Below are 219,645 nucleotides of genomic sequence, written 5' to 3' on the forward strand. Positions count from 1 at the left end.
AAAAAAAAAAAAAAAAAAAAAAAAAAAAAGCAACAGGCTACAAGCCACAAACTAGCCAAGGAGCAACTCACAAGCCTATTAAGCCAAAACAAGCCCAATTTGTGTGTGTGTTTTCGTGGGTTTGGCATGTCTACTTTGTAGTTGTGATGAGTCAATATACTTCCTATCTGTCTGAGCTACATAATATACTTTATATGCAGGGGAGAAGCTGTGGAAATTACCCCTATATGCCAGCTATAAGTGGTCTCTTCCATTACTCAAAGGGCTTCCTTCTGCAGCCCATACTCAGGGAAACCTCTGAAATGCATAGGAGTTGTGAGTCAGAAGGCAGCTGGCCTTAAATGCTCATTCAGTTCCCATCCAGAGGCAATATATTTCCCTCTTTTTCTGAAGTTTGCATTATAGTTTACTGACTACATTGCACACTATTTACAGTCAGTAGTCTTCTGGTATTTGTGCAGCATTCGCCTCTAGAAAATTCACAAATTGTTGCAGTGTGAATCTCTTTTTAATATCTTTTCTGAATAGCCTTTCTTGATGTAGCTTTACTTGTGTACAAGGGACCTGAACAAAGCATACTCAGATTCAGAAAGGATGAGTAACACAAAGGCAGATAGAATCCCTCTGTGGGAGGACACTCTATTATATTTCTGTTTAGGATTTACTTTTACTTGGTGTTAACAACTCTTAGCTTGACGGCAAGGAAGGAAATTCAAAATGTGTTTTTGAAGCCTTTGATGAGAAGATTTGAAATTACATAAATTTGAACAATCAACACTTCTTAATACTTAGGAGAGGAGAGAAACACCTTTAGATCTTTAAAATGTGGGAAGAACAGGAGTACTTGTGGCACGTTAGAGACTAACAAATTTATTAGATCATAAGCTTTCGTGGACTACAGCCCACTTCTTCGGATGCGAAAGCTTATGCTCTAATAAATTTGTTAGTCTCTAAGGTGCCACAAGTACTCCTGTTCTTTTTGTGGATACAGACTAACACGGCTGCTACTCTGAAACCTGTTAAAATGTGGGATAAATCTTTAGCTTCTCTAGCCTGCAGGTTCATCATATTGCTCTTTTTCTCTCTGGTTCCCAGAACATAGACTAACTTGGCAATTAAAGAAAATCTTGTTCCATCCATGTCTGAAGGTTCTTGCTTCAACCCAGTTCCATTGATTTTTCACAGCCTCAAGAGGACCTGCAGCTGGTAGCAGCACGTGCCAAGAAGAATACAACTGCAATATATTTTCCAGTGATGTAGGCAGATGTTAATGTGGTCTATAGGAAAGCCTTACCAGTTTTAGATTTAGAATAGGACACCCAAATGTTCCTCCATCACTGCTGCATGTGCCATCTAGGGCTTGAAGCATAAATAGAGGGATTGGATTGGATTTAAAGAGGGAGTTCCCCTTGTACTAGTGATGGGAGCCCTGCTGGGGGGATGATGTGGTTGAAAAACACTTGACTGCTCATTTAAGACATATTTGGAATATATTTAACTTAGACTAATGTGATTAACAATTTAATAGCTTTAACTTGCCTTCCTTGTGTTAAAGTGCTTCCCTGACACCTTTTGTATTTAATCAAGCAGAATAATGTCTCTGAGAGTTAATCATTGTCTTCTGATTACATCATTGTATTTAATACATTGGTTGATCATGTAGAGTGCACAACATCAGGGGGGTTGGCAAAACAATGGCCCTCTTGGGTCATCTCACATTATTTACATAATAAATAATAGCCCTGGAATGGAGGAATAGTTATGGCTGCCTCTCTATTAGTACTCAAGTAATATGGCAGAGAATTCTCAGGCTTCACTGTCCCTCTTCAGAGAGAGCGAAGTAAAAATCTTGCTCTTCGTTGTTGAAAGTCAGCAGGGCAAAAGCTGCTCTCAGTAGTCATCACAGTGGGAGGGAAATGGACTTGTTGGCTGTATTTCTCCAGCAGAGCAGAAAGACTATAAGGTAATGAATTAATGATGGCTCATTTGATAGCACCACATCAGCACCTCTGCCCTCAAAAAAAAAAATATTAAAGTGATAAACAGTGATGGTGTAACTGTTTTAGTGTTCCCATTTACAGTAATTCGAGGGTCAAACACAGTCTTTACCAGATTGACAAACACCTCAGAATATTTTAAGTCAGATATTTGTAAAGAAGGTACTGAAATAAAACCCCAAACCTGAACAACCCCAGACTGTAGGGAAGTTCGGATCTGATTTCAAACTCAAGTTGTCTATAAAATACTGTGTTAACTTCTTATTGGAAATTGACAAGATATACAGCAACGATCAACAGCAATGAGAAACTCCCATGGACTACAATGGAGATTTTTTTCCCCCTTTAGTCTGCCTATTTTTCCAACAGTGCAAGTATTTTTGTACACTGCTGCTGAAGAAGCATAAAAATGGAAAACATCTTAAGAAGATGAGCCACTTGGCCAGATGGACAGATTATTTTTGCATGCCCAATTTCCTTTTTCTAGAGTATCTTCTGGTTTCACCTGTACATGAGAGTTCTCATAAAAGGTAAACTGGAACAAATGAGCTTCCCAATGGAAATCGTCAGCATTATTTAGGATTTAAATGAACAAAATATTGCCCCCGTAGAACAAAAACAGTGAACGTACCCAAAAAGACCCCTTCAGCTTGGTCTTCCACATTGGCTCACAATCAATGGGAACAGTATTATCAGAAAGATGGTTAGACTGTGTCATGGAAATTCCAAGCTTTTACAGATTTATGATCTTCTTCTGCATTTTTGGTATCTTTAACATTTTCTCCAGTACTGTACTTAAACTTTTTTTTGCAGAGGTGCTGAGCCCCAGCAGCATTTATTGACTTAAAGTAAAGTTCTGGATGCTCAGCCTTTCTGAAAATCAGGCCTTAAGTTTCTAACTTCTACTTGTGAAATACTGTTTAAATGTGAAACGTGTGTGTCCTCTAATTGAATGGGGCTGTGATAGGACATAAGCCCCACAATGGCAAATAAATGGTTAACGTGGAGTCTGAGGGACCAGTTAGCCCATTCTATGACAGGTGGAGGGGAGATTTCTAATTAAGGCTTAGATCCAGCTGGGGAGAACCAGACTGGGTGGTTCTTATAAAGAAAGAACTTCAGGCCCAATGGGAGAGAACCGAGAGAGGACAGCTGTGGTAGGGATGTTATACCTTGGGGCTGGTCCTGAAGAGAGAGGACAGCAATAGTGAAGGGGTTTCAGGCAGCTGCCAGAGAGGCTAAGAGATGCCAAGGGGAAGCTCCTTAGCAACAGACTGGGAAAAGCTGCACAGAGAGATGAAACTCCAGGAAGAGGGGACTAGAGGGTGAAGCTCCATGACAGATGCCTGCAAGCAGGCAATGGGAGGAGGAATATGCAGTAAAGACACTGTAGTGCAGCTGATATACTATAGGATGCAGCTCACTTAGCTGCTGCTGGGGACTCCTGGCCCTGCAGCACACAGATTGTAGGCAGCAGTATGAGGAAGGGTAGAAGATGAGGAAATGCAAACTTTTGAGGTGCTAACTCAGATTTCTGCCACTGAGGCAAAGAACAGGAACTCTTCCATGTGCTCCCTGTAGCCCCTCAGGTGCACAAAGAAGGGATAGAAATTGAAATTCAATCAGAAAACCCCAAGCAAGACAGTAAAGGTTTCTGTGCACCTGCTCCCCCAGTTCTTCCCTTCCATCTCTGCCCCTGATTCTCCATTCCTCAAAGTAGGGCTTAAACTGGATGTAAGTGGTGCAGACAGGGCCGGCGCTTCCACTAGGTGACCCTAGGTGGTCACCTAGGGTGGCAGGATTTGGGGGGTGGCATTTTGCCATGGTTGGCAGAAATTCGGCGCGGCGGGGGGTCCTTCCGCTCTGGGTCTTCAGCGGAAATTCGGCGGCGGGTCCCAGAGCGAGTGAAGTGCCCCGAAGACACAGAGCGGAAGGACCCCCACCGCCGAATGCTCAGAAAAGAGGCGCTGCCACCTAGGGTGGCAAAAACCCTGGTGCCGCTCCTGGGTGCAGAGGAGATGTGCTGGCCCTCTGCTCAATGGTGAATTTCACCCATGCTTTGGGGAAATGTCCTCACAGATCACAATGCTTTTGTAATGGCTCTTCAGTGTTCTCTCAGCTATTTGGGGGGTATCATACACCAGGACCAAACTCTAAACCACTGAGAAATACAATGGAGAGTTTCAGATACACAACTACAAATGAATAGAGCTGGTAATTGTCAGCACAAACTCACAGTATTGCTGTACAGTAAGAAAAATCCTTTTCAGTCTGAACTAACAGGGTAGGTAAACTGACTGCTAGTTGTCAAGTAAGTGACAATGTAGCTTATAAATCCAGTAACTGATGGTTGGTTCATGATACAATCCGTGTTCTTTTAATAGGATTTATTACCAGAGTTGCTTTTATTGATCAGCCTTCTGCCAATAATCACAGCAGATCTTTATTTGAATGTATATAGAGAGGAGCTGGGTTTGATGCCCTGAATCCAAATCAGTTACTGCTGGTTTGGAAAATATGACTCTATGTTCTTATCCTTAATGCATAGATAGTACTGGACTAAAAGTTGCAATATTATGAAAATAATATCCATCTATTATTATCCATCTATTCAGATGTTCATACCTTGTCCATCACAGTGAAAACTTTACATCTCTATGGAAAGGGTTAAAAGCTACTACAGGCCTTCCAATACATTAAGTGTTGAGTTAACAGCCAACAGCTTAAGCCCCTTTGGGATGGATTGGCAGATATGAAACTAATTATAGTTGCCATTCCTCCTTTTTTCCGTCCATTTCTCTCCCACTTCTCCCATCAGCCAGCCAACCAACAGATTAGAGAGGCACAAGTGAAAAATAACACTTGGCAGAAACAAACTCTTTTCTGCCAAATTGGGTGCAATCAAAGCTGCTTTTACTTCCTGGGGAGGAGGAGTTTATTACCATGGGTTGGGACTAGGCTGCAGTTCCTACCTAACATGGCATCAATTGAGCATCAAAATCAGGACCATACAGAAGGTGAGTAGGAGGAGTTTTTATTTTCCTTCTCAAATGAGCAACATTCTGCAGACCTTAAAAGTCCATTTCTCTTAAAGAAGACTTAAAGCCAGGTAATGTCTGATTAAGACACATTTAAGTGCTGCTAGATTTTGAAAGTCCTGCAGAGCACAGACCTTTTCTTCATGCACTAACCTACTTCATGCATCTAGGTGCTTGTGCAGTTGCTGGAAGAGAGCAGAGCCTGTTTTGGGTGTGCTTGGTCTTTGAGTAGGTTCCTAAGACTGGGAAGGGAGTTCTTTTGATCGCCCAGTGTTCACTCATGTACTTCCTTGTTCATACAGGGACTGGCCACCATCTGAATAAACAGTCATGGGATGTGGTGAGAGCCATGTTAAGCCTGGGGTTGGTAGTGAGGAGTGGAAGGTGGAGCTGGCCTGCTGAACAGTAGTTCAGAGGAAGAAAAAATAAAAATCTTTTAAAGACTAACAAAATATTTTAACAAAATCCCAGAGGGAAACAAGTGCATTCTTCATTATTGGTGTTTAATATTGTATTTCTGTTGGTTACTTTAAAAAAAGTCTGAGACTCCTGGATAGCCTTGGATGCTTACAAATCAGGGAAAGCTTTTGTTTGTTTATTTCAACAGCGAAACGAACACATCAGCCATAGGGAGAGACACTTGATAGGCGATTACTGACTGACCAAAGCCATATATTCTTTACACATAGAAACAGATATAGCCAGTAAAAACCAATAAATTCCCTCTCCTAGGGGAGGTAATAGAGATACTGAGATGATTAACAACCAAGCAGGGAGAGGGACGTGAGAATGTAAATGTGGCAACAGTGGAGTCATACAAGGGGATCAAAGGAGAAAAACTATGAAATAGAAAGTACTTGGTGTGCCAGTCGCATTATCAGACTAAGTACTCAGTAGTCCCCAAAAACTCAACCAGCAGCACCAGGATGTGTATAAGGTTTGTTCTTTTATCTTATGAAATTTCAATAAAGATAGTTTTATAAATTTTACAATGACAAAGGAGGAAGTACTCTTGCTTAGCAGAGACTTGCTATGGTGAAGCTTGAGAAACCCTGTATTAGCTTGTGGAACAGTGCAGTGGTGAGAGGATTTTTATCAAAATGCTGGTGCAGGAGCTACTCAATGTATTTACCTTTAGCGCTAAATACATTTTCCCATGTTGATGTTTTCAGAGGGAAACCAGTCTAATGTGCTTTTATGGATTTATTAAAAGGATATGACGCTAAGCTAATATGTCATGAACCAATTTACTTCTAATTTCTCTAATCCAATATAAAGCAATGCAAATTAGGGTTGTAATTGAAATTAAATCAATAGATCAATGGTTCAATGTATCTGGCTGGCCAGTTACTACAATGAATAATGACATCAATTTATTAGGTTAACACAAGAATTATTCAATACTTCATATGAAAGGTAAGAAAAAATGCCTTTATTTTAATCTAATCAATTGGGCTAAGGGTCTGTTAAAAGCAATCGCTGAATCTCCCCTTTGTTTTAAGGAAGGTTAACAGATTTCTTTATAGCTTCCCACTTTGGTGTTCCATCTTAGGCTACACTTCGCACCTTACAACGGCACAGCCGCAACATTGTAAGATACGCAGTGTAGCCGCTCTTTGTCACCAGAAGAGAGCTCTCCTGAAACAAAATAAAACCACCCCCAATGAGAGGTGGTAGCTTTGGCAGCGGGAGAGTCTCCTGCCAATGAAGCGGTGCCCATACCGGCGCTTTTCATCAAAACTTTTTTGTCATTCTGGGGTGTGTTTTTTCACACCCCTGAGTGACAAAGGTTTTAATGACAAAAGTGCAATGTAGACATAGCCTTAGGGACTAGTCTTGGTCAAGCACTCTTCATTGTCTATGTGCTCTCTCTGAGAAGTCTTCTGGAATGGCCAGTGGGAGAGTGGATTCCCTTTAACGGGCCATCAGCATATCTGGCTGGGCTGTTGTTGTACCTGAAAGGCTGGTTGTGGGTGTTCCCAACTTCACAACATATTTCAATAACACATACACACAGCAAAACTGCATAACTCCATGTAGGACGATAACATATACAATCCAATAGGATATTAATGTTCAACTGATCAAGACTTTTAAAATGATACCTCACAAGGCATAGTTTGTACAAAACATATGATTATATGACAGTGGTGAATGTGGGTGTTCTAGGATGCTGCTTTGAAGTATAGAGCGTCACAAAGTTATTAACTGTCTTTACCTTGCAGGTGAACAATAGGTGCACCCCAGTCCGAGATTGCCTTTGAAGCATTCCCCGGTGATATCCGGACCCTGACACCAGCTAGTCTCAGAAATCCCAGCTCCTCTGCCCCAAAGGAGCAGTGTACCCCAGTTTTACTTTAAATCACTGCTCCTGTACAATGCACAACACTTATAATAAACCAAAAGGTGGTTTAATTAAGAAAGAATAGAAATTCACTAGAAATTAGAGTGAATGGAAACAAATGTCTACAAAAAAAACAAAATTATAAAACATAAACGAGGGCTTACGCTAATTAATAGTTAGTTTTCCTTTCTAATAAACTAGGTTTCTCCCCCCCCACACACACAAAGTTCAGTCTCTTGAAGAGCTTGGCTGGCTTCAGAGGAACCAGGATCCAATCTTTCATGAAAATCAGCCTCACTCGCCTAGACAGACCCTCTGCATCCATTCACTGAGCAGCTTTCTCCAGCCTGTGATGTACTGAGTCAAGGCTTTTGTCTTTATTCGCAGACAGAGTGATCCCTTGTCTGTTGTAATGCTCCTTTTTACTGCCATGTGGTTTTGATCATCTGTGGTTGTCTTTGATGGTCTTCCATTGACTGACTGACTTCTAGATTGGCCACCTTCATTACATCACCAGCTGGCCAGGGAGAGGTGACCATTCACTCCCATTTGAATGGGCCATCGCTGAGACATGATTCCTGGTGCCTGACTTTTACTCTAAGACCACACCGCATAATTGTTAATATAGTTACATTATTCCTTAAATATTACTCCTACACCCAAATCACAGTGATTGAGTATTGATAAGTTACAGTAGAGATCTCACATACTACCCTTCATGGATAAATACCTTGAAAGTGGGGATATTGAATGTAGTGAGTTTGATAGGTTTAAGGCAGGAGTTGCTTGTAAAGAACAGTGAACGCTGCCTGTTGGCACTAATGGGCCTCTCTGTCACAATACCCTATCCGCTAGGCTAAAGATTATAAAGGAGGTCATCCTTTTGAGCCTTGCATGCAACTAGGGCATTTGGCTACCTATCTTTCCCTGGCTTATGGATCACAAGCAGAGATAAGCACCTCCCTGCAGCCAGACTTAGGTGCTTATGTCTGGAGGGGCTGGGCACACCCCCCTTTAGGTCAGCATCTCCCATGGGCTGACTTAGCAGTCTCCTCACCTAGCATGCTGGCTTTGTGGATCACAATCTAAGGTGCCTATCTCTCCCCATTCCTTATATAGAAACCCAAGTGCCTAACTGAAGCTTTGTGAACTGCAGTGTCATTCCTGTGATTCTTTTTTCTAGATGTCTAAAATTTAGGCACCATGATGCCACATCTAACTGTGAGGCTCTATGGGTCTGGAATCTATGTCTACAGGCAGGGGTGGCTCTATGTATTTTGCCGCCCCAAGCACGGCAGTTAGGTGGCTTTCGGTGGCATGCCTGCGGAGGTCCTCCGGTCCCACGCCTTCGGCGTACCTGCTGCTGAATTGCGGGACTGGCGGATCTCCTCCAGGCATGCCGCTGAAGACAGCCTGACTGCCACCCTCACAGTGACCGGCACACCACCCCCTGCAGCTTGCTGCCCCAGGCACGCGCTTGGTGTGCTGGTGCCTGGAGCCGTCCCTGTCTATAGGTTCCAGGGCAGCTGCCAGGTCCACCTGACCATCTTGGTGAAGCAACAAATAGCAGCCTATAGAGCCCTACAGATTTAAGCACCACTGGATGTCCCACCCACACAGGTCCTGACTAGTGGAGCCAGCGCATTCCCTGATTGGCCTAGGCATGCTATTTAAGGCCTAGGGAAGAAACATGGAGGCTGTCTGTGCAGCTAGGTAGATCCCTGGCTTGCTGCTGCAATCAGACCTTCCTGATTCCTTGCCTTGCTCCTGACATCTCACTCTTACCAGCCTGTAATTGCGAGGATCATGTCTGGAGCCTTTTTTAAAAAATCAGCATTACATTAGCTATCCACCAGTCATCTGGTACAGATTTAAGTGATAGGTTACATACCACAGTTAGCAGCTCTGCAATTTCATATTTGAATTCCTTCAAACTCTTGGGTGAATACCATCTGGTTCTGGTGACTTATTATTATTTAAATTATGAATTTGTTCCAAAACCACCTCTGACATCTTAGTCTGGGACAATTCTTCAGATTTGGCACCTAAAAAGATATTAGAATTGGAAAATGTACAGAAAAGGGCAACATACATGATTAGGGGAAGGGAACAGCTTCCAGACCAGGAGAGATTAAAAATCAACAGAAGTGCTTCTTCACACAAAACACAGTCAACCTGTGGAATTCATTGCCAAGGGATGTTGTGAAGGCCAAAAACATAACTGGGTTCAAAAAAGAATTAGATAGGTTCATGGAGGGTAAGTCCATCAATAGCTATTAGCCAAGATAGTCGGGGACACAACCCCATGCGCAGGGTGTCCCAAAACCTCTGATTGCCAGAAGCTGGGACTGGACGACAAGGCATGGATCACTTGATAATTGCCCTGTTCTGGTGATTCCATCTGAAACATCTGACATTGGCTGCTGTTGGAAGACAGGATACTGGGCTAGATGGACTACTGGTCTGACCCAACGTGGCCATTCTTATGTTAATCCCCAGGAACTGGTTTTGCTCTGAATGCAGTATCAAAAAATCAGAGAAACTAAACTTGGAAAGGCCTACTGGGTCATCCAAAAACTATATTTCCTACCAGTACTGGATTTTTATATTTTGTACATTTTGTGCTGAACAGAGACACATTGCACTGACTTGTCATATGGATCTCTCCATTAACTTTAGTGTTTTGATGATAATTCCAATGATAAAAATGCATTCCCTTTGTGTGCTACCATTCCTGTTTGATCTTGATTTTCTATTTTGTTGGGGGCAAGTTCAAACTCCTTTATCTTTGTAAATGTTTTATTTCTTATTTAAAAAAAGTCTTTGATTGACAAGCACATAAATAATTGAATAATACTTTTCATTTGATTTTTAAGGTGCATTTGTTATCTTTCGCCCTCTATGTTAGATGTGCTGAATTCTAGAGACCAGTGAGGGTAGTTTCTTGGGATTCTTCTGTGTATCAAATCAGTTGTAATTAATTATTTAATTGAAATCTTTATATATGTGGAGAAAGTTATCAAAACAAAATATCAAGGTAAAAATACCCTTTCCCTTTAAACCACCCTGACAGGTACTTTTACCTACAGGTACTGCCACCGTAAAAACAATGGGGTGTGAAATGCAAAGCGCACCTACGTGTTCCACTGTAATTGCCCCATGTGGACACTACTGGCACAAGCTAAAAGGTACCTGGTTTGTGTCAACGTAGTCCTCTTTCAAACAGGACTGTATTAATGTGGACAAAGTACATAGATGAATAGAGAAGAGTTGCAGCATGCTCTGAAGATCACTGTAGTTAGGCTTCTTTAGACAAGGAGTTTGTGGGGAAACTATTTCTGGATTCAAAGGCCATCTGTTGAGAATGCCTTGTGCCCAGTGCCTTGTTGTACAAATCAGCAGCCTGTCAGCTCCTGTTCCTCAACTCTAAACCATTGCATAAGAGGATGGAGACGCACCTACCTTCCTGTAGCAATACAGTCATATCAAACCATGTATATTTCACATAGAAAAAGTCATTACCCCATTTTATAGTTGAGAAAACATAGGCAAACAGAAGTTAAGGCCTATGTTTTGAAATGAGTTTACTAATTTTGGATGCCCAAATTGAGACATCTAGGAGTCTGAGTTTTGAGAATGGCTGAGCACCTGACATCCATTTGAAAAAACCTGAAGTTGTGAATTCTCAAATCTCTAAAGTGGACTCTAAAGGCTAGACACACAAAAGTGCTTAGGTGCCCAGCTGTGGCTTTAGGTGCATAAATCCCAGAATTAGGCACCACTGGTATTCACAAAACCCCCACTCAGATGCCACCAAATGCTGTAGGCACCTAGACTTGCTAGGTGCCTAAGTTTTTGCCTAGGCCTCAGTGCCCATGTTTCTACCTCTGAGCAGATGTACTACTGCCTCACTCTAGGTGACCAGATACCTAAGCCCCAGTAAGAGGCACAAACTTGGAATAAGATAAGCATTCACCTGCCTAACTCATCTGTGGAATCAAGCTTGTAAGTGTGCTCAGAGCAAGCTCACACTAAAGGAGGCAGCAGCCCCTCCCCCTCATAACTTTTTGCCCAGTGGCTAGGGTACTCACCTGGGATGTGGGAGATCACCAGTTCAAATCCCCCTCTCCATCTGAAAGGGGAGAAAGAATTTGAACAGGGAATCTACTACCTCTTAAGTGAGTGCCCCAACCCCTGGGTTATGGGATATTCTAATGTTGGGGTCCTTCAGCCTCTCCTGTAAAAGTTGTTCCACTGTGGATAAATAATTGGAGCAAGGGCACTGAATCATGGATCTCCTACATTTTGGGGGAGTGCTGTAATCACCTGGCAATAGCGTTCTTCTCATTCTTGTGTGAGCTTTCACTTTTTGTCTAGTCCAATGACTCTCTATGTATTTATCCACATTGGAACAGCTTCAACCGGAGACTGAGGGACTAAAAGGGTGAGTCACAGGCTAAAAATCATGAGCACATCTCTTCCCCTTTCCCCCAGTGTTGCAGTGCCTAAGTTCCTTTGTGAAACTAGCCCTAGGTGTCTCAAATTAGGCACCTAAATCAGTGGGTAGTCCTGAAAATGTATCTGTAAATTACTTGCTTAGGACGCACTGTGATCTTGTGGGCTACCTGTAAAAATGGAAGACAAGAGGCCTGTGTCCAAATCCTGGTTCTGACAGTGACTTCATGTGTGACACTGGGCATTTCAGTTAACTTCTCTTAGCTTCAGTTTCCCTGTTTGTAAAAGAGAAGAAAATATTTATCTCTTTGACATTGGCAATTTGAGGCCCAGTGAGAGAAAGTACTTTGCTCTTATATAGGAACATTAGAGCACTGGCAGAAGAGAGAAGATGGGGAAAAGAACTCAGGCCTCTCTGCTCATTAGCCTCTCTATCACAAGGATTTTGGGACAACTCCATCTTTTCCTCCAACTTTTTCAAAACTCCCATGTTCAAACTTTCACACACAAATAGCCTTTCAACTTTTTTGTATATTTTACTAAAAACAAGTTTTATAAAAACTTGAAATGTCATGGGTGAAAAATCAAAAGTGCAATAAAGTATCATGAAAAAATTCATTATTTTTTTGTTTGTTTGCCATTTTCACCTGGGTATACTCTTCTGGTATATTTCAAATTATAATGTGTATAGATAATAATTCAAACAATTCTTCATTATTTCTACTCTGTACTTTAGTGCTGCATATATAAGCTGAATCTCATCAAGATATAAAAGATTTGCTTTCTGAGACCTCCAGATCACTCCATAATTTTCTTCTATCTTTTGTGCTTGATTCCAAAGTAGGAGGCAGTGCATCACAAAATTTTAGCAATCTACAAATTAATATATTCTCTGAATCATTAATGGGAAATACTGAATAGTACTGTTCCTACTACTGATTTTGTTGAACCCTATTTCTTACCTCTCTCCAATGTGATATACTTTGACCTGCTATTCTTAGTTCATGGAAACCAAGTAAACTAATGTTGTACCTAAACTATAGAAGCAAGAGAACATGTTTATGATTTCCCTATTTTCATGTAGATTTTTTAACAAACTTCTGAATATATGGAAGGAGAGATACCTAGCTGGTGACTGGTAAAAAGCAAGCCAGATTTTAGGCATATTCAAGGCTTAAGCTGAGGTTCAGGCCCATATTTATTTTGTCTGAACCAGTTCACCTCTGTCTACCTACTCTTTCCTGTTTTTAGTAGAAACTGAAGGAAAGCAGTTGTTGAATACTTCACCAAACTCCAATGTCCTCCGCTTTTTGTTTCCACTCATTATTTAACAACAATTCTTTCTTCCTCATAGACACGTTCTGAGAGCGGAACCATCATGTTCATCATTGATCCCTACATTTTACATACAAGTTCAAAGCTTAAACTAATAAAGATTAAAGTTACTTAAGCAACAGCTACTGAGTTGTATGTTCTATGCTGGGAATTAATGACTGGTTGTGAGATGTTGATGGCCCATGGAGAAGTTGAGGGTCATTAACCCTATTAATTTCCAGGAAATGTCCTTCATGGCAGACCATCAAAAGTATTAAGAACAAAAGTTCAACACTATCATTTTTCGTGGGCTTTATATTGTTGCTTGTTTACAACATATTGATCATTATGGAATGCCTAGTTTTCTGGGCATTACTACAGAATTAATTGCGTACTGCGCCAGTCAATCTGCTTGTATGAGGTGTTTGCTGCTTGTTCATAATCTTTTTTTCCAAAACAAGTCATAAAATTAATGTTAACCAATAAATCTTTCTGCACAAAAAATCATTTCAATCTACACTCTAATGAACAGACGTGAAAAATTATATATTCCAATAACAAAATAAATTGGCCTATTAAAGGCTTAATATCATTCAGCAATATTTGATTTGTAGCAACCATCAATAATAAATGTCATCACAGTCCAATGATTTAAAATAATTCCTCAGTAATGTCTTACACTTTTACTCAAATAATCATTATTTCTGCATCCTTAGTTCTTAGTCTCTTTAAACTTCTTTTCTAAGATGAGAAGAATCCCAACCAATGCAAGAAATTGCTTTCCCTCTATATAGTTTGGGACCTGGTTGTCTTTGACACCTCTCCCCCACACCAATGCATCATCATCACCATTATCCTTGCTTTGTCAGTAGAGGTGCTATTGATTACAGTCTGTTGGTGTTCTCCTGGGTTTGAGTCAGGGCATTCTTAATGGAGGATCACTGACAGTGGAACTCACTCCCTCTGCTGGTCTGTTAGAGGCTATGGCTTTTGCAGTGTGATGAAAAGTTCATATTGTCAGCCAAGCCTTTGCCAGATGGGTCTAAACTAAAGTCTACACATAAACAACAACAGCAGCACAGCTGCAGCGCTCAGCTGTAACACTTCAGTGCAGACACTACCTATGCCAGTTGAAGGGTTCTCTCATCGGGATTGGGAATCCACCTCCCCAAGAGGTGGTAGCTATGTTGATGGGCAAATTTTCTTGTTGATCTAACGCTGTCTACACGAGGGGTTAGGTCCGCAGAGCTATATCTCTCAGGGGTATGGATTTTTCACAGCCCTGAGACATGTAGCTATCCTGATGTAAGTTCCCAGTATAGACTAGCCCTTAGGCAATGTTTTCTGATCTCTCATCTGGTTGGAGGCTGATTATCTGGAGCAAAGTTAGTACTGGCAGCCATTATGTTTGCCTTATGTAAGATACTCCTGGGTGCACTGTGGGCCACAACATGTTTCCACTGAATTCAACTAAGGAAAGGGAAGGAAGATAATAGAAAGAAAGGTTTCAGAGTAGCAGCCGTGTTAGTCTGTATCCGCAAAAAGAAGAACAGGAGTACTTGTGGCACCTTAGAGACTAACAAATTTATTAGAGCATAAGCTTTCATGGACTACAGCCCACTTCTTCGGATGCAGAAGAAGTGGGCTGTAGTCCACAAAAGCTTATGCTCTAATAAATTTGTTAGTCTCTAAGGTGCCACAAGTACTCCTGTTCTTCTTTTTAATAGAAAGAAAGAGATTTAATAGAGAAGGGAGAAGTTTAACAAAGGGAAAAGAAGAAAAAATAAAACGGAGCAAAACACCAAATTGGAAAGGGAGAAAATATGGAACATAAATAAGAAATTAGGAGTGTATAAAAATGGAAGAGACAATATCAGAAAGGAAAATAGGACTTTGAAGATAGAGGAAATATAAAGAAAGTCTTTGAGGGGGACAAAAAGAAATTTAGAAAAATGTTAAACAGAGAAAAATGACTGAGTTAAAAAACATGTTAGAGAGGTAAAGATGCACCAAAATATACTGTTAAAATAAAAAAAAAGAAAGAGAAGGATGAAAAAACCCAATGGAAACCGAGAGAGACAAATTCTGTACTTATTTTCATCTATGCAACCCTATGGAATGCTATGGATTTATCTAGGTTCAACTGAAAGCAGAATTTGTCCTCCTGAGTTTATTTTATAAAGATATATCCCCAAACGTTGTCAAAACACACATTGGCGTTTACATACTAGAAAATGAGGACAGGATGGTGGAGGAGGAGGAGGGGCTAATGAGATCAAGTGAGGGATTGTTGAGGGCACATGGGGACAGGAGTTCAGTCTTTCTTCACTTTAAGGCCGGAATAACCACTATTTCTATCTTTTTAGGTTCTTTTAACGATTCCCAAGGGTCCTGGAGGGACAGAATTTTTGATAGTAGGTCTTTACCTCTGGAATTAAGAACTGCAAGAAATTCATTTAGGCCTGAACCTACCTACATTCAGGTAAGTGACTTTCTCCAGGTGTTTAAATAAATCCCTCATTTTCCTTATCATATTGTTAAAAGGTCTTCCTTTTCTCTGTTCTTTTTAAAGTTGTGGTGGTTTAGGAAGTCAATAGGTGTTAATTTTTATATGTAGGAAATGTTTTTAACTTAATCTAAGTTGTGTATGGTGCCCCCAGATACTGTCTGGCTTAGTGCTGTATAAAAGTTTGCGATAAATTAATTTTGATTGTAAAGTACAAACAATTCCTACCATTTATCCTCTGATCAGGGCAAGTAAGGAGAATCAAGCATCTTTATCATGGGGTATCTCTGTGGAAATATAAATATGTTGTGTTACTCAGGATTCAAATACAGGAAGATTCAATTGCTTCACTTATTCCTCATTAATTACAATATTTAAAATGTGGTGTAGCATGCTAATTTATAACAAAGTTACTGTGCTGTGTTATCTCACAACATAGTAGGTAAGTAACACGTGCCTCCCTGGAAAGAATAACAATTTTAACACAGAAATCAATAAACCATTATTTCCTAGAATGTCAGTGATGTTAATAGTCCAATTAAAAGGAAAAAGATTCCCAATGCCTCTTAAAGCAACCTACTGGGACACAGCCAGGGATCTTGGAATTCTGCAGCAAAGAGGAGGGAATACTGTGGCCGATATTTGGTGCAGTGATAATGAGAAACCCGAGGATCAACTGTTCTCTGAAGAATGGCAGCTCACCTGAAACAAGTGAGTGCCTACTAATTTATTATTATTATTTATTGTTTGTCTTCTGGTAGCACCTACAAGCCCCAGTCATGGACCAGGACCCCACTGTACCCCAAAGAGCTTACAATCTAAGTAAATTATAGTGGACAAGAGGGTCACACACATTATCATTAAGACCAAGTTCCAGGGGTTTCCTATATTACAAACCCTTCTACCCAACCATTGTTTCATGCACACAGCCTACTGAAATAAATTCCTTTTCTATGCACAGTAAAATGTAAATATCACATCATTATAAATTGTCACATTCCTTGTCCTCACTTTAATCCAATCCTCCCTTTACTTCTGAATGCATAAGGTCACATGTAGATTATAAACAAGCTGGGAGTGAGATTGTCTTTGTCTGTAAAATGCCATGTACACTTAGGCTCCAATCCTGCAATTTACAATGCACAGAGTCCCCTTGTCTCCTGCCCATTGTAAATTTCAGGATCAGGACCTTTAGGCACTCTATAAATGGATACATACTCAGATGCCTACTGTATTGTATTCTCTTAAAGCATGTTCTTGTATGCACCGCTTAAATCTACCCAGATTTTTTCCTCTATCCAATTTACACTGTAAACTTTCATATATTTGAAATCCTGATATAGCATTAATCTAGATCAGTGTTTGTCTTCTTAATATAAGTCAATTTAGTCTGTCCCTTGGCGTTTTCAATAAAATGGCACAAATACAATGATTACAGCCTAGATCTTTCTCCAATCTTACTCTAGTTCAAACTAGTATCTGCTCCTAGGTTATATATTGACATGTAAGATTACGATCTCATAGACTTCAAAGTTGGAAGGGACAATCATGATCTCAATAAAGAATCGATTTAACACTTTAATCGGTTTTCTATTTACATAATGACTTTTTCCTGTCTGGCCTTTAGAACAGATATAGAAGATAAACCTAATCAAAACTAGCTTTTATACAAGTTTTAGAACAAGCATTCCAAGGTGTTTTACAAAAGGGCGAAATCACAGAGCTGAGTTGGCCAAGTGAAAAGCTTTAGAAAATGAACATTTTCATTACAAGTCTACTTATAAAACAAAGATAGAGCATTAGATAGTCCAGTACCATTGATCAGGGAACTCAAAACTCTGACAGCCTAAAAGGTTTAGGCTCTGATAAACTGAAGTTCATATTTAAGAAATATAGAGATGATCAAATATTATGGTCATGGAAGCCATCTAGACAGACAAATAACTAAGGGCAACAAATCATTCATTGTAGATCTCACTGCAGAACATATTTTAGATCAGGGGTTGGCAACATTCGGCACGTGGCTCACCAGGATAAGCACCCTGGCGGGCCGGGCCAGTTTTATTTACCTGCTGATGCGGCAGGTTCGGCCGATCGCAGCCCCCACTGGCCGCGGTTCGCCGTCCCGGGCCAATGGGGGCGGCGAGAAGCTGCGGCCAGCACATCGCTCACCTGTGCTGCTTCTTGCTGCCCCCATTGGCCCGGGACGGCGAACCGCAGCCAGTGCGGGCTGCGATCGGCCGAACCTGCCGCGTCAGCAGGTAAATAAAACTGGCCCGGCCCGCCAGGGTGCTTACCCTGGCGAGCCGCGTGCTGAACGTTGCCGACCCCTGTTTTAGATGAACATATGACAAAAAGATTACTTGGTATACCTGTGAGATGAAGTCAGAGACCTCATACTATGATTATTCATGGTATACTTGCCATTATTAGACATGAGTGTGGGAGGTTCTTTTGAATATACAGGATATTTGAACACAGCATCATCTTAGAAAGACAAAGCACCAACACACACTTGTGTTTCTTTTGATATACTGTAAAATTACAAATTCTAAGGTCTTCATAATATTGAATATTTCCTCAGTTGAAAGTAAGGTGTGATTGGAGATGTCATGCTTTGAACGTAAAATGAATGAGTGCCATCATCAGACATTCCCAATTATTTGTTTGATTATTGAAACTGAAAGCATGTACTTAAACGTGCTGATTTTAGAGTAACTGCTAAATATCTAAATGACTTTTACTTGCAAATTGATTATTGTTACATATTGAGGGTTATTTAGTTTTATAAAGTATAATGCATTTAAATATACTGTACACTGTAGAGAGGGAATTCAGAAATATGCTAATGGAGTCTATTGAAAGAATGTGAAACAAACATAATGTGCACCTGAGAGTCCTCACTAGAAATCTCTGCAAAATAATTATTATTCATAGAAAATACTTGACCGGTAGTGTGTTCATTTAAATTTGCATTATGAGATAGGTACATAGGTCTATCTTCAAACATCATTATCTGACTTCTAAATTGTTTGAAAACAATGCAGTTTTTCAAGATGTGCATAGCTGCATTTCTTATAAACATCCTACCCGGCCAAGGTGATTTGTCCTTTGTTTTCTAAACACAACATATAAAAGGAGAAATTGTGCTTAAAGCTATATGTCTTAAAACAGAAAATAGATTGTATAGTTTTCTTTGTCAGTCAAATGACTTATTAATTCTCTCGACTTCTTTTTCTATTTATTTCACATTTGTCAGATACAGGATCAAATTCATTAGACATATGTATAAACACTGATTAAAAACTAAATTGATTTAATGATTCTATAAACTCAAAGCAATTTCCAGTTTGACAGGCATAATTCATTTAATTTACATGTATCTCAGCTTAGAAGCAACTGAAACTGATATGATCTAGGGGGAGTTATGTCAAGTTCTGCTCTCCAAGGCTATTTCTACAATGGAGAAAAAGATAGTGGTAAAAACATCAGAATTTACTGGAGTCTTGTGTAAATTAAAGCTCCCACAACTAGGAATTTTTGAGCAGAACTGGTCGGAAAACTTTGGAGCGGGTGGTTTGTGAAAAATCTTCATTCCCATTTTTGTCAACATTTCATTTTATTAGGAATCTTCCAACAAGGTCTACAGCTGAATAAAAACTGGCAGTCCACAGATGCTTGTGTCTCTTATAGATTCATAGATTCTAGGACTGGAAGGGACCTCGAGAGGTCATCCAGTCCAGTCCCCTGCCCGCATGGCAGGACCAAATACTGTCTAGACCATCCCTGATAGACATTTATCTAACCTACTCTTAAATATCTCCAGAGATGGAGATTCCACAACCTCCCTAGGCAATTTATTCCAGTGTTTAACCACCCTGACAGTTAGGAACTTTTTCCTAATGTCCAACCTAGACCTCCCTTGCTGCAGTTTAAGCCCATTGCTTCTTGTTCTATCCTTAGAGGCTAAGGTGAACAAGTTTTCTCCCTCCTCCTTATGACACCCTTTTAGATACCTGAAAACTGCTATCATGTCCCCTCTCAGTCTTCTCTTTTCCAAACTAAACAAACCCAATTCTTTCAGCCTTCCTTCATAGGTCATGTTCTCTAGACCTTTAATCATTCTTGTTGCTCTTCTCTGGACCCTTTCCAATTTCTCCACATCTTTCTTGAAATGCGGTGCCCAGAACGGGACACAATACTCCAGCTGAGGCCTAACCAGAGCAGAGTAGAGTGGAAGAATGACTTCTCGTGTCTTGCTCACAACACACCTATTAATACATCCCAGAATCATGTTTGCTTTTTTGCAACAGCATCACACTGTTGACTCATATTTAGCTTGTGGTCCACTATAACCCCTAGATCCCTTTCTGCCGTACTCCTTCCTAGACAGTCTTTTCCCATTCTGTATGTGTGAAACTGATTTTTTTTCCTAAGTGGAGCACTTTGCATTTGTCTTTGTTAAACTTCATCCTGTTTAACTCAGACCATTTCTCCAATTTGTCCAGATCATTTTGAATTATGACCCTGTCCTCCAAAGCAGTTCCAATCCCTCCCAGTTTGGTATCATCTGCAAACTTAATCAGCGTACTTTCTATGCCAATATCTAAGTCGTTAATGAAGATATTGAATAGAGCCGGTCCCAGAACAGACCCCTGCGGAACCCCACTCATTATACGTTTCCAGCAGGATTGGGAACCATTAATAACAACTCTCTGAGTACGGTTATCCAGCCAGTTATGCACCCACCTTATAGTAGCCCCACCTAAATTGTATTTGCCTAGTTTATCGATAAGAATATCATGCGAGACCATATCAAATGCCTTACTAAAGTCTAGGTATACCACATCCACAGCTTCTCCCTTATCCACAAGACTCGTTATCCTATCGAAGAAAGCTATCAGATTGGTTTGACATGATTTGTTCTTTACAAATCCATGCTGGCTGTTCCCTATCACCTTACCACCTTCCAAGTGTTTGCAGATGATTTCCTTAATTACTTGCTCCATTATCCTCCCTGGCACAGAAGTTAAACTAACTGGTCTGTAGTTTCCTGGATTGTTTTTATTTCCTTTTTTATAGATGGGCACTATATTTGCCCTTTTCCAGTCTTCTGGAATCTCTCCCGTCTCCCATGATTTCCCAAAGATAATAGCTAGAGGCTCAGATACCTCCTCTATTAGCTCCTTGAGTATTCTAGGATGCATTTCATCAGGCCCTGGTGACTTGCAGACATCTAACTTTTCTAAGTGAGTTTTAACTTGTTCTTTTTTTATTTTATCTGCTAAACCTACCCCCTTCCTATTAGCATTCACTATGTTAGGCATTCCTTCAGACTTCTCGGTGAAGACCGAAACAAAGAAGTCATTAAGCATCTCTGCCATTTCCAAGTTTCCCGTTACTGTTTCTCCCTCTTCACTAAGCAGTGGGCCTACCCTGTCTTTGGTCTTCCTCTTGCTTCTAATGTATTGATAAGAAGTCTTCTTGTTTCCCTTTATTCCCGTAGCTAGTTTGAGCTCATTTTGTGCCTTTGCCTTTCTAATCTTGCCCCTGCATTCCTGTGTTGTTTGCCTATATTCATCCTTTGTAATCTGTCCTAGTTTCTATTTTTTATATGACTCCTTTTTATTTTTTAGATCATGCAAGATCTCGTGCTTAAGCCAAGGTGGTCTTTTGCCACATTTTCTATCTTTCCTAACCAGCGGAATAGCTTGCTTTTGGGCCCTTAATAGTGTCCCTTTGAAAAACTGCCAACTCTCCTCAGTTGTTTTTCCCCCTCAGTCTTGATTCCCATGGGACCTTACCCATCAGCTCTCTGAGCTTCCCAAAATCTGCCTTCCTGAAATCCATTGTCTCTATTTTGCTGTTCTCCCTTCTACCCTTCCTTAGAATTGCAAACTCTATGATTTCATGAGCACTTTCACCCAAGCTGCCTTCTACTTTCAAATTCTCAACGAGTTCCTCCCTATTTGTTAAAATCAAGTCTAGAACAGCTTCCCCCCAGTAGCTTTTTCAACCTTCTGAAATAAAAAGTTGTCTGCAATGCAGTCCAAGAATTTGTTGGATAGTCTGTGCCCTGCTGTGTTATTTTCCCAACATATATCCGGATAGTTGAAGTTCCCCATTACCACCAAATCTTGGGCTTTGGATGATTTTGTTATTTGTTTAAAAAAAGCCTCATCCACCTCTTCCACGTGGTTAGGTGGCCTGTAGTAGACTCTTAGCATGACATCACCCTTGTTTTTTTACCCCTTTTAGCCTAACCCAGAGACTCTCAACACTTCTGTCTCCTATGTCCATCTCTACCTCAGTCCAAGTGTGTACATTTTTAATATATAAGGCAACACCTCCTCCCTTTTTCCCCTGTCTATACTTCCTGAGCAAGCTGTATCCATCCACACCAACATTCCAATCATGTGTATTATCCCACTAAGTTTCAGTGATGCCAACAATGTCATAGTTGTGTTTATTTATTAGCACTTCCAGTTCTTCCTGCTTATTACCCATACTTCTCACATTTGTATATAGGCATCTAAGATACTGGTTTGATCTTTCCTCCCAGTTTTGTCCTGACCCTCCTTTCTCTCTGCCAATATAGCCCACACTCCCTCTCGTTTCTGACCCATCTCCCAGGTCTCCATGTTCCCCACTTACCTGCAGGCTTTGCTCACCTGTCCCCGTTGAACCTAGTTTAAAGCCCTCCTCACTAGGTTAGCCAGTCTGTGTCCAAATAGGGTCTTTCCCTTCCTCGAAAGGTGAACGCCATCTCTGCCTAGCAGTCCTTCCTCAAATAGCATCCCGTGGTCTAGGAAGCCAAAGCCCTCCTGGCGACACCATCTTCGCAGCCAGGCATTCACCTTCAGAAACTCAATCTATAGAATTAATGAGGCTCCCCTTTACCAAAGATGATATAATTACCCTTTAATCCTCCCATTGCAACAAACATGTTTAGGTTCTTACAAACAGACGTTTCATAGGAGACAACCTGGACAATTAGATCCAACCATCTTTTAGAATAGTCTCTGAGAAAGTTACTCCCTTGCGATCTGATAATATAACTTCTTTCTTTCGGTTGTTTCTGCTGTTATCCTTTCCAGCCTTATCTCTAAGGTACCACATGAGGCAGGAGCTCCTCTAGCTCCTGTGTGGGAAAGAGAGAGCCAAGCCAGGTTTCCCACATAATTCCTGCAGACCCAGCACATAGTCCTAGCAGTCCACCCCAAACTGTGAGGGTCAAGATCCCCCTAATCTCTGTCTGGACCCAAGACATAGTAGTTGTGGCCCATTTCCCATGGGATTACAGCCTTTTCCAGATGCTAGTGAATTTAGTAGCTCAAATGAGAAATTAATAGCAAAGTGCTGAAAGTTCAGGGTTCAAACCGTGCTGATGACGCATGATGGGGGTTGTTACAGTCGTACATGATATAACTTGTACAACTTTCCTTTTTTTAAAAAAAAAAAGAAAGAAAGAAACAAACCTAGGAAATTACATACAAAAAATCCTGCATTAAAAAAACACATATTATTTGTGTTGCAATGTCAAGCACTCAAAAGTTAGGAAATGCCAGATTCATAGTTGACCATGCAACCTTACTTCAGTCCCTGCATGCAGCTGCATTATAATACAGTGTTTGATTCCATGATCCTGTCCTATTTTTGTCCAGTGGATCACTGCTTCATTCAGTGCACAGGTGGACCACAAGGCAGCAGAATTAAGGTTACACAGGCAACCTAATTCTGGCATTTCCTAACTTTCAAGTGCTTGACTTTACAACCTAAAAACAGTGTTTTTGTATGTCATGTAATGAATAGTATTACATTCCTTTAAAATGCCTTAAAGAACATTTGGTAAATATAGGCAGAGTACACTCTCATTTGTCTAATGTGACTATCCCCAAGGTCTGGGAGTTCTGGAACTGGATATATCCGCCAAAATGTCCCATGTGTCACCTGACTAGAGAAGTTACTATGGGGTGTCTGTAGCGTAATACTGATTCTGCTCAAGAATTATATGGAAATGAGTGATGTGGCTTTATGTTAACTACATGTTGTATATTGGCATAAATCTGTGTGTGCCAGCAAGCTACATTGTGATGCACAGGTGGAGAGTACCAGCCTTGTACCTTCTCCACCTGAAGTCTACCATCTTTTGGGAAGATCCCTACTTGTTACTGGAGGGTGTATAGCGCACTTTTACCTCTGCTCCACATATCTGTCTCGATTAGTCTTACATGGCCTGCATCACCATAGTATCTGAGCACCTCACAATCTTTAGTGTATTTATTCTCACAATGCCCCTGTGAGGTAGGGAAGTATTATTATTCCTGTTCTACAGATGGAAAACTAAAGCACACAGAGACAGAATGACTTGCCCAAGATTACACAGGAAGTCTTTGGCAGATAAGGGAATTGGACCTGTCTCTCCTGACTTTCTTGTGAATGCCTTACATGCTGGATCTTCCCTCTTTACATGAATCTCTGCCTACACCCAGGTGGAATGATCACGCCCTGGATTACTTACTCCTACATGCTCTTACGCTATAGGACAGAGTGGTATACATCAATGATGCATATACTTGCACTGAGATTGAGATAGAAGTGGGAGGCAAACCTGCTGAAAGTCTCTAGGTAAGGATAAAAGGGGTAAAAAATAAGCATGATGTCATGGTAGGTGTTTACTAAAGACCTCCTAACCAGGAAGAAGAGGTGGATGAGGCTTTTTTTAAACAATCAACAAAATCATCCAAAACACAGGACTTGGTATTGACGACAGACTTCAACTGCCCAGACATAACACAGCAGGCACAGATTATCCAAGAAGTTCTTAGAATGCATTGGGGATAACTTTTTATTACAGAAGGTGGATAAAGTGACTGGGAGAGAGGCTATTCTGAGAAATATATGCTAGACGAACCTACTATAAATTGGGTGCACAACTGACTGGAAGACAATACTCAGACAGTAATTAGCAATGGTTCATAATAGAGCTGGAAGGGCATATCAAGTGGGTCCCGCAGGGATCTGTCTTGGGTCCAGTTCTATTCAATATCTTCATAAATCATTTGGATAATGGCATAGAGAGTGTATACTTATAACATTTGCAGATGATATCAAGTTAGTAGGGGTTGCAAGAGTTTTGGAGGACAGGATTAGAATTCAAAATGATGTTGACAAACTGGAGAAATGGTCTGAAGTAAATAGGATGAAATTCAGTAAGGACAAATGAAAAGTACTACACTTAGGAAGGACTAATCAATTGCACAAATACAAAATGGGCAATGATTGCCTATGAAGGAGTAGTGCAGAAAAAGATCTGGGGGGGTGTAGTGGATCACAAACTAAGTATGTGTCAACAATGTAATACTGTTGCAAAAAAAGCAAACATCATTCTGGAATGTATTAACAGGAGAATTGTAAACAAAACACAAGAAGTAATTCTTTCATTCTACTCAGCACTGATAAGGCCTGAACTGGAATATTGTGTCCCGCTCTGGGCATCACACTTCAAGAAAGATGCAGACAAATTGAAGGAAGTGCAGAGAAGAGCAATAAAAATGACTAAAGATCTGGATAACATCACCTATGAGAAAAGATTGGAAAAAGTAGGGTTTGTATAGTCTGGAGAAGAGAAGACTGAGGGGGAACATAAGAGTCTTCAAGTATGTAAAAAATTGTTATAAAGAGGAAGATGATAAATTGTTCTCCTTAACCACTGAGGATAGGACAAGAAGCAATAGGCTTAAATTGCAGCAAGGGAGATTTAGGTTAGATATTAGGAAAAACTTCCTAAATGTAAGGATAGTTAAGCACTGGAACAAATTATCTAGGGAGGTTGTGGGTGGAATCTCCATCACTGGAGGTTTTTAACAACTCATTAGACAAACACCTGTCAGAGATGGTCTGGCTAATGCATAGTTTTACCTCAATGCAGGGGACTGGACTAGATGATTTATCATGCTCCCTCTTAGTCTTACATTTCTAAGATTCTGTGTGTAAATTGGATACAGAAGTTTGGAATGTAGATGTACTCAGTGTGGAACTACAACTATGACTAAAGTAAATTTATGTATTTTCAATATTAAAGGACCAATACTAGTATGTCAGAGTAGGCAGAGAGATCTGCCTTTCCTTGAGCTTTAAAGTAGTGCAGCCAGGCAGAAATCTTAATTCTAACAAGTTTTACATTCCATAGGGATTAAGAAATACTTATTAACACACAGAAAAAATAATTACTAGCTATAACCAATTTTGTCTACTGTCTCTCTCTGTAGAGGCAAAAATCAAAGTCTGATAACTTTGTACAGTAAAATCTGTTTTATCCGCATGTTGGGGGAATGGGAGTGCCGGTAAGTGAAAAATGTCAGTTAATTCAGAGGGAGGGAGTTTGGATGCAGGATGGGGCTCGGGGTTGGTTCACAGGAGGAGGCTCGGGGTGCCGGATCTGGGGGCGCCCACCTTGGGTGGCTGCTCCTAAGTGGAGGTGTGGCAGGCAGCTCTGCATGTTGGCTCCGCCCAGAGCGCTGGCTCCACAGCTCCCATTGGCCAAGAACCATGGCCAATGGGAGCTACGGGGGCAGCGCCTGCGGGTGTAGGCAGTGCTCAGAGCCACCTGCTGTGCCTCTGCCTAGGAGCAGCCGGGACAGGTTGCCGCTTGTGAGGAGCTGCCCGAGGTGAGCACCCATGGATCTGGCACCCCAAGCCCTCTCACACAAACCAACCCCCTGCCAGCCCCATGCCAACTAGACTATAAACCGGACTTTCAATGATGATCAGAAATGCCAGTTTATAGAGCTTTCCAGTTGATGAAGTGCTGGATAAAACAGTTTTTACAGTATATCTGTCTATTTACTGGTCAGCCTTTAGATTGACTGGCTCATATCCACCACAACAGGAGCTCAGAGGTTCTGGAATCCATGTTGCTTATTGAAAGCAATGATCAATATATGTTAACTTTACCTAAAAAATCAACGGGGTTCAGTTCAGGCACAGTTTATAGGAGAACTATAGGGGCAGTTCTGTGAACTGCTGGTAGGTGGGTCACAGAGTTGCCTCTCTTTTACTCCATGATCTCCTCAAGTTTGGGACTCTTATGTCTGGGGAGGAAATATCCAAACCACATAGATCTCCAATCTTATGTATTTCATAAACTAAACTAAATAACTAAGCAAAAGCATAAAATACATATAAATAAATCATATTAAAATAAAATGGGTTAACATCAAATCATCTAATTAATTAGCAGGTTGATTAAATCATCTAAATAAACCAACCAACACTTTCTTATAAACTCTATGTAATAATGTGCAAAGACAACAATCTTGTTTAGTTAAGAGTCCCAAAAGTAATAGGGTATTAACAATTTCAAAGCAAGTTGATATATTTAGGATCCAGCCAAATAGCTGATGCAGTTAGGATCAAATCACTCACAAGTTAAGATAATTTTGAGATTACAGCTCTGATGCCAATTCAGGCAGCCTGTCCAAATACTTGGTGGTTAGAGAATAGCCAATCTCTCCTCCCTCAACATAGAGTTCAGTGAAACAGTCCAATACAATTCAAGGTGACACAACTTGTTACATTAACATGCAAATGAAAAATGTAGGTGAAAATAACATGATTTCTCAGCATTAAACACACCCATAAAATATATATATGTGATCTTTTAGAGAGCAAAGTTTGTTTAACTTATAACTGTTATGTATCAGAGGGGTAGCCGTGTGAGTCTGGATTCTGTAAAAGCAGCAAAGAGTCCTGTGGCACCTTATAGACTAACAGACGTACCGGAGCATGAGCTTTCGTGGGTGAATACCACCCACTTCTTTGGATGCATGTAGAACTGTTATGTAAAGCTTCCGCTCAAATGCGATTGTAAGATTTGTAACTTGTATCACTAAGTTCTGCAATCTTTTTGCAGACTTTGTAACTTCAGTGATTGTTAGCATAGCCTTTGAAGTTTTGTAACCTTTGCAAGTTCTGTAACCTTTTCAAGTTACCACTTGTATGAACTTCCAAGCTTTGTAATATCCCATCACTCAGAGAGCGTGTGAACAAAGGAGTGTGTGGGGAAGATAAGGGAGTGTATGTGGGATTGGGTGGAGAGGAACTGCAAGGAGAAGAGAGCCAGGAGCCAGGTGTGCCTGATGTAATCTGCCCTGAGAAGGCAATCACGGAGTGCTGTAAAGAAAAGATGCATGAAAGGAACAGGGACTAGGAATGCTTCTCGGTGACGGACACAGAAGAAAAACTCACTGTACATGACAGGAGCGCCCAGTTCCAAAATAAAAGGAAGCAGCCACACACACAAGCGGCTGCTCCTTGACCTGCTCAGCAGCCTGGATTCATGACCGCAAGTGGACACACCAGATCTACCACGCTTCGGCTTCTCGGCCTCCATGCTGTCTCTCTCTGGTAACTCTCCGCCTGTGTAAGTGTGTGGGTGCATGAAGGTATGAATGCAGTGAATGTGTGCGTGTATGAATAAGCTCCATCTCTTTTGTATCTGACCTAACAACGGCATTGTAATAAAACTAATACAAGTGTGACCCTGGGTTGGTTTTTAGGGGAACAGAGGTAACAAGAACTGCTTTAGGTATTTTAAGAACTATTCTATAGATTTTCAGAGTAGCAGCCGTGTTATAGATGCCTTTCTCACATAAATCCTGTGGGTTCGAGAAACATACTCTCTCTCACCCAGCCATCTGCTGGAGTTAAGAACAAATGCAAGAATGGTGTGTATTATTGGCAGTGGTAGCACAGCTACCTACTGGTTTGGCCCCATGGTCCCTTCAGAGTTGTGATGAGATTTGGCCTGCTGGAACAAAACTGAGTGAGTGGCATTGTAACCCCTACGTGCACAGGAGGATTGCAGCACCACTCACTTAATTTTGGCCCCACTGCCATCAGGACAGAGGCACTGTGGAGGCAAACCTGAGTGAGCATACTAGACAGTGTGGGTGGGGGGGCAGTGCTGCTGCTTTTTGTTGCTGCCATAGGGTTGACTCCTGCACCAGGGTTCCTGCCCAGGAACCTGCCTGGCCTTGCTCCACTTCCAGTAGCCCGGGTCCCCTCTCAGGGATGGGGAATGACACTACATCTGGGTGGGCTGGACTGGAAGGTGGGGCTGAGCATGGCATGGACTTGGTGAGTGAGGCGCAGGGGCCAGTGACTGCAAGCAGGAATGGCTCTATTGGAATTGATGGTGGGTATCATTGGGAAAATCCGGGGGGCATCCCTGGTTGATCATGCTTCCATGGCTACACTACTATTTTTTGCACACTAGTTTGATGAGAGCTAGCATGAGTACTGTATTTCTCCTTGAGTTTGGAATCACATTCCCAGCTCCACTGTTAGAAATACCCAGAGGGACATCCCTCTTTTACAGACAGATGCTTAAATCTTCCCCTTTATATTTTGCTACTCAGCAGCTCAACTTTGAACAGAACTTTTTTCACACACACACAATCTGGGAGAAAGGCCTGCATATAATAATTGACCCCCTCTTCCTCCCCACAAATTGTAATTTTTTTTTTAGGAAACTTTTTTTTTAACTGAAATTATATTTTAACTAAATCTGTCTTGGTTTAGATAGTGAGCACTGGCTCTTTCCAAGGTCATTTCAGTGATATAAGCACTTTTTACAATTTTTTTCACTAGCCATGCACAAAAAAGCACTAGATTTGCTGTATTTAGGGAATCCCTTGATATTTATTATTAATTTCATTTTCCCCACATAGAGTAAAATGTTCAAAAGCACACAAGTCACTTAGGTTCCTAAGTCACTTAACAGTTTTGAAAATGTTACCCAAAGTTTATCCTGGCCAAGCATGCTAATTTTCAGGTTGACCTGATTGTGCATGGAAATGAAATGAAGGCAAATGTTGTTTTGTTAAATAAGCTGGAGACCATCCCTTTTCTGTACAGGAAAGACTCCAGAATTGCATACTAATATAATGACCCTACCAAATTAGATTTGGATCTAACTCCAAATATCTCTAAAGATTTTTCTCCCAGGGAAGGGGAAGAAATTACATTTTGCTACAATTCAATTTGTAACGAGAAATGTTCCTAAACTGATGAGTCAAAAGTGAAAATTAGGTGTATGCATTTCAAAAGGTAGTGAAATGCACACAAATTACCATTGCCACACAGTAAAATATAATATTTATCAAAACAGAGCATAATTTATATCTCTCAAGCCTAACTGCAATAAGTAACCACTCAACAGTAATAGTTAAAGTGCTTAGATATTGTGAGGGGGCCCTAGAAGTTCCTACCTAATAATAAGAGGATAAGCAAGCATCATTGCCTATTATTATTAGATTTAGTTGGGGTTGGTCCTGCTTTAAGCAGGGAGTTGGACTAGATGACCTCCTGAAGTCTCTTCCAACCCTAATCTTCTATGAGTTTACGATACCTAGTTCTATGTGGAAAAGAGAAATCAGAAAGATTTAGGCTGGAATTTTCAAAGGAGCCTACGTGAGACAGTCACCCAACTTGATCCGAGCCATGGAAATTTAAACTAGTTTAGTTAAACAAGTGCAAACCCCTGTGTGAACACACTAGTATTTCAGTTGGAGAGAGGCGTATTTTGGTTTAGGTTAAATTGATTAGGACTAAACTTAGACTACACCTAGAGCTAGTTGAAAATTTTTTGATGATACAGTTTTCCAGCAGAAAATGCTGATTGTTCAGAATCAAAACATTCCCTGGGAGGTGTCAATTCTGTTGAAACTTTTGACGGAAACCAAACTGGTTGGCTGGCTAGCTAGCTGCCTCTGCCTGGTTTCCTGCCAGTTCATACACCACCTCCAGCTTCTCTGCAGCTTGTCTGGAAGGCTGCTGGGAAGCCCAGACTTCCAGGTTCCCCAGCTCCCAGAGTGTCCAGCTCCATGGCTAGTGGGATCTTTGGATCTCAGCTGGTAGGATCCCTGGGCTCCCCAAACTGTCCTCTTGGCAGACTGCCAGGCTCCCAGGCTCCCTGAGTGGCCAGCTCTCCAGCTGGGGAAGCAAATAGTGCATGCACATGCACCCACCAGGCACACAGCCAGCAAACCAAAAATGTCCATTTCAGTTCTCTCCAATTCAGAATGAAAATCTGTTCAAAATCTTGAATATTTTGTGGAACAGAAAATCCACCTTTCTGAACAGCTCTAGCTAAACCAAAATAAGCTACTCTGACCCCAAAATAAGAGTGTCCACACAGGGGTTTAATTAAACAAGTTCATGTTGTGTGTGTAGACAAGGCTTAGGAAACTGTGTGCCTTAGAACATCTAGCTGGCTGCCCACAAGATCAGATTTCTAGTGACCTAGTGATCAGACTTGCTGAATAAAGTTCACCACCTGGTCTGAATCATTCATTACAATTAACACCCTCTCCAATGTATTGGCCAAGATTTTGAACAAATCTTTTTTTCTGCTTTGAACAGTGATATAGCATAACTAAACTAGTATTTTGGGAAATTGTTTTCCTTTTCTGTAAATCAAACAGTGATGCTGTTGACCACCTTTTAACAAAGAGCTAACTGTAAGCTCTCCCTTACTAATGTTAAAGATTACTGGTTCCCCAAGAGAACCAAGCATCCTGGGCCACCCACAGTTCACTCCTATAGCATCTACCAGCAGCAAATTCTTCCCACCCTGCCACCCGCCCTGCACAACTTCACCTCAAGCCTGTATCTCAGATCTTATTTCTTATTATGTCCTTCCTCACTCCTTCCACTCCCTCTGTGATGCAAGTCACACTGCCCCCTCCATTTCTTTCTCCCATTGCCATCTGCATGGCTCTTCCCCCAGGATCATCAAATCCCAGTATTCCATGTAGGACCCCACCCTTTCCTTATTCCTTCCACAATGCCTACAACCACTAACATATTAATTTTTGCAAGGAATGGGGAGGGAGAGAAGAAAACGAAGGAAACACACAGACAACTACAAAACAATTCGCAGAATAATAAAATTTTAAGATGCCCTCCACTCCCATTCATCCAGTATCTCACTGGAGTAGGCCCTAAACTAATTACAAAACAGTTGTAGCCTGCTCCTTAATTAACTCCTCCTTGTTTTTCTCTTTGATTTCTTGTTTCTCTCTCCTCTTTATAGAAACTAGTGAGACCCTCTACTTAAGTGTCTGTTAACCCACAACAATTCAGCTCTCATATATTTCTTTTGTATACCGCTTCTTTCTGTTTTACTTTTTAATAGATTGTACATTATTTAAAATTATTCCAAAATAATCCTCTCCAGCTTCTATGGACGATGACTATTCAATCATGTCAGAGACAAAACATCTTTCAGTAATTTTTGTGAGCAACCAATGTGCTCTACAGAGCAACGTAGAAGCAATTAGCACAGCATCCCAACAGTAATCATCACTCTAGACTCACAAAGGACCCCGATGATCCCTCTTTTCAGAAATAAAAGAGACAGCTTTTGAGAAGAGGGAGTAATAGCTCGTTGACTGATATGCAATGAGATGGAAAAAATGGTTCATTTCAGTGCAAGTTCATTTTCAAAGAAGTTACCATGCTGTTTAATTTCTGTGACGTTGGAGTTCAGCAACTCAATAATACAGTAATGTCTTTCCTCTAAGCTGTAATAGCTGAAAGCAGGGCTATTCTGGTAGATCTCTGTGGTAGTGGTGCTCAATATTTAAAGCACCGTAGTGTCCAAAGGCTCTAATGAGGATTGGGGCCCCATGTGCTAGGAACCGAACAAATATATACAACCCATGATCTCTGCCCCAAGAAGCTTACAGTCTACATAGTTATGTTGTTACCAGAAATCTTGTCAGAATCACAAGTAAAAGACAGCACTGTCAGTTTTTATCTGTGATTTAAACAATGGTCTTCACACATTCCAGCAGCAGAAATTTCAGGAAAGTAAGAACTCAGAAAACTGACACTGTGTACTGTTGTGTAAACTGCGGCTTGTTCCCAGCGGGGAGTATTAACTGTCCAATGTGAGTGAATGTGATCAAAGGCTATCTTTACCTGTCAACACATTATACAAAATTGTTTATAAAAATGAGCACAGGTTATAGTTAAAGAAATTATTTGGAAACAAAAATGAAATTGTCTAAATGGTAAAAGTGAGGCAGCCTCTTCCTTCGGCACAGAACCATCACCATGAACGAGGCTGCCAAAGGACTCTACTCTCATATGAGGAAGGAGCCCTGAGCCCCAGCCCTGCTCCTCCAGTGTTCACCACCACCTGCTGACCAGGTGGTCACTTTATAACTCTAACTCAATCATGATGAAATGGTAAGTGCTATCTCCCTTCCTTTCTTCTTTCCACCTCTCTTCCAAAGCAGGAAAAGGTGACAAGGACATCATGTCAAGACAGAGGACTTATTTGAAGGAAGTGGATGTCTGATGCCACTGATATTTCCTCCTGCTGGACTCTTTTCATAAAAGAGCTTACTGATACTTCATCAGCAATGGTGGTAAAATGCACCAGACTCTTTGTCCTGCAAGATTTCAATAGGCATATTGACAAGGACACAGATGCAAATGTCCCAAAATTCATCTCCTCCCTTGCCTTGCTAGAACTTTCATGGGGTATGTCTGGTCCAACCCATGCAGCTGGTCATACCCTGGACTTGATCTTCATCGTAAATGTCAAGATTAAGGACATCCAAATCCAGCCACTCTCTTGGACAGATCATCTCCTCATTAAGGCAGTGCTCAGAGACCTTTCACCTCCAGGCATAAGATCAATTCTCCTTATTCAACCACGAAGGCTCATAGTCTTCGACAATTTCCAAAGCCTGCTAAAGAACAACAGCACTGAATCCACAGGATGAGGAGTCGAGGACCTAGTGAATCATCATTATTGTACACTACCCTTGACTATAGACATATTGGCCCCCAAACAGTTCCTCCCTCCCCACTACCCATACAGATCGCCTTGTTTTTCTGACACCTGTGCTGGATGAAAAGCAGAGGGGTGGAAACTTGAGCACCAATGGGAGAAATTCCTCAAATCATATGCTGAGACTGTATTATAGGTCAAGAAAACTTTCCTATCAACCTCCATTGATGCTGCCAAATCCCTCCCAAGGAGCCATCCAGGATGACTGACAATTTAATCAATCCTGAGTGCCTATAACCTGCATCCGAATTGGCCACCAAACACTGTGAAGAACTATCATCCTACTTCACTGAAAAGATCATGCACATTAGATTTATGAAGGTTTCTCAGATGGCATGGATCTGTTCCACCTATATCCATCAACCAACTGCATTCCCAGAGTTGAGTACATTCAGTCTTCAAGAAGTTCTGGACACCCTAAAAGAGTCTTGACCAAGACTTGTGAATCTGACCCATGCCCTTCATTTTTTGTGAAGGAAAATCATGAAAAACTAATGCAATTCCTGACTGAAATAGGAAATGCATCATTCAAAGAAAGAACTTTTCCCCTTTTCCTGCAAACATGCAATAGTCTGACCAATACTGAAGAAACCCACCCTGGGTACATCAATTTTCCCTGTGTCAAATCTTCAATTCCTGAGCAAGCTTATAGAAAAGTTACAAACTCATCTAATTGAAGCTAACATTCTAGACCCAGAATAATTTGGATTCAGGCTAGGACATGGAACTTAAATTGTTTTAGTGGCACTGATGGATGATCTCCTATTGAACTTTAATAGAGAACAGACATCCATTCTCATCTTTCTGGACCTCTCTGCAGTATTCAACATGGTTGACCATGAGACACTTCTGTCTTACCTGAGAGGGGGGCAGAAGTCCAGGGTAATATGCTAAAATGGTTTTAGTTCTTCCAGAAGGGATGCACCCAATGAGTAGTGATGGGAAACTGCATCTCCACCACTAGACCGCGCACTTGTGGAGTCCCACAAGGATCATTTCTCTCTCTCTCTCTCTCTCTCCAGTCCTATTCAGCATCTACATCCAATCACTAGGTGAATTGGTCAGATGACATGGACTCAAATGTCGGCAATATGCAGATGACAGAGCTCTACCTATCCTTCACTACACCACTACCAACAAGATATCCCAGTGCTCGGATGTGATCAGCTCAAGATGAAGCTGAAACCTGAGTAAGAGAGAGGTGATACTGGTGGGCAGAAAAGAGCACTCTGAAGAGTTTGACCCACAGTACAATCTCCTTTTGGTTGACGGCACACACCTATGATTTGTCAGTTTAGGATTCCTTTGATTCCTCACTTACACTAAACTCTCACGTAGCAGCATCCATGAATAATGCTTTCTACCAACTCAAGCTGGCTAGAAGACTCAATTCCTTCCTGTTGGAAGATGACCTGGCCTCAGTTATTCATGTCTGTCACTTCGGCAAGACTATATGGCTGGGCCTGAAGCCTTTAGAATTTAGCAAACTCCAACTAGTACAGAACACTGCAGCACGTCTTCTCTGCAACACTGGCTATGGCAAGCACAGAAGACCTGTCCTGTGTTCTCTACAATAGCTTCCCATAGAATTTTGAATCAAGTTTAAGGTCTTGATCTTTATCTTCAGTATGATCCATGAGCTGAGCCTAGAATATCTAAAAGACTGCCTAAGTCTCCTGGATGAAAATCGTGGCACAATGCAACTCTCTACAGTAAGGGTGAAGCTTGTCTGTGTAGGAGACAGAACTTTCTTGGGTGCCAGGCCAAAACTGTGGAATGAATTCCCCCAGGAACTAAAGATCCTCACAAACCTAATACCACATTGCCCTCCAAGTGCAAGGTTCGTGTCTTTGACCTTGCCACCTTTTCATAGATACACAGCAATGTGAATTTTGAAACACCACCACAACAAACACACAAAAAATCACCTACCAAACCGTACCAAAACAAGACATTCTACTGCACACACTTCTCCCCCTGCAGAGAGTATAGTAAACGAATACATGACATATGTTTTATCATGTTGCTTAATGCGCTACTGGAAGTCACTCAGCTACTACAGTGATGAGCATGGTGGTATAAGAACCTATATAGAATAGAATGTACTCTGGATGGGTTTCAAGTGAAAGACTTGAGATTAGGAGTTTCAAAAGCTCCTGGTGAAGTCACAGAAGTGTTATAACAGGCCAAAATGTTATTGAGATGTAAGGAAGTTCTCATATATGGATGTTTGTTTTGGTTGGCTAATTTCAATGAGACAAAGTTGTCCCCACTTTTTGAACAGTTTTTTTCCCCCCAGATTGTACTTGGCAACTTGGTTGGGAATGAGGAGAGGACCAGCATGGTCCTCACTTGGTGAGACCCTAGGCCAGGGATCGGCAACCTTTGGCATGCAGCTCGCCAGGGTAAGCCTCCTGCGTGCCGGGGGATGTGCTGGCTGCTGCTTCCCACCACCCCCATTGACCTGGAGCGGCAAACCGCGGCCAGTGGGAGCCACAATCGGCCAAACCTGGGGACGCGGCAGGTAAACAAACCAGCCCGGCCCGCCAGGGTGCTTACCCCGGTGAGCCGCGTGCCAAAAGTTGCCGATCCCTGCCCTAGGCTTTGCCATCTCACCATGTTCCTGATCCTGAGAAATGTCCGGACCTGTCTAGGTAAGAAGGGAGCCAGCTGATAGCACCTTCTTCATTGAGTCAAATGAAACTTGAACGACACCTGGGATGTGAATCTGAGGTTGCTCCTTATGGATGTCCAGCCATCGCTTCAAGCTCAACGTGGCTAAAACAAAGCTCTTAAACTTTCCTTTGCCCAAGCCCTCCCTGCTATCCCTTTCCTCACTCACAGAGGATAACACTACCCTCCTGCCTGTTACTTACCCCAGTAATATGGATGTCACCTTCAACTCAGACCTTTCTCTAGGACTTCAAATCCAGGCTAAATTTTGCCAATTTTTTTTGTATAACACCTCTAAATATGGCCTTTCCTATCCATCTGCATAGCTAAAACTCTTGCCCAGGCTTTCATCATCTTACATCTGAATGACTAGAACATCTTTTCTCTGGCCTTGACAAATCAGTCTTGCCCCTCATTTAGAATGCTGCTGCAAAGATCATTTTCCCAGCCAGTCACTTTGACCCTGTCACCCCTCGTCTGGCTCCCCCTCCCTCCCCGCATCAAACATAAGCTACTTATATTCATTTTTAAGGCTCATCACAACCTATCCCCATCATGCCTATCATTGCTCACTCACTATCAGGATAGCAGCTCCTGCCTCCAATAGACCCATTATATCAGCCTCCATCCCTCACTTGTCAATTTTTCAAACAAGCACCTTCGTGCTTTCTCCCAGGCTGTCCCTCATTTTCCTCTTCCAAATCCCTTGTTAAAACTCTCCTTTGCTGTGATGCCTATAAAAAAAACTCAGAAATGGTTAGGCTGCTGGTGTGCTGAGATGAATGCCTATCATGCTGACAAATACTGTTTCCTTGTACTCCCCCATCTGTCTGTCTGTCTGTCCGTTGGTTGTCTCTTGGCTTATACTTAGATTGTAAGCTCTTTGGGGGCAGGGACTATCTTTTTGTTTTGTTTATACAGCACCTAACATAATGGAGTCCTTGTATATAATTAGTGCTCCTAGATGCTACAATAGTACAAATACTATACAATAATCATATTATTTTCTCTCTCATAAGGTTCTTTCTTCTGATGCCTCTCTCCTATCTTTGGCTTCTGGCTGATAAAAGCTTGGCTTAGGCAGTCTGGACAATTCTCCTCTGCACTACTGCTATGACCAGAAAAGCAAGCTAAAAAAATGTCTTAATCACCGGCTTGAGTTTGCCAAGTTCCGGCGTGACTACTGCAGTTGTGCATAGGATTCTGTGGCAGTGTGGGATTGTGAAAATGAATAATAGTCTTTTTTGACCTTCGTGACTTGCCAAATTCAGATTCTTGTAGTTTTTTTCCAGTTTGAAGGAGAGAGGGTGGAATCTGGTACCTTTGATGCAATCTTGTTTGTTTACAAAGAATGTACAAAGTCCTGTTTTCCTGAGCACAGCTGGAACCAAAATAAAGGGAGATCATTTCTTTGCTTACAGCCCCAACACACACGCTTACCCAAACAATGCCCAGCCAATGCCCTCTGCCTACATGGTTCAAATTTGTGGGTTGTCTCATATATGCCATTGTTTTAGGTGGCTGTGTAACTCTCTCTCACAGTTATCTTAAATGAAGGGCAGCTGCTATGCCCACCAGCCTCAAGGATGCTTCACTGAACCCACAACAATACAATTAGTACACTATCTCCTGTTTTACTTATTTAGGCCATGTCTACACTAGCGAGCTTTCAGCGAAACAACTGTAGTGATGCAGCTATGCCACTATAAGATCGCTCTTGTAGCCGCTCTATTCCAATGGGAGAGAGCTCTCCTGTCAATATAATAAAACTACTTCTATGAGCGGCAGGTGGGAGAAGCTGTCCCACCAACATAGTACTGTCCATACCTGTACTTCTGTTGGTGTAACTTATGTTGCTCAGGGGTGTGTTTTTTCATACCCCTGAGCGACATAAGTTATACTGACAAAAGTGGTAGTGCAGACATGGCCTTAAATCTCAAATTCACCACAAGGGTAGAGGTGGGAGGCAGTTTGCCATTGGAAAAAGCACAAGCTAGATATTTCTGCTAAAACGATGAGTAGTGAAATAGTTAAGTGTTGAGATTTAAAGTGTTTTTAGCTTACAGAGTTTGTGACCTATTGTGATGAATGGGGATAGCGCACACCACTGAACTATAGTTTCAGTGTTTGTGAGATTACAGGAAAACAACAATGCATCAATTTTTCATGTTCATGTTTTCAAGATTTTCTCCACAGTCAGAAGGGCTAGGAATGTTATAAAAGACTAGAAGCTTAGCTTCAAAATCAGTCTTCTACAGTGATGAGAGGATTCCATGGCAATTTTACAACTATAGAATACATTGGCACCTTTTTATAACTCATTAACCAGTCATAGAATATCTATGATGGGAGTTTGCAGCATCAGAAAGTAGATGCACCCTCTCCTTCACTGGAGGGGTCTATGAGCATTAGTACAACCCCAAAACATTAGTAGAATTTTCCAAGGATGAAGGATGTAGCAAGGGCAGCTAATGAATATTCTGGATGACTGGATCTGCATGACAATCCATCAGTGAGGTTCCTAAGCTCCAGGGAGTCATACAGCCACAATCTCGAAAGGAGGGCAATGCAGTGATGGAAACCACCTGTTCTTCCTGGGGATGAAGCCTATCTGGAGTGCAAGAAGCAAGACTGGCAGAAGGAGTTGAAAACTGGGTATTCTTTAAAAATCGGAACTTTCCAGCCTCGGGTCCTACTCTGACTACTGTTCCTTGCATCAGGGAAAAATGATAGATCACTGTATATTAAAATATTTACCAACAGACCACTCTGTCCTAAAATGGGAAACAGATGACTTCATCTTTAAAAGAGGATTTTTTTACATAAACACTTGTGTGGGAGGTGGCTTTACCTTATAGCACTATAAAAAGATGCCATGTTTGATCAGTAACAAGTTTTTAAAGATGAAAAAATAGAAGTAGCATGCAAAATATCTGTACAGACACTGAATGTATAGTCCAGTATGAATGCAAACTCAGGGAGATTAAAATCATTGAGACAGGGATGGAGTAAGGACTATTATAAACTCAGGTTCATGATTTAGTATTAAAGGTGTAAATATTTTTTGAACAACAGATGATAACAGTAAGTTTAGGTGCAAGATAAAGGCAAATTTGGTATACATTGAGTTTATGTAGACTGAGGAAAGAAATACAGGCAGCAGGAATATACTACTGATCACTTTGCCAGGATGGTGACAGTGACTGTGAAATGCCCAGGGAGCTTAGAGAGGCTACAAAAATAGAAAATTCAATAATAATGGGGGATCTCAACTATCTCATACTGAATGGGAACATGACACCTGAGGATGAAAGGCAGAGATAAAATTTCTAGACACCGTTATTGACTGATTTTTGGAGCAGCTAGTCCAGGAACCCACAAGGGGAGAGGCAATTCTTGATTTAGTCCTAAGTGGTCCACAGGATCTGGTCCAAGAGGCGAATGTAGCAGAAGTGCTTGGTAATAGAAATCATAATGAAATTAAATGTAACATCCTTGTAGGGGAGAAAATGCCAAAGAAACCTACCACAGTAGCATTTAATTTCAAAAGGGGGAACTACACAGAAATGAGGATGCTAGTTAAACAGAAATTAAAAAGGAAGAGTCACAAGAATGAAATGCCTGTAAACTGCATGGAAACTTTTTTAAAACACCATAATAGAGGTTCAAACTATATGTATGCCCCAAATTAAAAAAACAGTGAGAGGACCAAAAAATGCCTCCATGGTTAAACAACAGAGTAAAAGAGGCGGTAAGAAACAAAATGACATATTTTAAAAACTGGAAGTAGGGGCAGTGTGTGGAGCCTCCCCTTTGGGGAGACTAGCCCACAGCTCTGCCCCTACTGCCCCGCCCCCTCCCTTGTCCGGAGGTGTCCTGAGCCAGCTGCACTGCGCCTTCCCAGACCCTAAGCTGCCACGGGGAAAAGCATCTCGGACTCTCCTCGGAAGAAACTTTTGCTATGCCCCAGGCAGGTTCCAGGGCAGCTGAGGAGGCAGTATTTGCTACGCAGCTTCCTGGGTTCATCCATAATCTCTCTGGAGTCCAGGGAGATGACTTATGAGACCAGGAAACTGAATAGCACATACCGCCTCCTCAGCCAAAACCTGCATGGGGCATAATAAAACAAAATCTTCCCCTGCCAAACCCCACAACCAGGAGTCCAGTGGACGCGGCAGTGCTGGGGAGGCAGAGTCTCCCCTGGCCTATTATACCCACCGCCCATGATTGGAAGTCAAATCCTACTGAGGAAAATAGAAAGGAGCATAAACTCTGGCAAGTCAAGTGTAAAAGGGCAGACAGAAATGATTAGGGATATGGAACAGTTTCCATACAAGGAGAAATTAAAAAGACTGGGACTGTTTAGTTTAGAAAAGAGACGACTCAACTAAGGATGGCATAGATGTCTATAAAATCATGAATGATGTGGAAAAAGTGAATAATGAAATGTTATTTATCCCTTAACATGGAAACCAAGGATCACCCAATGAAATTATTAGGCAGCAGGTTTAAAATGAACATAAGGAAGTACTTCTTTACATAACGCACAGTCAACCTGTGGAACTTATTGCCAAGGCAGCTTGTGAAGGCCAAAAGTATAACTGGGTTCAAAAGAATTAGATAAGTTCATGAGGATAGGGCCATCAATGGCTACTAGCCAAGATGGTCAGGGATGTAACCCCATTGTCTGGGTGTCCCTAAACTCTGACTGTCAGAAAGCAGGATTCGATGACAGGGGATGGATCACTTGCTAATTGTCCTGTTCTGTTCATTCCTTCTGAAGCATCTGGCATTGGACACTGTGAGAAGACAGGATACTGGGCTAGCTGAACCATTGATCTGACTAGTAGAGCCATTCTTATGTTATATTCTAAATGGATGTGAGACTTGGACAAGCTCAATGAGGAAGATTTGTTTAAAAAGCCTGATGGGAAAGTTTAAATGTCCCATTGAAACAGCAGTATTTTTGCTGTAAGTTTATTGTGAATTATTGAGATATTTGGTGTTGTACTTAAAACCCCAGCTCCTGTAATCCTTTTGATTACATGAAATTCCGCTTTCATTAAAAAAGTATCTAGCTCTTGTGGTTTTAGAGAAAAGCTTGGAAATGTGACTGGGGCACCCTGATGGCTCAAAAACCTGAAGGTAAATAAAATGAACCTAAAAGTTATTACTATTACAAATCTAATATGTTTTAAGCCAATCATGATTTTTTTGGAGTTTGCCTCATGATACCTGAACATGAGGGACTGGCAACACAGCTCAGAGCCAGTTTCTAATAGGGGATGCTCATATGGGGTGATTCCTACAAAAAACTTGACTGACAGACTGCTGTTGTGCTGTGATTCCTGCCCGTCACTGATAAGTGTCTCGTTGTTTTCTTGTACACTCGTCTGCGTCTAGCCATCTGTTGTCTCCTGTGGTATAGTTTGTAAGATGTGTAAGGACTCTGTGTTTGTACAGCGCCTAGCCCAATGTGGTCTGGTCCCTGACAGGGGCTCCGGGATACCAACACTAGAGTGTCTTCATCTGCTCCTTCATCCGAACGGCCATTAAACTTGCAGCTGACCCCTGGGAAAGGGTCTAGACCAGGGGTTGACAACTTTTCAGAAGTGGTGTGCCAAGTTTTCATTTATTCACTCTAATTGAAGGTTTCGCGTGCCAGTAATACATTTTAACATTTTTAGAAGGTCTCATTCTATAAGTCTATAATATACACCTCTACCCCGATATAACGCGACCCGATATAACATGAATTCGGATATAATGCAGTAAAGCCGTGCTCCAGGGGGGCGAGGCTGCGCGCTCTGGCAGATCAAAGCAAGTTCGATATAATGCAGTTTCACCTATAATGCGGTAAGATTTTTTGGCTCCCGCGGACAGCGTTATATCGGAGTAGAGGTGTATAACTAAACTATCGTTGTATGTCAAGAAAATACGTCTTTAAAATGTTTAAGAAGCGTCATTTAAAATTAAATTAAAATGCAGAGCCCCCGGGGCCGTTGGCCAGGACCTGGGCAGTGTGAGTGCCACTGAAAATCAGCTCGCGTGCCACCTTTGCCTACCCCTGGTCTAGATCCCTTCCCTAACACCCATCCCCAGTCGGGCCGGGCTGAGTGAAGAGGCACCGTGCGCTGCCCTGTTGTCTCTCCCTCACCCCAGGAGGCGGAAGCGGCGGCGCGGGGAGGGGGATCAGCAGTTCCAGTCGCTAACTGTGTCCCACACTGGAGCCCGCACCCCGTCTCCCAGCTCCCGCAGTCCCCGGTGCAGCAGCTGCTTCCCACCGCCCCAGCCTGCCCCACAGCCCGGCACGGAGCGCTTTTCGCTGCTGTTTGTCTCCCGTCTCTTCCCGTCGGCAGCAGTTGCACCCAACCCGGAGTCTCCGCCAGTACCCGGCCCCGCGGCTGCTCGAGCGGCCGGCGCCGCGGCCTGACTGACGGACACCCCCGTCCGGTAAGCGGGGGGCGCTGCTAGCTCCGCCTGGCCTGTGCCCCTAAGCCGGGGCGGCCGCGCCAGGCGCCAGCCCGGGACACAGCCATCCCCAGCCCTGCGGGGCAGGCCCGGCCTCCGAGTGGGGCTGGGCGGCCCCTCCCGGGGGGTGCGTGGGGTCCGTGACTGGCTGCGGCGCTCCCTGGCCAGCGACGGGCCGGGGCGGGTTTGGCTGCGGGGTCGCTGTCAAACCGGCCGCGTTTCCCGAGGCCGCTGCTGGGTCCCCGCCCCAGGCGCCTCCCCTGGGGAGACGAGCCGCAGGTTGCTTGTGTGCTTGGGGAGGGGAAAACCCGCCTGTGGCTCTCTCCACTTACCCCCCACCCTGACCCACTGTCCTGATTTTTCACATTTGCTGTCTGGTCACCCTACCAGGGGGCTGTGCCTCCAGGGAGCTGGTTGGAGTTCGTGATCTCTCCGCTTTGTGCAGTGAAGAAATAGCTCAGCTGTCAGTGGGTCCCCGAGGCCAGCGTGAGTTACCCCTTGATCCCTCGCCTGCACTGCTGATATCAGCAGGCTTGACAAGCTCTATGGACGTCGGGTTCCTTCTGACAAAATGCAATTCAAATGGTTTGTGCCTTCCTGCTGTCAAGATGAAGGGTGGTAAAGACCAGTGAGTTGGGGCTTGTCTAGCGCTACAGCTGCACCACTGTAGTGCTTAAGGGCATGTCTACATTTGCCATTTAAAGTGGAAAAAATCCTTCTTTTGCGCAAAAACCATGGGAGCATCTACACTTGCCAATGACTTTTTGCGATGAAACTCAGAAAACCACCTCCATGAGAGGCATACAGCTCTTACTGGTGATACTTTTGCGGTAGTGTGCAAGTGAAGACATGTTCTTCCAGTTTACAGAACTTTTAGCCTCTGGAGGATATCCCATAGTGTCTAAGTGACCACTCTGGCCAGCAGCTCTGCTGCCAGGTAAACAGACATCCACCTCCCCCTATAAAGCCCCCGGAGCTTTGAAAGTCTCCTTCTTGTTTTCTTGGCAAGTGCTCACTTATCATCTGGCCAGGTGACGATGCCTGCTCCAGGGAGCAATGGATCTCCTGCTTGGAGCAATGCTGAGCTACTGGAGCTGATCAGTGTTTGGGGAGAGGAGGCTGTGAGTTTCTCCAGTCCACCTAGGGTGACCAGACAGCAAGTGTGAAAAATCAGGACAGCGGGGGGGGGGGGGGGGTAATAGGAGCCTATATAGGAAAAAGACCCAAAAATCGGGACTGGCCCTATAAAATTGGGACATCTGGTCACCCTAATTCCACCTATGTAACAGCATTATAATATTTTCAGAGATGTCTTCACTGAGCTGTCCACAATGCTTACATCTCGTTTCTGAGAACTTAAACTAATTCAGAATGCACTCTGGTGTATATTAGTTGTTAAAGTTATGCTTTCCAATTTGAATTATTTTGCATTTGTTTATGCTGAATTTTATCTTGCGTTGTATTGCCCAGTTACCTAGTCTTCTCTGGTCCTTTTGAAGGTCCTCATGGTCATTACAAGTCTTGACTAATCTAAAGAATGTTATTGGCAAATGTTTTCTCTTCACTATTCACTCCACCTTCTAGGTTGTTAGTTACCTATGTTGAACAATTGTGCTTCAGTGATTCTTGGGGTACCTCACTACTAACCTCTCTGCATATAGGGGTGGCTTGAACTTCAGGTTCCACTCATATTCTGGCTATGATTAGCCTTTTAAGTTCACAGTGCTCTTCAGCTAAAGGTTTCTGAACATATGAGACAGTGATTTAAATGTGAAGTTCTCCATTCTATTATTAATTTAAGTCAGCTATTATAGTACAGCACTGGACAATTAAAATTGCTATGGTACTACTGTTGAAGTACTTAACAAAGAAGCAGTCCCCCTAAACACTACTCATTTTAGTATAGACTTTGCAAAATAACAAAGTAATCTATTGTCACTCTATGCATCCGAAGAAGTGAGGTTTTTACTCACGAAAGCTTATGCCCAAATAAATCTGTTAGTCTTTAAGGTGCCACCAGACTCCTTGTTGTTATTGTTAAGACTGTACTGTTTTCCCCCTTATCATCCACTTCAGTAAGAATTCGTATTCTGCTTCTGCAAAATACAAACCCCACAGACACATTTGTGCCAAGTCTAGCACTAAAGAAGCAGAGTTCATTATGGGAGATTATATGCAAGCATTTATTTTAAAAAAATCCTTTTGTTACACAGATCTTTATTTGCAACAAATTGGGCTATAGGTTGTCTGTTTCCTCCATAGTGAGAACTGAAGAAAAGCACAGGTGTGCAGAACTTTAATAGACCTTCAGGAATTTTCTCATTAAAAACAACTGCTAGGGTAGAATAATACTGCAAACTGCTGTAATTTGTTCCTCCAAGTTATTTATTTCCATTTTTTAAACTATGGTTTGACATAGCTGTACACTAAAGGCATGTTCTGACAGAAAAGGTAGAAAGAAATGAGACAGTTACTGTAAAATTCTTATTATGAATGCATAAAATTAACTAAACTGTCTTTGCATATGGACATGGGGCAGATAAGAAAAATCTGTTTTGAAAATGCTCATATTGTGAAGCAACAAAAAGCAAGTGATCATCTATTTAGCAAAATAAATGATTGAGTGCGTGCCAGATGTTATAATAAGATGGATTCTTTTAATGGTATGAAAAATGAAATGCAGCATAATGTAATATATAGATAAACAGGCCTTGTTTGAATACAGGTAAATGTCAAGGACGAGAGCTTTATTTGGAAACTCCTGAAATACAAATTTGAGCTAGTCAAAGAAACTCAAAACTGTATACAAAGAAACACCCCTAGCAGACCTTATAGATTGGTTGTACTCTTGAGATCCTCATTGGTGCATTGTTGGACTAAATACATAATTATTAATGTATATTATAAGATAGACAAGAAAGACCTACCATCAGTCAAATAGATCAAAGCTAATTTTGTATATTTATAAATGCATAATTTGAAATTACATTTTCACAGTGCATTTAAGGTGTGTTCAAAATTATATTTGCAGCAGCATTCCCTGCGTGGTCGTATTCATTACATTTCAAAACCTGAATTTGAATTGAATACTTTCTTGAGAGAGACATTTAACATTTGCATACCCTTTGACTGCTGCTTTCAAATATGTCATATGCTGATGGGCTATTAAAATAACTGTGTTGACAGTAACTGTGTAGGCAAAACTCAAGATACAGGGATGTCCTGTGTGGTTCAAAGCATTTGCATTTTATTAAATTTTTGCCATGTGCAAGACAAGGTCTTGAATGTGAATATTCTGTTTTTACTTAAATGCACCTACCATGATCTTTCGTTCAACTAATATTGATCTGAAGCTCCTACTTATTACTAATAACTATTCTATTAGTTTGTCTAGAAATAAAAGAATACTGGAGTTTTAACATAAGTTCATACTTTACCTGCGGATTGAAAGCTGCAGAAAAACATGAAATGCACTGAAGCGATCTGTCTTATTTCAGTGTCTGAGCATGGGTTGTTTTTTTTAATAGTCTGGTTGTATGTTATAATCATAGTTACCATTTAAGTAAACAGAATATTGTTACAACTAAAGCTTTGGTAGGAGAGCAGAAGCCTAGTTTATTGTGGAGGAAAAAGCAGAATGAAGAGCAAGTACTTTCTGCTGAAACAAGTACTCAGTTTTTGACATAAATATTTGCATCATTTCATCGCTTTTCCTTTAATCAGATGATCTTTCTTCCGAACCCGAGCAGATAGATGACATGCATCCTAGGCTATTGCTTGTTAGAGAGAAATGCAAAGGAAGGCAATAGGCTGTACAAACAATTTGTTAGATATCTCTCAGTGTATTATTAATGAAAAGTCAATAGAAATAAGTGTGAAATTTTTGACTCAGTTGCAAATTGATATTGCAGGCACACACAGAATCCTTTCTGTGATCTTTTGCCACTAATTTCAAATGCTGATTTTAATTTCAATGTAATCTTTCAAGGCTTAGAATAGGGATGGCCAGAGTACCATGATCCAGGAGACCTTTAAACATAAATCTTTGGTTTAATTTTCAAGTAGCTGGGCCAAGGAAATCAGAAAAAGCAGGGGACTGGAACAGGAGATGGATTTCTGGGAGGGAAGGGGCAAGGGAGAGTTTTATGAGGTCCCTGACAGAAAGTTTGAAAGAGAAATTGGGATGGGGAAGAGTCTTCAGGGAAGACCAAAGAAAATTATGGAATACAGTGATGAGCAAAGACAGAATATCAAATGTCATCTCTTTCTGGTTGGTGGTGTCTTAATTTAAGTCTCTGTCTTGCAAGTGGGTTGACCCTTGGGCCAGAGTGATGTCCCTGTTGACTGTAATGGTAGGGGTCCTCTCACACAGAGTAACTTGCCAGATCAGAGTTTTAGATAGCAAACTCAATGGGGAAGGGACCTTGTCTTTTTGGTATTCTAAAGAACTATGCAGATATATGGTGCTATATAACTGTTTACTCCTGGGGGAAATCTTTGCTACTGTGCAATGCAGAATCTTGCAGAAATTAACATTGTGCAAGCTGAATTTCCTTTCCCTCACAGAAATGGGCTGCAGTGCTGTGGGCTGCCACTAGGGGCCGCTGGACCCAGCAGAGCCCAGCTCGCATATAGAAGACACTGCTGGGGGGAGGAGAAAGGAGCTAAAAGGTTCCCGACAGCTGCAGTTCCCCGCATGCCCTGAGGGAAGGAGACAGCGGCATGCAGGAAACTCCACACAAGCCTGGGACTGAGCATCAAGCTATTTCTCCCTCTGGATCCCTGGGCTCTGAGGGGTAGAGGGATAGGTGTCTGGGCTGGGGGACCCAATGGCTGGGGTTTGGGTGTATTGGCTGTGGGGGTCCCATGGCTGGGTTCTGGGAGGGAGGGGTTGTGGGTGTCTGGCCCTCCGTCTGAGCTCTAGGGGAGGGAGGAGACAAGGATACAGGAACTGGGCTGTCGTAGGGGTTTCTTTAACTCGTCTCCTGGTGGAATTTTTATGAGTGTCTGTATTGTTACAGACATACTTGCTGACAGGTATTTTGAAATAAATTTTCAAAATAATTGAAACTGGCATGATTATGTAGTAATATTTTGACAAATAAAATTTGCAGAATTTTAAAATATTGTGCGCAGAATTTTTAATTGTTTGGTGCAGAATTCCCCTAAGAGTAATTAGCTGGATGAAAAGTACTATATAAAATCAAAGTTGTAATAGTATATGTTGCTAGTGTGAGTAGGGACTGTTCATGTGACTCAGAATCGCAGGCTGACACCCTCTGTAATTTGAACAGATTATAGGTGCTTAAATGAATTATACCTTTTTATTGTCTTTGTAGCTCTAATAGATAAACAGTTGAAGAACCAGACGTTAAAATGAATAGCCTAGAAGTTGACATGCTTCGTTGCTGGAAGTGTAGAAAATACATAGCAAATTCTGATTGCCTCATAAAATGTAATGGAAAACAACTATTTGAAGTAAGTATAGCTTCTTTATTTTCCCATTGCCATTGATTTTAGTACCTATATATAATAAGATTCCAGGAATGTCGCTGTGTGTCACTCTGCAGCCAAAATGTCTGTACAGTCAGTGTGAAGCAATGAAAACAGCAACAAGCATGGTTCAGGGCTCTTTCTGTTCGGAATATCACCAGGTTGAATCATCACTGGGTTTTGTTGTCTGTTACCATCCAGATTTTATGTTCTTAGCCATTTTAATTTAACAAATTACTCCTGTGTGGTGTACAGCTACAGTAAGGCATGTATCTATGCCATGCCAAGAGTCTTAGACCAATGCGATGTCAGAGGTAGCATAATCACCACCCTTATTCTACAGCTAATTTGCATACATCCGTTTCATTGGTAATATGAGGGAGACTGCACAGGTGGTAGATTACTTGACCCAACTCCCACCTGCATAAATCAACACAAATCTCCCAGCACAACCCCCATTCCCCCAGACACAGGAACACAACCCAAACACAACATCACGGTCAGCACACACAGTAACCCCAAATACATATAGTCCTTCACCACAGCACACACCCCTCATTTGCAACCTACACAAATCCACACAATTATCTGTCAACCTGCGCTGGGAGGCTCGCTCCTGCAGGCAGTGTAGACATAACTTTTGTGGCTCTGGGCCCTAAGCCCAGCCCATTTCCTCCACATTTCACTCCTGGCTAGCTTAGGCAGCTCTCCATTCAGAGCTTTTTTCTGGCTTCTGAGAATCCCTTTCTTAGCCTCCTAACTCTCCCCATACAATGCATGGGAAGTCTGGGCACCTAACTTGGGACTGTGAATTGTATTGGGCAGCAGGGAACTAGGAGTTAGGTGCTGCAGTGCATAAGTCCCCTTTGTGAATCTAGACCTTAGTTATTACCTTTATGTTCTGCAGCATGATGAGGGTTGATATGCCTTATACATTTGTATGCTAGCTTGTGTAAATGTAGATATTTTTATTATTCATGTAAAAGTCCAAACCTTTTTTTGAATTCCAATAAACTTGTTGCCTTAATATCTTGTATCAGTGAGTTCTGTGGGTTTCATACTGACATGCATTTTTAGTAAAGTTAATTTTATATATGCCAGATATTTCTACGTGTCAGATTGACTGCTGCTGTTTACTTAAAAAGGTGGGGCATAGGAAATGTGATAAAAAATATCATAACTCACCAGAGCTGACGCCTCTTACAACAGAATGGCCTACACATTTAAAATACTATTTTTTTTAATTCACAACATCTTAATTAAAAATAATCATACAGAAAACAATGGATGAGCACCTCCTGCTGCTTTGCAACAGCAGTTAATTATCAAGCTGTCTTTCCCAAGATATTCACCACCCCGCTGACATCTTTTATGATGTTGGATCAAAGAGAAAAGTAAACAGAATACACTATATTGATTTTCTGATGCACCAGAAACACTCCAAATCGCCATGCTTGCCAGTGGAGAAGGATGTAATGACTAGGGATTGAAATTAATTTTCATTCTTTTAAGAGAATAATATAAACAATATAGCATTAAATATTGCTTTACAGCCAGTCAGTGATCAGAGATTTTATACAGTTACAAACTCACAAAGGCATATTGGTTTCCATAACTACACAATTTAAAACCCTAGAGTCTCATAGGCTATTGTTCTCAGAACTCATCATTCATATGTCCATAAAAATATGGCTGTCTCAATGTATTGATTTTTTCACAACATTATTTATATCTCAGTTGTTAGGCCCAAGTTCTGGCCTGAGGCATATCTGTAAAATGGAGCCCAAACACGTCTGCAGCCACAGAATCAAATATGAATGCTGAGAAGGGGTAGGGTTGCTAGGTATCCGTTTTTTGACAGGAACACTCAGTCGAAAAGGGACACTGGCGGCTCCGGTCAGCACCACTGACTGGGCCATTAAAAGTCCTGTCGGTGGCACAGCAGGGCCAAGAACTTACCAGCTATCCCTGTGGTAGTGGGAAGGCTGAGAGCCTGATTTTTCATTTATGATAATGCCATTTACACCCTTCTAATCATGTGAGGGGGCCCTAATGTGTGTGTGAATATAATGTACTCCCTCTTTAAGGCCGCTTGACATGGCCAGAGCTGTGTAAAGTGGCCTTAGTGTAAATGAAATTCACCCTGACCGTGTTGTTACAGATGTTCAGGATCTGGGGAGGGAGAGGGTGTTTGTTAATGTTTTCTGTTTGTTGGCTTTCAAACAAAAGGGGATCTCTCTGATTTAGGATTAGATTAAAATGGATTGTTGGAAGGACTTTAATATAGAAACTTGTCAGAGTAGGATACAAGATTTTTTCAAAAGAAATAGTTTAAAACTACTGTTGCACTAAAGGGATTATTAAGTACAAAACAGCAGTTAGAATCCTTTTTTTTTTTTTTTGCTGTAGGATTTTTAATAGCTTTTGAAGCATGCTTAGTTATTATGTTAGAAATGTAGTATGTGAATAAACCCATTCACTGTTTCACAAGAAGAATAGATAAGAATATATTATTTCTTCAACAAATCCATGTAACTCTCATTGAGGAGAATGGGAGTTATAGTAAGTGATTACATTAAGAATTTATTCTATCCTATACTTTATCATCGGGACTACACTTCAATTTATGATAAAACGATATCTTCCAAGTTTTCCCAATTCGAAAATCTCTTTCACAGTACATTAACTACTGCATCTCAGAATGCCACTTTTGTTATTTCTCATGTTCTGAAGACATTTTTTGTGTTGCCTTTGTATATTCTGTGTTCTTTAATTCTTTAGTTAATTATTTTTAAAGTCCTTTCTAATGATTTGGTGAGGATCTATGATCCCTAAAGAGTGTAAAGCAGGGATCGGCAATTGTTTGAATTTGTTCTGAAATGCTATAGCACCAGCATTCTGTCATTTATCTCTACAATATAAATCTTTGCAGTAATTTAGGAGATTATGAAAGCTATTTGGTTCCTAATATTTTAATAATAAAGGAATAAAATAAATGAAATATGAATATTTTCTATTCTTGTCATCTTAGAAAGCAAAATAAAATGCTAACAGAGAGAAAATGTACTACAGTTATGTACAGCAGATGTACTTTTTATTTTCTCTGTATAAAAATTCCACCAGAAAAGTTACTCTGCAGACTGCACAGTTGATAAAACAACTCATCTAAAAAGAAAGCATTATTGTTATTTTTAAAAATCAACAATTAAACTGCTATTTTAAAAAAAATGTATTTGCTATAGATTTCTTTTATCCATTGACATCTTTCTGGCGCAAACAAAAACTTGACACAACCAAAAGGCAAATGACTATCTAGTAGTGTATCCTATTACTGGTGTTAAAAAGGAATGTGTGTATATAAATTGTAATTAGTTAACATTAATTGGTCAGTTAAACAACGTAAATAATTTTTCAAGAGTTACTGAAATTACATAGTAATCTTCTCTGGATGGTGCGCTAAAATCTCCCCCCAAAATAATCAGAACTGTTTTGAGTGAATTTGTATGTTAGAGACATAATGCACATAACTTGTTCAAATATGCCATAATACATTCCTGTATGAACCTTTTTGCTGTGCACATTTTTGATAGTCATTTAGGAATAATCTTTCTTTATACCGATCTTTTCTCAGAACAGTTAGGGCCAAATTCTGCTTTCAGTAGTGTAAATTCAGAAGTACTCCTTTGAGGGCAGTGGAGTTATTCTGGATATGCACAGTTGTAACTGAAATTGGAAGGCTCGATTATCACCAACATGAAGACCAGAAAATTTAATAAAAAAACCCTCAATCTTGTTAGACTTCAGTCTGGTCAGCATCCCATCTCTGAGGCCTTACCTGTCTGAGGTAGACATAGCTCCTGTTTACAGTTAGGGTACGTCTACACTACCCACCGGATCGGCGGGTAGCGATCGATCTATCAGGGCTCGATTTATCACGTGTAGTGTAGATGCGATAAATCGATCCCCGATTGCTCTCCCATCGACTGCTGAACTCAAGTTCGGCGAGAGGCAAAAGCAAAGTCGACGGGGGAGCTGCGGCAATCGACCCCGCGCCGTGAGGACGCGAGGTAAGTCGAACTAAGATACGTCGACTTCAGCTATGCTATTCTCATAGCTGAAGTTGCGTATCTTAGGTCGATCTTCCCCCTAGGGTAGACCAGGCCTTAGTGTGCTATAGAAAGTTTGTTTGGAGCAAGGGAATCCAAACTTTCCCACCATATAACGATCTTATTTTTGGAATATCTTTCCTTCTGGTGTATGTTTTAAGAGATGTGTTCTTTCTTTATCAAAAACATCAACATTTATTGAATGTATTCCTTCACTCAAAAATCTACTGTCTGTCTACTGTTAAGTACATTAACCTTGTTTGCAGTTCTTACTTCCTGTTGCATGTTTTTCTTACATTGCTGCCTTGTTTTATAGAGACATCCTTGGAGCTTTTTAGTTTCCAAAGACTAGGGTTATATATCTTCAGAAAAGAGAGACTTAATTGTCTATTGCTATCCTTTAAGTTACTGCACGTTATAAGAGATTACCTCTCTCCCGCCTCTACTGAGTTTGAGGTTTTGAAATATTTTGTTACTTTATCATTCAGGTATTTTTAATATTGTGGGAGTAGATTCACCTCTTTCTGGGAAATGAACTTGTGGTCAGAGCACTGGGGAGCATCAGTATTCCATTGGTGCATGCTGGATGCTTTAGAAATTAGTGCTTAGGGAACTCCATTTTCATCATTCATAGGAATATGGAATTGAAACTAGTGCTCTGCTGTGACATGTCAACAGAGGATAACAATTAAAGGTAAATAATTTTTCTGGGACATTGAAAAGCGAGTATTGCGCTGAAATGATAAGTTCATTATCTACAGGTTGTCAGCCAAACTGTTCTTTAAGTACCCAGGCTGAGAGAAAGCATTCACTTCAAACTCATGGTGGAAGACATAATGGCAGCTGAATAATAAATAAAGAAGACTTGGAGAGGTGGAAACTTTAGGAACAAATCTTAGGACCAGATACCAAGGTGATGAACATGATATAAACATTTAGATAGAAATCCTGACTCTTGTGCAAAACTGGAGTAAATTGACTTTGTGCAGGTCTTCTCAATGGACCTCAGGAAGAAGACTGAATCTAGTCTTTCCCAGACAGCAGTGCATTAGCAAAGCAATTTTTGTAGTTTCCGGAGCTCCTCCACTAATGGACAGAGGATCTATGTGTAAGGAATCCATTTGCCATGTCTGTGATACCTCCTCTCTTCCCCTAGTTCCAGCACAATAGAACTCTACGTGTCCTGCTGAGTTTCATACCTTACACATGCTGCAGTGACTTAGTTCTATGTCCAGTAACTTCAGAATGAAAGGATGGTGGATGGTTGTAATTACTTAAAGTGCAGTTAGTAAAATGTTAACAATTTTAAGGTTCAACTGCTGTCTAGAAATTTTCTTAGTTACAAATACTTGTTCATCGCAATTTTGTTTCTTCTTTTTGGTTGTTCACATTATTGCCATTGTAACACAGTAATATGCCTTGGTAATACACCTGTCTATACTACAATAACCAGCATTTTAGAAAAACAATTTTAAAACTATTTTTAAGATTATGCAGTGGCCTATTCTGGAACAGATGAAAGAAAGAAAGACAGAAAGAAAGAATTATAAATATATATGACAGATGTTGCCCTGGCAGAGAAACTATTTTTGAAATCAATGTACTAGTACACTTAGTTGTAGTGTAAACAAGGTCAAAACATTGTTCTGCCAGATCAAAAAAAGGCAAAACTAACTTTATATTTTCTCTATGGTACGAAGGAATACGTGTCAGAGAATCTGTCTACTGTCTGCAGAACCAGAAACACACTGTTACTTAAAGCAGTTACCCAATTACCGGTTTAGTGGGTGCCCCGGGATCTATGGATTTAGCAGTTAGTAACTAAATTAATCGGTCCATGAAGTGCTTTATTTTTTTAAATAGTTATCTCCCCTACCTAATTTTCTAATAATTTCCTTTGTATTTGATTCTAAAAGCTCTATTCTAAGAAACGAATACATACATGAATGTTGATTAACAATGTAATGTGACTTTATTTAACAGAAATCACATTATTCAGATGCTTCTCAGTATACTTGCAATGTATGGCACATGAACTTGGAAGCTCTTCCAGACTGGGTAAAATGTGCAATAGAAAAGGTAGGTTCCTGGATTTATAAACATAGCATTTGATATTTTATTTGGAGAATAACGAGGGGCAGCAGGCATTAGTCAGGGCATCATTTCTGATGTATCAGATGGATATACTTCTGGTATCTTGTATAAGGGGGCTGTTTCTTGAGTTAATAACATGCATTAAGGCAGTGGTTCTCAACCAGGGGTACGTGTATCCCTGGGGATACGCAGAGGTCTTCCAGGGTAATCATCTCATCTAGATATTTGCCTAGTTTTACAACAGGCTGCATAAAAAGCACTAGCAAAGTCAATACAAACTAAAATTTCATACAGACAATGACTTGTTTATCCTGCCCTATATACTATACACTGAAATGAAAGTATAATATTTATATTTCAATTGATTTATTTTATAATTAAATGATAAAAATGAGAAAGTAAGCAATTTTTCAGTAGTAATGTGCTGTGACACTTTTGTATTTTTATGTCTGATTTTGTAAGCAAGTAGTTTTTAAGTGAGGTGAAACTTGGTGGTATGCAAGACAAATCAGACTCCTAAAAGGGGTACAGTAGTCTGGAAAGGTTGAGAGCCATTGCATTAAGGTGGCATTGACATATAGTATTTGTTATTGTATTTATTTATTTGCATATATACTAATATATAGAAACAGGATCTTGTTCATTAAATTCATTAAAGTTTGTGAAGCATTCTGATACCATAGTGTTGCATAGCATAAGGAAGCCTATGAGGAAATTAATAATTCTGTCTTCAGAGCAGGGTTTGGATAGTGTTCAGTAAATAAGGCGTGAGGCCACACATTGAACAATGAGGAGGAAACAAAATATTAAATAGCTGCTCATTAGGTGAGTACCGTCCAGTCTGTGCACTGAATGAGACATGGGTCTTATGAAAAAAAGTAGTATGCGATCATGTAATTAAAGATTGTATCATAATATGTGTGCATAAGGGGAACAAATTAAGGTTGCACAGTCATTTCCTAATTTTGAGTGCTTGTAACCTTAATGATGATCTTTTAACAGTTTTTTTGTGTGTAATTTTCTAGGTTTTAAAAAAAAGTAGACTGAAAAAACAGTAATTCCATCATGTGGCATCACACTGAAATGCACAAGATTAATCAACAGGGTTGGAACCTTTAGTTCTTCGAGTGCTTGCTCATGTCAATTTCATTCTAGGTGTGTGCGTGCCCATGTGCACAGTTGTCAGAGACTTTTACCTTAGCGGTATCAGTAGGGTTGGCTGTGGCACCCCCTTGAGTGCTGCACTGCCAACCCTACTTCCTCTCAGTTCCTTCTTACCGCCTGTGATGGTTGGTTGGAGCTCCTTGTCTTGTAGACGCAAGAGCATTTGCGGTTCTTTACAGCCTTTGTTATCTTCTTTGTATATAGTTTGTAGGTACTTAGTTAGCCATTAAGTTAAGTGTTAGGTTAGTTGGTAGTTAGAGTCCCGGCTGGGACTTTGCCCTGGAGCAGGGCATACCCCACTCTCCCGGCTTCAAACCATGCTCGTCATGCAACTGGCTGATGCCTATCAGTGCCCCCCACGACAGCTGCTTGAAGTGTTCAGGGGAATCCCGTAGAAAGGACAAGTGTCGAATCCGTAAAAACTTTCGACCTATAACCCAAAAGGAGTGGAATATCCGCTTGAGGGCCCTCCTCCTGGAGGTTGCACTTCATCCTGCATCGGAGCACTCCCACTCGGACCCCACGCTGAGCACTTCGGCATCAGTGCGGAGCGCACCACTGGCAGGGGTTGCGCTGCTCCCCGTACTGTCAGTCCCCATACCACCGGTACTGGCGAGCTTCCTATCAGAGATTGCCGTGGCCCAGGTCACCTTCTCCCAGACAGTCTCCCAGACTTTGGTCCCTGCCTGGGCGGGGCCGCTCCTTGTCACAGCACTCGTCTCCTTCCCCCGGTACCATTAATTGGGCAGGCACCATTCCTGGCCCTCGCCTCACTGGTTGCAGACCATATTCAGTCAGCATACTCAGGCCTCGATGGCTCTGCCCTGGTTGCTGGAAGGGCAGTGGTCCAAGTCGGACTGGGAGTTCAACTCTTCACCAGAAAGAGGTGATTCACCACCGACTCCTGAGACCAGTGCGTCACCCTCAGCGACAACATAGCAGCAGGAACTGTGGCCCGCTCAATGGCCCTATTGGAACCCGTGGGGTGTGCCAGTAATGTCGGTCCCGTGTTTCCACCAGCCCTCCCAGGTGCTTCGGAGAGGGAGGAGGAACCTGCTCCTTCACAGGTGGTGCAGTCGTCATCGTCATACCCGGATGCAGAGGCGTAGCGAGCGCCCTCCGTACCCTCTGACCGGAGGGGGCCCCGCAAGGAAGGGGGCCCCTAAAAGTGGCAAAATAAATACCGCATTCCAGTTTCGGCGTTGTAAGGGGCCCCGTGCAAGGAAGGGGGCCTCTAAAAGTGGCAAAATAAATACCGCATTCCAGTTTCTGCATTGTAAGGGGCCCCGCCCGGACATATGTTCGGAGGTGGCCACCGTTCGGAGGGGGCCACGTTCTTTGTTGCTACGGCCCTGCCCGGATGAAGCAGTGGTGGGTCACTCCCAAACAGGTAGTCTCCCCGATGACTTCAAGTGGCACCGGGCCCTCCTTAAAAGGGTGGCTGCTAACTTGAACCTACAGATTGAGGAGGTCGCGGAGGAGTCCGACCACCTCTTTAACGTTATATCCTCCTCCACTCCGGCCCGGGTCGCGCTGCCCGTCCACCCAGGGGTCCTTAAAATTGCCAAATTGCTGTGTAAAACCCCCTCTTCCATTCTGCCGACTTCTAAGAAGATGAAAAAGAAGTATTACATCCCTGCAAAAGGGTTCGAATACCTCTACATGCACCCTCCAGCGGTGTCACTGGTTGTGTCTGCTGTGAATGAAAGGGACAGGCAGGGCTATGTTAGTGGCACACCAAAGAACAAAGATGCCAAGAGACTTGATTTATTTGTCAGAAAGATTTATTCAATGGCTAGCCTACAATTCAGGGTGTCTAACCACCAGGCCTTGTTAGGCAGATACAATTTTAAATTGTGGGACTCCTTTAACAAGTTCAGAGAGGCCCTCCCACAAGATTGAGCTCAGGAGTTCACCGCTTTGGTGGACAAGGGCACAGCAGTGGCGAGGGGAGCCCTCTAAATGGCCTGGGATGCTACTGGCTCAGCGGCCAGGGTGGTCGCCTCCATGGTGGCCATGAGGCGCAGGTCCTGGTTGCAGTCCTCCGGGTTGTCCCAAGAGATGCAGGCCACTATTCAGGACCTCCCATTTGAGGGGGCAGAGGTAGTCTCCGAGCTCACGTTCTCAAGGCTCCATGGCCTTAAAGACTCCCTGGCCTCCCTCTGCTCCTTGGGCCTTCACACTCCTCAACAGGCCAGGAAGCCATTCCGTCCTCTGTCTCCTCTGCCCCCATAGTGTAGGTCCTGGAGAACTCCCCGATTGGGTTTTTACAAGAAAAAGGACCGAGGCAAGGGGTCTAAGCGGTGACACCCATCATCTTCCCACCCGTCTGCTCAGCCTGACCCTCCCAGAAACCAGGGAGGCCAGAAGAAGTCATTTTGAGGGTGCGGTCAGGACTACACCCCAGTCACTTCACTGGATCCATCCTCCCTCTCTTTCCTCGACCGCCTCTGCCCCTTCCGATACATCTGGTCTCGGCTAACCTCGGACCATTGGGTTACACCCTGCAGTTCGTAGCCGACCCTCTGTCTCACCTCCCTCCCTGTCCCTCTGGAAGGTCGTGTTCTTGGTTACAATAACATCTGCCCACCGGGACTCTGAGATTAGGGCGTTCACCTTGGAACCGCCCTATATGGTCTTTTACAAAGACACAGTCCAGCTGAGGCCACACCTGGTTTTCCTGCCCAAGGTGGTCTCTCAGTTTCATACAAGCCAGAACATTTTCTTGCCTGTCTTTTTTCCAAAGCTGCATAAGTCAGAGGAGGAGGAGGAGGCGCGTAGGCTGCATTCCTTAGACGTCAGGAGGATGTTAGTCTTCTACATGGAAAGAACCAAGCCATTCTGCAAGTTGACGCAATTGTTCGCCGTGGTGGCCGACAGGATGAAAGGTCGCCCAGTGTCCACTCAAAGAATTTCTTCTTGGATCACCGCCAGCATTCGCTACTGCTACGATCAGGTGAAGGTGCCACCCCCGGCGATTGTAACCACCCACTTGACCAGGACACAGGCCTCTTCGGCAGCTTTTCTGGCTCTAGTGCCTATCCAGGACATCTGTAGGGTGGCTACCTGGTCATTCGTCCACACATTCATGTCCCATTACGCACTTACCCAGCAGGCCCGTGACGATGCTAGCTTCAGTAGGGCAGTACTACAAGCCACTAAGCTAGCCAACCTCCGAGAATACTGCTTGTGAGTCACTAGAATGGAATTGACATGAGCAAGCACTTGAAGAAAAAATGGTTACCTACCTTTTGTAATGGTTGTTCTTTGAGATGCGTTGCTCATGTCCATTCCATTACCTGCCCTCCTACTCCTCTGTTGGAGTTGCCGGCAAGAAGAAACTGAGAGGGTGTAGTGTCAGTGGCACCTAATATACCGACGCATGAGCGTCTTTCTTAAAAAAGAAGCAGAGACATAATAATGAAAAAATATTGTTGATAATTTCACTGAATAACTCCATTTTAAAATTCGCTGCGTAGAGAATGTGTTTTAGTACCTACAATGTTCAGCTTACTTTTACTGATGCCAGTTCTGCTATGGATTTTTCATTTTAGTGTATTTGCTTGTACCTTACATTGTTACTTAAAGTACAGAATAACTCTTTTGAATTTGTATAATAAGTGGAGCTTTATTCATTTTTTGTGGGAAATCTCTTCCCTCTGTGTTTGGTACACAAAAGGTGTATCAGCACTCAGAAAATTTAACTTGTGCTAAGTCACAATTAGTTTGTGGACTGATTTAATCATTTTAAAGAGTCTAATGCAGGGGTTAGCAACGTTAGGCATGTGGCTCGCCAGGGTAAGCACCCTGGTGGGCCGGGCCAGTTCATTTACCTGATGACGCGGCAGGTTTGGCCGATCGCGGCCCCCGCTGGCCGCGGTTCGCCGTCCCGGGCCAATGGGGGTGGCGAGAAGCAGCACGGGCGAGCGATGTGCTGGCCGCGGCTTCCCGCCGCCCCCATTGGCCCGGGACAGCAAACCGCAGCCAGTGGGGGCCACGATCGGCCGAACCTGCCGCGTGAATAGGTAAATGAACTGGCCCGGCCCGCCAGGGTGCTTACCTTGGCGAGCCACGTGCCAAACGTTGCCGACCCCTGGTCTAATGTTTTATTAGTGATTCAGTACCATCCTCACTCTATCCACAACATTTTCTAGGAATATTTAAGAATATTTTTAAGCAGCTATATTTTGAAATGTGTTGTCTTTCTAGAGGTTTTGGTCCCGTCCCCCCCCCCCATTTATAAAGGACAGTTTTCAAAGGTCTAGTTTGATTTATGTTTGGTTTTGTTTTTACTGTGCAGTCTGTTTTTTGTCTCACAAAACAAAAAGTGGACCCCTTTGTTGGAGGAAAAAATAATCTAGTGGTTACTTTTTTTTTATTTACAATTAATTCATTATTTTTTCTCTCATCTATAGGCAGAGTGGATGATTGGAAAACTGAACTGCCCATTCTGTGGGGCCCGTTTGGGAGGCTTTAACTTTGTCAGCAATACAAAATGTTCTTGTGGCCTGTTTGCAAATATACATCTCTGCAAGAGTCGGATTGATTATCAGCCAGCTTGTTCATTTAGATTAGCAAGATCATCAGTAAAACACACGTCACTTTGCAAAGTTCCATCTGGTTCTAATAACAAAATACAGCACAGCGTGACAGGTGGAATTTTGGGACCCAGAAATCAAGGGCTTTCATACAATGCCAAAAACACAAATGGTACTGGAAGATTAACAGAAGCACTTTGCCTAGAGGTGAGATCAACCAGCTTTGAGATGAACAATAAAAAACTGCACTTCAAAGTGTTTAATAAAAAAAAAAGTCCTTCAGCTTCATGGCCTGTGAATGAGAGATGCACTGTAAAAACTTGTCATAGAAAAACACACAGTTTGGATTTGAATATCAGAGAGAGACATGTCTTGTTGCCTAGTTTGTATGGGGTTTCCAGTAAGGGGCCTATTTACCACAGGCAAAATGAAACACAACCCATTTACCCAAGAGGTAGCTTGCAATTAGAGTCCAGTAGATATAATAATTCCTTTCAGGGTCTGTATAATTCTGATACTGATGAGCTACCAAAAAAGTTTTCAGTTACTTCCTGCAATACATTAACCTGTAGAGAGACAGAATGTGACTGCAATTTTGAAGCTTCTAATCAATGTTCTGGGGATGCCACTGCTGACCAACTGCCTTTCATGATGGACCTCTCTTCATCTGTTAGTGCTGTAGAAGAGGACATTGGACAGCAACACATCACATCTGTTGATCTTCTGCAGCCTGCCAATTTTTCCTTGGTTGCTGTCAATCAAAAGCTAAGCAAAAGAGAGAGAAACAAGTTGAAAAATTTGAGGAAAAAACAAAGAAAGCGAGAAAGGTGGCTTCAGAAGCAGGTGAGTGTGTGAAAAATGACCCACAGCTTTGCTTGTACAATTTGGTGTGTCAGTAAGAGAGGAGCTTTAAGAGAGTTTTTTTTTTTTTAAATGTTGCCTTTTAGTGCATGTGAAAGATTAATAGTACTGTCCACAGCCAGGCATCATGAAAACAAAAGTTGTGGAACCTTCCTACATACTTGGTTTTTCCAGTTCAGTTTTTTCTCTACTGCAGCAATACTGCTTTTTGACTACAGAACCACATTTTCATGAATGGAGATTGCTAGTCTAGTCAGTTTCTGTCACATTTCTTGTAGTTTTATGATGTAGAAACAAATCTGCAGTAGTATTCTAATACCACAAAACTTACTTGATGTGACCAAAGCAAACTTGAACCCAGTTCTTATAAATTGCAAGCACTGACTCTCAGGATTTCCTGACTACAAAGTTAGCATGACACACTTCACAAAAGTAATGACCAGACAGGTAAAATTTGTAAAAGCGGTGTCAGAAGACTTACATTTAACTATTACTTATCAAATGATTATGTATAACAATAGTAACAGATTATTTTCAATATAAGAGATAACAGCCTTTAAGAATTTTTAAAAATTGAAGGGGTCTGATTCTCTGCTCCCTTACAGCTTTTGTGATATTTACCCATGTGCAAACGGGGAGTAAAATCCTACCATTGAGATCTGATAACATTTTACATTTGCTTTGCACAGGTGTGAGTGAAAGTCACAATGTGAAAGTCAGTAGAGAATTAGCCCCAAGAAGTTTGTTTTCATATATAATCTTTACATTCTAACTATTTTTCCATTGAAAATATCTCACTGATGAATAAAGTATCCAGCTACACTAAACTCTTTCTGATTAATTTTTTTTAATTATGTAATAGCAGTGTGACTGTAATTATAGTTTTCTATTTACTGAAACCATAAAAGGAAAGAACAGAATTAAAAGGTGAAACTATTTTTGTTTTACCAGGGATGGTCATGAGAGGTTTTACAAAATGACCAGGAACAGGTATTATAACAAACAACAAAGTTATTGCTAGGTCAGAGAAAATGAAGGAATGAGATTAATTATAATCTACTGTGTAATATAAATATTAATAGAACGTCTTCAGTATAAATTTCAGGAAGGATTCTAAAACTTCCAGCAGTAAAATAGCACATGCCTGGTAAGAGGTAAAAATAGGTATTATTCAGGTCAGAGATATAGTATCTACTCAAGAAATCACTGCTGTTTTTATGGGGATATGTAATTTTAACAATGCTAGGTAGTGACACCATGCTACTATATTTCAGCTATGGAATGTAAAGCCACTGTAAACCCAGTATTTCAGGAGTTAATAATTGGTTTAAACTTCATAGTGCTTAAATTCGGTACACTATACATACACTATAATTTTACACTCAAAACAAACTATTTGAATAGGCTGTACTCTTTTAGTAGTAGATATCAAAATGTAATATTAATTTTAGTAGTTTCAGATTTTTTTGTGTTGATTTTCTTTTAAGACAATACTATACTCTGGAATGAAATTCACCTGTTTGCCAGAGGGCCAGCACAAGGCCAAAGCACCACTCAGGCCGTACTCGTGAGGACTTACATGGTATATAGACCTTGCATTAATCCTCTGCACAAAGTGTATTTCACCCTTAATATATATACTATTGTATAGGCATAATTTCATTCCAATTGGATTAGGTCATGAGTCATTTAGACCCATTACAATACACTGTAAATGGAGCCACTAGAATACCACAAAAACTCATATTAAAATCAATGAATTGATTTCAGAATTGATACAGTGGAAAAAATCAGTCTGGATAAATGACTATGCAGGTGCAGCTGCTGTATTTCTAAGTTAAATACAGTGTTCCAACTTGTATCTCTGATTGGCCTTCGGACAAATCACAAGATTTTGCACTGTCCCATGAAACCAATCATAGTGCAGCTGCAATTTTATATTTCTTTCAAGGAGAGAATTCTCATTGCCATTATGTGACATTTTAAAATTTTTGTTTTGGCTTTAAAATACCTCTCCAAAATGAAGAAGGGAAAAAAAAAAAGCTTTTAAAACTTTGAGTGGGATTTTAAAAGCTAACCGAGGGAATTTGGATGCCCATTTTCTATTAATTTAAATGTAGATTAGGTATCCAAATCCCTGAGGTAGCTTTGAAAATCTCAGCCTTAATTGCTATTGCCAAAATGGCAGCTACAAGGACATTTTATGTGTGGAATTTAACAGGTTTCAGAGTGCAAAACCACATAAGACCTACACAGCCACCACACTTTTTAAAAGTAATGTATGTTAAGTTTCTCTCTGTAATGTCTCCCCCACTCCCTGCACTTTGAGGGCTTGAAGAACGAGAAATACATTTACAAAATTATCTTTCCTTTTTTTAACCCTCACCTCCCCAATTCCTCTCTATTTATATATTTGATGCATCAGAGGATGTTGTTACACATGATAAACCTACTTATTGAATGTTCAAATTCAGAAGAAAGTATTTAGTGATATGTGTAAACAACATGTTTACTTTAACTGAGCAGGTATTGGTCATATGTTGTTATGTTTGTTTTTTACATGGCATTGGTTCTCAATTATAGCCAAAACTTGATTTAGTATTTTAAATTTAATCTTAATATTTTAACATTTTACAGTGTAATACAATGAAAACACCAGTTTTTATTTTTAAAGGATTATCTGTATTATGGAAGCCTGACTGAAACCTAGGTTATCACACCTCTCATCATAGGTGCCGACTCTGGTGCTGGAGCACCCATGGGAAAAAAATAGTGGGTGCTCAGCACTCACTGGCAGCCCCACCGATCAGCCCCTCCCCAGCGCCTCCCACCCACCAGTGATCAGCTATTCAGCAATGTGCGGGAGGGGCTGGAGGGCAGGGCTGGCTTTAAGTCAATTCACCCGATTCCCCGGAATCGGGCCCTGCGCCTAAGGGGGCCCCGCTCCGGGGATCTTCGGCGGCATGTCAGTGGCAGGGGGTCCGCTCCGGGGGTCTTCGGCAGCATTTTGGTGGCTGGGGGGCCTTCAGTGCCACGGAAGCCCCAGAGCGGACCCCCCGCCGTGAAGTGCTGCTGAAGCCCCAGACTGCCGCTGGGTATTGGAATCGAGCCCCGCGGGTCATTAAGCCGGCCCTGCTGGAGGGAAAGAGGGAGGAGCAGGGGCAGGAAGAGGCTGAGCAAGGGTGGGGTGTGCTTGGGGGAGTGGATAGAACAGGGCAGGAATAGGCAGGGCGGGGGCAGAATAGGGGCAGGAAGGGGTGGGGCAGAGCGGGGGTGGGAAGAGGCAGGTGGGGTTGGGGCCTTGGGGGAAGGGGTGGGGCCTGGGCCGGCATCCCCGGGGACACCAGAAAGTCGGTGTCTCTGCATCTCATGGTGTGATAGTAGCCACAAAAATGGAAGCAGATTCAGTAAGCAGCAGGATAAATATTAATTGGGAGGTTATGTTCAGTATAATCTGGGAAAAAACTAATTTTGTAATGTCCTTGAATAAATTATTTGTTAGTTACCAGATTTAGGCCTTGCTGGAGCCACTGACATGGCTACAAGTATGAACAAAAGTAGACCGTAAACCAAAGTAGGCCTAGTTAGAGTAGTTTTCAGAGTAGCATCCGTGTTAGTCTGTATCCACAAAAGAACAGGAGTACTTGTGGCACCTTAGAGACTAACAAATTTATTTGAGCATAAGCTTTCGTGGGCTACAGCCAACTTCTTCGGATGCATAGAATGGAACATATATTGAGGAGATATATATACACATACAGAGAGCATGAAAAGGTGGGAGTTGTCTTGCCAACTCTGAGAAGCCAATTAAGTAAGAGGAAAAAAAACTTTTGAAGTGATAATCAAGATATCAAACTGTACTGGGCTAAGAAGTGTAAGAATACTTACATGGGGAGATAGATTCAATGTTTGTAATGGCTCAGCCATTCCCAGTCTCTATTTAAGCCTAAGTTGATTGTATCTAGTTTGCATATTAATTCAAGCTCAGCAGTTTCTCATTGGAGTCTGCTTTTGAAGCTTTTTTGTTGCAAAATTGTCACCCGCAGGTCTGTCATTGAATGACCAGACAGGTTAAAGTGTTCTCCTACTGGTTTTTGAATGTTATGATTCCTGATGTCAGTTTTGTGTCCATTAATTATTTTGCGTAGAGACTGTCCGGTTTGGCCAATGTACATGGCAGAGGGGCATTGCTGGCACATGATGGCATATATCACATTGGTAGATGTGCAGGTAAACGAGCCCCTGATGGCATGGCTGATGTGATTAGGTCCTATGATGATGTCACTTGAATAGATATGTGGGCAGAGTTGGCATTGGGCTTTGTTGCAAGGATAGGTTCCTGGGTCAGTGTTTTTGTTCAGTGATGTGTGGTTGCTGGTGAGTATTTGCTTCAGGTTGGGGGGTTGTCTGTAAGCGAGGACAGGTCTGTCTCCCAAGATCTATGAGAGTGAGGGATCATCTTTCAGGATAGGTTGTAGATCTTTGATGATGCGCTGGAGAGGTTAGAGTAGTAACAGTAGCTGACCAAGCAAACATATTTCTGAGAAGATGTCGCAAGAATACACAGACCTCTCGTAAAGATAAAGCTGGGATGTCAGGACAATGGATGAGGATGTTTTGGTCAAACTATAGATACATGGTACAAGGATGGTAACTAATATGGAATGTAATATGTAACTTGTTTGTATCAATGTATAAAAGGAGAGTGGAAGAAGAGGCATCTTTGTATTGGTTAGGGGACATTACGTTGAATGAGCTGATACCTTGTCACACTACATGCATTAGTGTGCTTATAGCCAGTGAACCGTGGTACTGATACCGTGCTTTGCTGACAATAAACTTGTCCGAGTCTTCGCCACTGAACCGAGCCTGTGGTCTTTCTGTATGATTAACATCAAAGTCTGCTGAAGCTGCAAGCTGTGCTAATGCGGATAACACTGGAGCTCCAGGAATAGCACAGGAGCTACACAGAGATACAAGAATAACACCAGAAAACAAATTGTTTAGTTTTATATGTACTATAAGGCTAATTTTCTTATTTAAGCTGAAGCACCTTTTATGTGAGTTTAGAAGGAGAGGCCATTTAAAATGAATACTCTAGATACTCAGGATGAAATTCTGGCCCCATTGAAGTCAATGGCAAAACTCCAGTTGACTTCAGTGGAGCCAGGATTTTAACCTGAGTACTCTAGTTTTCTCGACAGATACAAGCAATATTCACTTCTGTGTTTTAACATAACAGTTTTGAGAAAGTGATGCCTAGTTTTAGTTTTTAACCTATAATAATAGAGTTTACCAGCTGGGTCTTCATATCTTTGATGTGAATATGAAAGAAGAGTGATGGAATCATTTTGTTTCAAAAAGAGTGGGAATTATTATTGAAATCTGATCACTAACATCGCTGAGGATATTTCTTTTCAGTAGCTTGTCTGTAGATACTGTTATTCCACTGAAATCTCTTATCTCAAAAATGCCTCACTTGAACACCCTCACATTTGGGCAAGAATCTTCTACTGCCACAGGTTAAACAATCAAAACTTGAAATGGAAATTGCTATTTTTTTAGAGATTTTAGAAGGGGCTAAAAAAGGAATGCAAATCTGGTTCTTTAGTTGGAGAAGCTATTACCTATCCATAAGTCTATTTTTTCATTCATTTATAATTAGAATGCATGATATTTTTTGGCTGAAACAAATTTTTTTTGACGTTTTCCAAATGAAACATTTAAATTTGAAATTACTTGACTTTTCTAAATTGACTTTGATTTCATTAAAGTAACTCATTAAAATAACTCAGATAAAAAGAAATGTTTCATTTCAAATTGTAAACAATGTTTCATTCAACCCCAAATGAAATATTTTAGACTTTTGGAATGGCCACTGAACCAAAAATATCTGCACAGCTCTGGCTATAATAACACAGAGAGATTTTAAGGTATATCTGCTGAGTGGGAAAACTAAAAATTAGAGTTCAATCTTAGTTCTGTATTTTCTGACTTCAGAGTACTTGATTTCTCAACCTTAATGTTGCATTAAGGCTAGTCTTATGTATGGAATATTTAAATGATCATTTATAAAATGTGCTTTTCAGGCTCTCTAAGCACACGTGGCAAGGTGTGCAGTCATCACACCCCCATAAGAGTATGGACTCAGAAGTGCAAACCATACTTACAGAAATACATGACCTAGTCTGACGTGTCACAAAAGAAGAAAATCCTTCCTCCTTACCACCAGACCTCTTTCCAAGCTCCCTCCCCCCCCACTCCTCCAGTTAATCTGCGAACCCGACCCTTCTTCCTAGGCTTCCTTCACTGACCCTACCATGTCACCCCACTTTGTACCATCCTACTTAGGACCAGAGGATGTGGGTAGTGCCACAAGTGGACTTGTGTTTTGAACAATGAATTGTTCTGTGGTGTCTCAGTGCCATGATTTTCAGCTTGCTTGTCACCACATACTTAGCAATCAGATGATAAAAATTCACAAAAATGAAAGTGCATAAGCTTATAGGGGGTTGATTGAAAGAGGTTAGATCAGGAACATCTCACTGCAGTGCTCATTGTGGGAGTCTCTGTGTAGGACTTTTTCCTGATGTGAGGTCAATTTATCCTAATCCTTCTCTATACAAGTGTATTGTGTATTTCATTTTTATTTAAACCTTTTCCTCCCACTATCAGCTTGAGAGAGAGAGGGGGGGGATATATTTTCAGACTTTGGACAAATTCATCTGTAAATGCAGAGGTTTATTCTCTGGGTTTAGCCCATTGAAGGCAAGTGAATTTTTCCTGTGGTACACTGTGCCAGTCCCTGTGGAGCCATCCCCACTGCAGCCGCTGGCCCCAGCACCTCGCCCATCTGATCTGCGCCACACTCAGCCCCCACCTTCCAGTCCATCCTGCCCAGGTGCAGTGTCACTCCTCATTCCGGAGGGGGACATGGGTTGCTGAAGGTGGGGCAAGGCGGGGTAGGCCTCCAGGAGAGAGCCCTGGTGCAGGAGCCAGCCCCACAGCTGTTGTGAGAAGCAGCAGTGCTGGCTGCCCTACTGCCCAGTGTGCCCGCTCAGGTTTAACCCTGTGGCTGCAGGGTCAGACCTGAACGGTGCTGACACCCTTCTTCCCCCTACCCCACCCTGAATACAGGGATTACAATGCCACTCACTCAGTTTTGGTCCTATGACAGAGGGACTGCAGGGCCAAACCTGAGTGGTACGTAATGTGCATACAGCTTGTAGGTACCATTGCCAGCTATTGTGGTAAGCCAGACTATATTAATACATTTTGTGTGTTAGAATGAGGTACATGTTACAGTGTTTATAATTGTGTTAAAATTCATCAGCCTTAAATCATAAGTAGTCTGTATAGAGAGTTCTATAGAGGACTGCATAGAATGAGGACTGCATAGAATGAGATGTAATGGCTAAATTGTGTTTTTTAACAGCAGGGGGCACCAAACTTCCTCTAACTACAAAATGATGGAAAACTGTTAACTTCCATCAAAGAACAGCATACAGTATAGTTCAAGAAACAGGTTTGGTACAGTACTGTATATTGTTAGAAAGGTAATAAGAGTACAACAGTTACAGTGTTTATTTCTAACAATCCTACGTTTTAAGAATAACAGTGGTGCTTCTTACTGTTACTATAGTCAAGAATCTGCCAGATTTCTATTGTAAGATGTCTTTATTAAGGATCTTGTTATATATGTACTTATACCGAAAGTGTGCCCCGGCCTGAAATTTATGATAAAATGTCTAAAAGAGCTCATCCAGGGAACTGTCTTTTTGCCTTTCTTTAAATTTGATTTTATTTGGTTTTACAATTGTTTAGTTACAGAAAGAATATGTGGTTTGTTTAGAATTTACAGCATCTCATTGGAAAGGGTCATTGAAACTCAGGTCAAGGAAATGTGTTGGGCTCTTGGCTTTAATTTATAACTTGACAACTGATATGTGTTTTTGTATCTCTTCAATAATATATTGAAGCTAAAAAGTGTCTGTCTTATAAAGATACATGTTGATCAATTTTTAAAAGGTTAGTTTTTATTATGCTATTAATGTTAATTTAAACTCAGATTAAACAGGTAGATAAGAAATTATGACAGCTTTTAAAATGCAAACCTTGGCAAGATGGTTTTGTGATTAAGATGCTGGACTGAGACTCAGGATGACAATCTAAAAATTTGGTCATTTTGGATGAACCAGAATCACCTCTTCTGATGGGTATTGAAAGACTCTTGGTATCGGACTCCCGTTTCTTGCTGGTATTGAACCATTCCCTGACACAGACATGCTTTCTGGTGCCCAATCAAATGGGTAGACTCCCTGTCCCAAATTAATGATCATGTGCCCTATCTCTCCCCTGGACTATGATGAGAGAGCTCCTCTGACTGCCAGATTTCTGTTCAGGATTCACTCAATTACCAATCCAGAGCTGCCTCTCCCAACACCTTCTCCATAAAGGAATCCTCAAGGCACAGGCCACCCCTTGCTCCTCCTGGTCTGAGCATTCATGGGTGCCCCCTTCCTTCCCATGTGAACCTCCCCACTGATCATTCTGGGTTGCATAGGCTATCTGTAGGGAACAGTTCTCCTGAGCTCCTAGCTACACTCATAAAGAGCATCAGAGGCAACAGATCTCTCCCATCCAGATCTCTCCCATTGGTCATCTCCTCAAAAGGAGTCTTTTGAGGATCAGTGGATAGATGTAGCTTTTTATCAGCCCCTGCCACTAACGTCTCTTTCTCCTCACCTGATGATGCAGTGATGCCACCATCCCACTCAGACATGCATGATTTTAAGCAATCTTGGGATCTCATGATATTGCAGATTCTCTCCAGATCCTGTTGGAAGAGATTAATGAGTTTCAGCATAAACTGATTAACATCCTTCGTACTGCCTCCATTGGTAAGATAACTCTGCCTACAAACAAGGTTCTGCTTGAACTTGCAAAGACAGTTTGACAGAGTCCAACTACCATACCCTCTACTGCAGGAGAGCTGATAAAAAACTACTGTGTTCCCCTTAATGGATCAGAGTCCCTGTATTCAACCTCATGCTCTTAGGTAGTTAATGCAGTCAATGAATGTAATGAGCAACACCACTTTAAGATTCACCTCTCATGATAAGGACCAAAAGAGGTTAGATTTGTTTGGCCATAAAAGTAATTATTCTGCTTCACTACAATTTAGAATCACCAAGTAACAACTCCTGATGACAAAATACAACTACACCAACTATGGGAAGTTCAGTGCCTTTATTGACCCATCTGCCACAAGAACAACGAGAGCAATTTCAGGCTATCGTCAATGCAGGCCAGTTGTTAGTGAGGGCATCTCTTCCAGCATCCCTGGAAGCAGCTTACATTGCAGCATGCTCAGTATCAACAGCAATTGTTATGTGCTGTTTCTTGACATCAGTCACTGCGGATCCTGAGAGAGTCCACAATACTGTTGGGGATCTATCCTTTGACAAATCCAAACTATTCAATGAATCCACTGATGAGTCCTTGCACTCTTAAAAAAGATTCCAGGACTTCCCTCCAATCTCTTGGAATTTGCATGCCTGCAATTAAGAGTAAATTTAGCAAGTGACAAACAGCACAGATGTCTCACCCCATTCACTTCCCAGTTGCTATGACCAACATGTCTTGGGCCAGGGCCCATAGGATTCATGGGAGCAACCACACTCCAACCCTCCACCTGGCAGCCTACTGACAATTGCTTACCTGGGACCTACAAAGCCCAGCCCCAGGGTGAGGTCTGCCCTTGATATCCAATTGACAGAGTCCCAGAGCAGCAGATTGGCCGCTGGCTATACTTAAGCCAGCAGCAAAAACAGGAAGCTGTCCAGACAACTGGGATCCACCCTGCTTTGGACTGTGCTTTGTGCATCCAGCTCCTGCAGCTTGATTTCCTGGCATCCCGACTAAGCATGAATCCTGGCATATGACTTGTGGTTCTGATCTCCAGTTTCTCCTACTTCAGACCTCCCGGTATCCTGATCAAGCCGGTTCTTGACTGCCGTCTCATGATTCTGGACTCTGGCTATGACTACTAGGTCTGGCCACCCGCAACTGCAACCCAGTGACAGCTTTTTAGGACCACAGTAACTCTGCAGGGCTGAGCCTGGTGTAAGAAGGACGGACCCAGCAGCACCACTGTGGCCATCAGAAACTTCAGACTCCCAAATGGGCCCTCCGCCTCCAGGTGGATAATCAAGCACTGCAGGCCCAAGTTATGCAGCTGACCTCGGACAACCAGCAGCTGGAGGAGAAAATGAGGCAGTTCGGTGTTGAGAATACTGTGCTGCAAACACAGCCTGCAGCATCTTGCCCAAATAGTTCAAAGGAAACTGCGAGCAGTTCTGGGTTTCATGAACCAATGTCACTTTCTGTTTCTCATGTGTCCCCAAAGTGGCCTTGGTAATCAGCCTGCCTACAGGAGATGCATTCAACTGGGTCTCCTTCTTGCTGGAAGGCCGTAGCTCAGCACTGTTGAACTGTGATGGCTTTCTTCAGTCAGAGTCAGCCATCTTCGATGACCCGCACCGAGCTTGAATGGCCAAGGCTGCCCTAAGGGGACTCCAGCAGGGGCAAGCCACAGTGGCCTCCTGCCGCATGCCTCTGCTGCCTCACAGCAGATACAGAGTGGAACCAAGAAGTGCAGGTGTACCTGTTCGGATGGGACTTTCAGGAAGAAATCAAAGATGAACTGGTCTGCATAGAGAGTCCTACAGGCCTAGACACCTTTGTGGACCTTACCATCCGCATAGATAATCAGATGCAAGAATAAAGGGTGTTAGCCAGGAGCACTTTCAAAATCAAGTGCTTCCCCTTTGGACTCCCCACCACCCCCAGCAACAAAAGTTTTAGCAGTTGTAGCTGTTCAACAACGTCAATGGAGAATAGTTGTCTTCCCCCGTCTTGATGATTGATTTCTTAAGGCCCCCTTTTACAGCAAAGTTCACATTGCAGCGAGAAAGGCCATAACTCTATTCGACATGCTGGGACATCAACTTAACAGAAAAAAGTCCACTTTGCACCAGTCCAATGTATAGTTTATCGGAGCTGTCACAGACTCCACAATATTCAGGGCTTACTTACCAATGGACTGGTTTATAACACTAACAGACCTCATTTCTCAGGTTGAAATGAGTCCTCAGACAACAGCCAGAATGTATTTGCCACTCCTGGGCCATCTGGCACTTTGACAGTACACACCAGGCTAAACCTTCATCTCTTGCAGGTTTGGCTGAGGACTGTTTACACCCCCAGTAAATACCGTCATGGCAAATTAGTTTTGATTCTACAGAAGGATCTAGGTTCCCTCAATTGGTGAAAGAACCCAGTCAAAGTATGTTCCAGACTTCCCTTCAGTCCCCCATCTCCCTCTGTGACAAATGACTGATGTGTCTCTTGTTGGATGGGGAGCTCATCATCACAGTCAAATTGTCTACTCAATAATCCATTCCTCACATCAATTTACTGGAACTCAGAGCAGTCAGATAGATTTGCAAACACTTCCTACCTGTGATCAAAGGCTGATCTGTAAGAATATTGACAGACAACAGAGCCCCCATATACTATATAAATTGCCAGGGAAGAGCAAGATCAGTTTTTTGCTCAATATTAGAAAATAATCAACTGGAAAGATGTACCCGCAAAAGTGGAAGAGGTTCCATCACTGGTGTTTTGAACAGCACCTTCTGAATTTGAAGAACTCTGGGCTGTCTCTGAGTTCTGTTAGGGTTCATCCAGCAGCAATTACAGCTTTCTACTCCATAGTCAAAGGGCTCTCAGTCTTCGTGCACCCTACCACCTCTCAATTTATTAAAGGATTATCAAACCCTTTCCCCCATGCTAGACAGCCTTATTCTGGCATGGGATTTAAATTTGGTCCTTAATTCCCTGATGAGGCCTCCCTTCAAACCACTGGCTAAGTGTATCCCCTTCTACACCTCTCCATGAAAATTGCATTCTTAGAGCCTATTACCTCTGCTAGGAGACTTGGAGAATCAGGAGCTTTAATGGCTGACCCTCCCTACACCACCTTTTATAATGAAAAGGTATCTTTCTGGACATAGCCCCGCTTTTTACCTACGGTCACCTCAGACTTCCACATTAACCAGGTCACTAAGCTTCCAGTTTGTACCAGAAACATCTCCAAATTAGAGAGGAAGCTGCTTGTCATACCCTAGATGTCAGAAGAGTTTTAGCCTTTTATTTAGAAAGGACGCAACCTTTTAGGGCCTCCCCCAGACTGTTCGTCTCTTTCACATATAGAGTTAGAGGGTAGCATTCTGGTATATTTTATACACTCTTGTTTAAAAGTCAAACATGGACCCGGGAAAATTCCTTTTTTCAAACATTGTTTGGAATTAGGTCATGATATAAAATTTGGCAAAATGTTTACATACCACACTTCTAATCTTATGAGGGGCTGAGCATCCTCAACTCCTATTGAAGTAAATAGGAGTTGGGCACTTGGCATTTCATTGGAGTGGGCTTCAAAAGAAACAGCTTGATTTTAAACAAGGACTTGCTAAACTTTAAGAGCACACATTTTTGATCAGTAATAGTTTTCTTTTTGGCTCTGGGAGTAGTTCTTTTTTTCTGTGACCCTTTTTAATTTAGGAGGCACTGCATGCTTCTTGCATATAGAACAGAGTTGTTATAAGTGGAGAAAAGCGCTCAACAGATGGTAAAAAGAAAATCTGCAATACTAAATGAATTTTGTAGAAAGAGTTTTTGCAGAAGGCCTTATAATTTGATTGTGTGCCAACAAATGAATGTGACTGTTCTCAGTAGTATATAATTTATGAGAAATCATTTTGAATAATTTTTCATTGTTTTGAGGCTTGGTTTTCAGATCTGGGCTCTGTTTTTGTAGGCATAATTTTATACACTCAATTCATGCATACTTTCTCCAAGCAAGTCACTGCAGATGCACAAGTGTGCGTGCATAACAAAATTCCATCCACAAAAATGGAGGCATGGCTTGAAATCCATGAGGTAACGGGAACATATCAATACTGAGATAATGTATCTTTGAATATATACATGTGTAGCTTCTTTGTATCTCTTGCTTTTTTGTTTTTTTGTTTTTTTGATGTGATGATTTTGAAGTTAAACTGCATTATTCTCCAGAGTTACTTTTTCAAATCCTGGGCCAAATGAACCCCTGGTGTAATTCCAATGATAGGCTTTGTTTTATTTCTTATGTATATATTTTCAGTAGTTGTGCAGGTGTCTCGCCATTAGAGCAGGAGCTCTGAGAGGTATTTTGTGAGGTGTATGCTCACCTTTTGGGGGGGTTGCATTGTGTGCTCCTCTTTGTGGCAGGCCACATTTGCTGTCTGCAATGGCCCTGTTTCCTTGCTGCCCCTTTCTGGGATAGTTTAGCATTGCTAATTTGCTGCTGCTCTTGTCATCAGAATAGCAGAAATACTGCAATTGTGCTCAGCACTGCACAGGTTGGGTGGAAGACTCCATCATCTGCCACCTTTCCCATCATTGCAGAGCCTGAGAACTTGCTGGACATAAATGAGGCAAGGAAGAAATTAAGATTTTTTGGGGCCTGACCAAAGTTCTTTCATATTAGCATATATTTCATTGATGGCAGTCAGCTTTGAAGTCAGGCAGTTTATGAGTGACATATTTGCTGACCCATCGCTGTGTGTCCAAAATAGTGTTGATGAAGAGTTTAGGGTAGTGGCTCTCAACATTTCCAGACTACTGTACCCCTTTCAGGAGTCTGATTTGTCTTGTGTACCCCAAGTTTCACCTCATTTAAAAACTACTTGCTTACAAACTTAGATATAAAAATACAAAAGTGTCACAGTACACTATTACTGACAAATTGCTTACTTTCTCATTTTTACCATATAAACCTCTACCCCGATATAACGCAACCCGATATAACACGAATTCGGATATAACGCAGTAAAGCAGCGGCTCCAGGGGGGCGGGGCTGCACGCTCCGGCGGATCAAAGCAAGTTCAGTATAACGCGGTTTCACCTATAACGCGGTAAGATTTTTTGGTTCCCGAGGACAGCGTTATATCGGGGTAGAGGTGTAATTATAAAATAAATCAATTGGAATATAAATATTATACTTACACATCAGTGTATCGTTTATAGAGCAGTATAAACAAGTCATTGTATGAAATTTTAGGTTGTACTGACTTTGCTAGTGTTTTTTATGTAGCCTGTTGTAAAACTAGGCAAACATCTAGATGAGTTGATGTACCCCCTGGGTATTTTATGTTTTTAAGCAGCAAATAAGCAACTAATGTATTTTAGAGTTTTAATACTTTTTAGTAACATGGTAGGTACTGAATAAATGTAATGGAGGCCTTCAGAGCTAAAATCTGGACTGCATAGGAGTGTAATAGAGAGCAGGAACTCAGTAGCAATACTGCATGAACATGAAGGAAGTCCTTAGAAAATTTGTTGAGATCTTTAATTGTTGGAGTGGCCAAGAGATACCTTTCTCCCTAGTGAAAAACAATTTTGTTTTACATTTGAGAGAGCCAAGTTGAGCTTAGAATGGCCACACTGCACATTCAGTGGGGTGGGGAACGTTATCTGGCTTGCCAGGGAAATGGGTATACCTCCTAAAGGGGTAGAGAAGCACAGAGGTTGCTGCACACACTGCGAGTCAGTGTGGGGATGCTCACTCATCCCCCAGGTGACCAGAAGAGAGGGGAGATTATATAGGTGCAAGCTGGGCGGGAGAAGCCCTCTTTCACCCAGACCAAGTGGAACAGCAGTATGGATTGGTCCTGCTTTGAGCAGGGGGTTGGACTAGATGACCTCCTGAGGTCCCTTCCAACCCTGATATTCTAGGATTCTATGGAGTAGCAAGGACTCTGGCTCTGCAGTGTGCATGGTGCCGCGTGGGAATAGGACATTGAGAGTGGGGAAAGGGGATGGAATTCCCCCCCCTCCAGACCACAGAGGGCGAAGCGGGTGGGAACAGCAGGGAAGATGAGTCAGTTAGTGAAAGAGCTCAGAGCTGTATCAAATCAGCGGGGAGGGGGAAAGGACCCCAACCCACCCATGGCTGCTGTAGCAGGCAGGCTGTGGGAGTAGGTGAGAGGGATTGGGTTTCAGGCTTTGCTTCAAGCCAGAGCAGGTAGGCAAGAGGGAGGGGTACAATGACTTCCCCCTTCCAGCTAGGCATAGCAGGAGTGCTAGAATAGGGAGGGGAGGGATTTTCAAACCCAGCACAGGATGACCGGAGTGGGGCTAGAGAGGCCATGGGGGGACCAGGTGGTGGGATCCTCACCACTTGGGCTGGACTGGGGTTGGAGGATCTCAGGCTGGTTTGTCGGTTAATCAAAGGGAATCTCCTTCAGGAGAAACAAACACCCCTGTGGGTGAGCTGACTGTGTTTGCAGGTGGGACAGGCACCAGAGAATTGATTCAGGTGGTCCAGGCAGTTGCTTTTCAGATTGTTTCCACAGCACTGCAGGGCTTGCAGGGTGTAGTGGGTTGCTCAAGAGCCAGGACATTTGGTTCAACAAATTGCAGGAGAGGAGGGTGCTACGGCTGGCAGAGGCAAGTGTGATTAGCACCAGATAGAGCTTGCTGGGGCAGGGTGTGCAGGTGAGCCCTTGCCACCCAATGCGGCAATGGGTGTCTGTAGGGGGGACCTCGGTGGGGTTCAGGGATCTGGCTCACTTTTTCTGGGGGACTTACATGGGGAAGGGGAGGTTGGACCGAGCAGGGAAATAAATAGACCTGGGGGAGGATCGGGAATCCTTGGTGCTGTATCAGAGATGTCTGGGGTACACACACCTTTTGCAGATCCTAATGGTATTACACAGCTGCTGCAAGCTAACCTGCAGTTATTTCAGCAGCTGGGAGCACACATGGGTGTGGGATTGGGAAGGGGTAGTAATGGAAGCCCAGCATGGTCCTGAGTTTGGGAAACAGGCGATAGGTGGCGTTGATCCCTTGCCAGGGGATGGGAGCCCCTAAAGGTGGGAGTTTTCTGGGCATCTTTCGAATCACACATTAACAGAGACTGTAAATTTGTGCGATAGAATTGCTGCCCCAAGGGTTGCAGGGGGCGGGGGGGGCTGTGTGTGGTATCAATTATGCTTTTTGACTGCTGCCAGTGCATCCATCAGACTTCAATCTTTTGGGTTTCTCTTTTAAGGAACAATTTTTATTTTCCTAAAGCTATGCCCCCCATGGGATGTGCAATATCATGTTTGGCATTAGAAAAATATAGTACATTGCTACACTGAACAAAAAATGGTCTAAAATGTACTATTTGCTGTACATTTTTTAGACTATATTTTGTTCACAAGCAGGGCGAAGTTGGACAAGTATGTTAATCTGTTGGACACCTTTCAGGCCTTTGCTAAAAAATTGGGGGGTATTCCTATCAGAGTTAAAACCAGAGGGACCTTCCACTACACTGACCTACCTGTGAAACGAGTTAGATAAAGGCTGCCAGATTGCGGCTCCCTCAGGATAAGCTTCAGGAGCTACTGAGCTTGCTTAGGAGAGGTATAGGGGGCCCAGAAAGTTACACTTGGTGAGCTGCAATCTATTAATGCGCACCTTAACTTTGCCTGCCGGGTGGTGGCCCAGAGCAGACATTCTGTGCCTGGCTGGCAGTGGCCACTACAGGCATAGCAAGACCTCACCGTTTTATGAGAATTACTAGAGAGAGGAAAGGATTTGGAGGTGTGAAAACAGTTTCTGAGCCATTTTAATGGTGTGTTGTTATGGAGAGAGGAATGGTTACTGGAGGTTGATTTAAAATCAGCTTGGGTGCTTTGGGAGCTATGCGTTTTGGGGTATTTTACCAAGGCAGTTGGTGTACCCAGCAATGGCCCTCCACCTGAATGCAAAAAGAGATAGTGCAGGGCATGATGTTTCTGGAATTTTTTCCCATTTTGGTTGCAGTGGTTACTTGGGGGAACAGAGTTTGCTAATAAAGAGTGTGTTTCTGGTGTGACAACATGGTGGTGGTATGTTGTTAATCGTCAGTCCTCCAGATCACACAGGGGCATGAGGTTGGTAAGGGCTACAGTGTTTCAGCCTTAATATCTGTTCTTCTTCCAAGGATGTGCTTGAGGTTGATAAGAGCATAGCAGACGCATTGATTCGTTTGCAGATGGACAGATTTCGGGAGGTGGCACCAGGAGCCAGCAAGGAATCTGAGTGGATGCTGCTAGCACTATGTAACCTTGGCATATGATCGTCATCAGTGTAGCAGTGTTAGTGCAGAGGTTGGTGACTCTGCAAGTCTTGCAGCACTATGAGAGAAGTTTTAATAATTTTGTGCAATTTCAGGATCTGGAAGCCTGGTCACCTATGTGGCCTCTGTGTGGCCCGTTACAGAGGAACACGTGCTCCAGTACATAGTTAAGAATGCCAGTCTTTGGGTTGCTAACGACACCATCTCCAGTTGCCTATCAACCCTTATGTTTGTCAGCAGACTGAACAGTTACCAAGATCCTTTCAGCAGTTTCTTAGTTTGAAGGTTTCTAGTGGGGTGGTCACAAAGCACTGGCGCCAGGGAGGATACATGTCGTCCCATCATAGTTGATATGCTTAGGGATCTGTGTTGATTCTGGAGAACGTAAGTTGTTGTGGACAGGAGGTGGTGGTGTTCAGGGTAGCATTTCTGGACTAGCATGTTTTAGAGCTTTTAGGATCAACGAGTTAGTACCTGGGTCCTATAGGGATTCTTCTGGAAGGGCCTTGGAAGGAGAGAGAGACACTGGGAGGGGCAAACAGTTATATTAAACTTGCAGAAGTCAAATACAGATCAAGGGGGCCAGGGTGAATCCATTATCTTACAGGCAGGGTGGTGAACCCTGTGGAGACTTTGAGGGCATACGTGGCGATAAGACTGGGAAGGGATGGGCCCCTCTTTATGCTAGGGTTACCATTTGTCCGGATTTACCCGGACATGTCCTCCTTTTTGTGCTAAAAATAGCATCCGGGGGGAATTTGTAAATCACTCAAAATGTCCGGGATTTCCCCCCTCCCCGGCAGAGCAGAGCGAGCGGCTGGGAGGGCTGCAGGAAAGTCATGGGCTGGACTCCGGAGCAGCTGTAGAGGAGCTCCTCCCCCCCCCCTCCCTGCATTCTGAGCCGGCAGCTCCTCCTCCCCTGCAGCCCAGTGTCCCGGTCCGGCAGCACTGTGCAGGGCCAGGGACCGGGTTGTGTGTTGTGCTGGGGAGCGCAGCCCACGTGTCCGGCTCGCACAGAGCCCAACACCCTGTTCTGAGCAGCAGGGTAAGGGGGCCAGGGGGCAGGAGAAGGGGCAGGGAGGTTCTGGAGGGGGCAGTCAAGAAACGGGGGGGGTCGGGAGTTCGGGGGGGGGCTTTTTGGGGGGAGTGGAGAAGGGTTTGGGCACTCAGGGTGCAGGTAGGGGGTAGGGTCCTGGGGGGCAGTTGGGGGGGTCTTAGGAGGGGGCAGTTAGGGGACAAGGAACAGGGAGTCTTAGGTAAGGGGTGGGGTTCTGGAGGGCAGTTAGGAGCAGGGGTCCCAGGAGGGGGCAGTCAGGGAACAAGGAGCGGGGGGGTGGGGGGCTGGGAGTTCTGGGGGGGAGCTGTCAGGGGGCAGGAGTGGGGAGAGGGATCGGAGCAGTCAGGGGACAGGGAGCAGAGGGGTTTAGATGGGTTGGGAGTTCTGGGGGGGGGGGCTGTCAGGGGGTGGGGAGTGGTTGGATGGGGCGTGGGAGTCCCAGGGGTCTGTCTGGGGGTGGGGGTGGGGGTGTGGATAAGGGTTGGGGCAGTCAGGGGACAAGAGGCAGGGAGGCTTAGATAGGGGGTAGAGTCCTGGGGGGCAGTTAGGGGCAGGGGTCCCAGGAGGGGGCAGTCAGGGGACAAGGAACGGGGGGAGGGTTGGGGGTTCTGGGGGGGCGGGAAGTGGGAGGGGGCGGGGCTAGGGCGGGGCTCCTCCCGTCCTCTTTTTTGCTTGCTGAAATATGGTAACCCTACTTTATGCACTGTGACAGGAGGGCCCTCACATACCAGTTTGTTATGGGTTGTGGCTCCCAACCCAAGAATTTGGTTCCCACCCATTCAGGATTGGGGCAGAAATAGCAGTAGCTCAGCTGAGTATGGGGGTTAGAGCAATTCAGGCAGTTGGGCCTTGGCATTCAGAAGCATACAGAATGTACGTGAGAGCCGAGGTGGGAAATCAGTGTTAATTTTCTGTTGTGTTTTCATTCCAGAGGCAGGAAGACGGGCCAGGCAGGCAGTGGTGTGGTTCTGCAGACACAGTATTACTGAGCCCACAGGTGGGCTTCCAGGTTGTCAGAGGGTTTGCAGGTGGGGCTCAGTGATGAAGCAGTTCTGAGCTGGCGTGGAAGGAGGGGCATGTTATGGGACCAGCTGATGCCTCTTCTTTATACTGTGGGAGCCCATGAGTGGGCAACAGATATAATTGTGATGCCCCTAGGGGAAAATGATCTGGGAACATGTAAAGGGGTAGCCTTAATGCTAAGAGGGACTTGGGGCAGACCTTGGAACGTTTCATGGGAGTAAAAATTGGTTGGACATGCTGCAATGCAGGGTGTGACTGGGAGCTGTGAAGCTCCCTCGGGACTACAAGGCTAGGAGGTGTGTGAATAGGGAGGTGGCCAAATTCATGGGAGTCATAGTGTGTTAGTAATTTCACATCCTGACATAGCATAAGGGGCACCATAATTATTCAGGGAGAATGGGGTTCACCTGTCAGACTTGGGGCTGACGTGTTTTGCTGATATTAAAGGGGACATTAGGAGATGTCTGGGAACCCAGCTAGGTGTGGGGGGAGGCAGCCAAGCTAATTGCTGGCACCTCCTTGTGGCGGCTGTCCAGTGAAGGTACTCCACAGGGAAGGGATACAGTGATCAGATAAATAGCTTGGTAAAGGATTTAGAGTTGTTTGTTAAAGAAATGGAAATGGGGGTTTGTGGCTTATATGACTGGCACAGCAGGGAGTCAACTCCCCCTTCCTTTATAGCCCACCTTTAACCCTTATGCAAGGGTGGTGGTGCTCAGGTCGCAGCAGTGGGCTGGCTGGGGAACAGGATGGAAGGGGGATGCTGAGGAAGCCCCCTGGGTAGATTTTAAAATGATCGTGGAGTTATCTGCACTGTATACTTTTATCTGCCAGGTACTCCCAAACAATTAATAATAAACTTGCAGCCTAATTAAAGCACATCCAGTATCTCCTGTCCTCCTCCTATTATAGCCAGATGATAAAGAGTTTTGTAGTAACTAAACTACCTGTGAGTTTTATTTAGACTCAGTCACTTTCCTTGGAATCTACATTAACAAACATCCAGACCTGAGCATTCCACAATTACACTGAGTGGGAAACAGTCTTTTTACAAACGGATAATATTAATTTTTACATTTCCTTAAAAATTACCACTTTGTGCAAACTGTGAATAATCACTGGGAATTGTAAGAAACTGCAAGCATCAATAGGATACCAGACAATAAAACAGAAAAATCATGTAAAAATTAATAGCAACTGTAAATTTGATAATATAGCAGAGGTTCCTATAGTGAAATAATTTAAAATAGCAAATTACTGGAGAGGAATTGTTGCATATGCCACTGGAAAAGACTAAAGTTATGTTGCATGGTAGTCTACAATGTGCTGTCAATAAGCTGAACTAATTAAATGGAGTCTGGATATGATTAATCTAGTGATCCTGTACAGCACAATAATACATTTATCTTACACATCTGGCATTAAACAAATGAAAAAGGTTATTGCTTAGCAATTTATCCATAGTAGCAGAGGAGACATTTTCAAATTAGGCCTTTGACTATAAGATAACTGCAACCCTTTTCCCCGTTCCCATAAAAAATTTGGTACTTTTAATTGAAGCAGTGATTACAAGATACATTTTGGCGTGGTGATTTGTTTGAATTCAGTTGTCAAAAATAATTATTTATACATGTTTTTTTAGTAATCGTCTAGCTGCTTTTGTGCAAAACTAATCAAAATATGTTCTAAATATGCATGCAATAACTGCATTTTTTTCATGATTTTTTTTTTCTGTGTATGCCTTTATTTGTGTTTTTGACTTTTCATAAAGGTATATGCACTTCTGAGTGTGCCATAGTCAGTTTATTTGCTATTTGATATGTTTATTTTCTTTTAGATTTATGAAGTGTAGAGAAATCATAGCTCAAAACAAGGAAGGACTTCAGTACTTACTAAGATTCAAAAGCTATACAACATCAGGGAAAGTTTTCATTTGCAAAACCTTCCAGTGAAAAGTCTTGGTTAGTAACAGATTTTCACATTCATGTTAAGTTCCAACTCTCTCAACCGCTTGTGAAATACTTTAAAACTACTTACAAGATAGTATCTGTTTCCTCTGGGAAATAGGTAAAATTCAGTCAGAGGTATGTAAGTACCTGTCAGATGACCCTGAGCTGCTAAGGGTAAGTCAAACAAATATACAGTCCAGGTACTAAAATTAAGCACCTCATTGTAAGGTACTAAGGCTTGGATCCTCAAAGGTACTTGTAGTTGCAACATCTAACTTTTAGTTGCCTAGAAAATCACAGTAACAACAATGTAATCCACAAAACGTCACTTAGATGCTGAGACTCCCTGTACTTTGAATGAGGAGCGATAGGGCCTTGAAAGTGTGATCTACAAAAGTCAGCACACTTGATAGGGAAATATCTAAGTTAGCCAATAGGAGATGCTGATGACGGGTGTATCTTAAGCCCCAGCCTTTTCATGGAGTTAGGCGCCTATGTCCAGACTTCAAGGAAGTGTTTATCTCTGCTTGCAGTTCACAGCCTGAAAAACCTCTCCTGGAGTCAGGAGGCTTAGAGGCCTACGTCATTGCTTGTGAGAATGAGTTAGACACCTGCTTCGTTCCACACAATATTGCCGGAGGAGGTCGTGGTGGTGATGCCTACCTCGTAACTTTTAGCTCAGTCTTTAGAGCGCTTACCTAGGAGATAGGAAACCCAGGTTCAGTTCTGCCTGAGAGGGACAAAAGAGGTAGGAGACATTTGTTCAAATCCTTTCTCCCCCTCAGGCAGAATTGAACCTGGGTTTTCCACCTCTCAGGAGAGTGCTCTATCTACTGAAGTATGCGATATTCTGATGTGGTGGGTTTCCTTCAGTCTCTCTTGTTGCAGCTGTCCTGCTTTTCAAGAATCATTGGATCAGGATCTTTGAGTCTCCAATCTCCCAAGTGGGTGTCCTAACCACAAGGCTACAGAGTCAGTCTCACGCGCTCACACTCTGGGCCTTAGGCAGGAGATAGGCATCTGGATACCTAGAGTGAGGTAACAGCACGCATGCAGAGGCAGAAACATAGATGCTTAGAAACTTTTACCCTAAAAATTGAGGCCCTGAGTCAGTTTAGGAATCTACATGATTTGGTGGTATCCAAATGGGGATTTGTTGAGCTCAGTCTCAGCTAAAAGTGGGGCTTTAGGTGCCTAAACACCACATTTAGGCACCTAAGTATTAATGTGGATCTGGGCCTAAATTCTTTCATGTTCCAGCAGGTGAATGGGAATTTAGAAATCTTGGTTAGCAAAATTTGGGCCAAATATGTGGTATCCAGAATGTCATAAGAATTATACCAGCAAGACAACACTTGAATGTACTGAATGGTTTAAGAAAGGAAAAAATACCAATTTAGTAGTAATCTTACATGTTCAGAAATTACAGCTAATTAGGGATGAGCAAGATGAATTATATTAAACAATAGTGCTTCTCCTTCTCCTTCATCCCTAAAAAATCCCAACCTTTTCTCAAAACACTGCTGAAACCCAGACTTTTAACTCTGCATAAGTATAAACATTTTAGTTTATAATTTGAGTAAAGCATTATAAAAAAGGAATGTGTAGCAAAAACAAAAAGGGTAGTACGGCGGCAGTCCAAAGGACATTTTACATCCAAAATCACCAAGTAAAAAGACAACAGACTCTTTTATCTTCATCTGGAGAGCAACATGTCTCAGCCCTAGAAGTGGGAGAGATGGGGTACAGCATGTCCTTTGAAATACACTACTAGAAAAGCAAACTTTGCCAGTGTCCATATCATAGTTGATATTTTAGATACAAAATCTGATTCACTGGTAACACAAATAACAGACTTGGAGAGCTGTTTAATGTCAGTAAGAAAAAAAGCAGAAATCTCTGATTAAAACATGAAAAGGGGTGTGAGTTAGTCGTCACGCAGCCATCATGAAAGAAAGAAAATAAAACCTTAAACAGAGTGGAGAATCAGCTTGGCTAGAATGTTAGACTCATCAGGTTCCCTGAATTGGTTGGAGAAAATGAACTTGGAGCAGGAATGATTGGTCCCTATTATCTTGCAACCCGATATAGCAGAAGATCCAATATATACTGAAAGAGCAAACAGGATTAGAAGCAGCATTGTGTTTAAGAATCCTGGGTAGGAGATAGGAGCAGTCCTTTTTTTGTACTCTTACAGACATTTGTGACAACGTGAAAATTCCAGAACCTACTAGGGAAGCAAAACATACTACTATATATAAACATTCTTATAAAGTTTTATTCTTTACAAAGTTAAACCCAGAAACAAAGGCAAAATGGAGAGCATTTTCCTGTTTAGGAAAATCTTAAAAAAGCTATTGCTGAAGCAGCAATTGGGTCAGAAATTCAGGTAAAGAACATTTCTTTTGGGTGACTGATTTAGCACAGTGGCTTCTGGAAGAGTTAAATAAGGGGATTCCACAAATGATGTCCCCCAGTTTTTATAAGACATTGAGGAAGGAGATGTCATCTTTCACTGCCTTCGTAGCTGTTGTCTATATTTTTTTCTGTTTTAGACGACTTGAATTAATGTGTAAAATGTTTGAGATTTTATTAGCTATTAAACAGTTTGGGGTTTAATCCTTTTTGGATGAAATAGATTATATATAAGGAGTTATTTTGTTTAGATCACTAGATGCATATTGTTTAGATATTTGTTTGAGCCACTAAATACAGACACACCCTGCAGTTCTTCCAGGCTATCTAGCCGCCAGATTTTAGTAAATAGAGCTTGTTCTAGTTAAGGTCACCCCATGCAGGATGGGTCTAAATCCTAGCCTGGACTGACAGACATGAAAGGGAGTGCTGATTAGGATACAGTAAAGATGAAGACAGATTTCATCATTCATAGTAGTGAAGTGGAAATTGATTATATGCATTAGAAGAAAAAGCATCATATAGGAGAACTATTCTTGGCAGATACAGATTTGTTTTGGATGGTCACATTCCTTAAATAGACAATTACTGAGCCGAAAAACAAATACACCATCTTCATAGTTACTGTGGTGATATATTATTGTTTTCAGCTGCAACACAACAGAAGACCCTTCTGGTTTATAACAGTAAGATTTTTTTGCAGGATATAAACAGTACATCCATGAGAATTCAGGAGAGCTTAAATGTCTAATTATTGTACTTTTCTACAAATCTTCTTTAGAAATTAGTTTAGCTCATTCTATGCTAGTGACTATGTTAATAGTTATGCCACACTTGCCAATGCCGCATTTTCCTTAAATTAGGTGAGTCTATATATTTTTTAGAGTAAAGAAATATAGTAAAGGCATCTAGATGATTATGCCAGTGTCATTCTCAAGATGAATGTATTCCACATAGAGTCATACATTTCTAGACAAGGAAGGTCCATTGTAATTATCTAGTCTGATCTTGAACAGACTGTAATTATCTGGGAATGACTGCCAAAATACACAGTGTATCCCCCCCCCCAAAAAAACAGGAGATTTTATTCACTGAGGTTCTTCATCAAAACCCAATAAAGTCAATGGAAAGACTATCACTGACTTCAGTGGACTTTGAATCAGGCCCGGAATCTTGCCAATAACTATAAACAGCTTTAAATAGGGACATTGCTATGAGATGGTGGCTGGTACTCTGGAATATTAATATAATCATTTAACTGATTTGTTTTTAATAAATATTATTATAAACAATTACTGATCTTGTAAAAACCAATTCAATAAAAAGTTGGACTTTAAAAAATGTTTTTAATAATAGACCCTGTGTTCCTGAATAGTAAATGAAGCAAACAAAACGTTGTTCTACTTCTCAGTTGTGCTTGCACTATGAAATAATTTAGGCCCCGATCCTTCAGTCCTTGTGCCAGCACAGAGCTGCATTGAAGCTCAGGGGCCCACTTGCACACAGTGAAGTGCAGTGTTAGGCCTGATTTTGTAGTTGCTTCACACTGATGAAAACAACACTCATTCCTCATCAATAAATTGACTATATCTGTATCTTTATTTTAAAATAAAAGAATCATTAGCCATTAAGAAGTATTCCCTCCCTTTTGCCCCTTATCCAAAAATATATGCCTTTGGAATATTTTCAGGTATATTGAACTTTCTAAACACTGTAAACTTATACAGTTAACAAAAAACCTTTCAAACAGTTTTAACTTCAAAAACATTTTTAATCTTTTAACTGCACAAATGATTTTTCATTAAAAGCAAATAGAAGAAGGGTGAGAGCACAGCTGAACCAAAGTAATTCCTAATAAATTCTTATTGAAAATATTTTGCAGCTCCACACAACATATACTGTATGTGATATAAAATCATACAATGTACGGTGCTTCCCAAAATCTTAGGATTTAAACTGAGTTAGCCCCATTTAAGGACTGAGCAATAGGAGCTGAGGGTATGCAGCACCTTACAAGATTGAGCCTTCGGTACCAAACTTAATTGCAAGGGCTACATCCTGAAGTCTTCATGTAATTCAGCACAGAGCAAAAACTGTGCTATGGGCACTGCTGTGCGCCATGTGCCACTTTGTGCATGTCCCTGCTATGAACTGCATTAGGGCTACTTCGAAGAACGGGAGCCTCTAAGAGCCATAGATTGACCACCTACCTCAGGATTGGCATAGCAGAGTTGTGACCTAGCCACAACTTGTTTTCAGTAATCATACTTCCCTTTCCCCTCAATATCAACAGTAAGGAGGGAATGTAGTGTATGAATCCCTGTGAGCAGCATGCCACTGTAGCATCAGCCTTGCACATGGTTGATGCTGTCTGGGCCACTTATACAGCTTTTGTGACCAAAATACACAGAATTGTGGTGGAAAACAGGTGCAACACATCCCAGGATCTACCTCTGAATATTTTTAACCCATTTAGTTTATAGTATAATACAAAACTTACATTTGTTATTTGTCCTGACTACTAGTTTTGTGTGTGTGTGTGTGTGTGTTTAAATCTCTTTGGATTGCAGGAGCATCATTGTAACCATAAGAGTATCAGTAAAAGAGACTTGGTCATTTGCCATTATAGTCTCTCACTGATGTATATCTTCAATTGAATCATTTTGTTACTTCCGTCTATATGAATCATAATTGTTCTTGGTGGAAATTTATAAGATATTATACCAGTGATTTCCTGTGAATGGAATTATGTCGAAGCTTGTTGTACAATCAGTTTATTGATATTTTGCAACATAGATACAGAAATTTAGTTTATTGATCCATTGTCTACTGTTTGCTAAAATGGACTTGTATGTCTTTGGAGCCGCTATATTCTTACATGCTCACATGTACTTAATGAACCGTTAATCCATGGATTATTAGTACATTGTGTATCCTCAGGATATGTTGTATTGGAGCATACTGAGGGAATCTTTATTTTATGGCTCTAGCCATGTGCAGTATCTCTGTACTACTGTAAATATCAGTTATATTTTTAAAGGAAAACAGTGGTCAGTAGCCGCATTAGAAATCTTTTTTTTTAAATTGTTCAGAAATAAATGCCCTCATATATAATATATGGAATCTGACAATATTCTGTAGAGGGAGAAAAAAGAGAGACTACTTTTACAAGAAAAATATGTAGAATTCTTTTAATAATAAATAATAATAAATAAGTCCTTGATTAGGTCTGAGTATGTTTAATTCAATGAATGTGTGATAGATATTAGTGTAAATGTTGAATTTTTTTATATCTGATGGGATGGATTCTAGCTCCCAGTTCCATTCCCTGTATGCCACTCTGCAATCTCAAAGATGATGGCAATTGTCTTAATATAGGGGACTCCCCAGCAAGTGTAAAACCTCAACAACTATGCCATTCTCTCCCCGCAGGCATAGGGATGTGGCAGGAGGCAAAATGGTTGTGACCAGGGCGGGTTGCACATCAGAAATCCACAGCCAATGGAACATTTCTTAAGGAACTGGTATAACTAGCACAACTGAGGATATGTCTTCACTGCACAGTTAACCTGGGCTCTTACCCAGGTTTTAACCCAACCTCCTCCTCCTCTACTATTCATATAGGAAAAACCTCTTACCCTGGTTAGAGGGCTTTTAGCCTGGCCTAACTTACATGGCTGGGTGGGAAGGGTTAGAGCCTGAGGTCCACTTTAACTTGGGCTGGAGCCCACCCACTTTGCAGTGAGTTCACAGGCAAAACCACTTAAGAGCTGATAGTCCTTCAATGCCTTCCCACAATTCCCTCTTGAAGGACAGACAAGTTCTCCTGCTATTGACACAACTGATTAGGAAAGAATCTTAGACTGTCTCAGCACAAGAACCATGGGATATGACCACAGACATATGGTCAAGTGTAGAAAAAATGAGAACACAGTAATGTGGTTAGGACTTTGCTGTGGGAACGCTCTCACTTGAACTGAGCTAACCTGGGTGTGCACACCCATGTGCCAATCACCTGGGCTAACTGTTCAGTGAAGACAGACCCTGAGATGAGATTTAATCCTCAATTGGTCCCAGAATCAGGGACCTGAAAGGCATATTAAGGCACCCTTTCTTCTGTCCCTTCCCTCAAATCCTAGGTCCTCTGCCAAGTGTAGCCTGAGTAGAAGTGGAGAACTAACCATAAGAATATAATAAACATTACAAACCAGCAATCTAGGAAAGATTAGTGATAACAGATTTACAAAAATAATCTGAAATTGCAAACGTTATATTTTTATCCTATTGTAACATAAAAATGTCCAAACGGTTTTGAGTAAAATTAAAAAATCACTGATTGAAGTTCTCTCACTGACAAATTTTTAACACCAAAGTCAGAAACGTCTGAAAATAAGAGTGAGTTTTGGGAATGCTGACACAACCTTAACTACAGCATTGACCCATTAATAAAAATTATATTGCATAATAGTACCGTTCTCTTTTTTCATCTCAGTGGGTACATTTTTCTTTTGCCATTGTTTTTCTTCAAAATAATGGCTTTTAGAAACATCTGGCTCATTGCAATCTCTTGAAAAATTGGCAAGGGATTGGCATAGTGGATACATTTCACCACTGCATAACTGTGATAGTGGGTGCTGCTTTTGTAAGTAATTTAAAATGCTGCCATAATATGCAGTTACAAAAAACTCACACAACTGAAGTAAAAAAAAAAATTGGCAGAAAATCAGATCTAATTCTTGCAACACTATGCCGTTTTATTCTTTTACTTGAAGCTTGGCTTAGCTTCACTGTGCAAGATTAGAAATTCCTCTCCTAAACATAAGAAAATCGTTTTGTACTCTTTCTCTAGCTAGAAAAGTAAAGAGTCAAAAGGTTGTGCTACGTCTGAACTGTGGTCCTCTTCATGGATCTTATCTAGACCAGAATTTACATTGCCTTCTGAAGTGCGTAAGCACCACAAAGCTGCATAACCTAGATACATTCTAGGTTGACCTATTCAGGAAAAAGAGCAGAGCAGCATGGAAGTGCTACAACAAAATCATTGGCTGTGTGCTTAGGATCTCACGAGCACATGTAATTATATAGTGTCCCTGTATGAATAGTAATAGTTTTTCACTAAAGTTCAAGTCCAAAAAGTTCTATTTATAGCCAACATTTATTTAGCTATGTAGCTTTTCCTTAGGAATTATTTATAGCCGCTTATTTTAAGTCTTGAAGAGTTCCAGTATTCTACAGCCTTCATTATTCTTTTATAAAACCCAATAATGTACTTCATAATATAGCTAAAATACATGGCATCTGCTTCAAGGACAGTCTACTTCAGGGGCATACAATCTACTTTCAGAAATGACTCAGTGGAAGGAAGTAACAAAACTGCAGGGAGGAGATAGTAGGAGAGGGACATGAGTTGGAGCAATAGAATTAAGCAGTTACTCAACAAAGGCTTGTACAGTTGCATGGGGCATCAAAAAGCAAACAAATAAAAAATAAACCCCAAATCTCCCCAAATAAAATAAATTCTTGTTTCTTGTAGTCATTGTGACAGAAGTTGGAGTTAAGGAGAGGGTAATAGCTGACCATACCATGTCAGGAAGGAATATTTAGTGTGTACAAATGGGAGGAAAATATTCTTGTACAGTTGTTTGAGAAGCAAACAAACAGTGTAGAGTAGGCGGCATGTGATAAGAGACATAGTCAGGGTGAAGTGATTTAAATCAACAATTAGGGTTGCCAGTTTTGGTAGAATGTATTCCCAGCGGTTTCATCACACATCATCATCTTTAATTAAAGATTAATCTTTAATTCCTGGCAATTCCAGGACAATCCTGGAGGGTTGGCAACCCTATCAACAATCAGGAAAGTTTGATTAACATCTTTGATATTAATCATGTTTTACATTTGTACTTTGTAGTGATTTTCCTAAAGAAAGGTTGATTCTTATTGGTTGGTAACCATTGAAACATGTTGATTAGCAAACTAAATATAGTCTTTACACTGAATTTGGTGCTTCTTTTTGCTAACCAGGAGAATACACTAGATCTATAAAAATATAATTGCTGAAATAAATGTGTAACTTACATTTAACTTACATTTAATGTGTAACTTACATTTATTTAGATTCTTAATTTTTGCATTTTTATTATGCTAGAAAATGATGCACTTTTATCTACTAGATGATGATTTACATGTGATTTGTGTCAAGCTCTGCTTGGATGAAAATTCAAATAATAATCCCCAAAACAGCATTTTAATTTTTTTATTAAATAAAACTACCTTAAATGTGCTGGATATAGAAGAAAAAAATGTGTTGCATTTAAAAATGACTTATTAAACAAAGGAAGTATTATCTGAAGTTAGTGAATTAAACTGATTGTTTCTGTTCATCATGTCCTTCAGTATTTTAGAACTAGTAAATCTCCTCCTCTCACACCTAGCTTTTATTCATAGATAGGAAGAAGAAAATAAGCTTTCCTGCTTTTTCACCTTCCAATTGGTTTCTTAACTTCAAATGAACAAGTCATTGAACTGAACTAGTTTAATAAACTGAAATGAAGACCGTATTCTCTTTGCACCTGAAGAAGAGGCTACTGCTGTCAAAAGTTGGTTTTGCATTTCAACAAACTCTGGTTCGAGGTAGTTAGCCTCTGACTTCCATCAGTTTAGTGGTTTGACTTACTTTGCTGCCAAGTTTTAAACATTTACTGGTTGATATTATTTTTTGTATACAATTTAAATAAAATTAAAATATAATAAGCTTAGGTCTTAAGGTAGGTTTCATTCTGAAATTTTATTTTAAATAAGAGGTTTATTTTTTTTTTAATGAATCATCATTTTTTATCTACCATGTACCCAGAAACACTGTGAGAGAAAAATTATAACGGGCCTTCACATTTAAACTTGATCTGGTGAAAAAGGAAAAACAAGTGTTCTTTTTTTTAGGCAAAAACTGCCATTGTGAGCATGTTGAATATGGAATGCAGAATTAGGCACATTGGAGGCGGGGGAGAGGTGTGGCAGAATGCATTTAGTGATTTTCACTGATTAGAAATAGGAAAACTTTTCCAACAGGCATTGTGCATTATAAAAGTTCACTAAAATCATGTGGCTGACTTAACTAGTATATGAGCTACTTAATGCTGCAGAGTTTTCACTGAGGCTGGTAATTTCTCCTTATTTTATTTTCTTCTACTTGCTAGCAGCTGCAACCATTTTGTCCTCTAATATATGAGAACTATATTTGATGTGTGTCTGGTGCAAAGCAGGAATTAACTCCACAATTTATAAGGTATTTTTTTAATAAGGTATTTTTCTCCAGTTGAGTTAAAAGAAGTTGTATTGATTGTGGTGTTTTGGAGCAGTCTAAATTATTAATTTAGCTTCATTTGGTAGGTAAAAGAGTTTTCAATCAATGATCTTATGAAAGACTATGTGCTTTTTCAAGAGCTGTTATCTTCATTTTTAAGATATAATAGTATTAATGAATATTTTATGTAATGTCTGCATAAATAAGTAACTGTGGTCGAAAACAAAGTATTATCTCAGTCTAAAAATGCCTACATGACAAAAGTGCAGCTCCATGAAAAGCAAATCTTTCATTAAATTGCCAAGTGCCTAAGATGTTCTTCTTGAGATAATGGCCTTCAAAGTTAAACAGTTAAGTTTTTTGCCAGCTGACCATTCTGCACTATTCAGAATATGTTTTCAATTCAAACTTTATTTAAATTAAAAATAAGAAAATCTTCTTCAAGGTGGTCTATGCAGATTCTCACTTATGAAATGCACCTTCTGGTGCTGCTCAACTTTAGTAGATGTCCAGAAAAGTAATGGCAGTTGGTACTGGATAACAGCCCCCTTATGTCTCTGACTATTTGCAGTTGAGGTTATAAAAGGCCATGTACCCCTTTTCCTTCTTTTATCTGTGCACATAGGGATATTCACTTTTTGTTCTGAAAGTTTTCCTTAGAAGAGCTAAGGTTTTTAGGAGGTCAGCAAGACTTTATAACTTTTCTGGATCAGTGTAAAGACTTACTCATTTCCACTCCATGTGGGTCTAAATGGATTAGATTGTGCACTGAGATATGTTATGCCTTAAGTAGGGTGACACTACTTGTAAATCAAGAGATAAGGTGTTGATGGCCTGCTTCTGTAGTGTTTTTTACATAGTTAAACACTGCTATTTTTTATGTGGAATCTAAATCAGATGTTTGTTTTAGGAGGGTGGTTCTGCAATCCTTGTTTAAATATGAATCTCAAGTCTGTATTTTTAAGTTGTATTCCCATAGGAGGAAATATGCAGAAGCCATCTAAAGTAAGAAAGAAAGGTTATTTGCCATCAACATCTGTTGCTGACTGCATATTCACACTATCTACCAACCTTCTGCAGCCCAGCACCTCCCACAATTCTGTGATGCTTGGGCTGTTGCAGTGTCACTGATCATGACCATGCCCGCTTCCCCATTGCCCGCCAGAATTCCTTTGGAGGTCATTTGGGGTAGAGTGCCAAATTTTATTTTTAATTATGATCCATGGGCTGGGGTATAAATTCAAAACATGGTATTCCCCATAATGCACAATGCTTAGTAATAGTAAATGAACATTTAGTTATTTAATATTTGTTCAGCACCTTAATATCACATTTATCAGTAAGAATATATTTTTTTCCTTTAGCCACATTGCTATTTCTGCTTTTGTTTCTGTTCCTTCCTTATTCTCCTTTCTTTGTTTACCTCTCCCTCTTTCCTGGTTTTGCGACACTTCTCTGTTCTCTTCTCTGCTTTTTTTACCCTGCAACAACTCCCCGTTCCCAACTGAGGGCAGGTCAATATTGCACCACTGTAGCTCTTTAGTGAAGATGCTCCAATGCTGACAGAAGAGCTTCTCCTGTTGGTGTAGTTAATCCACCTTGGTGAGAGGCGGTAGCTATGTCGACAGGAGAAGCTCTCTCATCGACATAGCACTGTCTACACCGGGAGGGGGGGAGGAGGAGGGAGGGTTAGCTCAATATAACTACATTACAGGGTGTGAATTTTTCACACCACTGAGTGACATAGTTATACCAATATAAGTCTGTAGTGTAGATCAGGCCCCAGTCTGCTTCACTCCCATCCTATGCCCATTCCATCCAAAATAGTTAATGCTGGCATTTAATTGTGATCTGGGCTTTAAAGTTAATACTCCAATCAAGTTAATGGAGAAGAGATGTTCACACCTCTGAATGATTGTTTCAGACTGTCTGCACACTCAGGTTACTGCATCGGTTACATTTGATTCACATTCGAAATGTTGTCTCAGCCGCTATGAGGGCAAGAAACTTACTTCTTTTTGTAATTACAGCTTGGATTGTGGAGAATCTGAATGTGTCATGTGAGCCACGTTAATATTCATGTATCCTAGATCCCGCCCATGGATTTTGTTTCCTGAACTAGGGCCTTAGCTTGAAATCTATGAGGACCCAAAGCACACTCTAAAACTACTAAGAGAGTTGGTGTGCAAGTAATACAAGTTCTGTCCCTTAGGGAATAATTATCACACACTTTTAACATTGGCCTAGGTATACTTACACAATAAACTGTAGAGGTTTGAAATTTCTTTCCATAGAACTGTGAAAAGACTCCCAGGGAAATTAAACCACAAAAATGATTTCAAATAACATTTTCTATTTGATTCTATATGGGTTTCTATTTGATTCTATATGGATACCATGCTCATCATAGTGTTTGAGTGCCTTCCAGTAGCCTATTAAACCTGATGTCCGGGATGGGGCATGGGCAGCCTGGCCTAGGGATTAGTGTCAGGCACAGGTCGAGCTGCCAGGAGCCAGTTACCAGGAATCAGGCTGGGTTGGAATGCCAGGAGATCAGAATCAAGAGACAAACCGGAGGGCAGGGATCAAGAGTCAGTTACCGCGAGTCAGGCCAAGTCAGGGTATGAGGAGGTCAGGTTTGGGCAATGGAGCCAGAGGGCAGGAACCAGGAGGTAGTTACCAAAAGTCAGGCCAAGTCAGGATACGAAGAGATCAGGTTCAGGCTACAGAACCAGATGGCAGGAACCAGGAAGCAGTACCAAGAGTCAGGCCATATCCGGATACTAGGAGGCCAGGATGAGAAGTCAGGAACAGGAAAACACCAGACCAGTGGTCAATGGCAAGATGAAGCTCAGTTGTGCAGACAACTTTCTATTTCGTTCTCTGGCTTAAATAGGGGCTGCAACCCAATCAGGAGCCATGGAACTCTCCCAGAGTGTAGGGGCTGGGCTTGTGCCCCAGTTGGGCTTCATGGATCCCAATCACAGCTCCTATCTGTGAGCTGCTGGTTGGAGGATTGGAGTGTGATGTCTCCCAAGACCTGCATTCGAGACCCATGGGGCCTGGCACATGACTACAAATCTGTCACATGTTGTTTGTTCTCTCATCCTCTCCCCAAGGGGAGACTTGTGGGGGGAGGAAGGGGGGGGGAGTGTCTTGTTTTGGTAGTGTTGGGAATTTTTATTTAAAAAAAAAATGAATGTACCTGTTGCTACGTATTTATTAAAGAAGGCCAGGTCAAATAAATGTGGCTTGGACTTGGAACAGAAAGTGGTGAGGTTTGTGATGGTTCCTAGTTCCTGGGAGAGTTCATTACACCATCTCTTACTAGCCCTGAGAAAGTTCTAGCTCCTGCATAGACAAGCTTTACTCTTATTATTGAGAGTTCCATTGTGCCAGAGAAGTGTAGTTGTCGACAACGGTTTCCGTCCTTGTTTTAAATGGTCTTCTAGATATCCTAGGCCCAGGCCATGGAAAGCTTTGAAGATAAGGACTGAGACCTTTAACATGATTCGAAATTCTATGGGAAGCCAACGGAGAGAGCAGTGGACAGGCATGATGTACTCATGGTAGCCTGTGTTGCTGAAGAGACATGCCGCAGCATCCATTATTAGCTGGACTTTACTAAGAACTGAAGCCTTCATACCCAGGTATGTTGAATAGCTGTAGTCCAGCCCAGGGGTGACAAAGGCATAAAAATCACAAGAGCTAAGAAATGGGGTAATAGGGTCATGGCTTGTTAGAGATGTTCTTTCATCCTTAACTTTGAATTTCTTTGCTTTCATGGATTTTGTGTTAGACACTTAAAGCTTGGATGTGCCTTGAAGAATCAGGGCTGTGTTGGTGATGGTGCAGAGATGTTTCTTTCAGAACTCTACACAGCATGGGGATGCATGATGAGTAGCTCTGCTGGCTGGAAGTTGGCATGGCCCCACTCCCATTGTCACGAATGGATCTATCCTCAAAGCTCACACAAGAACTGGCATTTTGCCCCTGGATGGAAGGCCACACACACCCACACACCCCTTAAGGGTATGTTTACACTGCACATCCCTTACAGCAGGCTGTAGAGTACATACACTATACACACCCCTAGCACAGGTATAAATAGCAGTGTAGATAGTGAGGCCTGCTTAATTGAGTAAAGACATGCCTGAACCCTGTGGGTATGTATCCTACAGAGCTCTCTAAATGCCAAAGCAGTGTCTACTCCATCCACACTGCTACTTTTAGCAGGGTAGTGTCCCATTGCTTCCCTGTTGCTGGAGCCTTTTCCCGCCACAGGGAATTGGGGAAGAACCTTTCTCTGCTTCCTCTTCCCCTACACCCCCCAGAGCCTTTCACTGACACATGTGGCTACACACTGCAATGTGGATGCAGCCTGTTTTTCACTGTGATGTATAGCTACATACCCTACATGCCGCCACCAGTGGTATGCAGTATAGATGTACTCTAAGATTGCACTTGTTCTGTTAGGTAGTATTCAGTAAAGTGGCAAAAGACATTTCCATTGAAACCACAAGATGAAAAGAGTGAAGCTTAGTGCATTTTATTCCTTGAATGCAACAGAAATATAAACAAGTCTGTGATTAAAATGTAAAAGTAAACTTCATTGCTACAAACATGCTCTGTTTTTCATTAAGGAACTGACATAAATCACATATCTGATACTTATTATTATTAAAGAAATCATTATGTGGCAGGCCGGCAGCCAATCAAAAACTGGCACACTAATGATGGTACTTTGCATGCTTTATGGAATTGGGTTAATTGTCTTCCTGGAAGTTATAGTTCTTTTTCATAACAGTTTTTTGTTCTCTCTGTGGAGGAGTGGAACTTGGGTTGCTGCACTATGTGAACTCTGGAAAGAAATAAAAATGAAATTTATTCTGCAAATGTCTTTAGATCATCTATTTTAACACCTTTAGGTGTTTGTACAGCTGTTTAAAATATACAAAACTAAAGAACACTCTTACCTGTTAACCTCAACTGTCAAAATATAATTTACCCAGCAAAAGAGAGCCTTCCCTCATTCAGCCACCTAAGACTCTTAGCACATCCACTCACCAAAAGTCCAAGAGAAAAAATGTGAGTTTTACAGCATTCCTCAAGATCACACATCAGAACTCCGGTGGACTAGAGGAGAGGGCCAATTTTAAAGTTCAGGCTTTTAAAAAGAGGCTATTAAAGAGCCATCCGAGGTTGCAAGTGCCGTGGTATTTCATGGGGAGGAAAGAAGTAGCTCGGTCCCAAACTCCTGCCTCACAGTAGTCACATCTGAGAGGTCTAGACAGTTTTGATATTAATGTTTATCCCAGGACACTGTTCAGCATTCTATATATCTAATTTTGGAAAGTTTACAGGATCTCACTTGGGAGACGTGAATAATGTGGGATGTTCTCCTGGGAGACTCTCTTCTGCAGAGTTTTAATAAGGTTATTTTGGATTTTCAGGAAAGGTTATTTTTTCTGCTTTTTTCTAGGTCTAAATTTGTACTGTATGTATATACAGATTAATTAAAAATGAACATACACTTTGGTGTCATGCATGTTCACATGTTAGTGGAAACGCCATATCTTTTCACATTTATACAAATCTGAAATCCATTAAATTCTGGTAATCTGAATACATATTTTTTGTATCAGATTGGAATATAGAGCTTTGACACAAGAAGTAATTTAATAGAGTTATTTTGCAGGGAATCTATTTAGAGAAATGGTTATCTCCTTTTTATTAAGTTCCTCTCATCATGGAGCAGATTTTAAATAACTATACATTCACATTAAAATGTTATATAACAGTTGTGCATTGCAGTTAAACTATCTCTCATTAATTTTACAAGTTTTCAAACTTGCTTGTATCTTCTTAGTGTCACTTTTGAAAGGGCTTTCAGGCTGGCAGCAGTGAAATTTCTATTCTTCGGTAGCCTTTCATGGCTGAGACTGCAAAAATTGATAAATATTTCTACTAAGTGGAAACGATAGTCATAATAGGTTTATATGAAGTATGGTAAATATCCTACCATACAAGTCACTAATGTGAGACAGTTTTGACAGTCACTGAAAGTATTTCGAACTGTTTCCTCTCTAGTGAAAATACTTACTGATGTTACCAATATTATTATTTAGAATTACAATAATAGTGTCTGTAACACAATGTTTTAATAACACATTATTTTTTGTAAGATGTATTGGTTATCCTCAAGCACCCACTCTCTAGCCATAATCAGCCGGTTAGTTTTTTGTATGCTTCACAATAAACGTGTGTCTTTAGGAAAGACGTGAACCAATTTGTATCCCAGCATTCATATCCCAGCCTTCCAGAAGATTTGCTTCTACTACAAAATGTTCAATAAACTAAATGGCTGATTATGACTAGGATGGAGTTTCTTGAGGATCATCTATATAGCTTACAAAACAAAATTGTTTTGTCATTAAAATATTTTATTACCAATTTGGTATGTTTTACTCTTTTTCCTTACCCATTGTCTATTTGTTTGTCAGTCCCTCTTTTAGATAGTTTAGTCTCCAGGGCACAGACTGGCCTTTCTTTTATGTTTAGAAAGTAGAACATTGAAAGCAAACTACTGGAAACAAATAATAATGATGATAATGTATATCTAAAAGCATTTTACCATGGAGAGAGATGTTCTGGGGCTACATCTTAAAATCATCCAGAAAGTGAAGCCAGGGGAGAATATAATAGCCCACTTCTTAAATTGAATGCCTTGATGTGAGCATGTTCAACCAGTGCTCCATAATTTGAATTGGTCTCCAGTGGATTTTTAATGATGGTTAAGGACTTTGTATAAATCTGTAAATCCTTAAGTTGCCGAAAGCCTAACTCACTGAGAGATCACCAGATTCCCACAGCTGAAATCAGCAAAGGTCTTCAAGCCCAATGTTAATGAGGAGGGCTGGGCATTTTCTATAAGGGCCCCACTTTTGGAATTTGCTCTCCCAGTTCTGTGTAATACCCCAAACCTTGGCATGCTGCTAGGATTATCTCCAACCCCCAGCATTTGGAAATAGGAAGGGAATTAAAACTTTTGAGGTGTCTTGTCTGCTGGTAGTGAGTTGCATTGCATTATACTGTTGCGTTTTAGTTATGTTTGGGTATTTATTTTGTTATATATTTAAGTAATGTCAAGGGTGCCTAGACTTTATGGATAAATCCCATTTAACATTTGTATAAATCTAAATAAGTGGAGCTTTATCATGAATATATATTTTTCTTACTGTCTCAAGGCTGTCATTTTAGACAGTGTGAACTGTTTGGAGGAGTGGAGGGCCAAAACTTCATGACACCTGTTACAAATTACAAAAAGGTCATTTTAAGAATTTGCCCTTTCAAAACAACTACTGGAACCTTAGAAAAAATCTTGTTTATGCCTAAAACGATCACAAAAACATTTTATAGGAATATATTGTCCCTGTTAAAAGTTAGAGGGTTGTCAAAGCAAGATTGATAATGCACTCCTGGTTACAGCCTAAACTATGGAGTCACAACCTGTACCTGCATAAATAGTGATAATAATAATTAGTAATTAATAAAGTAACTGAAGCAGTAATTAGATACAAGTTGAACTGCTTTATGCAAACTCATTTCCAACTTGGTGAATTCCCTATCCTCATGTTCTAGGATGAAATCCTGACCTCGTTGAAATAAATGGCAAAATTTTTACTGACTTCAGTGAGGCCCAGATTTTACCCACAATGTCCATTAAAATGTCAAAAGAGTAGTTTGGCCTGTAATTTACTTGTTATAATGAGAATTACATATTACAGGAGATTTTATAGATTTTGTAAACTTATAGTCCAAATCTGGTGTCAGGTTATGGAATTGAAGTATTTTACTATCTGTCATTCAAACCTATTGAAGCAATCTGTGTGAATTACCTGTTGCTGTTTTTTTTTTTAATCTGTTGGGGCATGATCCAGTGCCTGCTGACATCAATGTAGGAGCTTAGTCATGGCCTAAGTCTGCATCTGGGTTGCAATCTCTGCCTACGCCGCATAGTAAACCTGGGCTCTGACTCGGGTTTAAGCCCAACCCCCTCTATCACCCAGGCACAACTCAGTCTGACTCAGGTCAGAGAGTCCTCAGGACTGGGTCCATGGCCTCAGCCAGGGATATCTGTCTGAGCCTGAATCCCACTATAATACGAGTCCAAGCCCAGGCATTTAGCAGGGTGAATGCAGATCAAGTCCAGGTTGCCAGACTCACCAACTTTATCCCCACAATTGACTGAGCCAGCGTTTCAAAGACCTTCCATCCCAAAACTTCCCACTTGATTCCCAGGAATCAAAAGCAACCCCCTGGGTCAAATACAGGTGCTCAGCATTTAACCCTTCATTTCCACATGGATTGTTCAACTGGAAACACAGTTAGCCTTCCTGTGTGTGAACTGTGGCCAGCACTAACAAGAAGACCTGCATCAAATGCATTGCTAGCTTCAGAGGAACGCACCCAGATTCTGGTTAATCTCTAGTGTGAGGCAAGCAAGATGGTTGACTTCAGCAAAAGCACAAGAAATTATCAAGTCTACAAAGCTATATTGGAGCAACTGGTGGCTTTGGGGGATCGATCAGTGCAGAGAACAAACCCAGCAGCTCAAGGCAGCCTACCACAAAGTCAAGATGCATGACAATCTGCTGAGCAGAGATGGCACCAGAGAAGAGACAGTTGATAGATGAAGGGCAAGAAGTGACTCTCATGCTGAGGTCGGTACGGCTATTCCTGTGAAGTTGGTATTTGGAGGATGGTGGCCGCCAATCAGCTGTTTGGCGGCAGCCGCCGAAGGAGCTGTGTCTGGTGGGTGCTGAGCACCCATTATTTTTTTTAACATGGGTGCTCCAGCCCTGGAGCATCCATGGAGTTGGCATCTATGAGCCCATTGATAAAAAGTATCATCTTTTTACCTGGAAGAAAAGCAGCTAGCTCCTTTAAAGAGTAGAAAATGTAATTTTTTTTATCATGGTCAGACAATAATGTGGTCTTTTCTTTCAAGGCCCCTTCACCTCCACAGGGCAAATATATAGCACCAGGAGCTTGGAAGAGCAAACCCTCCAGCTATGGGCAAGGAGAAAGAAAGTTTTAAATGTGTTGATGGGAGAGATTCTTGATAAAACCAGTCAGCAGAAAGATCAGACTGAGTACTAGAAAGATAAGGATGCAAGAAGGATGAAAGAGAGAATGCACAGCATGAGGAAAGGTTGGAGGCATAGTTCTTGGGGTGTGACTGCAGTTTGAGGAAGGAAGACAGAGCACAGCAGAAGGAGCTGTTTGAGCAGTTAATTGCATTCCTGGCCACCCAAGTGCAGGCTCCCGGGCCAGCTGCGCTGCCACCTGCACTTCCTGAACCAGCCCTACTCCCTGAATCCCCTCCACACTATTGTATCCTGCAGACTATTCAGCCTTTGGGCAAATCAGGGCTTGGCTGTTCCATGTCACAGGCTAGTATATGGAACAGTTGTGGCCCACACGTGCAAAACACACCTTTCTCTGTTTTTGCACTGTTTGGTTACTGTGTTGTATGTTTGGATGGCAGCTGGTTTGCATGACAGGTTTTTAAATTAGTATTTTATGTTTAAATACATGTTTAAAGTAAAGTGTTGAATTTGCACACTAGGCTGCATTAGCAATTTTTAATATATGTAACGAGGTGGAACTTCATCACGGTGCTCCATAAATTGTGGGTTTAAGTACATGGCCAGTCTCAGTAAAATTACAAAAAATGCAAGAAAAGTCATCACGGTAATCCATAAGCATAAAAAAATCTCCATACATTTCAGCACACTTTATGTAAAGGTACATTAAAAGTGTTTGCAAAATTCATAATAAAATACATTTAAAAAATACTCCCTCAGTTGCCTCACACCCAGAAACAGCACAATTACAAATACCATTTCACTTTCCCTCATGCATGGGACCATGTATGCCCATTATGTGGGCGCACAAAGCATCCCTGATTTCTGTTGCACATGTGGATCCAGCTCCAGTAATGACAGGTGCACTTTCTGGCTGTGTGTACCAGTTCAGCAATCTAGCAGTGCCTTAAATCCACTCTTGGCAAAAAGATTCTCTCTTATCCTCTCAGACATTGTGCAGAACACAGCAGGCTACAATAATGCACTCAGCACTGACGATACTGGCATCCAAATGGTTCTGAAGGCAGTACCAGCAGAGTTCAAGCTGCCAAATGCATAGTCAGCCACCATCCTACAGCTACTAGTGTGTAGCTGAATGTTCTTTTACCTGCTTCTCTGAAATCAGGATTTGGTTTTGTAACCCATGGCAAAAGGCGGTAAGTGGGGAGCCCTAGAATAACAGTGGGGCCAGTGACTCCATTTATAACAATATCATTCAGTGGGAATAATGTCCCAGCTTGTCCAGGAAGGTAAAGTTCCAATTTCCAGAAAATCCTGACGTCATGTTCCTTGCCAGTGCATCCCACATTAGCATCCATTAATCTGCCTCTGTGGTCTATCAGAGCCTGCATAGCGATGGAGTAATACCTCTTGCAGTTTATGTACTTGTGTTCCTTGTGAAGGGCAAACTATGGCATGAGTCTCATCAATGGCCCCAGCACAGTTTGGAAAACTCATTCTCTCAAAGCCAGCAATTATTTCAGGAACATTTGTAATGCCCACCACCTGTAGGTAAACCACCATCCTGGTTGCCTCACAAACCTCTGCCACAACACCCCCACAATTGACTTCCAAACTGGTTAGTAACAGACCTGTAGCAATCAGAGGTAGCCAACTTTCAGACAGTTGTAGCACCCTGCTTCTGGACCAGCCTAGCCTTCCTCATTTGTGTTTCCTGGCACTAAAGGGTCAGGGCAAGCTGATAACAAACCTCCAGTAATGTCTGCTTCATCATGCAAAAGTTCTGGAGCCACTGCTGGTCATCCTAGGTCCACATGACAAGGCGATCCCACCAGTCTGTGTTTGTGGCCATGCTCTTAAATACCAGGAATATGTGGCTATGGCAACAGGCATGAGCAGCATCAGGGGAGAGGTGCTTTGGCAGGTCAGATATTGCTGCTAAAATGTCCACCAGCATCTCACAGATGCTCTGCATGATTCCCAAAATAGGACTGACAGCATGAGTTGGAGAAGTTCTTCCACTGAGTTGGGATCATGTTGATGGGATCAACTGGGAGCATGCAGATTCAAAAATGGCTTGGCTGGATGTGTTGGTGGGCTCAAATCACCTCTGATCAAGTCAGGCAGGATGGACTGACCACAATCCACTATGAACCAAACCCCAGAGGCAGCTACAGCTGGTGAGGGTGCTAGGACCCCTGGGATATCTTGATGCCTCCCCAGAAGCAGAAGATCTTACTCGGGTCTGCATAAAGCAGTATGGACGCATCAGCTAGGGTGACCAGATGTCCCGATTTTATAGGGACAGTCCCGATTTTTGGGTCTTTTTCTTATATAGAATCCTATTAACTCCTCCCGCCCCCCGTCCCGATATTTCATACTTGCTGTCTGGTCACCCTACCATCAGCATGGTTGGGTGGCCTGGATTTACAATGCAGTGTGGATCCCAAGCACAAGCTTTGAAACACCAATTTTGCAGGTGCGGGTCCCACAGGCCCAGGCTTACTATGCAGTGTAGACATAGCCCCCAATATTTAAGTTGAGCATCTAGCTGTAGGCCGGGGCGGTGAACCAGGAAAAAAAAAGAGAGAAAGGGTGATCAGTCCTCCCCTGCATGTGGCATTTTTAGTGCTCTTCATTCGCCTGAAATCTGGGACTGGCTTCCAATTTATGCCTCTGAATAACTAAGCAGTATTCTTGTGGAATGTGCACAGTGAGCACTGTGATAGACCCAGACAAGTTGGGAACAGCAGAGTAGCAGAAGGGAGATATACTGGCCACTGGATAAGTAGTTTTCTGTTCCCTGAGTGACCAGAACAGGGGTTGCTCCAGGCTAATAGACCACCTGACTCCAATTAACCTGCTAAGAGTCAGGTGAGGCAGTTAAGCACCTGACTCTAATTAAGGCCCCTCTGATGCTATAAAAGGGTTCACTCCAGTCAAGCAGGGGGGGTGGGGTGAGAGAGAAAGAAAAAAAAAAAAAACTGGGAGCAAGAGATGTGTAAGAAGCTGAGAGTGAGTAGGCGTACTGCTGGAGGACTGAGAAGTACAAGCATTATCAGACATCAGGAGGAAGGTCCAGTGATGAGGACAAAGAAGGAGTTGGGAGGAGGCCATGGGGAAGTAGCCCAAAGAGTTGTAGGTGTCGTGCAGCTGTACCAGGAGGCACTCTAAACAGCTGCAGTCCACAGGGCCCTCGGTTGGAACCCGGAGTAGAAGGTGGTCCCGGGTTCCCCCCATACCTCCCAACTCCTGATCAAACACAGGAGGAACTGACCTGGACTATAGCTTCTTCCAGAGGGGAAGGTCTCTGGACTGTTTCCTGACCCACAGGGTGAATCTGTGAAGCGAGCAAATCCGCCAATATGCACAGGACCCACCAAGGTAGAGGAGGAACTTTGTCACAGTACTCATTGGTTTAAAGAATATAGCCATAATTCTGCAGTATTAACAAAGCATTGTGAAGTGAGGGGAAGGTGGTAGGGAACAGGGCAGTGCATGCATGTATGGTATCCCTTTTGAATGCCACATTTCCTACTTCTGCTCATTAACTGCAATACCATAAGGTAAGTATAGGTTTCATTTCTACCTGAGAGTCCAAGTAATTTTTTGTTTTGTTAAAAACAGCAGTTTATCTTTTATTGTAAATCCATTTCCTCCAAAATACAGACATACTTCCTCAAATGTGTCCCCTTTTTCATACTTTTCTCATGACCCTTTTCTACTCTGTGGAAATTCAGCAAAACATTCCCATTGTTGTTAATACCAGTGCAATTTCACTTGTGTTAGCCACAGTTGGGGTCCCAGTGTACACAGGGTAATAGCAGTCATCAGCATTTTGAGCAAGTGTCTTCTAAACCTATTCAAGGCATGTTTAATCGAAGTAGTGCTTAAATTATTGGTGACCCCTCAACACTGGGAGTCCTGGGACTCCAACAGTTTGTAACTCCAGTGAAGCTGTATTGGTGTTAGCAATGATGGGGAAACTTTGCAAAATTTCTGTAGTGTAGACAGGCCAATGTTTACAATGTTGAGTAGTGTTCTGGGTGGGAAGGTCTTAATATACAGTGTGGCAAGTGAGCCTGTCTACACTTGGTTTTTGTCTGCAACTTCTGATCCAGCAGGAGTACCTGTTTTTGAGTGCCAAACCCCTGTTCACCCACTTCAGCACTGATTATCCTTAATGTGCAGGAACAACCCCTTGCCGAGATCTTGAAAAGAATTAATAGAGCCACTTTCAATAAAATATGACAGGTTTTATTTTTTTGTTTGGGTTTTGTTTTTTGTTAAGTTTGGCTTTAAGTACTTTGTACAAGCATTTGTTCTTGATTTTTATTCCACTGTAGAGTTGACTTAACTATTTTTATAGGACTATTGATTTTATATAACTTGTGATTTTTCTATATCTATTTTTAACTGACTCACATGAGTTTGTTGAATAAGTAGCCTCATTTTTTCTTTGATGCTCTGGCATCAGTAATCTGTGTGTCTGGTTGCAGCCTACAACATGGGCACTTGTGTCAAATTCTGCTCATTCTTCTGCACATCAGCTGTATTTCCTTGGAATACCAAAAATATGTTTGATATTTTCTTCTGAGAATCTTTTCAGCCATTTGAAATTCCTAAAACCTATCACTGGATTCAGTGGTTTGCTGTCTTCTATTTTCCTTGATCCAGGAGACAGTGTTCAATTTATGTTCTGATTGGTCAAGATTTTTTAAAAATGAGGCCCTAAATTTAGGGATCTCAGTAAGTGGCCTGGGTTTCAGAGGTGCCTATCACCCAGCACCTCCCTTTGAACAGAACTATTTAGGTACCTACTGATCTGAGCTCTGAAATCAATGCAAGCAGCTGGGTGCTTACAACATTTTCAAAAGGTGTTTATGTATACACCTGCCTATCTAGATACGGAAATTGTATATTAAAGCTGAATTTTATCTTTAAAGGCCTCCCCATTTCACTTTCAAGTCTTTTTTTTTTTTTGGCTTACTGTATGTGGTTTCTTACAATGTTTTCATTTTTATTACATTATTTGTTTTTGCTTGTGCAATGCTCTTGGTGGGGGAGGGCCTAAGAAGGGAGCTTTATCATTTCAATTATTTGAGCAAGAAAATACAGGAAATTAATTAGATAACTTATAGGAGGTTTACATATATACATGGCATTCATCACATCACTGAGATGTTAAAACTTTGGTAATTTCACAAGCCATCCTTGTAATTTTACAACTGCAACAGACTGACCGATATGGTAACTTCAATTTCTTGAGAGACTATCAGATTAAAAAACACTGTAATAAAGTTGCCATTACAATGCAGTTAGTATAAAATGTTCACTGTGCAGCTTCCCCCTACAAAGTTATTACAGTTTTTCAAACAAATAATTGTAGCTGAAAATAATGAGAACAATAGGAGCATCTATATAGGTCCTTTCATTAGTGAAATATGTTGCTGTTTTAAACTCTGCTAACAATGGAATAATTAGGAGAAATTACAGATTGGCATGCGATATGACTAAGTGTTACAACAAAAGAACACACTAAGGAGAGAACTCCAAAATACAAAAGAACTGTGCTCCATCCCTATGAACCAGTTCTCCCTACAAAAAGGGAAAGAGTAATTTTGAATCAATTATTTGCGCCTTGTGATATAAGTATATATTTCCTGTAATGACAATAGGCTGGCATCACAGCATCCTACTTGGTATTCACCAGACTTTGTCATTGTGACCAGAACCTCTTTGATTATCTCATCTCTAACCTCTCTGACGTTTGACTCTTATGTGTGCCATTTGACACAGATAGAGATCATTCAATCTATTATACAAACAGGCCTCTTTTGCAAATTGTAGCTATTAGTGCTCATAAAGTGGCTAAAAGTTAGGGACTGGAGTCATTGAAAAAATGGATGTGAATAAAATTGCATTTTCAGTGCCAGCAGAAATAAAATAAAAATAAAAATCTGTTCCCATTGCTGTTTTTATTTTATTTTAACTGATAGTAAATGCAAACTCTTATTGCAAATATTGTTTAAATGAAAATGTAGGGCACAAAAGCACAGAAAAGTAATTCTAGCAAACTAGTATATGTATCCTACATGCAGCTGTGTCCAACTGTTTTATACTGGTTTGTAATGTTGCTGTGCATTGTTAAACAAATGCCATGATTAATGCTGCAGTGGCTTCATTTTAGTGGTGGGCATATATTCTGTATAAAAGATGGGGCTGCCTGCAGGGTCTTTGTTAGAACCCCTTCTCTTGAGAATGTGCTCCTCTTACTTATAAAATAGCCTGAATCACTTGGCCATAAGGACAAATCTTTTTAAAGGGGTTTTTGTGGAATGAGATGCTGTATGAGAGCAGAGCTGATAGTTAGCGATGGTGTGGTATTTCTTTTACTATATCTATGATGTATAATTTATTTAGTTATTTGTATAACTTGTGGGGTTTCTGCTGGTTCTCTTTTGTTTATATTAATTGTGATTTTAGTTAATTTTCAGGGGCACCTAGACTTATGGTTTTTTAAAACTATATTTTTTATTTAGAAACAGAAATATGCAGCTTTTCATCTAAGGATCTCAAAATGCTTTATAAAGAAAATAAACATGAAATCCCCATTTTACAAATGGTTAAACCAAGGAGCTGAGGGGACTTGCCCAAGCTCATACAGCACATCTTGGGCAGAGCTAGGAATAGAACTGATGTCTCCTGAGCTGTAGTCTGATACCTTAGCCACTGTGCCAAATATGTTGTTTTTAAAGAATTTTATGATCCTTTGGCACAAAGATACTATGTAAATGTAACCTAGGATAGATATCTGAAAACTGAATTAATTTCAAGATGCAAAGATTATGAAATGATGCCTGAAGATTTGAGTGCCAAGTAACACAAATTTGAATAACCAGTTTTGCAACTATGTACTTCCTGAACACCTGAGTATTGGTTAATCAAAGATGTTTAGTGGGAATATTCAGTTATGCATCTTCTCAGCACTTAGGGTTTGCATGTTTACTTCATAGAGATTTCTAACATAACTGTAAATTCCTTTCTATAGTGCTCACTGTATGGGGATAATTTCTGAAGTTAAATAATCCTAAATATGAAACAATACAATTGATGTTTAAAAGATATTCTAAATTTGTTTGTCATGCTTAAATAATGTTTTCAGCTGGTCTGCTTTCAAGTAGCTCAAATAATACATATTTCAATAATTATACAGATTTATTTTGATGTTTTGATTATGAAAATATAGCTCATAAACCAAAAGCATAACATCTCCAATCACATCTACGTTTCATTTGTAAGGAAATAAACAATGTAACTGTTTTGACATGTTTATTTCTTGGAGCTGAACAAATTAACTATATGACTTCACTGTATAGATCATGTAAATAATATAATGTCCTCTGAATATCATGCATGGTTTGCTATTGCCATTGTTTGTGAAAGGAAAACAAATTATTCCTTTTGGAATAGTACTTCTCAGTTAACAGTGTATTCAATTAGCAAGCACATTTTATTGTAAAAAATGGTAAGGCTGAAATGCAGAAGGTAGGGGCCTGCAAGGATCTTAAAAATTAATATTGGCCACTCCAGGCTTGTATTAAACTCCCAAGGTTACAGCTTCTTTCTGACCTTGGATGGTTAGATGCTGCCACCACTCAAGTGCAAACACCCCCTTTTTGAAGCCCAGGAAGGCACACTTGGGAATTCCTTTCTATGGGGTACCCTCAAGCCTTTTCACTCCCCCTCCAGGGAATAGCTGAGAAGGAAAACAAAGAAAACTGGCTGTTGCCACCAGCTAATTAAACAACATATGCACAAACCTCTTAGGGACACAAAAATTCAATCCTGTTCTTAAAAAAGGTAAATTTTATTAAAACAATACAAGGATTAAGCATCAAGATAGCTTCTTGAAATCCAGCTTAAAGGTTACAAGTAAAACAAAAGCATGTGGGGTTAGCACAGAGGAGTCCACAAGCCTTACAAAATAAAATAAATAAACCTAATCATGTCTTTCTAGATATTCCTCATCTACTTACACATCTGGGGGTTTCCAATAAGTAGTTCTAGGTATAATCTGATGATTTTTCATACCTGGCTTAAAGCTTCTGATAGCATAACTGCTGTCCTGTTCCCCTCTTTCCTGGAGAACAACAACAGACAAAGGGGAAGTTTTTTCTGATTTTAAAAAGTTCTACCCATCCCATTGGCTCTTTTGGTCAGTGCCCACTCCTTTCCTTTACCTAGCCAGGGAGACTTCTTAATCCTTTACGGGTAAAGCAAGCAGAGAACAGCCACCAAGAGGGACTTTATAGCTAACTGGCTGGCTGAGTGTCCATAAAAGGGAGCTCCCCCCCACACTTCATTTATCACAAGCTGAAAGAGTGTTTCAGGTCGGGTCTACATACAGATGTTGCACTGGTTCTAACTAAAGGTGTGCCATTAAACTCATGCAACTTTGTGTGTGGACACTCTTCCAACAGGTTAAATGCAGTTTACACAGGTTAGCTTGCTCCTGTAATTTATAGGTGCAAGCTAAACTAATATAAGCCAAGTTTAAACCTACTTAAGAGTATCTACACACAAGGATGTACAGGTATAAAATCACACCTGGGTTAAACTGATGAAACTTCTGTGTGTGTAGACCCAGGCCTCAGTGAAGTCCAGCTAAAACTCCCAAAACCTAATCTACAAGAATCCTGCATTTTTTTTTAAGCTCTGGCAATGAACCATTAAAGGATCTGTCCTGTTCCGTATACCTAAATAATCCATCCATATTCACTGTTGCCTCACCCAATTTACACTGCACATCAGATGTAATGTTGACCCTCAAAAACTGCAAAAATAAATGCAAGGATACAGCAATGTAAAAACTTAGTAACAAGGATTTTTAAAGTTCTAATGTGGAACCATTCTCTGAAAGAACTTCCTGGTTTGACCTCTGGGAATCCAAAAACACCCAAGCAGAACTACATTTTCCTTTCTTTATACAAGCAAGATTTACAGGGAATAAAACTGCTGCGGAAATACCCAGGAGAGCAAATTCATTCTTAAAAACCAACAACTTCTTCCATCATGCTTGCATGGGAAATGCTCCTTTATCCATTCTCTGGGAATGAGCAGAGAAATATGAATTCTGTCACTATTTTAAGAGGATACTATAATAACTGGATCGTCATAAAAATTGAAAGTATTAGTTTTCCTGTGGAACTCATTTATGTATTTTTCTCTTTGAACCACTCACTAGCATGAACGCATTGTGTGGTTCAGCTTTGGCATATGCTTTAATAATTTTGAATACTTTTTGTATGCCACCCAGATGCCATCAATTTTCTAAGACCATTCTCCTTAAACTTTGCTCAGAACAAAATTTTTGGTGCCAATGCAGCAAAGTGCCACATCACATGAATAATAGATTCATAGAATTTCAATGTATTTGGTCATCAGATCCATCTCTTTGCCAATGCAGATTTATTCTCTACAATAAGTTTTCTAATGCTTTGTCCAGTTTGTCTTAAGTCCCAAGAGATGATGCTTCCATTACTTCTATTAGGAGATTATTCCACAATTGGTTGGCTCTCATTATAAGAAAAGCTTTTCAGCCATTTAGCCTAAATGTTCTCTTTTTTTTAATTTCATCCTGTTATTTCTAGTTATATGCCCAGTCTGTTTATGCTTTCAAATGCTTTTACACTATTATCATGTCCCATTAATTGTCATGTAGCTAAGCTATACATAGTAGCCCTTTTATAGTAACCTGAATTTGTCTGTTTGTTTGTTTATTTATTCATTACAAACCAATCCCTAGACTCCGAATCACATTTGTTGCTTTTCTTTACACTTCTTCCATTTTCTCTGTTTTCTGGTACTGAAATGCCCAGGACTGAAGGCAGTGTTCCAGGTTTGGTCTCACCAATATAATGCAGAGAGGGACATGCAGCTCTGTTTTATGAGACAATTCAAAATTGTCTTGTGTCTTTCTTTCCATTTCGCTATTCAAGATTATATCTAGTTTGCTGCCATCTATCACCCAGATGTCAGGTTTGACATTACTGCTTTCTAGACGTCGTCCATCACAGAGATATTCTGAGTTTAAAGACAAGAACAAGAATCCCACTCTGTGATGTGAGACTATATAGGAGGTGTCTTTGTGTAATGAATGCCTGGGCTTGGAGAAAGAAGCAGCAATTATTCATTCTGTTAGTACCGTCTGGTAATTGATTCACAAAGCAACTTGGTGTCTGTATCTTTCTCAGACAGAAATCACTGCAATGCAAGACATCCAAGAGAAGCAATGGTTGAAAGCCCACTGATGGATGCAAATATAAGCCGACTCCATGGGCGCTCCAGGGCGGAGCGGTGGATTGAGCACCCCCCGGGCCCAGAGGAAGTCAGTGCCAATGCATGCAAACCCCAAAATGAATGAGTACAGGAAAGCTACAAACTCTGCTAGACTGACCTTCAAATCGGGGCTGTAGCCTTTTATTTTATTTAATGTTAATTATACTACAGTGGGTTCGGCTCTGGCGGCTACAGTTTCAAGTTCAACAGAGTTGTCTCTCTTTGTTCTGGATCCAGAGCCCATAGGAATCATAGGCAAGTAACACATACAGCAACAAGAACAAGGTCCACTATCTTTTAGCAGTTTTATTAAGGTTGCCAACAAAGTTATAAATGTCACAGCATATAGAATTCCTAAATATATCCATGTACTAGTTATAACTATAGACATATTCACATCCTCCTAGATGGTATTAGAGTCTGATGGCCCTTTCATGGATTGGTCATCAATATGGGGATGCATCTTAAAGACTAACAGATTTATTTGAACATAAGCTTTCGTGGGTAAAAAACTTCTGCATCTGAAGAAGTAAGGTTTTTTACCCATTAAAGCTTATGCCCTAATAAATGTTAGTCTTTAAGGTGTCACTGGACTCCTTGGATACAGGCTAACATGGCTACCCCCGATACTTAATATGGGGATGGTTCCTGCTGAGAGTTTCCCATAGGAAACTCTATTTTCCCGCTCTGGGCACCCTTTTTTAATACAGTACAGACCGGTTTACGCGTGTATCCGCTTGACGCGCAGTAGTGCCATGCCTCCCAGTGCTACTTATTTAACACATGAGACTCATTAACACGCGGTACAGGAACTTGCTATGTAGTGCTACAGACTCACTGACATAGAAATCAACAGGAAATGCGGAGCGGAAACATGTTGTACGTCTTTAACGCTGATGCGGGGGAGGGGTAGCGATGTTAAAGCGCTGCTGTGGATCCTCAAAGCGCTGCCACAGCAAAGGACCATCCTTAAAGCGCTGCCGTGGCAGTGCTTTAATGTTGCTGCCCCTTCCCCCATTGGCAGCCCTGCCAGTAGGGATCCTACCAGCAGGGCTGCCGACGGGGGAGACAAAAAGGGCAGCTGGGCTGCCAAAGGGTGCGGGGGGGAGGCAGGCGCAGCAATTTTAAGGTCCCTACCCCTTTTGCCTCCCTTCAGCTGCTGACAGAGAGGGGACAAAGGGAGCAGCTGCCCCGGGGCCGGCGATTTAAAAGGGCCTGGGGCTCCGGACACCGCTACTGCAGCAGCAGCAGCATTTGGAGCCCTGGGCCCTTTAAATTGCCATGGGAATCCTGGGCAGCATGGACCAGGCGGCCTGGAAGGGCTGGCTGGGGGATGCTGACCCCTAGCCCTGCCCCTTCCGCTCAAGGCCCCGTCCCTTCCTGGGGCCAGAGCCACCCCCGCCCCATACCGGTAATTGTCCTGAGTTACTTTCACCCCTATGTAGTAATAACAATGTTTTAATTAGGTTACACATTTGAATTTATATTCTTGCAAAGCGCCGTTAGCAGATAGGCCTGCAGTATTTGAGACGCTGTGAATATGTATATAATCCTAGATAATTATACGTGTGTGTGTGTGTGTGTGTGTGTGTAGATATCTTAAGATATTTCAGCATGGCCCTCTTAACCCGCAGTCCGTTAACACGTGGTAATGACGGCTTGACTCCCGACATCCGCGCGTAAGTGTGTCTGTACTGTAATATGATTCTGTCTATACCTACATTCTGTGCATGTACATGAAAGTGTCAACCCTCTCTTTCTTATTGGTCTGTGTCCCCTAGAAACACAAGGGATCCTAAATTCTATAGGCTGTGCAGGTTCTCATTAACATTGATGTACCACCTGTATCCTGTGGTTAAGACACATGTTGGAGACAATATTTGCTTTTACAGCATTTTATAATTTAAAATTTAATCTTCCTGCTAGACTTCTGCAATATTACCACTTGGTACCTCTTTTCCCATAATCTTAGAGTATTGGGTTATTTCTTGGTTATTTTCTTATGTCAGCATTTCTTGTCTACAAGGCCTAAAATAGTTAAGCTAAAATCTTGCAGGCTTCAGCCTATAGATTCTTGTATTTCAGCTTGTCTTACTTATATCTAATACATGTTTCCTTTAAATACTGATCAATCTTATACACCTATAATCCTCCAAATTAACTCTAATTAACAGACAATGAATATAGATGATATAACAGATTATTATTCATTTATTGTGTGCTGCTATGATTAATCAAACTAAAATCATTGGCTACAGGGCCAAGCATCAAAAAGAGTCCATGACAAAAAAAAAAAAATTAAAAATTGAGAATCATTCTGATTACTATATCCACAATCCCGGTATGGAAATATCCTCTTTATAACATGATCAACAATACTGAGTGTGATGGGTTCCCCCCAGGGTGCCACCTGAAACTAGGGTAACACTGAGCCCCCCTGGCCCACCAGTCACCCTCTAATGCTGTGACAAGCTACAGACATGCTCCCAGTCTCTCACTTTCACCAGCACACAGGTAGGGACACACACACACACAGCTGTAGTAACATTCAGACAGACTTTCTGACCAGTCCCTACATGGGAAGGCTATACAGCTAGCGCACTTACCAGCTTCTTAGGCGCACACCCCCTCTAGAGGGTAAGCCCAAAATGATACAGTCTTGCACTTCACAGGAAACTGCACAGCGTAAGCTCATGAAATTCACCCCCTCCCTCAATGTGGAGGAAGATATGCAACAGCTTTCTGCTCCAAGTTATGATTTCCACACATTGGTTTTAGACAAAATAAAAACAAGTGTATTAACTACAAAAGATAGATTTTAAGTGATTATAAGGGATAGCAAACAGATCAAAGCAGATTACCTTGCAAATAAACAAAATGCATTCTAAGATTAGTATACTAATGAGATTGGATATGAGTAGCAAATTCTCATCCTAATTGTTGATTTAGGCAGTTTGCAGAGATTCTTGAGGGCAAGCTGAACTTGCTTGTAGCTTAAATACTCCAGGTATTCCTTTTGCCGGCTAGAAATCCCTCTACCCTGGGTCCAAAACTTCTCACGCAGTCCAGTCCTTTTTCCTCAGGTGTTTCCAGCAGTTTTCTTGGGCGGGGAGTCAGTGAAGAACCATGATGAAGTCACTCCCCTGTGTTAAATAGTTTTTGCATATGGTGGGAACCGTTTGTCTCCAAGTTTGGTTCCCACCCCTTTCAGTGGACAAACACTGGTATTCCAAGATGGAGCCCAGTACCAGGTGACTTGGTCACATGACCCCATAGTGTCATAGCAACCATGAGTCAGAGGCTGTTTGTAGCAACCCCAGGAAGGCTCCCTGGAGGGAGATTAGCTTCTTCTAAGACCTATTGTTCTCCCTAATGGCCCTTCCCAACCAGCAATCTAGACTGATTGCATTTTGCCTAGTGGGCATTCCTCAGGTGTAAACACATTTGTAATAGATGCATAGACAAAATTTCTAATTTCAGATACCAAAATGATACATGCATACAAATATGATAATCATAGTCAGTAAATCAAACCTTTTCAATGATATCTTACATGACTTATCTTGCATAAAATACATTATGATGTGATTATGGGTTAACTATAATATTACTATGAAAAATATGGGGTGTAATGCCACACTGAGTATTCTAGACAGGTTCCAACCAGCATTTTGTATAGCAATACAGTATTTTTTGTTTTGCATTCTTTTTTAAAAAATTAACCGTGTTAATCTTTTTTACATTTTTAAGTAAACTATGCTTATGTTTACAAGGACTTTGATACATTAATCATTAAATCCTTGTGTTGGTCAGTATACTGCACCAAGGTTAAATGTAATATTTATTCCCTTTTTTTTTCCTGAGTCCAGGCAGACAAGTGTAAAATAGCAGATGTTAAACTGCATTTCCCATTTTCTTGCCCTGCCACTCAAAAAAAGTCTTAAATCCTCTGAATTTGGCTGGAATTGCCTATTTAATTTTTGAGCAGTATTGCAAGAAAGCTCACAGGATAAAATTCTGTGATATTAAACTATAACTGGGCAGAAGGCTTGAAATCATTAGGGCTCATTATTCAGTCCCTTAGAGGATTTTGCAAGAAGACTCTCAAAGAAGGGAAGCTTTGCCAACCTAAACCCCAAAGGCATAGCATGAAATAAGATGCAATGTGCTAATTATAAGCCAAAAATATATTACATCTTGTTTAAGGTAAGATGCAATATGTCTGTGTCTCATAATATTAATAATCATATATCAAATATAGCTTGTTTGAGAGAAAAGATGTACAAAGTTGCTCCACATACTATAAAAACATACATGTGTGCAGGTGTTTCCTTCGTCATTACTAAAAATGCAGTGGCTTACTTTTTATTTCCTTTTAGTATATTATTCTTCGTATGGTATTTAAAAAAATTCTAATTGAATAAGAAATATGAAAAAAAAAAAAATAACTTTTGGAACAAAATATAGATGACTAGGTTGATTTGGTAGGATATTCTGGAAGTAGAGGTTAAAATATATTGGGCCTGACTATTGTCAGTTATCTCCACTGACTTCACTGAAGTTACTTCACCTTTACCCCCAATGGAAGTGAGGAAATTCAGGCTCAGACGCTTTAAAACGTTTGGTCAGATGATCCATTGAGACTGGCTGCTTGGTAGCTGGTCTCACTCAGGGAGGAGCCACAAAGGACTCTGTGATCTTCAGCCAGCTGGCTTCCAGTCTGATTACAAACAGCAACTTAGAACAATCCCAAGGTTCTCTAAATTGTCTTGGATGCAACAACCACTAAGGAGTTGCTCTGGGAAGAGAACTCCAGCAATGCCCCTTTTCCTTGACCATGCTTCTCTGCCAGGAGGATGGCTGCAATGAGTGGCTGTGTAGCGCCGCAGTGGGGTGTGAAGTAGAGCCAGCTATCCAGCTTCATGCCACTGGAGGATTCCCCTACACAGGAGTACAGTGGGGCAGCTTCTGAGACCTTATCCACTCATTAGCCTCCAAGACTTTATCCACTCGGTTCCCGAGAACTCAGCTCAATTCTGAATTCATCACTGAGGTTTCTTTATTAGCATACAATCAAACTACACTTGAGTCGATCAGGCTCAGTTGTATAGTGTCTGGGTACAGGGCTTACTGCTCATCTAAAGTTACACAGAAACTCCCTTTATATATATTTACAGATGACATTACATTCACCATTCATTGTATCACATATTTTGGGATTGGTTTGGTGACTTTGCAGGAACTGGTCTCTGTACAAAATTCTCTGTCCATGTGCTGTCCATATTCGCATTTACACTTTATCTCATCTTTATGTTCCCAAATACTCTTGCCCGTTGTTATCTTGTTCTTAGGTTTCCTAGGCGTTCCCCCTCTTACCTTAGCTAGCTCAGACATTCTGTCTTTTAGCTTACTAACCCATTTATTTTAGCAGAAACATTTCATTTTCAGCCTTCTGATTTTGTTACCTCCCTAATCCTGTCTTCCAAGAAATGAGGTCTCCCCTATGTTTAATTACTCATGCCAAGCCGGGCCTACGAATAGGTGGCCTGAGATTTCAAAAGTGAGGATCACTCAATAGCTCCCACTAGGTACTCAGAACTTCTGAAAATCAGGACACTTATTTAGGTGTCTAAATATTGGTTTAGGAACCTAACTTTATAGAACTATTTTTGAAAATCTTGATCTCATACAAATAGTGTTGGTAGATCTATCTCCTGTGAACCTGTTTGGATGAAGTTTCCTACAGTAGCCCCAGCAATCTTTACATAGGTTGTATTCTGTAAAGAACAAAATGAGCTCTACAAGAAATGTTTTGTTTTATTTTTTTCCCGTCTTGTTGGAAAACTTTGTCTGAATCTTGTCGGTGCTAGTAATGTGGATGAATAGCTATAGGTTAACCACTATTAATAGTGACTATGGTCAAGACTGTATGTTTATTAGCTGTAGCCATATAATATTAAATAATTAATTTAGGTTGAAATTTACCCCTTTCCTCTCTCACAGCTCCCCAGATAAAGCCTGTCATCAGGCTTTGGGTAGGGAAATTAAAAAATTAGGGAAAGTAATGGAATCCGTGCTACCCTTAAACAATGGACACAGTACGCTGCTGCAACACATCTTCTCTGTGGCTGTTATTACAGCCCTTTGGCTAGAATAGTGGCAGTTATGCATAGCCAGCAATCACAGCCCCTACATAAGTGTGGATTCTTTAGCTCTGTAACAGGGTTGCTGAGTTCTTCTGTTGACCCATTGTGTTTTCGGATATTAGACCCCTGCTGGGAGTTGCTGACTCTTTTCTTGTGCTTGGTAGTCTATCCTCCCTTATATCCAGAATGCAGTCATCTGAAAAGAGGTAACTGGGATCTAGAATAAAGAAACCCTAGGAACAATGAAGCTTGGGCAGAAGACTAAAGTTTATGTTGTTATTACTTATAAAGCTAAACCCCAGAAAAAGGGATACATTTGGACTGCATTGATGAGTATTTGTGTAGATTCTGTTCAGAACAGGGTGGGAACTCTGCCCCCCTTCTCTCTCAGTCTGCTATCTGGATATGGTTGTAATGATAAGAGGAGTTGGTAATCTGCATAAAAATAATCTTCATATGCTGTCTATTAACTGAGATTATTCCATCCATGCTGTGTAAATGACGGTTGATATTATGGTGGATGACAATAAGAAGATCAGATGCATTGTTTAAAATGCTGTGATTATATTTATACAGAGCTGCCAAAACTGTTCCAGACATCATTTTGCACCATTTTGTTATATTTTTCCTGACAGAATGATATATATATACACACACATAGAGATCCAGCATACTGAGAGAATGCCAGAATAAATGCAAATGCTCAGCTATTATTTCAGTGCAGCAGGTCAACTGATAGACTTGCAGATTCTGAGGCCAGGAGGTACCACTGTGATCTAATCTCACATATAATACAGGCCATAGAACTTTTCAAAAATAATTCTTAGAGGATATCTATTTGAAAAACATCCTGTGTCATGACCTTAAGATTAATATACAGGCTATTTTCATAAGTACAGGATTAACATTTCAGCACAAATAGATTGTATTAGTTTTATAGTTCTTCATATAAGTGAAATGAATAGAAAAGAGCCTTTTTTTATCATGTAGCAGTACTTCTACTAGTAGAGGAAAATATATATTTTAGACAGATACATCTGAGCAATCACTGTCTATCTACTAAACCAGAGGTTCTCAAACTGTGGTTCACAAGCTCCATTCAGTGGTCCACGGATAGTTCCCTCTAAGGTGCACACCTTGCCGCACACAAGAGAATGAAGGGCCACCCATCTAATTAGTGGAGTCACGCAGGCGTGGTTCCACTAATTAGGTGCTTGGACCCTGGAGAAGATGCACATGTAAGGTGAGGTGGTGGCCTTGGGGGGAATAGGAGGTAGGTGGGAGGGGGCAGTGGGGTGAGAAGATGGGATGGGAGGAATTTCATAGAATCATAGAATATCAGGGTTGGAAGGGACCTCAGGAGGTCATCTAGTCCAACCCTCTGCTCAAAGCAGGACCAATCCCCAACTAAATCATCCCAGCCTGGGCTTCGTCAAGCTTGACCTTAAAAACCTCTAAGGAAGGAGATTCCACTACCTCCCTAGGTAACCCATTCCAGTGCTTCACCACCCTCCCAGTGAACAAGTTTTTCCTAATATCCAACCTAAACCTCCCCCACTGCAATTTGAGACCATTACTCCTTGTTCTGTCATCTGCTACCACTGAGAACAGTCTAGATCCATCCTCTTTGGAACCCCCTTTCAGGTAGTTGAAAGCAGCTATCAAATCTCTCCTCATTCTTCTCTTCTGGAGACTAAACAATCCCAGTTCCCTCAGCCTTTCCTCATAAGTCATGTGCTCCAGCCCCCTAATTATTTTTGTTGCCCTCCGCTGGACTCTTTCCAGTTTTTCCACATCTTTCTTGTAGTGTGGGGCCCAAAACTGGACACAGTACTCCAGATGAGGCCTCACCAATGCCAAATAGAGGGGAATGATCACATCCCTCCATCTGCTGGCAATTCCCCTACTTATACAGCCCAAAATGTCGTTAGCCTTCTTGGCAACAAGGGCACACTGTTGACTCATATCCAGCTTCTCGTCCACTGTAAGCTCTAGGTCCTTTTCTGTAGAACTGCCGACTAGCCACTCGGTCCCTAGTCTGTAGCAGTGCATGGGATTCTTCCATCCTAAGTGCAGGACTCTGCACTTGTCCTTGTTGAACCTCATCAGATTTCTTTTGGCCCAATCCTCTAATTTGTCTAGGTTCCTCTGTATCCTATCCCTAACCTCCAGCGTCTCTACCATTCCTCCCAGTTTAGTGTCATCTGCAAACTTGCTGAGGGTGCAGTCCATGCCATCCTCCAGATCATTAATGAAGGTATTGAACAAAACCAGCCCCAGGACCAACCCTTGGGGTACTCCGCTTGAAACCGGCTGCCAACTAGACATGGAGCCATTGATCACTACCCGTTGAGCCCGACGATCTAGCCAACTTTCTATCCACCTTACAGTCCATTCATCCAGCCCATACTTCTTTAACTTGCTGGCAAGAATACTGTGGGAGACCGTATCAAAAGCTTTGCTAAAGTCAAGGAATTTAGGATGTGCAGGTCTGCAGCAGCCAGAGAAAAAGGCAACTTTCCCCAGCTCCAGGGCTGCGGCTGCCGGAGAGAGACCCACCCCCCCCTCCTTCTTAGCCCCAGCTTGGGGGCTGCCGTGGCGGGGGAGAGATCCCCTCTCCTACCCAGCCCTACTCGGGGGCTGCTGCAGTGGGGGAGAGAGGGAGATACCCCACCCCTTCCCAGCCCAGCTCAGGGGCTGCCACGGCAGGGGAGAGAGGGAGAGACCCCACTCCTTTCCAGCCCCAACTTAGAGACTGGGAGCACATCCATCGCATTAGAAAGGTAAGACTACTGTTATTAAAATATGAGTTGTGTGCTTTTATTCGTAGAACAAAAAAATGCTTATTATTAAGGTTTTTTTTATATAGCACATTTATCCAAAGCGCTTTACAATAGTTAGCTAATGGTACAAACAACATTTGGAAAGATCAGTAAGTGGTCCACAAAGACCCTCAGCAATTTTCAAGTGGTCCACGAAAAAAAAAAATTTGAGAACCACTGTACTAGACCATAGTCCTGTTTGCAGAGTGAATATTACTTCGTCTATCATTTAATCTTCCTATTTAAATACATCTGTAAATCCCATCAGTAGGTTTAGTACATATGTAGCTCCCAGCACAGCATCACATCAATTTGTGAAATGAAAAGGAGATATTTAATGATGAGGAGCAGTACACTGCTTCATACTGCAGCTTCTGCAAAAAAAAACCCTGTGTGTTCTCTTTGGGTGAAATTCTCACAGAGAGAGTCCATGCAAGGTTTTATGCACTATTTAAATGCTGTATCAAAGCTTTAAGTGGAAGATAGGAGCTTGTTCAGGATTCTGTTCTGGGATTAATTTCACCCTCTGTGTGAAACACTGATTGAGATTAAATTAAATTAAATTAAATTATTGGTATTAAGTATTTGCTTTACTCCTAGATGCAATGACACTGTCAATGAGTGGCCTCCTCTTGGGCACCCTCTCCTGGCTTCATGGCAGACCTCTAAGCGGCACGGTGCCTCATTTTCCCCTTTTGGTTCCTCAGTTAACTCAAAAAAGGCTTTTTACAAGTTCAGTAGCAGCAGCCCTCCTTAGGCTCTGGTTTGTTAACTTAACTTCCAGATTTAAACACAAAAATCTTCCCTCCAGCCTTAAGCTGGACACAGCCCCAAACTGCCCTGGCGTCTCAGGGTACATCTACACTACAGGGGGGAGTCGATTTAAGATACGCAAATTCAGCTACATGAATAGCGTAGCTGAATTCGACGTATCGCAGCCAACTTACCCTGCTGTGAGGACGGGGGCAAAATCGACTTCTGCGGCTTTCTGTCGACGGCGCTTACTCCCACCTCCGCTGGTGGAGTAAGAGCGCCGATTCAGGGATCGATTGTCACGTCCCGATGGGACGCGATAAATCGATCCCCGAGAGGTCGATTTCTACCCACCGATTCAGGCGGGTAGTGTAGACCTAGCCTCAGGGTTTTTCTACGTTAGCAGTCTTCTCCCAGCCCTTCCTAGCTGGGCCTTAGGATCTTGCTCTTAGGATCTTCCCTGGAGGAGCCTCTCACTCACTGCAGACTCTCCATAGATCCCCTCTCCTCCCCACAGTTGCAGCTTCCTATTGCTCATATAATGGTATCACCTGATCCAACCCAGGTGTGCCTCTAGTAATTAGGGTTGGCTAGCCCCAGGCCTTCCAGCCATTAAGATCTGAGCCACTCTGTGACACAAACAACCCTTTGAACTTTGCCCACCCTACGGCAAGTTCTACCCAAGGGAATGATTTATTTATTTCATTGGCCTCTGTTGGTCTCACTCTGCAGTCTCTGCCTCTCTCCTTTCATCTGACTGCTTTCAGACAGAAACTGCCCTCTCTCCAAAGGCGCCTACATCTCTGCCACCTAAAGATGAAGCCTGTTTTGTCCCCCACCACCAGCATATCAATTTGCCACTCAAAGCCCTTCTTATCCATGGCTAACTCGTCCTTTCCTTCAGGGCAGCTGCCTGGCTTCTTTAAAAGCCGCTTGTTCCTTCTGATATCTCTCCATCAAGAAGAGCCGCCCATTAATGTCCCTTCTCAAGAGCATGGTATTGATGTCCTTTTCGCACCCAGCAGGCCTGTCCTGCCACCCTTAGATGTTTCTATGTACTAATTATGCATTCCCTTTCCTCGTTGACCATAGGGGGGTCTTGCAAATCCTGTCAACTTCTCCAGTGTCAACAAGTGGCCTTCTCTCGGGTTCCCCCTGTGGCCTCAGGGTAGCCGTGCAAGCAGCCCCTCACCTCAGTTTCCCTCTTCGTTCCTCAATAAACTTTAAAAAAAGGCTTTTACAAGTCCAGTAGCAACAGTCCTCATTAGGCTCTGTTTTATTAACTTGAAGTTCAAATTTAAACACAAAAATCTTCTCTCCATCTTAAACTGGGTACAGCCCTAAACTCCCCGATCTCTCAGTGCTTTTCTGCTTTAGCAAACTACTCCCAGACCTTCCTAGCTGGGGAACCTCCTCTGGTCTTAAGGTCTTCCCTGCAAGAGCCTTTCTCACTCACTGCAGTCTTGTTCTCACTCACCTCCCCCGGGTCTCAGAGCCTGAGCTCCAGTCCAAGCAGGATCATCTACACAGCTATTTTTAGCGTTGTAGCGAGAGCCACTCAAGCCCACGCATGTAGACCTGGGCTCTGAGACTCACTGCTACAGGTACATTCACTGAAATGTTTTAGTTGCCAACATCAGAAATAACTTTAATGGTTACCGTAACTCATTTTAAGTGCAAATTAATATTTATTTTATTAGTTTCAAAATCAAAGTCAAAATGATGAGGCTCATAGAATGATAGACACTTCCTATTTTCTTGCTATATGTAGTAGGCATAAATTCTCACACATTAATAAGGATTTGATTCTAAATACGCAGAGTATTTTTATGGCCCTCCTCTATATTAATTTTGATAATTTAATTCTTTTAATAGAAATAATACAATTTTAATTTATTTATTCAGTGAAACAGTTGCCACTAGCTTCAGGAAGAGCTGTTTTCCCAAGAGTTTTTAACGTGATAAATATAATTCTTCTAACAGCAATTTTCAGGAAAGTAATAATATCTTGAGTTGCCAGTTTAGATGTGTATTCTAAGAGGAGACAGCTCAATTAGTACATGGAAAGATCCAGAGGGATTAATCAAGCAACATAACAAAGAGTGCCTAAATAACTCCATATCTAATTACTTGGATTAAGCTGAATGTCATCATAACTTCTTAAAAAAATAAAACACATAATCTGTCTTTGGCAGGGGCTGCATCTTTATATGAGTACAGCATCCATCACAATGCAAGCCAATACTGATTGGGAATTCTGGGCACTACCATAATATAAATATATACAGTAGTGTTGTAGCCCTGTTTGTCCCAGCATATTAGAGAGATACGGCCCCAGCTTCTGTTGGTGAGAGAAACCAGCTTTGGAGGCTACTCGGAGCTCTTCTTCAAGTCCTGGAAATGTACTCAAGACTGTCACCACTAAATAAAAGGTGGAATAGATTGTTTAGCCTTAGTAGTTAACACACATTTCAAAGGACCATTCAAGATGACACCTCTCCAGTCCAGTCATAGGGGGGAAAGGGAAAAACAATGATCAACATTCCCCACAACACACCTTTCGAGATCCATGTGTACTATACATGCCTATTACAACATGTGGTGCACTCAATGGCCCAATAACAACTATGTGGGTGAAACAAGACAATCACTATGCTCTCAACTGAACTCACACAGAAAAATGATAAAAGAGGAAAATACCATATCACCTGTAGTTGAACACTTTTTACAAAGCAATCACTCTATATCTGAATTTTCAGTCCTCATCGTCAAAGGAAACCTGCACAACATCTTAAAAGACGAACCTACGAGTTTAAATTCATAACTTTCCAAGATACTAAAAATCATGGGCTGAATAGAGACACTGGATTTATAGTTTATAACAACAATCTATACCCCATTTAAACAGGCCCCTTCCCCAGCTTTTTTCCCCTTTCTTACCTATGACTGGAGGGATGTTAATGGGCCACTTTACTTTGAATGCTCCCTTGAAATATGTGTTAACTACTTATGCTAAACAATCTATTCTATCTAGTTGTGACACTCTGATAATCTTGAAGCTTGGCCGTTAAAATATATTGCCTCACCCACCTTGTAGCTCTCTAATAAAAATAAATACATTATGTGATTGGGCTTACAGTCATTTTTTTAATCAATGCCAGGTGTGCATAAAGGAGGGCAAGAAATAGGTAAATATGTTGTCTACTCCTTTATTAGTCTTCATGGATGTTGTGTTTCATTTGTTCCACAAAACAGTGCTTTATTCTTTAAAATAATATTAGACTGAATGAAATTGTTTTTTTTTTCTTGTATCAAACCGTAATAATGGGTTTAAATTTTCTTGAAGTAATCCAGTAATGTCTTCAGATACTATTTTCACTGAAAATAGATTGTTAATGATAGACTCACTTAACTGATACTTTAAATAGTATATGGCAGTAACAGATCATTGGGGTTATCACATTTCCTGCAGCTCTAATGAAGCTTTAAATTAAAAATTTTGAAATGCTTTTTTCCCAAATGATTATAATTAATTATTTTGATGGGAAGAGTTAGAACTTCACTGAGAATGTAAAAAGGACACAGTTCCCTAAAACAATCAGAAAACAGACCTGCACTTACTTCACGCTGAAAAAGCCATTTGGTATCTCACTTCCTTGCAACAGTTTTAGATAGCTGTTTGGGGAATAAGAGAGCTAGAATAAGATACTGACTGTAATCCATCCCAATGTTCATCTACTGCTACTGCTGTTGCCGGCACAGGGGCCCGAGGACAGCAACAGTGAGGTTTGTTGCCCGGAGTGCTTCGCGCCACTAAACATACCGGGGTGGAGAAACGATCAAAGTTTATTTGAGATCTCAAAGTGGTGCAAGGAGACAGGCAAGTCTCAAATCGAGCACACCAGCAAAAACAGTTTCTCTCTTCTTTATACATTTTACAACTAAGCCCCTCCTCTCTCCCCCTTCCTACCACCCCCCCCTACTCCCCCTCCCCTCTCTACCAAAGGCATGTTTATACATTTAAGCAACTAAATCATTCTAGGGCTATAAATCTAGCTTGTTAGTAACTTCTCTCTAAACAGTTATTTGGTTCTGTTTGCCCTTAGTTTATTACCCCTTCCTCAGCTAGAAACATGCCAACCTCATCATTATTGTTTGGTACCTGAAATGAACAAGGTCGTAATTGCTAACTAGCTGTTTACACATTCCAATTCCTGTCCTTGGTTGTTGAGGCCGATTAGAGTTAAACATGGAAGAACTCTGGCTCAGGCAGGCATAGTAACCCCAACACTGCCATGTAGAGGCTCTGTGAACCTTCTGGGCTGCACAGTATGTAACTAATAAATTTGTTAGTCTCTAAGGTGCCACAAGTACTCCTGTTCTTCTTTTTACAGTATGTATGCTGATCCCTCTTTTAAGGCAGGACTTCCACCTCAAATTTATTCATATAATGCTATTATGGCCTGATGATGTAGTTGCCCAAGCATGTCTATATCAGGTCAATTACTTTAACACAGAACTGACAACATGCTCATTATGTCTTTGATGTCCTATAACAAGGCAGGTTCTTCTCTAGCTGAGAGAAATGATCTTTAAATGCAGTTTTAGTGTAAGACATTCATAGATGTTTAAAGCCCAAAGGTCCCATTATGATAATCCAGTATGAAATCCTATGGGGTGATCATTGTGGAAGCACTTGCAGGACTAGAATGTGGGACTACAGAGATCTGAGGCAGCCAATGCTTCCGCATGATCATCAGGAGCTCAGGCTATATTTCTGTTGGGGGACTCTGTGAAGCTAGATATTGCAGGAAGTAGTGCACAGTGAGGTTTGAGTGGTGGCCCCCTGCAGCACACTAATTGGCCCATGCCAGTAAAAAAACAGGAAGTCATTACAGGGAGCTGTCTGAGAAATGATGCAAATCATCTGCTTGCTTCTGCTCCAAACCTTGCCTTTCTGTGAACCTTAGACTCCAGCTCCTGTCCCCGGTTTGTCCCAGAGTCTGCTACTACTTGCTTCCTGTCCGTAACCAGGTGCTTGACCCTGACTTCCTGGTATCCTGACCGAGCTCTTTTAAATGTCGACACGTTTTATATTGATATGATCTTATTTTAGTTGTTAAGCATTTTACGAGTTTCAGTTTGAGTGTTTACCCAATGTATTTATTGTTGCCTTTTTTCTTCCCTATAAGAGATTAATCAAAAGTTTGTGCACGCTACACATAATTAATCATGGGCTCAGAAACTGTGGTCTGGAGTATTTCATCATTTTAGATGACCAATCCCATTGCCTATAGCTTCTTCTAAATATGAAAACAAGAAAAAAGAAGATATGGTATCTGCTTTAAACAATAGTTATCTGTAGAAGAAGGTAGCATTTTAGTCGTTTTTTTCCCATGAGCAATTTATCCAGCACAAGCTGAAGCAGAAAAGCCTGAAAGGAGGACATGGCTCCTGGCAATAGGTAACTCCTGAGAGCTGCTTAAGCTTCTTTGCTCTGCTCTGAAGTTTGTAACTTGTTTTTGGATTTTAGTGAGAGTGGCCGTATAGGGAGAAATTTAGAGTGCAAGTAGCATAGAGTGAATTAACTTATAATATAGATATGTAGGCCAGAGGCATTGGCCTCTCTGCTCATCTCTGATCTATAGGTTTTAAGCTTAAGTTTGCCAGAAGCCTGCGAAAAAGAAAGTCTGCACTGAATACACTTGTCAACCAAAACAGTGCCTGAAGGTACACAAACCTCAAAGGGCCTCTTGGCCTAATTTGGAAGAACTTGAAGACGAGCTCTGTGTAGCTCAAAAGCTTGTCTCTCTCACCAACAGAAGTTGGTCCAATAAAAGATATTACCTCACCCACTTTGTTGTTCTGATAAAATGTGTGTTTTATATTTAAGGGTTTGAATGCTTACATGTTGAGCTATCCCTTTTGTTGTTAATTTAAAGTGAGACAGCCTTTTTACTTGCACAATTAAAAATCCAATTCCAAAATGCTAATCTTACATTAATTAGATGGGAGGGTGGGTGCACTCTGTTGTATCAGCTTTTGGTAAATACAAAGTCTACAGGATAGGAGCCTAGAAATAAATAAACGGTACTGACTTTCTCCTCCTTGTGTTATCAGTCACTCACCATTTCAGTAAAAAGCAACAGAGGGTCCTGTGGCACCTTTGAGACTAACAGAAGTACTGGGAGCATAAGCTTTCGTGGGTAAGAACCTCACTTGCATCTGAAGAAGTGAGGTTCTTACCCACGAAAGCTTATGCTCCCAGTACTTCTGTTAGTCTCAAAGGTGCCACAGGACCCTCTGTTGCTTTTTACAGATTCAGACTAACACGGCTACCCCTCTGATACTTGTCACCATTTCAGGACAATTTATTGACATAAATACCATGAAATAGTAAATTAGCTACCAGTCATGCTTGGAGCGGTGCTTGCGTTGCCCAAAACATATGCAGGTATCTTTAGGCATTTGTGCCTCTGTTTCAAAAGTGACTTATGTGGAACACATTCTCTAATGTCTATTTTACTCCAAGGCCATTTAAAATATTCTAACTTTGATCATTAATTTTTGCTAGGTTAGTATTTTTTCCAAATAAATTTTGCATGTTTTCTGCAGTTTTAATTTGGGACAGGTATTTTTGCAAGATGATTTTAAAAGTGTAGTACTGATTTTTGTCTTCCCTTTTTTATTTCCCGCTGAACATGGACATTTTTTGAATTTACTCAGTACATTCTAAGCTGGTCAAATGTATTTTTTTAAATAAGTCACTTAAGAGGGAGTGATTTTGCTATTTTGGTATCATGGGATAAATGTTTTTGTGGGACTTATTGTATAGTTTACCTCTTTGGTTTCAATTACTTGGTTGTAAGTATTATCCCTCTACCAGTATTTCCTAAATCTGGTACTCCACTTCAGACCTCTCCTCCTTCATTCAGCCCCTCATTTTCAGTGGTCTTTCTATCATTTCTACCTGGATGTCCAGCTGCCAATTCAGGCTGAACATGGTGTACACAAAACTCCTCCACCATCCAGCTGTCCCCACTCCCTTCTCTGTCACTCTATCTATCTATCTTGGTACCATCCTTCCAGTTACCCAGCTTTACAATCTCATTCTAGACTCCTCTCTCACATGCTTAACCTCCTGGTTTCTCCATCTGCATTTAAATGTATCCTTTCATCTCCATTTCTGTTTCTGGGGGACGTAGTGGATAGAGCACTGGACTGGGACTCAGGAATCCTGAGTTCTCTTACCAGCTCTGCTACTCACTTTTTGGATGATCTTGGAAAAGTCACTTTTTTCTGTGTCTAAGTTTCCCCATCTGTAAAATGGGACTAATGCTACTTACTTCTGTTTATAAAGTGTTTTGAGATCTCGGGATCAAAAGTGCTATATAAGGCTTGAATATTATTAATGCTTTGGATACTGTCACAGGCTGGCTGGCCCTTTAAGTCAAGTCAGGTTCAGCCTTGCCTATGACCAAACAGCTGAGGGTGATGGAGACCTAATTATAATGACTACCCCTACCGGTGGGGACTAGAGAGCAAGAAACTGAACTGTGAACTCAGTCTAGGGGATAAGAGACTCAGGAGAGAGGAGCAAGGGGAGGGATATCTCTGGGAAGGGCCTGGGAAAGTCAGGTTGGAAGAGATACAGGGAAGGACTTGAGATGAGGCCTGTAAGGAGCAGGGAGACCCCTGGGGCAAACTGCTGGAGTCCCTGGGGAAGGGCAGCAGTGGGGGAATCCTGCTGGGGAAGAAGCAGTGTAGGAGGAAATCGTTAAGGCCCAGGAGTAAGGGGCAAAAACAGAAGACTTTAGAGTAGTTCAAGAGGGGAAGAAGAACTATTAGTTTAGCTATTACAGTTGGATCTTTTGTTACCCAGGAAGGGAATTGAACTTTGAATTTGCAAGGGAACTGGGAGGACTGCAAAAGTGAGGACCCAGGTAAGCAACCAAAATGGTCCAAATTTGAGTGGTGGTGTGACCTTATGTGGCAGGTTGAAATGCCAATCACTCAGATTTGTCCCGGCATCTCATTTGTAAGGATGGAAGGGTGGCAAGGCCAAATCTGCGTTAGTTTAAGCCTTGTGACTTGGTGCAAAGGGCCCCAGTGCCATTCACTGAGTTTGGCCTGGACACCCCTCTGTCATGCCAGAAGGGAAGGAACTCTGCCATTATGCCACTCAGCTCCAGTCAGGAGTCAACGGGGTTCTGCCCCCCCATTGCTCCCTTGCTGAGTTCAGTGCTCAAAAGTGAGAGGTATGGCCCCCCTCTTTAAAAAGTGGGGTGGCAATGGCCCTTACCTCTCTGCCCCTGTTGCCCATGCCTGGCCAGAGCGCCAGGCCATGGAAGACTTGGGTAGAGATGCGCTATTTCTGGGCTATGGCAGTGACCACCAAGGAGTGCTGGAGCAAAATCCCCTCAATGCTGTATCCAGGCATGAGAAGGGTGCACTAGTGGTGACATGTTCCTATCATTGGCATTCTTACCTTGCCCCTCTTTTACATCCATAGTGTTCTACAAGCAGCTGTCATATTTCATGCATATTGTAAACTCTTTAAAGCTGGGACAGTCATCTGATTTATACTTGTAAAGCACTCTGTGCAGTGCTGATCTTGATTGGAGCATCTGGGTATTGCCGTAATTACAAATAATGAACAATAATAATAGTTCAGCTTGAGACTTCGGTTATAATAGTTCAACAGTTCAACTGTAAACTTCTACTTAGCTCTCATTCAAATTATGTTGCACCAATTTCTTTACTGTATGTTGGCAATTCCCTGTGCTTTTGACTTTGTACTTCCATCTTGTGCAGGGTGTGTGTAGGTAAGTAGGCAGGGTTTGTAGGTCTTTTACAAAGGGTGTATAAGGCTGTAAAAAAGTGAACTTACTGTCCTGATCCACTAAATTAAATTACTCCTAAATAGGGTCTCACTGCACATTAGCGATACTTCCATCTTACTAGTTGCAGTGGGCTCTGGGATTTCCCTGCATGCACATGTTATAAAGATTCCACACCTTCCTGGGAACCTCCCATTACTCTGGGGTCTTCCAAGTCATTTTGCCTTCAGTTTGCTAAACTCCTTAATTGATCCACACAACATTTCTAACTTGCAGGTAGTCAGACAATCTCTACCCTTCTCCCCCAATATCTCTCCTTTTCTCCCAAAACTCATATCCGTTCGTGGGACACAGGGCCGGCTCTAGGATTTTTGCCACCCCAAGCAAAATCAATTTTGGCTGCCCCCCCAACCCCCGTTTTTTTCTTACCCCACCCCCCGGCCCCGCCTCAACTCCGCCCCTTCCCCAAATCCCCAGCCCTGCCTCCTCCCCCCAGGCTCTCAAGCCTGGGAGGGAGGGGGAGCAGCGGCGCAAGAATCAGCTGTTTCGAGCGCTGCGGCCACTCAGGATCTCCCCCTCCCTTCCAGGTTTGAGAGCCTGGGAGGGAGGGCGAGCAGCAGTGTGCGAGCAGAAGCTAGGGCGGCCGGGGCACATTTTTAGGGGCGGCAGGGGCGGCATTCTGGCGCCGGCCATGCCGGCCCTAAAAATGTGCCGCCCCAAGCACCAGCTTGTTTTGCTGGTGCCTAGAGCTGGCCCTGCTGGGACAGCAGAGGGTTGACTTTTTTCCAGTTCTCTGGGCTTCATAGTAGATTTTGTTCATGGGTTGTCACATGGCTGACTTGTGGTTTTCCTCACTGCCACAGTGCTGCTAAAGCGGAGTCATTTCTGTCTTCTACTAAACACCAGTGCTACTTCATTGCTTCTCTTTTCCAGCTTGTCTTCAGACTTTGTAAAGGGGCAGCCCTATAGTGAGGGCTCCTTAATTGTTAAATTTCCACATTAGTTCAGAGACAAGGGAAATGCTAATGGATAGGCCCCCATTACTGGGGGGGCTGATGCACAGGTCCCATTTCTGAGCAAGAATGAAAGGTTGTCTGAGGCTAGTACTTGGCATAAGGGTGTAATGCTTTAGTGCTCATGCAATCTGCAAACCATATGGAAGGACCAGGTTGGTCCTCCTACAAGTAGATTAGCTTATGAAAATACAGAGCAACTGGTTTTGGCAAAACCATGCACTTGCCAAAAATTTTGAGTCATTATCCTCGCTGGAGCATGCCTTCCACAAATGGACAATGTTTTTTCAAAGGCAGAAGAAATGCATATAGTGTTATGTTTTTATGGTTTCTAAATTTTTGTGTTAAACTTAGCAGCTCTTTATTGTTATAAAATTACCGAGAAAATATTAAGATTTATAGGAAAGGCAGGAATCTGTAAATTGCTATATTTTTATCCAGTTTTTTGGTTCCATGTTTCTCTTTACTTTTAGGCTCCCAGGTCTGATGTTCATAATTGTTTCCCTCAATATGCTTGTTGTAAGAGGCATTTCTGTCACTTGAGGATGGTTCATTATCTCTTTGAAAGAATTATGTATTAACCATTGGGAATCCTACCTTTATTCCTTAGATATAATAGAAGACCACCTTCCCTCCTACTTGACTGGTCTGAAAGTTTTAAACTGAGCTGTGAAGAGATTTTTCTTTTCTTTTTCCTTGCAGACTCTGAATGATAACCTGAATACAGATGACGAGCATGAACAAAGAGGAGATAAAGAAAGCTACCTCTGTGCAGTGTGCTTGGATGTTTATTTCAATCCATATATGTGCTATCCATGCCACCACATCTTTTGTGAACCTTGCTTGCGGATGCTTGCCAAAGACAACCCAACCAACACTCCGTGTCCACTGTGCCGTACTATAATTGCCAGAGTCTTTTTCCAAACAGGTATAAAAATGAAACTTTTTTAAATATAGAAAACACTTGTAACTTTTCCTTTTCCCATTTTTGGTCTGAATAAATATGCAGTTAAAAATATAGCAAGAGCCCTGCTAACAATATACAGTCAGCTAAATTCTGTTGTCATGTATAAATAATAATGTACATTTCGGTAAATCCAGAATAAGTATATTCAGAGCAGAATTTGACCCAGTGACACACATCATTAATGACTCCATAGTTAAGAGTGCATTGAGATTTGTTTGCATTTGAAGTGTGACTAAAATCCCTCTATTTCAGACTTTAGTGGGTGCATTTAATTTCCAGTTTTGGTGCAATAACTCTTCCTGTACATTCCTTCTTAAATATTTATTAGCTTTTGCAGAGGAAACACTTTAAAAATGTTTCCTTTTTGAAATTTACCCTTGACGTCTCTTGTTTCTTTGGCTCAGTGTAACTTAACCACAAACTCCAAACTTTATACTTGCACGCATTGTCAGAATATGTCCCTAAAAGGCAACGTTTCAAATTTTACACTTAATCACAAAAATAATTATTTCTCTATTCATCTTAAACTAATTTCATCATAGACTAAAATAAAACCTGACAGAACTGTCAAGGTCCACCATCTAATTCTGTTCTTAGACCCAGATACTCAAAGGTAGTTAGATGCCTAACTCCTATTTTGCATATAGATGCCTAACTCCCATTTTGCACCTTGGAGGATCTGAGCCTTAGACACTGGCCACCCTGCCCCCCAGACTCCTGAGCTCTGCTCTTCTGACTCTATAGAGCTTGGGAGGGAAGGTGAATTGTAGTTGTTCAAGGTGAACAGGGATGTGGGGAAAGCAAGGGGTGAGTAGTACTATGTGAAATGAGTGAGGTCTTGGGCGGGGGGAGGGAAGGTGGGGCAAAATTGCAAATTCAGATATTTTAAAAGGCACACTCAAACGGGGAGGAATAGCTCAGTGGTTTGAGCATTGGCCTGCTAAACCCAGGGTTATGAGTTCAATCCTTGAGGGGGCCATTTAGGGATCTTGGTCCTGCTAGTGAAGGCAGGGGGCTGGACTCAATGACCTTTCAGGGTCCCTTCCAGTTCTATGAGATAGGTATATTTCCATATATTATATTAGTAGGTAAAATTCACTTGTGATATGGGGGCAAGGCCCTCTGGACCACTTAAGCCCTGCATAGAGGATGCACAGATCAGTGCAGCCAGAGAAATCATAGAGGTGTGCCTGTATATTCCTTGCATGATGCAGAAAGGGTCTCTGCACCAACCCCACATAGGCTGGTAGGGTTGTAATGGCATCAGGACAGAGATTCAATGCTTATGCAGAATGAGGGCCTCTAACACCCTTTGCGTCCGGAGCATAAAGGCTGCAATCCCTCCACACTCAACATGTATAAAGCTTGATAATCTTTTGGCTTTACAAAGATGGAGTGGATTTCATCCATGGTGCATAAGGGTGTTGGCATAAGAAGTTATCTGTGTAGAGAGGAGAAGCTCTTCTCCAAAGTATGCTATAATAAAGTATCATGGAGAAAACCTGAATAAATGCTAAAATGTAGTTGCCAAAATGTTAAAACTTTTTGAGGTACAGTATGTATGTAATTTCTTACAAGTGAAATACTTGCAACATTTTATTTTTGTAATTGTGTCTTATTCCAATATGTGGTTTTATAAAAGTAAAAAATTTGACTTCATATGTGTGGCCACACTGTAATACAACCTCAAGAACAGGAAGGCACAACAAGCTTATGAGATGTGATTAGTATGAATAATTTTAATGGAGGAATTTTGTAGTCTGTGTAATTCATATACTGTTAGTGTGATATCACTTACCGGCTCACTTGAAAACAAAAAAATCTAGTTTGCCTTGTTATAGTATAAAAGTACTAAGGAACATGTATTATAGTTGCCAGTTCATTATATGTTGAGTAAGTGTTAAATCAACAAAGAAATATTGATGTTACAATATCTATAGGGGAATTAATAAATCAATACATATGGGGAAATGAGTGGTGCCAGACTAATCTGAAGGATACATATAGGCTTTCTCACGGGAGATTCCTTAAGACTTTTAAAAGCTATGTTAAAAAGTTATTGCTGCTATAAATCTATGCAGGCTACTGAAGAATTTGCCATTTTTTATATTTTACGCTAATACTACTGACTGGAAACCTGATTTCCCCTGCTACAGTATTATGTATTCTGAATAGTACTTTCTGCAAGTGTCTTTTAGTATAATTCATTTTGTTTTTAAAAGCCCTCTTCAGAAACAGCTAGGGAGGTGCTCAGAAATTCACTTTTTTCCTGTGCAGTTTTAAATACTAACCATAACTGAAAGTTGCATGTCACAAGGCAAGAGAGGTGTAGGTAAATGTTCAAATCCACCTTGCTACATCACTCAGTGTTCCATATCTAGGCACCTAAATAAAAGTGATTTTCAGAGGTGCAGAGTTCCTGCAGCTGGAGCCAATGGGAGTTGTTGGTGCTAATCTCCTCTGAAAATCAAGCAACTTTTAGATATCCCTAAATATGGATTTAGATGCCTAATTTTGAGTAACAAAATTGAAATGTTTTGGCTAATGTTACTCCTGAGGGAATTCTGTATCACTGCGCGTGTGCAGAATTCATGGCCCCTGAAGAAAAATGATTTCTGATGGGGAATCATGGAATCACAGAATATCAGGGTTGGAAGGGACCTCAGGAGGTCATCTAGTCCAACCCGCTGCTCAAAGCAGGACCAATCCCCAACTAAATCATCCCAGCCAGAGCTTCGTCAAGCCTGACCTTAAAAATCTAAGGAAGGAGATTTCACCACCTCCCTAGGTAACCCATTCCAGTGCTTCTCCACCCTACTACTGAAAAAGGTTTTTCCTAATATCCAACCTAAACCTCCCCCACTGCAACTTGAGACCATTACTCCTTGTTCTGTCGAAGGGAAGCAGCAAGAGCGGTCATGCACCCACTCCCTGGCAGTGCAGACAGGTCGGTTTGGACACCCAGAGTAGCCAGTAGAGACGTAAATCACTGCCTTGGGGGGCGGGGCTGGGTAGTCGTGTGAGAGAGAGAGAGAGAGAGAGAGACACTCTGTCCCTCTCACTATTGCAGCACCCTTGGCGCGGAGGAGCAGGGCTTTAGGGTATTTCTCAAGAGGTAGGCTTGGAGCAGGCTCTGTTCCCTCAGGCAGAGGAGAATGTAGCAGCCTGCCTGCTTAGTGAATTGTTCCCATTGTTCTTAGTGAATTCCCCCAGAGTATAAAACAGGTATAAAATTGTAAGGTTCCTTTACATTGCGAGAGTGGTGTAAATGAGCCTTATTGTAAAGGACAGTGCGGTCTTATAAATGCTTATGGTACTTTAGTGATTAGAACTGGTCTAAATTTTTGAAAATTTCCTATCTAAATGTGCTCCATGAACTTTTTGCTACTGACCTTTTTGGAGATGGTCAGTAGCCAGTATAAATTGTGAGTTTGAGTCCCCAGCCCTCACTTGCTCTTCAGTTGCTTATGATGTAACACTAAGCATATGGCTGCATATATTTGTTGACTAATGATTAGAAGTAAAGGGTCAATACTACCTACATTACTATTAAACAGAGGGGGTTTGGTAACTTCCTCCAGTGCTCCCCACACACATTCTCCATCCACTGTATTGTAGTTTAAATAAATTGCCAAAATAATTTAAACTAGCTGGATTAGATTGCATTTTTTTTTTTGACAAAAAAAATGCAGAATTTAAAATATTGTGTGCAGAATTTTTAATTTTTTGGTGCAGAATTCCCCCAGGAGTATAATGTGTATTGTCTAGTAGGAGGAAAATGTATTCAGTTAGTATGTAAAACTTTTGCATACTTTGAAAATCATTAGTGAAGACATATGTGGGTTGTTCATGCTATAAATTGTCAATAATTTATATAGGGCCAAATCTGGCCCCTTCCTCCTCGTTAGTGGAGGTTTCTAGGGATGGTGAAAGGATTTGGGGATTTCTGTGCTCTGTGGGTGCCATGATAGTTAACTCTAGGGGACACTGCATCCTTGCACAGTAGAATTTATAGTAGCAAGCTTGGGGATGAGTGGGAACAAGACCAGTGAATCTTCTGATTATGCAAATCCACTGACCTTTATCTTCAATAGCAAGGGCTACTGCAGCACTAGCCTTCCTCCCTAGTCTTTTTGAAAACTGCCTACACCAAGCTCAGCTTTCTGTGCTTCAGCACAGAGGAAAAGATTTGGCCTTTAAAAGTTTCAGAAAGCATCCATCACTGACAAGGCATCTAGGGCTGTACATAAAACTGTATCAAAGTTTTTAAAGTAATAAACTGAACCCAATGACTGTGTGTATCTGGGGCTTGATTTTCATTTGAGCCTTGTGTGGCCTCTGTCTTTTAAAGGCCCAATTTGAAATTGTGAGCACAGCTATTAGAAGTCAATGGAAGCCACATTGACTTGGCCCTGGAAGGGAATCCCATAGTTCTGGTAGCCAATGCTTGGATTTTAAAAGCCTTTCCTCTTACCCACTGATTCTGCAAATCTGTCTCTTGAATCTGCAGTCCAGTTCCTTACTATGGTAGGGAAAACATTTTAAAGATTTTTTTTTTTTCTCACTGTTGGTTTCTTTGGGTGTATTGCTATGGGCAGGTTAATGTGGCCAGCAAGGTCCTGCCCATGCTGGGTTGTGTTCCTATTTTCAGAACATTTTAGAATAATAAAATTGCCCTCCAAATATTTCTTAAATAATTAATGGCTGCTTGGGACTAATAACTCTTTATCCAAGAGGGTTATTAATCCCATCCCCCAAGAAAGTGTCTTTGGTTCCAATCAGCATTCATTAAATAATAATTCCTGTTAACCCACAATATGGGTATGACTGTAAATCGGGTGGGCAAACTACAGCCTGCGGGCCAAATTCGGCCCACCAGCCATTTTAATCCCGCCCTCGAGCTCCCGCTGGGGAAGGGGGGGTCTAGGGCTTGTCACGATCCAGCCGGGGAGCAGGGTCGGGGGCTGCTCCACACAGCTCCTGGAAGCAGCGGCATAGCCCCTCTCCAGCTCCTATGCGTAGGGACAGCCAGGGGGCTTCACTCCGCATGCTGCCCCTGCCCCAAGTGCCATCCCTGCAGCTCCCATTTGGTTGGAAACTGCAGCCAATGGGAGCTGCAGGGGCGGTGCCTGCAGACGGGGCAGCGTGCAGAGCCGCCTAACCACGCTTCCGCGTAGGAGCTGGAGAAGGGACATGCCGCTGCTTCCAGGAGCCACTTGAGGTAAGCACTACCTAGAACCTGCACCCCTGAGTCTCCCCCCTGTGCCCCAACCCTCTGCCCCAGCCCTGATCCCCTTCCCACCCTCCAAACCCCTTGATCCCAGCCCAGAGCACCCTCCTGCACCCCAAACCTTTCATCCCCAGCCCCACTCCAGAACCTGCACACCCAGCTGAAGCCCTCACCTACCTGCACCCCAACCCCCTGCCCCAGCCTGGAGCTCCCTCCTGCACCGCAAACCTCTCATCCCCAGCCCCACCCCAGAGCCTGCACCCCCGCACCCCAACACCAATTTTGTGAATATTCATGGCTCACCATACACTGTCCCAGATGTGGCCCTCGGGCCAAAAAGTTTGTCCACATCTGCTGTAAATAAATGTTCTAGACAATTTTTCTATCCCCAGTCCTGTCTACTAGGCTTGATAACTAGTATTGTAACCTGAGTAATGGAATCACAATCAGATGTATAGACTCTATGTTCATGAAAATGCTTTTATATTTACTAATGTTTACCAAGATTATCTAATTGTACATGCTGTACATTGGCTCTAATTGTGTATGTCTGTACATTGGGTCATCACTACTTTGTAATAGGGATTGTTTGAGTAAGTGTGTGATGTGTGCTGCCTGTGGTCACTTATAGCTTGTCTGCATTTATTTTTAATGTGTTTTCCTGCTTAATTTTAAAAGTGGAATATTTGTAATTCCGCAAAGTATTTTTTCTTGGTCTTAATTTCATTTGCCGGTAGGAAGCTTGGAGATAAGGAGGTTGAAGAATAAATTCAAGAATTATGCTTTCTGTATCTGCAAAATCTCATTCTCTTGATCTTCATCAACTTGAAAAGATCTAAAGACATGTAGTAATTACAGAGATGTTATACAATAGATGAGACCTTTTTATTTTTTGTACTATGCATTTGTCCAAATACCTTTTCTGAATGTATTCATTTTATAATTATATCTTCTTTTCCATTAATTACAGAACTGAACAACTCCACGAAATCTTCCTTCCCAACAGAATATTTAAAATTAAAAGAAAGCTTTCAAAAATCAAGTTCTGCAAAATGGCCCCTGCCCAGCTGCAGGAAACCATTCAGAGTTTGTGAAGGTAAGAAAATCGTTGCAAAAAACATTACTGTTTGGACAATATAACACTGTAGACACGCAGAGCCTAATTTTCAAGCATGTTCATGTGCAGTTAGGTCTTAATTTTCATGTGCAAATGTTTAGTTATAAATCTAAATGTCCAGTGTGCATGCACAGTTACAGTAATTGTATATACAATTGTACACACATTTTGGAAAATCTTTTATAAACATAGAGAGGTATTTGTTTTTTTTCTTTGTGAAAAATTTCCGTCCCAGGTGTGGTCATTAGAAAGAAACCACAGAATTACACTCTTGTAAAAGAGTAAAATGCCAGTTTAGAAATCTATTAAATAGGGCCGAATACTGCTGGCTTTCTGCACATGAAACAGAATAAGAAATGCTTAACCGTCATTTTATGTCCTTTGTTGTTTTTTCACTTTGCAATATTGTATCTATTTATGCAGGAAACAGTAGTCCTCTTGTAACTAATTTAACCCACCAAAATATTGGCTCTTAACTAAAAATTTAGTGTCGACTAGAGTATTGAAATGTCTGATTTTTTTTCCCTCTTCCCCAGTGTATCCCTTTATTTCAGTCCAAGGTCTCTTCTTTTCTTGGGCTCCATCTATATAGCTGGTGGTGTGCTATAACACCAGGTGATCCAAATATTCTAGTTGTGAGAATACTTCTCCAGAATACTGTCTTGCCAACAATATTATTACAATATTTTTTCCTGTTTTTAAGACGAAGGCTCTTTGATTCTAAAAACGTGTCAAAAATATGTCACCTATTTTTAACTTTCTTGGTGACTCTATCCAGTCCTGTTCGCAGGTCAAATAAGGTGAATTCTAGGTTACTACTTATAAAACTGGGTCAGCCAAGGTCATCATTTTGACACTGAAAACAACAAGAAATGCTCCAGGGCATCAATATTGTACACATAGACTTGTGAAGTTTAATGGTTTGGTAGGACTTCTTTGGTATTGCTCACAGGCAAAAAGCTCCTGACAGCAACCAAGGAATAGCAAGCACATGACTTTCTTTTCTTTTTCTCTTTCAGACATTTTTATTTTTATATTATATTTATGGTGGGCTTATTGTGTTATTGTTGTAACACAGTAAAGAGCAAACATGGGCATACAGTTGGTAATGTTATTTCACTCATTTATTAAGTGCCAATTGCATGCTCAGCTCAGACAGAACATAAATAAATAAGGACAAGGTCACTGCCCTTAGGGGACTACAGTCTAAGATGCCACTGGGCAAGATGCTGGGCATAGAGGGAGTTGGGCACTCTTGGCACCGATCAGAATTGCTGTTTGCAAGATCAAGCTGTAAAAGGCAATGATCAAACAAGCACACCATAAGCTCTGGAGAATGGTTATTGCTTAGACTATATTTTTATTAATTGGGGCAGTAACAGCGTAATACTGAAATAGGTCAGAGTTCGTCGACTTTGTGGAAGAAATGGATTTTAAGGAAGGATTTGAATGAAGAGAGTCTGAGTTTCTGGGATAATGATTTCAGGCAGGAGGTGAAATTAGAGGAGAAGGAAACAAAAGATGCAGTGAGGTTGGTATTACTGGTGGATATGATTAGAAAGTAGCAGTGATGTAGGCAGGGACTGGAATGTCCAGACCTTTGAAGGTGAAGGTTCCTTCCTTTTTACAGTACAGTACTTTACTGCATTGCTTAAGAACACATTTAGTGGCTCTGAAGGAAGTGTACAGAGAACTGATGTTATTACATACCCAGGGCCAGCTCCAGGCACCAGCTTGTCAAGCAGGTGCTTGGGGCGGCCGCTCTGGAGAGGAGCGGCACGTCCAGGTATTCGGCGGATGGTCCCTCACTCCACCTGGGAGCGAAGGACCTCCCGCCGAATTGCCGCCGCAGATCGCGATCGCGGCTTTTTGTTTTGTTTTTGTTTTTGTTTTGGCTGCTTGGGGCGGCCAAAACCCTGGAGCCATCCCTGTACATACCCAGCAGCTGTAGTAGTTAGTGCAGAGCTGGTTGTTGTCTTCTAATTTAATGCAAGACAGGCTTCCCACAGGACAGAAGCACCCCAAAATGTTGTGTTCAGCTTTAATAGTGTGGAAGTCAGAATAAATGAACCTTGAAGATAATAGCCTCCCATCAGAGAATGCCAGATCTGATGAGAGTGTAAGTCCACAATGGATTTGGCTAGATGTCAGCAGAAGGAGGCTTTTGACAGCTGAACAGACTTTAGATTAGATTATGTAGGAAGATTTATTTTATCTGAACTGATCCAAACTTGTATAAAGTGCAGGATTATTATAGGCTTGAGGTCTGGACCAGCAATTTTATTTTCTGAATTTATTCACTGATCTAAAATGATCCCTAGGCACTGTACATATCATAATTGCTGTGAGAATTGTCCTGAAAAATGTAAAATTGTTGTCTTTCAGAATCTAAATAGCAAAGAACATGTTCATAGATTCTTATTTTCTTTACACAAAAATACTGATGTACTGTAGCTTTTCTATTTCTAGTCCTGAACTCCTTGCTAGCTTTTCTTTTCCAAGCATCAGTATAGCACATCTCCACTGTGATTGTTTTTCTTAGAACAGATAAAATATTTATTATACTCTTTATTTTGAAAACCTTTTTGTCAAATGCAACCAATTGCTGTATGAACCATATTTTAAATGGAGTGCATTGTATATATGGGTGCCCAGATGTCTGGGCTTTCAAAACATTCAGTGTTCAAGAAATGATGTATTGTTATAGATGGAGTGTGAATTTTCATAATAAAACACCTAATCTGTATGAAAGAAAATATTTTAAGTCTTATCTTTTTGAAGGTTGTTAAGTACATAGAACATTAAAATCTACAGGGTCATGGAAATAGTAAGAAGGGTTCAGGCAAAGGAAGTTATTCATACAAAGTCCACTCCACCAAACGTGCTTGCATTTGCTTAACCCGTCTTGTTTAGAGAGATCATTATCCTGGGAGAAAACAGGAAGGGAAACAATGAGTACACCCCATAATTTTGGCAGATGCTTTGATTTTGCCAATTTGTCATGCTGTGTGATATAAATTTTAACTGGTAGGATCCTAGTTAGAGCTTAGGGACAAAAATTAAGGGCCTCCCTTTTATACATAATTCTTTTGAATGTATAACTCATTTGCATGTCTTAATCAGTAATGAGATGCCCTGATATTCAGTTTGCATATGCAAATGCCCATTTGTATTTGCAGATGTGCTAACTGCACATTCAAAAGAGGGACTTCAAAATGTGCTGAAATATTTCACAAGAGTGCATAAAACTGTACTATAAGTATACAATTACCGAAAAATAAACTCATCAGAAATGTTTTGCTGAAAGATCACTTGTGTTATGTAAGAGCTAAACCAAGAGATTATATTATATTCTAGCATTCATTTTTGCTTTATTTTTGAAGATGAAATTGTAAAGTAACTCTTTCTGGAATTGAAGAGCCTCTGCAAAACCAGAGCTTAAAAAGATATTTAAAGAAGGGACTGGATTCATTTTTTTAAATTGTGGTAAGTGTAATTAAGTAAATACATGCCTAGATAGACTTTTATACATTGGACATCATAAGCCAAATTTTGCATTCGTTTATATTTATATAAGCCCCTTAAATTAAATGAGACTTCACAGGTGTAGTCAAGAAGACAATTGAACTCACGCTATATAAAACACTTATCAAAGCCAGATCCACTTGAATACCAGTTAATATAGTATACGAATATTCAATTAGAGCAGGGGTTCTCAAACTTCATTGTACCATAACCCTCTTCTGACAACAAAAATTACTACATGACCCCAGGATGGGGGACTGAAGCCTGAGCCCTGCTGCCCCAGACGGGGGGAGCCAAAGCCCAAGCGTTTCAGTCCCAAGCAGGGGGACCTGGAATCAGAGCCCTGCCACCCAGGGTGGTGGGGCTTGGTCTTGGGCTTCAGCCCTGGGCCCCAGCAAGTCTAATGCCAGCCCTGGCGACCCCATTAAAATGGGGTCGCGACCCACTTTGGGGTCCTGTCCCACAGTTTGAGAGCTGCTGAATTAGAGCATTACATTTTGTTATAAAAAATTAATGTACTTTCTGTCTACAAGGTAATCATGCTGGTGTGGCAGCGCCCCTATAGGCAAGTCTTCTAAAATCAGCTTGCTTAGTGAGATTCCTTTGTAATATGATGTGCCTCAGGAGATGCAGGGTAGGATTAGTGACTCTAATGACCCCAACATGGGCTAGGGTTTGTGGAGATATAAGCCCTGGAAAAAATAGCTATTTTTCAAAAAGTTTCTAGATTTTTCTTTTTTTGTGCAGAGCTAGAGCTCAAACTATTGTTGTGCTGTGGATCAACATGGTCTCAATCTGTTGAATTTTATCCAAGGCACCACTTAATCTTTGGGTGGCCCAAACTGAGATCAGTATTAAGAAAATGTACACTTTACAGTGCGCATGTGCCAGTATAGAAAAACAGATAGAGAGTTTCCATTCCTGCTATTTTATATGCCTTAAAGTTTTACTCTTATATGTCCTCTAAAATCTAAACAGTTAATTGGATTGTTTTTAAATTTGCTGAGCCTTAAGGGAGCTCAGGGTAGGACTACTGATCCAAATTTGGAGTCTTTTGATTGAGGATTCCTGGATTACATCCTTTTTCCCCCCCCCCACTCCAAAAAATGGTTTACGTCTTCTGCTTTCACTGTTAAACTGAGGGCTTGTCTACACATCTCTGCAATTTGGACTACAGAGTTGTGAATTGCAGCACACACTATCACGCTGCGCTGTGGATGTTGCAGGTATGAACTAAAAAGAACCTAGTTTTCATTAACTTAATCCTGTTTAAAAAGGCAACATTAATGCAAACTATTTACCTGGACAGCACCATAATGCACTCTGCAGTTCATGCTCTGTAGTCCAAACTTCAGGGCTGTGTAGATGTCGTCTGAGACATACTAATGACTGGATGAATCACAGATGTCATTGAGATTGCTGGCTGTGAACTCACCATTCAGTTTGACTTGTCTAAGGATAAGTTAATCACAAGCCCTCACCTAAGACAAAGGAAGTTTTGGACAGAGTGGCTGGAATTTGCTACAATTTGTGAGTTTCTTTGACAGTTTTCTTTTGAGGGGAATATAATCAAAGTCTTCGGGGGGAAAAAATCAGACATGTGAATGCTTCTTAGAAGAGTGAATGGCACTAGTGGATGGGAAAGGGGGAATTGGGGTTTGGGGCTGCAGCAAGGTGAGGGGTGTTATGAGTCACAGGATAAATGGGGATGGGAGGTAGGGGAAGGGAGAAAGGTTAGGGGCTCAGGTAAGGGACACATGGCACCCCACAGCTCTGCCAGTGCACCTCAACCCATGCACATTCAGCAGTTCACTTAGGGCATGTCTATGCTCCAGACACTACAGCAGCACAGTTACAGTGCTGTAGCTATACCATTGTAGCACCATAGTGTAGACGCTTCCTACAGTGACAGAGCATAACTGGATCGTAAGTACTCTTTATAAATTACCCAGTGTTGTTTATTATAGCATACTTCTATAGGCATCTTTGATTTGCTTGGAGGGGTTCTTTTTCCTGGACATCTGGATTCTCACAGATATAGCCGTGCAGGGGATAATCAAGTACAGTGCAACACTTAATAACAGGCATTCCTGAGCATTGCAGACCCTCAAGTTCAGTTTCAGGACAGAACCTTTCAACTTCATAGGTATAGGGGACAGAAGATAAAAGCTAATGTTATGTCAATTTTTAGAAAGGCTCAATGAATGGAATGGCCCAGGATGACTCCTGGCAGCCTGACATCAATCCCTGGCAAGATAATGGAGTAGCTAATACGGGACTTGATCAATAAAGAATTAAATGAGGGTAATATAATTAATGCAAATAAGCATGGGTTTATAGAAAATAGGTCCTTTCAAACTAACTTGATATCTTTGTTTGAGAAGATGACAGGTTTGGTTGATGAAAGTAATGTTGATGTAATATACTTAGAACTCCCTAAGACTTTTGACTTGGTACAACATTTTGATTAAAAAACTAGAATGATATAAAATTAACATGGCGCATTAAATGGATTAAAAACTGGCTAACTAATAGGTCTCAATGTAATTTTAAATGTGGAATCATCATTGAGTGGATGTGTTTCCAGTGGGGTCCCACAGGGATCAGTTCTTAGCCCTATTCTACTTAACATTTTTATCAGTGACCTGGAAGAAAACAGAAAATTGTCATTAGTTTGCAGATAACACAAAAATTGGGGCAGTGGTAAATAATGATGACAGGTCACTGATTCAGAGTAATCTGGATTGCTTGGGTACAAACAAACAATATACATTTTAAATGTACACATCTAGAAACAAAGAATGTAGGCCATACTTATAGGATGGGAAGCAGTGACTCTAAAAAAGATTTGGGAGTTGTGGAAGATAATCAGTTGAACATGAGCTCCCAGTACGATGCTGTGACCAAAAGGGCTAATCCAGTTGTTGGGTGCATAAACAGGAGAACCTCGAGTAGGAGTAGGTAGATTATATTACTTCTATATTTAGCACTGGTGTGACTGCAGTTGGAATACTAGGTCCAGTTCTGGTGTCCACAAGACAGATGTTGATAGATTAGAGAGGGTTGAGAGAAGAGTCATGAGACTGATTAAAGGATTTAAAAACATCCCTGACAGTGATAGTTTCAAAGAGCTCAATCTATTCAGTTTAACAAAGAGAAGGTTAAGGAGTGACTTGATTATAAATATCAACATGGGGAAAGAAATATTTAATAATGGGCTGTTTGATCTAGCAGAGAAGGGTATAACCTGATCTGGTGGTTGAAAGATGAAACTTGACAAATTCAGACTGTAAATAAGGTGTGAATTTTTAACAGTAGTGTAATTGATGGGAGAACAATTACATTGGAGAAAATGAGAACAAAAAGCTTGAATTTGATGCAGTAGGAAAGGAGAAACCGGTGGAGACATTCGGAGAATGGGGTGACGTGATTACAATGATGAGCAAGGAAGCTGAATTTAACAATTGTATTTTGAACAAACTGGAGCAGGAATATGTATGTCATTCATGGAAGCCAGAAATGCTGAGACTACAAGTCAAGTCAAGACATAATGAGTATTTAGGTTAGCATTTTAGCTGTGTGGATGGAGAGAAAAGTCTGAATCTTAGATATGTTTAGAGGAAAAAGTGACAACATTGGACATGATCTGGATTTGCAAAACAAAGGTTGGGAGAGTCAAAGGTGACAATCAGGTTACAGGCCTGGTGGGACAGGGATTAAGGCTTGTCAACAATGTGAGAGGGAAATAGGGTATATGGTGATACAGACATTTTAAAATTTTAATTATTTTTGTTTTTAAATGAGTTCTGTCTTGATAAGCTTTACAATAATTTTTTTCTATCAAAATGAACGTTTTGCAAGATAAGCTGTTTGCTTTATGGCCTTGCTCCTAAATATATAAAGATTACTACATTGTCTTGTTTGCAAGAATGGTAACATCTGGTATAAAATGTTCAAATTTAATTTTAATTTTGCTGATGAATGAATGCTGAGTGCCTGGCTCTTGCCAAATCTTTTCAATTTATATTTATAGGATTTTGGTCAAACTTTCCATAAACTGGTGATATTATGTCCTCTCAAGACCTTTTTACTCAGACAAGACCCTATCAGCTTATTCAAAAAGTGGTCTTGTATTTTGTGTTTTTGATATTTTAGGGGGATCCCATACTTACAGTCTCTGGTATTTAAACAACAAATATTTTTAAAGATACTGGCTTAAGCAGGACTTTCCTAGGTTGACATTGGGTAAGGATGACCTAATTCAAGGATGTTTAGACCATGTTACATGCCTCCAAGGTAGACTTTGCACCTCATTTCTCTAAAGTCTTTAGAGGGCAGCACTGCTAAATGGAGTGAGCAAAGCTCACAAATCATAAGAATCAAGGATAAGGCAAGCAGCCTCGCCTATTGGGTCAGCAAGTCATCCAAGGGAAGACTGAAGTTCCAGAACCCCAAGACCATAGGTGCTGGAAAAGGGTGCTGAGGGGGCTGTGCTGTCGCACCCCCAGGCTTGAAGTGGTTTCCATCATATACAGGGTTTATAGTTTGGTTCAATGGCTCTCAGCACCCCCACTATACAAATTGTTCTAGCACCCTTTCCCAAGACCGATCACTTCAGGGACAAGAAGTTATGACATCAATGAATAGGCTTCTGCAGCCTTTCAACAGTCTCTCTCAGCACTTAAAGAGAGCCCGCTGATGACTAGTGCTGTTCTAGCAGCAACACTATCTGGCTCATTGACTGAAGGTACAGTTCCAATTTCATGAGAATCCAGAACACTGAGAGCTGAAGAGTTCCACTGTTATATCTTAAATATCCTGTTTTTCCTTTTATGTTTGTCTTTTTTGTTTTTATTAGCTGGGAGATGGCTCAGGCTTTTTATTTTTTAATTTTTGAGTGTGAAAGTGTGATTGTATGTATGTGTGCATGAGCACCGGTAAAGTGTACATGAAGAAAGTGCCAGAAAGAAACTTCCCCAACTGTAAAAAGCCTTAAAAGATAGTCTCATGAAGATACTCCTGAAAGTGTGATTTGTATTGTTCCTTTAAATGTCCTAAGAACTTTAAAGTTGTCAGCTGTAAACTGCTAAACCAGCATTGTCAAACTTCCACTTATCAGTGTTGTTTTATGGCCTGTATTGGAATATCTCTGCTGATTTGATTTTTATTTGATAGTTGTATTGCTTTATTCTTAGTTTAGTATTAATAGAAGCTTAGCTTTAGTGATTTTGTTTTTGATTTTGTGTGTTTGTTTCAAAGTTTTAATAACATTTATAAAACTGATACTGAGTCATATTCTTTCAGTAAATGATGTGGCTCCAGAACTTCTAAGGACCTGGATAGAGACAAGCCAGTCAACCTAAAAGCCTGACCATCTCTCCCAGTTAGCCTTTGGTTCTCACCAATGATAGAGAAAGAGGAGACTGGGGAGAGTTTAGGAAGGAAGATGAATTCCATTTGTGCTATATTAAATTTAAATTGACAACAAGACTTCCAAGAAGAAATGTTAGCGAGAAAGGCCCAGAGATAGAATTGGACGGAGACAAACAAGAGTGAAAGGATAGATTTGTGAGTGTTCAGTGTAAAGATGGTGGTAGAAGAAGCCTTGAGAGGGGATGAAATAACCCAAAGAAAGGGTGCTGAGGGAAAAGAGGAGTATTTCATAAATGAAGCCTCATGGAAAGTGAAAGGGAGAGGGGGAGAACTAGCCAAGAAGACATTGAAAGAACAACCAGAACAGTAAGAGGAGAACCCAGAGAGGATGGAATCACAAAAGCCAAGTGAGGACAGGATTTCACGGAGGAGGGTATATTTAACAGGGGCCCTAAGATTTGGCTAGCAATAGGTCATTAGAGACTTTGCTGAGAGCAATGTCAGTAAAGTGAATAGGTTAGAAGCTGGTCTGGAGGAGATTAAGGGTGGCATGAAGGAGAGGAATTTAGGAATTTAAGGTGATGGTGACTTCACTGATTGTGGAAAAGAAAGGGAAAATGAGAGATTAATTCATTGCTGGAGGGGTAGGTTGGGTCAAGAGTGAATTTATTTTAAGGATGAGGGAATCAGAGCATTCTTCTATTCTGTAGAGAAGAAACTAGACCGAGGGTGAAAAGTTGCGGAGGGTGAGAAAGGAAACAATAGTGATGGAAAGGGTATGGGGCCACTGGGTAGCTGGAGGGGTTAGAGAAGGAAAACTGGTGAGAAATCTCAGTGTTGATGATGGGAAGAGGAGAGGATGTTGAAAGAGAAGGTGTGAGGAATCTTGTTGTTCTTCTCTTTGGAAAAATCAGCAATCTTTCATGGAAAGAGAGGATGGACAAGAATGGCGAAGGGCTTAGAAAAGTCAGAAGGTGAATGGGCTTCTAGAATGATGAACATGGGAATCAAGGAGGGTAGAGAAATAGTGTAGTTCGATCAGGAAGATGGCAAACTGAAGAAGGGAATGACTTTGTAATGGAAGACGTCCGCATGATGGTGGGTCCTTTCAGAAGAAGTCACTGAGAAGTGAGCTGGAGCAGATGAAGTGTATGTTAGGAGTAATCTGTGTTTGAGTAACTGACCTTGAGGTAGGAGAGAGGGACAAAAGAATAGAGGGTAGTGGAAGTTCAAGGAAGAAAGTCAGTGACTGAGTCAATGGAAGAGGAGGAGCAGAGTGTGTGAAGAAGGGATTGAGACTAGAGAAGTCATGGAAGTCCGAATATGTTAAATATTGATGTGTTACCACAGGAAAGCAAAGTGGTTGTGAAATGTAAGGGAGGTGTCCTGTGTGATTGTTAGTTATAGAGGAGATGATCTGTACAATCACAAATGGAGGGAAGGTTTCCACAAGACAGTGTCATTATCAGGATGGGGGTCCACCCCATAGAAATGTTTGAGAACCACTGCCTAGAATGAAACTATTTACCTATGAAAATTCAGATAAGTATAATACATATTATACATCTAATAAAGTTGTGGTGAAACGTGTTTCTTTAAAATGCAGAATGTTAAGAATGTGTTTATCCTGGGTTAGATTGTGCCCCATCAGATTAGACCTGTGCTACAGGGGGAGTACATGGTGCTACAGGGGGAATAAGTAGATTCTCTCTGAGCTGCTTGGATTTTCCTAGGTGCAGGAGCAACAGCAGGGGCTGCAGATGGGCAGGGAGTAAGAGGAGCCAGGCCTTCATGATCCTCTCCACAGGGGAATATAAGCTGCACCTTGGAAAGGGGTGAGACAACTTATTTCCCTATCAGAGTGAGGGGAGCAGGGGAGGAACTGTAACTTTTGGAGGTGCCCCTGGTATGGTGCAGCTCTATGCCCCCTAAACAGGGCTAAGACTAAAAGTTCTATCTAGCCCTATGTGTGCAGAGCAACCTATTGTATAACATCCTTACTTCTTCATTTACTGGTTTTAAGTATTTGGATTTTGTAAACTGTGATACATAATTTATATTATTGTTACTTAGCAACCTTAACTGGTAAAGTTTTGTGGTTTTAGAAGAGGAAAATAGGATTTGCCATACAATTAACATCTGGTATGCTGCCTTTAGGGCAGTCAATACCGTATGCTTCAGAAGAAGGGGGAGAAAAATCCAAACCCACCACATAATGCACCTGTTGCTAGTTGGACAATCATGTGCCTGGCAAGTGGGTGTCAGAATTCCATTCTGACTCCTGCAATAACTGTTACATCCTGAAGTATAAAATTCAGTTACTCCTATTTTAGCATGCATTCCAAGATGCAGAGAAGCCATTAAGCTCATGTCTCTCAAAGTATTAATTATAGAATTAGCACAGATGTCCGGATGGAGAAAGTATGGGTATTCTAGCAATTCTAGGCTCATCCCTCCCTCCACAACCCTCAGTTCTTCTTTCGTGTGCTTATGTCCAAGAGAAGAAAGTCTGAGACAGGAAAACACATTGTTGCTAGCTTTACATTCTGAATGCGGGGAGAGACTGTGCACAGCCACTTTCCAGTATGAGCTAAATATTTTTAATGAAACTGGTCAATGTGGTGCACTGAAAAATAGCAAACAACTTTTTGTTGACATTAATAATGCTAGATTATGGAAGTAAGAGTGTACCTGCAAACCGCCTGCATGAGTTTTACATGGTTTTGTAAATTCATGCACTACAGAAGGTTCTGTAAGGTCATGCACTACAGTATCTCTGTCTTTCACTATATTCTTTACCAATCTGATCCCTCATTAAGAGATATTATTCAGCTTTCTGTCTTGTATTTTAATCAGTGAGAACCAAATTATTACTCCATAAAACAGCATGTGGTTATTGCTGTCACTTATTTGTATTTGGTTATCTATTTAATGTTCAGAATATTATTGCTGCTTTCAACAAAACAGACAAAAGCGGTCCATGGAATTTAAGTCTATAAACTCAAATTAATGATAGCAAGAGTTAGTGTTCAAATACCGAACTTATAAATAGGAGAATAAACCTCATTGAATGGCAGTTCATCTTATTTACACTGAAAATCTCACCTTCATTTCCTGTCCAAACTAAGGCTGCCAGTTTTCTGTGGCAGCTGTAAAAGTTTGTAATTTTGAATTAAATTACATTAAATTAATCTTGCAATATTTCAAAGAGCAAAAGACTTCAGATGAACAATGGTGCAAGGCTTTTTTGAAGGCCCGTATATTACTTACGAGAGGCGTAAATTGCGTAAGAGTTTGGCTGTGCACTTAACAGTGAAAGGCCAAAAAGGATGCTGAACTCAAAGAAGCGGTTTTTTTTTTTTTAATATGTTTTGGCTTTTAGGATTTAAAACTTGGAAACCTGTGCTGGAACTCAGTGTAATTTTATATATGTTAAGTACTGTAGGAACCAGTACAAAAGACGTATTGGTGATCCTTTGTAAAACCTCAAGGAAAAGTATTGGAAGTTACAATGTGAAATAACTACTGTATGTATGTGAAATAACTACTGTATGTATAGGAAATTACTTTATTGAAGCAAGAACTTAATGATAAGATTTGTATGTAAATAATACATAAGGCCCTTAGGGTCCAGAGCCCAGGACTGCAGCACTACCAGGCAACTTGTATCATCAGGCTGCCACCCAACAGTAACTGTAACCTGTTTGTGCTCCATTCCCATGACCTGCTGTGGACACAGACCATGGAAAGTTCAAGGGTTTGACAGACAACAGCCTCATGGCTCCTGATTGGCTCCCTGCCCTATGTAAATCCAAAGAGCACCCAGGAAGTGTTCAGGCAACAGTGTGGATATCTTGGTTACCATGACCCTTCCTGCTCCTCAATTCCTGGCTTGACCTCAGCTTGATTTGGACTTTGCTTCCAGACTTGGACTCTGACCCTGGATATTGACGCAGGCCTTGAACCTGACTATGAACTCCTCTGCTAGTCCCAGTCTCAGGTTTGCCCCTGCTCTGACCCTTGCTGCTGACTGCCTTTGTTGGGATCCTGCCACTGTAATCCGATACTTTACTTTTTTATTTTTAAACATTGAGCATTTTCCAATATAATTATGTAGATTCTAATTGCCCAGTTCTGTGGGCTGTATAAAACAGCGAGAGAATACAAGATTGCTTATGGAGGTACCAATAGTTATGATGTTACTTGATAAGAACTAATGTTTTTCCTATCAACTGATATCTGGGGACTAAATTTCTCTACGTTGCCTAATTACTACTTTTCTTGTAATGTCCAAAGAATCAAATCTATGTTAATCATTTTAGCAATAGCTTGATGATAAATTAAAGATTATACCACAATATTGACTCTAATATGATTTTCTTTCCATTGTTATATTAGTTGCCTTATGACAGGGTCTCAATGAATGAGCTATAACTATGTAGAACATAGTGGATATTTGGCACTCCTACAGAATCAGAATGATTGGAAAAGCAGGTATAAATGATATAAGCCCAACAGAATGTCCATCATTTGGTATCACTACTGCTCAAATCCTGACGAAACACATGACTGTCAGAAGTCAATTTGGAGATTATTTAAGGATGTGTGGCAACCTGCATGTTAATGGAGCTCAACTGAATTTGCAAATGAGTAATAGTTTTATATATATATAGTTATAGTAATAGTTATATATATATAAGCAAAGAGAATAACTTTTTCTGCCCGTATGAAAGTTAATCAAATAATAGAAGATGGACATCCAGCATATTCTCTATGACTATGCCAGACTCCTTGTGGCCGAACTGGTGTAATTCTGCTATAGAAGGGGGTGGGCTAGATAGGTGGGTGACCAAACAGGGACTGGGCATGGGCAGATTGTAGGAGGGGCAGTGAATCCACCACTGCACAGATCCACCCATCCTCCCACTCATCTGGGGACTACATAAATCCCCAAGAAGGCTGCTTTACCTATTTGCTTCGAGTAGCCTCCATGAAGTGGCTCTTCAGCTGATCTCTAGCCTGCCAGATTGGGAGGAAGATTCCAGATCTTCATGCCCCCAGGCATCTGTCCAGCTAGTAGGGTCAGGTACTGGGCTCTGGACTGAGTCAGATCAACTGTGGACAGGACTTGATACTGCTGTCAGTGTAAACAATGGCAAAACACGCATCAGTTTCAAAGGGGTATGGGTGGGCCAATACTGTTAATATTGACTTTATGATACAATAATTAATTGATGTGCAAAAGAATTGTCAGAATTTTATTTGACTGATTTTGATTTATAGAAATGCTAAAAGGGGTACACATCCCTATAGTGTAGGTGCCATTGTCATAACCTAAAAATATATAGTAACTCTGACAATTTAAGATAACCCGCCAGAGGCAATTCACTGCCCTGACAATTACAATTACAATTCCCCTTCCCCCGCCACCCCCGCCCCGCTCCACACCAATTCCATTTTTAGATGCCTGGGAAAGATCAGTCTTACAATGATCCCTGATGGTTCTCTGATTCAGGTTTTTTCAGATTCAAGGGGGGAATTGAATTTCAAAATCTTCGAGCCTTCAGAACATGCTCTGCCAGCAGCTCCCTCTCAATTTCTGTATATCAAACCATACTCTGTACTCCTGATACTGTGTATTTCAATAAATACATTAATTAAAATAAATTATTCATTTTTTAAACGATGGGTTTAGCTTACAAATTCTCCATTGCTAAGAGTGAGTGTGTGTTTTTGTTCATACAAGTTACAAATGTAATGTAACAAAACAAAATGGGTGATATTTTACAGTCAGAAAAATAGCAAGTGATATAAAAAGTAAATGCTTTTACAATCATTCTGTAAATCTCTTAATGATGTTTATTATAAATGTAATTTCATAGTGAAATTAGTGAAACCAACAGACTATTCTGAGGAATTTCTCCACTTAAAAAACATTTTTTAAAGAGCAATTATAAAATAGCAGTAAACCACATCAGTGCCTTGCATTTCACACTACTGGTAGGTGTAGTTTTAATTGGGAGAATCACCACATGCTTCCATGTTAACTTCATTATTCCAATGTTGCACCAGCATGTCGAATGTAAGTATTCTTTTTCAATTGCATATTATTCTCAGACTTCTTTTTAACTGAAATTTTCCTCAGCTCAGAGTGGCTTATTTCTTTTAAGCTGGAGCAAAATGGGTTCAGACAAATTAAAAAATTAAGAAAAAAATTTATTATTGTTTGCAACTTTATTTTGAATACCACTAGATCTTCAGAATGAGGTTGTAGAAACTTGAAATTTGGCAGGGATATATGTAACAGATGTGCCTTTTTTCTGTGCTTTGTGAAAATCCTTTTTGATTTCTGTGACTTATAAGGGCTAAAAAGCCTACTTTGCACATGGACTTGTTTCCATTACACAGGAAAAGGTTTTTACTGTGGCACTTTACATGCTTATTCTTGTGATTTGGGTGGAAATTCTCATTCAATGTCTGATTGTGCTGGCATGTTTATGAAGTGTTGAGTAAAACTTGTTTTAATGTACAGGTGCCTTGATTTGTGAGGATGTTTATGGAATGAGACAAGGCTCCTTTTGGTGCCCTCCAACTTTCTGCTGCACTCCCTGCCTCGTTCCATTGAACATGGAAAACGACCGTTGAATAAGATCAGGATCACAAATCTGCTTCACTCCGTTCATAAAACAGGGCACTCAGTGAAGCATGTCTCCACACAAGCTCTTCTTGCAAGGTCTCCTCAGAATATGCATAATGTGCAGGACAGAAAGTTCTACCGCTGTCTAACAAATAACAGTTGCTGTGGTATGCTACTAAGAACACATGATAGAAATCTTTCTTTGTTTAATTTTTTGTTTTAAATATCAGCACTTGAAAATCAGTTCCACCTATTTAGGTATCTAAATATGGATATCAACTTGATTTTAAGAATCTTAGCCTAAATATCAAACAGCAGCATCATTCACTAAAGACTGTTCAGCCTTCACAGTGAATGAGGCAGGGGTCCTGTGGCTAAAATAGTATGTCCCCTTGTCAAAGACTGTATCAAAATGCATACATACAAGGGAGCAGAGTTAAGATTTCACAGACAACCTTAACTTTGATATTTTCTAATTTAGAGTGCTGTACTATGTTTTCTTCAAATGTGTATATTTAAATTAGGAAGGTCACTGATGCCCCACAATGCACCTTCATGAGCTTTAGGAGGAGTTAGATGGGGAGGGATGGGGAACAGGTCTCAGCCGTAGTATGGTTCTTTGGACTCCCACATGCCAACATACGGCACAGTCCCTTCAGCCCCAAATGAACTGATGTGGTTTCAGTAGAGACTTGCGACCCTACAAAGGCCAGGAGACTTGAAGGTGGCTCCTATAACCCTCTTAAGGCTTATGGGCATTAGGAGTGGCCCCAAATGAGCTTCCTAAAGGTAACTGAAGTCTTCTCTCATTCACACCTTGATAGGTCCACATTTAGACAGAGGGGAAGGCCACCCTGATCACCTTCTCTATCTGTGCAAGGAAACAAGGGACTTCAATGTATTTTTTCTTTCAGGTTTACATCTCCACCAGTAATGTGACATTTTAAACTGAGCTTGTCAAGCTGAAATTGCTGAGCTATGTTCAAATAATCCAAAGTTATGAACTTTTGAAATTTCAGTCAACTAAATTTTGGGCCTGGGCACCAAAAGAGAAATTTTCACAAGTACTTAGTGGTTCCATCCCATTTTCAAAATGACTCAGGCACCTGGGAGCCTAATTCTGATTGAAGGTCAAAGGGATGTAGGCTCCTAAGTGCCTGAATCACTTTTGAATATTATACCCTAGATCTTAGCTGGATGAGTCTAGTAAACTAGACTTTATAGTCTTTTCACCTCTCTAGTTTTCTTCTTTTTTGGGGAGTGGGGGGGGGGGCGGCTTTTTGGATGGGATGGTTTTGGGAGGGGTGCTTGTTCTAAAGAAGCAAAATCTGTTAAGTGGTTTTGAACACCAGTAAATTCCCCTATTTTTAGGGTGATATAATTCAGGGACCCTTGTTCATGTCATGAAAATTTAGTAGAAGAGTCTGCAAGTTTTGAGACAAATTACTTTTTTACATAGTTTAGAGGGACTGCCAGAATCAGAGACTTGTACTCAAAACTCATTTGCAACCCTAATTATGCAGTGATTGTCAACACACTAATTTTTGTAAAATGGTCCAAATGGCCTTTTCTTATCAGAAATTACTCACCTAGAATCACTCTTCTAAAGGAGACCACAAACACAGTGTGGATTAAATGATTGTGCAATAACATTTTTTCATAATGATTTAGTGTGGAAAAATATACCCCCAATTTCTATGAATTAAACGTATCCAAGTAGGTTTTCGATGTATTTCAGGGCAAAGGAACATTTTTTTTTTCTTTACTAGCGCGTGTTGAGAGCAAGGATTTAGTTTTTAGCCTAGTTGTACTATTGCCACTTTCAACTGAATCTTAATCGATTAACAGATGGTAAGTTAAGGTATGTCTACACTGCAGCTGGGAGTGAGTCTCACAGTGGAGGTAGACAAATTGTGCTAGTGTGGCTCAGAATAGCTAGTGGATGTGCTAAAAATAGCAGTGTGGACATTGTGCCTCTGGCATAGACTCAGGCTAGATGCCCCAGATTAGACTCAGAGGATAGAATGGGTTTGAGAGCCGGAGCTACTGCCCAAGTTGCAAAGTCCACACTGCTATTTTTAGTGCACTAGCTTGGAGACACATCCAAATAATAGGGAATTAAAATCTATTCCATATGTTGAGTGTCAAATCCTGATTGCTTTGCTCATGGAAATCAGTGGGATTACTCGTGTGGATAAAGTGAGCAGGATCGGGTCGTATGTATTCTTAATGCAGTATCAGAAGCATTTCTGTGGATTTCTACAGGAAGAACAATTATAGACTAGCAGTAGTTTCCTATTTTAAAATTGCTGTTCTTGAATGTAGAATGATTACATTATAAAGTCTAATCCAGGATAAATTTAATGCAGGTTTGCTTAAAGTAAATCACATAGAGATACAAATCAAGGATTATATTTCTCTAAATCTTTTAGGCTCTAGCAACTACCCAGTCATAACTAATGTCACTAAATGTTTGCATAATTATACTTTGATTACAAGATGATTCAAAAGTGTTGAGGCAAAAATAGCCTTCTGGCATTTTGTGTTGTATTTACTATAAGAGTGGAAATAAATAAAAGCAAATCACACATAGCAATCTTGATTAGGACCCTCTGGAGAGGATAATATACACTGAGGATTTATGTATAAAAGCACATAGTTATAACAGTGGTGATAGAACTTAATGTCAATTGCAAATTCATTCAAAAAATGGAAATCAGATCAAATAAATCCGGATTTATATTTGGAAATTATGTTTAACAAGTGTTATCAAAGAGAAGCAGATAACAATATGCTTCTAAATATCAAAACTAGATTTGAAATACAGGTTTTGAATCAAGATGTGGTTTTTATGTAAATCACATCTTTGTAGCATCAGGAAAAGTTGTAAACAAGACTCCACTATTTTTCAATAAGTAAAGGTAATGTTTTCCAAATGTAAACATAAGCAAGGCCCATATCCTGCAAAAACTTAAGCCTCTGCTTACCTTTAAACATGTGAGTAACCTCATGTTTTTCAATAGGGCTACTTACTTTCTTAAATGGATATATGTAAGTCTTTGTAGGACTGGGGCCTAAGATAGCCTCCCAGTACAAATCCATAGAATAATTTTTTTCTCTTCCACAGTAGCTTGGCATTTTTTTAAACTATGGGTTGCAATCGTATCCTTTATGAAGTCAATTGGAGTTTTGACATTCACTGCATTGGAGTCAGAATTTCACCCATGATCTCTAAAATGCATGGGGTTAAACTGTTAGGGGGGTTTACAGACTAGTAAGCCTTATCTAATTAGTCAGTTATACTTCTAGATGTTTTATAATTCTATTTAGATGATTATTATATAAGGTCTAACCAGAACAGATTCTACAAAGGAAATTTGTGCATCACTAGTAGACTAGCACTTTTTGAATGAATCAGTAAACAGTGGATATAGGAAAATCAGTTGATTTAATTTATATGGACTTTCAAAGGGGCTTTCAGAAAGTCCCTTACAATATATATCTCCTCATTATATGTTCCATTCTATATGCATCCGAAGAAGTGGGCTGTAGTCCACGAAAGCTTATGCTCTAATAAATTTGTTAGTCTCTAAGGTGCCACAAGTACTCCTGTTCTTCTTTTTGCGGATACAGACTAACACGGCTGCTACTCTGAAACCTGAACAAACTGAGTAGTTTTGGTTTGAGAAGCAAAGTATTCTCATGGATCAAACTCTGGCTAAGAATCAGGGGGAAAAGAATAAGAATAAACGGTCAAATTTTGTCCTGCCTGTGAATAAAGACAAAACTGTTACAGTATAACAGAGTTTAGGGAAAGACATTCTACATCCATTTAATGAGGGGAAAACCCCTGGCAGAGGGGAGTGCTTTCATAAATGTTTGGCTCCTGAGTCCGCAATGGACTATACTTTTGGGGGGTAAATCTACTTTATTGGGTAGGAAAAGTAATTATTGATAAGCTTAGATTCAGATTTGTGTTTTATGATTTTTTTTGTATTGTAACCACTTGCTTCCACCACTCTCTATTTATAGTACATTTTTTATTCTTACTTAAAAAATCTTCTATTTTATTATAAATGCTCATAAGGGCTATGTGGTTTACAGGAGTAGTGGGTTAAGATAAAACTGCTAAACTGCGATGGGGGTCGAGGATTTGGAATTGCTGTGGGTAGCCAATCTCTGGGGCTGGATATCATAGGGGAATGATTCAAAGGGATTCAGGGATTGGGGATGCACCTATTTGTTAACCTGCAAGGCAAAGACAGGGCTGGCATAAGCCCACAGGAGAATGCTTAAGTGGCTGAAGGTCTGGCAGCGTCAGGAATGCCCAGCTACCCTAAGACGCCTCTCATTAGCGACAGTGGGTAAAAAAGTGACTCAGAGTCTTGGATGCCCTGAGATCCATCAAAGTCCTCTCCAGGAAGAGGGATGTACACTGGTGGTGAGATGTGCTGCTTCTATTCTGCATTAGCTCTTCAGATAGGGGCTATCCATTTCTGATGCTCTCAATCCAGCGCCTTTCATAAGCATTGTATTCACTTAAAATATTTTTTTTTAAGAATAAGTGGACTGAAGTGACATGATCTGTTTTCCAGCAGGTTTCCAAAGGCATACAGATCCTGTAGCAAGAAGGCACTTCCCACATGCTGCTCACAGGATGGACTATATGGATTTTGAGGATGATAGCCGTGGATGGTGGTTTGACATGGACATGGTGATAATCTACATTTATTCTGTCAACTGGGTCATAGGATTCATTGTTTTCTGTTTTCTTTGTTATTTTTTCTTTCCTTTTTAGGGAACTGCATTATTTGTTTAGTAAAACTGAAGAATCATGCAAACAAAGAAAATGTAAATAGAAATGGTTTGAAGTAATGAATGCAGATCTTTCTTTGTGTGGTCTGGAGTTTTTATGATTCAGAATTGTATTAGCCTACACCAAACATGACATGGGGCTAATGATCTAATTACTGGATGCTTCTGACATAGGCATCAAAGACTTGAGCTTTACTGAAAACATAAAGTGAAATCCTGGCCACATTGAAGTCAGTGGGAGTTTTGCCATTGATTTCAGTGGGGCCAGGGTTTCCACCCATAATTTGTAAAATCACCAGTATATAGAAATGAACCATCAAGATTTGTTTTGAGGAGTTCCGTTTTTGGCTCTATACTTTGCAACCTTAAGCAAATCAGATCTACTGGTGCCTCGATTTCCTCACGTGTAAAAGAGGGATGATGGAGGGAGGATCCTCCAACACAGGCAGTGTGTGTGTCTCAAAGTTGTTATTAGCACCTTTCATGTGGAAGGATCCCAAAGCACTTTAAGGTCTATATATATATAGGGATCAATCACTCAGTATTGAAATGCAGCCACTTTTTGAGGTGGAATGCAACCACCCTTTAATGCTAGCCACTACAAAACATTTTTTAAAGTAGGGGCAATGGAAGAAGTTCTCCAGCTGATGCCGCTAGAGGGATTTCTGCCACTATAGTAAAATGTCAGTACACAAAGATAGGACACAGTGGCTAAAACTTCTATGTTTGAGAAGTACAGGGGAGCATTTAATTTCAAGGGACTCAGTCCTGTAAGCTACTGAGAACTCTCGCCCTGATCCAGGAAAGCACTTAAGCATGAGTAGTCCCATTAACTTCAGCATTTGCATTGGTAACCTCAGGAGCTGCTGCTGGTTATTCAGTATGTAGCACTCTTCCAATTTAGCTAATACCATTCCATCCGATTGCTAGGAGATGAGTTGGAATTGAATAATTGTAATGGGACTGCCCATTTAAAGTTAAGCATGTGCTTAAGTGTTTTGCTAGCTCAAGGCCAGAAATGAGCAAGGCCTCAGACTTGTATCTCATCTGAAAGATGGCACCTCCAGCAGCACATTGGCTCCTAGCATTTAGTTTTCCTCAAGCTGCATAAAATAACTTTTTAAGATTAGACATTCCTTTGAGGATTTTTTTTTTTCAGTTAAAATACCTGTACAGCTAAAACTATGTTGACTGAATGGATTTGGTCACTTTCTTTTAATATTGCTCTAAAGGGTAGTGGGAAGTGTAGTAATTGAAATTCACCATCAATGTAGTTGTGGGCAAAAGAAAAATTAGTGTATGCAATTACTTTACCTCTAATTACAATAGCTTGTCTTGTACTATTGATAGATGATCATTAGGCATAACAGGACCCCACCATTAAAACTTCAGAGGTTTTATTAAAACTCATGGCACAATAAAACTCTCAGTAAACTTAAAACATGTTTCTCAGCTGTGCCAGAACTCAAGTTATAGCTTTTGGTTTTTTAAACTTGCAAATCAACTGTTCCTGGCTCAGCGAAGAGAAGGGATGTGAAGCACCTTTTCAGCCAAAATGTATTTGCACTTCCTGAGGTCAAAAAGCATTAGACTGAAAGGATGTATCATGAAATAATTACTTTAGCTAATTTAACTAACTTGGTGCTAGTTTAAAATGTGAAACACGATTTTTGGGGGGAAAGTATTAAATCAGATTTAAGAATTTAAGTAGGATGTTTCTCAGATGAATATATCAATTAGCTAATATTTCAAAATGTACTCATACATAAGAAATCTATTCCAGACAACTCCAATTAAATGAAAGTAAATTTACATAGAAAATTTCTAGTAGCATTTTATCATGGGTTTATTCTGAAAGATGAAACAGGAAGGGAGACAGTTAAATGTAGTATTGCCTTCTCCTTCTGTACAATTACAAGAGTCTATAATTGTGGGTGGATGGATACACTCTTCTAAATTTAGTGTTAAAATTATTTTATATAACATTTCTAAGGTGCATATACATATTAGTCAAGCTATATATTTTGGCTATAGTGTTGCTTTGGTTAATGCTATTAATTGCAAAGAGTAATGAATTAATCAGATAATGAAGGAGATGGACTTACTGTTTCAGATTTTTATATAAAGCTGTTTCTCCTTCAAAAAGACCCAGAAGGGGTAGAATAGTTGTAGTTGCTTTTCTCTATTGCCTCTTTCCTTTGAAAATGTTAGTTCATTATTACTGTCTCAAATGTGCTTCCATTGAAATTTTGTCACAAAAATCCTATTGACTTCAGTGGGAACTGGAGTAGGTCCTTTTGTGAGCAGTTTTATTCTTAAGCACTTGGTCTTGTTCTGGAATGTATTCTTATCTAACCTCATATTACAGTGTTTTCAATAAAATCTGAAGTTGTTTATAATATTTTGCAGCTGTATCAATAGACATTGGGTGGAATTAAATTTGAATATTTTTTTCAACCAATTTTATGTTTCTCTTTTAATTCTGTTTTTGGGAAGCAATAGAGATTTTGGGGGGAGGGGAGTTATAATTAACACGATTATCTTTTTTTCATGCTAACATTCTTAATTGTTTTTGTACTTTGTGTGGAAACCCAAATGGACTAGAAGCATTGAACTATCCAGTTTGTCATAACCCACAGTGGCACATCAACTCTTTATTCTGGATCTGAATACATTCTGTGGATGATTTAGTACTAAATGCCCATGTTATTCTTCCAAACAGATAACTACATTAAACAACAGCATAATGCGAGAGACCTAATGAGATTTTAGCAGCTGGTGCACAATTGCTCATACATGAGGTTTCATGCTCAGCTGCTGACAAACTTTTGATTATCAGTTGCACTTTTACCCGCCACAAGTCCTCCCCTGCACCCCCATAGTCCCCTACCTCTCCCCCCTCCCCCCCACCATTAAACATTTTTAAAAACTAGGAAATTAATACACAAAAATGTCTTTGTGAAGCACACAGGCTTGCAATACACAACATATTCACAGACATATACCCGTAATGTAACTGACAAACCACAAAAGGAAGAATATGAAAGGATCACACCTTACCATTACCACAACTATCAGGGGCCCCAGACCATACTCCACAACCTTAACTCCACTCTAGCCCCAGAGATGCCAGATTTCCATCAGCCCCCTGTAACCCAGGGAGCCCCTCAGTGTCAACTGGCAGAGGGTACACCATATCATAACTCTCATCTGGCCTTACACACTCATTGCCCCAACTCGCCGTCATAATCTGTATCTAAAAGTTGTCATGTAAGGTGTCATATGCAAACTGGTAACATTAGTGTTTGTATGTATGGGTGATATATACAGAATTCTAGATGTTTGCTGAAAATATGTTCCGCAAATGTGTTTCGTGGACAGTGTCGAAGCACAACCTGTCCTACAAAGGAATGTTGTTTTGCAGGCTTTGCCGTATCTCCAATGTAAATTAAGCAAGATGTGACCTAAGACAATGAAAAACACATTTATATGCAAGGTAAACAATGCCATCAGGCAAGCGAATGAGGAGGGAAGATGACCAATTAAGTCTTGACAAGGGATAGAGACAGCACCCTAGGAAACCTTCCTGCCTCTTGAAATAGGGACAATGAACTTTGGAAGATATAACAGAAGGCAAGAAGCCATTCTGTCGTCCTTCACCTGAGGAGACAAAGAAAAGTGCTTTGGGCTCCATGTTGTATCCTGGCTAAAGATGGGCCAGCCGAGCTGGAAGAATGACTTTGGTGAGAAAACTATTTTGAACAAAAGACTCTAGTTTAAATTCAGTTTTAGTTTTTACTTTCGTTTGTAACCATTTCTATCCCTACTCCTTCTATTTGGTATCACTTAAATCTTGGTTCTATTGTTAATAAACTTGTTTTACGTTTACAAAATCACCTCAGTGCTGTGTATTAAACTAAAGAGTAAAACCCTCAGCTTATCTAGCAGGCTTGTGTGTATTCTGTCTCTTTGAAGGTAGCAAGTTTAACTCCTGTGAGGGCAGTGAGAGGGACTGGATGCTGCAGGGGAGATGGTTTTGGGGAGACCCAGGATAGGAAGGGCTGTGGGGGTCACCCTGAAAGGAGTAACCAGGTTGATGGAAGCCAGGGTGATACCACTGTGCTGTGAGCATGCTACTGGCGGCAGGGCTCTCAGCCAAAGCTGCACAGCCACAAGCACCCTGCGTTACAGGGCAAACCATGACACAACCCTTTCCTGGTCTGGATGAACCCCTGAAGCATCACAGGCCCTTACTCTCTGCATGCACTCATCTCTTTTTAACAAACTACTCTTGCCCAACACAACCAACTCCTACACCATAGTGCCGGGGAAAAGTAATCTGGGTAAGAGGTGTGTAAAAGGGTGAAAGAGGAGCAGAGGTTAGGCTATGTTGTGTGGTCTGTTGTAAAAGGTAGTTGTGCTAATGGCCAGGTGTTTACTCGAGGGGCAGGGAAGAGGAGAATCGAGTATGGACAGTTAGGGAGCTTACTTGAACATTTCAGTCTCTTTTGTGGGTGGGGATGTGGCAATCCTAACTGCTTCGCAATAAAGCTTTTTCTGTATTAGAATGAATCCTCACAACAGGACCCCCCTTTACACCGGGGGAAATGGAGCTGAGAGTTTGATTCTCCCAGTGCCACAGAGGGAGTAATTGTCAGCACCAGCATTAGCACTGTGACGTGTTTGGCTCCTGCTCCTGTCTTCAAGCTAAATCGATCGCTTTGGTTTCTCTTGTAATATTAGCGAGTATGAGGAAGCTCACATTACCACTCCCTAGCAGGTGCCTCTTCTCTGGCTAAATGGAAAAACTGAGTTTCCAGTGCCATCAGCACCTTTTATGTTTCGCTTAATTGTTTTTTCAAGCCTGCAAAAGAGCTAAAAATAAAAAAGCAACTCAGAGCTGAAATGGCTTGTCATAAAAAGCCCGCTGTGAACAATTAATTCATCTTCGGAGTAAAAGGCTAACCTGTTTGGGCATCAAAAGAGCATTGGCAACAAGAGCAGGAATCTGAAAGAAAGTTTCTACTCCACATCCACATGGTCCCCAGCACTTCCCTAGACAACATGGAGACTTCATACCTCACTTGTGGGCGTAGGGGAGCAGGGATTGTCTCCTTCATGGTATGTTCCCTCAACCCTGTAGAAACCCTTCTGAAGTTCCAACTGTTTAGGTGGAAAGGGGTGTGGGTCACTGTCAAGTGTGGACTGCAGAAGTCTGAGTTTTTCACACACGCTCCCACCTCCCTCCCACTTTTTTCTGAGGTTTGTGTCAGGGGGGAGTGAGGGGAAATACTTCGGATGGGGGGAGACATTCTGGGGGCTGTCACGCTTGGCATGCAAGGCCAAGGTGCAGTCTAAAGGTAAGGAGCTCTCCTTGTGGAGGCCCTTTCCCGCCTGTTGTTCACACACAATCCTCTGATTAAGGAGTGGAACAATTGGACCTCTGCCTTTGCAAACTTTAGCCATTACTGTATAGGATGCTCTAATGGAGGGGGGGTTTCAACATCTTCTGAAATTAATTTGCTCATATTTCCTGTAGTGCACATATGGCCAAATTCTGCCTATAGTTATACTTGTGTAATCCCAATGATTTTAAAAAGGGAAAAATCTGAAGATCCACTGGATTAGAAACATGCAGGTTTCTTTAGCATTTATCTAACTTTAGTAATTTAATTCTGGTAAGCGTACATTAACATCCAACAATAAAGTAAACAGTGCTCTTGGGAATTACTTTCCTGCATTATGCAGTGAAAGCTTAGCTGTAAACTATAATCTTTAATCTAGGACACTATACTTTTTACTTGATTGTATTTTTATATTTAAATTATTATCAGAGGGGAAATTGTTCCTAAAATTGGGTTGCAGGGGTATCTGGGCTGATGATGGGATTTCATTAAGCTTCTTTAATTAAAAATTAACAGTCAAATCTTATGGGACAAACAGCTTCATTTCTGATATATTCTGGAGAAAAAATGCTGAACAGGCCAACAAATATGATCCGAAGAATGATCCTGGACTTGTTAGTAGATATGTACTTAGTAACAAAAAGTCCAGGGCTTGCTTCTCAAAGAAATCCTATCAGCAGGAGAGAATTAAATTGGAATTCAAAACCGCTTTTTATAGGATCAGATTGTGCCATCTGATGCATTCATGTAATTCCCATTCAAGTCACTGGGAGTTGAGTCAAGGCATTTGAAGGCAGAATTTATTCCTTTGAAGTTCCTTATGCAAAAATTCCTGAACACTGTCAGTGCGTCGAGTGCCCTCTGCAGACTGCCATTCATGGGCTGCACATCTGGTGCAGCTCTGACAATGGACCTTTCGATAGCAGTGCTGCTGGAGCGTGCTCACACCTCCTCCTGCCCCTTTCCTCACTGTTCACGAACATTCTGAGGGTGAGGCTCTATAAGAGAGGTGGATGCTCTGGCTGCTTCAGTTCCTTTCAAAATCCAGCTGGCAGATCAGGAAGCATTCTAGGTCCTTGGCCTGAATTCTTATCGTTAGGTGGTGCCTTCTACACCTTTATCATTCTCATTAGATTAGATTTTAGTATAGTTAGATTTTTAGTGTTAATGATCAGTTTTATTTCCTTTAAAAAGAAAAAAGGTATTTTAAACAGTAGTTTTAATAGTTTGTGGTTAGAACTTCGGTTCTGCTATTAGGATCTGATTGTGGATCTGAAGATTAAGAGGCCAGGATTCAAGAGGCGTGCCTCATGTCCCTTGTTTGCTCTGGCATTGTATGCTCACACATGATGCCTAACCTGCCTTGGGGAGAGACAGACTCCCTCCAGAAGCTTAGTCTGCAGTATTTTCACCCCGAGGGCTTGGAATGAATGTCAGAATAGACTTCAAGCAGTGCATCTGCAGGAGGCTCTGGCAGCCAGGCCTTCCAGATCTGGCATATCTCTTGGATCCATGAGCGAGCATAGACCAGCATCATCTCCTGATGCTTCTAGGGCCAAGAAGCTGGACAAAACTTTGTAGAAGGTTTCAAAATTCCAAGAAATCTGTAGTACCCAAGAATGATCCTAAAGGATTGGATCCAAAATTGAAAAGCAGAGAAACCACACAGGTGAGAGCCTCTGTGAGCCAAGTCAATATATGGGAGGGACACGATTGGATCCGGTCACTTTGGCTCTGCGAAAAGACAGTGCACAAGATAGAATCTGTCTGCAGAGCCAAAAAGTGCACTCAGTGGATGTTACAGAGCCGTTATGTACGGATCCTAGACCATCAGATCTTCTGTATCAAAACAGAAGGATTCTGATCTTATAATGAAGCAGAAAATGAACATTTTGGATATTCTTAACCCAGCTCTCCATTCCGAGCCGCCTCAACAACTGACTATGATATTTGTTGCTCCTATCCATCCAGATCCTCAACACAAACATAATTTAGAGAAGAACTTTAGTTCCCCATACTATTGATTCTCCTCCAGAGAAGAAAAGAAGGGTGGAGAAGCTTCATGAATAATCACCTTATGCTTCCATGGGTCTCCTGGTAAGATGCTATAGACCTTTTCTATTCTGTCCCCGAGATCACTGATCTCTCATCTACTATTGGAGTTGAATCCAAGGTTGAATCCTTAATCAGAAGTGGAGGCTGAACACCCTAGTTAGCCAGATAGGGCTTTTCATAAGGACAGATATTCTGCAAAACAAACATGCAGAAGATCCATACCATGACAGATACTGTGGAATGGAACTAAGCATAGATTTCTGGGTGGATTAGCAATTAGCATGTACCCCCTGGGCTAGATGGCCCTCTCCCAGACATTCCTCAGAAAATCGCTATTCTACTAGAAATCTTCCCTCTCCAAGAGTGCAGGCAAGATTTCCATCATCAGATCTGACACTCCTGGATTTGTCTGGAATATATAAAGAAAGAGCAATTACCTATCCTCATACCAGACATACTCTCAGAAGAGGGGGAGCCAGAGAAGCCTGAGGAATAGCAGCAAATGGATCCTGAACAGAAGGATCCGAGTTTTCCAGGTGGAAATGTGGAGATGACTCCAGTAGTGCCTAGCTCTGAGGATGCAGTACTATTTCACAGATTAGTTGACAGGATGGCAAATGCATTGAAGATCCCCTCTGTGACAGTCGAGACTTCTAACCCAATCTTTAGCCGTATGGAGTGGAAATCCATCAACTTCATGAAAAAACTCGTACAGATACAGACAGACATCATCTTCCTTTCCAAATGCAAACAGATGGACATCATACCAAAAGGACTAAAGGTAAAAAATCCATTACAATCTACATATCTCACAGACTATGCTGAGAGACTGTCACACACACTCAAAGAAACTGCGAAACCACCTGATCAGCATCCTATACAGCAAACAGGGAAAGATTAAGAATGAGTTCTCAAAACTGGATACTCTCATAAAAAACCAACCTTCCACATAAACTTCCTCATGGATAGACTTTACAAAAACTAGACAAGCCATTTACAGCACAAACTTTGCCTCTATACAAAGGAAAAAAGACACTAAACTATCTAAACTGCTACATGCCACAAGGAGCAACTACAGTAGTTCCCTTAACCCACCCAACAATATTGTTAATCTTTCCAGCTATACTCTTAGCCCAGCAGAAGAGTCTGTCCTATCTCGGGGTCTCTCCTTTTGTCCCTCCAGACCCACGAACATGATACAGTTCTGCGGTGACCTAGAATCCTACTTTCGACGTTTCCGACTCAAAGAATATTTCCAACATACCTCTGAACAGCATACTAACCCACAGAATCCTCCCTACCAGCATAACCAAAAAAAGGATTCTGTGTGGACTCCCCCGGACGGTCGAAACAACAGACTAGACTTCTACATAGAGTGCTTCCGTCAACGTGTAAAGGCTGAAATTGTGGAAAAGCAACATCATTTGCCCCATAACCTCAGCCATGCAGAACACAATGCCATCTACAGCCTCAGAAACAACTCTGACATCATAATCAAAAAGGCTGACAAAGGAGGTGCTGTCGTCATCATGAATAAATTGGAATATGACCAAGAGGCTGCTAGACAGCTCTCTAACACCACATTCTACAGGCCATTATCCTCTGATCCCACTGAGGATTACCTAAAGAAACTAGACCATCTGCTAAAAAAAAACTCCCTGACAAAGCACAGGAACAAATCTGTACAGACACATGCCTAGAACCCCGACCAGGGGTATTCTATTTGCTACCCAAGATCCATAAACCTGGAAATCCTGGACGCCCCATCATCTCAGGCATTGGCACCCTAACATCAGGATTGTCTGGCTATGTGGACTCTCTCCTCAGGCCCTACGCTACCAGCACTCCCAACTATCTTTGAGACACCACTGACTTCCAGAGGAAACTACAATCCATCGGTGATCTTCCAGAAAACACCATCCTGGCCACTATGGATGTAGAAGCCCTCTACACCAATATTCCACACAAAGATGGACTACAAGCTATCAGGAACAGTATCCCCGATAATGTCACAGCTAACCCGGTGGCTGAACTTTGTGACTTTGTCCTCACCCACAACTATTTCACATTTGGGGACAATATATACCTTCAAGTCAGCGGCACTGCTATGGGTACCTGCATGGCCCCACAGTATGCCAACATTTTCATGGCTGACTTAGAACAACGCTTCCTTAGCTCTCGACCCCTAACGTCCCTACTCTACTTGCACTACATTGATGACATCTTCATCATCTGGACGCATGGAAAAAAAGCCCTTGAGGAATTCCACCATGATTTCAATAATTTCCATCCCACCATCAACCTCAGCCTAGATCAATCCACACAAGCGGTCCATTTCCTGGACACTACTGTGCTAATAAGCGATAAATACCACCCTATACCGGAAACCTACTGACCGCTATACTTACCTACATGCCTCCAGCTTCCATCCAGGACACACCACACGATCCATTGTCTACAACCAAGCTCTAAGATACAACCACATTTGCTCCAATCCCTCAGACAGAGACAAGCACCTATAAGATCTCTATCAAGCATTCTTAAAACTACAGTACCCACCTGCTGAAGTGAAAAAACAGATTGACAGAGCCAGACGAGTACCCAGAAGTCACCTCCTACAAGACAAGCCCAACAAAGAAAATAATAGAACACCACAAGCTGTCACCTTCAGCCCCCAACTAAACCTCTCCAGTGCATCATCAAAGATCTACAACCTATCCTGAAAGTTGATCCCTCACTCTCACAGGTCTTGGGAGACAGACCTGTCCTCGCTTAAAGACAATCCCCCAACCTGAAGCAAATACTCACCAGCAACCACACATCACTGAACAAAAACACTGACCCAGGAACCTATCCTTGCAACAACGCCCGATGCCAACTCTGCCCACATATCTATTCAAGTGACATCATCATAGGACCTAATCACATCAGCCATACCATCAGGGGCTCGTTCACCTGCACATCTACCAATGTGATATATGCCATCATGTGCCAGCAATGCTCCTCTGCCATGTACACTGGCCAAACCGGACAGTCTCTACGCAAAAGAATTAATGGACACAAATCTGACATCAGGAATCATAACATTCAAAAACCAGTAGGAGAACACTTTAACCTGTCTGGTCATTCAATGACAGACCTGCGGGTGGCAATTTTGCAACAAAAAAGCTTCAAAAACAGACTCCAACGAGAAACTGCTGAGCTTGAATTGATATGCAAATTAGATTAATTTAGGCTTAAATAGAGACTGGGAATGGCTGAGCCATTACATTGAATCTATCTCCCCATGTAAGTATTCTCACAGTTATTATCAAACTGTCTGTACTGGGCTATCCTGATTATCACTTCAAAAGTTTTTTTCCTCTTACTTAATTGGCCTCTCAGAGTTGGTAAGACAACTCCCACCTTTTCATGCTCTCTGTATGTGTATATATGTCTCCTCAATATATGTTCCATTCTATGCATCCGAAGAAGTAGGCTGTAGCCCACGAAAGCTTATGCTCAAATAAATTTGTTAGTCTCTAAGGTGCCACAAGTACTCCTGTTCTTTTAACCCAATCTTTGGAATTGTTGGTTCTCCGTCCAAAAACAGAATTACACTTCTGGTAAGTCTGTAGCAACTGACAAAAGCAGTATGGTCTACTCCTGCATCTCCTCAGTCAGTGTAAAAAAGATGGATAAATTATACCAATTGCCACATGAAAGTTTCTTGTTTTTTCACACTTGCCCAGAGGCTACTGTCCAATCTACTGTGGTTAGATTCACTCCACACCTTCTGAAAAAGCAAGAAGGATGGATGGGATGGGTATTTTCTTCTATGCTTGGTATAAGAGTGGCTAATTATCAAGTTGTTGTCACATGCCACTAATACCATTTCTGGGAAAAGATGATGGTAGTTGTACAATCCTTCTGAAGGACAGCTTATTGCAAAACATGGTTTAAGGGGGTTATTTTTTTGCCTCTGACACTCTAGCCAGAGCAGCTGCTTCTGCCACCTCTCTCAGATGATACATATGGCTTAGATCAGGGGTAGGCAACCTATGGCACGCGTGCCAAAGGCGGCACGTGAGCTGATTTTCAGTGGCACTCACACTGCCAGGTCCTGGCCACCGGTCCGGGGGCTCTGCATTTTAATTCAATTTTAAATGAAGCTTCTTAAACATTTTAAAAACCTTATTTACTTTACATACAACAATAGGTTATATATTATAAACATATAGAAAGAGAACTTCTAAAAACGTTAAAATGTATTACTGGCACGCAAAACCTTAAATGAGAGTGAATAAATGAAGACTCGGCACACCACGTCTGAAAGGTTGCCGACCCCTGGCTTAGATCATCAGACTCCCTCCAGAAACAAAGACTAAACAGATGTGGTCCATGAGAGCATGAAGGACATGAGATCTACAGCCAGCCCTTTTAGGAATATACCAGTAACCCAGAATGGTGCACCATTGTTCACATATCCGAGGAAACAATACCCATCAGTGCACTTACTGAGAAAAGAGATTTCTGTACACCTGTACTTACAACTGGCTAATCAAAGCATCAGCAGCAGAAAAATGTATTGCAAACCATGGCTTACACATGCACCTTATTTAAGAAGTTAGACCTAAGGATGAACTGGGGAAAATCATTATTGAGACTTGCACAGAGGATTCCTATCATAGGGGCAATACTGGACTCCCAAATTGGCAAAGCATTCCTGACCAAAAAAAGAGCTAGCAAAGATTCAATCAGCTTTAGTCCTGCTGCTGCAATATTCAGTCATCTTTTCAGATCAATGGACCCTGTAACCTCAGCCACATATATAACACTTTACACCCGACTCAAAAAGAGATATCTCCAGCATTCACTGGCAAAGAATTAGAGACAGAACGTAGACAGTAGGTCTGTATCATCGATCATATGTAAGGCTAAGATTTTTGTCACGGATATTTTTAGTAAAAGTCCCGGACAGGTCACGGCTTCTGTAAATTTTTCCTTTTTGTCCGTGACTTTTACTAAAAATATCCATGACAAAAATGGGGATTTGGGGGTCCCCACACCACCGGAAGTGGGGAAGCTGCGCAGGGGCTAGGAGCTGCCTGCAGCAGCTTGGGGTTGTGGGGTACCCCTTGCTGCCTGCAGCTCTGGGGGTCCCCTGCTGCCCATGGGGGCCAGGAGCTCTGGGATACCGTCACCTCCCATGTCAGCCAGGAGCTTCAGGGTACCCCCCCAGCTCCAAGGGCCCGCAGCAGCTGGGTGCTTGGGGTTCACCCACAGCTGTGGCAGCTGGGAGCTCAGGGATTCCCCCGTGGCCAGGAGCACCTGGGTTTCCTGCCGCCCATGGCATCCGGGAGCTTGGGGGTTCCTCCACCTCCCGCGGTGACCAGTAACCCCTGCCACAGGCAGCTCTGGGGCTCCCCACCACCACAGCAGCCAGGAGCTCTGAGGGTTCCCCACCACAGTAGGGGACCCTGCAGCTCCTGACCGGATTCCGTGATTTCCATGACCTCTGTGACTAAATCGTAGCCTTAATCATACTAAAGAATGAGCTCCTGTCTTTGCCATGGTGGACTCCAGCGGCTCAGTGTTATGAAAGGAGTGGCTTTCAACCCCCCAAGCATCATCAGCTACACAAACCACAGATGCATTTAGCCTGGGCTGGAGTGCTCACTTCAACAATTTGATAGTGTATGGCCACTGAAATTCCCAAGAAAAGAAAAAGTGTATGTGTGTGTTAGAACTCAGAGCAATATGTTGGGTTCACAAATCTCTTCCACCTCGCTTACATCACCTGGTGGTACAAGTCATTATAGACAATACAGGACATTATAGACAGTGGTATGTTATATAAACAAGCAGGGAAGCAGTGGCTTTGTGGGAACAGTATTATTCAGTATGACATCTACCCAGTGGCTGTACATCTGACAAGGAAAGACAACAGTCTGATAGGCAAGCTGAGCAGAGATGCATCAGAACTGCACAAGTGACCATTAATGTGCAAGATCTTTGACTCCAAGGGGGTCATCCAGAGGTAGATCTCTTTGAAACCAGCAAAAAGGCCCAGATTTTGCTCAAAACCAGTAAGCGAACACTAATCCATCTTGGATGCATTCCTGAAAAGCTGGAGAGAGGGTCTTCTCTTTCCCCCATTTCACCTCATCCAGAAGGTGATAAGAAAGACAAAACAGAACAGAGCCAAAGTAATTCTGGAGGCTCTGGCATGGCTAGGACAATAGTTCCCAGACCTCCTTTATCTATGGACGGGAGTTTTGTCAATCTGTCCCTTTTATTCTAGATCTGTTGATTCAACAGAATGGACGTCTTATCACCCAGACCTATATTTGCTACACCTGATGGACTGGGATAGACTGAGAGCAACCTACCTCTCTAGAGGTACATGTCCTATTATCTGGAGGAGAGAATCAACATGTAAGTTATAACCTGAAATGGAACACCTGGGCAAAAAGTAATAATATTATCCCAACCACCATTCCAGATCTGCTACAGCTGAAACTTTTAGGTCTCTCTATCATCAGTTAAGGTGCATTTGGCAACCATGGTGCTGTACTACACTCTTAGTGATAAGAAATCTGTATTCACATATGAGTCTAAGTGATTTATGAAAGGGATGAGTAACATCTACCCAAGTCCCTTCTGCAGTATGAGACCTCAGTATGGTCAGCTAATGAATCTTCCATTTAAACCAATGACAGAATGTTCTTTATTTCATATCTCAAGTTAAAACTGTTTTCGCTATATCAGTAACACCTGCTAGAAGAGTGAGTGAACTACACACCCTCAGCATTTCCCACCCCCCTCCCATTTTACTGTTTTTCATAAGGGCAAGGTGGTGCTAAGCCTTCATCTGAAGTTCCTGCTTAAGGTGATATCTGAATATTGCATTAACCAGTCAGGTAACCTGCCAGTGTTTTTTCCAAGGCCACATGTACATGCAGGAGAAAACAGGCTTCATACTTCAGATGCAAAAGGTCTTTATCTTATTTTCCTAATAGGACTAACCAATTTAGGAGGTCCTATGCTGACAAGCAAAAGGGTCAAGCAATCACATCTCACTATCAAAATGGGATAGGATGTGCATTCACGAGGCTTACACTTTAGCTTCAGTCCCTGTTGCTGAAGGAATTAGGGCACATTTCACTAGAGGGCTAAGATGTCTTTAGTGGCATGCCTTAGGCACATACCACTTACAGTCATCTGTAGGGTGGCACCATGGGGTTCCATGTATACATTTATAAAACAGGTTTCATAGTGGTAGCCCTGTTAGTCTGTATCAGCAAAACCAACAAGGAGTCCGTGTGGCACCTTAGAGACTAGCAAATTTATTTGGGCATAAGCTTTTGTGGGCTGTAACCCACTTCATCAGATACATGGAGTGAAAAATACAGAGGCAGGTATAACTATACAGCCCATGAAAAGATGGGAGTTGCCTTACCAAGTGGGGGGGGGTCAGTGCTAATGAAGCCAATTCAGTCAGGGTGGATGAGACAGTTGACAAGAAGGTGTGCGTATCAACAGAGGGAAATTTACTTTTTGTTACTACCCCGCCCCTTCTCTGAGGCCCCCCCTCGCACCATGCCTTCTCTGAGGCCACGCCCACCACTCACGCCATTTCCCCCCCTCCCGCTGTGGCTGGCTCTCCCCACCCACATTCACTCATTTTCACCAGGATGGCTCAGGGGGTTGGGGTGTGGGAGAGGGGGTGAGGGCTCAGGCTTGGGGTGCAGGCTCCAGGGTGGGGCCAGAAATGAGGAGTTCAGGGTGTGGCGGGCTGAGGCAGTGGCTTGGGATGCAGGAGGGGTGAGGGCTCTGGCTGGGGCTGTGGACTCTGGGGTGGGGCCAGGGATGAGGGATTTGGGGTGTAGGAGGGGGCTCCAGGCTGGGGCTGAGGGGTTCAGAGTGTGGGAGGGGACTGCAGGCTGGGCCAGATGGTTGGGGTGTGGGTGGGTGGTGAGAGCTCCAGTTGGGGCTGCGGGCTCTGGGGTGGGGCCAGGGATGAGGGATTTGGGGTGTAGGAAGGGGCTCCAGGCTGGGGCTGAGGGGTTCAGAGTGCGGGAGGGGGGGCTCCAGGCTGGGGAAGGCAGTTGGGTTGCGGGGCTGTAGACTCAGGTGGGGCTGGGGATGAGGGGCTTGGAGGTGTAGGAGGATGCTCTGGGCTGGGGGGTGGAGCCAAGCGGTTCGGCGTATGGGAGGAAGCTCCAGGCTGAGGCGGTGGGGTGGGGGGGGAGGCGCCGGTTGGGAATGTGGGCTCTAGTGTGGGGCCGGGGATGAGGGATTGGGGGTGTGAGGGAAGGGGCTGGGGATGAGGGGTTTGGGGTGCAGGAGGGTGTTTTGGGTTGGGACCAAGAGGTTCGGAGGGCCTGAGGGGGATCAGAGCTGGGTCAGGGGGTTGGAGGCCAAGAGGGGGTCAGGGGTGCAGGCTCTTGGCAGCGCTTCCTCAAGCAGCTCCCAGAAGAAAGGGCATGTTTCCCCCCTCCAGCACCTATGCGGAGACGCGGCCAGACGGGTCTGATCACTGCCCCATCCACAGGCACTGGCTCCCATTGGCCATGTTTCCCAGCCAAAGGGAGCTACAAAACCGGAGCTTGGGGCGGGGGCAGCGTGCGGAGCCCCCTGGCTGCCCCTATGTGTAGGAGCCAGAGGGGGGACATGCTGCTGCTTCCGGGAGCCACACAAAGCCACAGCATGCAGGGAGCTTGCCTTAGCCCCACAGCACTGCTGACTGGACTTTTAACGGCCTGGGCAGCAGTGCTAACCGGAGCAGCCAGGATCGCTTTTCGACCAGGCATTCCAGTTGAAAACTGGACACCTGGCAACTCTGTTAGCAATCAAAGTAGTGGTCAGGCTACAGCAGTTTCCTTCCCGAGTCTTGTTGGCACTCTCAGGACAGCAATGATGAAGGAACTGTGAAAAAAGCCTGGAGAGCAGAGAGTAAAGGATCCCCCATGCCGCTGAAGCTGGAAAGGACAGAGAAGAGTTAGTGACGGCAAGGAGCTCTTTTGCTGACTGCTGTCAAAAAGAAAATGAGTGGAATGTTTCCAAGGCAGCAAATAAGCTCTGGGATGGTGTGAAACCACCAGTGTCAATGGGTATGTGGCTTGTGATCCTATTGCTTACACTGCTGAGGGACCAAGAACCTTAAGATTCTGGGTGAGTCTGCCTGATTTGTGCTAGGGCACTGGCAGGGGCAGCTGTATGTTTTTTGCCACCCCAAGCACAGCAGTCATGCAGATTCGGCGGCATTTCTGTGGGTGATCTGCTGATCCTGGAATAGCCACCGAAGCCGCGAGACCGGCAGACCTCCCGCAGGCATGCCGCCGAAGGCTGCCTGACTGCCGCCCTCGCACACACCCCCCCCCACGGCTTCCGTCCCAGGCATGCACTTGCCACCCAAGCCTAAGTATCTGCATGATGATGATACTGTCAGTGGAAAAACTGTTTTCAGCATGTTGTTGGTAATAAATGTAAAATGTTACTGTTTAAAAATACACATATGATGCTTTGAAATGAGGTCGAACTGTATGACCAGAAGAAATATGGGGGACTGACTAATCTAATCTCTATTACAGCAGTGGTCAGTGTGTTGTTAATACAAAATCATGTATTAAGTCTGGTCCCACAACTTATTTCTTTATTTCTGCAAACAACCTAGATTTTTCAGTATGCGATGATGGTGTAACCAGGTCGGTGCCGGGATATTAGAGAGACAAGGTGGGTGAGGTAATAGCGTTTAGTGGACCAACTTCTGGTAGTGAGACCTGAAAAAGAGCTCTGTGTTAGCTTGAAAGCACCACCCTTGTCTCTCTAGATTTGTCAGGGACGGCAGGAGTTCCAGATTCCTTCAAGATGTTTATCTTGTGTGATATGTATCGCACTTACTTGAGGCAATTCTACCATAGATTTCATCTATTCTTCTGTTATTTGGGGATTCTTATATAACTGACTGCTTCACCCTTGTCTGTGGAGATACCTCAGAGGTAGCCTGGGCAGGGAAAATGCCAGACAGATCTCTTTATAGGTTCCCAAAATCATTCTTTAATTAGGTGGAAACTATTCCCAAACAGTTAGTAGAGCCAGGGGAACCCAAACTGCCATTTTTCTTTTTGTTAATGGAAAATAAAAAGCTAAAAGCTGCAATTGCAGACAGTAAATACCCCATATCCAGGTGCTAGGTTTGCACTTTAAAAATGTCTTTTGAGAGTGTGCAGGGGTGGGCAAAAAGGGATGGGGGCGATAACTTTTTAGGGCTCAATTCTGCCTCTTAGGGGTCTGAGTTGAGCTAGGGTGTAGTCAGAGGTGCACCACTACCTGCGCAATCTCAAGGAATGCTGATGCAATGAGAACATCTTTTCAGAATGGGCAGCCAACCACCACCCTTCCTCCTACACAGGCTACTTGATGGGAACGGTGGCCTTTTCTAAACCAAATACCACTCCTTCCCCAGAGCCACCAGCAGTACTAAACTCCTTCCCACAACTTGCACTCCTAATGCTTACACGTTTGCCCCTTGCATGAGTACATTGGAATGAGGAAAGGCCTCCTGCATCTTCATTGCCTCCAACACGTCCCTGTTCAAGCAGCTGTAATTTAGTCCTTAGCATTGATGTTATTGCTAGATAAAAAGAACAATACAAATGGATTGTTTATAGTGAGCTGATAAAACTGTTCCATTTTTAAACAGTAGCAATCACACTAGTTACATTATACTTAAGGCTGAGATTTTGCTCTAGGGAGAGTGCGTCACGGTAATCTGTTCTATTTCCAATCAAACTATTTTGTTTCCAGCAGGAGGATCTCTGCATGCCTTACTGGAAGTTAAAATGTAAATCAGGCAATCACTTAAATGTGCTCCACATGTCCTTATTTTCCTCTACCACAAGGCGGAAGAGGAATGTGTAAATGCAGCCAATAAAAGGTGGACCAACTCATTCTGTTTTCCTATTGAGTTAGTGGCATGAAATCCCACTTACTGTGTCATAAAAATTTGGAGTTTTAAAATTTGTAATGTTGCAGCATACTGTAAAATTTCTGAACTAGCGGATGGAACTCAGAATTAGTAAAGGGAAGGATATATACATAAGCGAATTTCTGTAAAATGAATGAGGTTGGGTACTTTCTGACATAAAATAGTCTATATCACTGTCTTCATTTACTGAGGAAGTGCAAAATGGAAAACCTTTGCAAAATCCTACAATGATCTCTTTCTAGGGATATCAAGTCTTCATATAATTTAGTTACCACTAAAGAAACATTCTTTAAACCTACAATCAAAATGTGAGACACAAAACCTTTAAATCCAAGGGGCTGTAGATACTTTTAGTTGTTTGAGTTTAATGACTTATTACCAGTCATTGTATGGCATCTGCCCGTGTCTTAAAGACATATTCTAATTAGAAACACATACTAAGGCTAGGTCTACACTACCCGCCTGAATCGGTGGGTAGAAATCGATTTCTCAGGGATCGAATTATCGCGTCTCGTCGGGCCGTGACAATCGATCCATGAATCGACGCGCTTACTCCACCAGCAGAGGTAGGAGTAAGCGCTGTCGACGGGGAGCCGCGGAGGTCGATTTTGCCGCCGTCCTCACAGCGGGATAAGTCGGCTCCGATACGTCGAATTCAGCTACGCTATTCGCATAGCTGAATTTGCGTATCTTAAATCGACCCCCCCAACCCCCCATAGTGAAGACCTGCCCTAAGATTGTGGTTACCTTGCCCATGGCTTTATCTCCATGCATTTAATCTTGCAAAAGTTAATTTGGTTCTGGAATGATTTGAATAAAACTGGAGGAGGGAAGAATATGGTAACTTTATATTATATCCTTTCAAGAAGAGATATCTGGGTAGTGTCTGCAATGAATTAATGTTATAGGCACTCTACAGCCCTGCCTGGTTTTCTTTCATGAAGGATGTTAAAGCATGGTTTTCTGGTAATCTTGCTCTTTCTCTTTTTAAAAGATTGCTGAATGAATTTAGTGTACATAAAAGTGAGTGATTAGTATAACTGGCTTAAACAGCATAGGCTTCCTCTGTGAAAGCTTCTGCATACAGCTCTGCCAGTGGAGTGTTTCTTGAGCAGACAGCCAGCCATGACAAACTGGGTGACAATTATGTAAGCTACACAACTAGGAATTAAAATTAAAATAACATCATCAACTCATGTTGATTGGCGATCTGGCCAGTGATTGGCATTCAGGACTATAGAAGTGAAAGGCACTAGTCTACCATGTCCCCAAGTTTACAGTTTTTGTTTGTAATGTTACTTAAAGCTGTTTAAGAAAGCAATGTGGTGTAATGGTTAAAACACAAGAACCAAGTCAGGAAATTTGCTTTCCATTGCTGGCTGTTCCCCGGTGATTCACTGGTCATTCCTGCAGTCCCTGCTATAATGAATACTCTAGTATTCCATACAAAGTGGAACAGCTTCAGCAGGAGTGACTGAGATTGAGACATGAGTTAGTCACTGGGCATCAGCACTGAGAGGGCATGCATATGCCCACCAGCAGAAATTTGCAACTGAGGAGTCTTTACCACGGGGAATTGAAGCACCTATGGGGTAGGAGACAGCTGAATGGGTGGTTAAGGGTTTAAAATTTGGATTTAGGTGCTTACTGCAGCAGTTAGGCACCTAAATCCCTTTGTGGCTCTAGCCTCCTGGTCTTTTAAGTACCTCTAGCGTTAGGCAGAAACTGAGAGGTAGTTTGTGAATGCCAGTAGTGCCTAAATGTTGGACTTCAGTGCTTACCTGACCCTTTTGGTGCTTAAGTTCCCCTTGTGACTCTAGCCCTTAGAACCTTGTAGCTGCTGAGTTACACCCTTTAGGGGCTGTTACATTCCCAGAGCACAGTGTGCTCTGACTGCACACTCCCCTCCCTGCTAACACCAGGTACAAAGCCAGCGACACTGGTTCTAAGTCATCTGAGGATTCCTGGACTAGAGGAAGAAGCTTACAGCACTTTTAAATCCACTTTGGCTGCTGCAGTGGCATAGAGAGGTCTGAGCCTAAGCCAGGATCTGGCCCTTGGAATGCCTAAGGCAGGAGGAAAGGCTCAGACATTAGAACTTAATGGATGTTTTACTGATTTGTGACCATTACCTTCTGCTACCTGGAATCACCAGCTCCTTTTAAAGCTACAATCAGATGTTCCAAATTAAATTACCTGTGCTTTAGATGGCCATGTCAGTAATCTAATTAAAGTGCAACAGCACTAGCAAGATGTAGGCAGTAACACCGAGAGTGAGAGAAAATCACAATTAAGTAGTGCAAGGTATAGGACAGCCAAAAGATATGACATGATAGGAATTTATTTCCTCCAGCATCTGATACAGCTCCCATTAAAGACAGGATAAAGGGTCCCATTGACTTAAATGGGAGTTGGACTGGACCTACATGTCGGCTAAAATTTATTCCTAATAGAGTTGAAAGGGCCTTTTTGCATTATCTAGTTCAGGGGTAGCCAACAGGGGAACTGGGAGCCAAATCTGGATCACCAGCCGCTTTTGAACGAACCACAAAAACTTTTTATTTACTTATTGTCATTATTGTTACTATTTTTGTATTATTTTCTCTGGAGTCTGGACCTTGGCTATATAGTCCATCTCCCTGCGTTGTAAGCTAAAGCATGTCTAATCATTTATTTATAAACATTCCTGTAGAGTGCATCATCATAGTATTCAAGTGCTTCTGGTTTATTGTCTTGTAAAGTTCAACCCCTACTACTTTCAAATTTTGTTTATAATGTTTATTAGACTTTACCTTAAAATAGGATCTGCAAACAATCTTAGAGCTCGCTGTAACGTCTGACTATTGCTATCTGAGAAAACTGACTGAGGATTAAAATCCTCTCTCACAAGTCTATACTGCAAAAACTCTCAGAAACAAAATGTTCCTTTCTTGTCCAGGAGCAGCTCTTAAATATTTGAATATATCAAGCATGAGGCGTGGGGTCGGGGGGAGCTCAGGCTTTCACAAAAGCCTAGTTCCATTTTATATGTCAGACATCATTTACAGCTATCTGAAACCATCCACATTTCATTTCAATTCAAACAAAAGTAAAAGCAACCTAATACTTTAATACATTTATTCTAGCAAGTTTGCACAGCATGAAGTGTGCTCACCTAAGGTATATCTTTACTGCAATTAAGCACCTTGGGCTGGCAGGGTTTGTGCTGCAGGGCTGTAAAATTGCAGTTTGGACCGTTGGATATGGGCTAGAGCCCACACTCCGGGGCCCTACGAGGAGAGAGGGTCCCAGAGCTTAGGCTCCAGCCCAAGCCCAAATAACTACCCCACAGTTTTACAGCCCTGCAGCCTGACCCTGAGTCAGCTGACATAGGCCAGCCACTGGTGTTTAATTGCGGTGTAGATATCCCCATATCATGCAGGCAGGCTATTCCCCATCCTTCTCGGCAGACCCAGTAGACTAATGACCGTTAGATACACTGCAGTAGTGTGTTCCACAAGAAAACCCACACTCATCAAAGCATGGTATCTTAGTAAGGAACAAACTGAGACACTCACAGTAGCTTTTAGAGCGTTACTAGATGATCACTAAGGCACTGAATTTAAATTTCTCTCTGGGGGAGAAGTTTCTGCTTGCATTGCTCAAAATCTTCTACTGTATGCAATTGCTTCTTGAACAGGCCTTAGCTTGTTTCGGAACAACTGCAGCTACCCGTATTCTTCACAGACAGGCAGTACATTGGCTAAAGTTTAGGAAATCAAGGCACATGCTTACACTCCTTGACTGCAAAAGAACGTGGGGGGGTGCTTAACGTGCTTTGTGAAATCTGAGCCTTGGGGTAGATTCACAACGGGACTTAGGCACCTGACTGCCACTCTAGGTCCAATGGGGCCTGCCGCTGTACATAGGTTACACGTGGTGCATACAACTGGCAGGGGCAGAGCTAGGAAGGGCAGCAGTTCAGCTGTTCCTCGGCATGCTCACCCCCCGGGGCATGCTCAGTGGCTGCAGGACAGCACAGAGATGGAGAATAACGCTGCACCTGGGTGGGCTGGACTGGAAGGTGAAGGCTGAGCGTAGCATAGTGGGTGAGGCGCTGGGGCCAGCGGCTGCAGTGGGTATGATGCCACAGGTTTTGGTGATAACACCTAGGATCGCGCTAGCGCCCCCTGCACTGGGCTTGGCAGCTGCCATGCTTTGGTGGGGGACTCTTTTTGGTTTCCTTGCTCCAAGCGGGAGTTTTGCTGGAAAAGAAACTTTGAGCTGCAACAGCCAGAGGGGCTGTGCATGCTGCCTACCATGTGAAGAATTTCTGGGGTGCCCCTGGCTATGGCCAATGTTTAGACTCCATTGTAATTCACAAAACCCTGCTTAGCTGCTGCCTAACCCTAAAGTGCATAGGCGCCGACTCCGTGAGTGCTCCAGAGCTGGAGCAAACCACGTTGAAAAAATGCCGGCAGCCCCCCCACCAGTTCCCGCCCTCTGGCGGCCCAGCGGATCAGTGCCTCCCGCCCACTGCGAACTGTATTGCGGCGTTCAGAGAGGCTGGGGGTGGGGGCACGAGGACACGGTGCCCTCGGGGGGAGGGGGCGGAACTGGGCCGGAGGAGTTGGGGCGGGGGGGTGGGGCAGGTGTGGGAAGAGGCAGGGCAGGGGTGGGGTCTTGGGGGAAGGGGTGGAGTGGAGGCAGGGCCTGGAGCAGAGCTGGGGGTCACACACACCTCGGCAGTTTGAAAAGTCAGCACCTGTGCTAAAGTGCATAGGGCACAGAACTACAAAGGTATTTAGGTGTCAGTCTCCATCTCCACTGCAATTCACAAAACGCCTACCTCACCCTGTAGGTGCCTAAATTCACGTCGGGCCTATGATTTCAGGGTAAAAGTTCCCTTTGTGGATTCAGGCCTTGGTGCCTATGGTTCTGCCTTTAAAGACCCTAAGATACCTAAATTTCAGCAGGTGGGGATGTTCCCAGCCACCTCCGCCTTGACATCATCCAGCAGTAGAATTCACAAATGACGGCTTCCCCCATCTTTTGGGGTCCAATCTGGTAGGTGTGGTCAGAGCCCCTCTAAAACAGTCCAAGTAGGTGGTCGCATGCTTTTCCACTTTTAGCTGGCTGGTTAGAGTGTTCATCCAGGATGTAGGCGGCAAGGGTCAATTCCCCCCTCTGCATGCTGTCAAGTAGAGCATTGAATTTAGCTCTCCCACCTCCCAGGACAGTGCCCTAACCATTGCTGGCACTGCTCAACTGTATCAATAGGTACATTTGGGCAGAAAGAATGAGAATAACTGTATAACCTAGTGGTTAGGGCACTGCCCTAAGAAATGGGAGAGACAGGTTCCAGGGCCCTTGCTCCAATAGGCTAAAAATTATACATGGGACTCCTCCTCCCTGTTTATTTGTGAAAAACCACTACCTGGGCTTAAGCGCCTAACTTCAGGGAAGGGTTTGTGGTTGTGAATCCTAAGTGGAAAGAGAGGTGCCATCCTTCCTCCTTCCAGCCGAGCAGTAGGTGCCTATCTCCTCACTTTGATAGCTGGAGCTTAGGTCACACCCTCTCCACCTTTGCATTTCCTATTTGGATAACTTAGCTGGCTCCCCAGTTCAACTGCCTGGTTTTAGTGAATCCCATTTTTAGGCGCTTAACTGTTCTTCTGCATTATATGGGGAACTTGGATGCTTAGGATTCACAAAGGTATTTAGGCACCTAAATCCCATTGAAGTCAGTCAGAATTAGGCACCTAAATCCTTTTGTGAATCCCACCCTAGGCACCTCACGTGTGGTTGTGAATGCCACTAGGCAGCAAGGCTTTAAAGTTCCAGATACAGAAGATGCTCAAATCCAAAGCCAGATCATTTCAAGTGTGACCAGCTAGTACACAAGCCCAGTCTAAAGTTAATTTGGGGAATTATGGTTTTGTACAGACCAACAAATTAGATTTTACAGATTAGACATAACAAATCCTGCATCTTGGCAGGGGGTTAGATGACCCTTGTGGTCCCTTTCAACCCCTGGTTTATGAACACACTACTCCTGAAATTCATATGAGCTTTATGAGTTGACAACATAGAAGGCCAGATCATTGGATGCACTGGAGCAGTGCTCAGTGCACCAGAGAAGTAGGTCCAGAAAAGCTGAATTCTTGCCATCTTGGGACTAGCAAGGGTCAGTTCCACTATGCTGGCTTTATACCACCGTTTGCTGGCTTTATACCAGCCAAGGATACCCCTTGTTTAGGGAAATCACAGCTGGCTTTTTTAAGCTAACTTTCTGTTCCTTTGGCTCTGTGGGAATGGCCACAGATGGAAGGCAGAAGTGGGCTGAGACTATGGCATTGGTTTTGGATGACTACATTTGATATTAAGAAAAGGGTAAAATTGCAACATTCGAGTAAAAGTTATATCTCACCAATGTTGTATGATCCTCAGCTGGTGTAAATCACCATAGCTGATTGACATCGTTAGTTCAGGCTGTGACCCATTATCATGGGGAGAAACAGAGGCACAAATGGCAGTTAGACATGTAATTGTCCATGAAAGTCATTGGGAGTTAGGCCTTAACTTCCATTTGTGCCTTTGAAAAGCTCCCCCTTGATTTCTAAGAGAATGTGCTCTACATTGAGCATTTGTGACAGACGTCTCAGAACCTGCTAAACGGGAAATGTCGTTAAATGCATCTGAATAAAAAAGTCTCTTTTTATAATTAAAAACAATTAATGCATTAGAGAAACATCTCAATATGTTCATCACCCCTTTGTATAAGTTTTTCTTCGTTTCACAGGCTTTACAGGTAGCATGGATAATCATAGTAAAATATCAGACAAGTTAGAAACATCAGTACATTAAGGAGGGTACAGATTCTTCTTTATTGGTACTAAGTGGTGATCGTACAGGGAACAATGAATATTTGACATGACACTTTCCCATTTTGTGACATTTTAGTGGCATGCAATAGTCAGCCAAGCACAGTCTATCATCATCCTTTGACCATTACTATAATCTGAGTTTTACTGTGATGCGCTGGAAGCATTTTCTCTATGAATGTATTAGTTAGGCTTATGTCAGTAGACAAAAATAACTTTCAGATTTAATACTGTAAATATTATATAGCTTCACTATAAGCTAGTACTTATGGGTAGTGGACATTATAATTACAAGTAGAGCTATATGTAAAATGGCAACAATATGAAAAACATCAGTTTAACAAAGGCAACCAGAAGTTATTTCCAAAATGAACAAACATTAGTATATTATTTTAAATACAAGAAAATGGTTGTATTACATTTTTTCTTAGAGAGAGATTTGATGAATGCAAGAACTATTTTAAATTGTTTCAAATGAATAAACACTCAAACCAAGGGAACATTTTAAGTACAGTGGAAAGGAAAAGCTAAATAATTATAATAAATATGCAAAATACATATAACAAATGAAGTAGCAGCTCATATGGTTTCAGGTTCTATATCGCTGGTGACATTATTTATCACTTTCAGTCAGTCAGAGTCAGAATTCTCATTCTTTGCTAAGTGGGGAAAATGTGTTTAGCCCTTCTTTCCTTGCCATTCTTAGTTGTCGCAAGTGTTCCTTCATTTCCTTGGAAATGTGACAGATTCTTCCTTCTATGCCAGGCACTGCAACTACTGATGTGCTTGTATCTGTTCTTGTTTCAAAGGCTTGTGGTAAATTCATGAAATGTTAGTGCTAATTAAACTAAATTCTCTTCATGTAAACAACCTAAATGCGCATCTGACTATACTGCGAATAAGCTATTAAAATAATTAACATACTAAAAACCTGCCTTATTTATGAGTAACTGGAATTTATAAATACACGCTCAACAAAGCTCACCATGAGTACTCCCTTTGCAGACCCAGAGAGCTATATTTTAATAATGTTAGCTCAGACATCAACAAATAAGGTAAGCACCATTCTCTTGCTTGTTGAAAATACCAGAATCCAGGAAATAATTTTTGCAGAATGTGGGCCAATCTGCCGTTATAGCTCTCTAGGTTTAAAATATATAAATCTGAGGTTAATGACTGTTCAAGGGATTAATAATGGGATGACCTACTGCCTTTCACTTTTAGTTTCCTAGTTCAAATTTTACCCAGACTCGTGGAGATTGAATGCTGGAACTATTTAGCTATTTTAGATATTTTGAATGTATCCATCACTCAAATTAAGGCTAGCATATGTTGCGCAAAAGGGACATCACACACTACCATTCTGATAGAAGACAAAGCTAAAAGTGTGAAAAGGGAATCAGTATAGGAGCAGGATTAGAAAGAGTAGAGAGAAAAAGGATATGTGTATGTAGGAGCCTGTAGATAAGGAAGAACAGTTTGAATGTGATGTGATAAGAGACAGGAAGCCAACATGGAATTCAAAGAGGGCAAATAACGTGGTTTGAGGTGAAGGTGAGGAAGATGACTTCAGCACTGCATTTTGGACACAAAAGAGAGTTGATTGGCTGCAAGGCCACACAAGGTAAGCAGCTGACCAGCTAATGGACCTGTTTTTAGCCATGGATTTAGTAAAGAGAGTGGATTTTGACAATATTAAACAGAAATGTGGTTTAATGAGAGACTGGATATGTGGGAAGAAAAAAAAAATGGCCCGAATTTCTGATGCATTGAGATTCTGCTTGCTACAGCAGAAGGGAGCCTATCAGGTTCTGGCTTCCTGATTCTCTGTCCTGGACCCAAGTAGAACAATGTGGGGTCTGCTCTACATGCACCAGCTGATAATACCTCCCAGTTTTGGATAGCCTGAGTACAGCATGCTGAAGTCATGCCTCTTCTCTGTACCCAATGCAGCTATTGTGACAGGGATGGTGGGGAAAGGGGATTAGGGAGCCAGCTATGCCACCTTAATGCCCAAAGCGAGGACCCCATGCAGGAGGTAGTCCCAACAGGGAGATAAGGCCAGGTTTTCTCCCTTTTGTGCCACCAAAATGGTGCAAAGGAAAAAGTAGGCCCTCTGAGTCCAGGAGACAAGGAAAGACAGGCAATGGAGAAGAGGGATGGAAGGGGAGGAAAGGGATTAGAAGAAAAGATAAGAGGTCACATTTTGGAAGGTGAATCTGAAATGGTAACTGGGCATCCAGGAGGAGACATGAACAAATGCTTTTGTCAAAATGCAGGTTTCTGTTCAAAGTAGTGTTATCTTGATACCTAAATTGTTGATTGCTAACAGTAGTTTTTTAGCTTGTGTTCCTGAATAGAGTATACAGTACTTAGGTAATACAGGAGAAGCCAGGTCAAATCCAGAGACAATATTCCCATTATAGAGTTTACAGATGCTTTGTGAGATCTGAGGTTAGAAATTAGTTTCGCAGCCTTACAAATAGGGCTAATGATGCATGGAGTTTTGAGTCAGACTTTTTAGAAAATTGTTTATATTTTTTGGCATATAACTCACAGGCACATATGACAGTCTGTCCTGTCCAATTTAGAGCTATGTGGATATTTTAATGTCCAGTTATCTTCACATTCCACAAAGTTCCCAGGATTAGATGGACTGGACAAAAAAACATACAGCAGACTGCTTAACCACAGAATGTCAAGACCATCTTCTGGAAGAGATTAAAGCATACTTGACATTGTACCTACTGCAAAGAGATCTAGCTAACTCATATCCTGCTTCACAAAAATGCTCTGAATGTCCTGTCTATGGAACGCTGAAGGTTCTGAATGAAAATCTGCTCTGAAATATCGTGAGGCGAATTATGATGTGTAAATAAGGCAGATTCTGGTTTCTTGGAAATAGGGAAAACTGAAAAAGACTTAAGAAAGAGATTGTTAGAGGATTCCTTAACTTACTCCGTTATGGGTAGAGACTTTTTCTGTGCAAGGATGAAATGTACTATGGATAATGCCATTCTTTCTGGAGTCTGCATGTCCCTGGCTAAAGGAAAAGTCTATTTTAATGCAGAGCTCCCTGGATTACTGACAGGATTTTACTGACTGGGTGAAATTGCCAGAAGGGAATTATACCTTTTAGGTTTCTCTTCTATACTTCAACTTTATGTCTTTTTTACTGTTATGGAGGTAAGAAGAATTTAATATTTCATCCTATTGAAGTTGCTGAATGGATGCACAAGTGTCTGGCAGATAAGGTCTACAAGTTGGAGTGGAATCAATTGAGGATGTCTCAAAAACAATACCCTCTCCTTCAGACAAGTAATTAATATTCTTAAAGAAGGCAGCTTTTGCCTAATATTCATTTGGAAGAGACTGACACTAAAAAACTGGGGATTGTGGTAAAGGACTTTAAAGAACAAAATACTGGGTGAGATTTTCAGAATTACCTAGCTAAATTAGGAGTACAAATCCCTGTGGTTAAACACAGGTCCATTAGCTTGTTTAGGTTGTTCCTTCATGTTAAGTCCTCTTACTGAAGACTGACAAAGGAGACCAGAATTTCATGCTAATTTAGGGGTTTAAGCTTTTGAAGTCTGTTATGTTCCTCCTCCATCCTTCCATCCCTTCAAAAATCTCCCTCCCTCAACTTCCCTGTGCAGCCTGCCACCCCTCCCTCTGCAGAAGACAACCTTCTGGGAGAAAGTGGTCAGTCCCATTCCCACACAATGGACCATATGCCCTGATTGCTACCTTTAGTGGATAAAGAGATTATTCTTTGGTAAATCACTAAATGCTGCACAGCAAATTTAGAAAGTTAGGAACAAATGCACTTAATTCTTTGTAATTGCAATGGTGCCCGAAGTCCACAGTAAGGATTGTAGCCCATTGTGCCTCATATGATATATTTTAAATTACCTGTTAGTGATGCTGATTTGGACTTGGTAATTAAACTCATTCGGTGACCGGAGATGCACTTTTTGATGCCATGCACAATCTTGATAGATTCAAAGTGATTAACAACAACTGTAGAAAGTAGCTGTGCAGTTTCTGTATCATACATCCTAGGACAATTTTGAAACATTACATAGCCATCCTTTCCCTGAAAAGTAATAATTATATTTAATGAAGAATATCTTTAAAATATGAGCACTTAATTGTCTATTTCTAAACCATTATACATAAGTATACAAATTTGTTAGAATAGTAGCTATGGCTGATTTGATTAAAAATATTGTATTCAGTAACAGAGTAAGATTGAATGTTAGGAGACAGACTTTCAAACAACTTCCAAATTGAACACACATACATTTTGCATGTAAGTACAATAATTGGGTCTACTGGGTGACCTACCACTTGATTTAAATATGCAGAAAAAATATTTGCGTGTGCAAAATTCACCAGCAGAATTTTAGTGTGTGGTCTGAAAGTTAAAGCACACTCAGAAATCAGGTCTAATATGCTAGGAATGGGAAGAGGGGTGGAGAATTATAGAAATTTGTATAAGAAATAAAGACAGATAGAAACTCTGGGGGTTGTGGAAGCAGAGAAAGAACTGACAGGAAGGGGATTGCAATGCATGACAGTTTGTTAGCAAGGGTCAGGCTAACTGTAACCCTAATAACGCGAGATTTGTAGAAGCGAGGAATGTGTGAGGCGAGTGGGAAAGAACTGTGTGAGAAGTTGTTGCGACCTTGTGTAGATAATGTGTAGATAATATGGAATGTAGACTAAGAGTCTACATTAGTGAGCAAAACAAGATATCAGAATGACCTATGTATAAACAAAATGCAGCTGTTGCTCATTATTGTCTGTAACAAAAGGTATAAATGCTTGCTGTAATTGTTTACCTGTTGAGAGAGACCTGTTTAGCTCTCTCCCTCTATGCAATTGATAGAGAGAAAATAAAGTATCTGATTTGCTGTACCCAAACAAAAAGTGAGAACTCTGTTATTCTCCGACAAGGTGGACGGAATGAACAACATCTACAATGGAGTCAAATTGCAATCCCTTACAGTGTCATAATTAAGCAATCAACGTAAGTCAGTATTTCATAAAAACAACACTCTTGAAGCATGAAAAGCATTCAAAATATTTAAATACATTAGAGCTTACATTAGCTAAGTACTCCTTAATGGCAAGTTGATAGACTTTATCAAGCATTCTTAAAACTACAATACCCACCTGCTGAAGTGAAAAAACAGATTGACAGAGCCAGACGAGTACCCAGAAGTCACCTCCTACAAGACAGGCCCAACAAAGAAAATAACAGAACACCACTAGCTGTCACCTTCAGCCCCCAACTAAAACCTCTCCAGCGCATCATCAGAGATCTACAACCTATCCTGAAAGATGATCCTTTACTCTCACAGATCTTGGGAGACAGACCTGTCCTCGCTTACAGACAACCCCCCAACCTAAAGCAAATACTCACCAGCAACCACACATCACTGAACAAAACCACTAACCCAGGAACCTATCCTTGTAACAAACCCCGATGCCAACTCTGTCCACATATCTATTCAAGTGACATCATCATAGGACCTAATCACATCAGCCATACCATCAGGGGCTCGTTCACCTGCACATCTACCAATGTGATATATGCCATCATGTACCAGCAATGCCCCTCTGCCATGTACATTTGCCAAACCGGACAGTCTCTACGCAAAAGAATGGACACAAATCTGACATCAGGAATCAAAATACTCAAAAACCAGTGGGAGAACACTTTAACCTGTCTGGTCATTCAGTGACAGACCTGCGGGTGGCTATATTACAACAGAAAAACTTCAAAAACAGACTCCAACGAGAGACTGCTGAGCTGGAATTGATATGCAAACTAGACACAATCAACTCCGGTTTGAATAAGGACTGGGAATGGCTGAGCCATTACAAACATTGAATCTATCTCCCCTTGTAAGTATTCTCACACTTCTTATCAAACTGTCTGTACTGGGCTATCTTGATTATCACTTCAAAAGTTTTTTTTCTCTTAATTAATTGGCCTCTCAGAGTTGGTAAGACAACTCCCACCTGTTTATGCTCTCTGTATGTGTGTATATATATCTCCTCAATATATGTTTCATTCTATATGCATCCGAAGAAGTGGGCTGTAGTCCACGAAAGCTTATGCTCTAATAAATTTGTTAGTCTCTAAGGTGCCACAAGTACTCCTGTTCTTCTTTTTGATAGACTTTGTTCTTCTTGAGATATTGTCCTTGAATCTTTACAGAGTCTCTTATAATTCGGTGCCCTGGTTCTGCATTTGGATCAAATCCAAATTCCATTCCTGCTACTTGAGGAAACCTGGTAGTTAAAAAAATTTTTTTTTGGTATGAAGAAAGAACCAACCAAAGTACTGACCCTTCCAGAATTCTGAACAGGTACACTTCAGTAAACTGTTACATCAACTCACAATAATTCATTCAGTGTTTGAGGTATGTTTGTAATACTATGTTTCCAAAGACAGGACTTTCACTGATTACTCTATGAAATACCACACTGAAAAGGCAGCTTTTACTCTTCTTACCAGTGGCCATTGGTCCCAGGGTTAAACATCTTGGCTACAGGATTGCAGAGTGAAAGGTCTGAATTCTCCAATTCTTGCACCATTGTCACAATGGTTTCCAGGTTTCATTTTTAAGAGCCAAACTGAACTTTTGGACCAATTGCTAAATCCCAACCTGTCATACTGACCCAATTAATTCATATAACCTGAACGTTCAATTAATCAATCTAATATGTGTGGAATCAAGTTAGTTCCAGAATGTAATACCTATTAGACAGCCATATAGAGGTTTCCTCATTTTTGTTATTTTCACTATAAAAAGTAAGCTCCAAATAAGAACCACATTTATTTTGTATAGGTTTTCATACATTGAGTGTGACAAAGATTTATCTGTATCCATAGGTTTTATGTTTGTACTTATATTAGTCATTTGTCTTGCTTAGAGTGGTGTATTAATATGCCCAATACAGTTATCATATAGGCTTGTGAATTCATCATTATCATTACCTGGAGCATTTGAATGTTAGCAGCATTAAAGTGGCTACTCATAGGGACAGTGTGGAGAATTTCCACAAATGTTCAGAACAATTGGCATTTTCATATAAAAAGGGGTTGGATAAATAGTCTATGTATCTTCCATCAAGAGCTGGATATCTGTAGACTCCATTTTTGAGAGCTTCCAACAGTTGTCCTCCTGTAATTCTGACTATTAGAAGTGGGTCCACAATGGGAAGGATAGTTAAAAGATCATGCATAGTAAAATCTCCTGCAGGATGTATATGGTTTGAACAAAGGGTACCTACAATCATCATAAAAGAAAATCAAGATACTCCCTGGTCCTTTTTCTACTGTGGGAAAACAACATGATTATCTAATAAAATGATACAAGTTTTAAGGTTTGTTTTCTCGATGAGAAAGGATTTATATTGTTGTTAATGATTATTTAAATGATGTCATGGGCCCTGGTACTGCAAAGATTTATATACATGTCTAACTTTATGTGCTGTAAATAGTCCTATTGATTTAAAAAAATAAGAAAGTATGCTAATTTTAGAGACTTCAATGGGACTGTTCACACTGCATAAAATTAAGCATATGTGGAAGTCTTTACAGATTGTAGACTTATTTCTCAGGGAAACACAAAGTGCTTTGCAGCTATATTAGAGTGGATGCTGAATAGCACCTACTATAGTTAAGCTTACCGAACAGTTTCCACGAAAATTCCCTGTTTATACATATTTTTAACTTTCCAAAATCTTTTGGCCTGAAAGTTTTAATTTAATTCTCTGCCAAAAAGGTGAGTTTTCCTGGAACAATAATTTCAGTTTTAAATTAACAAAAACCTTTCTGACAACAAATCTTGCCATTTTAAAAATGAAAAACCATGACAAATCATTTCCTTCTTAAAAACAAAACAAAACCGACAAAAAGACTCCAGCTAGCACCATCATGTTTTCAATTTTAAGACATGCAAGCAACAACTCCCTTTTAGAATTAAAAAAAGGTACATTCAACATTTTCCCTTTAAAACAAACATTCAGCAAGAACCAATCAAAAGCCTAATTCTACACTGAAGAACTACTATGTTGGCAACATTCTCTTTAAAAAAAAACAAAATCCAGAAGATGACAAAAATCAGAATAGAAGTAGGCATATCTTTAGACCCTGATTGTGCAAATACTTACACATATGGGACTACTCACATATGTAAATTCTGCACAAGAATGCGCAACATGTGTCTGGAGGATCAGTCTTCATTTTTAAACTGAAAAACCATGCTTGTAACAACAAATAATTGTCCAATTTAAAAATAAGACCATGCACCAAGCAAAATTTCTTGTTTTAAAGGGAAACTATTTATAAAAGAATAATTGCTTACTTAGGAAAAGAGTAGCAGAGTAAGGAGGATTTTAATCCAACCAAACTAACTTTGTCCATGAAGACTTGTGGAAGGTGTTTTTTAAACAAATTTTGGAATAGGTAATAAAGGGAAGCAAATCGTTCTTTGTACCAATGTGAAGTGTTTACATGTGGAAATGAAAGGGTTTTTAAAATGCATTATTATTCTTATTTTTTTTTATTATTTGGGAAGGAGAGGGGGAAGAATTACAAAATGAGGCCAAGATTTCACCTTAGATATTTAGTCTCATTGCGATACTGTTGTACTATAACCCCTTTGAGTCTCATTTACTACTATTACTATCATTAGTTTGTTTCCAGCAACAGTACAAACACAATAGGCATGGTTCCTACCTTGGAGAGCATATGCTTTAAGAGATAAAGGAACTAGACAAAGATGGAAGGTAGAAAAGAGTACAGTTTTCAAATAAGGTGGTAACTGGTGACATCCTGATAATATAATGCTTTAATACCATTTCCATTTGTTTTGGTATGGTATATAAACTTAGCATGTACTCCAAAACCTTACCAAAATCAGCCAGTTAGTTTACTTGTTTACTTCTATGACATCCTAATATTTTTGGACACATGTTATAATTGTCACATTGTCTATGAACCAATCAAATTTACCTTAATTTGTTTTCCACTAAAAATTCTCTAGTTCCTGATTTCTTCAGGGGCTTTGATCAGTGAAAGGTAACTCATTTGACCTTTTCAAATCCCTTGACTTCTTGATGTACTCTGACTCAGATGAGTGGCTGGGACCACTCCTAATTAAGTAATTAAATAATATTCCAAACATTGCTACCGTCTTTAACAAGTAAATTAATGTTAAAACATTCCAAACATTTTGGATTACAATAAATGTTTTTTAAAAGGACAACCTGAATTGAGCAATGCTACATCAGCATGAGTAGCTTCTAACATTGCATTAGTTATCATTAACATTGTATTATTAGTTTCCCAGGTTACTCTCTGATCTTCTTACAGTAGAAACACGACCGTCTAATTCTGTGTCGATGGGACAAAGAACTTCCTCTAAAAGAGGCTAAAAAAGAGACAGGTTTATAGCAGACTCTATTTATTTGAAACAACTATGTCATGAAAACTAAAGGATTACACTGTAAAAACGTTTAAAATTTTGAGCAGAAAAAAAAAAAAGAAAGCCAAGCCATGGAAAAATATAGTCTCTTCTCAATCCCCTGTGAATCTGAATAGATGCACAGAAGGTGATTTATTCTGGCAATGGACAAATAGCAACAATTCCAAGGCCACCTGGCTTCCATTATATACCTGCACTGATGAGAACTTAACATTCCATACAGACCTACAAAAATACATTTCTCTTGAGTTTGACTAGGTAGGGGAAATCCCATTCTGTCATTTCTTGCTGTTATATTGTATACAGAGTGCAGATAATAGTAATCAGCAAACAACAGCTGAGATCAAGAAACCTGTTCTGAGGTTTTAATCACCATTTTTGAAACAACTTTCTGAAAAACAGTTTGTTCTTGGCTACTCTTTCAGCTAGCCGTATTCAGCACAAGTTCAAGAGTACTGGTTGACGCTCATTGTCAAAAATGGATACTTTTCCTAGCATAGAGAATCTAAAGATAGATTCAGTCATCCTGGGATTACAAACAACGTTAGAGTCAAGCTGAGTTTAACAGTTTCAAAGTCCCCCTATAATGTGTGCTAGTTTTTAGTACCCCTGTGGATACAGACCATCCAATTAAAATGTCCTTGTGAGTTTTAGTCCCTTTAGGATTGTAGAATACAGTAGTTCATAGATGCACGCTCCTACACAGACTAAAGACTGCTGTGCAGGAAGCTGCCAAGGACTATAAATGGTATCAATATTGCATGTCAGAGGAACTAGCTTATTTGGCATTTTAACATTTTGTCAGAAATATTTTATTCTCAGTGGAAATGTCAACAGACATAAATGAAATGTACTTAAATATAAAGCTCTAGGTTCCCAGGTGCAACAGTAATACAAATAATAGACAATAGCTGTAATAATAAAAGAAGGAAAGTTCTTAATTAAGGCCAGTGGCTTTCCATTGAAATGACCTCAGCACTCATAGAATGAAGGATTCTAACACCACTTTGTTAATTCACATGTATATAGGCACTGCAATTCTTCAGATTCACTGACAGAGGGACTTCAATGGTGTTCTTTTTTGCCAGGAGAGGTTTATTATATATTGTAGGGACTATATTTACTGTAGATACAAAATGGATAAAATTGTCTGTTGTTCTGAGGCTTCTGTCCTTATACTTGATCTCAAAACTAAATTTGATAAGGTGGTGTCTTTTAATAGCAATCACTCATGGATTCACTACTTTAAAGTTTAACTTTCCATTAAAAAAAAATAAGCTGAAGCCATTAAAATGTAATGGGCCAAATTTTTTCTCGGTATACTTCCACTGAAGTCAGTGGAGTTACATCAAGAAGGAATTTTGCCCTCAGTTTCACCTTAATGGGCCTGTCAATTTTGGTAGGCTTGAAATGAAATGACTTCTTTTATATGTGTTTGCAAAATCAATTTAATTTGTATTTGTACAAGCAGAGTAATTTCACTGACATCAGTGAAGGGTCTGTGTTCTATATCGTTGAATAGAATAGAGTGGCGTTAATCCAGATTTATGTCATAATTGAGATCAGAATTTGGCCCACTGTTATCAGTCTGATCACTTAAAACAACAATTATTATCTTCTTTTCCTAGAACAAAATATTTAAGGAAGTTGTACCTACCTGCAGGTTTTGAGTACAATCATCCACCACTGATTTTATAAAAGAATCTTCTTCTAGGTTCCTCAAAATGTCAATCCTTTGAAATGTATACTGAAATGATGCACCAAACTTTCTTATATTTATTTTTGAGAAATTCCTGAAATCAGACCCACTTTTGACAATCCAAGTTCCAGTCACCTTTTTGATTCCATAATCATGGTCATGGCCGCCCAGAACCAGATCTATTCCTTGCGTGTTCTGGGCAAGTCTGATGTCATTAATCCATTTCATGTGTGTCATAGCAATTATAAGTCCTGCTCCCTCTGCTTTAAGTTCTGCAGATATTTTATTACCTACTTTGACATAATCTATGTAGTTTAGGTTTGATTTGTTAATGGTAGGCAAGGTATCCAGCCAGTCTTCTTCTACTAATCCCATTAAACCAATTTTCGTATTATTCCATTTAACTACTTTTTTTACTGAGCCATGGCCTAGTGGTTTAGAGGTAAATCTGTCATATACATTGCTGAGGAACCATGGAAATTTCATTTGTTGTATATAATCTTCCAGAACATCAACACCAAAATCAAATTCATCATTTCCTAAAAATACAAAAGTCCAGAAGCTAGCTTGTTAAGGTTAACAACAAAAGGTGGTCATATGAGATAATTTTAGTTTTTATATTTCATTTAGAATAGCATTAGAGATATGAAATTTTTTCTTCAAACTAAAGAACCAAATTCCTCTTTTTTACAACAGTGAAAACCGTTAGTCATTCCATTTACTTCTGTAGTTACCCCAGCTTTATACTGTAGTAAAGGACAACAATGCTTTGCCCAAAATATCCATTTTTATGCATCTACTTCTTTTTGTACATAGATTATCTAAGTTTTAGCAAGCCCAATATTTATGGCTAGAAAAAAAAACATATGTAATACCCAGGGCAAGATTCTTGAGAGAAAAATTAAGATACATCTGTCAGTTTATCATATCATGTCTTTGGTTGGCCTTTGAAATGTAATGGGGGGAAAGAAAAAGGTGCTTTCTGGTACCATGCCAAAAGCTTTCTGGTACCATGCCAAAAGCTACCAGAGATTACAAAGGTGTGCGTAAATAATTAGGCCTATTTAAGAGAGACTTTTGGTACAGCCAGGATAAAACAGGTAAGTGGATCAAGTCTTGGAGCTATTATTTGTGGTATTGTATCTGACTTTCAGGAACCCTATATCTACTGTGCATTATGCCAAACAATTCTGTACGCCAAACTGCTTGAGAGGACGGTCCAAACGTTAATGTACAAAAACCCGCAGGCCTGGAACAAACTCTATTAACATGCAAAAGGGGACAATTTCATGCATAAGTGTCTGTTAATATGCACAAATACAGGTTTTTATAAACATACACGTCTCTGAAAATATGGTTTCAGAGTAACAGCCGTGTTAGTCTGTATCCGCAAAAAGAAGAACAGGAGTACTTGTGGCACCTTAGAGACTAACAAATTTATTAGAGCATAAGCTTTCGTGGACCACAGCCCACTTCTGAAAATATGGTCCTTTATCTAGTGCTACGGTCTATATAGTGCTATACAAATGTACACTGTATATTTAGAATAGGAAGACTAGGAAAACACAAAGTTGGTGATACAGAAGTGTTGTTGTTTGTTTTACTGTCTACTGAGTGGCTTTTTTGCTTTGCAAAGCAGTGACCAAAAAGTAGAAAGGAAAATAAAAGACTAGCTGACCTTGCTCGTTCACTCAAATAAGTTTGCATCGGAAAAGATATTTGAAAAACCCAATATAATGAAGAATAAGTAGCTGCTTTATACATTTCTCTTCCCCCTTTTTTGCCCAGGAAGAAGCCCTGGCACTGGGCAGAATGGCACCTCGAGTGCTACTCTCGCCTTAGCTATACATATATGTCTGATTATATATGTGACGGGTTGGATCACAGAAACCCCCTTGGGAGCTGCCACCCGATGTGCCAAGACTACCTCTGCTCCTGTTTTCCCTGCCAGCTCAGGACTCCACCACCCTGTCTTGCTGAGCCAGACACTCCCGTCTGCCCCAACACAGACCCAGGGTCTGAATCACTTGCCACAAAGCTGCAAGTTTACCTGAAAACAGCTCACAGAAGTGTGCTTGTCTTTAGCACTCAGATGCCCAACTCCCAATGGGGTCTAAACCCAGATAAATTCGTTTTACCCTGCATAAAGCTTATGCAGGGCAAACTCATAAATTGTTCACCCTCTATAACACTGATAGAGAGATATGCACAGTTGTTTGCTCCCCAGGTATTAATACATACTCTGAGTAAATTACTAAATAAAAAGTGATTTTATTAAATACAGAAAATAGGATTTAAGTGGTTCCAAGTAGTAACAGACAAAACAAAGTAAGTCACCAAGTAAAATAAAATAAAATGTGCAAATCTATGCTTAATCAAACTGAATACAGATAATCTCACCCTCAGAGATGCTTCAGTAAGTTTTTTCTCAGACTGGACACCTTCCAGGCTTGGGCACAATTCTTTCCCCGGTACAGCTCTTGTTGCAGCTCAGGTGATAGCTAGGGGATTCTTCATGATGGCTCCTCTCTCCCCTTTGTTCTCTTCCACCCCTTTATATATCTTTTGCATAAGGCGGGAACCCTTTGTCCCTCTGGGTTTTCACTCCCCCTCACTGGAAAAGCACCAGGTTAAAGATGGATTCCAGTTCAGGTGACATGATCACATGTCACCGCAAGACTTCATTGCCCACTTGCCAGCACACACATATACAGGAAGACTCACAGGTAAACACAGCCATCTGCAGACAATGGGAGTCATCAAGATTCCAAACCATCATTAATGGTCCACACTTTACATAATTACAATAGGCCCTCAGAGTTATATTTTATATTTCTAGTTTTAGATACAAGAGTGGTACATTTATACAAATTGGATGATCACACTCAGTAGATTATAAGCTTTGTAATGATACCTTACAAGAGACCTTTTGCATGAAGCACATCCCAGTTACATTATATTCACTTATCATGTTTTTATAAAACCATATAGACTGCACAACGTCACAATATATTTACCTAAGAGAACTCTAGACCCAGCTAGAGTTTGTGTTTGTTTGATTTGTTATGGTTCATAGGAACACATTCTTCTACCTGAAAAGATCAGTTAGCTTAGCTGGTCTACTGGTGCTGACATTATTGGGCCGAGGTTATTCAGAGGAGTGGGCACTTGCTCCCAGGATCAAAAAGAAAGTTGGTTTCATGTGAAGATTATATTAATCTGTTTGCTAAGTGCTGTTCCTTTTCACAAACACATTAAACATGTGCTCTATCTTTCGCACAGGCTGCCTATTGGTTTGCAGGTTGATTATAAGACAAAAACCAAAATCTTATAAAGCCCTAAATAGCCAGGGACTCTAAGAGGCCTCCTCTCTCCTGTGACATATGTCATCATACTCATGAATATCAGAGGCATCTGAATTAGAGCCTGATTGGTATATAAAGAAGAAGAGGTGGCTGCTGGCAGGGCATTCTTTGTTATGAGCCCTTGCCTCTAGTATTTGCTTTCCTCTTTGGTCCCCTATTTATAAAGGCAAATCCTGCCACCTCCTCTATAGCTGCAGAGGGCATCCTGCAAAGGGCGGCAGTGAAGTTATGCTGCACAAAAAAAAGGGTGGGTTTTGGAGGGTTCTGCAGGGTGGACCCACTCTCCTGTGCATTGTGAAGCCTTGCTCCACAGAAACTCCCTTGTGCAGTAACCTGCAGGGGCAAGGCCAAAGGAGCTGCCATTATACAGATCCTGTGATGCTTGCTCCAATGGAAGAAAAGACACATTGTGTCTGCAGAGCACTTTTCAGCTCTCAGGCTCAGGTATCTTCTGCTGAAAGGCTCCCCACCTTCCTGAGGGAGGGGACAATTTCTCTCCCACACACTTCTGCTCATCCATCAAGGCCCCCCCAGCTTTCAGACTAGTTGCTGGGTTGAGGATTTGATCCATCATGCAGCAACATAAATGATGTTTTACAAGACATAAGAACACTAGAGACACACAATCTAAGTCTTTTTGTCACTATAGAGCTTACAATCTAACTGTGGGTGCGCCTGTAAAAGGTAGCTGTAAATAAACTAACAGATATTATGAACTTCATCTGTAAATAACATTTACTTACCAAAGACTGCGAAGTGTACTCCCACTGCATTTAATATAGGAATCATATGTTTTCCTTTTGTTATTGAATTTAAACCTGATGGATTTAAACAGTCTCCACTAAATATTTTAAGTGGATTCAGGGAACTGAACTTTTTTATAGCTGCAGCAAATCTACAAGAAAAAACACAACTTTCAGCTTGCTTTATTAGATGGTTAGAACTGTTGGACCATCTTTATAGCTTTCTTTTCTGGGTGGAATTAATTCTGTTTTAGAGTTTGTCAACTGCTTCAAACTAGGAAAACATGCTTTGACACAAAAGAAAAGTGAGGGAGTGTTCACTCCATTCTTTGAGTTTTTATAGAAGAGAATCTCTGAACAGAAAGGGAGGAAAAGAAACAGGGAGAAGTTGGAGGCAGAAAATAGCAACAGCATTTTCCCCTTGGCACTATGTTAACACAAATAATAAATAACAACAACAGTATCCCTCCTGTCTTTTCCATTTCTTCATTTCAACTTTCACTCCCCCATGCCCTTCCTCTTCTATTTCCATCTTATCTGTTTTCTTCTTTTCCAAATATTGTCTCTTATCTTTTAGCCTTCTCCCCTGTCTTGGTTTTAAACACACATTTCTAGCCCTTTCCTTTCTTTCTTCCATATTACTCTATCCTCCTCATATTTAAAACATGTACAAATTACTGGAATATTTCATCAATGCTGATGTTGCTGCCATTAAATCACTTTACCAGTGCTCTATGTCAATCCTTCTGAGAACAGCACTTCCTGAAGCAGACTGACAATAAAGGTTGCTTTCAGCAATATTGATTCTGCAAAGTGAAAAAAGTGTGGCAGGAATGGCAAATGCAGTGGGAGAAAAGGCTCAGTATCCAAGAGTTACATGACTAGTCATAATTGAAGTGGTGTTACCCTTAAATCTAAGGTTGATTTTAAGCTTCTTGGATGCTAAACTAGATAACAATATTTTTTATATTGTGAGTGTTCATTCCATAGTGACTATATGGTGTGACAATTGCATAGTCATTACATTAAAATACAAAAGAATGTAAAAAAAAAACCGGTGCAAGTCTGTGTGTAGATGAGTCCTATGTCACAAGGAGAAACCGGAAAGCAGAAACCAACTGAAGAGTATGTTTGACAGAGTCAGTTTCTCCTTTCCTTTGGTTAGTTGCCTTTGTCCTGAACTAAAATGTTTTTTTAATGTAGGAAAATTTATCAATAGAGTTCTCCTGTAGCAGTGAGAGGCCATCTGAAGTCAGGAGAGGGTGTATGATTGGCCAGAATTTATTAGAGGTGGAGCTCGGGAACTATAAAGCCTGCTTCAGTGCAAAGGGGCTCACTCTAGTGTGCTAATCCATTTTAGGTGATCTCAAATCCTAAAGGTGTTGTTCCAGTTTGAAAGCTTAGTCTAGGTAGAAGCCTGTGGGTCTTAATCTGGTTGGAAGTTGGCTCATGTTTAGGGAGAGCGGGAGGCTTTGTGAAAGGATGCAATTAGAGACCTTTTATGGGAAAAATTTATAAAGGGGTGTTTCTTATGAAGCTGTCATGGGAACTTTAGTGATCTGAATTCTTACTTCCTATGGTATCTTAAATTAAAGATATTTTAATGGACTCCTGAGCTTTTCTGTTCCTTTTCCCTTCATTACACTGAAGTCTATGACCCACATGGAGGTGCACATTAGTCATAGTTTGCATGTGAAGAACTGATTTGGGCCCAATAACAAAGGTCATATGTTTGTGTAACTCATTGTTTGTTCCTGAAGAAAACAGAATTGGTCTGACTCTTTTTGCTGTCCTTTAAATAGGCATCAGATTTGATAACACCAGCACATCCTACTACTGTCTTACAAAGCACTGTCTCCTAGCTTCAAGTTTCAATCTTATGTCTTTTCAACTAGCTGTCCAACATTCTTTGTACTTCCTTGACTGCTGATTTTTCAGATTTACATATGGAGGCACTCAGAAGGGCATGGATACTTCATGTCTGGATCACCTTTTTTTTTTTTATCCTGTCCATTTAAACATTCAGACTAAATACTTTATTTAATAGAATCTAACAAAGTACAGTACTTTCCCATGGGGCCTGGGTAATGTTAAACAGATGTCTGCTTAATATGTTCAAGCCATCTAAAATACTTCTAGTTAATGAATATAATACCCTGACACACACATTAACACTTATCAGTACCATGCCTTTCTTACTAAAGTTAGGAGATTTGTTTACATTACACCTCAGTACATTTAATTTAATCAATCCTGCTTAAATTTCAGTGTTACCTATACAAGAGTGTGTATTCCAGTTTGTGTCAGTCATTATAGACTGACAGTGCTTTAATTCTTTCTCTTCCTACTTTGGGTTAGATCTTCAGGGGCATCAGGCACCTGAGTTCTGCTCAATGCACCTTTGGGGGCACATAGGTGACTTTCTCCCATATTTCCAATGAGATTCCTCCTGCCTCAATCCTGGTGCAAGATCAAACATCTGCCAGCACAAAATCACTCCTGCAACTTTCTCTAGCAATGCCCCACCTAGCCCCCACAGTCCCCTATCCTAGAGCATGTGGCAATAGCTACAGCTATGCATACTATATGCAATCTTGGAATTCCCCACAATAGGACAGCTCTTTGCATCACCTCTTCAGCACAAAGGGGCCGGGACATAGCTAAGAATCTGGCCCTTTATATTTACCAACAGAATAGATTCTACATCTTGTGATCAAGTTGTCTCTAACTTGTTTTTTTTTCCATTTATATGTACAGATAGTATTTTGGTCAAAATCAGCTCATCATGAATTCTTCAGGATGGTGTTTCATAATCTTACCAGCTTTAGCCCCAAAGCAAGGAAAAGATGATTGAATTCTATCTTATTTGCACATCAAACATCCTAGCTCCAAAACTATCATTCTAATTCTCACTTGGATACACCAGAAAACAAAGCAATGAACACGTCCACTTGGTCTGGAAAAATACAGGAAATATAGATCAGAATGTGTGTGAAAAAGTGAATAATGAGAAAGGAGATGGGAAAAGGGCAGGACACAAAGAAAGATGAAAATAGTAAAATTAGAACAGGAAGACAAGTGAAATATAAAAATAGAGGAACAGTAGGAAGTATAGGAAGCAAACAATGAGGAAATAAAAGGAAAGAACAGGTGACAGAAGAACAAAGAAGATGAAGAAGGAAAAATGAGGAAGAATATGCAAATGAACAAAACATTTGAAATTAACCATCTTTTCTTTGCTTTTAAACTATAATTCAAATCTACATTTTAAAAGAGAAAATCCTATATTCTGAAGAAAAAAAAATCACAATTTTTAACTCAACCTAGACAGGGAATAAGTAACAGCAGCTATTGACAGCAACACAATACTTGTGAATTTTAAAAGCTTGTTTTAATATAAGGACGTGCTACATCTTTTTGAATCTCTGCAGGATCTCCCCACCAGCTGTCTTCAACGTCTGAATCCAGTAATCATAAAAAATTTAAGCTGTTTTCTTAAAGTGGGGGTGTGATCCTCTGGTGAAAAGGTTGATGGAAGGCCAGTGTCTATAGGGGATTGTATTAAGGTTCTGGTGCATGGTCTCTAGTGTATTGTGGTTGTGGGAGTGGTAACAGTAATGTGCCTGTGGATGGAAGAGAAGAAGGTATAAACTGTTAGATGGCTTACTTTTCATATTCTTGCTTTTGTGTGAGCATGTCAGCTGTGTTATGTGTGCAGTAATCATAACTGCTTCACAATGAATTTTCTGTGTATTAATTCCTAAGATTTTATAACATTTAAGTGCGGTTTGGGACTTGGTTGAGACAGGGTGGAGGTGAACCTGGCTCAGGGAAGAAGTGCAGCTGCTCACAGAGAAAAGTTTAATTTGCTAGCCACAGCACACAAAACCCTTCCTCTGTTATGCCCAGTGGCACATAAATCCCTTCCACACTGTAGCATAAAAATCTGAACAAAAAAGTGTAGCTCCTGATGGAGAAGGTTTTATCTGACAGAGAAAGTTTTGTGTATGCACTGGCACACAGGTGTTTATGTGCCAGTTTATATACCAGCACACACAAAAAGTTTATGCATCTGTGCTGGCACATTAACATTCAGCTATAATGAATAACAATAAAAATGACCCTAAGTACAAATTTTAAAACACCCAAACAACTACACATTGTACCACATCTACTCAGAATTTACCTCTGCACCAAATTTAGGCTAGCTAGACAATATTTTTCAAAAGATATCAGTCAACAATGAAAGGTTGGATTGCCAAGGACAAATTTCAGACAAAACCCAATTTCAAGGACTACTAATGGAAAAATGTATAAAGAGATACCAAACAAAAACTACTGAGAAAACTCAAAAGTACATAAAAACTAATTTCACATAATCAGCCACCTGCTTTTAGAGCAAAACAAGAATTTATGTCCCTTTTCAGAATACAAACAACTATGGTTCACAACCAGGTGCCACCATAGTGAGTAATATTATACACTATAAGTGTAAGCTTTCTCAAATGCTATACAGGCTTGTGGTGGTTGTTGCTGATTTCTGCATCTGTTTGCCCAACCTGGGAACCATGGGCCAAATCCTGCCTCCCTATCCCTTTCCTAATATAATGGAGACAGTGGTATAAGGCCAGATTCCTTGGTTCCATCCTCTTCCATTATTACAATGGGATTGGAGGGATAAAAGGAGGGGGCGCTTCCCTGTTCTCATACTTTTCCTGGTGGTATCCTAGGTGGGAATTAAAAGGTGGAGAATTTCCTCAGAGCACTCCTTTTCCTGATGTCACAAAATAGCCTGAAAGGAATGGTGCCTGGCGCCTCCCTTTCTCAGTATCCAAGAATAGTGTGTGTGACAATATCATGAGGTGGTCCCCCGATTCCCTTTGGTCCTTAACCAGAGCCCACTGCCATATTTTATTGTATTTTATATTTATAGTGAGTCACTACCTTCCTCTTTTGCTTCAGGGGAAGGGTACTGTAGCAGCAGCCAGTCTATTTCTGCCTTCTGCCTGTTTTTCAATCAAAGTTCAAGTAATGTACACAGGTGGGGATTTGAGTGGCAGGATGCTGAGTTAGCTCTGGAGTCAGCACACCCTGTTACGTACAGATATAGCAATTTCCTTCAATATACCTGGGAAATCCTATTGAATTAGGCTTAAGTATCTTCAGGGTCCATTGTATTAAATGAAGGGTTTATGTATTATTGCGGGCCTGGATTCTATATAACCTCTCAAGGGGGCAGATGTGACAGATGTGATACCTGGGGGTTCAAAGGACTACACTGAACAATGTGCCAGAAAAGAATGGACTCAGGACAAAATGTGTTAAGTAGTTTTCCTGGGGAATATCTAGGGGAAAGTGAATGCAAATTCCCCACCTTTGATTATGCAAATACCCAGCCTTTTGAAGCTTTGCCCTGAGAAGTGAGCCATTGTCTGCTGATCACCTGTTACAGGAGGCCAAGATCAAAGGCCCAAGCTATATAAAGGAAAAGACTGAACATTCTTGGAGGTTCTGGTTCTGAATCTGACAAAATTATGAACTTGTAACCACAGAGAAAACCCAGTTGTGGGTTTTGAACAACTGACACCTACCAGAACCCCAGGTTGGAGTTGCAGAGAGGGGGGTGACCTCTGGGAAGATGTTTAGCATATGTGTAGGTTCTTTTATTTTTTTTAAGATGTTTTCTCTGTAATGCTTTCATCTGAAAAATAAACGTGTGCTTATAAAGAGTTATTCTATCACTTATAACTGTAGGCCATTAGGCTGTTCATAGTCTTCAAAGAGAATGCAAAGTGCAGACACTGGGCTGTTTAAGCAGTCTGACTTGCTGGGAATATCTTATTTAGGCAGGGAACTGTGCAGCCTGGAGAAACGCCAGTCCAGAGGAAGGGAGACTGGGGTCTCTACGCAAGAGAGGTGATGGCTGATGAGCTGGTTGCTTAGGCTGGGTGCTGTTGGTGGCCCACAGAGGGGGGAGTACAGGTGCAGTTGCCCTGAACTGTGAGAGGGGGTAGGGATGAAGTTACTTTCCCTTACAGTCCACCTCTCCCACAAACATTTTATGTCAGCATGGGAGGGTGCAGGGAGAGTTATTTCCTTAGTTCCTCATCTTTCCTGGTATAACAGGGGGGAGGGGGAAAGAGAATGGATATTCTTTGCATCTCATATCCCAGAAAGAGAGGGGGGGAGGGAAAGGATATTTCCTGGCTTTTACCCACCCCTAACAGCTGCCAAACTTTGTGTAGTTCTGTGTGTAACATCTTGTGCAAATTATTTAATGAAATTATTTGCAAATAGCCATAAGCTTCAGTTTAGGATCCACACTCTGACCAGAAGTCAAACATGAAGTAGCACAAAACTAGGCAGTTGTGGCTGGGTGGGTTTCTGGATGTGTGGGAAGACGAGGGTGCCTCGGGGTGCGTGGTAGGTAGGTGGGTGCAGGAAGGTTTCTAGGAGTGCCTGGATCAGTGGGTACTTGAGGGTGTTGTTTTGGAGTGTCTGAAGGGTGCTGAGATTGCTGTAGTGCATGGGTGCTGGAGTATCTGGGCTGAGGGTAGGGATCTAGGGTGTTTGGGGTCTGGAGGGTACATGGGGTTACGTTGGGAGTGGGTGGGATAGAAGGATGAGTGGGGGCTTTGGGGGATCCTGAGTACTAGTGGTGTGCTGCCAGGAGGGTTACTAGGATCTGTGTGTGGGACGGCAGTCTTGTTGGGAACTAGTAGGGGCAGCCCAGTGCCTGTACTAAGCCAGCTGGCCCCTGTAGTTACTGCCTGCTTCTCCCACCTGCTCTTACCCTGCTGGGATCCAGCGGAGGAAGCAGCAACAGGAAAGGCAAAGAGGCCACTTGTAGACCAGTTCATCAGGCCCCACAGGAGCCCTGTGTGGCAGAGAGGTGGAACTACAGCCTTATGGCGGCTGCCTTCCTTCAGCCCTGCAATGTGGTCGAGGCTCCAGCCAGGGAGCGGGAATGCACGGGGCTGTCAAACGTGCTCGTGCCCTGTGAGACGGGGCAGCCATGCCTGCCCTCACGCACCCCAGGAGGGACAGGGTGTTTCTTCCCCTCCCTCCCTGGGAGGAGAGTGGGGAGTGCGATTCCCTCCCACCCACACATCTCAGTATCCGGGCTGGGCCAGGTGTGGCTCCTACCTGGCAGCGCCTCCTACCGTCTCCTTCTGCCTGGACTCCACCTCATACACGTCGTTGAAGTGGAGGATGACTAGGTCACTCTGGCTCTCGTCTAGGAGCTCTGAGCAGGGGCTGGGGCTGTCCTTGTCCCCAGGCCCAGCTGCAGCGGAAAAGGGGGAGCCGCCCTGCTCCTGAAGTAACAAAGGCTCCATCCCCACATCCCCAGCAGGGCAAGATGGTGCCTGAACACCCACTCCCTCAGGAGCGGAGGAGGGGGCAGGCCAAGCCCACTAGAGGGGGAAGAGAAGCTGCTGTGGCTGTCACGGAACCCCTGGTGTTTTAGCTGGAGGTCCATGAACATCTCAGGGTGCTGCCCTCCTGGTTCCCCCTCACTCCCACACTCAGCCAGGTGCCTATGTGTAGCATCTCACATGGACACTATTATCCCCGCCCTGCTTCACAGACAATAATAGGGGCCCAGAATTGAAGGGCCCTTCACAATGCTGACCAGAGAAAGTAGGCAATCCTCTCCCAAGCCATGGCAGCTTGACAGGAAGCCCTACCCATCTACCATGAACTAGAGCGGTGTCCTCTCTGAAACACTAGTGTCAGCACTAAAGCAGAGTGAAGAGTTGATTTTTCAATTCAGAGGTTGAACAACAACTGAAAAAACCCTCCAACATTACATTTCAGGTCAACCCAGAATGGAAATTTTTCAATTTTTCTCCACTGAAACCAAAACTGAAAAGATTTAGTTTTGAGTTAAATAAAACATTTCATTCACCCCAGGACAAGTTGGGTTTTTTTGTTTAGTTTTTGTGGTGTTTTTAACCCTCTTTTGTTTTTTAAATAAATTTAGCTAACTTGCCAAATGAAACATCATTTCTAAACAAAAAGTCTCAGAAATGGCGAAACAAAACACTTTGACCTTTTCAAATTTATTTATTCCTTTTTTCCCCAGCCCAACTTTTTAGTTGAATTTGATCCAAACTCACGACTAGTTTCGGTTGACCCAAAACTGCATTTTTCATTGAATAAACTATTCATCCAAAAAAATGTGCAGCTTTAGTCAGCACCTATGTTACCAGATTGCTGAGATCTCAATGACATTTTACACAATGAAACTTGTTGCCTCTGCAGACTGCTGTTAGTACTAACAGCGAAGGTGGCACAGATTATTTATTACTCATGGATGCAAGTTAGATCAGGTTAATTTTACCTCTCAGGAGGTATTAAGAATTAGGCATGAATACATGGAACCACTTAAAAATATCCCATTAAAATAAGATATATTAAATGTGACTGTGATTGGGGTAATCCCCCATCACCTGCAAGGCAAGAGAAAGAACCCTGAATAGTCATGCTCCACACCTGGAAGGTGACTGAACTAATTGCCACCTGGCCAAAGGCAGAGCTAGACTTTATAATGAGCTGAGGGAGCTCAGTTAAGGAGGCTGGCTGGAAGATTGAGTGGCTGAGTCCTGGCTGGGAGAAACTGGCTGAGTTGGCTGGACTACGCTGGAGGCTGCTGGCGACTAGGCTGACTGCAGCTGGTCCCCAGCTGAAAGGAGGCTGACCATGGAAACGGATGGGTAGGGGAAGTTGCCTTGGACTATGAAAGAGAAGCAGGGGATGAGGAATGGTCTCAGGTCAGCAAAAAGAAAAAAAGACTCGATATCAGGATTTGAAGAAGGAATGTGTAGAAATGAAGAATGAAAATAGGATTAAAGTCAAAATTTTATAATTGTCTAGTCAGTGACAGAAGCTGTGAAAATAGGAGATGTTAACTGCCAAAAATGACAGAATGGATAAAGCAACGTGATGGTGACATACAAACAGCTAAAACAATGCAAGGTGGAGATCTACTGATAGAATGTACACATAATGGCTGCTTTTCTCCTCTCTCTTACTAAGTAGCGATTCAACAAACAATACTTTATAGTCACCTGTATTCTTTTTGATATCATCCTCAGACAATCCTAGTCGGACTCCACACATAACCCCGCTTACTTCCATCAGGAATTTAGGCATTTGACAAGTAACTTTTATTTTCCCTAAGGTCTTTCTTGCCGCATTTCCTTAAGGATACTAGATTGGGGGCGGGCGGGGAGAAGGGACTTGCCAAAAATGAATGAACAAAGTGGCAGTCATAGCCTCGTATGGTGAGGCTGCTGCACCAAAAAAACAAAGATAGAGACAAAGTTGAGGAGGAAAGGTGAGCTAGGGAGAGGGAACTCCCTTGCAAAGGGCCTAGAGGAAGGGCCAGTATTTTAGGATTGTCTGTGGCCAGAAAGCATTGCTGCAGGAGTAGGGTTAACTCCTGTGGCAGGGCCCTAGAGAGGAGGGGAGCCCTGGGCTAGGTCTGTGAGGCTCAGGGAATGAGATAGAAGCCCACAAGGGGCCAAAGGCCAGTTTGAGTGGACTCTCGTCAGGAAAAGCCGGGGGGTCAGCACCCTGACATGATGAGGTATTGAAGTTGAGCCCCAGAGAGGTGAAGGACCTTTGGTTCAGAGTTGGGCCTCAGTGCGATGAGAGGTCTTTTTGTTTATGCCAACTGGGACTCTGCTACCCCAAAAGGGGACTGAACTGTTAGGTGACTTACCTGGAGGGCTGAGCCATAGAAGACTCACTCCCAGGGAGGAGTTGGGGGAAGACGCTGGCTGGAACTGGTTATCATGGCCAAGAAAGTGGCCACCAGAGGGAGATGAGAGCGGTGAAGTCCCCTGCAATGCTACGTCTGGGCAGGAGGGTGCACCCTAAAGGTAAAATAACAGGCTGTTACAGTGACCTATTTTGATAGGCCTCCTATTTCAAAGGTCTTACTATCTAGAAGCATGGGAGGATTTCTGTCCTCTCCTCTCCCCTCCCCCACAACCAGTCCCTGCCAACTAGCTTAACAAAAGAATAGTTACATGACTTTCACCATGGCACTCTACAGCATATCCTACAGCAGAATCCTGAAATGATTGCATTCACTTTCTTTTGTGGCGTGAATCTAAATAATTTCACTACCGCTCTGTGTTTATGCCTGTAGAACAAAGGGTTAGACAGAGCCGATTAAAAGAATATTTAAGCCTTCATTAAATGGCAGCGATAGTAAGAAAACGGCTGTTAAAATGACTTTTTGATAATTCATATGTATTGTTCCCCAATGATATGAATATCAAATTTGCTCAGTTTACAACTAAAACCAGAAGTTGTTTAACTATCAAAATTGCAAATTCATCAAAATAATAAGATAATACTCGCAAGCATTTCATAAATACCTTTGACAATAAATGTAATTAAAGTAGTGAAAATAAATGCTTTATTTTTTCTTTTAAATTTCTATACCTAACTGAGGACTACCTTTGTTTTGAGCTATCTTAATTTTAAAAAAAGGTAGTATAATAAGTGCATTACACACACATACAACTGAAAAATGGCTGAACACAAATGGCACTGATTTTCGCCAGAAAATTAATCTTACAGCAGAGACCAGGCATAGAACACTTTGGTCCAAAAATAATTTGAATAAATATGAATTTGTAGTACCAGTTTTATGGCTTCATTTTGCAGTAACATTTATCATGACACTTGTAGCCATCTGGGAGTATAAAAAAAGACAGGTTGGAGTGAGCTGTTGCAGCATGTTTGACATATTTTACTAGTTATTGCATACATGTTAGAACAAAGGCAAAAAAAAAGGTTAAATTGTAGATTGTTAATCTCTAGAAATCAGAAAAATCACGGGATATCTCCTTCATTTTCACAATCTGGATACAACTATAAGCAGATTATAGGACACAAAGAAATACAGAATATTTAAGTAAAATTTACATAAATTGTTTCCCCCTTGATCAAAACTTATAGGACTTGAGCAAATTTTCTCTCTTGCATTTTAAAAGTGTGAATTTTTAGTGTTTGTGAAAATGAGAGAGTTGATAGCCCGAAGCATAAATTCCTCAATTTGTCCTAAGAAAAGGAATTTGGAATTGATCCTGAGCAATGGGAAATCTTGGCAAGTGATCGTAACAAGTGGCGCCATCATCTCCATCGGGGCATCAAAGTCCATGACAGGAGCTGGCTCCTACAGCTTGAAGAAAAAAGAGGCCGTAGGAAGCAAGCAGCTCCCAACCAAGCTACTACATTTGCAATAACTGCCAAAGATCATGCAAATCTCAGATTGGACTAGTCAGTCACATGAGACATTGGAAACCATCTACATCATAGGCTGCGATTCTCACCATCTGTCATAGATGAAGATGCCAACCGTCCTAAGAAAAGATAGAGCACAGACACCAGCAGTGCATAATTTCCCAATGTTGACGTTAAGAGTTGTATGCTTTCAGTAGAACTACTCATGGCGGAAAAGTTTAGCATGTGTGTAAGTGTTTGCAGGATGGGAGCCCAAGCCTCTTTATAAGAAGTTCACGGAACACTTGACTCAGCCCACAAGACAGTCTCAATGTAGTAATCAGCAATGTTGCCTTTCCCATGTACAAAAGACAGATTGGGCTGGTATTTGTGGTGTGCTGTAACTTTTATGGAGGCCACATCAGTTTCTGCAGGATTTAAGTTTTTATTTAAAAAATAAAATTCTTTAGTCTTCATGGTTAAGAAAATAAACTTCTAAATGTGAAAAATAATTGAGTGATCAGACTAACAGCCCAAAACAATAACTCTAAGAGGGATATGATCTGTTCTATTCATCTCAATGGAGTATTAACTCAGAAGCATAATAACAATTTATATGTAAACATTAACTCTATCTTATCTGATCATTTTAACAGAAATATACATTGTATTGTGGGTAAAGCTTGTTTACAGTACCACTCCTCTCCCCCAGTGTATATCTAGCTAGTGTTTTTCAATGACTATATGCAGGAGAGCACAAATTTGATAAAGCCTTGACAGACAGATCCACAAAAGCCAAACTCACCTGGCAGGCAGAGGAGGGTTCAGAATGGTTTCCAAAGCCTTGATGATACATGCAGCGGTGAAAGTAAGGCGGTACGGACCAGCGTACGGGTAAAAAAGTGGCCGCTAGTACCAGCCAGTACCACTGACTTTAAAGTCGCTGCCCCTTTTGCGCCCCCTTATCGATGGCCCTGCCAGGTCCCTCCAGCAATGACTTGCGCTGCGGTAGCAGCAGCAGCAGCCGGAGCCGTGGACCCTTTAAAGTACCACTGGAGCCGCGGGCAGCGCAGGCCAGGCAGCACAGATGGGCTGGCTGGGGGACGCTGACCCTAAGCCCTGCCCCTTCCACCCAAGGTTCTGCCCCTTCCGGGGGGGCAGAGTCGGCCCCGTACCAGCTCAATTTTACTTTCATCCCTGGATACATGGTGACTTAATTAATTTTAAGATGTTGATTCATCTCCTTATCAGGAGAATGTAAAATTTTGTCAAAGCCATTGCATCCTCTTTCTTGAGTTATTTCCCGGTTACCTCCTGGTCACTACCTTTCAGTTTTCTTTTAAGTCTTCTTTACAATAGCAAAATCATATTTGCTTAACTACACTAAACACACTCTCTCACATTTCAATGTCCTTGATTTACTTTTGAGCCTGCCTTATCCTTTAGTAAACTTTGGCAAGGTTTACTGTAGCTTCGTTTATTTAAGACACAAATGTACAACTGAAATATTACATACATTCCCTCTCTAAATTATTATATAACATTCATATATGCATCAATGGTGTGAATGGCAATTCACAGAGAGACGTTTTTATCTTTGCAATATAAAATTCTTAGGAAAATAATTTGTTAGCAGGAATCAGCAGTAGGAACTTTAAAACATTTGTCTATTTTGTATAACAAAGTTTAATTACTTTTTTTAGTCTATTAGCTCACTTAAGCTGAATACCTTGTATTAAACTGTTAGTAAGGTCCATATCCATACAAGGAATTATGCACCTAAATCCCAGTTTTTGGCACCACTGCAACCCACAAAATCCTCTCTTGGCTGCTTCCTAACACTGTAAGAGCCTAAATTGTTGCTGTAAAAGTTACCAAGGCACAATGCTTCCTCACTCTAAGCCCTGTCTCCCACATAAACCTGAGCACAATACACAAGCCAGGGAAAGGTAGGTGGAGGAACACCTATCTCACCTATTGGGTCTGACCTGGTAGTTGTGCTCAATCGCTCCTGTTGAAGCTGTTCCACTGTGTATAAATAAGAGTCATTGGGCCAGAAAGAGAGAAAATGAGTGACTTTGTACCTAGGTGGTTAGGTCAGCATCTGTGAGGTAGGAGACTCGGAGCTTGTCTACACTTACCGGGGGACCGACGAGCGGCAATCAATGCATCAGTGGTCTATTTAGTGGGTCTAGTGAAGACCTGCTAAATTGACCATATATCGCTCTTCCATTGATTCCTGTACTCCACTGGATCAAGAAGAGTAGGGGGACTCGACAGGAGAGCATCTCCCGTCGATATCGTGTAGAGTGGACCCTGTGGTAAGTAGATCTAAGCTACATCGATTTGAGTTACACTAGTCATGTAACTCAAATTATGTAGCTTTGATCAAATTTCCCCTGTAGTGTAGACAAGGCCTCAGAGTACATTCTCCCAGCTCCAACTCTTTAATTATTTATACACTGTGGAGCAATTTCAACAGGAGAGATGGAGAGAGGCTCACATAAGAATATCCCATAGCTCAGTGGGCAGAACACCTCTCCTGAGAGGTGAAAGACCCCTGTGCAACTCCTTTCTTTCCCTTTTCCTGAGCGGGGAATGGAACCTAGGCGAGTGCTCTAATCACTGGCCTAAAACCTCTAAGGAAGGCACCAGCATCTCCTCCTCCACTCATTTTGTGTGAAGGGGGTGTGGGGCGAGCTCATTCTCCCAAGAAACTACGTAGGTGTCTAGACTGCCTGATTCTAGGAGAGGGTTCCCAGCTGTGGCTCAGAAGAAGAGACATATGCACCCAACTTTGAGAGGGGCAGAGCTCAGGACACAGCCCTTTCATGGGCATCTCCCATTGGCTAGTTCAGGCACCCTCTTCCCAGTTGCTGGCTTTTGGGAATCCCATTCTTAGGCACCTATCTCTCCCCATGCATTGTATAGAGAATCTAGGTGCCTAACTCAGGCTTTGTGGCTCCTATAGTTTTTCCTGTGATTTTCTAGGAACATACAAGTCAGGCTTGCAATGCTGATTGTTGCCATGCCTCATTCCCTTTGTGGTTCTGAGCCTAAGTCCATTTTCCTCATGTGAGGAGGTTACGTTCCCACCTTGCTGTAACCAGTCTTTAATGCTATATAAGATCACACTTAGGCTACGTCCTCACTACGGGGGAGAGGGGGTCGATTTAAGATACGCAAATTCAGCTACGCGAATAGTGTAGCTGAATTCGACTTATCCGAGCCGACTTACCCCGCTGTGAGGACGGTGGCAAATCGACCTCTGCGGCTCCCCCATCGACGGCGCTTACTCCTACCTGCGCTGGTGGAGTCCAAGCGTCGATTCGGGGATCAATTGTCGCGTCCCAACGAGACGCGATAATTCAATCCCCGAGAGATCGATTTCTACCCGCCGATTCAGGCGGGTAGTGTAGACGTAGCCTTAGCCTTTCGTGGATTTTGGCTGCATTGGTAATTCATATATTAGCCAAACACAAATTTCAGCTTAAGCTTTTCCACAAGCCTGGCTCTTCTGAGGGATTTCTGAAGGATTCCCTTTTCTCTTTTTGTAGTTCCCTAATGCCCTCCTCTCATATCCTTGGCAAGTTAAGAAGCCACACTTGCCACAATCAGTGATCAGAATTTACTCAGCAATTTTGTGCAGAGTTCTACTTCTGTCGACAGGGTGGGTAAATACCAGAAGAGCCCTGAATGGCTCCTGCACATGCTGATGTATCTTGCTGTCTGTTAGACTTCTCCTTTAAGATTAAACTTGAGGGGGGAAATTAAACCCCTGTTTTTAAAAAAAATTTCTAAACGTTTTCTTTCTTTACAAGTTCACTGTCGAAGGGTATGTTCACAGAGCTCCTTATAGATCCTTGGGCATCTGAATAGACTTTGTGTCAACAGCACTCATTCAACAGCTTTGGATTGCGTCTTTTCCCAGTCCATTTCCAAGTGCTATGGGATTTTCATGGCTTCATTTAGCAGTGGCTCCTACTTGGCATCTCTGGTCTGCAGATCTCAGCAGTACTGTTCCATTGTTGTCTATGTCAAAGCTAATATGTCTTGAATCCTGGTTACTTGAGAGACCACCCCTCTCCATGAGTAGCCACTTCAATAGAAGACATTTGGAGCACTTAAACTAGCAGTTCCTGGATTGTAACATCAATGTATTGGTACTTGGGTGTTCTCAGTAGAGGGCCTTTGACTCTGGAATTGGTTTCTTAGCTGGTTCAGAGCATAACCTTATTTTCCTTTAGGGTATAGTGCAAAGCCCACATCTTACCCCAGACATTTTTCTGAAAAGAGTAGGTGGGAGAAAGATTGGTTTGGGATTTAGACATTATAGTTTTGCTTCTGAAAAGTGGCAAGCTTGCATGTGTTTTTACTAAATTAAGTACATGTACCCTGAACTGTACAGAGGGTGCAATTCATACCTGTAATACATAAAACTATTTACTCTAGATGGCCACCAAACAATCTGCCAGTACAACACAGCCAAAACACTGCATTCTCTGAGTAGGCTTCCATCAGTATGTTTAAAAAATATTAATTTAACAAACATTTTTTTGGCCAGAGCTGTATTCGCCCACACTTCTGTCCAACTGCTGCATCACAAAACCACCACTTTTCATACTTATTCATTATTTGTTCTATTCTATTCAGATTCTTACACTGCTCTTGTTGATTCTGTTATTGCCACTTTGAAAGTTTAATCATTGCTGCTCTGTAAGCAATGTACAGATTTATTGCACTGCCGTATTTCTTTTCATATTTTATTGACAACTATCCATGATTGCTTAAATGAAATATGTCACTAGATATATCAGTCATCAGGATCTGACAGAACCTAAAACTAACCAATTAATTGTTAGCTGTTAAAATGCGTCTAAGTCCTTAAACTGAAAATGAGGTACATGAAAAACTATAGTTTGAAACCACTGGATTCTGTCTTTGTTCTGTGAATGTTATGAAATTCTTATATGTAAGGTCTAATTTTGCCAGACTGTATTATATATAAATTAACATGGAAGTTTATCTGTACTACATTTTAATTTTTAGACACAGTTTTATTTTCTCTTTGATTAATATTTTATCATATAAAAGGGGAAGTAGTGATAAATTCATATCTAATTAATGTAAGCACATGCAGTTCCATTGACTACTGTAGAGTTATACCTTGGGCTAAACTGGTCTCCTATGGTCTACTTTCCTCCCTGCTGATTATTTCATAATAAACTGATCTTGATCTTGTCAGAAATCATTTTCAATTTCTACTTTTTAAAGATTTGTAATGCTGGAACTTTTTTTTCCCCAACTCTAGAACCTTCTGGATTTTTCCTTCTTTTGACCTCTCAGTGCACCATAATCAGTAAGTTTTGATGATGGTGCCGATTTTTGATAAATGAAATGGTCAAATTACATTTACACAGTTTGAAAGTAGAGAATATGTGGTTTTATTGCCATTTTTTGGGATTTCACTGATATTATTGAGTTCTATATGTTGATGGCCAAATTTTCAGAAGCTCGCAGACCTGCATACAACTCTACATATGGGTGTTTATTTTGGGACACAAGGGAGAAATGGGAGGATATTGGAGGCTGGGTGTACCCACAGCCTGTGACCACCAAAGGATGGGTGTGCACAAACAGGCTGGCTTGAGGGTGGGTCACTAAAATAGACTTCCACAGCCTATCTTCAGAATCATGTGGGATTTGGCCAAGCCATCTTTGGTATATGCAGATTAATTGTGGTTCAATTAACTTGGAGGTACAAGACAATATGGTCTTCATTCAGTCCTCTCATGGCTCCTATACAAAAGTAGTAGCAGCTGCCAGGGAGGAAGTCAAGGAACAAGCAAAAAAGGTGAGATAGTGGATAATGCAGGAATCTATTGTGTGTTACTGTTCCCATCTGTTCTGGATCCAGTGATTAATATGCATGTTTTGCTGTGAGCACCCAGGATGCATAATGTGGCCTGCAAGAAAATAGGAAATCCACTCATTTTATGAGTATGGTGACTGGTTGCAGTGCCAGAAAGGTTTTTGCTGCTATGTGGACCTATTCCCAGGTTCCTGTCCTAACGTCTTAATCTTAGGACAATCAGAACTTTCCAGGGCTCTTTGTTGATGGTACGGTCCTGGTAGGTTGGCTGCTCGTTGAGGGCTGCCAAAGGCATGTTATACATAAATCTATATATATTGATACAATACCACAATGTGTAACAAGGGTAAATCCTTTAATTTATAGCTTACCCAGGCACATCTGGCTCATGACCTCTGTAACCCATTCTCTGACTCTAGCAGAGAAGTAGTGCAACAAGGTAAGTACCAGAAAGAGTCTTTGGCATTCTCAAGACATGACTGAGGTGTCTTTAACAGTCTCTTGAGAGACATTTACATAGCCTGGAAAGAGAAAGATGACATTTTTGCCAGCCTAAGCATGATGCTGCAAACTATCATGATCTGTACTGGGATGATTTCCATAGTCACTATCAATTTGCATATGCTAATATGACAAGTTAGCCAGCCTCAGTAATGACCACATTTTGAAAATATCAGGTGACTACAGTGGTGCATGAATTTCCATTATTGCAGCTTTTCCTACAACAAGCTTTCTATCTTCCACCTGTACTTTCTATCCTTTTACCTCTTTGCTACATCACATGGGCATTAGCTTTGCTGAATACTCTTACTGATGTTAACCTCTGAGGATAGAAAAAGAAGCAATGGGCTTAAATTGCAGCAAGGGAGGTTTAGGTTGGACATTAGGAAAAACTTCCTAATTATCAGGGTGGTTAAGCACTGGAATAAATTACCTAGGGAGGTTGTGGAATCTCCATCATTGGAGATTTTTAAAATCAGGTTAGACAAACACCTATCAGGAATACTCTAAATCATACTTAGTCCTGCCATGAGTGCAGGGAACTGGACTAGATGACCTCTCAAGGTCCCTTCCAGTCCTATGAGTCTATGTTGCTCCTGTAGCTTCTCCAGTACCCCCATCTAATATCTTTATACCCAGCCAATGAGGCTTGGCCAAAGTTTGTTACAATTTCCATATGATTGTGGCCTGCTGCATCCTGCATAACATGTGCAAAGCTAAAAGTGAGTATTCTCACATGGAGTGGTCTCAAGATGCTGCTGATTTGCAGGCCTGGTACAAACAACCATAAACTGCTTCTAGTATCACTGGGGCTGGGTCCAGGTGGGCATGGGAAATAAGGGATGACTTGTGTGCCTGCATTCTCTGCATTCTGGGTGACATGCATGAGGAGATGTGATGCTGCAATAGCAGCCTGTAATGCAGTGTTTTAATCTGTTTTAATCATTTTGTACTGATTGTAGCAAGACCCCCACTTCCAAAGCAACCCCATATAACATGGGATGATGCTGTAGGCGCACACATACTCTTCAGTTCTGTCCTGAGTCTTCCTGTAATTTTCCACAGTCCAAATATTTAAAACATGATTCCCCTTCTGGGGTCTAATTTGCTGAATCTTTAGATGATTTCCAGTGGCCCTCCAGGACCAAATCCTTCCCTCTTGGCTAAGGGATCACACAGAACCCCCTTTCCACAACTTGTGTTGTGCTTCTGCCTAATCCTTTAAATTGCCCTCTGCTGGGTCCAGACAGGCAGGAAACAAAGTCTTTCAAGACACAGAACTTAAAACAAAACCTTCATAACAGTAGCCCTTCCTCCAGGGCATCTCTACTAGGCTGCAGTCTTCCAGCCTTCCCTATCTGGAGGCCAGGCCACATCACATCACCTCAGTCCTTTTTTCCACTAGACTGTCTCCTCTGGTGTCTTAGGGTTTCCTGCAGGAGCCTTTTTGCTCCCTGAAGCTCCTCTGGCTCAGACCTCTGCTCCACTCTAAGTCTCTCCCAGGCCTTTCTTCCTTATCTACTCCAGAGGCCTGATTGGGTCACATGACCTTCATTTTCCCCATCTGGGTAGGAGAGTTGGCTGTGTCACAGGCGGGGCTCAGACCCATCTCTCCTTCAAGGACCAGCCACCCTGTGACAAGACTGTGTTATACTACTATACAACTGTCAGTTTGTTATAGGTTTTAAATGTGACTGTAGGTTTAATGTGATTTTTAGGATTTATGTGATTGTGAGATTTTGCAACATTATTAAAAGCTTAGGACACAACTTCCTGGCTCTTCATTCCTTTGCAAACTCCCACACAACAACCTATTGTACAACCAAACCAATCTGTTAACAACACCAACATAACTAAAAGGGAAAAAAATGTTACAAAGCCATTACAGGCATACCAGCTGCTTATTCACAAATAAGAATTAACTAGTGTGTAGCGTGAACTAAAGTGTGTGTGTGTGTAAAACATTGAAAACCAGTGCAGAACAGTGAAACTATATGAACCCCAAACTCCAAGCTTCTGTCTGTCTGTCTCAATGGTAGTGGAAGACGATATCTGAAGTGCTCCTCCTGTTCTCCTTTCCCCTGCAGAACAGGTTGCTCTGTACAGTGTGTGCAGGTTGTACTGGGGTGGAGTACACAGAGCACACCTGTCCACTCCAGTTCATGGAGATGTCCACTGCCCAGCCAACCCCAGCATTTTCCAGTGCCTGCAGTACTTCAGAGGGTCATCATTTCATATTGCCAAATATCTCAACCTTGGCTCTCATCCATTTCCTCCATTGATGGATAATCCTGACCGTAGGAGTCTTGGATGGGGGGATAGGTCCATCTAAGATGGAAATGCTCCAAGACAATGAAAGCACATATTTTTTTTGTCCTGGGGAGAAAAAGGAAAAAAATTCCCCCACTCTACATTCTGCATCAACACAAGGACATAGGTTGATTTTTTTTTAATCTTTCTGGAATGCTTTCATTACTACTTTATGAATTGTTCTGTTCAGAATCTCCTGCTAACGTTGGCACTCCACAGACATATTGTGGTAAGAACTATATATTCATTTCATTTAAAAAAATTAACAATTTGGATCTAGCAGAGGGAGGGTGAAGAGAAGTCTTAACAAGGGCAGCGTTACCATTATTTCAGGCGGGGAAAGCCCTAGAAGATATAAATCTCTTGGGCCTTGGCTACACTTACCAGCTAGTTCGACGGCTGGAAATCGAAGTTCTGGGTTCGACTTATCGCGTCTAGTCTGGACGCGATAAGTCGAACCCGGAAGTGCTTGCCGTCGACTGCGGTACTCCAGCTCGGCGAGAGGAGTACCGCGGAGTCGACGGGGGAGCCTGCCTGCC

The 219,645-nt window shown here is 41.4% G+C and overlaps 2 protein-coding genes and 1 long non-coding RNA gene across 10 annotated transcripts; 1 reads left to right on the top strand and 2 right to left on the bottom strand.

Annotated features, from left to right (window-relative positions):
* Positions 1-9,276: 9,276 nt before the first annotated feature.
* LOC117879150 lies at positions 9,277-43,229 on the bottom strand. Of its 3 annotated transcripts, none has more exons than XR_004646189.1 (4): positions 43,055-43,229; positions 15,883-15,941; positions 12,005-12,109; positions 9,277-9,424 (listed from the first exon to the last, which is right to left on the bottom strand). It is a non-coding gene; the product is annotated as an uncharacterized LOC117879150 (long non-coding RNA). The 3 variants fall into 3 exon arrangements; XR_004646190.1 differs by lacking the exon at positions 43,055-43,229 and adding an exon at positions 22,326-22,371; XR_004646191.1 differs by lacking the exon at positions 43,055-43,229 and adding an exon at positions 22,309-22,351.
* RNF180 (ring finger protein 180) lies at positions 16,214-160,658 on the top strand. Of its 6 annotated transcripts, none has more exons than XM_034774133.1 (7): positions 16,214-16,365; positions 48,007-48,145; positions 54,250-54,345; positions 59,940-60,905; positions 131,610-131,835; positions 138,075-138,200; positions 158,352-160,658. In XM_034774133.1, the coding sequence occupies exons 2-7, from the start codon at positions 48,044-48,046 to the stop codon at positions 158,552-158,554; spliced, it is 1,719 nt and encodes a 572-aa protein (XP_034630024.1). In that variant the 5' UTR covers positions 16,214-16,365; positions 48,007-48,043; the 3' UTR covers positions 158,555-160,658. The 6 variants fall into 6 exon arrangements, 5 of the variants coding, with proteins under 5 accessions (XP_034630024.1, XP_034630023.1, XP_034630025.1 ...); XM_034774132.1 differs by lacking the exon at positions 16,214-16,365 and adding an exon at positions 42,368-42,649; XM_034774134.1 differs by lacking the exon at positions 16,214-16,365 and adding an exon at positions 42,368-42,649 and having other exon boundaries at positions 158,355-160,658.
* A 15,770-nt stretch (positions 160,659-176,428) lies between these two features.
* On the bottom strand, positions 176,429-206,519 carry LOC117879124. Its single transcript, XM_034774084.1, has 6 exons — positions 206,329-206,519; positions 199,183-199,334; positions 195,033-195,613; positions 193,262-193,321; positions 187,782-187,965; positions 176,429-176,649 (listed from the first exon to the last, which is right to left on the bottom strand). Exons 1-6 carry the CDS (start codon positions 206,517-206,519, stop codon positions 176,429-176,431), a joined length of 1,389 nt encoding a protein of 462 aa, XP_034629975.1.
* Positions 206,520-219,645: the final 13,126 nt, after the last annotated feature.

This window comes from Trachemys scripta, chromosome 6 (genome assembly GCF_013100865.1).
Source record: "Trachemys scripta elegans isolate TJP31775 chromosome 6, CAS_Tse_1.0, whole genome shotgun sequence".
Classification (NCBI taxonomy): domain Eukaryota; kingdom Metazoa; phylum Chordata; order Testudines; family Emydidae; genus Trachemys; species Trachemys scripta.

What these genes read in the sequence shown, in the direction of transcription:
- RNF180 (XM_034774133.1), top strand. Translation starts at nt 48,044, where the DNA reads ATGAATAGCCTAGAAGTTGACATGCTTCGTTGCTGGAAGTGTAGAAAA. An exon ending in ATGGAAAACAACTATTTGAA is followed by an intron (nt 48,146 to 54,249) that starts GTAAGTATAGCT and finishes TTTATTTAACAG; the next exon opens with AAATCACATTATTCAGATGC. An exon ending in ACCATTCAGAGTTTGTGAAG is followed by an intron (nt 138,201 to 158,351) that starts GTAAGAAAATCG and finishes TCTGTTTTCCAG; the next exon opens with CAGGTTTCCAAAGGCATACA.
- LOC117879124 (XM_034774084.1), bottom strand. Translation starts at nt 206,519, where the DNA reads ATGGAGCCTTTGTTACTTCAGGAGCAGGGCGGCTCCCCCTTTTCCGCT. An exon ending in ACGGTAGGAGGCGCTGCCAG is followed by an intron (nt 199,335 to 206,328) that starts GTAGGAGCCACA and finishes TTTTTCTTGTAG; the next exon opens with ATTTGCTGCAGCTATAAAAA. An exon ending in AGTACACTTCGCAGTCTTTG is followed by an intron (nt 195,614 to 199,182) that starts GTAAGTAAATGT and finishes TTGTATTTTTAG; the next exon opens with GAAATGATGAATTTGATTTT.